General features: G+C 42.7%; 6 protein-coding genes across 8 annotated transcripts; 2 read left to right on the top strand and 4 right to left on the bottom strand.

Annotated features, from left to right (window-relative positions):
• Nucleotides 1-39,711: 39,711 nt before the first annotated feature.
• On the bottom strand, nucleotides 39,712-80,926 carry LOC139384757 (ras-related protein R-Ras2). The gene is made up of 6 exons (XM_071129630.1): nucleotides 80,532-80,926; nucleotides 46,509-46,596; nucleotides 46,204-46,306; nucleotides 44,734-44,842; nucleotides 43,550-43,668; nucleotides 39,712-41,908 (listed from the first exon to the last, which is right to left on the bottom strand). The coding sequence occupies exons 1-6, from the start codon at nucleotides 80,631-80,633 to the stop codon at nucleotides 41,821-41,823; spliced, it is 609 nt and encodes a 202-aa protein (XP_070985731.1). The 5' UTR covers nucleotides 80,634-80,926; the 3' UTR covers nucleotides 39,712-41,820.
• Nucleotides 80,927-84,109: 3,183 nt separating this feature from the next.
• LOC139384985 (coatomer subunit beta) lies at nucleotides 84,110-91,558 on the bottom strand. Its single transcript, XM_071129947.1, has 22 exons — nucleotides 91,347-91,558; nucleotides 90,729-90,882; nucleotides 90,370-90,599; nucleotides 90,071-90,240; nucleotides 89,854-89,968; nucleotides 89,672-89,764; nucleotides 88,800-88,937; nucleotides 88,592-88,711; nucleotides 88,368-88,475; nucleotides 88,115-88,261; nucleotides 87,867-88,012; nucleotides 87,658-87,754; nucleotides 87,402-87,562; nucleotides 87,173-87,293; nucleotides 86,841-87,068; nucleotides 86,473-86,652; nucleotides 85,927-86,071; nucleotides 85,671-85,790; nucleotides 85,417-85,562; nucleotides 85,244-85,333; nucleotides 84,639-84,794; nucleotides 84,110-84,452 (listed from the first exon to the last, which is right to left on the bottom strand). The coding sequence occupies exons 2-22, from the start codon at nucleotides 90,817-90,819 to the stop codon at nucleotides 84,393-84,395; spliced, it is 2,862 nt and encodes a 953-aa protein (XP_070986048.1). The 5' UTR covers nucleotides 90,820-90,882; nucleotides 91,347-91,558; the 3' UTR covers nucleotides 84,110-84,392.
• A 523-nt stretch (nucleotides 91,559-92,081) lies between these two features.
• LOC139385238 (proteasome subunit alpha type-1-like) lies at nucleotides 92,082-96,305 on the bottom strand. The gene is made up of 10 exons (XM_071130382.1): nucleotides 96,162-96,305; nucleotides 95,416-95,460; nucleotides 95,234-95,335; nucleotides 95,031-95,134; nucleotides 94,840-94,928; nucleotides 94,653-94,723; nucleotides 94,440-94,569; nucleotides 94,288-94,367; nucleotides 92,520-92,624; nucleotides 92,082-92,365 (listed from the first exon to the last, which is right to left on the bottom strand). The coding sequence occupies exons 1-10, from the start codon at nucleotides 96,162-96,164 to the stop codon at nucleotides 92,306-92,308; spliced, it is 789 nt and encodes a 262-aa protein (XP_070986483.1). The 5' UTR covers nucleotides 96,165-96,305; the 3' UTR covers nucleotides 92,082-92,305.
• Nucleotides 96,306-97,243: 938 nt separating this feature from the next.
• Nucleotides 97,244-181,710, top strand: LOC139385237 (cGMP-inhibited 3',5'-cyclic phosphodiesterase 3B-like). 3 transcript variants are annotated; one of them, XM_071130379.1, is made up of 17 exons: nucleotides 97,295-98,360; nucleotides 162,494-162,544; nucleotides 165,285-165,533; nucleotides 165,855-166,003; nucleotides 167,125-167,228; nucleotides 167,352-167,565; nucleotides 167,711-167,808; nucleotides 168,023-168,180; nucleotides 169,653-169,781; nucleotides 170,928-171,039; nucleotides 171,752-171,865; nucleotides 174,378-174,577; nucleotides 176,216-176,419; nucleotides 177,079-177,240; nucleotides 178,250-178,490; nucleotides 178,676-178,926; nucleotides 178,999-179,098. In XM_071130379.1, the coding sequence occupies exons 1-16, from the start codon at nucleotides 97,470-97,472 to the stop codon at nucleotides 178,882-178,884; spliced, it is 3,285 nt and encodes a 1,094-aa protein (XP_070986480.1). In that variant the 5' UTR covers nucleotides 97,295-97,469; the 3' UTR covers nucleotides 178,885-178,926; nucleotides 178,999-179,098. The 3 variants fall into 3 exon arrangements, with proteins under 3 accessions (XP_070986482.1, XP_070986480.1, XP_070986481.1); XM_071130381.1 differs by having other exon boundaries at nucleotides 97,244-98,360; nucleotides 178,676-181,710; XM_071130380.1 differs by having other exon boundaries at nucleotides 168,026-168,180; nucleotides 178,676-181,710.
• Nucleotides 181,711-183,956: 2,246 nt separating this feature from the next.
• On the bottom strand, nucleotides 183,957-203,895 carry LOC139384842 (vitamin D 25-hydroxylase-like). The gene is made up of 5 exons (XM_071129738.1): nucleotides 203,656-203,895; nucleotides 201,907-202,048; nucleotides 201,066-201,698; nucleotides 185,411-185,740; nucleotides 183,957-184,149 (listed from the first exon to the last, which is right to left on the bottom strand). The coding sequence occupies exons 1-5, from the start codon at nucleotides 203,893-203,895 to the stop codon at nucleotides 183,968-183,970; spliced, it is 1,527 nt and encodes a 508-aa protein (XP_070985839.1). The 3' UTR covers nucleotides 183,957-183,967.
• A 7,902-nt stretch (nucleotides 203,896-211,797) lies between these two features.
• On the top strand, nucleotides 211,798-214,227 carry LOC139384880 (calcitonin-1-like). The gene is made up of 4 exons (XM_071129780.1): nucleotides 211,798-211,899; nucleotides 212,017-212,110; nucleotides 212,814-212,948; nucleotides 213,658-214,227. The coding sequence occupies exons 1-4, from the start codon at nucleotides 211,869-211,871 to the stop codon at nucleotides 213,845-213,847; spliced, it is 450 nt and encodes a 149-aa protein (XP_070985881.1). The 5' UTR covers nucleotides 211,798-211,868; the 3' UTR covers nucleotides 213,848-214,227.
• The last annotated feature ends 32,842 nt before the right edge of the window (nucleotides 214,228-247,069 follow it).

Here is a 247,069-nt window from a genome sequence, read left to right as displayed (position 1 = left end):
TGGACCTATTGGGGCAGTAAGCAAATTGGAGTGGGTCCAGGGTGACAGGTAAGGTAGAGGTGATATGATCCTTGACTAGTCTCTCAAAGCACTTCATGATGACAGAAGTGAGTGCCACATGGCGATAGTCATTTAGTTCAGTTACCTTTGCTTTCTTGGGTACAGGAACAATTGTGGCCATCTTGAAGCATGTGGGAACAGCAGACTGGGATAGGGAGAGATTGAATATGTCCGTAAACACACCAGCTAGCTGGTCTGCGCATCCTCTAAGGACGCGGATAGGGATGCTGTCTGGGCCGGCAGCCTTGTGAGGGTTAACACGCTTGAATGTCTTACTCATGTCGGAGGAGACCCCACAGTCCTTGGTAGCGGGCCGCATCGGTGGCACTGTGTTATCTTCAAAGCGGGCGAAGGTGTTTAGCTTATCCGGAAGCAAGACGTCAGTGTCCACAACGTAGCAGGTTTTTCCTTTTGTAATCCGTGATTGTCTGTAGACCCTGCCACATACATCTCATGTCTGAGCCGGTGAATTGCGACTCCACTTCGTCTCTATGCTGACGTTTTGCCTGTTTGGTTGACATGCGGAAGGAATAACTACACTGTTTGTATTCTGTCATATTCCCAGTCACCTTGCCATGGTTAAATGCAGTGGTTCGCGCTTTCAGTTTTGCGCAAATGCTGCCATCTATCCACGGTTTCTGGTTAAGGTAGGTTTTAATAGTACAGGGGGTACAATATCTCCCATACACTTCCTGATAAACTCAGTCACCGTGTCAGTATATACGTTGTTATTCTCTGAAGCTACCTGGAACATATCTCAGTCCGCATGATAAAAACCATCTTGAAGCGTGGATTCCGATTGGTCAGACCAGCTTTGGATAATCCTTAGCAAGGGTACTTCCTGTTTGAGTTTCTGCCTATAGGGAGGGAGGAGCAAAATGGAGTCGTGGTCAGATTTGCTGAAAGGAGAGGGGGCCTTGTAAGCAACCTGAAAGTTGGAGTAACAGTGGTCGAGTGTTTTAGCAGCACGACTACTACAGTCGATATGTTGATAGAACTTTGGGAGCCTTTTCCTCAAATTTGCTTTGTTAAAATCCCCAGCCACAATAAATGCAGCCTCGGTATATGTGGTTTCCAGTTTGCATAAAGTCCAGTGAAGTTTAATTGGTCTAATTGGTTTGTGGTCTAATTTGATTGAGAGGTATTCTAGGTTGGGTGAATCAAAGGACTTTAGTTCCTGTATGTTATCACAATTAGACCATGAGTCGTTAATCATGAAACATATACCCCCGCCCTCCTCCTTCCCGGAGAGATATTTATTCCTGTCTGCGCGATGAACTGAGAACCCAACTGGCTGGACGGACTCAGACAGTATATCCCGAGAGAGCCATGTTTCCGTGAAACAGAGTATGTTACAATCCCTGATGTCTTGCTGGAAAGAAGCCCTCGCCCTGAGCTCGTCAACTTTATTATCCAGAGACTGAACATGTGCAAATAATATACTCTGAAGCTATGCGTGGTGTGCGTAAAGTCGGGCAGAGAAGACTGCTCCGAGTACCTCCCCTTCGCCAGGTGGTTTTGGGTCGGTTTCTGGAATCAATTCAATCGCCCTGGGGTTGCGAACAAAGAATCTGCTTCGGGAAAGTCATATTCCTGGTCGTAATGCTGGTGAGTTACCGCCGCTCTGATATCCAATAGTTCTTCCCGGCTGTATGTAATAACATAAAATGTTCTGGACTAAAACAATGTAATACATAAAAAAACAAATACTGCAAGTTTCCTAAGAGCGAGAAGCGAGGCAGCCCTCTCTGTCGACGCCATTCCATATGTGATGTACTGTGGTCTACACTACTGTATGTTTACATGGTGGCATTAATGGCATTAATCCATCAGAATCAATGATATTTTCAACCACATGGGCTAAATGAGCACACTAGGAAAAGCTAAATATGGATCAACTTGGTCAGTCAATCCCCCCATGGTGATGGATGGCTATTGCTTTTAATAGGACTTATTTTTACTCTACAATACAGAATTAAATGTAATCCCTTTTTAGATTTAATTTTGAGGCAGAAAAACCTGAACACTGTGCAAGGGGTGTGTAGACTTTCCCTAGGCACTGTAGCTAGATGTCATATGCTTCTAATTACTACCAAGTACAGCAGTTGGAGGAGGATTCAGCTGGATTCTGCATGCACTTTCATTAGAGTATGAATTCTACATGCAAATATTATCCAGCAGAAACCTAATCAGCAGTGATGGAGTGGTGGCTGAGACCCAAGAGGCAGTTTCAGAGGGTGCCTGTGAGGGATTTGTACAAACAGAGGCTTCCTTATTTCAGGCTGAGTACTACATCTCTCAGCTTTACAACTGTGTGTGTGTGTGTGTGTGTGTGTGTGTGTGTGTGTGTGTGTGTGTGTGTGTGTGTGTGTCACTTTCAACAGGAAAACAATGGGAGTGTTGGCTGCTACCCAGTGTTAATTGTCTGATGTGACTGGGGGGAGGGGGGCACAGAGCAGGCACACGCATAAAAAGTCCACAAAGCTTCTACTGTGTGACACAAATGTCTGTGTGCTTTTACTGAAAATTACTGTTACGTCTCGACTTATACAGTCTATTTGCCCTGTGCTCCACTTCTAATCAGAGAGCATTTGTCTACCAAAAGGAACACGAGGTCAAGGAGACTGTGGTGTTGTCTGCCCAACAACACAACGTGCTGGTCATCACAACCAACAGTAATATTTAGATTGGGTTTGTCTGAAGCTTCAGACAGAGATCAAGACATGTGACAAATCAGCGAAAGCAAAACCCTTCTGCATCTAATTCTAGTCCTATATTATTCAAGGATGTCATTAGAATGATGAAGATAAGGACAACAAAACATAATTAATTTAACTGTTGAAAGAGAGGATGGAATGAAGCAACAGAGAAAGAGGTAGGCTAATAACATTAGGGGAAATATTATGAAAGGTATATATGCGTCCCACTACTAGTTATACAAATAGGCTGTATTATATTTCTAAATTAAAATCACATTCGCTAGCCTATACTTGTAAATTTGTAGGTCGCATGTGCTGCACCAGAATCGCATGTTCTCTCTGCTTTATCATGGTTTGAACGATGCCCATAATTCCAGTCCATATAATTAAGTATAATACAATACAGTAACAGTGCACACAAGATTAGCCTACTAGAGCTAGTTTTATTTATTTACCCAAGAAAGCATATAACTAGCTAGATCTATGGGCTTTTATGTTTTTTTGTCGTGCGTAATGTGCAGTAGCCTATATCATATACAGTGCATTCAGACCCCTTACCTTTTCCCACATTGTAACATTTTGTTACACTTTATTCTAAAGTGGATTAAATTCACTTTTTCCCTCATCAATCACACAATAGACCATAATGACAAAGTGAAAACAGTTTTTTTTAAATGTTTGCAAATGTATTAAAAATAAAAAACAGAAATACCTTATTTACATAAGTATTCAGACCCTTTCCTGAGACTCGAAATTGAGCTCATTGGTGTACTTTAGTAGTAGTTTGCCTGATTCACGCAGTCTCCTCTGAACAGTTGATGTTGAGATTTGTCTGTTACTATGAGACCCGAAATTGAGCTCAGGTGCATCCTGTTTCCATTGATCATCCTTGAGATGTTTCTACAACGTAATTGGAGTCCACCTGTGGTAAATTCAATTGATTGGACATGATTTGGAAAGACACACACCTGTCTATATAAGGTCCCACAGTTGACAGTGCATGTCAGAGCAAAAACCAAGACATGAAGGAAGGAATTGCCCATAGAGCGCCGAGACAGGATTGTGTCGAGGCACAGACCTGGGGAAGGGTACCAAAAAAATTCTGTAGCATTGAAGGTCCCCAAGAACACAGTGGTCTCCATCATTCTTAAATGGAAGATTGGAACCACCAAGACTCTTTTTAGAGCTGGCCGCCCGGACAAACTGAACAACTGGGGGAGAAGGGCCTTGGTCAGGGAGGTGAACAAGCTCTGACAGAGCTCCAGAGTTCCTCAGTGAAGATGGGAGAACCCTCCAGAAGGACAACCATCTCTGCAGCACTCCACCAATCAGGCCTTTATGTTAGAGTGGCTGGACGGACGCCACTCCTCAGTAAAAGGCACATGGCAGCCCGCTTGGACTTTGCCAAAAGGCACCCAAAAAACAAGATTCTATGGCCTGATGAAACCAAGATTGAACTATTTGGCCTGAATGTCAAGCGTCACATCTGGAGGAAACCTGGCACCATCCCTATGGTGAAGCATGGTGATAGCAGCATTATGCTGTGGGAATGTTTTTCAGCGGCAGGGCCTGGAAAACTAGTCAAGATTGAGGGATAGATGAACAGAGCAAAGTACAGAGAGATCCTTGATGAAAACCTGCTTCAAAGCGCTCAGAACCTCAGATTGGGGTGAAGGTTCACCTTCCAACAAGACAACGACCCAAAGCACACAGCCAAGACAGGAGTGGCTTCGACTGTCCTTGAGTGTCCCAGCCAGAGTCCGGACTTGAACCCGATCTAACTTCTCTGGAGAGACCTGAAAATAGCTGTACAGTGACGCTCCCCATCCAACCTGACACAGCTTGAGAGGATCTGCTGAGAAGAATGGGAAAAACTTCCCAAATACAGATGTGCCAAGCTTGTAGCGTTATACCCAAGAAGACTCAAGTCTGTAATCGCTGCCAAATGTGCTTCAACAAAATACTGAGTCAAGGGTCTGAATATTAATGTAAATGTGATAGTTTTTTTATTTGTAATACATTTGCAAACATTTCTAAAAACCTGTTTTTGCTTAGTCATTATGGTATATTGTGTGAAGATTGATGAGGGAAAACTATTTACTCCATTTTAGAACAAGGCTGTAACGTAACAAAATGTGGAAAAAGTTAAGGAGTCCAAATTCTTTCCAAATTAACTGTATGTATTAGATTATGGCACAATCATTTGGGCTTGGACTCATTAAAGTTCTTCAATGTAGGGCTCATAAAATGTATGGCCCATCAGGCTCAGGTAGCATCAGGCTGTGAGTAGGTAGGTAACCAGTCTAAATGCCCATCGCCCTGTAGCAATCATATCTTTAGCCATAAAAGGCTTTGAAAGGCTGGTCATGGCTCACATCAACACCATCATCCCAGAATTCTGGACCCACCCCAATTCTGGACCCATGCAAAAGACTGCAGGTGTCACAGTAATTTACCGTTAACATAAACATGTTTCGCATCTCCACGCCTTCACTTACACAAGCTGCTGATGCACGCCTTTGGAACATCTACATTTAAAAAGGTTGAATAAATCAATTGAATACACACCATCACAATAAATCCATTATTTATTTTAGGCAGGTCTAAAGAATCTTTATGATATTAATAAATTGTATTTCAGAACAGAATGAGACTGTATATGCTTATAAGTCCTGTGCCATTGTATAGTAAGAAGTATAATTGAACTTAGCTGAATAACATAGAAAGGATATTTTGGTCCATTCCGGAGTGAGTGCGCATATGAAGTGGCTATGTTGAGCGTAAAATCACATGAAGCCTGTCCTATACGCTAGATTTAGAGTTATTTGTCAACTTCCGTTGTGAATGATACAAACATTAGAATGCCTTAGAAATCAAAAGATATATGGGCTGCATGATGCGACTACTGGGTATTGATGATTTAAGAAAAAAAGCTTGCGCTCTGTTCCTTTCCTCAGGCTACACACACTGTTCTCTTTTCAAGAAGAGACACCGATACAGGGGAGGCAGGTACAGGTGCCTTGTGAGAATTTGTGTCAGAGTGGGTAACCCTCCTCTACCATCCGTCCTATTGGCCAACGTGCATCAGTGGAGAATAAACTGGATGAGCTCCGTTCAAGACTATCCTACCAACGGGACTTTAAAAACTGTAATATCTTATGTTTAACGGAGTCCTGGCTGAACGACGACATGGATAATACACAGTGTTTTCCATTCATCGTCAAGACAGAACAGCTGCCTCTGGTAAGACATGTGGTGGCAGTTGTAGCTCAAAATGTAATATGAAGGAAGTCTCAAGGTTTTGCTCATCTGAGGTATCTCATGATAAGCTATAGACAACACTATTTTCCAAGAGAGTTTTCATCAATATTTTTCATAGCTGTCTATTTACCACCACATACAAATGTTGGCACTAAGATCACACTCAACGAGCTGTATAAGGCAATAAGCAAACAAGAAAATGCTCACCCAGAGGCAGCAATCCTAGTGGCCGGGAACTTTAATGCAGGGAAACTTAAATCCGTTTTACCTCATTTCTATGTGCAACCAGTGAGAACCCCCCCGCCCCCCCTCCCGTACAAAGCTCCCCATCGCGCTCCAGTTGGCAAATCTGACCATATTTCTATCCTTCGGATTCCTGCTTCCAAGCAAAAACAAAAAACTGTAGCCCTGAAGTGCTTTGAAAGGCTTGTCACGGCTCACAACACCATCTTCCCAGAAACCCTAGACCCACTCCAATTTGTATACCGGCCCAACAGATGCACAGATGATGCAATCTCTATTGCACGCCACACTTCCCTTTCCCACCTGGACAAAAGGAACACCTACGTGAGAATGCTATTCATTGACTGCAGCTCAGCACCATAGTGCCTTCAAAGCTCATCACTAAGCTAAGGACCCTGGGACTAAATGCCTCACTCTGCAACTGGATCCTGGACTTCCTGACGGGCTTCCCACAGGGTAGGCAACACATCTTTCACGGTGATCCTCAACTAAATCAAATCAAATTTTATTTGTCACATACACATGGTTAGCAGATGTTAATGCGAGTGTAGCAAAATGCTTGTGCTTCTAGTTCCGACAATGCAATAATAACCAACAAGTAATCTAGCTATCAATTCCAAAACTACTACCTTATAGACACAAGTGTAAGGGGATAAAGAATATGTACATAAAGATATATGAATGAGTGATGGTACAGAGCGGCATAGGCAAGATACAGTAGATGGTATTGAGTACAGTATATACATATGAGATGAGTATGTAAACAAAGTGGCATAGTTAAAGTGGCTAGTGATACATGTATTACATAAAGATGCAGTAGATGATATAGAGTACAGTATATACGTATACATATGAGATGATTAATGTAGGGTGTGTAAACATTATATTAGGTAGCATTGTTTAAAGTGGCTAGTGATATATTTTACATCATTTCCCATCAATTCCCATTATTAAAGTGGCTGGAGTTGAGTCAGTGTGTTGGCAGCAGCCACTCAATGTTAGTGGTGGCTGTTTAACAGTCTGATGGCCTTGAGATTGAAAAACACCTTCTGTCTCTCGGTCCCAGCTTTGATGCACCTGTACTGACCTCGCCTTCTGGATGATAGTGGGGTGAACAGGCAGTGGCTCGGGTGGTTGTTGTCCTTGATGATCTTTATGGCCTTCCTGTGACATCGGGTGGTGTAGGTGTCCTGGAGGGCAGGTAGTTTGCCCCCGGTGATGCGTTGTGCAGACCTCACTACCCTCTGGAGAGCCTTACGGTTGTGGGCGGAGCAGTTGCCGTACCAGGCGGTGATACAGCCCGACAGGATGCTCTCAATTGTGCATCTGTAGAAGTTTGTGAGTGCTTTTGGTGACAAGCCGTATTTCTTCAGCCTCCTGAGGTTGAAGAGGCGCTGCTGCGCCTTCTTCACCATGCTGTCTGTGTGGGTGGACCAATTCAGTTTGTCTGTGATGTGTACGCCGAGGAACTTAAAACTTACTACCCTCTCCACTACTGTTCCATCGATGTGGATAGGGGGGTGTTCCCTCTGCTGTTTCCTGAAGTCCACAATCATCTCCTTTGTTTTGTTGACGTTGAGTGTGAGGTTATTTTCCTGACACCACACTCCGAGGGCCCTCACCTCCTCCCTGTAGGCCGTCTCGTCGTTGTTGGTAATCAAGCCTACCACTGTTGTGTCGTCCGCAAACTTGATGATTGCGTTGGAGGCGTGCGTGGCCACACAGTCGTGGGTGAACAGGGAGTACAGGAGAGGGCTCAGAACGCACCCCCAGTGTTGAGGATCAGCGGGGTGGAGATGTTGTTGCCTACCCTCACCACCTGGGGGCGGCCCGTCAGGAAGTCCAGTACCCAGTTGCACAGGGCAGGGTCGAGACCCAGGGTCTCGAGCTTGATGACGAGCTTGGAGGGCACTATGGTGTTAAATGCCGAGCTGTAGTCGATGAACAGCATTCTCACATAGGTATTCCTCTTGTCCAGATGGTTTAGGGCAGTGTGCAGTGTGGTTGAGATTGCATTGTCTGTGGTCCTATTTGGGCGGTAAGCAAATTGGAGTGGGTCTAGGGTGTCAGGTAGGGTGGAGGTGATATGGTCCTTGACTAGTCTCTCAAAGCACTTCATGATGACGGATGTGAGTGCTACGGGGCGGTAGTCGTTTAGCTCAGTTACCTTAGCTTTCTTGGGAACAGGAACAATGGTGGCCCTCTTGAAGCATGTGGGAACAGCAGACTGGTATAGGGATTGATTGAATATGTCCGTAAACACACCGGCCAGCTGGTCTGCGCATGCTCTGAGGGCGCGGCTGGGGATGCCGTCTGGGCCTGCAGCCTTGCGAGGGTTAACACGTTTAAATGTCTTACTCACCTCGGCTGCAGTGAAGGAGAGACCGCATGTTTTCGTTGCAGGCCGTGTCAGTGGCACTGTATTGTCCTCAAAGCGGGCAAAAAAGTTATTTAGTCTGCCTGGGAGCAAGACATCCTGGTCCGTGACTGGGCTGGATTTCTTCCTGTAGTCCGTGATTGACTGTAGACCCTGCCACATGCCTCTTGTGTCTGAGCCGTTGAATTGAGATTCTACTTTGTCTCTGTACTGGCGCTTAGCTTGTTTGATAGCCTTGCGGAGGGAATAGCTGCACTGTTTGTATTCGGTCATGTTACCAGACACCTTGCCCTGATTAAAAGCAGTGGTTCGCGCTTTCAGTTTCACACGAATGCTGCCATCAATCCACGGTTTCTGGTTAGGGAATGTTTTAATCGTTGCTATGGGAACGACATCTTCAACGCACGTTCTAATGAACTCGCACACCGAATCAGCGTATTCGTCAATGTTGTTATCTGACGCAATACGAAACATTTCCCAGTCCACGTGATGGAAGCAGTCTTGGAGTGTGGAGTCAGCTTGGTCGGACCAGCGTTGGACGGACCTCAGCGTGGGAGCCTCTTGTTTTAGTTTCTGTCTGTAGGCAGGGATCAACAAAATGTCGTGGTCAGCTTTTCCGAAAGGGGGGCGGGGCAGGGCCTTATATGCGTCGCGGAAGTTAGAGTAACAATGATCCAAGGTCTTTCCACCCCTGGTTGCGCAATCGATATGCTGATAAAATTTAGGGAGTCTTGTTTTCAGATTAGCCTTGTTAAAATCCCCAGCTACAATGAATGCAGCCTCCGGATAAATCGTTTCCAGTTTGCAGAGAGTTAAATAAAGTTCGTTCAGAGCCATCGATGTGTCTGCTTGGGGGGGGATATATACGGCTGTGATTATAATCGAAGATAATTCTCTTGGTAGATAATGCGGTCTACATTTGATTGTGAGGAATTCTAAATCAGGTGAACAGAAGGATTTGAGTTCCTGTATGTTTCTTTCATCACACCATGTCACGTTGGCCATGAGGCATACGCCCCCGCCCCTCTTCTTACCAGAAAGATGTTTGTTTCTGTCAGCGCGATGCGTGGAGAAACCCGTTGGCTGCACCGCTTCGGATAGAGTCTCTCCAGTGAGCCATGTTTCAGTGAAGCAAAGGACGTTACAGTCTCTGATGTCCCTCTGGAATGCTACCCTTGCTCGGATTTCATCAACCTTGTTGTCAAGAGACTGGACATTGGCAAGAAGAATGCTAGGGAGTGGTGCACGGTGTGCCCGTCTCCGGAGTCTGACCAGAAGACCGCCTCGTTTCCCTCTCTTTCGGAGTCGTTTTTTTGGGTCGCTGCATAGGATCCACTCCGTTGTCCTGTTTGTAAGGCAGAACACAGGGTCCGCGTCGCAAAAAACATATTCTTGGTCGTACTGATGGTGAGTTGACGCTGATCTTATATTCAGTAGTTCTTCTCGACTGTATGTAATGAAACCTAAGATGACCTGGGGTACTAATGTAAGAAATAACACGTAAAAAAACAAAAAACTGCATAGTTTCCTAGGAACGCGAAGCGAGGCGGCCATCTCTGTCGGCGCTGCTCCTGCTGCCGCTGCCTGTCACCACGCCGCTTGGTCCTGTTGTGGTGGGTGATTCTGTCACGGCTTTCTTCTGTTGAAGGAGAGGCGGACCAAAACGCAGCGTGGTTATTTTGATACACCTTTAATAAAGATGAAAATAGAACAATATACAAGAACCGTAAAACCGAAAACAGCCCTATCTGGTGTAACAAACACAAAGACAGGAACAATCACCCACAAAACCCAACACCAAACAGGCTACCTAAATATGACTAACACCTGCCTCTGATTGAGAACCATATCAGGCCCAAACACAGAAACAGACAAACAAGACATCCAACATAGAATGCCCACTTAGATCACACCCTGACCAAACAAAACATAGAAACATACAAAGCAAACTATGGTCAGGGTGTGACACTAAGAAGTTATTAATACATCAATCAAATCAATTTAGCCTCAAATAAATAATGAAACATGTTCAATTTGGTTTAAATAATGCAAAACAAAGTGTTGGAGAAGAAAGTAAAAATGCAATATGTGCCATGTAAAAAAGCTAATGTTTAAGTTCATTGCTCAGAACATGAGAACATATGAAAGCTGGTGGTTCCTTTTAACATGAGTCTTCAATATTCCCAGGTAAGAAGTTTTAGGTTGTAGTTATTATAGGAATTATATGACTATTTCTCTCTATACCATTTGCATTTCATATACCTTTGACAATTGGATGTTCTTATAGGCACTTTAGTATTGCCAGTGTAACAGTATAGTTTCCGTCCCTCTCCTCACCCCTACCTGGGCTCGAACCAGGATCACATCGAAAACAGCCACCCTCGAAGAATCGTTATCCATTGCTCCGCAAATGCCGCAGCCCTTGCAGAGCAAGGGGAACAACTACTTCAAGGTCTCAGAGCGAGTGCCGTCACCGATTGAAACGATATTAGCGCGCACCCCGCTAACTAGCTAGCCATTTCACATCGGTTACACCAGCCTAATCTCGGAGTTGATAGGCTTGAAGCACAACGAAGAGCTGCTGGCAAACGCACGAAAGTGCTGTTTGAACGAATGCTTATGAGCCTGCTGCTGCCTACCACCGCTCAGTCAGACTGCTCAATCAAATATCAAATCATAGACTTAATTATAACATAATAACACACAGAAATATGAGCCTTAGGTCATTAATATGGTCAAATCCGGAAACTATAATTTAGAAAACACAACGTTTATTCTTTCAGTGAAATACAGAACCGTTCATTATTTTATCTAACGGGTGGCATCCCTAAGTAAATACTGCTGTTACATTGTACAACCTTCAATGTTATGTCATAATTATGTACAATTCTGGCAAATTAATTATGGTCTTTGTTAGGAATAAATGGTCTTCACACAGTTCGCAAAGAGCCAGGCGGCCCAAACTGCTGCATATACCCTGACTGCTTGCACGGAACGCAAGAGGAGTGACACAATTTCCCTAGTTAAAAGAAAGTCATGTGTGTATTGATTTTAAAAGAAAAGCATGGATGTTTATGGTTAGGTACACATTGGTGCAACAACAGTGCTTTTTTTGCGAATTTGCTTGTTAAATCATCACCCGTTTGGAGAAGTAAGCTGTGATTCGATGAGAAATTAACAGGCACCGCATCGATTATATGCAATGCAGGACAAGCTAGATAAACTAGTAATATCCTCAACCATGTGTAGTTAACTAGTGATTATGTTATGATTGTTTTTTATAAGATACGTTTAATGCTAGCTAGCAACTTACCTTGGCTTCTTGCTGCACTCGCGTAACAGGTAGTCAGCCTGCCATGCAGGCTCCTCGTGGAGTGCAATGCAAGGCGGGTGGTTAGAGCATTGAACTAGTAACCGAAAGGTTGCAAGATCGAATCCCTGAGCTGACACTGTAAAAATCTGTTGTTCTGCCCCTGAACAAGGCAGTTAACCCACCGTTCCTAGGCTGTCATTGAAAATAAGAATGTGTTCTTAACTGACTTGCCCAGTTAAATAAATAAAACATATTTTATTTATTTCACCTTTATTTAGCCAGGTAGGCTAGTTGAGAACAAGTTCTCATTTACAACTGCGACCTGGCCAAGATAAAGCATAGCAGTGTGAACAGATAACAACACAGAGTTACACATGGAGTAAACAATAAACAAGTCAATAACAAAGTGGAAGGTAAAAAAAAATAAAAAATCTAATGTCAAGGCTGGCATTATTGCTTCCCACCACTACACAATGGCCACAAAATATACTGTGGTCTGTAGTCTGTTTCATGGAGCCATTAATCCATCAGAATCAATGGTGTTTTCAACCACATGGGATAAATGAGCACACTAGGAAAAGCTCAAATCGGTTTGTCTATTTTTGAATGGAGGGGTCATGTAGAAGCTAAGCAACCGTTTCAACAATGAAGGATCAGCTTGGTCAGTCAATCCCACCCAATGGTGATGGATGGCTATTGCTTTTTATAGACTTATTTTTACTCTGCAACACAGATCAATGCAATGGTAACACTAATAACATCCTTCCTATCTCCCTCTTCCCTAGATAGAACTAGGCTGCTCACATGCACAACCTCCCTTCTATTCATATGCAAAAAATGCTTCAGGATAATGCATCTATAGCAATGTGTTCCATGGTTGTCACAGCAGACAACAGTGTGTTTAGCAGGCCTGCGTGGGCAGAGTGGAGACATGAAGCGAAGAGAGGCTCACTTTTATTAGAGGACGTTAATCTAGTTTTGCAGTCATGATTACCAGTCAGAACTTGGGCCCGCAGACTACACACACACACAAACACATAAAACGCGAACACCCACACCAGACACCCTATATCAACACAGCCCCCCCTAACTCATCTCTCAGTGCCAAACAGAAACATGCATAAAACATGATTTGGATTAGGAAATGTCAGGCTGGATGAAACAGTGTCCCGATGTCCCAGTGAGGCTGGAGATGGACTGCCTCTACTCCCAACAGTTCCTTGGATAATTCCAGGGATACTTACTGCAGCAGGATAAATAATAACAGGGATATACAGAGAAAACCAAGGATGTGGAGCAAACAACAGGTATTGTTGCTAAGGATGGCAGGTGCAAATGTTTGATTCCTCAATTTGTTGGATTCTGCAGCTTCGCTGAAGCAGGTACAAATTGTGGATTCTCAGGGTTCATTTCTGGGTTCTTTTTGACACTAGTTTGAGTAGATCAAGCAGTCTGTTATTTCAGAGACAAGGTACAGGTAGTTCTCTTATCACCAGCCACCACCTCAGCCACTCACATCTCACACGCAGACAGACAGATTGCTGCTCCAGATCACACTCACACCCCACCCCCTGCAGACAGACAGATGAGGGGGGGGGGGGGGGGGTGTAAAAACGAGAGTGCCATCTTGACAAGTGGAATACAGTATCTCTGCCCTATGTCTATCTTTAGAGGGCATTACGTGAACATCTCACACTTTCTCAGCTGATGCAGACATTTCCATTCCCATTGTTTCATCGTCGTGGTTTCCAATTTCCCTATAATCTTCCTCCAGAACTGAACCAGTCTACATCACATTCTAAATGGGAAATCTACTAAAGTCTGGGGAACCAACAGGGAAGAAACACCACAAATGACATGGATGTCGACTGACCACCATCTTCTTTCTCAGATGGGAGAGAAACAGGCAAAAGTCTACAAAAGAGTGAACGGTACATCTTCAACTTGGTGAATAAAATGTTTGATACATTTATTTCTGTTGTAACTGTTAATTTGTTTTATCTCATGTCAACACACCCTTGTTGAACATTTATTCAGATATTTATGTAAACAAAACTCATATTTCATTATTTTATAAAGTCCTAACTTCCCGTTGGAGAGGATTACGCACAAGATGCTTTTTCCTAGTTATGTGGCAGCAGTTTCCATGGTTGCAAACAATGTTGCATGGTTGTTAAGGCAATGTCATTAAATATGAGACACCCATAGATAATATGAAGATAAATACTTAATTCTACTCTCACAGACTATCAAATCGTGACCGTCTTACATTAGGCCTAATGACGCTCTCTATTTAGTAAGACTGAAGGAATAGTGTGAGTACGTGTGAAATGTATGTTGTTAGTCATAATGTTCTTCTTTTCATCATTATGAACTCCAGTGCTGTTAGAAATGTAGAAATTATAAAAATGGGAGGCATACTTCCATTAAGGTAACACATCAGTTCAGAAAACCTGCCTGCAGAAAAACCTCTCCACACCTCTAGCACCATCTAGTGAAAAACTACAGCGGCAACTCCAACAGAAAAGGACAGACCCTAGGAGATTCTCAATTTGGTTTTCCTAACTCATCCGTCCTCTGTCCTCTCCTCTGCTCTTTTTGAAAAAGGTCAAAGGTAATCGAGGAGAGGAGGAAACGTGGAAACAAATGCGCCTGCAGGAAATGAGACTCCTCCACTCACGCGTAATCATGCAAATGAAGGGGTGGAATCCAACAATAAATGTGTAAAGTAATACAAAAATATATGTTTAGCTAGTTGTTAAATTGTTATGCTACTTATCATGTTAAATGTGTGTATACTTTCTCCTTTGAGAAAACAACAGCTGATTTAAAGGGGGTGGCTGATTATAAAAGACTTCCGCACTACCTGCCATGAGGATACTCTTGTGCATCCTCTGACCAAGTAGATCATGGAGGAGGGGAGCAGCCTCCTTCAGTCACCTACCAACGAATTAACACTCTCCTCGACCACTTATTGATTCCGAGTCAAGGAGGGGAGAGGACGGAGGAGGCGAGGAGTGGACGGTATTTTGTCCAAATGTGAATCTCCCCCTGGCTGTGTGTCTGTCCTTCCCTCCATGATCATGCAATCATCCCATACATCATTTAATTAAAAGGCAGTAAATGAACTGACGTCGTCTTTTCTCCATGTCTTTAGACAGCTTAGCTGCACTCGGTTGCTCGTGACCATGGCAACCACAGACTACCCTGACACCTAGTGGTAGTCCGCCCAAAACAGATACTGCACCAAGCAATATGTCAACCTCAACACTGCACACATCACATAATACCATGACCTAAGTGATTCATTACAGCTTATTCATGTTATGATGTGACTGGAATGAAGTTAATGTAATGGTATCAAACAGAAGGAAACCATGTGTTTGATGTTGACACCATTCCATTCATTCTGTTCCGTCCTCCCCTATTAAGGTGCCACCAGCCGCCTGTGATAGAGACTGACATACAAGCAAATATCTCGTAGGCTACTTTGCTACAATTTATGATGATGAACTGAGGGAAATATAAGGGTAAGATTATGACTACTAGCAGGTGATCATAAACTAAACTCACTCAGGTTCATACAGTAGAGTATAAGAGGTCTATCATAATTGACATTTCTGTTAAGAATATCCTCCTACCCATGATACTGTAGATAACAGCTTTACTCAGCATTCTACCCTGACACAGTGGTAGTTTATGGCCGCTATACTACCAAATTCAACTTCACATGTGCTTATTCCCTTCGGCCACAGGAGGGAACACAAACACCAGGAAGTTAGAGAATCATGTGATCCACTCCAGTCATTGTTCCATCATCACATGGTGGTGCTGTTCAGCATCATACTGTATATGACCAGAGATGTATTGTAGTACTCCCTCAATCACTTGGTATGGACTATTCTGATTTAGTCACTACAACATCTTGAAAATATGATGCTTTTAAAGTCATTGAGCTTTTGAAGAACAACATGTGGTATCCTTCACCAGAATCTGGGAGACTTTCACCACCATTTCAAGGGATGTTTGTATCAACGATCTCAGAATAGGAGTGCTGACCACATAACCTTTTTTATTGTGATCTAAAAAGCAAAACTGATATAAATCAGCACTTGTCACTATGAGACACTTGATACATACGGTCTCTGTCTCTTAGAAGTGTTCTGTACAAAAGTGAATTAGCATGCTCTGACCAGGGTGACATAACATATACTGTATGGTGGAGGATGATGACTATGCAACATCATGAGTCTATCACTGTACTCTTTAGAATTCCCTCCCTCTACCCTCTAAGCTAATCAGTTCCTTTCAATGTAATCACTGTCTTCTGGTACATAACACATCATCTGTCTCAATGATTACACAAATGCCTGTTTACATGTGATTATATAAGGCCACAAGACAGTATGCATGGACATGCTTGGACTGATTACATTTTAGCAGATGTTCTTATCCAGAGCAACTTACAGTCATTGCATTCAACTGAGGTGGTAGGTATGACAAACACATATCACAACCATTTCAAGTAAAACCGTCCTCAAAAACAGCAGCTATCACATCTTCCACACAGCCATTTCAGATGAAGAATAAGTGATGTATTTTACTCTCAACGTTGTGAAGTAATGCATCTATAAACCAACCACCTTTGGAACAGGAAAGTCCTCTGTGATAAGTAATCATGGCCATTATCAAAATAGGGGATTTTAAATATTACTGGTTGTCACTTCAGATCTTTGGCTCTCTCGCACTGCCATATTAATTATTAATAGTAAATGCAGCATGAAATCCTGCTGCTAATAGATTCCATACACAGCATGCAGACAGAGGTATAGAGTATTAGAAACAGTAAGAGAGAGACCAAGAGAGAGAGGAAGAGAACGAGGAGAGGGCACATTCAGTCTGCTCTCCTCTTGAAAAAGACAGGGAAAGTAATTATGCAGCACATACAATTTAATGTCAGTGGATCCTCCTGTCAATTTCCCTATTCCACTATCACTGTTCACCATAGCAACAGGCTCCATGGGTAGAAGGAGGTGGTGGTGGAGGAGATGAAGGAGTAATATGGAGTAGGAGAGATGATATTGACTACCCAGGGTTAGGGTGTGAGAGGCCTACCACCCAGGGTTAGGGTTTGAGAGGCCTACCATCCAGGGTTAGGGTTTGAGAGGTCTACCATCCAGGGTTAGGGTTCGGGAGGTCTAACATCCAGGGTTAGGGTTCGAGAGGTCTACCATCCAGGGTTAGGGTTCGAGAGGTCTACCATCTAGGGTTAGGGTTCGAGAGGTCTACCATCTAGGGTTAGGGTTCGAGAGTTCTACCATCCAGGGTTAGGGTTTGAGAGGTCTACTATCCAGGGTTAGGATTAAAGAGGCCTACAGTTCAGCAACAAGGTCTGAATTGGTGTATGTCTGCTCCTGCGCCCCAAATCTCTCATGAGGAATACCTGATAACTGATTATGTGTGGTAGGCTGGTAGCACGTAGCTGTGTGTGTGTGTGTGCATGCATTTATGTGTGTGTGTGTGTGAGTCAGGCAGCGTCTGTCAGGTACAGCAGGCAGTACCACTAGCTCACCCTCTCACTCATCTCCAGTCAGATAGGGTAAATAGAGCACATCACATGCTGTGTTATTGGGAGAATAAAGGACAGCAACAGATGGCTGCTTTGTGATGCTTCAGAGGCAGAAGATAAGATTGGGTCTCAGCTCTACTTAGGTGAGAGTTCTGTTGTTCTCTGTTCATCTACACTGGCTGCACATATCTGGAGTTCTCTACTGTTGCACTGTGGAACCAGTGACTGTAGTGTTGTCACAGTGGGGAAAGAACCTTTTATACAAACACGCTCTCTCACTCACACTCACATAAATGACAGACAATGCCGAAGAAAAGATCCTAGGTCCACTGAGAAATCTGCTTCACTCTATTTCCTAACATTACTCATGCCAGACTGTGAAGTCTACCTCTAACGTTGTTATAGAGGATATGAGGAAACCTTCTATTAAATAAGGAGATGTTATTTGATAAGGTTGCACCAACACAGTTAGCTTCATCTTCATTTAAATACCTCCATGTCTGCTGTGTGTCTCAGACCATTTCCTCCCTCGGGGACATTAAAGTTCCTATTTTAGGAAGGGAAGAAAACAAGACAAAAGGTGAACACAGGAAACCACACGCCCCCAGGGAGAACAGGCGCTCTCTTTCTCTCTCTCTGGTGTCAGTCAGAGTCCCTCTGAAACAGAGTGTGATGTAAATCTGTCCTTCTGAAAAGGCCTCATCTCATCATGTATCAGTCACCCATAGGCTGCTATAGGACTAAATCTCAGCAGACCCAGGGAGGCAATAATGTAGGCACGACAGATTTACTGTTATCACGCTAAATAATAACCCACCGCATGAGAGAGGTGAATAACTCAGAAAGACATACATTTTTATTACTTTTATGAATGAAAGCAACATATTTAAAGCTAACATGCTATAACACAAGGCAATGGATGCAACCAGCTGCAATTGATGCATCTACGATACTGTACAAAGCATGTATTTAATTTTATGAAAATAAAATGGATATAAAATAGAATGTTGTAATTTTTAATATTCTTCCACCACCAACCATTACTACTGACCTGAATGTTCTGTTGGACCAGGGGATAGCACACAGGTGCATCAGGGCACAACTGGGTTGTCATGTGTGCACTCTGCATCAAAGTCTTCTTACACTTGGAGGTAATGCAGTACACTGCTGAGTGTGCTATCTGACAATAATGTGTTGTTACGTGGTGGCTAACCTACTGCCTCACCTGGTTAAAGACAGGCGTGTGCAGATCAGGCTTTCAAATAGGGCCCCTGGGACATCCTCATAGGGGCGGCAGGTAGCGTAGTGGTTAGAGCGTTGGGCCAGTAACCGAAAGGTTGATGGAGCGAATCACCGAGCTGACAAGTAAAAATCTGTCGGTTTAACCCTGAGCAAGGCAGTTAACCCACTGTTCCCCGGGCGCCGAAATACGTGGATGTCGATTAAGGCAGCCCCCCGCACCTCTCTAATTCAGAGGGGTTGGGTTAAATGCAGAAAACACATTTCAGTTGAAGGCCTTCAGTTGTACAACTGACTAGGTATCCCCCCTTTCCCTCTACAATAGTCCAGTACTCCTCCTTCAGTCCCATTTCTGTCCACTTCTCTCAACTGTTGTGATAATAGCCACGCATTCAATACTTACACCACGATGCGATGGCACATTGATTGCAATCTGCTGTTGTCCTGAGTGATTCACTGCTGATTCAAGCATTGTTACTCAATACTGGTGTGTCACTGAGATTATGATTTATCTCTAAAGCCTTCGTTTAACTGTAATTGCCAAAGATGAAAAGAAAAATATAAATCACAGTTTAGTAGGAATAAGCACATATTGTACCTAGATATAATGTTACCAAACAGGGGGAGTGAGGTGATGCAGCCATAACAGGTGTAGGAACAGAACAAATGTAAGAAATAAAATAGGCTTTTAATTTCGTAACACCTAGGAGAAGCACTTGTACATCTGAGGTTGCTTGTTGCAGGTGCATGGTTATAATTTGATGATATATTGAAAGGAAAAAGACAACATTTAAATGTAAGATAACATTCAACTACAAGTGTGTAGGAGGACTGCCTTAATAATATGTTTGCTTCATTGAAGAGTCATTTATCATTATCACTGAGCCAGTGTTACAATGGCCATGCTCACCTTGAGGCATCAGCCAAGGCTGCTGATACATTCCTGAAAAACCCCAGGCTGCCTGCTGCTGGACTAATGATCTATTTACCTTCTTATTACTTTTTCTGCTGAAACTTGTCAATGAGTGAATCATTACATCCGGGAACAATGGCTCAGAGACAGCGAGCAAGCGAGCGAGAAAAAGAACATCCAGCTAGATTATCTGTGGTCAATAATGTGATGAGATAATGTGGCATCCATCCCACACAGTGGCCTACTCGTTGTCAACTAGGAGCCTGCAATCTGCCAACCAGTTTAACGAATGGTTTCCCATGGCCTCCCCTGTCTGTGGATGGAGAACTTGTCTATAGCTTTATGACTAATCCAGTCCATAGGGATTTGTTCTCTCCAGCCTCTCCCACCTCCAGGGTAGAGGAGTCAGAGTTCCTCATTGACTCAACACTGCTTTCAGGTGTGCAGAGCAAGCAACATGTTTTTTAAATTGCCGTGAGCATTTCCAAGAATGTCCACATGAAGGAAACATGTCAAAGGCTGAAGTATTAAGACAGTTTAATCAGTGTGTGATCAATGTAAGGACCAATGATTTATATATATATATATACACTAGATGACTAACAGCTGTTTTGAAGCCACAAGCCACCATCTTGGCACTCCCCCACCATTGTAAACAATATTTTGGAAGCGATAGAAATTAGTTTACTATTGTGAACATTTGTTTTTGCTATGTTTATTCTATTACAGTCACCTTAATGCATACTTTTAAATTATATTATGTGAGCTAAACAGAAAAACATGAAAATATTTTCCTTATAGTATACTTTGAAAGTACTAATGTTACTGTACCCCACTAAAACAAAATAATACATGTTAATTTGTCCTTAAAACATTTGAAATTAAATATTGTAGAATTCCATTCATTCCTATGGAGGACTGCTTTTCTGAGGAGTGACAATATGGCCGACCGGTGGCTTCAAAGCCTCTCCATGGCCAAAACATAGCATCAGCTATGCAGGGTTTATATACATCATTTGCAAGGACCTTGGACAGTTCCTGTCTATGATGTGTGAGTTTGCCACTGACCGCTTACTCTAGCAATTGGCCAGTGTACTGGAACAAAGAGGCCTCACTCAGTGAAAAGACTGGGATGGTTGAGGTCTTTCCTTCATATCAGATATGTTCAAAACACCTCCAGAGACCACACAGTAATTATCAGAGATTTTACTGGTTGTGTTCTGTTGTTATGCTCATTCACAAGCAGAGCGGAGCATGAGGACTAATAGAAAATTATAAGACAAATGAATACTCTGGGAGTCAAATCAAATTTCATTGGTCACATACACATGGTTAGCAGATGTTAATGCGAATGTAGCGAAATGCTTGTGCTTCTAGTTCCAACAGTGCAGTAATATCTAACAATTTCACAACAACTACCTTATATACACACACACACACACACACACACACACACACACACACACACACACACACACACACACGTGTAATGGGATGAATAAGAATGTACATATAAATATATGGAAGAGCGATGGCCGTGTGGCATGGACAAGATGGAGTAGATGGTATAGAGTATATACATATGAGATGAGTAATGTAGGGTATGTAAACATTATATAAAGTGGCATTGTTTAAAGTGGCTAGTGATACATTTATTACATCCAATTATTAATTATTAAAGTGGCTTGAGATTTGAGTCTGTATGTTGGCAGCAGCCACTCAATGTTAGTGATGACTGTTTAACAGTCTGATGGCCTTGAGATAGACTGAAAAACAGCTTCTATCAGTCCCAGCTTTGATGCACCTGTACTGACCTCGCCTTCTGGATGATAGTGGGGTGAACAGGCAGTGGCTCGGGTGGTTGATGTCCTTGATGATCTTTTTGGCCTTCCTGTGACATCGGGTGCTGTAAGTGTCCTGGAGGGCAGGTAGTTTGCCCCCGGTGATGATTTGTGCAGACCTCACTACCCTCTGGAGAGCCTGACGGTTGTGGGCGGAGCAGCAGCCATACCAGGCTGTGATACAGCTCAACAGGATGCTCTCGATTGTGCATCTGTAAAAGTTTGTGAGTGTTTTCGGTGACAAGACAAATTTCTTAAACCTCCTGAGGTTGAAGAGGTGCTGTTCCGCCTTCTTCACCATGCTGTCTGTGTGGGTGGACCATTTCAGTTTGGCCGTGATGTGTACGCCGAGGAACTTAAAACTTTCCACCTTCTTCACTACTGTCCTGTCTATGTGGATGGGGGGGTGCTCCCTCTGCTGTTTCCTGAAGTCCATGATCATCTCCTTTGTTTTGTTGACGTTGAGTGTGAGGTTATTTTCCTGACACCACACTCCGAGGGCCCTCACCTCCTCCCTGTAGGCCGTCTCGTTGTTGTTGGTAATCAAGCCTACCACTGTAGTGTCGTCTGTAAACTTGATGATTGAGTTGAAGGCGTGCATGGCCAAGTAGTCATGGGTGAACAGGGAGCACATGAGAGGGCTGAGAACGCACCCTTGTTGGGCCCCAGTGTTGAGGATCAGCGGGGTGGAGATGTTGTTTCCTACCCTCACCACCTGGGGGCGGCCAGTCAGAATGTCCAGGACCCAGTTGCACAGGGCGGGGTCGAGACCCAGGGTCTCGAGCTTAATGACGAGTTTGGAGGGTACTATGGTGTTAAATGCTGAGCTGTAGTCGATGAACAGCATTCTTACATAGGTATTCCTCTTGTCCAGATGGGTTAGGGCAGTGTGCAGTGTGATTGTGTCGTCTGTGGATCTATTGGGGCGGTAAGCAAATTGGAGTGGATCTAGGGTATCAGGTAGGGTGGAGGTGATATGATCCTTGGATAGTCTCTCAAAGCACTTGATGATGACAGAAGTGAGTGCTACAGAGCAATAGTTGTTTAGCTCAGTTACCTTAGCTTTCTTGGGAACAGGAACAATGGTGGCCCTCTTGAAGCATGTGGGCACAGCAGACTGGGATAGGGATTGATTGAATATGTCCGTAAACACACCAGTTAGCTGGTCTGCTCATGCGCGCATGCTCTGAGGTCACGGATAGGGATGCCGTCTGAGCCAGCAGCCTTGCGAGGGTTAACACATTTAAATGTTTTACTCACAGTGAAGGAGAGCCCACAGGTTTTGGTAGCGGGCCTTGTCAGTGGCACTGTATTGTTCTCAAAATGAGCAAAGAAGTTGTTTAATAGGTCTGGGAGCAAGATGTCAGTGTCCGCGACGGGGCTGGTTTTCTTTTTGTAATCCGTGATTGACTGTAGACCCTGCCACATACATCTTGTGTTTGTGCGTTGAATTGTAACTCTACTTTGTCTCTATACTGACGCTTAGCTTGTTTGATTGCTGCCAGCTCGAGTCGCACATTCGATATGCTGCTAAAATTTAGGGAGACTTGATTTCAGATTAGTTTTGTTAAAATCCCCAGCTACAATAAATGCACACTCAGGATATATGGTTTCCAGTTTACAGAGAGTCCAGTGAAGTTCTTTCAGGGTGTTCACTGCATGGCCAGTCTACAGTACCTGTCTACCCCTACATACACTAAGTACTCCATTTCATGGTTAGAAGGTCAGCAAAAAACATCTATGGAGGGGTACCTACAACTCCAACATGATTTATAATACTGTTACTATGTAGAATCATACACTAAGTGTACAAGACATTAGGAACAGCTTCCTAATATTGAGTTGCCCCCCCTTTTGCCCTCAGAACAGCCTCAATTCTACAAGGTGTACAAAGTGTTCCACAGGGATGCTGGCCCATGTTGACTCCAATGCATTCCACAGTGTCAAGTTGGCTGGATGTCCTTTGGGTGGTGAACCATTCGTGTCGGGTTCACCTTGGGGTCATGATAGGGGCTGTAACAAATGTTTGATGTATTATAATAATTGATTATGCTCATGTTGTATTAATAGAAGGGGAGGGGTCTTCCTTACATTAATAGGGTCATAGACTACATATTAACAATATATATATATATATATATATATTCATTATAATGTTTAATATTGTTCCAGTCTTTTCTAGTCTCTGCTTCTTATAAAGGAACAAGGAACGAATCCCAACACTTGATACACACGGGAAACTGTTGAAAGTGAAAAACCCAGCAGCGTTGCAGTTCTTGATACACTCAAACCGGTGTGCCTGGCACCTACTACCATAACCCCTTCAAAAGGCACTTAAATATTTTGTCTTGCCCATCCACACACTCAATAGCACAAATACACAATCCATGTCTCAACTGTCTCAAGGATTATAAATCCTTCTTTAACCGGTCTCATCCTCTCATCTACACTGATTGAAGTGGATTTAACAAGTGACATCAATAAGGGATCATATCTTTCAACTGGATTCACATGGTCAGTCTATGTCATGGAAAGAGCAGGTGTTCCTTATGTTTTGGACACTCAGTGTATAAAGACCTAACCATAACTACTGGTAATTACCCATTTTCCCTTCACAACGGAACCATCTATTCATCACACTATAAGGCTTCTTTACACAAACACAAGCCCCTTCCATACCTACAAAACACAAGCAGTGAAATTGGCTATTTACTTTTCCAGCTCTGGTATCCTTTAGAGTCTAGCTATATAATTATATACGTAGCATTCACTGTGATCGTCAGTCGCAGGCAGGCAGCTACCAGCTCTAATTGCTGTCTTTGCAGTTGGCCCAGCACACTTTGGCTTTAACAAGAGGTGCTCCACACTTCCCTTAATGATCTCCACAGCTCAGGCAGTGCACGTGCTGCAGTCCTCTACTATTAACTCAACTCACTTCGAGGTTTGTTCTCTTCTCAAAACACTTTGTGTCCTTGGGAAAGTAAGGGACGAGGAGGTCGACAGTGTACTGTGACACTATCATGACATTGCAACATATAAACACTGACTATAGCAGTGTAGGAGAGTTAGACTCAGTCACTGCCATTCACAGGCAGTGGTCCGCAATACTTCCATACAGTAATACCAACATGTCTCAATGAATAAGACAGAGTATAATTATAACTTTTTAACTTGGACCAGAATCTCACCCAATAATGAACAAACTGAAATTGACAATGAAACCTGCTGTAGAGCCAGTAGAGAGATCTCATGCATTATTCTGGCCATGAATTATAGAGATAGTAGTTTCCAACAGACAGTCAGCGCGCCGAGGCTTATAATAATAGTCCAATTTATTTCTACAGTAAGAAACCCCTATCATTACTAAAAAAAGAGTCTGACTGTCTCCATAGTACCCACTATTACCAGTGCTTGACTTGGGCTGAAATAGGGGCCGGTGCTGTTTACATTTGGGTGCAAGAGCTCCACAAGACTTCTGAACTAATGTTCAATAAGAGGAACAGGAGCTCAAGCAGTAGAACATTTGAGGTGCCAGTAATCAGATCCAGTGAGCTGCTGCCCAAGTCAAGCGCTGACTATTACTTTAAAACATGGTTAGCATTCCACACAGCATACCAGAGGTCAACCTTCCCTGCGCTAAGATCAATTATTCAAAAGAGAGGTTTAGCATACAGTAGACAGAGAGACCAGTCTGTCTCTTAAATCTGGATGCAGGCAAGAATATGTAGTACACTACTTTTGACCAGGAACAATAGGGTGTCATTTAGGATGCATTTGGGAAGCAAACCTGAGTGTACATTTCTGTCTAAATACAGGCCAGAATAGAGATTGACTCTCATCTTTTTTGTTGATAGTGAAACTCCCCTTCAGTTACAGAAACATTCCATTTCAAATGACATAAGTAGCCAATTGTATTTTCATTGGAAAATCTAATTACATTTTCTTTACATTCTTTACAATTATGCTTTGAAAAGAAGATTGTTTACCAATTAAATTCTCTCTCCATTGTGACAAAACTCAATATTCTTCAGCAGTGCAGCTTCTGATCATTAAATAGCAGCCTGTCTGGAAGTGGACACGTGGATGTGAACACTGTAATAACATCTCCATATACTGTACACCAGCACAGTCACAGCCAAGGGGTAAGATATAGTATGCATATGGTACATCCTCCATAATCCTAACAAGACACACTCAAGTGCTCAAAAAGGTGCAGGTACCCAAATGCTGATGCTCCAGACACTCAACTAGTCTAAAGGCCAGTTTTATTGCTTCTTTAATCATAACAACAGTTTTCAGCTGTGCTAATGTAATTGCAAAAGGGTTTTCAAATGATCTATTGGCCTTTTAAAATGATAAACTAGGATTAGCTAACACATATTGGAACACAGGAGTGATGGTTGCTGATAATGGGCCTCTGTACGCCTATGTAGATAGTCCATACAAAATCTGCTGTTTCCAGCTACAATAGTAATTTACAACATTAACAATGTCTACACTGTATTTTTGATCAATTTCATGTTATTTTAATCGACAAAAATGTGTTTTTCTTAAAATGTCTTAGTGGCCCCAAACTTTTGAACGGTAGTGTACATACACCCTTTCATCACTATGTTCAACCTCCTACCATTCAAGCTATCAGTGAACACTGTGCCATATATTGCAGTCAATACACATCATTCAAACACTGGGATTCAGCTGAAAAGTAATAAACTATAATCATGTGATATACAGTAGCCAGATTCTAAGTGATTGCACCTATTGAACACGGTCTGGGGCACTATAAAGGGAATAGGGTGCCATTAGGAACACAACCAGGACATCTCAAGCAAAGGACCAAACAGAACAACGACTTCCTTTCTACCATGCCACCAGATTGATATCAATCTATGTTTTGAGGTTGGGAAAGTGAGGTAGTGTATGAGAGTATGACAAATGACAATACAGTCAGATTGAGGATGGTGGGGAAACATTCAAACCCTTTGGAAAAATCCTTGAAAACAGAGACAAAGCACCTCAGCCCTACAGTCGTGGTCGTAGTCCTGTCACACAGGTAAGATATTAAGGTTTGTCAGACTGCTAAAGAAACGGAGTTAAGCATCACTTAAATCCCACTCCTCTTAGAGGTTGACACAGAAAAACGCATACAGCTACCCAGAAATTATAATATATTTTGATTGCTGCTGGCAAGATGCTGCATTTAAATAAATATTAATATGTATGTACTGCCAACCAGACCAGTCTGGAGTTGTGCTCTACAGCCAGCTGGGTGAATCTATATCTTAGGCAGTAAAATTAGGTTGTGAGGATAGAAACAATACTGTAGTTTTACATATAAAATATAAATAGGATATTTGAGACCTTAGATAAAACATAGTATAAACTGAAATACAGTTCCGTTTTATAAAAGCCAAAGGCAACGTCTGTGAACATGGTTGTCTCCAGCTGCCTATTATTGAAATATTCAAATGTTCATCTAATCTAATATACACAGTGTGCCTCCCTAAACAACATATTGGTAAAAAGCATTTCCACTTCCAGCACCACTATCTGATTGGGGGCTATAATTACTGAAGTGTAGCGCACTCCTCAGAGCAGAGCAGCAGTTCCCAGAACAGTCTCAGTGGTAATGCTTCTTATTCACACTAGCTATTTAGTAGAAAGCCAGGTAAAAGCAGACAGCTGCTCCCCTCATAGTGGTCTCTTGGTCTCATAATTCATTCCTTCCGGAACAATAACTTTGCCTGACGACAAGCCCTCTTCCCTTCCAATAGATTTATCAGATGGGATCCAATTAGAGGTAATAGAGGGTAGGAGGATAGGCTTCAATTAACTACTGATAGACAATGGCCCAAACATTATACAGCTTTATGCTCTGAGGAAATCATATCCAAACCTCATGGATTTTGTGTTTACCCAACTAAACTCAGAAAGCATATGGTTACAGGAGCTTAAAACTATACATTCCTGGGGGGCTGTGTTTTTGAAGCCTTGAAGATTGCAACTGGAAATTATTGACCATCAATGCCATGACCCTTAATGTGAAGCCTCAGGGAACTGGATTAAGACCTATTGAGTGCTCTATATACTGCTAGGGCCAGTTATTGGAACAGTTCTCAACATAGGACCTACATTGTTACATTGATATTACAACCATCAGATATTATCCATCAGTGATGTGTTTGCAATCAAAACCCTGGCTAATGGCCCCAGCAGAGCCCTGACCTCACTCACAGACACAAACACCAACCTGTGTATGGCACTGACAGAGCAGAATTCAGTCTGGGCCTTGCAGCAGGGAGAGTGTTTTGAAAACAGTCTCTAATATGTGTAACCCCTATAAATCTGCCCACTTGTGTCCAAACCCAGCCCCTTCGTTCTCCCTCTCTCTGTTCAACTCAGGCCCCCTCTCTCCCTAACCCAGGCCCCCTCTCGCTCGCCAACCCAGGCCCCCCCTCGCTCGCCAACCCAGGCCCCCCCTCGCTCGCCAACCCAGGTCCCCCCTCGCTCGCCAACCCAGGCCTCCCCTCGCTCTCCAACCCAGGCCCCCCCTCGCTCTCCAACCCAGGCCCCCTCTCTCTCGCCAACCCAGGCCCCCTCTCTCTCGCCAACCCAGGCCCCCTCTCTCTCGCCAACCCAGGCCCCCTCTCTCTCGCCAACCCAGGCCCCCTCTCTCTCGCCAACCCAGGCCCCCCTCTCTCTCGCCAACCCAGGCCCCCCTCTCTCTCGCCAACCCAGGCCCCCCTCTCTCTCGCCAACCCAGGCCCCCCTCTCTCTCGCCAACCCAGGCCCCCCTCTCTCTCCAACCCAGGCCCCGGCTCTCTCCAACCCAGGCCCCGGCTCTCTCCAACCCAGGCCCCGCTCTCTCCAACCCAGGCCCCCGCTCTCTCCAACCCAGGTCCCCGTTCTCTCCAACCCAGGCCCCCGCTCTCTCCAACCCAGGCCCCCTCTGTTCCATTCTGAGTCGATAAGAGGCAGACAGACACTGTTATTTACTTAGATGCATACACCTCTATACACAATGACTACTTTGACCAATTTACACTGAACATTTTACAAAAAACACATTTAGTGGAAGAACTGTGCAGATACAAAGATTCAGTAAAATCTCTAAAAGTTTATGTCCACATTAGTTAAATATCTGCTCCAAATAAAAATTCAACATGTATGCAGATAGAATGGTGTCAGCTATGACATCACACATTGACTTTGAAAAAAACTATTTTGGTTATTGAACTACAGTAAGTTGTCACGATTTCCGCCGAAGTCGGCTCCTCTCCTTGTTCGGGCAGCGTTCGGCGGTCGACGTCACCGGTCTTCTAAGCCATCGCCACTCCACTTGTCATTGTTCCATTTGTTTTGTCTTGTTTCCCCGCACACCTGGTTTACATTCCCTAATCACACTACATATATATTCCCTCAGTTTCCCCCATGTCTTTGTGTGGAACTGTTTTGTTATGTGTTTCATGTTACGCGCCAGGCTGGTTTTTCCACGGGTACCGTGTTGAACCCGAGTTTGTTTAATTGTTTAACTTATGCATTATTGTGACTGTTGTCGCTCTTTGCACTTTTGCCAATTGGCTGGAGATTTTTGACGCAGTTGCTTCTGTATGTTGTTACTTCTGCCAATTAAAGTGTGCGCCTGATCACAACTCTCCACTTTCCTGCACCAGACTTCTTACCAGCAGCCTGACATAAGTGAAGCCTGACATAAGTGAAGTGGATTTAAATCTGGTATTGGAATTGCGGTAACAGAATTTCATCATGGATCCCCGATCTGTACGACACAGAAATGCATAATTATGGATATTAATGTCATTCACTTCATGATGATCTATCCTAAATAGCTACACAAAATGTATAAACATACAATATTCTCCTTTGCATATTTGGGTATTATTCTACACACTGGCTATTATTTTAATGAGCTCTGCCCCCAAACAAGACCACATTTATTGGTCTGGACTAAATCTGAACCAACTCCTAGATATCTATGTTTCACTAGTTTGACATCAAGTATAGCACAGTAGAGCTCAGAAGAGTACAGTAGAGTACAGTACAGCAGAGTAGAGTACAGTAGAAGACAAAGTAGATTATAGTTCAGTACAGTAAAGTAGAGTATAGTTCAGTGCAATAGTGTCCTGAACTCTAGTTAATCTACTGTACTCTACACAGTACTATGCTTTTGTTTGCTGTGCCGTGCCATCCAAACTTGTGAACCCAACTGTGGTTAATGACTACTATGATTTCCCATTGTAGTCAATTCAATCACAGAAATTCCATTACCCATTTTTTTTTACATTCCGTTACCAATTTGGTAACGAAATTGAGTTTTAATCACTTAATAATTCATAAACAAAATTGATATCAGTAAAAACACTATCTAATTGATAGGTTTACCTATACTTGTTACTTCTGTGAATTGAATTATCATCCCTCCTCATGAGGGAGAGAAAATAGAAAAGATCTTAAAAGATACAGCATGTGGGTTTTTGCTAACGGAATTTCAAGCCACAAGGCAATGTTTCTTAAACTTGCAGAAGGCAGAAAAATGTATCCAAAACTAAATATATGTGTTGATAGTAGTTGGCAAGGGTCTTTGATGTATTTTTCGTACCTTTAAGGACTTTTTCTGGTAGATGTTTTGCAAGACCCCTTTTCCATATGTTTGACCAGAAATCAAAGCCTTTGCTCATTCCACATTTTTAGGGTGGAAAAGGGTTGAAAAATGGATATGCCTTAATAAAATGTTTAAAGAGACTCTTAGCTTTCATTTGACATGCTCCTATGTTGGTGCTCATGGGTCCTTTTAAATGGAAATAACCCTGTGTTACTGAGACAGAACACTATTATCAATAACAGTAAGACAGACCAGGTTAGGATGTGGGAATCATATCATTTTTCTACTCTATTTAGTCGTACGATTAAAGTAAATAGTGCTTCCTGTCTTTAGATCAGTGTCTACATAGCATATGAACTCGTACCAAAGTTTATATGTTAGTACACACAGTAATATGTATGTGTGTGTGTGCACAATTAATGTACTATGCACCGTATGTCATTATTGGCGTTACAATATTAACAGCCATGAGCTATGTTGTATGCCTGCCTAGCGCCTAGTGTCTCTGCGTGTGTGTGTGTGTGTGTGTGTGTGCGCATTTAATGTACTATGCACCGTATGTCATTATTGGCGTTACAATATTAACAGCCATGAGCTATGTTGTATGCCTGCCTAGCGCCTAATGTCTCTGTGTGTGTGTCATTCCCCTCCACTACACAGATTATAGATGTGAGCTCTCACACGCCGGTACCCCGTGTCATCACCCATTCATCTGTGACGCAGAAGCAGGTGTGCAGCGTGGACCATCCATACTCCAACAGTGCATTAACCCGCAGTGATGTTCTCGGAAATACAATGGCAGCACACACAGAAAATGTCTCACTCTCACCAACACTACTCACTAACCCAAAAAACATCAAATGATTACGTAAAAAGTTTGCCCCTGCAGTAATGCACTTTATTGAAGTCCTGGGTTCATTATTGCATTAAATAATTGATATGTAATAGGTTCCTTCTGTAAAAGAAGGAATTGTTAGAGGTCCATAAAGAAGTGCTGTAAAACTGCAATGTACCATGTGAGGCGATACCAAATCAGAGACTAATGAAATCTCCTGGCATTTATGTAGATTTTTTCAGCAGACACACAATAATTATGAAAACACAATCTGTGAGAATGTGATCCCCTCCTCTCGATGAATAGTATCTCCCCTCACCACCTTGGCTCTCCATCGCTCTGTGGTTGCTGTGTGTACTGGCTGCCAGGCCTGTTGAACTAACACATTGTGAGTGCACTGCTCCTACCTTCGCAGGCACAGCCATGAATTACGATGCCTGAACAAACACACACCTGGTCCATGAGCAGAGCATATTCAAACCATAGCAGCACCGTCGAGTCTACATGTGGCCCAGAAACATTTTCTAATGAACCTGAGGCCATCCGGGGGGAACTCATAAATTGGAATGAAAAATGTAAGCATTTTAAATCAGGATCAAATTCTCCTCTAACAGTGAGAGATGCACGGCATAGAAGCTGGAGCAATCATTACTTACATTTAACATACCATACCCATAGTATCGTAGCCAGAATAAATACATACAAGAGCTGCTGTTTAGTTTGTAAGTGGGTTATTAACTGTGGATGTTGATATTTGTTGTTTGTGTCAGCTGCCTTTTTATGACTGTATTGCAAGTGTCAAACCTGTGTGACACGTGTCTGATGGAGTGCCATTTCATGTGTACTGCATACAGACATCACTAGTGTGTCAAACATGGATCAAGCACCACAGTAATGAACAGCTTCTGGCATCTCTCCACACAACAAACCATTACATCTCTCTCAGTCACATTTTAGGAGCAGAGCAGCCTGCCTCTATTCATTTGCATGTCATATACAGTACCTACTCATTCAAAGGTTTTTATTTTTTTGGACTATTTTCACATTGTAGAATAATAGTGAAGACATCAAAACTATGAAATAACATATGGAATCATGTAGCAATGTAAAAATCATGTAGCAACCAAAAAAAGGGTTCAACAAATCAAAATGTATTTTAGATTCTTCAAAGTAGCCACCCTTTGTCTTAATGACAGCTATGCACACTCTTGGCATTCGCTCAACCAGCTTCACCTGGAATGCTTTTCCAACAGTCTTGAAGGAGTTCCCACATATGCTGAGCACTTGTTGGCTGCTTTTCCTTCACTCTGCGGTTCAAATCATCCACAACCATCTCAAATAAGGTTGAGGTCGGATAATTGTGGAGGCCAGGTCATCTGATGCAGCACTCCATCTCTCTCCTTGGTGCCTTTACAAAGCCTGGAGGTGTGTTTTGGGTCATTGTCCTGTTGAAAAACAAATGATCGTCCTAAGTGCAAACCAGAGGGGATGGCATATCGCTGCAGAATGCTGTGGTAGCCATGCTGGTTAAGTGTGCCTTGAATTCTAAATAAATCACAGACAGTGTCACCAGCAAAGCACCCCCACACCATCACACCTCCTCCATGCTTCACGGTGGGAATCACACATGCAGAGATGATCCGTTCACCTACTCTGCGTCTCACAAAGACACCGCATTTGGAACCAAAAATCTCACATTTCCACCGGTCTAATGTCCACTGCTCGTGTTTCTTGACCTTTATTGGTGTTCTTTAGTAGTGGTTTCTTAGCAGCAATTCGACCATGAAGGCCTGATTCACGCAGTCTCCTCTGAACAGTTGAAGTTGAGATGTATCTGTTGTGCTGCAATATCTGAGGCTGGTAACTCTAATGAATTTATCCTCTGCAGCAGAGGAAACTCTGGGTTTTCCTTTCCTGTGGCGGTCCTCATGAGAGGTAGTTTCATCATAGCGCTTGATCGTTTTTGCGACTGCACGTGAAGAAACTTTTAAAGTTCTTGATCTTTTCCGTATTGACTGACCCTCATGTCTTAAAGAAAGATGGACTGTTGTTTCTCTTTGCTTATTTGAGCTGTTCTTGCCATAATATGGACTTGGTATTTTACCAAATAGGGCCATCTTCTGTATACCCCCCTACCTTGTCACAACACAACTGATTGGCTCAAATTCATTAAGAAGGAAGTAAATTCCATAAATTATCTTTTAATATTATAAGGCACACCTCATGAAGCTGGTTGAGAGAATGCCAAGAGTGTGCAAAGCTGTGATCAAGGCAACGGGTGGCTATTTGAAGAATCTCAAATCTCAAATATATTTTTATTTGTTTAACACTTTTTAGGTTACTACATGTACATACTACCTCAACTAACCGGTGCCCCCGCACATTGACTCTGTACCGACACCCCCCTGTATATATTGTTATTTTTTACTGTTGCTCGTCAATTACTTGCTAATTTTATTTCTTATTCTTATCCGTATTTTTTGAAACATCACTGTTGGTTAGGGGCTCGTATGTAAGCATTTCACTGTAAGTATTCGGCGAATGTGACTAATAAAATTAGATTTGATTCCACATGTGTCATTTCATAGTTTTGATATCTTCACTATTATTCTACAATGTAGAAAATAGTACAAATAAAGAAAAAACCTGGAATGAGTAGGTGTGTCTAAACTTTTGTCTGGTACTGTATATCATGAACACAAAAACATCAAACATCAAGAATGTGTTACTGCCTAGGAGACGTGCTGAGAGGCTTCAGCTTAATCTCCCTCTCTTCTCCCCACCCCCATTGTTGCACAGAGCTGAAAGAAATTGTATGAAGCTGTAGGAGACCCAGAATCTCTCGCTGCATTCTCTTGGGATGCCCAATCAGCACAGTTACGGTGTCTAGAATACCAATCACGATGTAAGAGCTTAAGAGAGCCGGGCCACAAGCATCCCACTGGGCACAAACGTCAATTCAACATCTATTCCATGTTGGTTCAACGTCTTTTTATTGAAATGAGGTGGAAACAATGTTGATTCAACCAGTGTGTGCTCAGTGGGATGTTGCTTACTGACTGACTGTGTGTGCTCATGTCTGCTGACCAATAAGGAAAGGCCTTATAGTCAGAACATAAAGACTAGCAAGCAACGCTCTGTACTGTAGCGGTTTGATGCAGAAATAGAAAAATAAGTTATTTCCCCACTTACTGTACCAGTGCTGACAAAGCTTACTACAACTCAAATATACTGAAAGCTGTTTCAACTGACCGTGAGTTAAAATAAGAAAATAAAAAACAGAAAATGTAAGTTACAGGACATACAGCCTCCTAGGATCCGTCACATTGTATTTGTTTCAGGAAATCAACATTGACCAGAAGCAATATGGTTGTAGTATCACAGACAAATCACTGCTTCGACACACACACACACACACACACACACACACACACACACACACACACACACACACACTAGGTCATATCAATTTGTCATGCCAGTGTCAAAATGCCTCATGATAACAACTGATTTACAGTGTAGACTGCATGACAGCCTAATTCATATTCTATCAATATCTGGATTTTTAAATATATATATATGAGAGAGAGAGAGATATAGACTAGGCTTCTGCATTTAACTGGTTTTGTAGGTTGGTTTATCAATCACAACCAACTTCTGATTAGATATGACAATGGTAGCCTGCTAAACAAAGGCAAAGGAGAGGTTCTGCTGGCAAGTTGGTGATATCAGCTCGCATAACAAGGTAAATGTTGACAAAGGATAGACGCTTACCTGTCATAACTCCATCGACTGTATGACATGTTCCTGTTGCTGCTGACTCCTTCCATGACTTCTATGGGATGTTGCTAAATAGGGTTCAACGTGACACGAAAATAAAACCTGGGTTTAGATGCCACGCCGATATTTCTCACCAGTTCTAGCGTTTCCTCCTCGAACGAATGGGAGTTGAGATGTGGTGCACATCGATTCAGGGACTCACTTTCTATAGGCTATACCATCTGGAATGTGAAGGGAAAAAATCAGTGCGCGCAAGTTGACAAGCTTGTCAATAATTTGACGAATGCATGGGTTACTCCATTAGTTGCGCGCACGCAGGCATGTTCACGTCTATTTCGATGAAATACATCAATGCGTAATTTTCGAGCAAAAACATCAAATTTCACTTGTATTTCATTAAAATATGTATAGTCTCCATCCTCTGTAACAGTGTCCCCCAGATTGTAACGCCCGTTGGTCTCATCTGGTGATGATGTTGGAAAGGTGTAGCGTTGTGATTTTAATTATTATCTGTATTTGTTGGCCTACCATTCATTCCATTATTATTTAATTATTAATGGACAGTATTGAACTCTATCTCCTTGGGCATGATTGATAGCCTACACATGCTTACATATTCATGTTTTCTTCTGGTTGCACTGTAAATGAAAGATCATTTTCAGGCATATACAAAGTGGTCAGAGCTATCTGTTGATATTTCTTGGCCGTGTATATCTACGTATTCTGGGGAGACATATCTTCCGTAAAAATGTCTTTGCTTCAGAAAATCAATGTTGACTGAAAGCAATGCCTTAATAACACAGAGAAATCACTGCTTCTGAACACACACACACACACACACACACACACACACACACACACACACACACACACACACACACACACATACTCACACACACATACTCACACACACATACTCACACACACATGCGCGTACACACACACACATTTTTCTAGCAAAATCAAATGTATTTATTAACACTGATTGATAACATAAGCCAGTTACAGAAAGCATGGGTTTAATCTTTTTGGGTTGCGTCTGGAGGTGTTTGGCACATAGGCTTATTATTGCCTTTAACACAACCTGTTGACCCTGAATCCCTTAAACTCTCCTTGACAGCTCAGAGGGGGAGAGAGAGAGATGTGATGAATGCCTGACAGCCAATGTCCCTTAGGATTGGCCTTGAAGTTCGCTAAGCAAAGGCATTGAAAAAGTGGAGTGACAGTTGCCAATTTGGAGCAGTCATATAGTAGAACATATATATAGAACATAATTATATTGAAGAAAAATATAAACACAACATGCAACAATTTCAAAGATTTTACTGAGTTACAGTTCATATAAGGAAATCAGTCAATTGTAATAAAATATATTCAATAGGCCTTAATCTATGGATTTCACATGGCTGACGATCCCACAGGTGAAGAATGTGTGGATGTCCTGGGCTGGCATGGTTACAGGTGGTCTGCGGTTATGAGGCCAGTTGGACGTACTGTCAAATTCTCAAACCAAAAAAACGGAGGCAGCTTATTGTAGAAAACTGAACATTCAATTCTCTGTGAACAGCTCTGGTGGACATTCCTGCAGTCAGCATGCCAATTGCACACTCCCTCGAAACTTGAGACATCTGTGGCATTGTGTTGTGCGACAAAACTGCACAGTTTAAAGTGGCCTTTTATTGTCCCCAGCACAAGGTGCACCTGTGTAATGATCATGCTGCTTAATCAGCTTCTTGATATGCCACACTTGTGGCAAGATAATTTTTTGGCAAAGGATAAATGCTCACTAACAGGAATGTAAACAAATTTGTTCACAACATTTGAGAGAAATTAGCTTTGTGTGTGTATGGAACATTTCTGGGATTTGTTTTCCAGCTCATCAAACATGGGACCAACACTTTACCTGTTGCGTTTATATTTTGGTTCAGTGTATATAGCCCACTCCTGCCGAGGCCAAGTCCAACTCATAAGATTTCACAACATTTCTAACAGCACAGCAGGATTGAAAGAGAGTGTGCAGATGAATAAAGGGGTCCCTCATTATCAGGTACATTGAAAGTTCACACAAAAAGCTGTGTCAGTGACAAGAATGAGGTAAACACATATAATGGTCATCAGATTTTCTAAAGCAGCTGGTTTGGATGCCTGCCTTCCAGACTGTGACTTTGAGCCAAATGCAAAGTGAGATCTTTCATTGGGACGTTGAGAGAGATTGGGATTTGCCTAGGAAGTGTGGATGAGTGGGCACCCTCCCTTCCTTTCTCCTGCCAAACCCCAGTGTCAATGGATAGACGCTATGAGGGGGTGGCGGTGGACCTTGGCAGTCTCAATAGGGGTCCCTCAGAGGCATGTTGAATCAGACCCAGGCTCAATAGTAAAAGGGGTTGACTCCCTGACAACTGGGACAGGCAGCTCAGACAAACCGTGAGAGTTTGAGGATGTGCAGTAGCCCACTGAGTCACGACTTTAAAAAACACGAGCCAGCTGGGAAATTGTGTCCCAGTGAACGGTTGAGATTATACAATACCATGTAACAATTATACAATGTCTTGTAACCTTTTCAAAGAAATCTCCCACTCCCTCCAGAGAAACTCAGCATGACTGCTGATTGATGATGGTGCTGGCGAACGAGGAACAGAATTCCCTTCGATTTAATTAGGTGATTTGCAGTAATAAAGGGTGCCATTGAAATCCTTGTCCTTATTAGTGCCCACATTTTAGGCTTTTGAATACAGTAGAGTGAGTCAGCAAAACACAGGTGGAGGGTATGAAAACAAATGGTAACCAAGGGGATGCCACAAAGCTCATATATATGAGATGACTACCACCAAACTTAAACTCTCAGTGAAAGGATGGTAATATCCTGGTATTTTAACAGAGCTGAAATAATGCCCTCCCAACACATACTATTTTCTCTGTAACTGTAGTATAGTTATTCACCGACCCTCTCACCTTTCATTTGTAGTGGAGACGATAATCACTGCAACAGATAGTAGATGGACACCACTGAGCACACACACAACTGTCGGTGTCACACCTTCTAATGAGCCACATGAATGTGTGTGCATAAGCACAGTGCTTGCAGTTGTGTGTCAATGTGGGAGAGATGCAGTATAGGCCACTGTGTGTTCATCTCTACAATGGAACCCCTGAGGGAAAAACAGACTGGAATGTTCCGTGATTCTTCGCTGAGAAGACCTGGAGTTATTCACCCAGAATTGCTGCATTGTCAGATATCTCTACTCCTCTCCCTAGTTCAGTATTACACCCTCAGAGCCCTGCACATCCTCTTCTCTGAGTACAGTACCTGTGTGCGTCTGACTGGAGTATAAATGTGGTTGAGAGAGAAGCCAGTTGGATGTAGTATACTGTACATTAGTATGCATCAGGAGGATCCATCTCTCTGTGCAGCCATAGCTGCTCTGTATCAAAGCAACAAGGATACTGTTGTGCTGCCAGTAAGGCACAGACAATTAAGGACATCCTATGGTCTCCCTCCCTACCCTGTGTATTTTGATCAAAGGCCTGCATTTGAGCGGAGGTCTACAGCCAACTGAGACATATCTCCAGACACAGCCTTGCATGCATTATTTATCTGAGAATTAAGGGGGAAATGTCTCCTGAGCCCAACTGCTGCCATGGCGCCTGGTCAAAGCCTTGCTTTCATTTCTGCCAGCAGATAGAATGAATGAGATCCAGTTGATGAAAATACATGACTTTTTAGGACCATTACAGATCAAACCTAACTCCACAAATATAACCAGAGCTTATATCTGAGAAATGATTTGACAGCTGTGGGGTACAGAGGCCCAGCAGTGACACATTTGTGCCCCCTGTGTCTCTTTCTAGGTACAGAGGCCTGGCCTGCAGTGACAAAACTGTCTTTGACTTGTGTAGTGACAGTAGATTGTTACAGCTGTTATGAATGAGTCCAAGCATAATGTGATTGGATTCCCATAGCCATCTGTTCCCCAGTCAATACAATTCTTTAGATAATGTAGAACCAGTCAAAGGACAACAGCTCATCTAAGTTTCCAGTAGCCGACACAGTAGACGTTCAGAGGCTATGCATTCAGACTCATGCACCACATCACGTTAAGGATTTCTCCAGTATACAGCCGTAGCAGTCAATGATACATTGTATGGTTATTTGGAGACAAAGCCAGGTAGAATGGTAATAGCATTTAAATGACTGTGCTTGACTTGAGTGCACTACACACTGTATTGTTTCCAGCCCAGCAACACCACACAGATGACTCAGAGTCAAGGCCACCGAGAACAAAGAGCCAAAAGTAGGAATTATCTTCAAGGGTTCTTTTCAAACCAAATCTCACAGTGATCCTCTGTTGATTTGTGAGACATTTGTGCAGGGTGCTATGGCAACCATGGCCCTGTCCTGCTCCCTCCCCTCCAGAGTTGTATTCTACATTCTGGAGACGGCCAATCAGATGTGAAGAACTGAAGTGCTGCCTGGCGTCTGACCCCATATTTCTGCTGTGATGATGGAGATGACAGGAATAACATGATCATCAGCCAGAGAGAGGTGAGCCACACGGGTACACTTACCCTCCATACAAGAACACATTTGTTCCTGTAAGGCAGATCTATCCAGCTGGAAGACAATAAGCTATAGTAGAATGAGTTACATCACCATTAAGACAGCCGTTTTCACGCAGACAGTTCAGAGGTGCTGTTAATGTTGGAATGTTATTAGTGAAGACAGTGGTCCATCCTCATTATGACAACAGGTGTTCAGTGGGTATAAAATGATGGAATCTTCTCATTTTATTCCTCTTTGATTGGATACATCCATTTTCTCAAAGCAAAAATCTCAAAGCAATATCTGCCAACACAACTGTTATTTTTCCACCTCGCTTCACAATACACGGTCAACAAAATATGAAGTTCACCAAATGCAGGACTTCTCAAAACAACTAAAACAAAAGGAATATTCTCTATTATAGTTGGCTGAATGACAGATTTTATTATAGCACCAGAAGCTATACATGGGGCAAGGGGCATGGACTTGAAAATAATAAAATATATGAATTGAATGTGCTGTACATAAAGTCTGCCAAAAGACAGGAGGTGGTACTTACAGACTCCACCATTGAGCAGAACACATGAATCTGTGACCCAAACATTGACCTAGAGAACAGTGAAGAGAAGAGTGAACGGCCTACCCACAATCCACCATGCTAGTAGGTCAGGTGGGCTGAGTGGAGACGCTCAACCAACACATTGGTTGACATTTGCAGAATGGGCATTGGGCAAGGTAGTGGGGAATGGTCAAGGAAAATGTGTCACCAACACCAAGAACTCTTGGAACATTAGGCCAAATGAGAACTAATCAAATCAAGAGGAGGAAAGGTTCTGGACCACAGGTTGGTCAAGAACCAATGTAGGCCTACAGTCTTCTTCAGTTCAAAACCAGCTAAGGGGATTATACATTCCTCTTTACATATACACACAGCTGTGCTGTCAGAGCATATTGACTTTACAGACATATAAAAATACTTGTCAACTAGTTTGATAAGAAAAGTATGTATAAAAGTATAAAGTAAAAACATTTAATCAAGTCCATCAAATAATCACTTTCATGTTTCTTTTTGTCTTATATTACATGATATAACAACACTACAATAGTTCATTGGTTTCTATTAAGCAGAAATACAGATCATATTGAAAAGGATGACAAGACAACAGAATGTGTGAATTGTCTTGATGTTAACTTTAAAGGTGAGAGGTCAGGTGATAACCTCCATGTGACTGTGGGAGTCATGGAAACAGCTCCCAAACTGGCCCAGAGTCACACCAATAACCTTGGAGGACATGAACACATCTCCAAGAATAATTGAAGGCAGTGTGTAACAAACAACCATGTCATTGAAATGAAGTTACAGTTTGTTTATGAGTGAGCTTCAACAGCTCAATACCTCTGTCTACTTTTAAGTAATAACTACGTTCCAAAAGAGAGCCAAATAGATGGTACAAAAATCAATGTTCCAACTGAGAGGGATTGATTTGAAAATATATGTCAGAGAGGAGCATTTCTGAAACTGGTCTGCTATTAACATCATCATTATCAGTGAGGTACATAAATACTACCCATGGTCTCTTCTGCACTGCTTGGCAAAGATTAAAAATATAAAGAGTTTAAAATGTTTAATTCTGATTAGGCCAACCTGACTCTGAGCTAGTCAACAACAACAGGTAAGAGTCAGAGAAGAGTTGTACAACTAAATAAATAAAACAGGTTTGATATCATGTTATTAGAAGCCTAAAGTCTATGAACCTTACAATACAAATACAGTAAACATTCCATATTTGGCCAGTGAGATGAGTGCAGAATCCATAGACATAGAAATGGATCCGCTGACGACGCTGGAAAGTTAAGTTGTCATAATAACTTTAGGGCTATCTAGGTTTATACTGTACAGTGTACATACTTGTATACATGTTATGTTCATAGAAGTCAAACCAAACTCATCAACCTTACACGCTGTACTGTGGCGATTTAATAAATCATTACAAATGCGTTTTCAAAATCACAACAAATGTCACTTATGTACAGTAGCGGATGAGCACATGGAAGTAAAAACGGATATGGCATGACATACACAGAGCTTCATAAGATCACCTCTCTATTCTGATGAGAAACTGGTAACTAGTAAACCTCGCATTGACATTCTGGATATATATATTTCTCATTCAATCTCTGCAAAAAGTACAAATGTCACTGCAAGGCAAGAAAAAGTCCTTCAGAATACAAAAAAATGATATTGTTTAGCTGATTTAAGAGGCAATGTTTAGTGTTAGGACTTTCTCATATGAATTGGATTATTGTTGAAGGTCAAGTGGTGTTTTTTAACATTTGGCGTTGTCAGTTTCTTCTAGAAGTGAAGTCCGGGGGCAGGGGGGGCAGTAGTTCCTGGTAACTACCACAGGAACTTCTGTTGAAGTCATGCACGTGGAGAAGGCAGCGCTCAGTCATCCATACAGGATGTCATGTCAGGCAGGAGGCGGGGACTTGTGACAGTAGCTGGGTGAGTGACAGTGATAAGGCCCACTCAGACGATCACACAATGGCAGCCACTCTTGTCCTTTTCTTTCCGCGTGGGTTCTGGCGAGGGTGGGCATTCCTGTTCCTGGAATTTCCTGTGAGGAGAAAGTGCATTATTACATTATGAGTAAGCAGAGATAGAAAGATTCTAACAAAATAATCTGACTCATTCAAGCAACAATTGTTTTGTTCTGGCTTTGAGTGTAGATGAGATCACATCCTGTCATTGACATTATGGCATTCTCACATATGAAATTCGGTACTCTGGTTCAGTTTTCTGGATCGTTTGTGAGAATTCTACAGAATACGTTTTGATTTCACAAAACCTGTAAATAAAAGTTTCAGGGTGCAATTAGCAAGACGCACATTCTACATCAGTGTTTTCCAACCCTGGTCCTCCAGTACCCCCAACAGTACACATGTTTATTGTAACCCTGGACAAGCACACCTGATTCAACTTGTTAACTAATCATCAAGCCCTCAATGAGTTGAATGAGGTGTGGTTGTCCAGGTCTACAATGAAACTGTGTAATGTTGGGGGTACTGGAGGACCATGGTTGGGAAACACTGTTCTACATGATGTTAGCAAGTTAGCTTGTTTAAAACGGGCAAAAAGTTCCACCTGTCTCGCACTACCACCTGGTACTCTAGTCCTGGGTCTTGAACCCGCTACTCACGCAGGACCAGGATTCGTTGCAGCTAGGGTTTGTTTCTGTTTCAAACATGCTTTATAGCTCAGATCAGGGTACCAAACTTTCCAGGGTCCAGATCATAAGGGGATATGTGAAAGTGCCCTTAGTGACATTCCATGTGGAAGTATTGCATAAAGTACCTTTCAAATGTACTTGAGAAAGACCGACTAGTGCTAGTGAAGGAACAAAAGCTGAAACTACTTCTTTTCCTCAACCCATTGCCACTGTATTCAGGGAGGTATAGTGGGATTGTGGTGCCACCTACAGTCAGTAATGAATCCACCCACCTGATTACTCTAACTAACTCTACAGTCAGTAATGAATCCCCCCACCTGATTACTCTAACCAACTCTACAGTCAGTAATGAATCCACCCACCTGATTACTCTAATAAACTCTACAGTCAGTAATGAATCCCCCCACCTGATTACTCTAACCAACTCTACAGTCAGTAATGAATCCACCCACCTGATTACTCTAATAAACTCTACAGTCAGTAATGAATCCACCCACCTGATTACTCTAACTAACTCTACAATCAGTAATGAATCCACCCACCTGATTACTCTAACTAACTCTACAGTCAGTAATGAATCCACCCACCTGATTACTCTAACCAACTCTACAGTCAGTAATGAATCCACCCACATGATTACTCTAACAAACTCTACAATCAGTAATGAATCCACCCACCTGGTTACTCTAACTAACTCTACAGTCAGTAATGAATCCCCCCACCTGATTACTCTAACTAACTCTACAGTCAGTAATGAATCCCCCCACCTGATTACTCTAACTAACTCTACAGTCAGTAATGAATCCCCCCACCTGATTACTCTAACTAACTCTACAGTCAGTAATGAATCCACCCACCTGGTTACTCTAACTTTAAAGTCAGTAATGAATCCACCCACATGATTACTCTAACTTTAAAGTCAGTAATGAATCCACCCACCTGATTACTCTAACTAACTCTACAGTCAGTAATGAATCCACCCACCTGATTACTCTAACCAACTCTACAATCAGTAATGAATCCACCCACCTGATTACTCTAACCAGCTCGTGGAAAGCCTGGTCTACATTCATACGGATTTTGGCTGAGGCCTCCATATACGTAACCTTGAGCTGTCTGGCCAGCTGCTGGCCCTCCTCCTGGGTCACCTGAAGGAACGAAACAGGTACAGGGATAGATAAATAGCATGTACTCCTTGGCATCACCCTGTGCCCCAGCTGGGTGAAGACTTGACTTTAGGACCAATAGAACGGTTTCAAATTATCAAACAAGAATCAGGAAACTAGTGACATCTGCTGGTGAGGTTGAGAAACACATGGGTCAGAGGGTTCACATCCAAGAGTGGGTCACTAAGAAATATGTAAACAATACAGCAAATGTATCACATTACATTTTACATTCAAATAGCACCTGATTTATATGTGCTTAGCTAGAATATTGTTGCTTCTGGTCCATCCTAAACTATTATGACAAGATTAGAGACCAGGGCCCGTATCCACCAAGCGTCTCTGTGTAGGAGTGCTGATCTAGGATCAGTTTAGCCTTTTAGTTCATAATAAATAAGATTGTATGGACAGATCCTGGATTAGCACTCCTACTCTGAGATACTTTGTGGATACGGGCTCAGACCTCATTGCAAAATCATTTATTCTACTGTCCTAAAACAGCTGAACCCATTGAGTTGCCAGTAATGGGTAGAACTGAATCATACTCCTTAACCAATATGTTAAAGACCACATTTAGACTAATTCATTTGGATGAATCATATTGAGTTATCAATTTTAACAGAGGCCCCACATTATATTCAGTCAATAAAAATAATTATGACAGTAATTGATGTGATAAATGCATTTATATTTGATCAGAAGAGAGAATGTGTTTTATTCCAGCAGATGACAGTGTGGAGTCATGTGGGAAAGTGAACTGCAGCTGAAAGCCAATGAAGGCCACGGAATGAGCCCTCTCCCTCCTCTTTTCCTCTGTCCCACAATGTTTTTGTTGGTCACCTTCTCTTTCTCTCTTTTTCTCACTCCCTCTTTGTCTACCCACATAGCTCCAGCCACCACCACCACTATCCATTTTCACATTTCAAAATGTAAATTAGAAATGACACATTTTTAAAGTTTGTTGCTTTATATTTACTTTCCTCACATCACCCTAACATGTATGTGTATTTGCGCTGTAGCTGGGCCGTTAGGAGGACTGCTACTCACCTGTCTCTGGAGCTCCAGATCGGCTTTATTGCCTACAAGGATCATGGGAAATTCATCACGGTCTTTGACTCTGAGGATCTGTCTTTGGAATTTGTAGATTTCTTCAAAGCTGTGAAACATAAAGCACGCAGCATCACTCGATGCCCCCAGTAAACTCTACACATTACCCAGCCAGAAGGGAGCTTGATTACAACACCAAACTGTGACAGAGCTCAGACATAAAGATAAAGCTGAGATAAAGCTGGTGCCTCTGTGGACCTCCCAGGAATGTTGTCTCACAGCCACAAAAAATGAACCCCCCCTGCCCTCCCCTCCCCCACTGCACTAAGGCAGAAGGGATTGACGTCTCTGTGAATCAGATAGGGTGGGTGAAGGGTGAAGGGAGGTACTCCAGAGCACAGACAGAGAAGTCAATGAACTCCTGTGGTACTGCATGCCTCAATGTTCCAGAAATGTTTGCATGAGCATTGCAGTAAAGCCTTGGTGAACTTGTGAGCAGCCTCAGCACAGGCTTGCCTGCCTTCCACTGACCAGGGAGGGGCCCTAAGCAGGTCTGTCCCTTTAACCAGAGCTTTGCTCCCCGTTGACTTGAGAGGCTTTTAGTGTAATACAAATATCATGCTAACTGTTTGAACCAAACGGCATACATAGAAATATCCCCCAGAGAGAAAGGGAAACAGAATGTAACCACACACCCAGGAGTGTGTTCTAGTGAATGGCCCCCGGCGGGCAGCTTGGCGATCACATAGTAAATCTGGAGAGCCTTGACTAACGTAAATGGAGGAAGAAAAGACTGTTTACAGCACGGAGAGAGGGGACTCTGAGGGGTGGGTTGAGACACACCACCATCACATTGCTGCACAGGGACCAGAGGGGTGACAAGGGCCCAAGACTGCCGACCACAGCACTACAGGACAGCACATATAGAGGGGATGCATTCATTCTCATGCAGGGGATTTAATGCAGGGTTTTTACACAGAAAACCAAAGCCTGTAAAGAGGTGGATGTTGAAAGAGAGGTATATGAGCAGAGGAGAACAAAAGAGAATGACGACACAGGTTGGCAAGAACGGAAGTGTGGGAGAACAAGAGAGAGTGAGTGAGAGAGATGTATGTGTTTAGCATGAGAGGGAGAGCGAGAGAGAGGAGCAGGCAGACAGAGGGAGAAAGAGAGCAATAGAGAAAAATGTAGACCAAGATAGGTGCAGATAGAGAGACGTGCAGACAAGAGAGAGTGAGAGAGAGGAAAGGGAAAACAGAGATAGGTGCAGACAGAGAGAGAGAGAGGGACAGTCAGGCAGACACAGAGAGAGGGACAGTCAGGCAGACACAGAGAGAGGGACAGTCAGGCAGACACAGAGAGAGGGACAGTCAGGCAGACACAGAGAGAGGGACAGTCAGGCAGACAGAGAGAGGCACAGACAGATAGAGAGGCAGCATGGGGGTGACACGTGACTGGGTTGTCACTCACCTTCCTCTGTCAGTGACTGAGAAGACAAGCAGGAAGCCCTCCCCTGTCCTCATGTATTGTTCTCTCATGGCTCCAAACTCTTCCTGTCCGGCCGTGTCCAGGACTAACAAACACAGGGACAGACACGTTAGACACACACACACACACACACACACACAGTAGCACTTCTCCTGAAAAAGGTACTGTACAAAACTAAACCCTCCAAGAGAACAGTAATCTCCTGTGAAGGCTGGAATTTCTCAATGAACATTAGTGTTGTGGTCAGATTTCTCCTGTTTGTTTACAGGCTGAGGGTCTATACTTACTGTCAAGCCGGGCCGCCCTCTCGTCAATGACACACTGCTTCGTATACGAGTCTTCAATCGTGGGATCATAGTCAGTGACAAAGTAGGACTGGAGAGAGAAAGAGGGAGAGAGAAAGAGGGAGAGTGAACATGGTGTACAGTAAGGACTGAGGAGACATACAGCAGAGAAGGCAGTGAGATAAACAACTGGCTTTGGCTCGGTCTTCTAGAGAGTAAACACTCCATCCATTTGTGTTGTTCAGTAACTCGTTGACCTCTACACTACTATGCAGCATGCAGGAGGTAAACACATAATCCTGACCCGTGTGTTGTGAAAGCCAGGGTAAATACGGACTCACATAACCACTCCACTGTTTCTGAGGGCCACAGGAAAACGAGGTCATCTGGAGTGTTCATGACCAAAACACTGCTAATGTCACTGGCACTTCTGTCGCCACTATTCCAACAATGACACTAATTAGCCATCTTCCAGAGGCTGGTAATGAAGCAGTGACTGGGACTGCCTGTCTGTAGGTAGAGACGGGGTTTGAAGCTGTGCATTTTATTACATTTTCTCTGCATGTTTTGGAGGCCGCTCCTGTGGGACTAGTTAAGTGACAGCTGAGAACGACATACAAAGCATGTCCTATATCAGAGTGGAACACAGTGCACTGGCTCCATGTGGACAGGAGGGGTGGACTCACTGCTGAGAACAACATTATGTCACTACAGGTACAAATACATTGACATTTGAGTCATTTAGCAGACGCTCTTATCCAGAGAAACTTACAAGAGCAATTAGGGTTAAGTGCCTTGCTCAAGGGCACATTGACAGATTTTTCACCTAGTAGGCTCAGGGATTCAAACCACTAACCCTTTGGTTACTGGCCTAACACTCTTAACCGCTAGGCTACCATGAATAAAACAGTCAAAGTTTGTTCCAACGCATGAATCATGTTTCCATTTTAAACAAATTATTGTGACAGGGGTGGATCTAATCTGGCAGTGAATTAAATCAGTGTATGTGTATTGATTCATGGCACATGGCCACCTATTTGACTGTTAAAATATGCATTGTCTTTTTCAGATAATCCACCGACGCAGATGGAAATATACTGCCTTCTCTCCCTGCCTCTTTCTCTCCCTGCCTCTTTCTCTCCCTGCCTCTTTCTCTCCCTGCCTCTTTCTCTCCCTGCCTCTTTCTCTCCCTGCCTCCTTCTCTCCCTGCCTCTTTCTCTCCCTGCCTCTTTCTCTCCCTGCCTCTTTCTCTCCCTGCCTCTTTCTCTCCCTGCCTCTTTCTCTCCCTGCCTCTTTCTCTCCCTGCCTCTTTCTCTCCCTGCCTCTTTCTCTCCCTGCCTCTTTCTCTCCCTGCCTCTTTCTCTCCCTGCCTCTTTCTCTCCATGCCTCTTTCTCTCCATGCCTCTTTCTCTCCATGCCTCTCCCTCTCTCGTCATGCCTCTCCCTCTCATGTCTCTCCCTCTCCCCCATGCCTCTCCCTATCCCCCATGCCTCTCCCTATCCCCCCATGCCTCTCCCTATCCCCCCATGCCTCTCCCTATCCCCCCATGCCTCTCCCTCTCCCCCATGCCTCTCCCTCTCTCCCCATGCCTTTCCCTCAACCCTCATGCCTATCCCTCTCTCGTCATGCCTCTCCCTCTCATGTCTCTCCCTCTCCCCCCATGCCTCTCCCTCTCTCCCTAGTCCTCTCTGTATGCGCTGCATGCATGCCAACATCACGTCCACTTGGCACTGTTCAATAATTCATCAGCGTTCCTGCATATCTCTGCAGCCTGCTCTGCTGCTCCACTCTCTCCATGCTGGTTCCCCTGATTGATGAGGCTGCAGAACAGTGAAGCGTAGGCTGAGAAAGAGAGAGCGAGACAGAGAGAGAGAGAAAGAGAGAATGTATATCCAGAAACAGCACTGGCTGTATCCAGTTGAAGTCAGAAGTTTACATACACCTTAGCCAAATACATTTCAACTCAGTTTTTCATAATTCCTGACATTTAATCCTAGTAAAAATTCCCTGTCTTAGGTCAGTTAGGATCACCACTTTATTTTAAGAATGTGAAATGTCAGAATAATAGTAGAGAGAATGATTTATTTCAGCTTTTATTTCTTTCATCACATTCCCAGAGGGTCAGAAGTTTACATACATTCAATTAGTATTTGGTAGCATTGCCTTTACATTGTTTAACTTGGGTCAAACGTTTCAGGAAGCCTTCCACAAGCTTCCCACAATAAGTTGGGTGAATTTTGACCCATTCCTCCTGACAGAGCTGGTAAAACTGAGTCAGGTTTGTTGGCCTCCTTGCTCGAACACGCTTTTTCAGTTCTGCCCACAAATGTCCATGGGATTGAGGTCAGGGCTTTGTGATGGCCACTCCAATACCTTGACTTTGTTGTCCTTAAGCCACTTCGCCACAACCTTGGAAGTATTCTTGGGGTAATTTGTGACCAAGTTTTAACTTCCTGACGGATGTCTTGAGATGTTGCTTCAATATATCCACATACATTTCCTACCTCATGATGCCATCTATTTTGTGAAGTGCACCAGTCCCTCCTGCAGCAAAGCACACCCACAACATGATGCTGCCACCCCCGTGCTTCACGGTTGGGATGGTGTTCTTCGGCTTGCAAGCCTCCCCCTTTTTCCTCCAAACATAATGATGGTCATTATAGCCAAACAGTTATATTTTTGTTTCATCAGAATAGAGGATATTTCTCCAAAAAGTATGATCTTTGTCCCCATGTGCAGTTACAAACTGTAGTCTGGCTTCTTTTATGGCGGTTTTGGAGCAGTGGCTTCTTCCTGGCTGAGCGGCCTTTCAGGTTATGTCGATATAGGACACATTTTACTGTGGATATAGATACTTTTGTACCTTTTTCCTCCAGCATCTTCACAAGGTCCTTTGCGGTTGTTCTGGGATTGATTTGCACTTTTCGCACCAAAGTACGTTCATTTCTAGGAGACAGAACGCCTCTCCTTCCTGAGCGGTATGACGGCTGCGTGGTCCCATGGTGTTTATACTTGCATACTATTGTTTGTACAGATGACCATGGTACCTTCAGGCATTTGTAAATTGCTCCCAAGGATGAACCAGACATGTGGAGGTTTACAATTTTCTTCTCTGGTCTTGGCTGATTTCTTTTGATTTTCCCATGATGTCAAGCAAAGAGGCACTGAGTTTGAAGGTAGGTCTTGAAATACATCCACAGGTACACCACCAATTGACTCAAATTATGTCAATTAGCCTATCAGAAGCTTCTAAAGCCATGACATGTTATTTTCTGGAATTTTCAACTTAGTGTAGGTAAACTTCTGACCCACTGGAATTGTGATGAGGAATTATGTGAAATAATCTGTCTAGAAACAATTGTTGGAAAAATGACTTGTGTCATGCACAAAGTAGATGTCCTAACCGACTTGCCAAAACTATAGTTTGTTAACAAGACATTTTTGGAGTGGTTGAAAAACTAGTTTTAATGACTCCAACCTAAGTGCATGTAAACTTCTGACTTCAACTGTATGTGATGGATCCTCATATGGCTCATTGGGTACATCACCATTAGCTCCATATTCAACACAGGATGACTCCCACTGTGGGGTGGGTGACTAACTGGGACAGCACAACCACAACAGCCTCCCAGGGTGGGAAGGAGCTTAGCTCACTGTTCTTCCCAGCACCATTCAGTCTTCACTGTATGTACAATTGTGTTTGTGCTATCATTCCAATTCCTTGTCAATCCTTGTCATGCTTGGCTTAACAAGGACAGCAATTGAGTTGGCAAGAGCACAAACAGATCTGGGACCAGGCCACTGAACTTCTATTGTGCAGCCTCACACCACCATCTCCATGACAACACTGGACAGCCATCACTGCACAGACAGCTGATCCTGTCCAGAGTCCAGACTGACCGGTCAGTCATTCAATCTGCAGGGGGTCTAAAGTCTGGTCTGCTTGCACACACACGCACACACACACACACACGCGCACGCACGCACTCACACACGCACACACACCTAGCCACCGACCCCCCACAGTGGACTCTCTTTGCATGGTGAAGTGTCCTGACCTTCAGTCGCACCTTAACACAGATGCCAGTGGGAACTGAAAAAAAAACACTCCCTGTTCAAACACTCCTAAAATGCAAATATTCTCCTCTCAAGTGAATTAACCAATTGCTTCAATGGTAGCTGAGCCTTTTTCATAGAATGACATTTAATTTGAATTTGGAGAGCAGCTGAGGTTAAATCCCTCTTTAACAAAACAGAGTGCTCCTGTAGTCTGACAGAGTTCAGCCAACCCTTCCATAAATGACTTCTGTTTTTGTGTGCACCAACGAGACAGCCTTAGACACATTTTCCATATGAGCAGCAGTGTGTGTGTTTGTGTGTGTATGTGTATATATATAGTATAGTGTAGAGCCTTGTATAGTGTAGAGCAGAGTATAGAGAAGAGTATAGAGTAGAGCATAGAGTAGAGAAGAGAGCATGGTGAGCATGGTGTAGAGCATGGTGAGCATGGTGTAGAGCATGGTGTAGAGCATGGTGAGCATGGTGTAGAGAAGAGCATGGTGTAGAGTAGAGCATGGTGTAGAGTAGAGCATGGTGTAGAGTATAGAGCATGGTGTAGAGTATAGAGCATGGTGTAGAGTATAGAGCATGGTGTAGAGTGTAGAGCATGGTGTAGAGAAGAGCATGGTGTAGAGTAGAGCATGGTGTAGAGTATAGAGCATGGTGTAGAGTATAGAGCATGGTGTAGAGTATAGAGCATGGTGTAGAGTAGAGCATGGTGTAGAGTATAGAGCATGGTGTAGAGTATAGAGCATGGTATAGAGTATAGAGCATGGTGTAGAGTGTAGAGCATGGTGTAGAGTATAGAGCATGGTGTAGAGTATAGAGCATGGTGTAGAGTATAGAGCATGGTGTAGAGCATGGTGTAGAGTATAGAGAAGAGTATAGAGTAGAGCATAGAGTAGAGAAGAGAGCATGGTGTAGAGTAGAGCATGGTGTAGAGTATAGAGCATGGTGTAGAGTGTAGAGCATGGTGTAGAGTATAGAGCATGGTGTAGAGTGTAGAGCATGGTGTAGAGTATAGAGCATGGTGTAGAGTGTAGAGCATGGTGTAGAGTATAGAGCATGGTGTAGAGTATAGAGCATGGTGTAGAGTGTAGAGCATGGTGTAGAGTATAGAGCATGGTGTAGAGTATAGAGCATGGTGTAGAGTATAGAGCATGGTGTAGAGTGTAGAGCATGGTGTAGAGTATAGAGCATGGTATAGAGCATGGTGTAGAGTATAGAGCATGGTATAGAGTGTAGAGCATGGTGTAGAGAAGAGCATGGTGTAGAGTAGAGCATGGTGTAGAGTATAGAGCATGGTGTAGAGTATAGAGCATGGTGTAGAGTATAGAGCACGGTGTAGAGTATAGAGCATGGTGTAGAGTGTAGAGCATGGTGTAGAGTATAGAGCATGGTGTAGAGTATAGAGCATGGTGTAGAGTATAGAGCATGGTGTAGAGAAGAGCATGGTGTAGAGTAGAGCATGGTGTAGAGTATAGAGCATGGTGTAGAGTATAGAGCATGGTGTAGAGTATAGAGCATGGTGTAGAGTGTAGAGCATGGTGTAGAGAAGAGCATGGTGTAGAGTAGAGCATGGTGTAGAGTATAGAGCATGGTGTAGAGTATAGAGCATGGTGTAGAGTATAGAGCATGGTGTAGAGTAGAGCATGGTGTAGAGTATAGAGCATGGTGTAGAGTATAGAGCATGGTGTAGAGTATAGAGCATGGTGTAGAGTGTAGAGCATGGTGTAGAGTATAGAGCATGGTGTAGAGTATAGAGCATGGTGTAGAGTATAGAGCATGGTGTAGAGCATGGTGTAGAGTATAGAGAAGAGTATAGAGTAGAGCATAGAGTAGAGAAGAGAGCATGGTGTAGAGTAGAGCATGGTGTAGAGTATAGAGCATGGTGTAGAGTGTAGAGCATGGTGTAGAGTATAGAGCATGGTGTAGAGTGTAGAGCATGGTGTAGAGTATAGAGCATGGTGTAGAGTGTAGAGCATGGTGTAGAGTATAGAGCATGGTGTAGAGTATAGAGCATGGTGTAGAGTGTAGAGCATGGTGTAGAGTATAGAGCATGGTGTAGAGTATAGAGCATGGTGTAGAGTATAGAGCATGGTGTAGAGTGTAGAGCATGGTGTAGAGTATAGAGCATGGTATAGAGCATGGTGTAGAGTATAGAGCATGGTATAGAGTGTAGAGCATGGTGTAGAGAAGAGCATGGTGTAGAGTAGAGCATGGTGTAGAGTATAGAGCATGGTGTAGAGTATAGAGCATGGTGTAGAGTATAGAGCACGGTGTAGAGTATAGAGCATGGTGTAGAGTGTAGAGCATGGTGTAGAGTATAGAGCATGGTGTAGAGTATAGAGCATGGTGTAGAGTATAGAGCATGGTGTAGAGTATAGAGCATGGTGTAGAGTATAGAGCATGGTGTAGAGTATAGAGCATGTTGTAGAGTGTAGAGCATGGTGTAGAGTATAGAGCATGGTGTAGAGTATAGAGCATGGTGTAGAGTATAGAGCATGGTGTAGAGAAGAGCATGGTGTAGAGTATAGAGCATGGTGTAGAGTATAGAGCATGGTGTAGAGTATAGAGCATGGTGTAGAGTGTAGAGCATGGTGTAGAGTATAGAGCATGGTGTAGAGTATAGAGCATGGTGTAGAGTATAGAGCATGGTGTAGAGCATGGTGTAGAGTATAGAGAAGAGTATAGAGTAGAGCATAGAGTAGAGAAGAGAGCATGGTGAGCATGGTGTAGAGAAGAGCATGGTGTAGAGAAGAGCATGGTGTAGAGTATAGAGCATGGTGTAGAGTATAGAGCATGGTGTAGAGTGTAGAGCATGGTGTAGAGTATAGAGCATGGTGTAGAGCATGGTGTAGATTATGGTGTAGAGTATAGAGCATGATGTAGAGTATAGAGCATGGAGTAGAGTAGAGCATGGTGTAGAGTATAGAGCATGGTGTAGAGTATAGAGCATGGTGTAGAGCATGGTGTAGAGAAGAGCATGGTGTAGAGTATAGAGCATGGTGTAGAGTATAGAGCATGATGTAGAGTGTAGAGCATGGTGTAGAGTATAGAGCATGGTGTAGAGTGTAGAGCATGGTGTAGAGTATAGAGCATGATGTAGAGTATAGAGCGTGGAGTAGAGTATAGAGCATGGTGTAGAGTATAGAGCATGGTGTAGAGTATAGAGCATGGTGTAGAGAATGTTGTAGATTATGGTGTAGAGTATAGAGCATGATGTAGAGTATAGAGCATGGAGTAGAGTAGAGCATGGTGTAGAGTATAGAGCATGGTGTAGAGTGTAGAGCATGGTGTAGAGTATAGAGCATGGTGTAGAGTATAGAGCATGGTGTAGAGTATAGAGCATGGTGTAGAGAAGAGCATGGTGTAGAGTAGAGCATGGTGTAGAGTATAGAGCATGGTGTAGAGTATAGAGCATGGTGTAGAGTATAGAGCATGGTGTAGAGCATGGTGTAGATTATGGTGTAGAGTATAGAGCATGATGTAGAGTATAGAGCATGGTGTAGAGTGTAGAGCATGGTGTAGAGTATAGAGCATGGTGTAGAGCATGGTGTAGATTATGGTGTAGAGTATAGAGCATGATGTAGAGTATAGAGCATGGAGTAGAGTAGAGCATGGTGTAGAGTATAGAGCATGGTGTAGAGTATAGAGCATGGTGTAGAGTATAGAGCATGGTGTAGAGCATGGTGTAGAGAAGAGCATGGTGTAGAGTATAGAGCATGGTGTAGAGTATAGAGCATGATGTAGAGTGTAGAGCATGGTGTAGAGTATAGAGCATGGTGTAGAGTGTAGAGCATGGTGTAGAGTATAGAGCATGATGTAGAGTATAGAGCGTGGAGTAGAGTATAGAGCATGGTGTAGAGTATAGAGCATGGTGTAGAGTATAGAGCATGGTGTAGAGCATGGTGTAGATTATGGTGTAGAGTATAGAGCATGATGTAGAGTATAGAGCATGGAGTAGAGTAGAGCATGGTGTAGAGTATAGAGCATGGTGTAGAGTATAGAGCATGGTGTAGAGTATAGAGCATGGTGTAGAGCATGGTGTAGAGCATGGTGTAGAGTAGAGCATGGTGTAGAGTAGAGCATGGTGTAGAGTATAGAGCATGGTGTAGAGTAGAGCATGGTGTAGAGTATAGAGCATGGTGTAGAGTAGAGCATGGTGTAGAGCATGGTGTAGAGTATACATCATAGTGTAGAGTAGAGCATGGTGTAGAGTAGAGCATGGTGTAGAGTATAGAGCGTGGTGTAGAGCATAGTATAGAGTATAGAGCATGGTGTAGATTATGGTGTAGAGTATAGAGCATGGTGTAGAGCATAGTGTAGACTATAGAGCATGGTGTAGATTATGGTGTAGAGTAGAGCATGGTGTAGAGTAGAGCATGGTGTAGAGTAAAGTATAAAGCAGAGAAGAGTATAGAACAGAGTATAGATTAGAGCAGAGTATATAGTAGAGCATAGCATATAGAGTAGAGCAGAGTATATAGTAGAGTATAGAGTAGAGCAGAGTATAGAGGAGTGTAGAGTATAGAGCACAACAGTGTATAGAGTAGAGTATAGAGCAGAGCAGTGTATAGAATAGAGCAGAGTATATAGTATATATTTGACTATAGAGTACATTAGAGCAGAGTATAGAGTATAGATTAGGGTATAGAATAGAGCGGTGTATAGAGTAGAGCACAGTACAGAGTAGAGTATAGAGTATAGAGTAGAGCATGGTGTAGAGTAGAGCATGGTATAGAGTAAAGTATAAAGCAGAGCAGAGTATAGAACCGAGTATAGATTAGAGCAGAGTATATAGTAGAGCATAGAGTATAGAGTAGAGCAGAGTATATAGTAGAGTATAGAGTAGAGCAGAGTATAGAGAGGAGTATAGAGTAGAGTATAGAGCAGAGCAGTGTATAGAGTAGAGTATAGAGCAGAGCAGTGTATAGAATAGAGCAGAGTATAGAGTACATTAGAGCAGAGTATAGAGTATAGATTAGGGTATAGAATAGAGCAGTGTATAGAGTAGAGCACAGTACAGAGTAGAGTATAGAGTATAGAGTAGAGCAGAGTATAGAGCAGAGTATACAGTAGAGCAGCGTATAGAGTATAACATTTGATTTGATTTGAGTATAGAGTAGAGCAGAGTATAGAGTATAGAGTAGAGCAGAGTATATAGTAGAGCGGTGTATAGAGTAGAGCAGAGTATAAAGTAGAGTATAGAGCAGAGCAGAGTATAGAGTCGAGTATAGAATAGTGTATAGAGTAAAGCAGAGTATAGAGTAGAGTATAGAACAGAGAAGAGTATAAAGTAGAGCAGATTATAGAGTAGAGCGGTGTAAAAAGTGGAGCAGAGTATAGAGTAGAGTATAGAGCAGAGAAGAGTATAGAGTAGAGCATAGTATACAGTAGAGCATAGCAAAGCTGAGTATAGAGCAGAGCAGAGTACAGAGTAGAACAGAGTATAGTGTAGAGCAGAGTATAGAGCAGAGTTAGCATAGTATAGTGTAGAGCAGAGCATAGAGTAGAGTATAGAACAGAGTCTAGAGCAGAGTGTAGAGTAGTGCGGAGTATAGAGTAGAGCAGAGTAAAGAGTAGAGTAGAGCAGAGTATCGAGTAGAGTAAAGCATGGAGCAGAGAATAGAGTAGAGTAGAGCAGAGTATAGAGTAGAGTAAAGCAGAGTGGAGTGTAGAGTAGAGCAGTGCAGAGTGGAGTATATAGTAGAGCAGAGCCCTCCGCTCCACTCAGCCAGAGGGAAGTAAACTAAACCTACACACCAGGGCAGCCGGCCCAGGCCAGCAAAGCCCTCTGATGTCACAGAGGAGATATTCACCAATCCCCACCCACCTAACAACCCACCTACCAACTAACCCACCAATCCACCCACCCACTGCCAATCATTTCCACTACTGCCTTCCAGCACCACCACCCCACCCACTCCACACCATGACAACATTAGCGGTTTGTTCACCATGAAAAGAGGGTCAGTGGATCCAGTGTCTCTCTCAGCTGCAGCCTCTGCACTGATTTAGTTAGCCTACATTGTGCTGCAGCGCTGAGGAGTCGTCTCCCTAGTATACAGCTGCTATACTAACCCTGTCTGTCTCTGACTCTCTGATAGACAATCTAACAGATCCTGTGTTACGACTGCTGGCTGACAGCTTCATCTCCACCAATGGGAAATAAGGATACGTGTAGGCGTGCAATAAACGCCATTCACCCACTTCCTCACCACACAAACAGCTTACCGTGCTATATATAGATACACTCCTTTCTATCTGAGACAGCCATCCCACTCGTTTGGGTAGCAGGAGTCTCACGTAAATTACTGTTAGGGCTGGGCGATATGGCCAAAATATCATATCATGGTATTTTTTTTTTTAAACGAGACGGTATCACATATTTTTTTAAATATTGAGATGGCATCACGTCTTTAAAAAAAAAAATGAGACGGTATCACATATATTTTTTAAATGAGACGGTATCACATATATTTTTTTTAAATGAGACTGTATTTTTTAAAAATGAGACAGTATCACGGTATTTTTTTTAAATGAGACAGTATCACGGTATTTTTTTTAAATGAGACAGTATCACGGTATTTTTAAAAAATGAGACGTATCACGGTATTTAAAAAAAATTAGACAGTATCACGGTATTTTGTGTTTTAGAATAATAAAAGTTCCAATGTGCTTCATGAGTAGTGTGTGACCATAGGATGGCAAGTGATTTCAATGGGTCTTTCTCCTTCCTGATTGGGTTATACTGTTAAATTCAACTTCAACCTAAAATAATTTCCTGTATTTCCATCAATTTCTACATTTCCTGCACTCATTTGAGATGATTTCCACACTGCCACGATATGGGCAAAAAACTAGGCCTTATTTTTAACCAAATGTTGCAATTGCGATTTAGATTTAGAACACTTTTTGGAATCATGGAAATATAATGTTTATTCAATTCTATAGTTAGAATATAAATAACAGTGGGCACTTTGATTACAGTGTTTGACATGACAATGAATGAAAATGCCATGGACAAGTTATTGTGACAGGGTAGAAACCAAAGTGATGTTCAGTGTTTCCTAGGGGACCCTATAATCTTTTGCTACATTAAATCTTTATTCACGTAGCCAACATGTTCCTGCTTCGCCTATTCCTCTTTGATTTAGAAGATACTGTTGCACAAACAACATGCAGTACTGGTATCAGGCTGTATTAGCTAGCTACGTTTACTCTGACTAGCCAGCTAACTAGCGATTAGCATTAGTGGCTAACACGATTTAGCTTTAACTTCCTAAGAAAATACAAACTAGCTGTTTGCAGATATAAGAAACACAAACTAATATTGTAATTATCGAACGCTTGTGGATTTATATTAAGATCAAATAGGAAACAAGTTCATTGCATCAACATTGTTGCATGCGCTACATTGACCATGCAGACTGAACGAAACCAAACATTCAAATACCGTTATAACAGGTAAAATAAAAACCCAAACCGGTCTGTGTATCAATACCGGTATATAGTCAAATATGGTATACCGCCCAGCCCTAATTACCATTATAGCTGATCCAGCATAAGATAAACAGCCAGAGCAGAGCTCAGCCATGGATTCACCAATCAGTTCTGTGAAGGGAGGGAGGCCGGAGATTTCTCTCCAAAATACTCTAGGCGATTAATTAACAAAAACACACATATTTGAGGAAAATGGTATGCCTGCCTACTGGATCATAATAAGCGTGAACACAGCAGACTAAGAGGAAACGGCACAGTTAATTTCCTTCCATATGTGCCCTTAATGCCCTATGAGGATTCAGAGACCTTGACTTCCAAATCAAGAGCTTGAGCTTCTCTAATGAGAAAATGTAGATTAAATGGTAGGAAAACTTGTATTATCCCTTAGGAAAATTATGCAAACTGCTGCAACTTTATAATATCCCTCAATCCCAATACAGCTCCCCTCTCAGCCAAGCCTGACCAATTCCAGCACCAGGTCGAGCTGACACAGCGTTAGAGAGACACACACTATGGCTGGGCCCAAGGTAGGGCAGGACCAGGACACTGTGGAGGAGAGGTCCAGTAAGGGGTAGGGGAGACGGGGTAGTAGGGGTAGGACCAGGACACTGTGGAGGAGAGGTCCAGGAAGGGGTAGGGGAGATGGGGTAGTAGGGGTAGGACCAGGACACTGTGGAGGAGAGGTCCAGGAAGGGGTAGGGGAGACGGGGTAGTAGGGGTAGGGTAGGACCAGGACACTGTGGAGGAGAGGTCCAGGAAGGGGTAGGGGCGACGGGGTAGTAGGGTAGGACCAGGACACTGTGGAGGAGAGGTCCAGGAAGGGGTAGGGGAGACTGGGTAGTAGGGGTAGGACCAGGACACTGTGGAGGAAAGGTCCAGGAAGGGGGTAGGGGAACGGGGTAGTAGGGGTAGGGTAGGACCAGGACACTGTGGAGGAGAGGTCCAGGAAGGGGTAGGGGAGACGGGGTAGTAGGGGTAGGGTAGGACCAGGACACTGTGGAGGAGAGGTCCAGGAAGGGGGTAGGGGAGACGGGGTAGTAGGGGTAGGGTAGGACCAGGACACTGTGGAGGAGAGGTCCAGGAAGGGGTAGGGGAGACGGGGTAGTAGGGGTAGGGTAGGACCAGGACACTGTGGAGGAGAGGTCCAGGAAGGGGTAGGGGAGACGGGGTAGTAGGGGTAGGGTAGGACCAGGACACTGTGGAGGAGAGGTCCAGGAAGGGGTAGGGGCGACGGGGTAGTAGGGGTAGGACCAGGACACTGTGGAGGAGAGGTCCAGGAAGGGGGTAGGGGAGACGGGGTAGTAGGGGTAGGGTAGGACCAGGACACTGTGGAGGAGAGGTCCAGGAAGGGGTAGGGGAGACGGGGTAGTAGGGGTAGGACCAGGACACTGTGGAGGAGAGGTCCAGGAAGGGGTAGGGGAGACGGGGTAGTAGGGGTAGGGTAAGACCAGGACACTGTGGAGGAGAGGTCCAGGAAGGGGTAGGGGAGACGGGGTAGTAGGGGTAGGACCAGGACACTGTGGAGGAGAGGTCCAGGAAGGGGTAGGGGAGACGGGGTAGTAGGGGTAGGGTAGGACCAGGACACTGTGGAGGAGAGGTCCAGGAAGGGGAGACGGGGTAGTAGGGGTAGGGTAGGACCAGGACACTGTGGAGGAGAGGTCCAGGAAGGGGTAGGGGAGACAGGGTAGTAGGGGTAGGGTAGGACCAGGACACTGTGGAGGAGAGGTCCAGGAAGGGGTAGAGGAGACGGGGTAGTAGGGGTAGGGTAGGACCAGGACACTGTGGAGGAGAGGTCCAGGAAGAGGTAGGGGAGATGGGGTAGTAGGGGTAGGACCAGGACACTGTGGAGGAGAGGTCCAGGAAGGGGGTAGGGGAGACGGGGTAGTAGGGGTAGGGTAGGACCAGGACACTGTGGAGGAGAGGTCCAGGAAGGGGTAGGGGAGACGGGGTAGTAGGGGTAGGGTAGGACCAGGACACTGTGGAGGAGAGGTCCAGGAAGGGGTAGGGGCGACGGGGTAGTAGGGGTAGGGTAAGACCAGGACACTGTGGAGGAGAGGTCCAGGAAGGGGTAGGGGAGACGGGGTAGTAGGGGTAGGACCAGGACACTGTGTAGGAGAGGTCCAGGAAGGGGTAGGGGAGACGGGGTAGTAGGGGTAGGGTAGGACCAGGACACTGTGGAGGAGAGGTCCAGGAAGGGGGTAGGGGAGACGGGGTAGTAGGGGTAGGGTAGGACCAGGACACTGTGGAGGAGAGGTCCAGGAAGGGGTAGGGGAGACGGGGTAGTAGGGGTAGGGTAGGACCAGGACACTGTGGAGGAGAGGTCCAGGAAGGGGTAGGGGAGACGGGGTAGTAGGGGTAGGGTAGGACCAGGACACTGTGGAGGAGAGGTCCAGGAAGGGGTAGGGGAGATGGGGTAGTAGGGGTAGGACCAGGACACTGTGGAGGAGAGGTCCAGGAAGGGGGTAGGGGAGACGGGGTAGTAGGGGTAGGGTAGGACCAGGACACTGTGGAGGAGAGGTCCAGGAAGGGGTAGGGGAGACGGGGTAGTAGGGGTAGGGAAGTAAATAACTGCTAATCTTACATGTTTTGGAAGTATGCAGGACTTGATGACTGCATTCAAATACAGGTGATGAACTGAACTGCCTTTTCATGTGCATTGATTTATGGGAGAGTTGAACCAGTGCCAGCTCAAAGCAGATCCCGGTGAGGCCTGGTGCTTTAACTCCAGACCTGCTTAAGCCCTCTCATTTGTTTCTAGAAGTGCAGCAACAGAACTCCACCCTTGAAGTAGAGCTGTTCCAGGGATTTGCATAGTCAGGCTTTCCCTAGATTCTCCTTCATTCCCCAGCTTATCATGGATGTGAATGGCGAACTGGACTGGCCCATTATACTGGATGTTATAGGGGTAGTCTACACTATCATACTGGTCACTGCTTCCATTAGGGGTGTTAGATACAGTCATGTTGAGGGTTCACTAGGATGAGAGCCACTAGCCACAGTTGGCCATTCAAAAAATGGGCCCCCAAACATCCAGCTTTGTTGTCTCTTTAGGGTCAAAGTCCATTGATAAGGTGTACTTTTCAGAATATAGTCCATCTTATCTCTGTCCCTAACCAGAGTTTTTACACTGAGCCGTCCTTTAAAACAGCCTCACTTGTGGAACTGCTCAGAGTAAATAAACACCTGTGAACATTGAGTTTCATGTGTCAGTCAGGCAGCTGTAGACTTACACCACTCCCTTAGCCATCCCCTTCCTGTTCCCCTGCCCTCCCTTGTCCTACAGGGTTAACCTCTGCTGAACCTGGGGGACTGTCCAGGGGCCGAATGACCTCCGGCAGCCGTCAGTAATCAACCATCACCCAGCACAAATAGCCACCATTAAGGGTTAACATGAAGCAGATGGGAGCGTAGGGGTTCTGCTTGTCGAATACTACAGTCTGCTCTACTCCATCCCTCTCCTCACCTTCATGTGTGACTTCATCCCACTGGAGAGTTCCAGCCAAGAACACAATTACAATTTGTTGTGTGTATGAGTAAGCGAGAGAAAGAGAGAGGGAGAGAGAGAGGGAGAGTGAGCACGAGAGAGAGAGAGAGAGAGAGAGAGAGAGAGAGAGAGAGTGAAAGGCCTACACTTCCTGGGGAAAAACCCACTTGTCCCATGAGCTCATGCAAACCAGAAAGGTCAATAATTCAATAACTAATACACATGAAGAGGGAGAGCCCAGCAGCACACAATGGGTCCACCGCCTTAAAAGGGCGCCAGGGACCTCACCCCTCAGGCTGAAGGAAGCCTCTATCACTCTACTGTAAATGCTATTACACTGCTTCAATAGAAAACAGCACCACGTTGGAAATCTTTTAGGTGTACTGAAAACACTTCTACTATTCCTCATAAATTCCTCATCACATCACATCTGACCACATTTGAGGTGGAGGCTAGGGCTTTAGCATCTGGAATTGTTTCATCTGATTGAATTCTTCCTTGGTCTCCGTGAGCAGAAACTAGTGCTGATGTCCAGCATTACCTGTTGTTTTATCATATCTCAAAACTCATATCTAACCTGACTGAGCAAAGACAGGAAAGTTCCAGAATGATTCTGAACAAATGAAGCGATGAAATGAAGTGTCCACAACACCCCCAGCCTGTCATCCTCCCAATGGCCAGATAGAACAGATCCCCTGGCCCCTGCCTCTGCCAGGGCCTCTCATTCAGCAGCCTACGCCCAGGCCCCACCCCAGCAGAGGAGCCCCCCACCTCAGATACCAAAATCTATTTAGCTCCCAAATAGATGTTCTCACTGCACTGGAGCCAAGGCTCAGCCACAGGCCATGGTACAAAACATCACCAGGGGAACGACTAGCTAACTGGCTCTCCATAGTCAGAGCCTTCTTCACCCGTGTGCTCAGGGCTCATACTGTGTACATATACAATTACACAGCAGCCCTCTGTCAGTCTATTGAGGCCTCTGCTCTGGTCTCACCCCGCACACAGTTCTGGACTGGATAATAGTGAGGTTACCATCAATTAGAGAATCATGGCCTCCTCTGTGTCAGGACTAGGTCATGTTGCCTGGGGGCTCTCTGGAACAGGAGTCATGACTTTTCACCAAATGGAAAAGAACACAGACACGCACAAACACACACGCCACAGCAGTAGCAACGTTTCACCTCAAACATGAGAGAGAGTAGCTTTATGGCATGAAACTACATGGATAACAAAAGCATATGTTCTGGCCTTGGTCTGAAAGTCCTATGTGGTCCTGGTACTGTACACCATAAAGAGCATAGCAACAAGGAGAGTGTTCCTGCTGAGTCTAAAGCAGGGAGGGAAATGTTGATCAAGTCCGCTGAGCCAACCAGGCGCTCCTCTGCCCTCCGTGGCATTATAACTTCAATCGGCAGGCTAAATATCACTGTGTGCTGGACTTTCACTGCTTTTGAACCCACTCAAAGGGCGCCATCAAAGAGGAGCCAGTAAAAGGCCTTTCTTCCCAGTCTGGCCACCAGAGCTCAAAGCATTCAGAATCCACAGCCAACTTAACATGTTCACTGGGACCTGACCACACCACTACCTCATCTCTTTCTTAACCCCAGTTTCTGGTCATGTTTTCTCATCACAAGGCACCATTTTAGATACAGTAGAAAGCCACAGAGTTATTCGAGCCGACAGTGTGCAGTAAAAGAGCTGTGTGTGAATGAGCCTGGTTGCTGTTCCAGCAGGTCATGTGATGTTACCAATGTCCCCTTCCCCCCATTAAGCTAGCCTTAAGCCTAACCATTGTGGTGGTGTTGATGTAGCCTTCTCTGTGGTCTTCGGTAGTTTTGCTATGAGGGGCAGAAAAAAGTCATTTATATTTGTGCGTCTAACTTTCTCACTCATCATTATTCACGATTCATTCAGGATTATCCGTAATCATGGTAGAATCCACATTAATGTAGAAGTGTTTAGAAACATTTTCTATTCTTATTTACAATGAAACTGACACTAAAGTGACACAATACATTATTTACCATTATTTTCTATTGGGCATAAAATAATCTGAAACACAACCAAAACAAACAGCAAATGCATCCAACAAGTTTGTAGAGTCATAAGCTTGATGTAATCATTGCTTGCTAGGAATATGGGACCAAATACTCAACTTTTGACTACTTTAATACACATAAGTGGATTTGTTCCAATACTTTTACAAAAAGTTCTGTAATTTCTTAACGGTTAACCTGATATGGATGAAAATAGGCTCATATTAATGGGGACAGTCTGTACTTTAACCTGTATCATTTCAAATCCACAATTATGGAGTACAGAGCCAAAACAACAGCAAATTGTCACTGTCCCAATACTTTTAGAGCTCACTGTATGTGGTGGCTGAAACAAAGCTAACAGAAGAGAGTGGGGTGATAGCTGGCTCTGAAGTTCCCACAGTAAGAGGGACTCAGAGAGAGATGGCCACGATGGGCTATGAACAACCTGTGCCACAGTTCTGACACAGGTCTGGTATGAGATGAGGACACTAGGGAAAGGAAAGGGGGATACAACTGAATGCATTCAACTGAAATGTGTCTTCCGCATTAAACCCAACCCCTCTGACTAGGCTTGTTTATTATGAGTGAGATATGAGATGGGTACATAATACTGATAAGCCCTCATAAAGCTGCATCTGATAGGATAGAGGGTTGTTTTCCCACTACAGGAAGTAGGACAGTCTATGAGCTTACGGGTTGCTGTAGAAGAGATGCACAGAGAGTCAGGGGTCAGTTATGGCCAGTCAGCCATGTTGTGAGTAAAAACCATGACTGGGACCCAGGACAGGGCCTCTCCTGACCACCCCAGATCAAACACACACCGCCCTGTGTTCTCCACCTAGCACCCAACCACCCACATTGTTCTTATTCCACTTTCATTTACTAGTAGTAATATCAGGTATGACATGTATCCTACTTTACAGTACAGCTCCTGTTACAGATTCATCTCCCTCCATCTGCTGTAGTAGCGCTCCATGTATTTGCATTAGTGGTGTTTCTCCAGATGGTAAGCTTTGCAGAGGGTGATATGTCAGGAGGAATAAGGCCTCTCCTTGGCAGTGTGTCAGAAACGCAGCACCATTACCGTTTTAGGCCACCAGTCACACAACACAGACAGTGGAAACATTATTACCTCAGCATGCAGCTCCTCATAAATAAGAGCTAATGGATGTCACTCTCCTGCTCCCAGCCCCAAGGCCCAGGGCAGACAGACAGACAGGCCTCCCCCACATAGACCTAGCCCAGCAGCCCACCGGCCTCATAAGCCCTTACGTAACAACATGATGATGATATAGGTGATATATTTCACTTCCACAAACCGTTCCCGTTGAGGGAAGTTGATATGGCTTGAGCTAAATCAAACAAAGAAGTGAGGCCCTCAACTTGGCCACTTTAAATGACGTCTAGAGTCAGGTTGAGGGCAGGATAAAGGAACATGTTTTGGTTACACATACCAAGCATTAATGAAACACACTTGTTAGGCGGCTGTTGACTTGGTGTGCGCTTGCTTGTGCCAACTAAACATTCTCGTTCATTTGTGTTTGTTGAGACCAACTGGTGCTGAGTACATATTAGGAGCCATAACCAGTGACCCTGTCTCTCTTAGCAGCCACAGAACAGCAGCTGAGCCTCCCACTATTCCCCACTGCCATTTCTTTTTACCTACCCCATGAAAACTGAGGGGAGAGATTACAGTTCAGCTCTCCATGTCCCATCTGGAACCTTAACCATTAAGAGCCAAACCACAAGACAGGCCCAGGACCAGTTGTTGCGGGCATAGGAGCCCACACGCCTGCTCACCCACTGTCATCAGCACATATGGGGAGTCATTCATGTAGCACTTCTCACCTGTTGAGAGGGGTTGTTCCCCTCCTCTCCTCTCCTCTCCTCCTCACTCCTCCCTTCTCTTCCAGCAGGTGCCCAGCAGTAATGAGTCAGTCTCAGCTTAGCCTCAGCTGTCTGCAGACAGCCAGCAGCCTGCCCAGACAGTGCCAACTGTCAGCCAGCCCAGAGCCTGCCTAAGCCTAGCCAAGGCCCCAGGGTAGGGCAGCCAGTGACGGGACGTCCCAGAACCAGGCTCTCAGTGACACACAATCAGTCTGCCTGGCCTTCCCTGTCCTCCTGGGAACAGACTCAGAGGGGTTAGTCCCAGGAGTGGACGTTCTAACAGACAAGCCCTTGGTTTGGTCAGCTAGCTGCATTCTGTCTGACACAGCTCCTCACTTCTCTACATCTATACAGACATTGATTTTCTAACACCCACATGGGAAATGGACTGTAGAGAGGCACGGTGAAATCACTCTCTCTACAACATTTAGATGGGAAATAACAGTGATGCAGGAGAGACATGGCACTCTCTCTACAATACCCACAGTGAAAAATAACGTCTATAGAGACATGATAATGAGGGACAAATGGCACATAGATTCCGAGAAACAATACCTAAACAAATTGACTAAAGAGTATCCTCTGTGCCTAGTATAAAAGCCTTTTAGTCAGATTGGCTGCATGGGGTTGAGAGATATGGGGGCATGAGCTTCACAGCATGGCATTTTCCCATAGTCATCTTGTTGTTATATGAATCTCTGATGCGAGGAATGATACTGTCACAGTGAAACAGGCCTCAGCAGTGGCATGAATAGAGACAGGGATTATCAAAGGCAACACACACAGCTTCCTAAGTACCCACACTTCTCTTCTCTCTGTCAGTCTCTCTTGCTTGGGTGACAGGCAGCCAGCAGGGACCAACAGCCTGAGATGATCTGTGATTCAGACAGGAGGTGCATTTGCCAAGCTTAACTCGATAAGCAAACTATTAATAATTAAATTAACAGATCCTCTGACTGCACAAGAGTCGGGAAGAGGACTGTCTGGAGTGAGGAGTGATTTGAGTAAACACAGGTTTAGATTTGAGTCAAATTGCAGTGTTGGGCTGGAGGGAGTATGTTTCAGCATACTCTGCAGGATTGCCTCTGACACTGCAGCATACATTACATTAGTTCTCAACAGCACACATAAAGCAAGCAAACATCAGAAGGAATGCTAGGAATTCCTCCTATTGTGATCAGTGAGTATCATGATTAGCCCTGTCTACATTTGTTCAGATAGGGACCGATCCAATTATTGTTTTGACGATTGCTGTGCCTTTTTAATGCCCGTTTGGGATTGTATCTTTCAGTAATGCAAACCGTTACTCATATACTGGGGGACCAAACTGACCAACCCTACATCAAGGCTCTTGTCACGTTCTGACCTTAGTTCTTTTGTTATGTCTTTGTTTTAGTATGGTCAGGGCATGAGTTGGGTGGGTTGTCTATGTTCCTTTTTCTATGTTTTGGGTTTTCTGTGTTTGGCCTGGTATGGTTCTCAATCAGAGGCAGCTGTCAATCGTTGTCCCTGATTGAGATCCATACTTAGGTAGCCTTTTGAGTTATGGGTGATTGTTTCCTGTTGTAATGTTTGTTTCACATTTCAGGACTGTTTTCGTTTGTATCATTCACTTTGTTATTTTGTATTCTTTAGTGTTCAGTTTAATAAACTAAAATGGACACTTACCACGCTGCACATTGGTCCGACCTCTCTTACTCCTCGTCAGAAGAAGAGGAGAATCGTTACAGCTCTAGCATCTTTTATTTTTTAAACAACAAAGAGAGCTTGATCCAGTGAATTCCTGAAACAGTCATTATGCCTAATCCACGGTGACATTGTCCCAGAGAGACTGCTGTACTCAGAGGTTGGGGAGAGAAAATGAAATCAAAACAAACAGGAGGATAATAGAAGCTGTGGGTTCTTCTCCTTTCTCTAACTGCCACTGCTGTTTGTTGTTGGAGCCATACACGATGTCTCCAGGCCACTGTTGTCTCAGACACTCCAACACAGTCAGTCATGAATAGGGTGCCATTTGGGACTCAGATCAGATCTACCCAAATCAAACAAACAGAACCAGTATAACGTGCTGTGGTGAGATCAGGGACCAGACTGACTGGAATGCTGTGGTACTGTTGACACAAGACATTTTAGGCAGATCAGATCATGATTTTGCAAGATGATAGTCAAATGTTATGGCAACAATATCGTGTGGCTAGTGTGGACAACTATGGCCTCTACGGACAGATTTGAGAAGAAAACAAAAGCCATGTCTAATTTAATGTTTCTCAAAACCAACCCACTCAGGGCATCCCCACTGAGCGCAAATTAAACACGTCAACAAATCATAACTAAAAGAATGGGCTGTAGTAGCAGCAGTATAGCAAACCTAACAGCCTGGCAGATCTGACACTACATATTTGTTGAGAGTAAATAAAAGGCAGAGACATACAGGAAGACAGACAGACAAATATTTTATGTTCTAACAGATCAAGAGAGAGAGGGGGGGGGGGGAGAGACCAATTGCCTCTCTCTGGATCAGGTAGAAGCCATGGGCTCTTGGAGTCCCAAGGCCGACTGACAGCCATCCACGTCATACCATAGAGTCTAGACCAGGGATGGGCAACTCCAGTCCTCGGAGGCCTGATTGGTGTCACACTTTTACCCCTGTCCCAGCTAACACACCCAGTTCCAATAATCAACTAATCATCATTTTCAGATTACAGTGAAATTAGTTTAATCAGCTGTGTTTGCTAGGGATGGGGGAAAAGAGTGACAACTCCGGCCCCTGGGGACTGACCATAGACAGCCACTGAAACAGCCCCTTGAGCTTGAAAGGATGCACATACAGTGGGGCAAAAAAGTATTTAGTCAGCCACCAATTGTGCAAGTTCTCCCACTTAAAAAGATGAGGCCTGTAATTTTCATCATAGGTACACTTCAACTATGACAGACAAAATGAGAAGAAAAAAAATCCAGAAAATCACATTGTAGGATTTTTAATGAATTTATTTGCAAATGATGGTGGAAAATAAGTATTTGGTCACCTACAAACAAGCAAGATTTCTGGCTCTCACAGACCTGTAACTTCTAATTTAAGATGCTCCTCTGTCCTCCACTCATTACCTGTATTAATGGCACCTGTTTGAACTTGATATCAGTATAAAAGACACCTGTCCACAACCTCAAACAGTCACACTCCAAACTCCACGATGGCCAAGACCAAAGATCTGTCAAAGGAAAGGATGCACATACAGTGCTGTGTCACACACCCACAGCCTCACCATGTCATATACTGAACAAAAATATAAAACGTAACATGCAACAATTTCGCTGAGTTACAGTTCATATAAGAAAATCAGTCAATTGAAATAAATTCATAAGGACCTAATATATGGATTTCACAGGACTCGGCAGGGGTGCAAGCCAGGCCCAGCCAATCATAATACATTTTTCCCCACTAAAGGGCTTTATTACTGACAGAAATACTCCTCAGAAATACTCCTCAGTTTCATCCAATGTCCGGGTGGCTGGTCTCAGATGATCCAGCAGGTGAAAAAGCCGGATGTGGAGGTCCTGGGCTGTAGTTGTTACACGAGGTCTGTGGTTACGAGGCCGGTTGACAAATTCTCTTAAACAATGTTGGGGAGGCAGCTTATGGTAGAGAAATTAACATTGAATTCTCTGGCAACAGCTTTGGTGGACATTCCTGCAGTCAGCATGCTAATTGCACACTCCCTCAAAACGTGAGACATCTGTGGCATTATGTTCTGTGACAAAACTGCACATTGTATAGTGAACTTTTATTGCCCCCAGCTGCTTAATCAGCTACTTTATTTACCACACTTGTCAGGTGGATGGATTAACTTGGCAAAGGAGAAAGTATCTCTAACAGGGATGTAAACAAATTTGTGCACCAAATTTGAGAGAAATAAGCTTTTTGTGTGTATGGAACATTTCTGGGATCTTTTATTTCAGCTCATGAAACATGGAACCAACAATCTACATACTGCGTTGATATTTGTATTCAGTATAGATCAGGGGTAGACAACCCTGGTCCCGGAGGACCACAGGAACTTTATGTGTTTGATTTAATTGACCTGGAAAGTTGAATTTAGGCAATCACTGAACTGTTTAATTAGCTCAGTTGGTCAGGTGTGGTGCCTAGTTGGAACAAAATCCTGCCGTACCTGCGGGACTACAGGAACAGGGCTGTCTACCCCTGTCATAGATGATAGAGGTCTGAGAGGAACCCATATCTTATGTCAATAGTCAACCAAGTCGAAGCTCAATATGTGAGAAAGTTACAGTTACAGACCAAAGTTCACACAAAGCAGATTGTGTTAAAGATCATGTGACACACGTTACTTTTCCTCTTGTCACTCTTTGATATTCCCTGTTTCAATGTGACTCTATGGATCGGGCCAAATGAGGGGAGGCTGGTAAGCATAAGCGACAGATCCTCCAGCAGATGTCATTTGTGTGAGCTTGGAGATGGGAGGCATATGTTCCCTGTGTCCGTGCAGACCATGAACATTTACACAGCCCCAGGCCAGGCAGCCGTATTCTAATCTGTTCCTGTTCATGGTGGGAAGTGATTATCTGAACAGAAACACATGCACTCTCTGGATCCTCTCCCCTGCTGTCCCTGAGAACATAGAGAATCACAGTCACTGTATGCTAAACCCACAGATGAACTGGAAATAGTTTTTTACTGTGACTGCATGAAAAAGGGGATAGAAATAGAAACTGAATTCTACCCAAAGAAATTCACTGGCTTAGTGGAAACAACAACTCTTATCCTCTGCAAGCTGAGAGGTAGAATCCATTGTTGTGGTTTTATTTGACTAACTGTCAGCCCAGTCTCATTTTCTTGTGTGAGAGAGAGAGGAGGCCCTGTGGTGAATCGAGGGGGAGGGGTAAACACATACCCACTGCTTTTCTCTAACCATCACTTGTTTCCCTCAACACATGTCTATCATCTCCTCTCCTCTACGAATAATGACCATGTAATAAACATGTTAGAGCAACAACAAAAATGATTTGCTGTGGCACTCAAGTATAGTGAAACTCAACAGGGAGGAACATTCCACCTGACCATACATTATCAACATTAATATCCATCAAATATACAGGAATAACACAGTAGTAAGCTCTCTGAGCACTTCTACATGGGGGGGGGGGCAATCAGTGTCACCGACTCCCCCCGTCTCTAGTCTCTGTCTGTCTAAGACTCAGGGTCAATTAGACACTGATAATAGTCGTGATGAGAAGACTTGCCTTCAGTGGAAGCCTTCTGTAATGCAGTTTATTCACTAGGAGCCAATGGAAAGGCCTGCCCTCAGTGAACGTGGACCACACCACCCACAAGAGGCATTAATGGGTCACTAGAGGTCTTCATGGGTCCATCCCAACCTGAATACAGAGACCCCAACCTGAATACCCGAGACCCGAACCAGGTCCAAAATTTTAACTTTTCCCTCAGGTCGGGTCCTATTTGATTGTCAGTGGGTCTCAGGTCTATGTTACTACAGCTGATAGACCAGAGTGGACCAGACCACGGATTTGCATAGGCTATAGCATATTTATTTTACGCTAATAGGGTACATTTATTTACTTATAGAAGGCCTGGCCAACATGTAAAGATGTATTTGTTAACCAGAAGAGAAATTTGGAAATATTTTGTATTTTTTTTAATTTTACCTTTATTTAACCAGGTAGGCCAGTTGAGAACAAGTTCTTATTTACAACTGTGACCAGGCAGTTTTTGTCACTCGTTCCAATCGGGTCTGGTCTAGGCCCGGACCTGTTAGGGTACGAGTTGTGTCTAGGTCTGGTTGTCGTCGAGTCCATTCGGGTTTGGGTCTGATTGTCCTCGGTTCTGTTCTGGTCCGGTCCCAACTTTTTGGACCCGAGCAGATCTCTTCTACCCACTGCATGCAGATGGGCGGGTGCATCCTGTCCATTCAAATCCCAGACCGATTATTATTTTTATGCATCTTTACATTTTTGTCATTTAGCAGACTTACAAACTTAAAATGAATGCATTCATCTTAACCCTAAAATCACCAACAGGGGTCAAAAATGTAATCTCTTCTGTATACTAGTTGTGCGTGGCTAAGATGAAAATATGGATTCAATAGTAAGATTTGTGATAAAAGCACCAATTTTGGTACAGGTGTAGGTGTATGTACCCTGAAAATATATATAGTGCATTTGGAAAGTATTCAGACCCACATTTTGTTACGTTACAGCCTTATTCTAAATTGGATAAAATATTTGTTTATCCTCATCAATCTACACACAATGCCCCACAATGACAAAGCAATAACAGTTTATTTGAGATTTTTGCAAATGCATAAAAAAAAACTGAAATATCACATTTACATAAGTATTCAGACCCTTTACTCAGTACTTTGTTTAAGCACCTTTGGCAGCGATTACAGCCTCGAGTCTTGTTGGGTGTGACTCTACAAGCTTGGCACACCTGTATTTGGGGAGTTTCTTCCATTCTTCTCTGCAGATCCTCTCAAGCTCTGTCAGGTTGGATGGGGAGCGTCGCTGCACAGCTATTTTCAGGTATTTCCAGAGATGTTCAATCGGATTCAAGTCCGGGCTCTGGCTGGGTCACTCAAGGACATTCAGAGACTTGTCCCAAAGCCACCCCTGCGTTGTCTTGGCAGTGTGCTTAGGGTTGTTGTCCTGTTAGAAGGTGAACATTAGCCCCAGTCTGAGGTCCTGAGCGCTCTGTAGCAGGTTTTCATCTGTACTTTCCTTCGATCCTGTCTAGTCTCCCAGTCCCTGCTGCTGAAAAACATCACCAAATGATGCTGGCACCACCATGCTTCACAGTAGAGATGGTGCCAGGTTTCCTCCAGACGTGACGCTTGTCATTCAGGCCAAAGAGTTCAATCTTGGTTTTATCAGACCAAAGAAACTATTTTCTCATGTTCTGAGAGTATTTTAGGTGTCTTTTGGCAATCTCCAAGCAGGCTGTCATGTGCCTTTTACTGAGGAGTGGCTTCCGTCTTGCCACTACCATAAAGGCCTGCTTGGTGGAGTGCTGCAGAGATGGTTGTCCTTCTGGAAGGTTGTCCCATTTCCACAGAGGAACTCTGGAGCTCTGTCAGAGTGACCATCGGTTTCATGGTCACCTCTCTTACCAAGGCCTTTCTACACGATTGCTCAGTTTGGCCGGGCGTCCAGCTCTAGAAGAGTCTTGGTAGTTCCAAACTTCTTCCATTTAAGAATGATGGAGGCCACGATTCCAGTCAATGTCTCTATACCAATTTGATCTTTCAGTCATCTTTCAGATGCAATTGGAAACAAGCCCATAGCGTTCCAAAGTTAGACCTAAAAGTCTGATGACACCGGTGACCATATTGCCTGTAACGCCCATCTCGGTGGCTATTTTAGGTCATACCGGTATGTCAGATTATCAGTCATATTCTGTTAAAGGTCCCCAAAGCACACACATCCCTGGGTCGCTCGTCTTTTCAGTTCGCTGCAGCTAGCGACTGGAAAGAGTTGCAACAAACACTCAAACTGGACAGTTTTATCTCAATCTCTTCATTCAAAGACTCAATCATGGACACTCTTACTGACAGTTCTGGCTGCTTTGCGTGATGTATTGTTGTCTCTACCTTCTTGCCCATTGTGCTGTTGTCTGTGCCCAACAATGTGTGTACCCTGTTTTGTGCTGCTTCCATGTTGTGCTGCTGCCATGTTGTGTTGCTACCATGTTGTTGTCATGTGTTGCTGCCATGCTATGCTGTCGTCTTAGGTCTCTCTTTATGTAGTGTTGTGTTGTCTCTCTTATCTTGATTTGTCTTTTGTCCTATATTTTTATTTCATTTATTAGCATTTTTAATCCCAGCTCCCGTCCCCGCAGGAGGCCTTTTGCCTTTTGGTAGGCCGTCATTGTAAACAAGAATTTGTTCTTAACTGACTTGCCTACCTAAATAAAGGTTCAGTTAAAAAAAATGTTTTAAAAAATTGCTCAATCGCCAATTTCTCAGCCTCTGAGTATCACAGAAACACAACACTGTGAATGAATAACTTGACTAGAAATGTGTGAAAATGTTCAAATATTTGCTTATTTTTGGGAATTTAAACCATTTACTTGTGTTAAAAAAGGTTAATAAATTAAGAAGTGTTACTATTTGACTTTTTTTTTGCCATAATTTCCAATTGTGTAAAAAATTACCACTTTTGGTGCTTTTAGGGGTCGAAATACATTCTCTTGGTGCTTTAAGGGTGATCTTGACGAGACAACCACATATCACAGTCATCGCAAGTACATTTTCCCTCAATAAAGTAGTTATCAGCAAAGTCTGTGCTAGTCGACACCCCTGCTCAGGGAACGAGAATGGTTGTTGGTCTGACCCATGGCACTATGCCAGGTTCTGGTCTGTTACCCAGGCAACAAGGAAGTGGTCCTCCATAAACTTTTTAAAAGAGCAGTCAGAGTTGATCTCCTGCCTTATTCTTTACCACAGGGACCACGGACAGTGAGTTTATCATTGATCTGACCTTATTGAAATGTACTATGTTATGATCAGCACTACTATGTAACCATGTTCTGCCTATTGAGGTACAAATGCTAGATGTTTGGACAGAAAACAAAGATAGCAGAGAAACCTGACTCCACCCAGTCTAATGATACATCAATAATAAATCTGATCTTTGCTCAGAATAACATCACATCAGTCTCTGGGTAAACAGACACCAACTGCAAGACCTGCTGAATGGGTTTAATTGTGATTAGATCCCCATAGGGTTTTTATTCAGACTCAATCTAATATCAAATTACAGACTGGTATTACATAATTCCTTATCCTTTAGGGCAGGGTTCCCAAATTTGGACCGCCGGCCAAATTCAGACAATTTTATTTGGCCCCCCTAAGTTCTGAGCAAAGAATCAATACATTACTGTAAAATCACCAGGATTTTAAATGATTTATAATGATTTTCCGCCCCCCCCCCAACCCTCCATTCAAGAAAACAATAGGCCCACGGCTGAATCTAATTGGGAACCCCTGCTTTAGGGTAAGAGACCATCACAGACTTGTGTCATTGAAAACCAAAATAATTTCAACGTTATCTCTTAACCCTTGAGTCTAAGCCTTTAAGAACTAAACATGATTACAATGTTGCACAAACATTGTGCTGCATCATGCACTCAAAACTATCACACAAATACATTCATAGGAATGTGTATGGTCATTATAACATGTTCATCAAATTAGAACATTTAGGTTAGAGGGAAATGTATGCATTTTCTCTCCCTCTGACAACACCCATATGGAATTGGAAAATTACTTCTACAGGACTGTTTTGGTCTGTAAGCAGGAGAGTTGCTTGTTTTAGTGGCTCGGAATGAAGTGCTGTGAAAACTACTTCCCTGCTATGAGCTCTGAGAGCGGTTCACTTCACAGAAACGCTCAGTCAATGAGCCAGCTCTGTGAGAAATCAACAGGTGACCCTCCTGAAGAACAAAACCAACAATGTTCCCTCATCACCCGCCTTGGTAGCACTACCAAACACACACACGCGCACACGCACACACACCCTCAAAGAAAATGAAAAACCAGCTCAAACCAAAATGGATCAGCGGTATATGGTATGTGGTTCTATCTACAGGTTCTATCTAGCTTGGTGATACATCACGTATCACCAAGCTAGATAGAATGCTACAACACTGCTTATGTCCAAAAATAGGTTTAAAGTGTGCTGGTCATGGCAGTTTCCTTGTCCTGGGTGTGTGGGAATGCACACCCCCATCACCACTGCTGCAAACAAACACTTTACTTAGCCCGCTGCGTCTATTTCAGAGAAATGTGCATGAAACAATCCCCAAACCCCATCACTCACTCACACACACACACACACACACACACACACCTTGCCTGCAAATGCCCAGGAAAGACGCCTACATGCTTAATCTGTATTTATTCAATTAGAACCCAGAGCAGCAGCATTTCTCCTAAATGACATCATCTCAGTAATCAAAACCATGCTCAGAATGAGAAAGGGGGTAGATAGAGGAGATAGAGGGGGTAAAGAGAGCAAGAGAGAGGAGAGAGGGGGTAGAGAGGGGAGAGAGAGGGGAGAGAGAGGGGGGTAGAGAGAGGAGAGAGGGGTAGGGAGAGCGAGAGAGGAGAGAGAGAGGAGAGAGAGGGGGTAGAGAGAGCAAGAGAGGGGATAGAGAGAGCGAGATAGGGGTAGAGAGAGCGAGAGAGAGAAGAGAGAGGGGGTAGAAAGAGCGAGAGAAATAAAAAGAAAGAGAGTACTTATGTACTCACTGTTTAGGTGTCTTTAACCTCTGATTATATTGGTCTGTATCTAATCCTTCATGACTCTATCAGGCTGGATACTGTGCTCTCCCACTGAATCAAACAGCGGGGAGTCAACTCCAGCAGAAATGAAAGAGAGTCAGTGATAAGGACTAATATTAGCAGCTGTGTGTTCATGCAACACCATGCTTTACTCCTCTGTCATCCAGTCTGGCGAGAAGATAGCATTTCACTCCCACAGGTGCCATGGTTGCTAATGATAACTTCCACAAAGGAACCATAGCAGAAATTGTGTTCATACCATCGGTCAAACAAATGAGAGACATTAGATATGGGATCAAATGGCTTGAATCCCACCACCCCACATTGAGTCATGTTTTCCATCTGTTGAATAACACTCTGTGTCCCAATTTGTTTTAGATGACTCAATGTTATGTCACCTCTCTACCATTCTACTCACTGGCTTGGCTTGGCTGTGTCTTTACTTCAACTACTCCCAGTGGCGATGACCTGCCGGCCCTGTCACTCTGTTATTGTAAAGAGTGACATCATCCTCCCTGCACTGTAAAAGGACCCTCACTTCAGCCATTGTGTGACTAGTCTAGTATACACTACAGCGGTTTCAGGAGCTAGGTTTCCATCCAATCGGCGACAGATTTTCATGAGAACATTCTAAAATACGCATGAAGAAAATAAGCACATTTTCCCACCAGTGGTGTTTCCACCAAATTGACTTGTTTCAGGTAAAAATCAGTGCATGTTTCAGATAAAAAAATGTTTCCGATTAAAATCTGAACTTCAATGTTTCCATCACATTTTCAACTCTACCGATAGTTTTGTCACAAAAAACGTTTGTGTTAAATACAAAAATGTGTCTACTCTGGTCTTGGCCCGTGCGCTCTATCCAACAGCTCACAGATACAGTGTGGGTAGACTGTTTATAAGAGCGGGAATAAGAGCGGGAATGTTTGTATTTGTCAAAAAGCAGTCAAGCATCGATCATCATGTCACCAGAATAAGACCCTCGATATTTATTGGAAAGGAGCATCAAGATCATTGTACACTTTCACCACCCTTTGAAATTCATAACTTATTTCATCTGTAGCCTAATAAACGGTCTATTTAAGCTTAAAAGCGTTTTCCCCACCATTTCTCACATTATTCATTTTGCCGACACAAAAAGATCCCACCGTGTCGAACAAAAAAAGGATCTGTGGACATTTATAAAATTTCACAAAACTTCCTGTTTCCATCACAACTGTCAAGATTTTTTATAAGGTATGACTTTACTTGCATAAAAACTGTGGATGGAAACGTGGTTACTGAGCCGTGGTTGTATCTCTGTAATGTCTTTACCTTAAATATGGCGTCAGGTTTTTTTTCACCAGTAAATCTTGTCTGATTCCATCAAGTGCACACCACCACACCCACAAGCCCAGCCAGTTAGGCAGGCTGCAGCTCATGTTTTCTTTTTCAAATCTAGGAGGTCCATAGAAAATGAACAGGAGTGGAGGGACTTCCTTTTCCAAAGGCGCTGATTCCGGCTGTTCCATGGTCATTAACCCAACATGACTCAGACAACCCTCCGTCCTCCACCTAAACTGACCCTCCACACCTCCACAGATCTGGATGGGAAAGTCTGGACTCAACAGCCAGCTGTGAGGCTTTTCCCCTGGCAGACGGCTTCTAGAAAACTCTAATAGGATGTAGGCGCTTTCCATGATGTCAACATTCTACACATTACCAAATTCATTTATTTTCTTTACATCCACAGACATATACAAAAGAAATACGGAAAGGAATGCAGTCAACACACCAACTACAATTTGGACTAGATCTTGCCTACAAGGTGAAAAGCAAAGTGACAGCCAAATGGTTGGCATAAAACACTGTAATGGTGCTCAGCCAAGTATAGAACTTCCTTTGCCTTTTTAGGGGCTATGAATCACCCAGTAACAGATGAATGATATTGGTTACTAAGCTCAAGCACTTGTTTGGCCAGCTGCAATGGTGCACAAATAAAACAGAAGAAACCTAAATGCTGCAGGGCCAGGCAGTGTGTCACTGAGTCCCCCACACACACCGCCCAGGATATTAACCTGCTGTAACATTCTGCTAAAGTATGTGTGTTCTCCCACAGCACAGTCTGAAAGACCCCTGGCCCTCTCTCTCTCTCAGCTCAGTGCTCTGGCTGGGCCATGGGTGAGTCACATCCCATCCCACCCTCCAAGTTCTGTGGTTTAGATTTTGGATCAGATTGCTTGGGCTGGGTGAGGATCCAGAGCCTATGACCAGGGATCATCAACTAGATTCAGCTGATTTTTTTCTTGAGCGGATGGTCAGAGGGCCGGAGCATTGTTACAAACAATTTGCAGAATGCAAATTGACCTCAAGAAGCCAAACATATATAATATTGAACAAAAACATAATCATTTCAAGCCTTGCTTACATTTGTAAACAATCACACATCTCTCTCATATGTGTGAGAATACTTTGTAAAATATTTCCAAAATTAAAATGACTTGGAGCTGATTTCCTGGTGTTTTTACAGTACTTTATGTCCAACAAGCGGGCCACCAGTTGGGGAACCCTGCTATAGACTATGCATGCAGAGCTTATAGGCCGTTTATACTGCACTCATTTCTCACAGATTTAACATACTGTATATATTGGGAATTCCTTTGCATTTTGGATGTCAAGGGACAAATAAGAGGTTGATGCTCATCTAAAAGATATGGTTGCACATTATTATTTTATACCGCTATTCACAAAGAACACAGTTGTGGTATGGTTATTATAAAGAGGAATAAAAAGTGTTGATCAAGACTGTATTGGACACATTCTGAAATGCTAAGTGCATACAAAAAAAATGGTCTTATTTCCCAAATGAATGTTCTTTAGTGAGTGCGGACTGACCTGCAAGTTTCAACTAAAGGCTCCAGAGGCACCGTTGCCATGACAAAGCAATCATCCAGAAAATATCTGTGAACTGCTGATCGCTGAGCTGCATACAGTCTTCTCCTACCTACCCTATATTCTACTCATCTTGTTAACAAACAACAATCTTGTTGCTCAAACAAAATGTAATAACCAGTCTATCATTATCTTGGTGTTACTGTCCTATCAGTATTATTAGTTACATATCACATGGTAATTAATCACATTACTGTCTCATTACACTGTAATAAGGCACTTGTACTGTGGTTTACTGTTTCCTATCCCTACTGGAACAAGTCAACAGTGCATGTTTCCTTGTTTGGACCAAAACTCAAGTATTTGCTAAAAATACTAAAGGACTTTGAAGTGTTTATTCAATACTTAGCCTACTGTTCCATTCCAAAAAAGAATAGGGTCCGAATGGCTGAACCGTGGTACAGTAATCTGATCTGACCAACATCCCTGGTATACATTTAATGAGCTTTCTGAAACCTTATTAGACCTTCAGATCACAACAAAATCCCCAAGCAGCACTTGCTGCTGACTGCCCCACTATTGTCTCAGTCACTTTAGACATGCAGCTGCCCGCCCCCAGTCTAGTCTCCTGGAATTAGGACCTGGCATTAGACTCCTGAAGACACAAAGAGGATTCCAAAGCTTGTCCACTCATTGTCAGTTTCATCTTTATGAGCACCTTCACAAACAAACTAACTGTGAATATAAAGGTTTTGATAGTGAAAGGGGAAAGACAAAGAGTTAAAAGTGTGGGCACCTATGGACAACACACTGTGTGTGTTGGAATGCCATTGACAAGACTATAAAGGACAACTGTGGCTGGGAAATGGCTGCTTGGGCCACTGGCTTTAACAACAACTGTCTTTAGCAGCAGCTGTCATTGCTCTGCAACTGTTTGAGCAACAAAAGGGATTGATCAAGATTCACACATGATATCAACGTTAGAGAAAGGCATGCATGCAGGGATATTCTCTGTAATGAATATGCTTACAGTTATGGATGTGTAGGAATTTCTTTATATCATAGTCTGATTCACTTAGATTTTTTGGATCCAAATGAATGTTAGTTAGTCTGTTGGCTAAACTGTTATTAGGCTATTCAATAGGCAAATTCAATGTCTGATAATGAACATGGGTCTACATGAATAAAAATGGTAGGCAAGAGATTTGTCAATACTGCACCTAATGGGTATGATGGAAAATACGTTCAATGTGCCTGTTCAATGTGCCTGTTCAATGTGAGTTTACATAGGAGTTTTGTTTCAGATTTATGCTTTCAAGTACAGCAGGCCCAGAGGTTCTGAACGACGTGTTATATTGTAGCCAACAATTATAGACTGATGTAGCGATCCACTCAAATATAGCTCCAAAACAAGACAGATGTTGACAACTCAACTTTGAAAATAAATATTTTTAAATTGCACCTGTACAGGTAGCCGAATGTTATAATAATTAGATTATACAGTCTTACATCAGAGTTCAGCCTAAATCACAATTGTGAGACTATATCTTCACTATTTGTTCCACAATTTACTTTCCATAGCCGAGCGAGATTACGTTGCCAATTGACCTGTTATTCATTATACTGAAAAATAGGCTCAAAATACAAATTTTATCTAAACACAATTTCAAGTTTTTTCCCAGAATATGTTCTGTGCTAAACAGGCCTCGGCGAATATATCCCACTATTGCGAGAAGAAAATGAACTAAACCCCATCATACGCTTGTGGGGTCCCCATTCGCAACAGCTCAGCCAGCCTCCCTCCAGATTCCCAAACATTCCGTACAAAGTGGCTGGAGAAACGGTCGACTATTTACTAACCTGGATAAATTGTATAGTTAGGGCTGACTTTCCGACACCACCACCTCCAACCACAACCAGTCGATACTTCTCCTGCACCGAGCCGTCCTTCCACCCTGCCATCGAGGACACACTTCTGCACTCGCCGCTGTCTGAACACCAGTAGTGAGGAGACACCCACTTTTCAGTGAAAGGCCTTCAGTTGAAAAATGGAACGAAGGAAAATCGCGAGCCTAAATAGACTGAAATGATAACTGCGTCTACAATCCGTTCCAGACTAGAGGAATTAACGGTGCTGCTCACTGAAATACGGGCGACCGAGTCCATACGCCCTCAAAGGTGTTGCTAACCACTGCGTTTTTAAGATGTGAAACAGAAAGGAGTAATCAGTTAGTCCAATACAAATGTCCGTCGCTAGGGGCACTTTACTTCTCATGAGTAGCATCGACTAAAGGGACATTTAAAAATTACCATTGTAGAATACTCGTTTTATGATCTATGTTCCTTTCATGTAGGGCTTACAATTATTTTCTTTATGTGCTGTGCCAACAAGAACATTTATAAGCATTCATTTGGGCCTTGCACAGACTATCCTCAGTAGGCTACAATGAGGTCATGCAGTATTAATGTCCGTGTTAATGTAATTAACACTATCCACCATCCAGCCCACACATGGATGGATGGTGATTGTAATGGATTTCATACTTTCATCTCTGATGGTCTGGATGATCAATACGTCTATCTTCCAAGTAGCACATCATTGTTAGTGGGAAAGACAAGTTTAGTCTGGCCTGGAGGGATGGCTTTTGGCTAATTTCTATGTATTACCTTAAAAAATGGGAAGATATGCTGCAGCTTGACACTGTCTGTTTTCCACAGCTGTGAAGCGCTGTCCTCACAGACACCGTTGGCCAATATCAAGGCCCCCAGAGTGAGAGCTTTCACACAAAGGCACTTTGTCCACATATTTATATGTTCTTAATTCCATTTCATTATTTGTATTTGTGTGTATTGGGTATATGTTGTGAAATTGTTCGATATTACTTGTTAGATATTGCTGCACTGTCGGAACTAGAAGCACAAGCAGTTCGCTACACCCGCAATAACATCTGCTAAACACGTGTATGTGACCAATAAAATGTGATTTGATTTTATTTAAAGTGTGTGTGTGTGTGTGTGCGTGTGTGTTTGTCAGAGCCGTCAAGGCTGACTGAGTTCTGCTATTCTGTGGCAATGGCATGCATGCGTGACCACAGTGATCTTGGTGACGCATACAAGTGGGTCTATATCTGAGCTTCTAGAAGGATGTTTTATAGCCTCCAGCCAGTATATAGCAATACTTTATGCAACACTGGTGCATGTGTTTATATATGTAAACTGAACAAAAATATAAACGCAACAAGGTGTTGGTCCCATGTTTCATGAGCTAAAATAAAATATCCCAGAAATGATTCATATACACAAAAAGCTTATTTCTCTCAAATGCTGTGCACAAATGTGTTTAAATCCCTGTCAGTGAGCATTTTATCCTTTGTCAAAATAATCCATCCACCTGACAGGTGTGGCATATCAAGAAGCTGATTAAACAGCATGATCATTACACAGGTGCACCTTGTCCTGGGGAGAATAAAAGGCCACTCTAAAATGTGCAGTTTTGTCACACAACACAATGCCACAGATGTCTCAAGTTTTGAGGGAGCGTGCAATTTCCATGCCAACCACAGGAATGGTCCACCTGAGCTGTTGGCAGAGAATTTGTTTATTTCTCTACCAATGTAATTTTAGAGAATTGTAGAGACCACGTGTAACGACGTCAGCCCAGGACCTACACATCTGGCTTCTTCACCTGCGGGATCGTCAGAGGAGGGGGATGCTGAAGAGTATTTCTGTCTGTAATAATTTTGATTGGCTGGGCCTGGCTCCCAAGTGGGTGGGCTTATGCCCCCCCGCCTCTGCCCAGTCATGTGAAGTCCATAGATTAGGGCCTAATGAATTGACTTCAATTGACTGATTTCCTTATATGAACTGTAACTCAGCAAAATCTCTGAACAGTACATAATATGATTCTCCTTCATTTTCCCTCTGTCTCCTCCCTGGAGGGTTATTCAGCAAGATGTTATATTTTAGACTCCTGAATGAACAAATTCCAATTGACTCCCACTCTGCAACGTAGTGCCAAAGGCATTTGAGGAATTTAAATGAACTGCTGAAATCATAGTCCACACGGCCTGTGGAGTAGGAGAGGAACAACAGGGGCGGTGCACGAGTCCCTCCACACTTCAGGAAATATGACCTGTCATGTCATGTATGTTACAGTAGGTCACTTAATGGCTCTGTACCCATGTTACATTTACAGCTCTGAAATCCTTATGTTGACAAAGTTAAAACGGCTAGGCTAAAGGGGAATTCTGGGTTGAAAAAGGGGAGAGATGTTTGTAATGGAAGAAATCTTGTTGATTTACTGCGTTGTTTGGGTCTCTTCTTTCCAGTCAGTCATTGTGATACAACACAAGAACAGGAAGTTTAAGAAAAAAATGTGAATCACTGAATATTCATAATTTCTATTCTGTGTAGTTTTATGTCTTCAGATTTTAGAGTGAGATGAGGACTTGAGAGGAAAAGGACCTAATGATTCATGGGTTTTGTCTGAACTCTTTTGACTATTGGCCTAAAATTGTGTTTTTCAAACTCTTTTCTTACAATCAATCATCATTTCACAGTAATGTTGCCTTTAAACATGCCTGTCTCAATATGAGAATCAAAAGGAAATGTGGGTATCAAATTCAGAAGAGGTGTGTCAAAGTGAGAACTTGTGTGAAGTGCTCACATTCTAAATCTTTCCATACAAGGCAAAACATGATGTAATTTCCTTTCCAAGAAGCAAGGGAACTTTTGAGTATCTATTCAACTGGGGATTTTTTTTATATAATGGTGAGGTGGAAAAGGCAGTCAAAGCAATCTAAATGTGTGTGACTGACAAGAAATTGACAAGGGATTTTGATTTGATGCTGATCTTTCATCATTACACCATTTCAATACATGGCAAAGACTGATCTCATATAGCACGTTGATTGTATTCACTCTACATTTGTATAACTTGAAATTTGGGACCTGGCACAAACATACATTTTCACTTCATTGATGCAATTACTTGCAATTTACAGAAGCAATATCCTTTCCCCACAAATCTTAAAGTTTTACTTTCAAGGAATTTGCATGCATCTGATACAATAACCCCTTTGATGAGTCATTATCTGTAGTGTAAACACAATGGGACATGAGATCAGCTAAGCTGCTTATTCCCAGGCAGCCCAATTCAGATCATTTGTTTGGTCAAAAGACCAATTAGTGGCAAAAACATCAGAATTGGACTGCCCGTGTAAACACACCCGTAGTGGATGGAATGTGCATTCAAACTGAATCCATATTTCATGGTTTAGTCTATGACATTGCACTTAACTTTACTGTCATAACTTTTGTCAACAGCGTAGTTAAGGGGTGGTGGAGCCGAAGTTTTTCCTACCTCGCCTTCCCTTAATGTAAGTAAAGAAAGACTGAACATGCAAACAGCCCATCGTCTGACAAATGTTGGGAGTATGTTTTGTTATATGTTACATGTTTATTGAAAATTAAAGATATCCCTGGCCTATCACTTGGAGGACAGTAAGAGGGATTTTATTCCTGACACAGGAGGTGTAAAACAATCTCTCATACCCACATATAGAACAGTACTTAATCAAATGGCCATAAAAAAGCTATCTGTTTATGGCCAGAGACAGATAGAAGAGACTAGAGAGGACTAGCAGAAAGCACATTTCTTTGCAGATGAATCTTGTCCAGTGATGTGGAGTTCTCAGTTGGACTGCTGGTTTTCAGTTGACTTTATGCAGATGTTTTTTTCTGGGAAAGATTGATCTTGTCACCCAGACTCAACGCCATGCCCTGTAGAGAGAGGGGAAGTGTTACTTGCAATGTATAAACTTCACAAAATAATTCCACCCCGATGTTTGCATTATTCTATCATTACTACTTCCGTCGCAAATGGCAACCTATTTACAAAAGTATTGCACTATAAAGGGAATAGGGTGCATTTTGGAATGTAGTCTGAGTGGAAAGTGAGTTTCTCACCTGGCTCTTGGCCCGGATGCGGATGTGTCCGTTGACAGGGGCATCAGGACCCAGGTGGATGGGCTTCTCAATGCTGACGTTGGCCAGGGCGTCTTCACCGAAGATGGAGCGGGCATACAGGTTGGCAGCCATGAAGCCACAGAATCCAGAAAGTGCCTGGTTGTAAGGACAGACAAGGAGTGAGTGAGCATCACATGCATTACTACCTATTTGACCCAGTAGTATGAGTCTGATTGGTCCTGTAGAAACGTGCTCAGTTTGCTGAAGACAGGGCTATTATAAGAGAGAGTCAAGCTTATCTGTCTAAATCCATTAGTGGATTGATGAAGAACCTTAAACAAAATAAATAGGTATATATTGCCTGTATCTCGCAAGGTGCCCTTCTCTTTTCAAACGGATTGATTCAATCAGATCAATTATCAATTATAAAAAGCCATTTAGAAATCAAATCCTAACACTGTAAAAAGGGTAGCAGCAACAGACATGTTAGACGCTCTGACAACTTCCACTCAGCCTTCCTATCTGCCAGGTTTAAAACCTCCATTCTGTCCTACACATCATCCTATTGATGTAGTTCAATCGGCAATATTCCACGACTACTGTACCTTCTCTGGGGTCAGGCACTTCATGTTGGTGGAGCTGAGGATGTGGTGGAGGTACTCGTTCAGGTCTACAATGTTGGTGTTCACCGTCACCTAGAATAAAGTGTTATTACGATCATCCACTGAACACACTAACAAAACAAAATATGGACAGTTCTCTTATCTAGCAGTAGTACCTTATTCTCCCACTCAAACTCAGCCCACATCTGTCTGAATTCTGCATCTGTGCACGAGGCTGGCTGGATGTAGTCCATGATGTCAATGTGGATGTCACTGAGGACCACGCAGTTCCTGTCGCTGGCAGCTCCTGATACGTCATACACTGAGAGACAGACAGACATTAGAACTGATGTCATACACATGGAGTGGAGGCTGGCATCAGATTATTCATGACAAGTATTCTGACAGAAGTTAGAAGTGATCCTCTTACCTATGTTGCCAAATATGATGCCATTCTCTGTGGACGCCACTTTGACGTTAGCCTTGATGTTGGCAAAGTCATGGGGTGCCAGAGTGAGAGGAGAAGGCTTCTCAACCAGCTTGAGGTCACCTGTTGGATTGAAAGGTTGATATCAGCATTAGACATACATCACCTATGGCAAACAAGAGAAATTGCCCTGAAACAGCCCTTAGTAAGGTTGTATGACTCTGCATAAAGTCATATGAACTATAGACTAGAACCTCACCCAATGTCGCCAGCTCCAGGGTGCAATTCTGAAGGGTGTCGTTGGTTTGGTTGACGACCAGCACGTCCAGCACAATGTCATACTGGTTGACATGGACATAGGCCTCAGCATAGACTGGGTCTGAGAAACCAGTCAGCTGGGTAACCTGCAATACAACATACACTCAGAATGACATGGTCCTCACCAACCGGTTGTTATACAACGGAGCAAGTGTCAATAACTACCTCAACAGCACTAACAGCTAAGATGAAAACGTACATTTCTGAATAGGATCCTGATACAATCCATGCCAGAGCCTGAACTTCAAAATGTTATATTCATTCCCTCTTTCATAGTCGTACCTATGGAACAGACCTAGAAAACACAGATTTCTCTGTTGCTATGGCTCACTGTCACGTTGGAAACAATGCCACCTGCTGGCAACTTGAGGTACATCACATACATCTACTATCCAAAAAGGCACATGACCATGTGATTCGCAAGCACACAATTTTGTAATTCTGTAACAGAACAGTGTGTGTGTCTACTGGGTCCTTGTAGGTGTACCTTGTTGAGTTTGGAGGCCATGGGGTCATTAGCCTCCTTCTTAAGAGTGGTTCCCATGGCAGCCAGTAAACTGAGCTGGAACTGGTCCTCCTTGGAGGATGTCTCGTTCTTGGCCGTCAGTTGCATAAAGGAAATGGGGTCATCTGCCTGCACCAGCACGTTCCGTTTCTCTGACTCTTTCTGTGGATAAGAGCACAGAACACCATCAGCACATAGCAATACAATCCAGCAGTGTCCAAATGGATAGGCAGCCAGGTGAAGGGAGGACTAGAGTATAGCTGATTGAACTGGGAGAAGGCAGTGGTTTAGTGAGAAGAGTGGACTGGAAGCTATGGTCTAATAATCTAGCAGCCAGCGCTGCTTCTTACCTTCTGAGATAGCTTCTCCTCCTCCAGCCTGACAGTGAGCATGTGAGACAGGGACTTGCGGCACTCCTTATTAAAGATGTCGTTCATGAGGGGAGAGCACTCGGACAGTACCTTGAGGCACAGAGAGATGCGGTCCACATCGTCGTCTGTGATGGGCTTCTTGGGCAGAGAGGACTTGCCCAAGTGGAGGATAGTGGCCATGATCAGCATAGACTCAGCCACAAAGGACTGAAGGGGAGATGGTGATAGAGCATTAAAATCATTTCATGACTTTCAATGGACAGTGAACATGTTTCACAACCGTTTCAGAAGATAAGAGGTTCTATACTTACATTCTGTCTCTTTTTATCTTGAACGATGGCGACATATCGTAGGGCCACTTTGGTCAGGGTTGTGGCCAGGGAGGCTGCCACATAGAAGTCTCCGTCCATCAAGAAGCCCCTGAGAGGAGGCCTACAGGGAAAGGGATGACAGTTTCATTGAGTGTCATATCATCCACTTCTGAAAGACAATCACTGCAAGCTAAGAAACTATGTATTTTAGACACAAAAGGTGACTTACCTGTCCTCTTCCTTCTTTGAGGGTCGGGAGGAGCTGAGGGCGCTCTGTGTGACGTAGGTGCCCATCTCTGTCACCAGTTTGGCTGCTGGCGCTGCGCTCACCTCTTCTTCCGGCTTCCCCTCTCCAGCCTCTTTCTTGATCTCGTTCTCTACTATGGGAATCTGAAAAAGGGACAGACATGAGCAACTAGCATCAAGTATCACTCTGGTATTGAACACTGAAAGTGAATGAATAATCCATAAGCACACACACATACCTCGCCAAGCGACCTGCGCACTTCTGTCATCACACTCTGAATGTCCTCTTTAGTGCTGCAGTATTCTCCCAGGATCCAAAGCGCTCCTCTGTAGATCCTAACACAGTTTAAAAGATTGGATGTCGGCATACATTTTTACAAATCTGTAATTCTCCAAAAGTATCCTGCAATTCTCTATTTATATGCAAGCTTGTCAGTCTTGGTCTTACTTGACAGTCTTGATGGCGTGGAAGACTTCCAGCATCTTCTCGATGATGAGGGGCCTCAGGTTGTCGAACCTCTGAATGGCCTCCCTCACAAACTCCAGCACATCAGCCGCCGCTGCCTCATTAGTGTCACTCAGGAACTCCATCAGCTGAGTGACACACATATGTTATTTAGATGACATCACAGAGGACAGAATAACCCTAGCTGTGTTTGATTTCAGGGTTTGTATGTGTGAACAGGGTAGACTCACCACAGGAATGACATTGGCCGCCATGTCAGGGAAGCGTACACTGCATGAGTGGAGGGTGCGCACCAGAAGCTGCCTGAATTTATCAGTGTCCTCATGCTCCGTCACATTGTTGGTCTTAATCACCTCCTTCTTCAGAACTATCACCAACTGGAACACAAACACCTTAGTTAGAATAATCATCCTTTTACAAAATAGACAGGAGAGGAGAGTCCACAGAGACAGGAGAGATTAGTCCTGAGGATGACACCCCCACCTCCTCTACGTTTCGGGATGAAACTAGGTCCAAGGCCAGCTGCAGAGTCTTCTTCCGGACCTCGAGGTCAGGCGTGCTCAAAACACGAAGAATGTCCATCACCAGGTCCTGGGTGGACAGAGAACAGACATGTTAACCAGGTTATTATTGCACTTCAAAGACTTACTGGTACCTAACATTGAGTCTGTTCACCAGGAGCATTAATGAAAGTGAAGTCGGAGTACCTGGAGAACACGTTCATGAGTGGGATGCTCCTTCAGCTCTATCAGACGATCCAGGACGATCAGCTTCACGTTGTTGTCACTCTCCTTGATGATCAGGTCGATGTAGCACTGGGCAGCAGCCTAGAACAAATACACAAATGCCATTGAAAGACAATACCAGACCAAAATCCACAGCGGTGCTGTGTTGTAGATAAGTGAGAGGGGGTACCTTGATGGCAGTGGGTGCGCTGGACAGTGTGACAAGAGTGCCAGCTGCCTCGTACTTGACGGCTGGGCTGGAGGACTGCAACAGGTTGTAGATGCAGCGGATGAAGCGGGCACGCTCAGATGGGTTAGCGTGGCACACCTAAACATTTAGGAAACAAGAGACATGACAAATAAAAAATGCCAGTACTTACGTGGATATAATTTCCAATTGAAGCTTTGTTGTTTTCTTTACCCCTTTTTCTACCCAATTTCGTGGTATCAAATTGGTAGTTACAGTCTTGTCTCATCTCTTCAACTCCCGTACAGACTCGGGAGAGACGAAGGTCGAGAGCCGTACGTCCTCCAAAACACAAATGCTTCTTGACATAATGCCCACTTAACCCGGAAGCCAGCCGCACCAATGTGTCAGAGGAAACACAGTACACATAGGGACCGTGTCAGCCTGCACTGAGCCCGGCCCGTCACAGGAGTCGCTAGTGCGCGATGGGACAAGTACATCCCTCCTGACCAAACCCTCCCCTAACCTGGATGACGCTGGGCCAATTGTGCGCCGCCACATGGGTCTCCCAGTCGCATCCGGCTGAGACAGAGCCTGGACTCGAACCCAGAATCTCTAGCGTGATGTAGTGCCTTAGACCTGCGCCACTCGGGAGGCCCTTCAAGCTTCGTTTTAATTTTCTTTAACTCATAGCATAATGTCTTAATAGACCACACATATTGGCATATGTTTCAGCTTGCTCCTTCCTCAGTGCATGTGAGACAGAGAAACAGACATCAAGTGACATCCTGTGTTTTTCTTTACATATTTCTCAAAAGAGATATCTGGAGGTTTTTAGTGGGATTTTCTGGTGGGAAAATGTCTGAAGGACTCACCTTGTAAATGAGTTCCACAATGACCAACTGGAGAATATCTCCAAATGTATGCACTTGATCAATGCAGGTGCTGAGGTAATCCAGAGCTCTGTCCTGCACAGTGGAAATGACCAGTGTTAGTCCCAGACACAGAAATGTTGGTGAGCAGTCTCTAATAAATAAAAAACTGAAGATGCAATGACCTGGTCTGCGTGAATGAGCATCATGAAAGCATTTCTCTTGCAGCTGGCATCTTTTTCATTCACAAGGAAATCATGGATCAACTCAGGGGCATCTGGGATGAGATTTTCAAAGTTCCTGAGATGGAAATAAAATTGCTCAAGTAAATGCCATGTTCTCCATTAAGGGTCATAAACAGTCATATCGAACTTCCGTATTGTATCACTACAGTAAGTTTACCTGTAGATTGTGTAGATGGCCAGTACAGCATTGCGGCGAACGTAGCTGTGGCGGTGCTCCAGGCAGGCGCGGATGGCTGGCATGAGGGGCTCCAGCAGCTCAGACTCCTTCAACTTGCACAGGAAGCGCAGGGTGGATCCACGGATGAACTCATTGGGGTGCTGCAAGTCCTGAAACAGACAAACATACATTTAATGCCTCTTATTCAAGGATAATAGTCACACATCATACTTTGTGCTACTTATATAATTTATCGAACATTCAGACAGAAAGTACACTTGTGTAGTATGCTACTATACCTTTCTGTAGGCGTCACAGACCAGGATCATCTCCTGAAGCAGCTTGCCATCTGGAGTCGTCTTGGGGACAATCTCCCAAAAGACTAGCAGAAGCTTTTTAATGGTGTGGTCTTGAAGTGGGAGGACAAATCGGATGATGGTCATCAGTAGGCCTGGCAGCTTCTCTCCATTCAGTATCATGATGATTACCTTCTTCAGGGCCTCTGTCTTTGCCTTGATCTCTCCTTTTTCTGATATCAGAAAAAAATTACATTGTATTACTCTTAAAGTCACACTAATCATAGATCATTCACACTGATTGTTTAGAGCCAATTAGGTGCCTATTGACAATGCAGATAGGGTCAACAAAGGACACTTACCTAAATCTGCTTTGAGACTGACTTCCGATGGAGGTTCGGTGTCATTTGGAACATTGATCAAAGTGTAACAAACATTCTCTGCGGCTGTCATTTTGCCGGATGGATCGTCTTTCCTCTTGCAACACCCCAATCAACAGAACTGTTAAGATGATTCCTATGAAGTACCCATCAAGTAATGTTAATGCATAATCCGAAAAATGTAAACATAGATGCTATTGCACATAAGTTACTGAACACGATTCGTGCTTTCTAATACTGCACAGCTGTAGCTAAGAAATATATGGTAGCTAGTCGACACGTCAGTTAGCTAGCTTGTACTATTGTAGTTAGTAACGTTACTATAGTAGCTAGTTAATTTTATTCATTCACACAGGCCGCCTCGGCTGTTAGTTAGCTAGTATGCTAGTTATTGACAAGTCAATGGCCTAACGAATTAGCAGCTCAATCAGTGATATTCACAAAAAAAAACAGATATGCAATATGCCAGTAACACTTCACAGAACCTATTAAGACGTTTTGATTTTGCAAATTGAGCAAGCTCAAACGCTTGTCGTCCATTACAGCTAATGTTAGCATGCAAATGGTGGATGGATACCAAAACATATTTGGAATAATTACCCAAACCAATCTTTCCACACTTGGTCACGATAGAGAAATAAGCACGTTGCTGCCTTTTACTGCACGTTTACTATATTTCAAAATATCATTTGTCGCGTCTGTTATTTAATTGGGCAGCTGTAAAATTGCTGATATATTCTCGAGCTGTCCGTTCCCAACTTCCCTGTGACGTGGAAGATTAGCTACTTTCTGAGCCACATCACTGCAACAGCAAGTGAAAAGGGACAAATAACCCGGATATCTAGACGCGAAGACGAAATTCTTATTATGAGTGTTTCCCAATATAACAATCTTCTATATTGCCTCCATGTATGTACTCTGAACCGATGCTTTACATATTTTTCCTACAAGTAACATACATTTGCTCTTTATGAAATATTGAATTGTAGATTTTGTTTATCCCCCATCACTTGGTATGGCCCAATCCAGAGGGTTGACCAAGCCACATTATATAAGGCTACCATTTCAGTTGGGGTTGTAAGTAGGTTGTGTTACCAGTGATTATGATTCAATAAAGTCCATAGTAATCCCGGGTTAGTCATGATGTTTGAACATCTATGTTTTTCTTTTTTTTTTGTTCAAAGTTCAGTTGGTGCTTAGGTATAAATAAACCCACTTCAGTTCCTACCTTCTCTGAAAACATCCACCGAGTGGCCACATAAGAACATAGAATGACAATGCAGTAATGAGAAAATATAACATCACATTTACATTTATTTTAACGAACCAGACAAGTTCAGAAAAAGTTGTCTTTAATGACAAAATGAATGCAAACATTGAATGGCTAACAAAAATCATAGATAGTCGACTTGAACATAATGGTAATTGTTCTCCATGTTGATACAGTTACAAGTGAGTGTGGGTGGAATATTGGTTGTGGACAGGATGCCACCCAATGACTGAAAGAATCAGGGATAAGAGCTTTGTCATCTTCACACTGTCTGGGACACACTTCAATCTCAGAGCTCCATGGGCTCTTCTGGCTTCTCTGCTGCCACCTCGTCATCTGGCTGGGCAACCTGCAGCACAACAAGAGGACAAGGCATGTGCATTGTCAGGTATGGAGATAAGATTATTGACGGTACATTATTCAGTTAAGGCAATAACCGTTCCTCTTGACAAGTTTCCTCTGAGAAAATATTTGTATTCAAAATTTGCCACGTTGTTTTTTACCCTTCTCTGTGGCCTCTCCTCAAGGCCTTCAAGGAATGATGCCACATCGCCATCATCGTAGATGGTGAACTCCATGTCCTTGCCAACAATCCCGATGGACACATTCTAAAAGGGCAGACAGTAAGTTGTCAATCTGTGATTTAAGTTGTGTTCTGATCCCCTACCCTTCTCTCTGAACCCCTCATGAATTTAAAAACATTGGATTAGTGTAAGAATGGCTAGGTGTTTTCACATAATAGTAGTTATACCAGTCCATCCCCTCATGGGGAGCGAATGAGAGCCCACTTCAGGGTGAGGAGTAGATAATTGGACAGTAGCCTGATGGAAAAGTCTTAAGGTTACTACAAGCTTCACTTCATTCATCTACGTGCACGTGGGTGGAGCAGGATTTTTGGAGCAGGGGATACGTTTTGGTAACATGATATCCTTGCTGGTCCCACTCCCATTCAAATCAAATCGCCACCCGCTAACCCCTCTTTTACGCTACTGCTACTCTCTGTTTATCATACATGCATAGTCACTTTAACCATATCTACATACTACCTCAATCAGCCTGACTAACTGGTACGTAGCCTCGCTGCTTTTATAGCCTCGCTACTGTATATAGCCTGTCTTTTTACTGTTGTTTTATTTTTTTACCTACCCATTGTTCACCTAATACCTTTTTTGCACTATTGGTTAGAGCCTGTAAGTAAGCATTTCACTGTAAGGTGTTGTACTCGGCGCACGTGACAAATACACTTTGATTTGATATGCAGGGTGTACCGGTACAGAGTTAGTTGAGGTAATTGAGGAAACATTTACATGTAGGTAGAGGTTTAGTGACTCACAAGGGGGCGATAGCAAAGTTTTGTAATGTTATTTATTTTTATTAGTTGCTAGCTAGCCTTTTTAACATCCCACATCTATCTCCATGTGAAATAATCAGATGTATAATTTAAACATATGCACTGGCAAATATTTGTATACTTGCAGGTTTAACTACTGATGGGGGAACAAAGCTTCCTGAAGCTGAGGTTTTCAAGACAATTGTGTCAAATAGGTTCATTACTCAAGGCTTTAATTAACACAGTGTACGCCTACTGTTCAAAATCATTTAGAGCAGCCAAATTATTGTTTGCTCAGCATAGCCTTTTTGTCTTCTACCAAACCAATCAGGTGGTTGTTCGATGAAATGAAGCTTCGGACGTCATTAATAACGTTCTTCTGATAAAGTGATACAGGCATTGGCACACTGCTTCAAAGTACACTTCTTAGAGATTTTGACACATGCCTCAGAGCTCAGGCATCAAACGTAACATCACTAAGTGTAGCCCAAAACATTATCCCAGTTTGATATGCTGCTTGTGTATTAATTCCCATATCAGCTAAAAACAGAACATCATAATGTTTTACTTACAGAGAAAAAAGAACATGGCTAGCTAGTTGGCTATAGCAGGTTCTACCATTTCACACTAGCCTGAGTTATAACTTCTAAACAAAATACCTTTTTGGGTGGATTCTTGTTGTTTGGTTATCAATGGAAATTAGGCTACTTGATTAATAATCTATAGATCGGATCGATGGAACCAAGTGACAACACTGCCCCCCATGGCTGCGGAAAAAATGATACGGCGCATCTCAATTTTCAGGCAGTAGAAAAGCATGTTGAATGCCGGATGGTATTACAAGAAGCTGCCCCTTTTGTGACAAAAAAATGACATTCCAACATTGCGCTACGCTCTGAATCTTGCGTCACCATAGAGCTTGCAGTAAGCTTAAGGTTTACCTTTGTGGTAAGATCTTGTTCTGCAGGTAGAGTTTCTCTCAGTCCCCGGAGGCCATGTTGAACCAGGTCATTCCGTTCACCTACAAGACAGAATGAAAGTTTTACAACGTGCTTACATCAGAAGCAGAGAAGAAAAGGCTTAAAATACTCACAGTCGAGAAAAGTGTCCATATGTCTTTCCAAGTAGGTACGTGCAGACTGGGAGCGGGCCCCTATGGACATGGCCTTGCAATCAAAGTAGTTGGCAGAGGGGCAGGTCTGGAAAATGTGTGGCCCCATATCCTAGATGAGACAAACAATATTAGATATGACATACTATTCCACTAATATTTATAGAGGGACAAACCAACCAAAACATATCTTACATCATATCCTGCGATGAGTAACCCCACACCATAAGGCCTTCTTCCATATCTCTGTGTAGGGATCTGGGTTTCTGAGTGCTAGGTCAAGGTGGATTGTCTTAGTTGCAACGGTGTAAACTTTTAAAATGACCAATATAGACAATTCATGTTAACCATCATAAAAACTAAATTTGTGGTAAAAGGATACTGCTTCCAATTAGTGTGACCAAGCGGGACACAGGGAGAGGCCGATCAAACACAAACCTGGAGTCCAGGCACTCCTGACGCATAAAGTTGCTGAAGGAGTATGATGGAAGAAAGTGTTAACCTCAGTCAGAAGAACACTGTCTAATTCTCTTCAAGAATATGAAAAAACATGCACAACAGATCCTCTCTTACCAGAGTAGCCTTGCATCAGCAGTGAGGCCAGCAATGGAGATGCCAATATGGCTGTCGACATGTAGAATTTTCTTCTGATGGGCAGCCAACTCGGACTGAGCTCTCTGGACAAGAACACAAAATTAGGATTATAAATAGACTTTACACTACTTTTCATTTAATCATGTCCTTGAATGCAAATGTAAAATCAATGCAAATTGTACCTTCAGAGCCACAAGCACAGCATGACTGCGAGATTTCAGACCCACTGTGGCAGATCCTTGTTTCACTGCTTCCATAGCATATTCAATCTGATGAATACGCCCCTGAAACACAAAACAGTGACCTGTTATGAGTCACAAATATTGCAGCTGAACTGTTATGTTACCTATATTTGCAGACTTACCTGTGGACTCCAAACTGTGACATCATTGTCATACTGGTTGCGGAACTAAGAAAAATACAAAAATTAGTCCACAATCTAGAAACCTACATGTTGCTGTCGTCATAGTACAATATGTCATCATTGATTCCATAATAGAAATCAAGTTCAATTTGCATGTGAAAATGTTATCATGGAACCCATTATTGCTCCATTGTTTATATTGGCTGCCCAAAGCCCATTTTTTAATGGTAACAGTTACTTCTTAAGTGTCTTTAACAAGTCAATGACTCAGCTAAAACAGCGCTGATTTAACTAGCTAGCAACACAGCTTGGTCTTCACACAGTGAAGTTTGACTTCAAGTTGTGAAGAAGTAGCTAAGCTCGCTAACGTTAGCTGAATAGATAACATTAGCTAGCTAGCTAGCTACTACCATTGATTAAAATTTTAGCTAATAACATTAAGCAAGAAGTTAGCTACTCCTATCATATTCTACCCAAAATATGGGATAGTCACAGGTTAGGGATGCAGTCATAGCATTTGTTGTTGTCTTAGCTGGCTTTCTATTTCATTACCCTTTTTTTTACCGGTACAGTAGCGTGGCTAGTAAACTTAACTAAATGCTTACTCATTGCTGGATAGCTAACTAGTTAGCTAGGTAGCCTTTCCATCCAACTACAGATAACAGAGATTTCTGGTGCATTTACTTAATACGTTTGCATTCATTTTTTATATATCGTACATATTATATTATTTATTCCAAGCTTACCATGATGATAGAGCTTTCCACCAACAAGAGCCTCAGATAACCGATGAGTGCTTGATTACTTTTCCTATTGATGTCTGCGCAAAGGGAAACAAGTAGATCACAGAGAGGGGGAACCGCGTTCTGTATTTTTCTCTCTGCCAGATGTGATGTGAAATTATTCACCAGACACTGCTGAAGAAATCAGAAACCCCCACAATACACAAAGTAAAAGCGTGCAATTACTCAATACACCTAATGTTAAACATAATCTACAATCTCGTCGAAATAACTATTTCCCCCTGAAAATGTCGATTATTCTTACATAAATATCACTTGCTTTCTATGATATATCCAAATAGAGTTCCATCTTCTCTGATATATGTAGAGCTCAAAATATGCGATTCCTTGGAGGAACATTGCTTTCATTTACAAAGTCTCATTAGAACACATACAAAATAGGTATTCTAAGATTAAGCATTTTTTTTTTAAATGAAGTGGTAGATTTCGTTAGTTGAACATATTTGAAAATCTTTCAATATCACAGGCCTGCCAGAGTAATTAGGCCTAGATAGGGGTACAATAGCCTGGCTGTGTAATTACACTAGAAAATAACTACTACTATTATTACTACTACTTCTACTACCACTAATAATAATGGCTAAATCTTCAAATAATGGGCCTTATTGTTGGCCAAAATGTACTTTATCAATCATAAAATCCTAATGAAACAGATCAAGTTGCATATCTGTTTGAAGGCAAGATCATTTGACGTTTGGATTTTGTCCAAAGTAACGCAAGCAAACTCAGGTAAATTGATAAATGCACACTTTCTTTAACCTCACTGTCAACATGTTGACGTTGCGTGGTTGTTTTTAGCTGTACATATTATTATTTTTTTGGGGGGGTTTTCAGTGTATTATGAACGCGTTCAGACAATGAAATTAATTGTGATTTAAAAAACGCGTGCACTAAAATTACAAAAAGTTAACTCGAGCTGATTAACTCCGACAGCCTTAGATTTTATATAGCAGCACTCTTCTTCCGTTTTCTGACCGACCATGAGAGTGCACGGTTTGTTCCAGTGCTGCAGAGCGCGTGCCTGTGTAGATCTGTAGTTTTTGTAGCGGATTGTCACATCTAGGCGGCGACACGGAGTCCCTTTTATCTAAAAACAACAACATTTCACCTTCTCTTTCTTTTAGTCAAAATGTTTGAGCACGTTTGAGTGACCATGGAGTGCGTTTGCCGTCATGTAGTTGAGTGTTAATACGTCGAGAATATTGGGAGAAGGAAACTTTTGAAGGAATCCAAGGAGCTACAGTTGAAAACATGGCTGTTCGCGAGGAAGGAGAGGTTTTGCACAGTAAAATCAGGCACCACGATGGGGTTGCCAATGCAAACAGCACAGAGAGCTTCAGGAACGGCTATGTGAAGAGCTGCGTCACCCCTTTAAAACAAGACCATCAAAGGGGATTTTTGTTTAACGTCTGTAGGTTTTGCATTGAGGACATTCTGAATTCAAAAATATTTAGAATTTCTGGCCTATACCTGGGTGCATTCGCAATTTTTGCAGTTTCGTTGCTTATTTCCAGGAGCTTACAAAGTGACTTCAGCTTTTGGGATTTGCGGACTTTTCTGTCGGGCTTCTCTCAGTCCATCAGCCCTCTCTTTAGCATAGGCTGTGCATTCTTCTTTTTGACCTTTTATTTAAGGAGGAAAAAGAGGGAAAGTAATAAATGTTGGCTTGTGTCACTGCCAGCATCATGTTACTTAGGGGATTTTTTAGTTTTGCGGTTTTTGCAGTGGGGAGAGGACCAACACCAGATGCAAATGTTTGGCAGGTTGTTATTCGTGTTGGGGTGTGTGGGTCTCCTAACACTGATCCCCACTTTGAAACTCAAACACAGTGTTCTGATCCTGGTGTTTGCCAGTGTTGTGTGGTTGGTGTCTTTCACCAGTCTGAGCTGTCTGCCTGCACTCCTGAGACCCGTGTTTGCGTGTTTGGCGGGTGTCTCAGGCTCGCTCTTGTCCCTCTGTTTTGACCATTATTACCCGTCGAGGGAAACGCCGAATAGGATCTCCAGCAACGAGGAGAAAGTCCCTGTGATCAGACCCAGGAGAAGATCCAGTTGTGTTTCTTTGGGGGAAACGTCGACCAGCTATTATGGCAGCTGTAAAATGCCTCGCAGACCTTCGTTACCGTGCATATCCAGAGAACAGGTAGGTCATGGGCTGGCATCAAGTTCATCATTGCCTTCATTCATTTGTGCAAAACGTATCACTGACTGCTCAGAGTGAGCACACGTGCGCAAGAGTACACAACCTTGAACCTGTGGTCTCCAGCAAGGAGGCAATTAAACCCCATACCCAGAATGCATAGGCCTACAGTAGTCCAGACAGACAATCACCCCTACACTGCTGAACTATTCACCATCCAGGTCACTCACCTCTACTCACACCAAATAATCGTCTCTTGAAATAAACTATTCTGATGGTCCTGCAATAATTAAATCCATATGACTAAAACATGCAGCCGCACGCACCAGAAAGTTAATTTACCTAAGTAACTTTTATTCAGACATCCTATTCTATTCTTGTTTGTTGAGTGTTGAGTTGATGACAGGAAAACCTGTCAAACAAGTTAAGTCCAAGTTCAAGGGTGATCACTTATGGTAGAGTAATCAATGCAATGATCATTATTTAGTAATTCACTCACAAGCGTAATTTTCATATAGGCTTAGAAAATAAGTGGTTAGTGCTACATGTTCACTAATCTCTGAAGTTCTCTATAAGGTTATTATTTCACTGTAGTTAGGATGTGAGGCCACTGCAATGGAAAGTGGGAGTAACATCAAGTGTATTTATTTGGCTTCAACACTCACTGTATTCCAGGCAATGTATTGTAACCACGGAGGATATTCATTCCCCAATAGTTCAAGATGGAAGATATTCATCCAAGACCCCCCGAATAGTCAAACATCCTGTTCACACTTACAGTTGATTGTAAACAAACAATATCACTGACCCAGCTGAGCAAGGCAAGCCCTTTTTAAAGATTCTGTCTGTAAAATGTTATAGGCTACAATTTTTTTTTAAATGCCCCTTGATTTTATGAAGAAGTTGATGACTTGACAACATATTACTTTCTTATGCATGCCCAGTCATAACATTCAGCATGCCCAATCATTACATTCAGGGATGTGAAATATTGCTAGCTTGCTTACATTTTCAATATCTAAGCTCAAGAACCAATTGTGTATCAGAAAGAAGCTGTTTTTGGAAGGACAGGGCCCTCCACTCTGACAGTAAATAGACATCAGGCGTTAACATCAAATTATGTTCCATATTTTAAAACCCTAAAGGAATGTAATTCCTTTAAAGATTTATATAAACAGGCTATTTGTGTGTAGAAACTTTATGGATTGCAGTCTGCCTTCCTTTTATTATCAGTGATGGTAGCTGATTCTAGTTTATTTGTGAAATATTTAGGCGTAATGTCACACATTAACAGTAAGAGTTTTCAAATCCAACGAGGGCAATATGTTCAGCTGACATTTTAGTATGTGCTCTGCCCTCTCTGACCATATTAGATTAGCCTATCATATTGTTCATTATCAGTTTGATTTATCCGAATTTAGTTTTGCCTCTCTGATTCTGTCTGAACCTGTGACGTTTTATAAAAGTGCCCTGACAAATATTGTTTCAGCAATAGCCTTTGTTGTAAACTGGACTACCTTAAAGATGGAGATTATTCTGAAAAGATAAGACACATACGCAGCATAAAGGATGTTTTATTACGGTGTTGTAATAGCACACTTCACTCATACAACACAACATTGAATTTGTTCTTTGTTCATTTGACTCATTGTCCTGCAGTGGATGTTGTCAGGAATAGATTGCAGGCTCAAGTCTGGATACTACCATACAGGTCTGGTCTAGCGTTAATGTTGTCAGGCAGTGAGGGGCATTTGTGTAGACCAGTATTGATCAGTGAAATAAAGATGTCACTGCCTGTTGTCCAACTGTATTGACTTAACAAGAGAGGACAAGAGTGCCAGCATTACCCAAAACGTGCTACTGTCCTAGATGAAGGACCATTTTTTAATATCGTAGGCAAGGACGTTAAGAGTGTGATGTGTACGTCAGGTACAGTGTCCACAGTCAAGTCCTGAATGTCACACTTTGTCATGATGTAGTGTAGACTAATAGTAATTAAGCCTAGCTCAAATATGGTCTTAGCAGACACATTTAGTTGGGAACTGAAAGGACGAACTCAAACGTAATACTAACCATTGATCATACTTGTCATCCACACATGCATAGATTACTGGACTTGTTTGGTCACACATTAAATGGCGCCTCATGTATCATGACATTACATGATTTGTTGGTCATTGATTCATCAGAAAATGTATAGTAAAATAATTTATATTTTTTGGGGTCAGCACATGATGCTTATGACACATGCTGTGTGGAATGTGGAAAAGACTAACTCATGTCACTTAAAAAAAAAAAGATTTTTACCTTAAAAGAGATTGTGTCTTGCAACATTGACAATGTGGAAAAATACACAATTAATATCATACAATTTTCCACAAATTAATATTTATAAATGAACAACACCACCATATAAGATCAGTGGTCAACCACATTTGGGTTTGCATACAAAGTTTAGACACAATCCTTGCTTTTGTCCAGAAGCTCTGTTGGTATTTACGTGATGGTATGCTGTGTGTCCTGTTCTGCATTAGACCCATTTGTTGCCAGACAGTGATGCATTTAGGCCTTGTTTTTTAAATGTTTCTAGTTTCCACACAACAAATGTTCAGTGTTAGCTGCCAGACACGTATCAACACCAACACCTTTTGATATGAGACCATGTGCAGTTGAAATCAAAATGATTTAGTCTTTGAAAGACAACTCTGTTTTAATAGGCCTGTCTCTTGCTGGAACTCTCACATGATAACTACAGTTAAAGTCGGAAGTTTACATACACCTTAGCCAACTACATTTAAACTCAGTTTTTCACAATTCTTGACATTTAATCCTAGTAAAAATTCCCTGTCTTAGGTCAGTTAGGATTACCACTTTATTTTAAGAATGTGAAATGTCAGAATAATAGCAGAGAGCTTTTATTTCTTTCATCACATTCCCAATGGGTCAGAAGTTTACATGCTACCAAATACTAATTGAGTGTATTGCCTTTAAATTGTTTAACTTGGGTCAAACGTTTCAGGTAGCCTTCCACAAGCTTCCCACAAAAAGTTGGGTGAATTTTGTCCCATTCCTCCTGACAGAGCTGGTGTAACTGCGTCAGGTTTGTAGGCCTCCTTGCTCGCACATGGTTTTTCAGTTCTTATGGGATTGAGGTCAGGGCGTTGTGATGGCCACTCCAATACCTTGACTTTGTTGACCTTAAGCCATGTTGCCACAACTTTGGAAGTATGCTTGGGGTCATTGTCCATTTGGAAGACCCATTTGCGACCAAGCTTGAACTTCCTGACTGATGTCTTGATATGTTGCTTCAATATATCCACATCATTTTCCTTTCTCATCATGTCATCTATTTTGTGAAGTGCACCAGTCCCTCCTGCAGCAAAGCACCCCACAACATGATGCTGCCACCCCCGTACTTCACGGTTGGGATGGTGTTCTTCGGCTTGCAAGCCTCCCCCCTTTTCCTCCAAACATAAGGATGGTCATTATGGCCAAACAGTTCTGTTTTTGTTTCATCAGTCCAGAGGACATTTCTCCAAAAAGTCAGATCTTTGTCCCCATGTGCAGTTGCAAACCGTTGTCTGAATTTTTTATGCCGGTTTTGGAGCAGTGGCTTCTTCCTTGCCGAGCGGCCTTTCAGGTTATGTCGATATAGGACGAGTTATACTGTGGATATAGATACTTTTGTACCTGTTTCCTCCAGCATCTTCACAAGGTCCTTTGCTGCTGTTCTGGGATTGATTTGCACTTTTCGCACCAAAGAACATTGATCTCGAGGAGACCGAACGCGTTTCCTTCCTGAGCGGTATGATGGCTGCGTGGTCCTATGGTGTTTATACTTGCGTACTATTGTTTGTACAGATGAACGTGGTACCTTCAGGCGTTTGGAAATTGCTCCCAAGGATGAACCAGGCTTGTGGAGGTCTACAATTTTTTTTCTGAGGTCTTTGCTGATTTATTTTGATTTTCCCATGATATCAAGCAAAGAGGCAGTGAGTTTCAAGGTAGGCCTTGAAATACATCCACAGGTACACCTCCAATTGACTCAAATGATGTCAATTAGCCTATCAGAAGCTTCTAAAGCCATGACATCAAGTTCTGGAATTTTCCAAGCTGTTTAAAGGCACAGTCAACTTAGTGTATGTAATCTTCTGACCCACTGGAATTGTGATACAGTGAAATAGTCTTGTCTGTAAACAATTGTTGGAAAAATTACTTGTGTCATGCACAAAGTAGATGTCCTAACCGACTTTCCAAAACTATAGTTTGTTAAAAAGACATTTGTGGAGTGGTTGAAACACTTAGGTTAGAGTCATTAAAACTAGTTTATGTAAACTTCCGACTTCAACTGTATGTAGGCCTTGTTATGGAGCACTATCACATTCTTCTCAGGACTCTGACTCTTTTTTACAAGGAGCATGTGCGCGTCTAAGTTGAAAAATGTAGGAGCACACAAAGAAATTTAGGAGCACAATGAAAAATATTTGCGGTAACAAGCCAGGTTCTTTGTATTAATTGTGCAAGCATGACGGTCATGAATCTGTGCTTAGTGTATTCTCCACGGGCTGCGCGGTATAGTGAAGTAATCATTGCAACAATTATCATCTGGGTGATTATTATTTATTTATTTTTTTGGGGGGAGGGGGTACACAGATGCTCCTAGATTAAAATTCATGGTAGCACCGCAAAATATTTAGGCGCATTTGCAAGTAAAATGGTCGCACTATAGAGCCCTGCTGCTACAATTCACTATGCTGTTTTTTAAACGTGGAACACAAAGTTACACAATGCTCTTTTTGTATGTAGGTCTACATACTGTGCTTGACACTCCTTTGTACACCTACTAATACAGTTCAAATACCTATGATATAGGTCTACTTCATTATGAATTGTATAGGTTAACAAAGGCATGACTAAGGAGGACCATAATGCAGAGAAGAGAAAGTTTTACATCTCATTTGCATGTCTATCACCTCACTTTGTAAAATGTAATTCTGAAACCTTCTCTGGTATTAGGTTAGACGTTCTGAGCATAAGACTTAGTGTCCCAGTGATGAATGATCAGTGATAGGCCATAAGCACTGATACAGTATTTCTTATTTTGGACTCTGATACATTACATTTTTTAAGTTTGATTTACATTGGCACATCAGTCATGTTTTTCATAAAGATACTGAAGTTTGGATTTCAGCTTGATAGTTCATGCTAAAAAGCAATGAATAGTACAGCCAAAACTGCCAGGCAAAAGAAGTCCAGATGTCGACTAGTTTGGCTCTTAAGTGTTGGACACACAGTTGGACAAATGTCTTACATTTCAAATCAGATCAAATCACTACATAATCATCAGTGTGTTATCTTATTTATTGTGTTGTTTTCAAGATTATTTGACATTCTTTGAAATTTATTGCAGTTTTACTTTAAAGGTGACGTCATCTGTCTGCAAAACAATCCTTGCAGAGCACAAATAGGCCTAGAACATAATACACGCAGTCACAGTAGCCTTCTTTTTACGATGTCTGTGGGAAGGTAGGGATCATTTATGAATAGTTAAGGTAAACAGTGTAAAAGTGCTTTGCACACGACATTGCCATCAGCAGTGGGCCTATTCCAAACTATTTAAAAAGTTACTTTGGGCATCTTTGCTTGCGTTGTATGTCGGACAGACAATGTAGCTCATTATCTTGTAATAGTACCCTCCCTCATATAGATAGTACAATTGTCATACTTTCAGGGGATGTTACTGAGGAAGGTACATTGAACTTGTTCTCAACTTGCCTACCTGGTTTACTAAAGGTGAAATAAAAACATTGAATCTGTATTCTTTGCTGACTAGCAAATGGCTGTGAATGTGTTGTGAATGGAGAGCAACATTAAACTTATGAGCGTCTTACTTGGTTGAGATAAAGACGCCACACTCTGTCCTGTGATCTTATGACCTAGCTAGTACACCACAACACCTCGACCTCTCCTGCACTTCCTGATTCTCTTTGGAAACTTAGTCTTCATACATTACGCTTGCTCTTTTGAAGTGTTTTAGCCAGTTGGTAGCCAACAGACCCCATTGTGGTTCCTAAACTGATGGACTAGCCAACTATAGTGATAATTGGTCATTGCAGTTTTGTGGGAATATCTCATTGATGTGCGGTCTCACGTCATGTCTGGCCTCATGGCTTCTCCACCTGATGAGCCCAGCTAACAGGCCCTCTCCCTGGCCCCTGCCTGTGAGTCACAGCCTTCCTTCCCACAGTGTAATGACTATGTGCTCGTCATCAGCGCAGCCTGCTACGTCTTTAAACCCAACTACAGTGGCATGGACCAGAAGGTGCGTCTAGTGCTGCTTGAAATCTGTTTTGACATCTTGTGCATCGTCTGTTTGACATTGAATTATTAGTTTGCGTTGCACAAACTCAAAAGAAAGCAAAACCTAACCTGAAACTGTGAACAAGGGCCTACAGTAAAACAGGTGTACATTCCTGTCCCCAGTGATGGAACCTCCTCTACCTGAAATGCAATTTTGGTTACAGAAAACAGGAGATTGACAAACACATTTTAAACGCATGGTCCCGTGCTCCTATAGTATAATGTGCCAGTATTCCTATAGTATAATGTGCCAGTATTCCTATAGTATAATGTGCCAGTATTCCATATTATACTATAGGAGCAGTCAATAGAACAATTAAACACTTGAGTTCACACAGTGAGGTTTTGAGGTTTTGAACTTGTAATTGTATTAAAGTCTTGATTTCTGTAGTAAGATGGACAGCCTACATGATTAGGCAGTATTCTATAGGCTAGTATTATTCCTGCAGTATGACACAGTTGTTATCATGTTATTTTTTCAGTGATAGAATAATGGTAAAATACTGCACACATGAGAACGGTAGAAAGACCATACAGTGCTTTTACCTGTATAGGTCACATTTCTCACAGAATAAAAGTCCTACATTTGTAGCAATGTTTTCATGGAACAGATATGTTGGCCCCACACTTCCTAAAGAGTTCACACAAATGAAAAACAGTCACTTTGTCTAGGCATAAACCAAAGTCGTTGCCTGTCTTTTGGGAAAAAGAAATCCATGATTTGGTACCAGACCGTTTCTCATTTTTTGGGTGGTGTTTGGACTATCATGACAAAATCAGATTTTTTTTGTCTATTGTTTGACGTGTGTCATTCCTGCAAAGGGGCAGGTTGGACATCCTGTGTAGTGTACTGACATCCTGTGTCACATCACTACACTTTGTGGCATATTGGTAGGCTAGATATGAGGACAAATATAAAGTATTTAAAGAGAAAGTGATCTAAGGTTAATGAGTGACTTAAAGAACTTGTGTCCTACACACACACACACACACACACACACACACACACACACACATATATTTATATATACACACACACAAAGTAACTGAGCTGTATGTTCTGTTTCTCCTGGTGTGAGTCTATGGGCAGTTGTGGTTTTATCGGTTTATCTTGAACTCATAAGGAAGTTTGTCTGTGGGTTTGGCATTGTGCAGCTGGAGGCAAGTGGGTCGGTGTGGTGGGCGGGCGTTGACGCTTGCTGAGGGCCTGTTATCGCAGGTGCTTGGCTTCTCAGCGCATGACTGCTTTTGCTCTCTGAAAAGGACATGGCGGCATGGGCTCCAACAATGCCTTCAATCACCTCCCTACTGCTCATTCAGTCCTATCGCCTCTCCAAATTGATTCTTAGATGTTTAAAGTAGAGGTCGACCGATTATGATTTTTCGACGCCGATACCGATTTATTGGAGGACCAAAAAAAGCCGATACCGATTAATCGGCCAATTTTTATTTATTTGTAATAATGACAATTACAACAATACTGAATGAACACTTATTTTAACTTAATATAATACATCAATAAAAAAATAAATTTAGCCTCAAATAATCAAACATGTTCAATTTGGTTTAAATAATGCAAAAATAAAGTATTGGAGAAGAAAGTAAAAGTGCAATATGTGCCATGTAAAAAAGCTAACGTTTAAGTTCCTTGCTCAGAACATGAGAACATATGAAAGCTGGTGGTTCCTTTTAACATGAGACTTCAATATTCCAAGGTAAGAGGTTTTAGGTTGTAGTTAATATAGTATTTATAGGACTATTTCTCTCTATACCATTTGTATTTCGTATACCTTTGACTATTGGAGGTTCTTATAGAATTGCCAGTGTAACAGTATAGCTTCCATCCCTCTCCTCGCCCCTGCCTGGGCTCGAACCAGAAACACATCGACAACAGCCACCCTCGAAGCATCGTTACCCATCGCTCCACAAAATCCGCGGCCCTTGCAGAGCAAGGGGAACAACTACTCCAAGTCTCAGAGCGAGTGACGTTTGAAACGCTATTAGCGCGCACCCCGCTAACTAGCTAGCCATTTCACATCGGTTACACCAGCCTAATCTCAGGAGTTGATAGGCTTGAAGTCATAAACAGCTCAATGCTTGAAGCACAGGAAAGAGCTGCTGGCAAATGCAGGAAAGTGCTGGTTGAATGAATGCTTACAAGCCTGCTGCTGCCTACCACCGCTCAGTCAGACTGCTATATCAAATCATAGACTTAATTATAACATAATAAACACACAGAAATATGAGCCTTCGGTCATTAATATGGTAAAATCCCGAAACTATCATTTTGAAAACAAAACGTTGTTTATTCTTTCAGTGAAATACGAAACCGTTACGTATTTTATCGAACAGGTGGCAACCCTAAGTCTAAATATTGCTGTTACATTGCACAACCTTCAATGTTATGTCATAATTATGTAAAATTCTGTTAAATATTTTACGGTCTTTGCTAGGAAGAAATGGTCTTCACACAGTTCGCAACGAGCCAGGCGGCCCAAACTGCTGCATATACCCTGACTCTGCTTGCCCCAGTTAATATTGCCTGCTAACATGAATTTATTTTAACTAAAAATGCAGGTTTAAATATATATACTTATGTATTGAATTTAAGAAAGACATTGATGTTGATGGTTAGGTTCATTGGTGCAACGATTGTGCTTTTTTCACGAATGCGCTTGTTAAATCATCAGCCGTTTGGCGAAGTAGGCTGTGATCTGATGATAATTTAACAGGCAATGCAGGACAAGCTAGTTAACTACACATGGTTGATGATATTACTAGTTTAACTAGTGATTATGTTAAGATTGATTGTTTTTTACAAGGTAAGTTTAATGCTAGCTAGCAGCTTACCTTGGCTCCTTGCTGCACTCGCATAACAGGTAGTCAGCCTGCCACGCAGTCTCCTCGTGGAGTGCAATGTAATCGGCCATAATCGTCGTCCAAAAATGACGATTACCGATTTGTTAACTTGAAATCGGCCCTAATTATTCGGCTATGCCGATTTAATCGGTCAACCTCTAATTCCTATGCTGCTTTCCATAGTCTGATTTACATGGCTATGAAAGTGTCAAAATAGCCGTTTGTGTTTACTAGAAAACTAATGGATCACCAAGTTTTCAAAACAATAAGCGGTGGCCCTGTGTTCATGTGACCTACCGGTCGGTTTGTCTTGCAGTGCAGCTGTATGCTGACGACCTCTGTGTGGAGTGAACACATCTGTCTGTTGTTGGTGAGATCCTTCAATGTGTCAGGCAGTCTGGGAGGGAAAGCCCTACTCAACACGGATGCTGCTGCTGCCATTTTAGAGATCTCACTGTGAACATAACGTATTAATGAAGTGATGGCGAGACTACTGATTCATAATTTATGGAGCAGGATGGGAGGGATTTCTGTTTTTGTTTCAGCGAAGGTGTTCATATGATTAAAAATGAAGCCTCAGCGGAACAAAGTGAATAAATTCGCCCCCAAGAAGGGTTAGGGATAGGCAAAAAGGATTTCCCACAAATGTCCTCAGTGTGTTCCTTTTCCAAAATAATTTATATCAGAAATCCACGGGAAGTATTTTCCTCACCAATTAAAATCCTGAAAACAACCCCCAAACAGTCTAGCTATAGTAGGGATGTGCTAATATAGACATTCCGGGCCAACCTGATATTAAAAAGTCTTAGTTGGTATTGAAGAATTTAGTACTCATATTGATATCTGAACCGATCATCCTCCTTTCCACTATCTGCTAGCTATCAATTTTTCAAAGATAGACTTGTAGAAATACACTTTTAAAAAGAATCTTGACCTTAATAATTGATCAATTGTCTCATTATTAAAAGGTCAGTCATTGGTATAAGTGTGTAACCCCCAGATGTATTGCAATGCTGTTGCACTCTTTTTCTTCATCCTCATTTGGTCCGTAATAAAAGATGGCGGAATGAGGGGTGGAGTGTTAACGCTGGCCCCTGACTGAGGAAGCCCAGGCCCCTTGCCTGGATGTGACCCACAGTGTCTGTCTCATAAGACCCTCTTATAAAGCACTACTCTTTATTCTGCATGCTATCTTACTCTTGACACCCCTCTCTCTGTCAGGCCCTTTGAGTCTGCTTTCTCTCTGCCCCTGTCCCACAATGTCCGCCAGCCACATTTTAAGAATAGAAGTAAATTGCATTTAAAGAAATGACAGGCACAATTTAATAAAAATAATACAATCTCACCTAAATCATGCTCTATGGCAAGGTTCCTCATCTTTTTTAATGGTTGGACATAAAACACTGTAAAATCACCAGCAAATTTTTATTTGGAAAAGTATTCCCACACAATAGAGATAATAGTGAAGACATCACAACTATTAAATAACACGTATGGAATCATGTTGTAACCGAAAAAGTGTTAAACAAATCTAAAAAATATGTTATATTTGAGATTCTTCAAAGTAGCCACCCTTTGCCTTTTATATAAAACAATTTATTTAGTCTTTATTTAACTAGGCAAGTCAGTTAAGATCAAATTCTTATTTACAATGACTGCCTACCCCGGCCAAACCCGGGCGATGCTGGGCCAATTGTGTGCCACCCTATGGGGACTCCCACGGCCGGTTGTGATTCAGCCTGAAATCAAACCAGGGTCTGTAGTGACACCTCTAGCACTGAGATGTAGTGCCTTAGACCCCTGCACCCCTCGAGAGCCCTAATGACAGCTTTGCACACTCTTGGCATTCTCTCAACCAGCTTCATGAGGTAGTCACCTGGAATGCATTTCAATTAACAGGTGTGCCTTGTTAGATGTTAATTGGTGGAATTTCATTCGTTCTTAATCCGTTTGAGCCAATCAGTTGTGTTTTGACAAGATAGGATTGGTATACAGAAGAAAGACCTAGTCAATATTATGGCAAGAACAGCTCAAATAAGCAAAGAGAAACGACAGTCCATCATTACTTTTAAGACATGAAGGTCAGGCAATCCGGATAATTTCAAGAACTTTGAAAGTTTTTTTCAAGTGCAGTCGCAAAAACAATCAAGCGCTATGATGAAACTGGCTCGTATGAGGACCGCCACAGGAAAGGAAGACCCAGAGTTACCTCTGCTGCAGAGGATAAATTCATTATAGATACTAGTCTCATAAATCGTCAATTAACTGGACCTCAGATTGCACCTCACGGAGTTCAAGTAACAGACACATCTTAATATCAACTCTTCAGAGGAGACTGCAAGAATCAGGCCTTCATGGTCGGATTGCTTCAAAGAAACCACTACTAAAGGACACCAGTAAGAATACTTGCTTGGGCCAAGAAACACGAGCAATGGACTAATGGAAATCTGTCCTTTGGTCTGATGGGTCAAAATTTGCGATTTTTGGTTCCAACTGCCGTGTCTTTGTGAGACGCATAGTATGTGAACAGATGATCTCCATGTGTGGTTCCCACCGTGATGCATGGAGGAGGAGGTGTGATGGTGTGGGGGTGTTTTGTTGGTGACACTGTCTGTGATTTATTTAGAATTCAAGGCACACTTAACCAGCATGGCTACCACAGCATTCTGCAGCGATACCCCATCCCATCTGTTTTGTGCTTAGCCGGACTATCATTTGTTTTTCAACAGGACAATGACACAAAACACACCTTTTTGACCAAGAAGGAGAGTGATGTGCTGCATCGGATGACCTGGCCTCCACAATCACCTGACCTCAACCCAATTGAGATGGTTTGGGATGAGTTGGACCGCAGAGTGAAGGAAAATCTGCCAACAAGTGCTCAGCACATGTGGGAACTCCTTCAAGATTGTTGGAAAAGCATTCCAGATGACTACCTCATGAAGCTGGTTGAGAGAATGCAAAGCTGTCTTCAATGCAAAGGGTGGCTACTTTGAAGACTCTCAAATATAAAATATATATTTTTAACACTTTTTTTGTTTACTACATGATTCCAAATGTGTTACTTCATAGTTCTGATGTCTTCACTATTATTCTACAATGTAGAAATATAAAAAATAAAGAAACTCTTCAATGAGTAGGTGTATCCAAACTTTTGACTGGTACTGTATATCTGCAAGCAAGGTTTGAAATTATTATGCTTTAGTCAAATATTACTGTATATCTGTTTGGGCTTCTTGCGGTCAATTTGCAGTCTACAAATGATTTGAAATTATGTTCCGCCCCCCTGACCTTTTGCTCGAGGCTGAATCTGGTTGATGATCCCCATCCCTGCACTATGGATTTGTTGTGTCTTATAGTAAGATATTCCAAATATGATCTCTACAATCTCCTGCAATATAACTTCAGTCACAAAAACTGTCAACTTATGATGTTCCGCTTTGTGTCATTACAGAACCATTTATAGCTCTGATGGACAGACCCGTAATTATGCTGTCAACATTATCCTTCTGTTTTCCACATCCTACTTTGAGTACAAGTCATGTGTTGACCAGGTCCGCTCTGCAATTCAGGGCCAGATGTCAAAACTGTTTGCATATTAATCTAATTAACCACAATTATTTAAAAGAGCATAGTATGAGTGGAACATTGTGTGATTAAGTATGACTATGTCGTATGAAATATGGCTTTTCAATGTAACATTCAAAAATATCCTGTAAGAACAGGATATTGCGATGTTCCTTTGCCATATGGAGAGAGGGAAGGGTGGTTTAAACCTGGTCAGGCGAGGGTGAACCATAGATGGACCCCTGTTTGTGTGGTGTTAGTGCTCCTGGGTGTTTTGAGAGCGTAAATAATGCTCTTAACTAACTCTTAACTATACACATGAGGACAGTGCAGCAGGCTGCATAGAGAGAGGGGGGAAGGGAAAGAGTGGGAGGGAGGGAGGTAGAGCAAGGCGGTGGAAAAGCAGAGCGCCTCTCAGCTGTCACGTTCTCTTGCTGTAAAGCCATGTGGAATGATATAACATTGACGTCACTACCCAGTGACGTACGAGTGTGACTGAAAGTTTTACTAATCGCTCTGTAGAATTTAGTGACTGCCTCTAGCTGTGATGAGAAGGGGAGAGAATGCACGGAGGAAAATGCAGATACTATTCAACGCTGTATGTAGGAATGTTTAAAGTTGTCAAATAAAATGTATAATTTCTCATTTATTTTTGACATGTAATATTCTTGAGAAACCAAGGTGATTTCTTTTTTTTCTCACATTGAATCTGTTTTGTTTTTTTGTAAATATTTTTATGAAGATGAACATTAATTGAATAGAGATAAAGTGTTGGTTATTGATGGTCATAATATTTAGCCTAAACTGATTGTAAAATTGCTTGAGTGAATTAGTAATATCTTAAATACTGTATATTTTGAGACAGTTAATGTTTTTCTATATATTAAGAGAATGTCATTTGCGTGCATGTTTCTGGAATGTGGAACATAGTAGTTTGATTAAATATTAAAATAAGGCCATATCTTCAGTCATTCTTTTGATAATTTCTAGCAATTCTGTGATTATTGACTGAGGAAATAATATATAGACCTACTTGTTTTCTGTGGTCCATCCAACTTATTTTGTCTATCTCCTCAACTCATTTATTTCTGCGTAGTCTCAATACATTAGCTCCTCTTGTGCTCAGCTGTAGTGAGCCCAGAGATGAGGGGCTCCGGAATGACTGAAAAACAAGTCCTAGAAAGCACTGACAGGGTCAAAGCTTCAACAGTCTGCTGGAGCTAGCGACAGTATATTGCTTATGGTGTTGAATTAGATTTTCTATAATCCCAAATACACCTTTTGAACCGTTCACTGTCAGTGCTATTAAGACATATTGTGAACAGAAATCCACAAAGCAAATATTGTAGCCTAGCATTTGCTTGATAACAATGTAACATGTTTTTCTCAATGTAGCAGTAGCATGATCTATTTTTTGGGATAAGTCATTTTTTAAATTTATTTATTTTTTACTGATGTGAAATGTTGGACTAAGGAATTGAGTCATTCCTCCTTCCTTGCACAAGTTAACGCATGAGCGGTAATCAAATTAGACCTTAAATTAAGGCCACGACACCACTCAGGCCTTTGCACATAACACATGGTCAGGGCGCTACACACACACACACACAGCAGGCAGGGCCTCTTCAATAAGGGCAGTAGACAAACACAGGCCTGCCAGTCCTCAAAGCTTCCTATAGTCAATTTTGAAATATACATTACTGAATTATGAAAAACATATAAAGCAATACATAGTAAAAGGAACAGATTTTACCCTTTGATGGATAATAGGTAATAAAGGTAGCACATCTCTTCCATCGGCTATGAGTGAACAGATCTATCCAATATTCACAGTTCTTGACACATACTGTATATCTGTTCAGTGTGACTCTTAACCAGAATATTCAGATCTCTGTGTGTGAGCTTGTCAGTTAAATCCAAAACTTAGTTAGCGTTGTTACTTCCATTTACAGATGCATAGGGTGCAGCCCAGCTATCGTTGCTGTCTTTGTTTTATTTTTCACTATTAGATTAATAATACTTGAAAAATATTCATAAAATACCCCAAAATTATCAGTCATGTTTTAATACAAAAATATTTGTATTAGTCTAATATTTTTTTATTATCTTGTTGTATTTCAGCTCAAATTAAGACAACTCCTTATTATATCTTAGGTAGATAAAACATACACAGGTATCAGGTATTCTAGCAACTTATTTATTTTCTAGTTAAATTGAATGTTATCTTTTTTTATAATTCAATGTTCTCTGTCAGTGGTTTGGTGTTAATTTTCTACTTGGCAGCAGACATCAGGACTTGTTGAATGAAAGGGTTAACAGCAGCCGAGCGAGGTGCTCTGTGTGTTTGGCTGACTGCAGAGTGAAACAGGATGCAGCGACTGCATTGTCAGCCTGCTGGTGTGAGTGCAAACAGATGAGGAAATGCTGGAGCGGGTACTCCAAAACTTGGGTTACCTTGGAAACGGTTTGCGTCATGATCACCAGCAATTAGCTTGCAGCTCTTTAGTTTTCAAGATAGGTCTACCAGGGCTTAGTCCAATGGCTGTTGCTAACAGCGAACGGAATTGTGCTCCAAACAGCGCTAGGAAATAATTACTGTTTTTTTACCTATATTTTGTAATGTTTATTTTTTTAAATTGTTTTCAAAGATAAAGTTGATCTTATTTCATATGTTGTATTTTTTCACAGAATGTATATATTTTGAAAGTGACCCGAAGAGTGGTGTTTATTATAAAAGTGAGATGATGAGGCAGATAAAGTTTGCATTAATTGCTCTTCTAATTAGCCCTGATGTGACATTATTCTCTTATCTGACCGTGTGTGTGTGTGTGTGCGCGCTGTATGTGGTCGAAACACATGGAACGGTGCATAAAGTTCCCGAGTGGTCGGTCAGTGATGAGTAGTAGTAGTTAATGGTTATATTTGAGAGTTAAGAGGCTTCTCTCTCTGGGCCTGTGTTGAGACTGGACACCTCCACTGATCACAGGGATAGAAAGCCTACTCTGCTCAACCCAGGGGCAGATTGTTGGAACTGTATTAGCCAAATACTCAACTCCTCTCATTTGTTACAAGAGGAGCAGGGATTTTCTGCATGGCTCATCTGGAAAGGATTATTGTACCATAAGGTTCCCAACAGTTCAAACAATTAAGGTGGCCTGGTAGCTTTTAAGTCGACAAGGAGGTTGTTGAACCTTGCATGCGTCCTGTGAAGAAAAAAAAAGAAGACTGTTTGTTTAGCCCAGTGGCTGGGTAAGATAGGAGGGAGGGAGAGCAGGGGAGACCATAACGGGGTTGGGAGGAGGGGTGGTTAGGTGAGATCAGAGATCTAGTGACGTAAGTGAAAGATCTCATTTGAGTTAGTTGGCTCGCATGGGGTTGGGGAGAATGTTGGCGGAATGGGACTGCGAGGATGGTTAGTTTGCGTTTGCAGTGGTGGAAAAAGTACTCAATTGTCATACTTGAGTAAAAGTAAAGATACATTAATAGAAAATGACCCATGTAAAAGTGAAAGTCACCCAATAAAATACTAGTTGAGTAAAAGTCTAAAAGTATTTGGTTTTAAATATTCTTAAGTATCGAAAGTAAATGTATTTACTAAAATATATTTAAGTATCAAAAGTAAAAGTATAAATTATATTAAGCAAACCATTTTCTTGATTTTTAAATGTACGGATAGCCAGGGGGTATCTCACCTCTATACAAGCCTTATTGCTGTTTTGGCAATTACAGCTTATTTGCAGTGGTGTAAAAAGTACCCAATTGTGGTACTTGAGTAAAAGTATAGATACCTTAATAGAAAGTTACTCAAGTAAAAGTTAGTCACCCAGTAAAATACTACTTGAGTAAAAGTATTTGGTTCTAAATATACTTAGGTATCAAATGTAATTGATAATACATACTTAAGTATCAAAAGTAAAAGTATAAATCATTTAAAATTCCTTATATTAAGCAAAGCAGACACCACCATTTTCTTCTTTCAAAAATGTACAGATAGCCAGGGGCACACTCCAACACTCAGACATAATTTACAAATGATGCATTTGGGTTTGGTCTGTCAGATCAGACAGTAGGGATGACCACGTGTTCTCTTGATAAGTGCATGAATTCGACCATTTTCCTGTCCTGCTAAGCATTCAAAATGTAGCAAGTACTTTTGGGTGTCAGGAAAAATGTATGGAGTAAAAAGTACATTATTTTCTAGGAATATATTGAAGTTACAATAAAAAAACTTTAAAGTACAGATATCAGAAAAAACTACTTTAGTAATGCTTTGAAGTATTTTTACCTAAGTACTTTACACCATTGCTTATTTGTGACTGAATCGCACTAATAATAATCCTGTCTGTCAAATTCAAGATGGCAACTGAACTGTTCACTGTTCTGATGAAACGTTTGCTCCTTGTCCCTCTCACTCAAGTGAAAACAGTGTTAGCAACTGCCGCTTTTACACCAAAAGGCTGTTGCTAGGTGACGGCTGACGTCAGTGGCAGCTACAGAGGAGGTCTTGTGTGTTTGGCTGCTGAGGGCAGACCCCACTGTAAAGGGCAAAACTATGAAGCACTATTAGTCATTGCAATGAAAACCTAAACTTCAGTGTCCAAGGATAACCACTCTAAATAATTGTGAGCATTTCATGCAGAGAAACCTGTGATCAGGAATTACGAGGTAAAAAATAATAAATGCTCCTCTGTCAACCCTGCCAATACCCAACCCCTTTTATCTTTCTCTCTCCCTACTCCCTCGCTGTCTCCTTTTCTCTAACCCCCCCACCACACACACACACACAAGCTCAAATACCAGTCCAGGAACCCCCTCCGTTTTCAGAGCACATGACGTAAGCAAGATTTTGTGGAGAGGGGGGAAAATCAAGGTTGCCAAGGTTGCTCTGGAGCCTGCTTGCCATTGTTTAGTGTAACCAATTCCCGGGAACCTGAATTTCAATCCCTTTCTCTCTCTCTCTCTCTCTCTCTCTCTCTGGACTAGAACATCTGCCCTGCCCTATTGTACAGCACAGATCAACACCGCACTGTGCATAGCCTAAACAAATGACACACAAGTTAGGCTTGGCATGTTTATTCATTTTAGTAAAGAAAGTTAACTATTCTGCTGAATGTAAGCAAAATAAATGACTAATTCTCACAATATTTATTTCACTTAGAAATTCTAGAGTAGGTTGTTTAGACCATTGTATTTTTCAACAATGTGATAAACAATGTGATAAATAGGTTGATTTGGGGGAACCAGGTTACCTAGATTTACCGCCCAAACCCGTTGTCCTTCTGCCCCTGAGCAAGGCAGTTAGCACACTGTTCCCCGGGCGCTGAAGACGTGAATGTCGATCAAGGCAGCCCTCCGCACCTCTCTAATTCAGAGGGGTTGGGTTAAATGCAGAAGAAGCATTTCAGTTGAAGGCATTCAGTTGTACAACTGACTAGGTCTCCCCCTTTTCCTCTGGATAAATACCGTGCCTTCAGAAAGTATTCAGACTAAACTTGGGCGGTATACTGGGGTAGCTTTTTAATACGGGCGGTATACTGGGGTAGCTTTTCAATACGGCCGGTATACTGGGGTAGTTTTTCAATACGGCCGGTATACTGGGGTAGTTTTTCAATACGGGCGGTATACTGGGGTAGTTTTTCAATACGGGCGGTATACTGGGGTAGTTTTTCAATACGGGCGGTATACTGGGGTAGTTTTTCAATACGGGCGGTATACTGGGGTAGTTTTTCAATACGGGCGGTATACTGGGGTAGTTTTTCAATACGGGCGGTATACTGGGGTAGTTTTTCAATACGGGCGGTATACTGGGGTAGTTTTTCAATACGGGCGGTATACTGGGGTAGTTTTTCAATACGGGCGGTATACTGGGGTAGTTTTTCAATACGGGCGGTATACTGGGGTAGTTTTTCAATACGGGCGGTATACTGGGGTAGTTTTTCAATACGGGCGGTATACTGGGGTAGTTTTTCAATACGGGCGGTATACTGGGGTAGTTTTTCAATACGGGCGGTATACTGGGGTAGTTTTTCAATACGGGCGGTATACTGGGGTAGTTTTTCAATACGGGCGGTATACTGGGGTAGTTTTTCAATACGGGCGGTATACTGGGGTAGTTTTTCAATACGGGCGGTATACTGGGGTAGTTTTTCAATACGGGCGGTATACTGGGGTAGTTTTTCAATACGGGCGGTATACTGGGGTAGTTTTTCAATACGGGCGGTATACTGGGGTAGTTTTTCAATACGGGCGGTATACTGGGGTAGTTTTTCAATACGGGCGGTATACTGGGGTAGTTTTTCAATACGGGCGGTATACTGGGGTAGTTTTTCAATACGGGCGGTATACTGGGGTAGTTTTTCAATACGGGCGGTATACTGGGGTAGTTTTTCAATACGGGCGGTATACTGGGGTAGTTTTTCAATACGGGCGGTATACTGGGGTAGTTTTTCAATACGGGCGGTATACTGGGGTAGTTTTTCAATACGGGCGGTATACTGGGGTAGTTTTTCAATACGGGCGGTATACTGGGGTAGTTTTTCAATACGGGCGGTATACTGGGGTAGTTTTTCAATACGGGCGGTATACTGGGGTAGTTTTTCAATACGGGCGGTATACTGGGGTAGTTTTTCAATACGGGCGGTATACTGGGGTAGTTTTTCAATACGGGCGGTATACTGGGGTAGTTTTTCAATACGGGCGGTATACTGGGGTAGTTTTTCAATACGGGCGGTATACTGGGGTAGTTTTTCAATACGGGCGGTATACTGGGGTAGTTTTTCAATACGGGCGGTATACTGGGGTAGTTTTTCAATACGGGCGGTATACTGGGGTAGTTTTTCAATACGGGCGGTATACTGGGTAGTTTTTCAATACGGGCGGTATACTGGGTAGTTTTTCAATACGGGCGGTATACTGGGGTAGTTTTTCAATACGGGCGGTATACTGGGGTAGTTTTTCAATACGGGCGGTATACTGGGGTAGTTTTTCAATACGGGCGGTATACTGGGGTAGTTTTTCAATACTGTAAAATAAAAAAAGGTTTTCAATACGTTTTAATATTTGTAGTTACAGACAATACATTAGTGCAACACATACATTCGGCACAAAATAGCTTCAATGTCATCAGATGACAACAGAGGTGCAACAACTATTTGGCTGGCAGCCACACAAGTAAATGAGCTCACAATGAAAAAGCAAGGTCTTTTCTTTGCTAAGAACTATGAATCGCCATCATATTTCTAATGTTCTAATGTTTCTAATGTTTCTCATAGGAAATGTAGCTGGTTACATTATTTTAATGTTTTGCATAAAGTTAATCTTGCATTTTACCAGAGAAAAGTAGGCTGGCCACACGGATCAAAGTACCTGAGAAAAGTAGGCTGGCCACACGGATCAAAGTACCTGAGAAAAGTAGGCTGGCCACACGGATCAAAGTACCTGAGAAAAGTAGGCTGGCCACACGGATCAAAGTACCTGAGAAAAGTAGGCCGGCCACACGGATCAAAGTACCTGAGAAAAGTAGGCTGGCTACACGGATCAAAGTACCTGAGAAAAGTAGCTACTCATCAGGGCACCTGAGTAGCGAAGCGGTCTAAGGAGCTGCAACTCAGCGCAAGTGGTGTCACTGCCGTCCTTGGTTCGATTCCAGGCTGGAGCACATCTGGCCATGATTGGGAGTCTTCATAGGGCGGCGCACAATTGGCCCAGCATCATCCGGGTTTGGGCGGTGTAGGCCGTCATTGTAAATAAGAATTTGTTCTTAACTGACTTGCCTAGTTAATTATTTTTTTAAATACAATTAAAAAATCAGTCTTTTTGATAGAATGCCTGTTCGTGAATTCTCATCCGAGTGCAACAGAAGCACAACATTTGTTTGATGCTGAGCAGAAATTACAATCTGCGTTTACAAAACACAGCAAGATATTTATTTTGCGTTTTAGTAATTATTTCCTTCTTTAAAAAAATGAAGAATTCTGCGTTAGGGCGACCCCTAAGTTTAACTACTAGCTATCTAAGTAAGTGGCTGAATTAATAAGGTCATGGGGCATCATATTGTGTCAGCTTTCTGCCGTGTTTGAGAAGTCAAAGCCCTTTGGTTGAGTTTTCTATAAAGCTGCCACTGCAGCTTTTTTTCCTTGTGTTTTTTCTCCTCTCCGTTCTGGACCTGTCTGATCCTCCCCTATCTTCTCCGAGCCCTATCGACTCCCAGACCCCACATAGACATGGTGTGTACACAGTACTGGTCTCCCTTCAGACAAGCATGCGTCAACTTTGTTAATTTACACAATGTCTCTCGTTCACATTCACTTGTAAATGTTAAAACTCACCAATAATGACATTGGGTAGCTCATGTGTGAGATATAAATATATATATATATATATATACACACACACACACACACACACACACACACACACACACACACACACACACACACACACACACACACACACACACAGACAGACACAGTGGGGCATATACAGTGGGGCAAAAAAGTATTTAGTCAGCCACCAATTGTGCAAGTTCTTCCACTTAAAAAGATGAGAGAGGCCTGTAATTTTCATCATAGGTACACTTCAACTATGACAGACAAAATGAGAAAGAAAAATCCAGGAAATCACATTGTAGGATTTTTAATGAATGTATTTGCAAATTATGGTGAAAATAAGTATTTGGTCACCTACAAACAAGCAAGATTTCTGGCTCTCACAGACCTGTAACTTCTTCTTTAAGAGGCTCCTCTGTCCTCCACTCGTTACCTGTATTAATGGCACCTATTAATGGCACCTGTTTTAACTTGTTATCGGTATAAAAGATACATACAAGACCACTGATAATCTCCCTTGATCTGGGGCTCCACGCAAGATCTCACCCCATGGGGTCAAAATGATCACAAGAACGGTGAGCAAAAATCCCAGAACCACACGGGGGAACCTAGTGAATGACCTGCAGAGAGCTGGGGCCAAAGTAACAAAGCCTACCATCAGTAACACACTACGCCGCCAGGGACTCAAATTCTGCAGTGCCAGACGTGTCCCCCTGCTTAAGCCAGTACATGTCCAGGCCCATCTGAAGTTTGCTAGAGAGCATTTGGATGATCCAGAAGAAGATTGAGAGAATGTCATATGGTCAGATGAAACCAAAATATAACTTTTTTAGGTAAAAACTCAACTCGTCATGTTTGAAGGACAAAGAATGCTGAGTTGCATACAAAGAACACCATACCTACTGTGAAGCATGGGGGTGGAAACATCATGCTTTGGGGCTGTTTTTCTGCAAAGGGACCAGGACGACTGATCCGTGTAAAAGAAAGAATGAATGGGGACATGTATCGTGAGATTTTGAGTGAAAACCTCCTTCCACCAGCAAGGGCATTGAAGATGAAACGTGGCTGGGTCTTTCAGGATGACAATGATCCCAAACACACCGCCCGGGCAACGAAGGAGTGACTTCGTAAGAAGCATTTCAAGGTCCTGGAGTGGCCTAGCCAGTCTCCAGATCTCAACCCCATAGAAAATCTTTGGAGGGAGTTGAAAGTCCGTGCTGCCCAGCAACAGCCCCAAAACATCACTGCTCTAGAGGAGATTGCTCTAGAGGAGATCTGCATGGAGGAATGGGCCACAATACCAGCAACAGTGTGTGAAAACCTTGTGAAGACTTACAGAAAACGTTTGACCTCTGTCATTGCCAACAAAGGGTATATAACAAAGTATTGAGATAAGTATTTGGTCAATAACAAAAGTTTATTTTCCACCATAATTTGCAAATAAATTCATTAAAAATCCTACAATGTGATTTTCTGGATTTTTTGTCTTCTCATTTTGTCTGTCATAGTTGAAGTGTACCTATGATGAAAATCACAGGCCTCTCTCATCTTTTTAAGTAGGAGAACTTGTCCAATTGGTGGCTGACTAAATACTTTTTCGCCCCACTGTATATACACACTGCTCAAAAAAATAAAGGGAACACTAAAATAACACATCCTAGATCTGAATGAATGAAATATTCTTATTAAATACTTTTTTCTTTACATAGTTGAATGTGCTGACAACAAAATCACACAAAAATTATCGCTGGAAATCAAATTTATCAACCCATGGAGGTCTGGATTTGGAGTCACACAAAATTAAAGTGGAAAACCACACTACAGGCTGATCCAACTTTGATGTAATGTCCTTAAAACAAGTCAAAATGAGGCTCAGTAGTGTGTGTGTGTGGCCTCCATGTGTCTGTATGACCTCCCTACAACGCCTGGGCATGCTCCTGATGAGGTGGCGGATGGTCTCCTGAGGGATCTCCTCCCAGACCTGGACTAAAGCATTCGCCAACTCCTGGACAGTCTGTGGTGCAACGTGGCGTTGGTGGATGGAGCGAGACATGATGTCCCAGATGTGCTCAATTGGATTCAGGTCTGGGGAACGGGCAGGCCAGTCCATAGCATCAATGCCTTCCTCTTGCAGGAACTGCTGACACACTCCAGCCACATGAGGTCTAGCATTGCCTTGCATTAGGAGGAACCCAGGGCCAACCGCACCAGCATATGGTCTCACAAGGGGTCTGAGGATCTCATCTCGGTACCTAATGGCAGTCAGGCTACCTCTGGCGAGCACATGGAGGGCTGTGCGGCCCCCCCAAAGAAATGCCACCCCACAACATGACTGACCCACCACCAAACCGGTCATGCTGGAGGATGTTGCAGGCAGCAGAACGTTCTCCACGCCGTCTCCAGACTGTCACGTCTGTCACGAAAGCAGGTTCACACTGAGCACATCTGTGAAGAGCACAGGGCGCCAGTGGTGAATTTGCCAATCTTGGTGTTCTCTGGCAAATGCCAAACGTCCTGCACGGTGTTGGGCTGTAAGCACAACCCCCACCTGTGGACGTCGAACCCTCATACCACACTCATGGAGTCTGTTTCTGACCGTTTGAGCAGACACATGCACATTTGTGGCCTGCTGGAGGTCATTTTGCAGGGCTCTGGCAGTGCTCCTCCTTGCACAAAGGCGCAGGTAGCGGTCCTGCTGCTGGGTTGTTGCCCTCCTGCGGCCTCCTTCATGTCTCCTGATGTACTGGCCTGTCTCCTGGTAGCGCCTCCATGCTCTGGACTCTACACTGACAGACACAGCAAACCTTGCCACAGCTCGCATTGATGTGCTATCCTGGATGAGCTGCACTACCTGAGCCACTTGTGTGGGTTGTAGACTCCGTCTCATGCTACCACTAGAGTGAAAGTACCGCCAGCATTCAAAAGTGACCAAAACATCAGCCAGGAAGCATAGGAACTGAGAAGTGGTCTGTGGTTATCACCTGCAGAACCACTCCTTTATTGGGGGTGTCTTGCTAATTGCCTATAATTTCCACCTGCTGTCTATTCCATTTGCACAACAGCATGTGAAATGTATTGTCAATCAGTGTTGCTTCCTAAGTGGACAGTTTGATTTCACAGAAGTGTGATTGACTTGGAGTTACATTGTGTTGTTTAAGTGTTCCCTTTATTTTTTGGAGCTATATATATATATATATATATATATATTTGAAAACTGGAAATGAATTTATGACATCTTAAACAGCCTCAAGTCTTCTTGGGTATGACGATACAAGCTTGGCACACCTTTATTTGGGGAGTTTCTTCCATTCTTCTCTGCAGATCCTCTCAAGCTCTGTCAGGTTGGTTGGAGAGGGTTTCTGCACAGCTATTTTCATGTCTCTCCAGAGATGTTCGATCAGGTTCAAGTCCGGGCTCTGGCTGGGACACTCAAGGACATTCGGAGACTTGTCCCGAAGCCACTCCTGCGTTGTCTTGGCTGTGTGCTTAGGGTCGTTGTCCTGTCGGAAGGTGAACATTTGCTCGTCTGGTTTTCTTCAAGGATCTCTTAGTACTTTGCTCCGTTCATCGTTCCATTGATCCTGACTAGTCTCCCAGTCTCTGCCACTGAAAAACATCACCATCCTTCACCGTAGGGATGGTGCCAGGTTTCCTCCAGAGGTGACGCTTGGCATTCAGGCTAAAGACCTCAATCCTGGTTTCCTCAGACAAGATAATCTTGTTTCTCATGGTGTGAGAGCTCAGTCAGAGTGACCATCGGGTTCTTGGTCACCTCCCTGTAGCTATTACATGTGCTAATTTTGTTAGCATTCTGTTAATAGACATCCAATGGGATTTTTTGGTGTCCCCATGTGTAATACTGTAAATACCGGTGTAAGAGAAGTGCGGCATGAGGATATGAAAATCTGGATAATCTGGATAAAATATTCAACCCTAATAAATACTTTCTATAGGCAATGTATATATCTTACCCTCAGTAATACTTTGATGGAACTCCTCTGGTTATTGATTGTTTTTGCACAATTGCATTGCTTGTATTGTTGTCGCTGTTGTTTTTGTTATTTCTGCTGCTGCTTTGGATGTTGTCCCCAGTTCAAGTTCTCATCAGTTCTCCCCTACCAAGGAGAGTGACAAAACATTTTGTTGAAGAGTCTCGAGCTCCCGGAAGCCTGGCCACCTGACAGTGAAGAGAACCGCTCCCCTACCAAGGAGAGTCAGACAAAACATTTTGTTGAAGAGTCTCGAGCTACCAGGAAGCCTGGCCACCTGACAGTGAAGAGAACCACCTCCCTACCTGCATACGGGTATAACCAACCATCCATCCTAGACCCTTCCTCTGTGGTGTCTGGCTGCCTGACTCCCTCCCATGGGGGTTAACACATCCCAGCCCTGCCTGTCTGTCTCATTATGTTCCAGCCCTCCAGTGGTAGAATCTCACCCCTGTCCTGTTACACTGTCTGAGGCGCTGGCAATGAAACAGCCTTTTTAACACCATGTTATAGTGTTCCTACTCTACTGAGGCATTTATGTAGTGCTATTCACACGCTAAAGGTAAAAAAAACATTTGCCTGTGGTTTTGTTTTTGTTCAAACTTTTGTCTATTCTCATAGCTCTACATTCTCATAGCTCTACATTCTCATAGCTCTACATTCTCATAGCTCTACATTCTCATAGCTCTACATTCTCATAGCTCTTTTACATGCTTGGAAAGGAACAGAGGGTTTTGTGTTTCTGAGAAAGAAGAGAAACAGCACTGATCATTCATGTTTATTATTGTTCTCTCCCAAGTGTCTGTCTCTATCCTCAGTCACTGGGTTTCTTCACTCTCTGCCTTTAAATCAGACTCACTGTCATACAGTAAACTACACAGCAGAGATAGCGATGGGCCTAGATGAAAACTATGTCAACACTTGAAACGAGAAAAAAAGCACTCATGAAGACGTCAGTAGCAAAACACAAAAGCCACAAGTGTGTGTGTGTCCGCTCTTGCCTAGCTCAGCCTGAAGAAGTGTGTAAAGCCGCCTGTCTTTGGTGTGTCAGTTATGAATGACGTGTGCTGTCACTACAGATAAACCAGCCACTATGTACTATGCCTGCTGTAAGGAGGGGTCAGAGAGAGAGGTGTACTGTCCACAGGACACAGTCACGTGGCCTGGTAGGGCTGGGCAATGTATCACATTTTATTTGATTCATTAGAATGTATGTTTTTGCTCGCGATAAAAGCATTTGGAATATCAAGACTCGACTTTGTTATGAGCTGCATGTTCTCATTCTGTATTTTTGGTCTCATCTCTTTCGCTCCTCTGTGCTGTGTGCACCTTCCCATTTACACCAGAGATCTGTATATAATGAAGAAATTCACGTCTCCGCCCTAACAATGGGATTCGTTGTCCCAAAGGCGGGAAGGCAGGCGACAGGCTTAGGTCCAAAATAAGCCCATAGAAACGCATTGGCCTCATTTTGGACAGATTTTTTAGCGAGAGTGAAACCTCTTGCTTCGCCTCTATGATTTACACACACATCAAGCCCGTCCCCCCCCGTCTCTCACTCCAACAAAGTTCGGAGATGTCATCTTGCTCTGACCAGCGGTTTCAACTCGCTATTTGCATTTGAGATTTGGTCCACCAAAACACATTGAGACATTATTTTACTGTAATAGAGGAGAAGTTAACTTTTCTAATGATACCCTTTTTAGGTCACAACTACTCAAATTGTGGGCAGAGCAGACACTACTAAAACGAGAGTATCAATGAACATTGATTCTGCTCAGTTTGTCCTGCGCAGCATTGGGGTACCGCTAGCAGCATTTTAGAACAAAGACTGTTATACTAGCTGTCTGGTGTTTTGTAAATGTGAAGTAAGAATAAACACAACTATATAAAGAATTGGCAACTCGTTCTCATTCTGAGAAATAAGGTAGGCCACTTGATTTCAACATCTGAACAAAGTGGAGAGGCTAACATGCTTTTCAAACAGTTGGAGGTGGACAGAAGGGTCTGTTCATAACAATTCAACTGTTCAACCTTGTTAGCTAGAAAATTGATCCAAGTTGTCTAAACTTGAAATATAAAGATTAGCTGGCTAATCACTAGCACGTGGGCTTGAGAGATTGTTGATGAGACCTGTGTTCATTTTCTATAGCCTGATGGCTGCTACAAGAAGTTATTAGTGAATGTGAATTAGTCATGGTTCTGGTTAAATTTGTAACAAAAAAGGGCATTTTCATAGACAGACCAGATTAGTGATTATTGTAATAAAAATCAGGTTAAACTGTTTTGATAAAATAATTAAATTATTAGTGAGTGGTTATGGAAGGCTTATAATTGGCCTAGGTATAACTTCACACGCCCTGAATTTATTAGATTATTCCTGACTGTTTTAAATGCAGTGAATTTTACCTTTAATTGTACAGCAACTCTTATTTTGAGAAAACATTTTTAAAAATCTAGATATATTGTGAAATGAGAAGATGGAGATATAATTGCCAGGCCATATCGCCCAGCCCTATGGCCTGGACTCGTAGCACAGAGGAGGTGATACTTGGGTGAGTTGTTAACTGAACGTTCCTGCCGTGCCCAATGTGCCCTAGTAGATCAAATCAGAGCTGTCACAAACATCACACTCCTGCACCCAGGACTCACAGTAAGAGCTGGGACAGAAATAAGACTGGCTACATGGATCTCTGGGACGTTCATTTATTTTAGGTGCAGGTAGGCTTTTTTTAGATCTTTTTTACACCACCACTTGCCTGTACTGTTTACACCAGGCAGGAGCAAACCGTTTTCATGAACGTGTACATAAACTGGCCACTGAGTATATATCAAATATCACTAGGGATGCACAATATCGGCAATTTAATAAAAAAATATATAATTATATATATATATATTGTAACTTTGTGATTACGATTTGACTTGTGATAAAGATCAAAACCCCTGGGTGAACTGTTGGAATCATAGACATGTAATGATTTATATTAAAGGGGAAGCTTACCTAAAATCCAAAATGTCCCAAGTGATTCCGTACATTGATGTATCATGTGACTTGTGTTGTGTTTTTGTGTCCTGCTAGCTCTGCTCCGCTGTCAAAGAGCAGTTGAGAAATCTGTGAATTGTGGACATTCTTTCTTTTATTGAAAGCGTATGGCGGAATGAGTTCATGTTTGGAACAATCTGTTGACTGCATTTGACCTAACAGAACAGCATGCAAACTTCTAGTGAATCTAACAGCGAGGAGGAGGACCTGCACTGCTTGTGTGACTGGGAGTGAGGAGTTCTGTGTGGGAAGCAGCCACAAGAGGATAGAGGGAGAGAGATGACAGAGAACTATAAAAACAGACATTACACTGAGTGGCCTTTTCAGAATATTGTGATATGGATATCTCTTATGATATCTATCTCTTGCGATGTGGTATTGCACATGTCAATATTGAGATCTTGATGTGAATTTGATTCATTGTGCAGCCCAACTATGAACCTAGGCAGAGCAGCCTAATACATGTCATTGTAGCAAAGTCCTTGGCTAATAATATTGAAATTGAGAATGATTTATTTCCCACTTCAGAAGTAGATCATTTTTTCCTTTCTCTTGACATTGCAATTGGCTCACTGGTTTTGTGCAGTGGGTTGTGGTTCCCTGTGTGTGAAGTGAGATTGTGAGTGCAGTCTGTTGGTGTTGGCTGCTTTCTGCTGTGTGTGGAATGATGGTGACAGCTGCTTTGTGTGTCTTTCTGTGGCCTGGCTCTCCTGTGCTGCTGCTGCTCTGTCAGAGGATCCAGCAGAGGTTCTGTGGTTATGGGCTCCTGGTGTTATGGGCCTTGGTATTGGGCAGCAGGGACAGAGAGCAGCAGGAGCTGGTTGGGGGTAGACCATTGTGTGTCCCTCATACAGACAGGCCTACACTCTGAGCAGACGGGGACAGTGATGTGACTACTGTGGAAGCTAGCTAGGGTTGTAAATGGCACAGTGAGAATAGTCAGTGTTTATTGACTGTGCCCAAAGTGCTGTGATCTTATGTGCTTTGTTAAAATAACACTGTCCCATTACAGTGACAAAAGGATATGGGGCACAGTTCCAAGCTATTTAAAAGGTCATTTAAAGGCTAGCCTACACGATGTGGAATGTGCTTGATTTCTTTCAGATAACCTAAGACCCCTGAAATCATGCAAATGTCATTTCTGCTTTTATTTATACCTGTGCAGAGACTTTTACAGCTGCTGGTCTAGGATCGTTCATTACAGTTTTGATTGACCTATAATTCACCAGGCTTTCTTTCCCCCTTTTAATGTTTAATGTTCAATGTTCCAAGAGCCAGTGGGTCAGAATGAGATGTGGCGTCTGTCTGCTGCACCGGCTGGAGAGGATGATGTGCAAATGGACGTCATGTGTGTCACTTTACTTTGGGGGGAGAGACAGGAGAACACAAAGGGGGAGTTCTAGTGTCCCTAAATGGTTGATGGGGAAACCGAGAGACAGACATTCACGGCATCAATTCATCATTTCATTGAGACATCAGTCAGAAATATACGCAATCATTTACTCAAGTGTAGACATTTCTTCTAGAGAGCACGGCACTATATTGACGACATAAATTGCCAAGTTATGGGAAAAAATGTGTTCTGCGGAGATCTGTCATTTTTGCGATGTGTTTTTTCTCACAGCTCAGATGTAACATATACTATGCGTTCTTTACCGGTCTTCACAGTAAACCTGCTCCTACTGACACTGTAAGCCTGCTTCTACTGACACCGTAAACCTGCTTCTACTGACACTGTAAGCCTGCTTCTGCTGAGAGAGACAGAGCGAGCAAGAAGAGTTTGTGTTTATGCACCGGTCTCTCTCTGGAGACGAAAGGAAGGGTTTGCCACAGTCTGCGCTCATACTTGGATGTTGCTCGGGCCCTCACTGGGTTGTGCTGTGCTCCAGACTCTCTGCTCTGCTCAGTCAACCCTGGATGTCGATGCTCAGGGATCTTTTATGATGAACTAGTAATGGAATCTCCCTTGCCTTCACATTCCAAAGATGTGACTTTTGTATCTCCATTTTCCGTTCATGTAACACCCTCCCTGCTTAACAGAGCAAGGTATGCCCAATGTTTACACCCCCAATATATGGTATTGTTGAGAATATGAGTGTATTACATCTAAGGCTGCAAAGGGAGGGTAGATTACTTGAAACCTTTGAAGTTAACCAGTAAACTACAATAATTTTGGTATCTTTCAAGGTTTTTATGTAATCTATCATAAGACATCTAGTGGCCGTTTTGGGTACTTCATATTACCACAGGTGTCTGTAATTATCTCTAGCCCTCTTTGAAGCCTTATCACATGTAAAATATATGAAATAATAATTAAATAAGATGATAAAAAAATATATATGAGAAGGCTGTAAAACATTATCCTAAATTCAAACCATAAACTCTGAATACCATTGGTGTTTAATAAGAGGGTTTCAGCATGAAATATCCTTTATACTTTTTTACACACTTTTATTTATTTTATTATGTCAGTATGTATTTGTTGTCAATGTTTTGGCATCAAACTGGTGGCAATTCTGAAAAAAGTAAATAGTTAGATGAGTTGCAGAGGTAGTTCAAAACAATGCCATTGCTGATTTAGAGACTTTTTTTCATTTATTAGGCTATTTCTTTTCTTGAACCATATGGACACAGATATAAAACATTAATACTGTGTATAAAAATGACAAACGATCACACCATGTCTGTTGTCATAGACTGGCAAGACAATAACAAAGTTCCCTCTTCATTAAAGATTTATTGCAACACTCATTGTTTGTGTATTTGAGTTGTTCTGAAGTGCAATGACTAACACAAAGACATTTCAGGGGCTATTGTTGACCAAAAGGATTGAAAGCTGGAAATAAATAGTCAAGCAAACCAGTTAGCCTATCTGTTTTCATATTTTGAAATAGGCCAACTGTCAGGGATGGAACTATGCTATTGGAGCATCCTGTGCTGAAAGCCACTCAAATATATTTTAGGAACTGGCATTTAATGTTACCATATTACCATATTCTAGACCATTTGAGAGCGTGGGATTGTTGAGTCTCATTCATAACAGGAAATGACGTCTCTTATTTTTCCGTCTGACTGAATTTAAAGGATTGTGAATAATACATACTCATTCCCATAGACCAGGGGTGTTTTCCTTTCAATTAAGACCTAGACAACCAGGTGAGGGGAGTTCCTTACTAATTAGTGACAATAAATCATCAATCAAGTACAAAGGTGGAGTGAAAAACCCGCAGACCCTTGGCCCTCCATGGAACGAGTTAGACATGTGCCATAGACTGAGATGTCACATGATGGTATTTGTGCCATTGTGAGTAAGAGTTAGGCTTCCTCAGAGCACTGGTCTCGGATCAGATCAACCTTTCCTTCCTATGTCTGTTCTGATTTATGAAGTGAAATGTGCTCTGGCCTTGCTCTAAAGCCCTTCCAGTGAGTGATGCTGTGTTTAGTGACGAGTGTTCTTCTCCCTCCCTGTCTGTCTCCCTCCCACACTGTCTGTCTCCCTCCCACCCTGTCTGTCTCCCTCCCACCCTGTCTGTCTCCCTCCCACCCTGTCTGTCTGTCTCTGTCTGTCTTGACGAGTGTTCTTCTGTCTGTCTGTCTGTCTTGACGAGTGTTCTTCTGTCTGTCTTGACGAGTGTTCTTCTGTCTGTCTTTCTTTCTTGACGAGTGTTCTTCTGTCTGTCTTTCTTTCTTGACGAGTGTTCTTCTGTCTGTCTCTGTCTGTCTTTCTTGACGAGTGTTCTGTCTGTCTGTCTGTCTGTCTGTCTGTCTTGACGGGTGTTCTTCTGTCTGTCTTGACGAGTGTTCTTCTGTCTGTCTTGACGAGTGTTCTTCTGTCTGTCTGTCTGTCTTGACGAGTGTTCTTCTGTCTCTGTCTGTCTGTCTGTCTTGACGAGTGTTCTTCTGTCTGTCTGTCTGTCTGTCTGTCTTGACGAGTGTTCGTCTATCTGTCTGTCTGTCTTAACGAGTGTTCTTCTGTCTGTCTGTCTGTCTGTCTGTCTGCCTGTCTGTCTTGACGAGTGTTCTTCTGTCTGTCTTTCTTTCTTTCTTGACGAGTGTTCTTCTATCTGTCTTTCTTTCTTTCTTGACGAGTGTTCTTCTATCTGTCTGTCTGTCTGTCTTGACGAGTGTTCTTCTGTCTGTCTCTCTTTCTTGACGAGTGTTCTTCTGTCTCTGTCTGTCTCCCTGTCTGTCTGTCTGTCTGTCTGTCTTTCTTGACGAGTGTTCTTCTGTCTGTCTTGACGAGTGTTCTTCTGTCTGTCTTTCTTTCTTGACGAGTGTTCTTCTGTCTGTCTCTGTCTGTCTGTCTTGACGAGTGTTCTTCTGTCTGTCTGTCTGTCTCCCTCCCACACTGTCTCCCTGTCTGTCTGTCTGTCTTTCTTGACGAGTGTTCTGTCTGTCTGTCTGTCTGTCTGTCTGTCTTGACGGGTGTTCTTCTGTCTGTCTTGACGGGTGTTCTTCTGTCTGTCTTGACGAGTGTTCTGTCTGTCTTGACGAGTGTTCTTCTGTCTGTCTGTCTGTCTGTCTTGACGAGTGTTCTTCTGTCTCTGTCTGTCTGTCTGTCTGTCTTGACGAGTGTTCTTCTGTCTGTCTGTCTGTCTTGACGAGTGTTCTTCTGTCTGTCTGTCTGTCTTGACGAGTGTTCGTCTATCTGTCTGTCTGTCTTAACGAGTGTTCTGTCTGTCTGTCTGTCTGTCTGTCTGTCTGTCTGCCTGTCTGTCTTGACGAGTGTTCTGTCTGTCTGTCTGTCTGTCTGTCTGTCTGTCTATCTGTCTGTCTGTCTTGACGAGTGTTCTTCTGTCTGTCTGTCTGTCTGTCTTGACAAGTGTTCTTCTGTCTGTCTTTCTTTATTTCTTGACGAGTGTTCTTCTATCTGTCTGTCTGTCTCCCACACTGTCTGTCTCCTTCCCACCCTGTCTGTCTCCCTCCCACCCTGTCTGTCTCCCTGTCTGTCTCCCTGTCTGTCTCCCTGTCTGTCTGTCTTTCTTTCTTGACGAGTGTTCTTCTGTCTGTCTGTCTGTCTGTCTCCCTCCCACACTGTCTGTCTCCCTCCCACCCTGTCTGTCTGTCTGTCTGTCTGTCTGTCTGTCTGTCTGTCTGTCTGTCTGTCTGTCTCCCACCCTGTCTCCCACCTTGTCTCCCTCCCTGTCTGTCTCCCTGTCTGTCTCCCTGTCTGTCTGTCTTTCTTTCTTGACGAGTGTTCTGTCTGTCTGTCTGTCTGTCTGTCTCCCTCCCACACTGTCTGTCTCCCTCCCACCCTGTCTGTCTCCCTGTCTGTCTGTCTGTCTGTCTGTCTGTCTGTCTTGACGAGTGTTGTTCTGTCTGTCTGTCTGTCTGTCTGTCTTGACGAGTGTTGTTCTGTCTGTCTGTCTGTCTGTCTGTCTTGACGAGTGTTCTTCTCCCTGTCTGTCTGTCTTGACGAGTGTTCTTCTCCCTGTCTGTCTGTCTGTCTGTCTGTCTGTCTGTCTGTCTGTCTGTCTGTCTGTCTGTCTGTCTTTCTTGATGAGTGTTCTTCTGTCTGTCTGTCTGTGTCAGTCTAGCCTAGCGGCAGGGTCTCTGTGTTCTCCCCTGGTAGTACAGTGCACATGGCAAGGGACTCTCTCAGTTCAGTTCATGACATGTGCTGTGCTGCTGAACACCGGGGACTCAACAATGCCGATATGAAAACACTCCCTACCATCCCAAGCCACATTTTATTATTCTCATAAAACATAAACTTATTACTCTCACACTTGGCTACAAGAAGACATTTTTTAGATGTTTTGCAACATAGTTGTAGGATTCAAATTCAAACTGTTTTAAATCCCATGGAGCAGGAGCAGCTCTGACTAAAGCTGATCTGCTGTTTCCACTGTATCCTATTGGGTTAGAAGGGAATGCTCCATAGCTTTGTGTTAGAACTTCTCCCAGTGCCTGGAGGCCCAGGTTACAGGGCTGTGAGTTGTGCCAAGAGCCCAGACATCTTGTGTAGCCTACCACTGTGGCATTTTGTACTGCTCACACAGCATTGTGGCAGGCAGCAGAGCTGACCTTTATTTCACTGATTCTAGAAGGGCCTTAGTGTTTCCTTATGAAATTCAGGTGAGGGTAACGAGCTATGGGGCCCATTGCTCTCATTGTGTAATGATGTGTGAGCATCATGAAAACAGGAGAAGTGTAAACTTTGTTTGTTTTAGTGTTGTTTTTGGTCACCTCAGGGCCTGTTGGCACCCAGAATGAGATGCACATAGAGAGAAAGCTGGAGGCAAGTGACCGCTGAGATAATTGTAAAATTAAAACGTTGTGCCTGGGCCAGCGGCCAGCGGTGGGCCCTTGTTTGTAAATGATTTACTTGACGACAGGCAATTTCTCTCACTCACTTTCCTCGCTTTCGCTCTCTCCCTCCTCCTCTCTCTCCATCTCCCTCCCTCTCTCGCTCGCTCTCTCTCCATCTCCCTCTCTCGCTCTCTCCCTCTCTCCCTCTCTCGCTCTCTCCCTCTCTCGCTCTCTCCCTCTCTCGCTCTCTCCCTCCTCCTCTCTCTCCATCTCCCTCCCTCCCTCTCGCTCTCTCCCTCCTCCTCTCTTTCCATCTCCCTCCCTCCCTCTCTCGCTCTCTCCCTCCTCCTCTCTCTCCATCTCCCTCCCTCTCTCGCTCTCTCCCTCCTCCTCTCTCGCTCTCTCCCTCCTCCTCTCTCTCCATCTCCCTCCCTCTCTCGCTCTCTCCCTCCTCCTCTCTCGCTCTCTCCCTCCTCCTCTCTCTCCATCTCCCTCCCTCCCTCTCTCGCTCTCTCCCTCCTCCTCTCTCCATCTCCCTCCCTCCCTCTCTCGCTCTCTCCCTCCTCCTCTCTCCATCTCCCTCTCGCTCTCTCCCTCCTCTCTCCATCTCCCTCCCTCCCTCTCTTGCTCTCTCCCTCCTCCTCTCACTCCATCTCCCTCCCTCTCTTGCTCTTTCCCTCCTCCTCTCTCTTCATCTCCCTCTCTCCATCTCCCTCCCTCTCTCGCTCTCTCCCGCCTCCTCTCTCTCCATCTCCCTCCCTCCCTCTCTCTCTCTCTCTCTCTCCCTCTGATAGATGGTGGCTCTGTTCGCATGCTTGTTATTGGCCTGAGTTCTAGGGCTCAGGCGCTAGGCTTTGTTTATGAGAGGAGCCTGCTCTGATTCCATGATAAAGCCAGATGTTCCCATACAAGGCCTCCAGCCTCCTCGATCTGGCACTCATGTCCATATCAGGTATAGTCTTCCTGTTGTACTCAAGCCTCCCAGGCTCAACACTAGCTGCTGTCTGGCCTTTAATTGGGCGCCTCAACGCTTGGCTCTAACGCAGCTGCATATGAAGGACACTAATGGAAGTGTTTATACTTCAATACAACAGAGCCTTTTTAATATACAACGTGTCAATTCTTCCCACCATGTATACTGTAATGTGTAAAAAAGCCCGGTATGTAATGTGTAAAAAAGCCCTGTGTGTGAGTTCAGAGTAACAGGGTTATTTTCCAAAAGAACGTAAGCAGATATGTGAGGAACCGGAAAAATGGAGCCCCACTTTCATTCATGTGCCTAACTAGTGTTTAAATACCTGTGCTGGATGTCCATGTGAGGGGTGTGCCCTACTTTCCCTGATCCATCTCTTACCTCAGCCTTTCTTAAAGTATGCGTCGCAACCCAAGGTGGGTCCCAGACCTGTTAATAGTTGGTCGCGACGTATCAGAGTAAATATATAATTATTTAATTTGTTACTGGAATTGATTTGGCCAAGTGCAACTGCGGTCTCTGTTCAGTACGCTCTCTGCTTAGCAGCGGTCTCTGCTCAGTTTGGCAGCTACGCGAGTGGGAGATGCCCGTGTGCTTCATGGTTTCAGTCACCGAAGCACACGGACTCATCCCTCACCGCTGTCATCAAATGGACTCATGCTAGCAACAAGTTCTGACTGAGCTCAATCGTCACAAAACTGAAATACACCGATGAGTTTCTCTCTTTCATACAAACTTTGAGAAATAACGAGGAGCGCCCACAATGTGCTTTGTGCGGGGAAGTGCTTAGTAATGAGTCAATCAAAATGAACAAATTAATGTAACGACACGTCCTGACCAAACATCCACAGCATGACGTTAAACCCAGGGAGTTCTTTCAGAACAGAGCAGAATGCTTCAGGAAAAGTAAGTCAGCTAGCTTGGAATTGTTGTTGTTTTATAACAGGTGATGATGATAAGCAGAAATTTGATTTAATAAAAATAATTGAACCTTTTATTTAGCAACCCAAGTCCGTTAAGAACAAATTCTTATTTACAATGACTGACCCTGGCCAAACCCGGACAACGCTGGGCCAATTGTGCACCGCCCTATGGGACTACCAATCACGGCCGGATGTGATGCAGCCTGGATTCGAACCAGGTACTGCAGTGACGCCTCTTGAGACATAGTAAGGGAGTACTATCTCTCATAGTAGTAGATGTGAGTTTCTCTTTCAAACAGTATTCTGGCCTTGTACACAGCTAATAGCTAACGTTAGCCAAAGCAAGCTAGGCTACTGAGAGTGCAACCCTAAGTAACAGTACAGGTGAAGATGAAAAATGATCAGGCCTATGGTACATCTTAATGTAAGTTATTGTTGGAAATAAGTCTAGGTTGGAACCGTTGCTGTTAAAATACAAGTAATACATTTACTCTGAACTGGAATAAACTGATTGAAGCACGCTATTTTTTGACAGTTCTGGGTTGCTCATCTACAGCAGGAAGTGGTCTCCTGCCTAAATTAGAAAGCAGTAGATGTTCTGATCCAGTTTGGCACCACATACCTATGCGAGTCAGGGTTCTCAAGATACTGACATACTTAAAGTAAAAATCTAATTGCTTACCTACAAGCCCTTAAACAACAATGCAGTTTAAAAAAATAATATACATATTACCTGCATTGTTTTTTATTGTTGCTCCATGTTATTTATTTATTTATATATATATATATATATATATATATACATACACACACAATTTGAAGTCGGAAGTTTACATACACTTAGGTTGGCGTCATTAACTCGTTTTTCAATCACTCCACAAATTTCTTGTTAACAAACTATAGTTTTGGCAAGTCGGTCAGGATATCTACTTTGTGCATGACACAAGTCATTTTTCCAACAATTGTTTACAGACAGATTATTTCACTTATAATTCACTGTATCACAAGTCAGAAGTTTACATACACTAAGTTGACTGCCTTTAAACAGCTTGGAACATTCCAGAAAATGTTCTGATAGGCTAATTGACATAATTTGAGTCAATGGGAGGTGTACCTGTGGATGTATTTCAAGGCCTACCTTCAAACTCAGTGCCTCTTTGCTTGACATGGAAAAATCAAAAGAAATCAGCCAAGACCTCACACAAAAATTGTAGACTTCCACAAGTCTGGTTCATCCTTGGGAGCAATTTCCAAACGCCTGAAGGTACCACGTTCATCTGTACCAACAATAGTTCGCAAGTATAAACACCGTGGGACCACGCAGCCGGCATACCGCTCAGGAAGGAGGCGTCTCCTTCCTGAGCGGTATGCCGGCTGCGTTCTGTCTCCTAGAGATGAACGTACTTCGAAAAGTGCAAATCAATCCCAGCACAACAGCAAAGGACCTTGTGAAGATGCTGGAGGAAACCGAGTCCTATATCGACATAACCTGAAAGGCTGCTCAGCAAGGAAGAAGCCACGGCTCCAAACCCGCCATAAAAAAAGCCAGAGAATGGTTTACAACCTCACATGGGGACAAAGATCGTACTTTTTGGAGAAATGTTCTCCGGTCTGATGAAACAAAAACAGAACTGTTTGGCCAAAATGACCATCGTCATGTTTGGAGGAAAAAGGGGGAGGCTTGCAAGCCGAAGAACACCATCCCATCCGTGAAGCACGGGGTGGCAGCATCATGTTGTGGGGTGCTTTGCTGCAGGAGGGACTGGTGCACTTCACAAAATAAATAGAATCATAAGGAAGGAAGATTATGTGGATATATTGAAGCAACATCTCAAGACATCAGTTAAAGCTTGGTCGCAAATGGGTCTTCCAAATGGACACTGACCCCAAGCATACCTCCAAAGTTGTGACAAAATGGCTTAAGGACAACAAAGTCAAGGTATTGGAGTGGTCATCACAAAGCCCTGACCTCAATCCTATAGAACATTTGTGGGCAGAACTGAAAAAGCTTGTGCGAACAAGGAGGCCTACAAACCTGACTCAGTTACACCAGCTCTGTCAGGAGGAATAGGCCAAAATTCACCCAATTTATTGTGGAAGGCTACCCAAAATATTTGACCCAAGTTAAACAATTTAAAGGCAATGCTACCAAATACTAATTGAGTGTATGTAAATGTCTGACCCACTGGGAATGTGATGAAAAATAAAAGCTGAGTTAAATCATTTTCTCTACTATTATTCTGACATTTCACATTCTTAAAATTATGTGGTGATCCTAACTGACCTAAGACAGGGAATGTTTACTAGGATTAAATGTCAGGAATTGTGAAAAACTGAGTTGAAATGTATTTGGCTAAGGTGTATGTAAACTTCTGACTAGATATGTGTGTATAGATATGTGTGTGTATATATAGATATATGAAGCTGTTAAGAAGCCTTCTTGACCTAGACTTGGCGCTCCGATACCGCTTGCCGTGCGAAAACAGTCTATGACTTGGGTGACTGGAGTCTCTGACAATTTTTTGGGCTTTCCTGTGACATCTCCTATTATATAGGTCCTTGAGGGCAGGAAGCTTGGCAGGCTGACCACCTGTTACGCGAGTGCAGCAAGTTGCAAGCTAGCATTAAACTTATCTTTATAAAAAAATCTATCTTCACATAATCACTAGTTAACTACACATGGTTGATGATATTACTAGGTTAACTAGCTTGTCCTGTGTTGCATATAATCAATGCAGTGTCTGTTCATTTTTCATAGAATCACAGCCTTCTTCACCAAACATGTGTTGATTTAACAAAAGTACAATCATTGCACGAATGTACCTAACCATAAACATCAATGCCTTTATTAAAATCAATACACAGAAGTATATTTTTAAACCTTCATATTTAGTTAATATTGCCTGCTAACATTAATTTATTTTAGCTAGAGAATTTCTGTCACTTCTCTTTTGTTCATTGCACGCAGATTCAGGATATATGCAACAGTTTGGGCCGCCTGGCTCATTGCGAACTAATTTGCCAGAATTGTACATAATTATGACATAACATTGAAGGTTGTGCAATGTAACAGCAATATTTAGACTTAGGGTTGCCACCGGTTCGCTAAAATACGGAACGGTTCCTTATTTCACTGAAGGAATAAATGTTTTGTTTTCTAAATTATAGTTTCTGGATTTGACCATATTAATGACCTATATTATAATTAAGTCTATGATTTGATATTTGATAGAGCAGTCTGACTGAGCGGTGGTAGGCAGCAGCAGGCATTCACACTTTACTGCATTTGAGGCAGAGTGCTGTTTATGACTTCAAGCCTATAAATAGGCAATCATTTTGCCTATGAAATACAAATGTAGTCCTATAATAATAATAATCCTATAATAACTACAACCTAACTACAACCTAAAAGGTATTTATTTCTTAAATATTTTTTTTTTACCCCTTTTTCTCCCCGATTTTGTGGTATCCAATTGTTTTAGTAGCTACTATCTTGTCTCATCGCTACAACTCCCGTACGGGCTCGGGAGAGACAAAGGTTGAAAGTCATGCGTCCTCCGATACACAACCCAACCAAGCCGCACTGCTTCTTAACACAGCACGCATCCAACCTGGAAGCCAGCCGCATCAATGTGTCGGAGGAAACACCGTTCACCTGGCAACCTTGGTTAGCGCGCACTGCACCCGGCCCGCCACAGGAGTCGCTGGTGCCAATGAGACAAGGATATCCCTACCGGCCAAACTTCTAACCCTAACCCGGACGATGCTTGGCCAATTGTGCGTTGAGACTAAATAGATTTTATTAATGTATTTTGTATTGTTGTAATTGGCATTATTATTATTATTATTATTATTATATATATATATATATATATAATCGTCCAATTAATCTGTATCAGCTTTTTTTGGTCCTCCAATAATCAGTATCGGCGTTGAAAAATCTTAATCGATCAACCTCTAGTTTAGTCCCAGGGTCCTTTGCTTAGTGATGATCTTCATGGACACTATGGTGTTGACCGCTGAGCTGTAGTCAATGACCAGCATTCTCACATAGGTGTTCCTATTGTCCAAGTGGGAAAGGGCAGTGTGGAGTGCGATTGGAGTGGGTCTAGGGTATCCGGGAGAATGCTGTTGATGTGAGCCATGACCAGCCTTTCAAAACACTTCATACATGCCGACGTTAGTGCTATGGGGTGGTAATCATTTAGGCAGGTTACCTTCCATTCTTTGGGCACAGGGACCATGGTGGTCTGCTTGAAACATGTAGGTATTACAGACTCGGTCAGGGAGAGGTTGAAAATGTCAGGGAAGACACTTCCCAGTTGCTTTGAGTACACATCCTGGTAATCCGTCTGGCCCCACGGCTTTGTGAATGTTGACCTGTTTAAAAGTCTTGCTCACATCGGCTACCGAGAACATTACCACACAGTCATCCAGAACAGCTGGTGCTCTCATGCATGCTTCAGTGTTGTTTGCCTCGAAGCAAGTATACAAGGCATTTAGCTCGTCTGGTAGGCTCTTGTCACTGGGCAGCTCGCGTCTGGGTTTCCCTTTGTGGTCCGTAATAGTTTTCAAGCCCTGCCACATCCGACGAGCGTTAGCTGGTGTAGTAGGATTCAGTCTTAATCCTGTATTGACGCTTTGCTTGTTTGTTGGTTTGTCTGAGGGCATAGTGGGATTTCTTATAAGCACTCGGATTAGTGTCCCACCCCTTGAAAGCAGCCACTCTAGCCTTTAACTCGATGAGGATGTTGCCTGTAATCTATGGCTTCTGGTTGGGATATGTACACTACCGTTCAAAAGTTTGGGGTCACTTAGAAATGTCCTTGTTTTTGAAAGAAAAGTAATTTTTTTGGTCCATTTAAAATAACATCAAATTGATCAGAAATACAGTGTAGACATTGTTAGTGTTGTAAATTACTATTGTAGCTGGAAACTGCAGATTTTTTTATGGAATATCTGCATAGGCGTACAGAGGCCCATTATCAGCAATCATCACTCCTGTGTTCCAATAGCACGTTCTGTTAGCTAATTCAAGTTTATCATTTTAAAAGGCTAATTGATCATTAGAAAACCCTTTTGCAATTATGTTAGCACAGCTGAAAACTGTTGTTCTGATTAAAGAACCAATAAAACTGGCCTTCTTAGACTAGTTGAGTATCTGGAGCATCAGCATTTGTGGGTTCCATTACATGCTCAAAATGGCTAGAAACAAAGAGCTTTCTTCTGAAACTCGTCAGTCTATTCTTGTTCTGAGAAATGAAGGCTATTCCATGCGAGAGATTGCCAAGAAACTGAAGATCTCGTACAACGCTGTGTACGACTCCCTTCACAGAACAGCACATACTGTCTCTAACCAGAATAGAAAGAGGAGTGGGAGGTGCACCACTGAGCAACAGGACAAGTACATTAGAGTGTCTAGTTTGAGAAACAGACGCCTCACAAGTCCTCAACTGGCAGATTCATTAAATAGTACCCGCAAAACATGAGTCTCAACGTCAACAGTGAAGAGGTGACTCCGGGATGCTGGCCTTCTAGGCAGAGTTGCAACGAAGAAGCCGTATCAGACTGGGCAATAAAAATAAAATATTAAGATGGGCAAAAGAAAACAGACACTGGACAGAGGAACTAACTAATTAAGTTACCCTACATTCAAGTCCCCGGCCACTAGGAGAGCTGCCTCTGGATGAGCATTTTCCTGTTTGCTTATGGACCTATACAGCTCGTTGAGTGCCGTCTTAGTGCCAGCATCGGTTTGTGGTGATAAATAGACAGCTTTGAAAAATATAGATGAGAAATCTCTTGGTAAATAGTGTGGCCTACAGCTTTTAATGAGATACTCTACCTCAGGCGAGCAAAACCTTGAGACTTCTGTAATATTAGATTTTGTGCACCAGCTGTTATTTCAAAAAGACACAGATCGTCACCTCTTGTCTTACCGGAGGCAGCTGTTCTATCTTGCGGATGGACCAAAAGCCCAGCCAGATGTTTATCTATGTCGTTCTTCAGCCACGACTCGGTGATACACAAGATATTACAGTTTTTAATGTCCCATTGGTAGGATATCCTTGATCGGAGCTCATCCATTTTGTTATCCAATAATTGTACGGTGGCTAATAGGACTGATGGTAGAGGGGGTTTACTCACTCGCCAAGAATTCTCAGAAGGCAGCCCAACCTCTCCGTCTTTTCTTTATGCAAATGACGGGGATTTAGGCCCGTTCCAAAGAAAGCAGTATATCCTTCGCATCGAGCTCGTTCAAGAACAAATCTTTGTTTAGTTCGAGGTGAGTAATCGCTGTTCCTCCGGCGCCATTTCAGGAAATGGGCTCAATGCTGAGCATGACCTCAGTGTTAGACTGTCAAAAACTGAGCCCAGAATAGACATGCTTATTGAAAACTTCAACCAGCCCCACACCACTCATTAGGACTGTGTGTGTGTTTTTTCTGGTTTACATCCGTGTGATGTGATCAATCAGTTTATTCCAGTTCAGAATGAAAATGATGTATTGTAACAGCAACAGTTCCAACCTATACAGATTTGTGTTTTTAATGGGAAAAAATAAATAGGAATAGAAATTAAATTTCTATTTCATTATTTGTTTTTGTTTTAGGCATAAAGGCAATGAAATGTACCAATATGAACATATAGTTGCATATTTTCCTAAGCTTGGGTCCAAGGAAAACACAGAATTTGTCATTTGGGTCCCAGGCTGAAAAAGTTGAAGACCCCCTGTTCTAGATTGTGATGATCATTTAGGTATGTTTTTAAATGGCCTGCCATGGAAATGTCAAAAAACACTACAAGCTTGGTCTGAGTGTGTAAGGGCCACACCAGGCTGAAGTCAGCCAACAGTAGGAGTTTTCTCTTGGTTTGTACAGTAGGCCAGGTTTCTGGATGTAATGTCACCCCTATGAGCTGTGAAGAGTACAAACCTCTAATACTCTCTCCATCGTTCAGTGTAATTACAGTATAAATGCCTGCCTGCCTGCCTGCCGTCTGTCCTCTCGAAAAGTTACTTCCACAACAGCAGTAGGCCTAGCCCACATTTTGACTTGGACATGTAGTGAGCTAGGGAGGTTGGAATTTCAGGACAAAAATAGTTTGCGTTGTTGTTTTATAGTTCCTGTATGTAAACACTTAAAAATGCCAAAAGATGTGCTGAAAATATTGTCAGCGAACATGTTCTTCCACACAGTTAGATCACCAAGAGAAAGAGGTTCTGTAAACAGAACTTCTGGCCAATGGGTTGATGTGGCCAGGGTTGATGTTTCCACTGGACTCATGGGATGTTGAAAGGGGAGTGGAAACAGTCGAGCCACTCAGGAGAGGACCTACAAAGTTATTTCACATCCATAAATGATCTGTTCATAAATTTCAGGTGAAATATAGAAGCTGCCCGGGCTGTCGCACAGTCGTACATTTTGTGCGTCACTGGGTCAACATTCTCTTTCATAATTGCTTGTGTTAAAAGTAGATAAACCCGGGATCTTTTTATGAAGACGCAGATCAGCAAATGAAAGTAAAGCAAAAAGGAGTGCTTATGATTGAGAAGGACTATTCCAGGTATTTATGCTGCCAGGGCACCCTGCCAATACTCTCCACAGATCATGGATCCCTACTTGCTCTAAAGCCTGTCGGCTGGTGCATTGCTGAGGTCCAAGTCGAGGGGATATTAAGCAAAGATGAAACTTAACGTGCACAAAACACAGCACACGGCCTACATCTATTTCTAGGACGATGATTTACTGAGCGGTCGCCAATAAACTTTGGATCAAACTCCTCTCGCTGAGATTAAATCCCTTTTACTGGGAATATACATGTTATGTTTTTTTTTAATCTGAGGTATATAAATTGTATTATCAGGCCTATCTTCTCAGAATTGCAGTGTTTTTGTTATTTGCTTGTTCATAACTATATAAATGGAATCTCCACATTTTGCTCTGGGTTCTGTTTTGGATATTTCATGAAATTGAAAACACATTTTTCCTTGTTTTTCTAATTCTTCCACATCATCGCTCATTGATTGGCAACTGAAATCAATCAGCATATAATGCATTATATGTGAATCAAAATATAAACTCACATGTCAGAAAACAAAACTGTTTGTAGATTGAATTTATTTTCCCTTTTAAACAATGCGCAAGGAAAGCTTTTATTGAAAAAAATAATTGTCTCTGATCATGTAGCTAATCTATTAATCTATTACGATATAGGCCTATAAAATCCTAAATTGATTAGTGATTTTCCAGTAGAATCCTATAGGATTCACATATCATTAATTATAGGCTAATTTGATTTCAGCATTTGTTGATAATAAAATCTGAAAATACTCTGGATACATTTAGTAACATGATAAGAATATTCCAGGAAAATGTGGGATAGGTGCAACATAAGACAAAAAAAATGACAAGGGTTTGAGTGAGAGGAATAGCTGGTGTGTCCAAGTGGCCACGCTTCTCTCCAAAGTGTGCACACTTCCTAAGTCATTTCAATAAACTTGTATGACCCAAAGAAGTGTCTTCACCTGTAAAGTGTATTTTTTACATTTTCTTTAGCTCCCCTAGCTGTTGCCCAATTAGCAGGAGGGAGGGGGTGCTCAAGTTCAGAACGGCTGTCAATCAAAACCCAAACAGAGCTGTTACACAGAGACACTGAGAACTGACGCAGTTTATAGGATGTTACTGTGAAGCTACTGCGTTCCAATTTAGGCGCTTTTCAGTGCCCAAATCTGACATTTTCAACCCATATATGGTTACGAGTGTAAAGGGCGACTTGAAGACTTGGATGCCAGCAGTGGGTTAGTGGTGCGTTTCGGCAGAGTTGTGGCCTTTGCTTTGGCTTGGTGAGTGAAGGGAATAGCCTATATCTCACTCCTGTCCTGTGTGTGACGGCTGGACACTGCCTGTTATACAACCCCAAGAGCTCCTCGGCTTTCCAGGAAAGTCCCATCTGGAATGATCACCTAGTCTCCTGTAAATCGTTTTGTTGTTGTAAAAGGTGGATGTTCCAGGGCAGCTTATTTGACAGATATTCCATCAGGCATTCTATATCCAAAAATATATCAGAAAACATGACAAACTTTCTCTGAAAAGCATGAACTTTCTCTGAAACAGACCATAGTTTCAAACCATAGTTTTAGATCCACAATTCTCAATTTGCCTTTTAATCAACTTTGGGAACAAAGTGGTCCAATCCTGTGTTCTTTGTCTAAGCTGAGCCGTGGTGGCTGTTCTTCTGTAGAGTTATGGTAGTGAGCACAGCAGAACTGTAATGGGCCATTTGAAACTGAAACATGCCATTGTGGGAAAAAGTTCATCATTGACGTAATATGGTTGACCTTACTCAGACTGTGGCATTTTTGTTGTTCCTGCAAAACACGTGTTTGTCATTATGCAAGCTCCGCTCCGTCTGGCCTGCAGCCAGGAGCAAAACCTCAACTATGAGAAGCAGAGCTGACAGTTGAGCTGAGATTTTCTCCTCTAAGTAAGCTCCGCATTCCTGTTTCAACATAATACCCCGTCAGTCACCTCATCAACTCCTTTTAGCCTAAATACTGGAGGCAAGTCTGTCTTACACACGTACATTCATAACAACTGGAGTATATTTATTTATCTCTCTCTGCTCTGTAAATTGTTTCACTGTCTTTTTCTGTTATTTTCTAATCCTAAACAAAACTGAACCAGGTTGATGATCCTTCCCCTCCATAACAACAGCCCTTATTGTAGTAGAGACATATGAGAGGGCAGAGAAGACTGCAGGTAGTAGAGTGAGGTAGAGACCTGCTAATAGGAGATGGGAAGTAAAACATCACCAGGAGAAGAAGGCTTCAGAGCTGGGGCTTCACAGCAGAACAAGGCAACAGCACAACACTTTCACTTTAGATTTACTGCTTGACTGGATTGAGTTTCTCTCGCCAGGCGCCACAAACACTCGCTGGGCGTCCTGTCCCAGAGCCAGACCCTGGAGGAGCAGGCCTCTGGTGACCTGTCTGGGCCCTGCTCTCTATCCTTCTGGCCCATGCCCTGGGGCCGCCCCTGTTCCACAGCTGTCAAACCTCTGGATGGACAGGGGCTGGAGCGGTGGCCCGGGCAGAGTCAGTCCCTCGGGGAGCTTAACGTGGGAGTCTCTCTCTGTGGTTCATTAATTGCTGTGGTGCAGGGGTTGGGTAGTGGTTTGGAGGGAGAGGGGGTGGTAATGGTTAGGCTCCGGCGGGGGGGAGACCTGGCCTTCTACAGGCCTGCGTCATCAGCTCTGTCTGGGCTGCGGGCTGCAGGCAGGTGGCCCCGGGCAGGAGAGACGTAAATCACTGAGCTGCAGCAGCTGGTCACACTCCTGGACCGGGTACAGATAGGCTTTTCTGTGGCCCAGATGCGCACACACACACACGACTGACTCCAATCAAAACCATGTTGCTGTGTACAGGTATAATTTGGTGGCATTTGTATTTTTGTCAGGTTTCATTTTTTTTTTTGCCTAGTTAAAACCCATTGTGAATTGTTTGTAGTGCTCCTGTTCTGTGTTTCTATGCTGTGCCAAGAATGTGGAGAGGAGAGGCAAGCTATGGGCAGAGGAAGGGCAGCCAAGACTGGGCATGTCTGCCGTGACCCGCAGACGCCCGCATCCACAACGGGTCCTGTCCGTCTCGAGACGGGATGCCGAGCCCAGTGTCTCCCTCCCAATCACTCTCTATGTCCATGTCCGACTCCCTGTCCAAGCTCCATCCCATTCCCTGTTGCAGTCCCAGTCCCCGTTGTGGACCCTATCCCCGTCTTCCAGTCCACATCCCTCATCACAGTGCTGGGATCAGCTCCTGGCTCTGGCTCAGGACACACTTTTCCATCTACTTTTCAGGAGTTCCATGTTGCATGACTGTATTTCTTTCCCTTGGTGGTTTGTCTCTGGTCTGGTTTCTGGTGTTTCCCTGTGAGGGGCCACAGCTGGCCATCAGATCCACACACAGAGCAAGGAAACCAACCCTCCCCTCCAAAAGTAAAGTTGCCTTAAGTAGCCTTGTTCAAGCCAGAACAGCCCATAGGGCAGGAGCATGTCCCCTGTTTCTGTAGCGTGAGACAGCTTCATGTACAAGGCCTAGACAGGAAGGCAGTCTATTGCAGGGTCAACAGTATGTGTTGCTGGCTGTATTTGGATGCCGTCATTGCGCTGGTGGTGTTTGGTTTGGTGTCCTGGATCTCTCTGTCCTCCATGTCCTGCAGCAGCAGGACGATTTAGCTGCTAGCTCATCTAGAGGTGGTTGAATCCTCAAAACTTTTCAGAGTAATAGGGTCCTCAACTAGCATACAGACAGACATAAGCTCTCACACACACACACACACACCTATTGCCCTCAACTCTATTCATTTTGGGTTGATGAAATGGACAGTGCATTGTTCAATTTGAGTATAGTCTGATGAAATGGACTTTGCTGGCAGATTTGCCTAAGAATTAGGATTTATCATGGTACGTTTGAGCGATCCTGTGACGTACAGACATAATCACAAAGAGACCTTGTGATTAAAGGCTTTTGTTGTCCAGCCAAATAAAGACAACTCAGCACAACAGTGTATTTGAAGGAAATAAACAACTGTTTATTTTTGGCTGAATTATCTACCATAGGCTATATACTCATACCCCTCCACAATTGAATGGTTTCTTTAGACATATTTCATATTGTAAAAATCCAGGTTAATATGATAATATCTCCATCGCTGGTATGAGAGAGCGAGAGAGGGGCGCAGGCAAGCCATGGGGGACTGCCTGCTTGGTCTGGGGTATCACGGTGCAGCCCCAGATCAACACTTGAGAGGAGAAGTGGTAGACTGGTGTGAAAAGCCAAGGATGACGCTGTCCTCCAACCCCATTCCCCACTCCAAGAATGTTCCATGGTCCTGCCAGGTTGCCCTGGCGACACGGCTGAGGCTGAGACCCCCGGCTGGTCCCCTGCACCCTCCTCACTACATCAGTCCCCCTGCCAAGACTTTGGATTACAATCCAGGCCATCCGTACCATAGGGGTAGAATAGAGCAGCAGGGACTGACTGCAGGCAGGCTACAGTGATCTACTTAGCTAAGGACAGCTCTTTTCACAGCGATGCAGACTAGTGTAGAACCACCCTATGGATATATCTGTTCTTGTGTCTCCTTCTGCCATTTAGGCTACTCAGTGTCTCTTATCTTTGTTGTGTGTGTGTGTGCTCTCTGTAGATGTGTATTTCTGTGTGTAATGGGCATATTTCTTCCCAGATGTGACTTTGTCTGGGACTCTTAAGAGCTCTGTCCTCATTATCTGTGTGTGTGTCTAAAGAGGGCTGCTGACGCGCTGTGTCTCTCTAGCGGCTGACGTCAGCACTGACCTGCTCCTCTCCATACAAATCCCCAGCTGCCTGTGTCCCCCTTCTCGCATTCCCCCTCGCACTCATTACCCTGCTTTTATGATTTCTACCCTATCTGATCTCACACTCAGTGCTAGTTTAGGGGAAATATAACAAACAGGTCAGTGTAAGACTGGTTTGGACTGATTAGCAGCACAAATCACTGCTGTGTTTTAGGAGAATATTCAGGACTAAGTTATGATAAAGATTAACCGGGTATGCAAAATGACGTCTTTTAGACATCTTTTCCAGACGTTGAAATCAGGTGCATTTTAGGTGCTGAATGAAAGACGAAAATACTTATTTTCTGGACTTTAAAAAATTATATTTTCGGCCTCCTGGGTGGCGCAGCAGTCTAAGTGCTTGAGGCGTCACTACAGATCCGGATTCAATCCCGGCCTGTGTTGCAGCCGGCTGAGACCGGGAGACCATGAGGCGGTGCACAATTGGCCCAGCGTCGCCCGGGTCAGGGGAGTCCTTGTCCTTATCCCATCGTGCTATAGCAACTCCTGTGGTTGGCCGGGCGCCTGCAAGCTGACACGGTCGCCAGGTGTATGGTGTTTCCTCCGACACATTGGTACGGCTGGCTTCCGGGTTAAGCGAGCAGTGTGTCAAGAAGCAGTGTGGCTTGGCAGGTCGTGTTTCGGAGGACGCATGGCTCTCAACCTTCACCTTTCCCAAGTCTGTACGGTAGTTGCAGCGATGGGACAAGACTGTAACTACCAATTGGATATCACGATATTGGGGAGAAAAAGGGATCAAAACAAAAAATATTACGGATTTTCCAGACATTGAAAATACAGCATTTACAGACTTTGAAAATACGTCTTTCAGTCATTGATTCTCTGGACAAATGTTAATTGCATATACTTCATTGAGAATGTATCACAATAGTCATTCTTCAAGCCTCTTGTCATGCCATTGGATTGATTAATGTGACGACTGCTGTTCATCGAATTATTAACTGTTTATAATTACGTGATTAAATGAATTAGGTAATTATTAACTCAGTAACCTGGGGCACCATGGGAAAATGTGGTTTTATTGAGTTTCTATTTCCCAAATTGTCATATGGTCCCAAAGTCCATTTATTGCATGTTACTGTTCTGAGGTAGGTTCTCCATAGGCCCATCATACTTTCCATTCCTCCACAGTGAGAGGACAAAGAGATTTTGTCTGCTGCCTTGAGATTTACAATGGGCGTGAGGTGTCATAAAACCCCCCACCTCGATACCTCTCGATCTCTCCCACTCTGGTGGGTGTGAGAGAGGTCTCTTGTAGGAATGTGGTCCATGGTATCCTGACCCGAACAGGCCAGTCATGACACTCTCAATATAAGAAAGTGGAGCCAACTGAAGAGTGTAACAGAATATTTATTATTGCTCCTGTCACATGCACTGATCGTAGCTTTTTCAAAAGCTTTAAAACTGTCACCAATGATGTTCAAAGTAATCCAACCTACAGAATAAACCAACAGACCACAAAATCATTTGTAGGCTGCAAATTGACCAATATAATATTTGACTTAAACATAATCATTTCAAACCTTGCTTACATTTGTATACGATCACATACACTACATGACAAAAACTATATGAACACATGCTCATCGACCATCTAATTCCAAAATCATGGGCATTAATATGGAGTTGGTTCCCCCTTTGCTGCTATAATGGCCTCCACTCTTCTGGGAAGGCTTTCCACTTGATGTTAGAACATTGCTGCAGGGACTTGCTTCCATTCAGCCGTAAGACCATTAGTGAGGTCGGGCACTGATGTTGGGCGATTAGGCCTGGCTTGCAGTTGGCTTTCCAATTCATCCCAAAGGTGTTCGATGGGGTTGAGATCAGGCTCTGTGCAGGCCAGTCAAGTTCTTCCACACCGATCTCGACAAACCATTTCTGTATGGACCTCGCTTTGTGCATGGGTGCATTATCATGCTGAAACAGGAAAGGGCCTTCCCCAAACTGTTGCCACAAAGTTAGAAGCACAGAATCATCTAGAATGTCATTGTATGCTGTAGCGTTAAATGTCACTTCACTGGAACTAAGGGGCATAGCTCAAACCATGAAAAACAGCCCCAGACCATTATTCCTTCTCCACCAAACTTTACAGTTGGCCCTATGTATTGGGGAAGGTAGCATTCGCCTGGCATCCACTAAGCCCAGATTTGTCCGTCGGACTGCCAGATGATGAAGCGTGATCACTCCAGAGAACGTGTTTTCACTGCTCCAGAGCCCAATGGTGGCGAGCTTTACACCACTCCACCCTACCCTACTCTCGGCATTGCGCATGGTGATCTTAGGCTTGAAGCTCCCGAAGAACAGTTATTGTGCTGAAGTTGCTTCCAGAGGCAGTTTGGAGCTCGGTAGTGTTGCAGCAGAAGACAGATGATTTTAACGCACGCTTCAGCACGAAAACTCTGAGCGCAGCCCTATCCAGAAATCTGTCAGTGACTTCTGATTTAAATTCAATTTTCACAGAACCATTTGTTGCAATTTCAATGAGGCTCTCTTGTTCAGATATCAGTAAGTGGACCGGAGGCAGGGCATGAAAGGGATAACGAATCCAGTCGTTTCTGTCGTCAGTTTTGGGAAAGTACCTGCGTAATTGCATACCCAGCTCACTCAGGTGCTTTGCTATATCACTTTTGACATTGTCCGTAAGCTTGTTCATTTGCACACAAAAAAAATCGCACAATGATGGAAAGACCTGTGTGTTGTCCTTGTTAATGCAGACAGAGAAGAGCTCCAACTTTTGAATCATAGCCTCAATTTTGTCCCGCACATTGAAAATTGTTGCGGAGAGTCCCTGTAATCCTAGATTCAGATCATTCAGGAGAGAAAAAACATCACCCAGATAGGCCAGTCGTCTGAGAAACTCGTTATCATGTAAGTGGTCAGACAAGTGAAAATTATCGCCAGTAAAGGTAACTTTAAGCTCGTCTCTCAATAAAATTTTTTTTTTTGAAACATGTCAATAATTTTCCCATTGATAACCAGCACACTTCTGTTGTATGTTGTAAAAGCTTTACATGGTCGCTGCCCATATCATTGCATAATGCAGAAAATACACGAGAGTTCAGGGGCCTTGTTTTAACCAAGTTAACCATTTTCACTGTAGTGTCCAAAATGCCTTTCAAGCTGTCAGGTATTCCTTTGGCAGCAAGAGCCTCTCGGTGGATGCTGCAGTGTACCCAAGTGGTGTCTGGAGCAACTGCTTGCACGCGTGTTACCACTCCACTATGTTTCCCTGTCATGGCTTTTGCGCCATTAGTACAGATACCAACACATCTTGACCACCAAAGTCCATTTGATGTCACAAAGCTGTCCAGTACTTTAAAAATATCCTCTCATGTTGTCCTGGTTTCCAGTAGTTTGCAGACGGGGATGTCTTCCTTAATTGATGCTCCATAAACTTAACGGACATATACCAGGAGCTGTGCCAGGCCCGCCACGTCTGTTGACTCATCCAGCTGTAACACATATAATTCACTGGCTTGTATGCGAAGCAGTACAAAACATCTCATTGTTTCAAAACATCTCCTGCCATGTCACTGATGCGTTGTGAAAGTGTTGTTTGATGAAGGTATTGTCTGTATAGTTTTTGTTGGCCTTTCCTCCTAGCATTGTTCCAGCCATTGTTCCAGCCATATCCGCATATCCAGCAGCAGGAAGAATTAAGTTCTCCACAATAGTATGGGGCTTGCCTGTCCTAGCCACTCGGTAGTTCAACATATAAGACGCTTCTAGCCCCTTCTTATTAATGGTATCTGTTGCTTTTATACAAAGTCATCTTTATTCTCACCAAAAAACTCCTGTGGCTTATTTTTCAAATTGTCATGTTTCGTTTCTAAATGTCTGCGCAAGAGTGAGGGTTTCTCGCGAGAGAGTAACGGTTAATGTAATTGGATGTTAATTATTTGACTAGGCTTCCTGTATTTGACGTTGTGGTGTTATTTCACTGAACACTAGATAGTTTAATTTAATTTTTGGCAGTGAACCGAGGCTACCTAGGCGAGAGAAAAACTTGACCCAAATGTATAGCCCCGTTGGAAAATATAAATGTACTGTTTGAAAATGTGAGAGAAAGAAAATGTATTTATATTTTATTTGGCGTCCCCGCGACGGCATTGCGCGTACGTACCCAAGTTTGGGAATACCTGGTCGATGTTGATTGCATGGCTGTGTGCTCGATTTTATACACCTGTCAGCAGCGGGTGTGGCTGAAGTGGCTGAAATAGCTGAATTGATATACTTTTCAACAGTTGAAGTCGGAGGTTTACATACACCTTAGCCAAATACATATAAACTCAGTTTTTCACATTTCCTGACATTTAATCCTAGTAAAATTTCCCTGTCTTAGGATCACCACTTTATTTTAAGAATGTGAAATGTCAGAATAATAGTAGAGAATTCTTTATTTCAGCTTTTATTTCTTTCATCACATTCCTAGTGGGTCAGACGTTTACATTCGCTCAATTAGTATTTGGTAGCATTGCCTTTAAATTGTTTAACTCGGATCAAATGTTTTGGGTAGCCTTCCACAAGCTTCCCACAATAAGTTGGGTGAATTTTGGCCCATTCCTCCTGACAGAGCTGGTGTAACTGAGTCAGGTTTGTAGGCCTCCTTGCTCGCACACGCTTTATCAGTTCTGCCCACAAATGTTCTATAGGATTGAGGTCAGGGCTTTGTGATGGCCACTCCAATACCTTGACTTTGTTGCAGAGATGGGACCAAGTCAATGTTTTACAAGTCACAAGTAAGTCTCAAGCCTTAGCACTCAAGTCCCATGTCAAGGCAGGCAAGTCCGAGTTGTAGCTCAATCTTGGGTGTAATGATCACGTTCCCGCACTGACTGACTGTGTGGAGGCTCATTGACTTAATGTTATGTTAGCCTACATGCTATACAAGCAAAGTTATATATAGCTGTCGGCTATATTAGCCACGACTTAACGTTCTTTGTGCAGCTTCAAATGTCGAACCAAGTTGGAAGTTGTTGCGCCTCCGTCTAATTTTCTTCCCGCATGTTTTGCAAGTTACGTTTTGTTGACTACAGCGTAGTCTTCATATCCGAAAATAATAATTTTGGGTATCATCTTTCCGAGGGCTCCGACTGGATTCACCCACCGACATTCCTCTGCATTGCAACGCACAACTTTTTCTCAGCTGCCACAATTTGATTGGCTGCTGTCCGATTCCAACTGTAATCCGTTAAATGAAGAGTTGATGCGCTGCACACTTTTTAAAAATATTATCATTTTTAATATTTGGGGAGGGTATCAAGTCAGTCCGAGTCACAGGGCTCAAGTCCAAGTTAAGTCACGAGTCATTGGTGCTGAAGTCAAAGTCCAGTTGCAAGTCATCATATTTGTGACTCGAGTCCACACCTCTGCTTTGTTGTCCTTAAGCTAATCATGTAAATGTAATTAATTAGGAAGTCGGGGCACCATGGAAAATCTTCAGATTACAAAGAAGTTAGCCATTTTGCCACAACTTTGGAAGTATGCTTGGGGTCATTGTCCATTTGGAAGACCCATTTGCGACCAAGGTTTACCTTCCTGACTGATGTCTTTAGATGTTGCTTCAATACATCCACATAATTTTCCTTCCTCATGATGCCATCTATTTTGTGAAGTGCATCAGTCCCTCCTGCAGCAAAGCACCCCCACAACATGATGCTGCCACCCCTGTGCTTCACAGTTGGGATGGTGTTCTTTGGCTTGCAAGCCTCCCCCTTTTTCCTCCAAACATAACAATGGTCATTATGGCCAAACAGTTCTGTTTTTGTTTCATCAGACCAGAGGGCATTTCTCCAAAAAGTGCCATCTTTGTCCCCATGTGCAGTTGCAAACCGTAGTCCGGCTTTTTTATGGCAGTTTTGGAGCAATGGCTTGTACCTTGCGGAGCGGCCTTTCAGGTTATGTCGATATAGGACGAGTTTTACTGTGGATATAGATACTTTTGTACCTGTTTCCTCCAGCATCTTCACAAGGTCCTTTGCTGTTGTTCTGGGATTGATTTGTACTTTTTGCACCAAAGTACGTTCATCTCTAGGAGAAAGAATGCGTCTCCTTCCTGATCGGTATGATGGCTGCGTGTTCCCATGGTGTTTATACTTGCAAACTATTGTTTGTACAGATGAATGTGGTACCTTCAGGTGTTTGGAAATTTCTCCCAAGGATGAACCAGACTTGTGGAAGTCTACAATTTTTTTTCTGAGGTTTTGGCTGATTTCTTTTATTTTCCCATGATGTTAAGCAAAGAGACACTGAGTTTGAAGGTAGGCCTTGAAATACATCAGCAGGTACACCTCCAATTGACTCAAATGATGTCAATTAGCCTATCAGAAGCTTCTAAAGCCATGACATCATTTTCTGGAATGTTCCAAGCTGTTTAAAGGCACAGTCAACTTAGTGCATGTAAACTTCTGACCCACTGGAATTGTGATTCAGTGAGTTATAAGTGAAATAATCTGTCTGTAAACAATTGTTGGAAAAATTACTTGTCATGCACAAAGTAGATGACCTAACCGACTGGCCAAAACTATAGTTTGTTAACAAGAAATTTGTGGAGTGGTTGAAAAATTAGTTTTAATGACTCCAACCTAAGTGTATGTAAACTTCCGACTTCAACTGTATTTATAGTGTGTGTGACCCACCACCTGGATCCGGTTCTATGTAGCAAAATGTACAATTGTGAGGTAAAACGTGGTATATCATCCACTGCAGTTGAGGAACAATGGGAAAGTAATTCTGCTTTGAAAGTTGCTAAACTTGTAACAACCCTTTTGAGGAAATGGCCATTGAATGTTTTGGTACACCTACTGGAGAGTTCTTCTTTGTTGACACTTGTTCACACCCTCTTAAGCCTTAGCCCCACCCATCTCTTTAAAGATTCACATGTGAGTCCATGTGCTAAGCAGAGTGAGTAGTTTAGTAAACAACCAAAGATTTCAAGACGAAGTAGTAGCCTACAATAAGGAAAAACTCTAGGTAAAAATACTCTATCTAGTCCTTGGTCTATATCCTAATCTGATTTTGGTGCAGGTCATGTTGTTCTTCACATTACCATCTCTGGTAAACACACACTATATCAAACTAAATCTAAGTGTATTTGTCACATGCGCAGGATACAGAAGGTGTAAACAATACAGTGAAATGGCTACTTTCATAGTAGCAATATCAAAAACAGAAAGTGTCTAGATAAATATATTTTATAAATCAGGTTTGGGAATACTTTGGAACATATTTCCAAAATTCAAATAAATTTGAACAGATTTTTCTTTTGCTCAGAAACTTGGGGGCCAAATAAAACCACGTGGGCCGCCAGTTGGGGAACTCTGGTCTATGGTGTGGCAAGCCGTCTGTCTGCAGACTGCAGTAGAGTAGTTAAATGTCCGGTTTGGTTGTGGGGATGTGGCTGACTGGGGGTGTTATTGACAGTTAAGGCCAGGCAGTCATCAGTCATCAAAGGATATGGCTGGTGTTGCAGCAGGACCAGGGTGTGTTATAGGGTGTTGTTTTGGTGTGCTTCCCTGACAGGCTGACCCTGGTTGGCGGGTGGGGCGGAGCGGGTTGAGGGCTGTAGCGTGTCAGTGTGGAGTTATTCGGCTCTCTGTCATAACCCAGGGCTAGGGGCAGGCAGGTGAGAAACGCACATACTGACACTTTCCCCTCTCCCAGCCACTCACAACACACAGCTCCCTCCTCACAAATACCTCACCTCACACCAAGAACCAAAACACCTAACAAATTTGGTCTTCCCAATCAATGAACTATTTGAGATTTTTTTTTTATTACACTGAACAAAAATATAAACGCATCATGCAAAGTGTTGGTCCCATGTTTCATGAGCTGAAGTAAAAGATTGCAGAAATGTTTCATACACAATTTGTTTACATCCGTGTTAGTGAACATACAGTGCCTTGCGAAAGTATTCGGCCCCCTTGAACTTTGCGACCTTTTGCCACATTTCAGGCTTCAAACATAAATATATAAAACTGTATTTTTTTGTGAAGAATCAACAACAAGTGGGACACAATCATGAAGTGGAATGACATTTATTGGATAATTCAAACTTTTTTGACAAATCAAAAACTGAAAAATTGGGCGTGCAAAATTATTCAGCCCCTTTAAGTTAATACTTTGTAGCGCCACCTTTTGCTGCGATTACAGTTGTAAGTCGCTTGGGGTATGTCTCTATCAGTTTTGCACATCGAGAGACTGACATTTTTTCCCATTCCTCCTTGCAAAACAGCTCGAGCTCAGTGAGGTTGGATGGAGAGCATTTGAACAGCAGTTTTCAGTTCTTTCCACAGATTCTCGATTGGATTCAGGTCTGGACTTTGACTTGGCCATTCTAACACCTGGATATGTTTATTTTTGAACCATTCCATTGTAGATGTTGCTTTATGTTTTGGATCATTGTCTTGTTGGAAGACAAATCTCCGTCCCAGTCTCAGGTCTTTTGCAGACTCCATCAGGTTTTCTTCCAGAATGGTCCTGTATTTGGCTCCATCCATCTTCCCATCAATTTTAACCATCTTCCCTGTCCCTGCTGAAGAAAAGCAGGCCCAAACCATGATGCTGCCACCACCATGTTTGACAGTGGGGATGGTGTGTTCAGGGTGATGAGCTGTGTTGCTTTTACGCCAAACATAACGTTTTGCATTGTTGCCAAAAAGTTACATTTTGGTTTAATCTGACCAGAGCACCTTCTTCCACATGTTTGGTGTGTCTCCCAGGTGGCTTGTGGCAAACTTTAAACGACACTTTTTATGGATATCTTTAAGAAATGGCTTTCTTCTTGCCACTCTTCCATAAAGGCCAGATTTGTGCAATATACAACTGATTGTTGTCCTATGGACAGAGTCTCCCATCTCAGCTGTAGATCTCTGCAGTTCATCCAGAGTGATCATGGGCCTCTTGGCTGCATCTCTGATCAGTCTTCTCCTTGTATGAGCTGAAAGTTTAGAGGGACGGCCAGGTCTTGGTAGATTTGCAGTGGTCTGATACTCCTTCCATTTCAATATTATCGCTTGCACAGTGCTCCTTGGGATGTTTAAAGCTTGGGAAATCTTTTTGTATCCAAATCCGGCTTTAAACTTCTTCACAACAGTATCTCGGACCTGCCTGGTGTGTTCCTTGTTCTTCATGATGCTCTCTGCGCTTTTAACGGACCTCTGAGACTATCACAGTGCAGGTGCATTTATACGGAGACTTGATTACACACAGGTGGATTGTATTTATCATCATTAGTCATTTAGGTCAACATTGGATCATTCAGAGATCCTCACTGAACTTCTGGAGAGAGTTTGCTGCACTGAAAGTAAAGGGGCTGAATAATTTTGCACGCCCAATTTTTCAGTTTTTGATTTGTTAAAAAAGTTTGAAATATCCAATAAATGTCGTTCCACTTCATGATTGTGTCCCACTTGTTGTTGATTCTTCCCAAAAAAAATACAGTTTTATATCTTTATGTTTGAAGCCTGAAATGTGGCAAAAGGTCGCAAAGTTCAAGGGGGCCGAATACTTTCGCAAGGCACTGTATCTCCTTTGCCAAGATAATCCATACACCTGACAGGTGTGGCATATCAAGAAGCTGATGAAACAGCATGATCATTACACAGGTACACTTTGTGCTGGGGACAATAATACGTCACTCTAAAATGTGCAGTTTTGTCACACAACACAATGCCACAGATGTCTCAAGTATTGAGGGAGCATTCAATTGGCATGCTGACTGCAGGAATTTCCACCAGAGCCATTGCAAGAGAATTGAATGTTAATTTCTATACCATAAGCCGCCTCCAACGTTGTTTTAGAGAATTTGGCAGTACGTCCAACCAGCCTCACAACAGCAGACACATGTGTAACCACACCAGCCCAGGACCTTCACATCCGGCGTATTCACCTGCGGGATTGTCTGAGACCAGTCACTCGGATTGGGTTTGCACAACCGAAGAATTTCTGCACTAACCGTCTCAGGGAAGCTCATCTGCATGCTCTGCATCCTCACTAGGGGTCTGGACCTGACTGCAATTTGGTGTCGTAACCAACTTCAGTGGGCAAATTCTCACCTTCGATGGCCACTGGCACGCTGGAGAAGTGTGCTCTTCATGGATGAATCCCAGTTTCAACTGTACCGGGAAGATGGTGTCATGTAGCCGATCAGTTTGCTGATGTCAAGATTGTAAACAGAGTGCCACATGGTGGTGGTGGGGTTATGGTATGGTCAGGCATAAATACGGACAACGAACTCAATTACATTTATTGATGGCAATTTGAAAGTACAGAGATACCATGAAGAGATCCTGAGGCCCATTGTCATGCCATTCATCTGCCATCATCACCTCATGTTTCAGCATGATTATGCACAGCCCCATGTCGCAAGGATCTGTACACAATTCCTGGAAGCGAAAAATGTCCCAGTTCTTCCATGGCCTGCATACTCAACTAGACATGTCATCCGTTGAGCATGTTTGGGATGCTCTGGATCGGCGTGTACGACATTGTGTTCCAGTTCCCGTCAATTTACAGCAACTTTGCACAGCCATTGAAGAGGAGTGGGTCAACATTCCACAGGCCACAATCAACTCTGTGAAGTAGATGTGTCAAGCTGCAGGAGGCAAATGGTGGTCACACCAGATACTGACTGGTTTTCTGATCCACACCCCCTACCTTTTGTTTAGGTGTATGTGACCAAGTCATGAAATCCATAGATTAGGGCCTAAGGAATTTATTTCAATTGACTGGTTTCTTTATATTAACGGTAACTCATTAATATCTTTGAAATTCTTGCATGTTTATATTTTTGTTCAGTTTATCTTCACCACATTTCACCTGAGCTGTAAACATATGATCAGTCTGGTATATTAGGAATTAGGCCCTATATTGTGACTATATTGAGTCCTATATTGTGACTATATCAGGCCCTATATTGTGACTATACTAGGCCCTATATTGTGACTATATTTGGCCCGTTATTGTGCCTATACTAGGCGCTATATTGTGAATATATTAGGTGCTATATTGTGACTGTCAGGCCCTATATTGTGACTACACTACTACACTAGGCCCTATATTATGACTATACTAGGCCATATATTGTGACTATACTAGGCCCTATATTGTGACTATACTAGGCCCTATATTGTGACTATACTAGGCCCTATATTGTGACTATACTAGGCCCTATATTGTGACTATACTAGGCCCTATGTTGTGACTATACTAGGCCCTATATTGTGACTATACTAGGCCCTATATTGTGACTATACTAGGCCTTATATTGTGACTATACTAGGCCCTATATTGTGACTATACTAGGCCCTATATTGTGACTATACTAGGCCCTATATTGTGACTATACTAGGCCCTATATTGTGACTATATTAGGCCCTATATTGTGACTTTATCAGGCCTCAATTGTGACCCTCTCATACAGATAAGAATGTTCCAGTATGTTTACCTCCATTTGAATTTACAAGTAGAGCAAGTAGAGTTGTGTTAAAATAGGAGAGGATGAGAGGATGTAGCAAACGTATTTGCATTGGTACAGTTGTACACAGTATTGTACCATGTTACATAAACATATGTGTTTGTATGTGTAGCCTATTTGGATGTGTTCATCCTCATGACAATCCTCCTCTTTCTTGTTAAGAATAACACATGATGCTCTCTTTTGACCTAAAAACTGGTGAATCTGTAATTAGGCAGGTGTGTGTGTGTGTGTGTGTGCGCGCATAATGTTGTTGTTACACACACAGGGGCTAGCTAACAGGCCTGTGTATTGTGGCCATTGAACTATGCTGTTGACTCACATTTCCCTGTCTCTGGAACTGTTACGTTCACTGTCAAATCATGTGTGAACAGAGCTTGGCATTTTTCGAATGAGACTACATGTTGAGGTGAAAAGAGGAACATAGAGTGTACAGAGAGATATGAACAGGCCGTGCATGCGTGCTCACAGAGGTGTGAACAAAGCGTCAGAGGGACACACGTGTCTGAGGAACACACTCCCTGGCTCCAGTCTGACAGCCAGGCCAGCAGCACGTCTCGACTGCGTCAACCACTTCACTCCATGGCAGCCTCTCTCTCTCCCTGTCACTCCCTCTCTCTCATCTCTCCCTCTCCTCTCTCTCCCTCCGACCCATCTCTCTCTCTCCTCCGCCCGCTCTCTCTGTAAACAAACAGACGTCCGACAGATCTTTCCTCCGGCCCTCTCCCGCCATCCCGTCGCCATGGCGTTTGGAGCATTGTTTGCTGGCCTCTGAGTTGCCATGGCAGTGCTTATTTGCTGTACTAAATGTTTGGCCGCGTTGTACAGATTCTGATGACAAACACGGAGCATCCCGTGTCTGATCAATGAAACTGCCTCTGATTGGAGAGGAAGGAACGAGGCATCTCATAGAAGCGCAGCACAGATACACTTGTCATCCAATCTAACCTATTTAATGGCCTCGTATTCTTTGCGTCTGGTGTCCTTTGATGCAGCTAAAATATGTTTTGGGATGACATTCCCCTGACATAAATGCTTTGGTTTCTGTGTTCATTCAGAGGATCTCTGGTCGCAATTCTTGGTCTCTGATACTCAATTATTATTTACAACAGCACTGGTATCACTCACACTCCCAGGGTGCATCACTCCTCACCACACCTGCTCTCACACTCTGTAGCAGTCTACTACTGAACACACAACCTAGACTAAGGGTCCTGTGCGATCACAAAGATATCTGTATTTACTACGTTAGTTAAAGCTAAATAACAAATGTCTTTGAGGATTACACATTGGATTCATGTGATTCATGTCAACGTTTACAATTTTGTGAAACAAAGAGACCTGGATAATAAATGCTTTCTTACATTGCAGAAAGGAGGTTGTTTTCATAGCCCTGCACTATGTTCCAGTGCATTGGGGACCAGTGAACTAACACTTAAGCATCAACGATGTACCAATGATTTACAGTGTAATTATAAGATAGTGCATACTGGTCTACTTCAATCTTACATAATGACTAGGCTTATACTGCCTGGGATTGGGATTTGTGTCTATTTAGATGTGAATTGCTGTGTGTTTTTGTGTTTAAGTCTGAGAGGTGGTCTGTGACTAAAGACTAGAGAGAGCAGAGGCCTTGAAGTGTGTCCATACATCCACATGCCTCTAGCACACACCCTTGTGGCCAGTAGAAAGACTACATGCTCTCTGAGTCTTGAGGGAATGAGTGTTTGCTCTCTGGGTTTAACCTGGCGACTAACCTGTGTTCCTCTCTCCCTCAGAGGACATGTATAGTGATCACCCAGTATGATGGCAAACTGCTCCCAAGACACATTTACTTCAGGACAGACTGTTCTGCTCGGTCTAGACTATAGATCATCCACAGATACTGTTGGGTGTTTGTTGCTGTTATTTTATTCTTCCCAGAAGTGGTAGTTTGATCATTTAAACTCATTTATATGCCAATCCTACTTAAAATGTTTTATTGGAGTGAAAATACTGTCCAAAATGAGGCCAAACTAGTGAATTAAATAATATCAACAAATGGCAAAAATGGTATCGTTCTAGAGGTTGTACTGTAGATCTAGGCCTATCAACCAATTCACATCAATTCAACACCCACTGTAGATCTAGTTGTTGCAGTGTGTCGTAAGTAAACCTACAACCCAGTATGTGACAACGGAAGTTCAACACTCGTGGCATAGTAGCAGTTTGTCTGTGTGAGACTGAGCTCTGTTTGGTGACTTTTCTCTGACAGATCATGTGGAAATGCTGGTCATTGACGTAATGGGGGCTAGATAAGATCTGAGAGTACCATTGTTGACGTTTCATTGTGGTTGGCTGCTTGCGGTGGTTTGCATTTTGTGTTTTTCCTTTCTACAAAAGGCATAAGTTAGACACAATAGCTCTCTCTGTGTGTGTCGGCCTAAATAACACTACAGCAGTTGAAAGTCCACAGTTTGGTAATTCGTCTATGTAAGCTGTTTGACCTGATTCTATCATAACCTAAAGTAAACACGAGGGTAACTACTAGAGGTGAATAAAGTAACAACACTATCTCGTTGACCTCTTTAATATGCTACAACAGTTACACTATGTCTAATGTTGTAAAATAGCCTGTTTCTCGTTGACCTCTTTAATATGCTACAACAGTTACACTATGTCTAACGTAAAATAGACTGTTTCTCTTTGTCGACCTATTGTATTAGAACTGATGCATATTGTATTAGAACTGATGCATATTGTATTAGAACTGATGCATATTGTATTAGAACTGATGCATATTGTATTAGAACTGATGCATATTGTATTAGAACTGATGCATATTGTATTAGAACTGATGCATATTGTATTAGAACTGATGCATATTGTATTAGAACTGATGCATATTGTATTAGAACTGATGCATATTGTATTAGAACTGATGCATATTGTATTAGAACTGATGCATATTGTATTAGAACTGATGCATATTGTATTAGAACTGATGCATATTGTATTAGAACTGATGCATATTGTATTAGAACTGATGCATATTGTATTAGAACTGATGCATATTGTATTAGAACTGATGCATATTGTATTAGAACTGATGCATATTGTATTAGAACTGATGCATATTGTATTAGAACTGATGCATATTGTATTAGAACTGATGCATATTGTATTAGAACTGATGCATATTGTATTAGAACTGATGCATATTGTATTAGAACTGATGCATATTGTATTAGAACTGATGCATATTGTATTAGAACTGATGCATATTGTATTAGAACTGATGCATATTGTATTAGAACTGATGCATGTGTTGAAGTACTTCACCTCTTACTTCACCTCATGATAAAACAACAATCGTTGGTTGTGAATAATGAATACCTGCATGTGCATATATAGATATAGATAGATATATAAACTCAGCAAAAAAAGAAACGTCCTCTCGCTGTCAACGGTATTTATTCTCAGTGGTCTGAGAATGATCAGCTGTCCGTCCTGTCTCCCTGTAGCGCTGTCTTAGGCGTCTCACAGTATGGACAATGCAATTTATTTCCCTGGCCACATCTGCAGTCCTCATGCCTCCTTGCAGCGTGCCTAAGGCACGCTCACGCAGATGAGCAGGGACCCTGGGCATCTTTCTTTTGGTGTTTTTGAGAGTCAGTAGAAAGGCCTCTTTAGTGTCCTAAGTTTTCAGCACTGACCTTAATTGCCTACCATCTGTAAGCTGTTAGTGTCTTAACGACTGTTCCACAGGTGCATGTTCATAAATACTTTATGGTTCATTGAACAAGCATGGGAAACAGTGTTTAAAATCTTTACAAAGAAGATCTGTGAAGTTATTTGGATTTTTTTGAATTATCTTTGAAAGACAGGGTCCTGAAAATGGGATGTTTCTTTTTTTGCTGAGTTATGTATCTGTAACACACACGTCCTAGCAAGGCCTCCTGACTGCTGTGTGTGTTTCTCTTGTTCAGATGATCCTATGGGACTGGGACCTGAAGCAGTGGTACAAGCCCCAGTATCAGGTTAGTGTGTTTTCTCTCTCTCTCTCACTCACACACACACACACAGACACAGACAGACAGAATATACTCCTCTGGATACAGTATATCACTGTTAGAGCACATGTGCAGTCTATCATTCACATTAGGGTTGGGGATAATTTCCTATTTTACTTTCAATCCATCCATGGAATTAATTGTAATAACATGAATACAACTATAGATCATCAACCCTCATAGGGTAACAAGTGAATTAGATTTCCCAGAGAGGGCATTGAATTGACCAAATGTAAGTAAAAGAGGATACTGACTGAAAATAGTATTAGTGTAGTAACTGTAATTTAGTCATATTTCAAAGAATTGAGGCTGGAATTAATAAGTAGAGAGGTGCATTTTTTTTAACCAACTCCAAACTTTTAGGAAATCAGATTTATCTCGTTACATTTTGGAGAGCCTCCACATAATCTTTCTAATCTAGTATACTGGCCTTGTGTTTCAATTTATTGTCAAATCGCTGACACACGTTTTATGCTAGGTCTACTTTATGCATCGCAGAATGGAAGCATCTGTGTTTTTGTAAGCTTGTGTGTATGTGTGTGTGTGTGTGTAGATGTTTGAACTGTGCATGTAGGCCTGTGTGTGTGTGTGTGTGTGTGTGTGTGTGTGTGTGTGTGTGTGTGTGTGTGTGTGTGTGTAGATGTTTGAACTGTGCATGTAGACATGCCCGTGTGTGTAGATGTGTTTGAACTGTGCATGTAGGCCTGCCCGTGTGTGTAGATGTGTTTGAACTGTGCATGTAGGCCTGCCTGTGTGTGTGTAGATGTGTTTGAACTGCATGTAGGCTTGCCGTGTGTGTGTGTGTGTGTAGATGTGTTTGAACTGTGCATGTAGGCCTGCCGTGTGTGTAGATGTGTGTGTGTGTGTGTGTGTGTGTGTGTAGATGTGTTTGAACTGTGCATGTAGGCCTGCCGTGGTGTGTAGATGTGTTTGAACTGTGCATGTAGGCCTGCCCGTGTGTGTAGATGTGTGTGTGTGTGTAGATGTGTTTGAACTGTGCATGTAGGTCTGCCCGTGTGTGTAGATGTGTGTGTGTGTGTGTGTGTGTAGATGTGTTTGAACTGTGCATGTAGGCCTGCCCGTGTGTGTGTGTGTGTAGATGTGTTTGAACTGTGCATGTAGGCCTGCCCGTGTGTGTAGATGTGTGTGTGTGTGTGTAGATGTGTTTGAACTGTGCATGTAGGCCTGCCCGTGTGTGTGTGTGTAGATGTGTTTGAACTGTGCATGTAGGCCTGCCCGTGTGTGTAGATGTGTGTGTGTGTGTAGATGTGTTTGAACTGTGCATGTAGGCCTGCCCGTGTGTGTAGATGTGTGTGTGTGTAGATGTGTTTGAACTGTGCATGTAGGCCTGCCCGTGTGTGTATTTTGTGCCTTGTGTGTCTTGTCATCCTGTTGGGGTCCACAGTGTTTTGCAGACACGCTGTACAGGTAGATCAACAGGAAGCTGTGCTCCTCTGACTGACGTCTGCCCCACTCATAACTCACCACTCATTGTGGCCACAGAGCCGGTAGCCTTCAAAAGTAGCCTAGTTCTCCAAACTCTCTAGTATTTTATATGGGGTCTATCAGCACAGCAACAGTCAGTTGGATAGGCAGGGTGAAGAGGGGTAGGGGTGCAGGCAGGATCTCCATCAGCGTCATGACATACACACAGCCTCCTAGCTGTCGTCACTGGGCCAGGGAAGTGCCAGCGCTGCACTTTAACTCCACACACAGGCACACACACCAGCACCATGCCCAGACAGCACCATGCCCTGCCAGCACCACTCCCCTTTATTACTGACATCACTGGTCCAAACAGCCTTTCAATTACCCAGCATCAATGCCATGAGCTCAGCAGCGAGCCTGTCTGCCCTTCACACTACCCTCCACTGCTGTAAGAGGAGTGACAAGTACAGTCCCATCACAATGAGGCCAGCAGTGTCCTGTTACAGCTATCTGACAGTCTATCTGCGTATGTGTGATACCTGTAGATGTCCTGGGCCCAGATTCACCAAACACTTTTTACGCAAAAACTTAAGAAGCTTCTTAACAAGAAGAAAAGCAGTTCATATGTGCAGATCCTCAAAAATGTCTTAATCATGAGAAAATCATGAATTCTTTTCTCATGAACTTCTCAGATGTCTTCTTACGAACTTCTTAACAATCTTCAGATGTTTGTCTTTAGACAGCTAGCTGGCTGGGTTGCCTATCTAGCAATGGCAATCATGTTCGCATATTTCTAATTGGGATTATTGGTCTAAAATATGAACTTGGGCTAAAAACAATTAACACTGAAACTTTCAGATGAAGTTTGTGAGTCAATTGAACATGTTCAATAGCTCCCATTAGCATATTCTTTCACTGCCATGTGTTTAAGACGAGGGTTTAGCTATCTGGGAATTCAAAAAAGAAATAACTTTATTTTCAAGCATCTCATTTCTTCTTACTTTTTGCTTAAGAAGATACATAAGAAGTAACATAAGAACATTTCCAATAATCATTTTGAGGAATAGCAACTTCGCTTAACTTTCTTCAGAAGTCCATAGTTAAGGAAAAAATGGCAATTAAGAAGGAATTTCTTCTTCAGATGGTTTTGTGTTTGGTCATTTAAATCCTTTCTGGGTTCATTAGATAGTGTAAAGGACACCATTCTCTCTTCTTTAGTACAGTATATACTGTATGTTTGTGCTCTGCTGAATGAGGCATGTCTCCTCCATGTCCCCAGGGAGCGGTAAGTGGTAACGGAGTGGACCTGTCGGTCATCAACGAGGCCAGGAACATGGTGTCTGACCTGCTGATGGACTCGTCCCTGTCGCCACACACTGTCTCGTCCCTGCGCAGCGTCAGCAGCCTCATGGGGACCTTCTCTGGCTCCTGTCGGCCCAGGGTCAACCCCTTCACCCCCTTCCCAGGTTTCTACCCCTGTACCGAGGTGGAGGACCCTGCAGAGAGGGGCGACAGGAAGCCCATGAAGGTGGGCCCTCCAGCAACCTTCTGAATGTGATACTAGCAGGTCATAACTAACACACAGACAGAAGCCTGCTGAGACTAGCAGGCCAACACATTATCCACTAACACATTATCCACTTATACATGGTATCTTATCCTCATAATGAATGTTCCTCTTCTATGTGTTCACCAGTGTTATGTAGATTTAGTTTAGTTGTTTTAGTTGTACACCTGCTCTACTCTGTGTAACCTGGTGGTGAGCTGAATATAGATCTGCCTTTGACTGTGTTATAGCATCATTGCCCATAATGTAATAATGTCTCCCTCCTCCCCTCCACACACCTAGGGTCTTAGCAGCAGGAACAGCCTACCAACCCCCCAACTCCGCCGCGGCTCCACCTCCTCCCCTCTCCCCCCTCTGGAGTCGGCCTCCTCCCGCTGGGAACGCAACAACGGCAAGAGACCGGGACCCCACCCTGACCTCAATATGACCAGGTACGACCACACACACCTTGACCTCAACATTACCACACACACACACAGTGACTTCAATATGACCAGGTACGTCCACACACACCTTGACCTCAACATTACCACACACACCCTGATCGCAATATGACCAGGTACGATCACACACAGGTGGGACTTCAGAGTTCAGACACCAGGTTAAAGGTTAAAGACATGCCCCGGGTAATTTGGCGAATACTTTTTTTTTTTTAAACCTCACGCTTTCGGCTGGATGTGTCAATGTGTAGTTCATACATGCATAATCTATGAGCAGAATAACTGTCTTACCTCAATTAGCCATGAAATCCCTAGTTTGAAAGCAATTTTTTTCTGCAAGCTTTGCGGTGCCATTTTCTCTACATTACCCCCATGTGGACAAGCCCCCTAGCAATTAGAGTTTTAGCAAATGAGCTTCAGCCCCCCACCATTTGAGTGACAGCTAGCAAGACACACACACACACAGTAAAGAGAGCAATGACTTGGTGCTCATATCTGCACATTTGCAAGGTAGTATGGTGTTTTCGGGGACCACTTTTGCACACGGGCACTACTTTCAGAACTACTAATTAAAACGTATACAAAAGTACTGGAGCACATCTTTCAAGGTCAGGTCATTTTCAACATGGCACACTCTCTGTCTTTACCCTGATATGAACAAGCAGGCCCTCCCTCAGCAACACATTCTTTGTTACCATGTGTCTTTGATTAAACTCCCTGAAGATGTAGTGCCCCTTTATATCCACTGGGGGGCAGTAGTGGTCAAGCTCTGTAAGCTGATATGCCTAGCAGATAATGACCATAACATTCCTTCATTCTCTTTGTTCCAACACTGTTTAAATGACTCACTTGACCTTTTAGGGATCTTTGACTTCTTCAAGGATACATTTTCAACGTTGATTTTCATTGTCTTACTTTGAGCACCAACAGAGTCATATAATTAGTGTTACTGTATACTGTATGCTATATTTCTCTAAGTTCATCTTTATACATAAGAGCGGGTGTGAAAAAGTTCATCATTATAATGGTGTAGATTGAATATGGAAGCATTTTAACTGATGTTGTCTCATTAGTTCTAGCAGTAAGTACCATGGTGTGTGTGTGTGTTCCAGCACGGGGTCTCTGTCCAATGGGCCAAATGCAAACCTGTTGACCATCCCTAAGCAGAGGTCCTCCTCTGTGACCCTGACCTACCATGCCGGGCCCAGGAGAGCAGGTGAGATCATGAGGATTTACTGTACACACAGGTCTGATACACTGTGTGGAAGTAGAATGTGTTTTTAAGTTGTTTGACTAGCTCTCTCTCTCTCATTTCTTTCCCATCTCTCTCACTCTACAGGTGCGTCCCCCAGTCTGAGTCCTGTCAGCTCCCCCAGCCACAGTCCTCAAGGGGGAGGTCTCTCCTCCCAGGTTACGCGCCCCCCGGTGGAGTTTCCCGACACAGCTGACTTCCTCACCAAGCCCAGCGTCAACCTGCACAAGCCCCTGGGCTACATCCTCAGCTCCGCTGACTTCCAGGGGCCCTATCGCAGCCCTGCTGCCCTGTGCACCAGGTAGGGCAATTTACTACCCCCTTCCCCTACCCCCTCCATTATCTCCTGGTGTTGTAGAGCCAGTTCAGCTGTAGAGTAGAGTTGCATTTCACCACGTGTGTTGATGATAATGGCAGCTGTGTTTGTCCCTCTGCTCACCCTGTAGCTGTGGTCGTCAGATGCTGAAGAACATGCCCAGTATGGAAGCAGGGGAGGGACACCTGCCATTCACTGGTCATGCTGAGGCCCAGCGCAGACGCTCAGGTATGACACCTGCTGGAATGTAGCCTCACTCTGTACAGACATAGGCTGCACAGTGTTTTTGGGCACACACCCATGGCTTACTGTTTCCACTCTCAAATGACTGAAAACCATTTGGACATGATGTACCAGAGTTAATTCATTAGAATAATGCTTCCCACCGAAATGCGAAACTAGTGGTCAACTCACTGTGATGTGCAATGTGTCTCCTCCACAGCAGGTGAGGGGTCAGAGTTCATGGGGGAGGCACTGATCAGGGAGGAGAGTGTGGAGGCCGAGTCGATGGAGGACAGGAGTCCAGACGCAGGGAGCCGGGGCCAGACAGACAAGGAGAAGCAGAGCGCCACCACAGAGCAGCAGACTCAGGAAACAGAGGTACGCAGTGCTACAGTATGCTAAGGGTGCATTCCCACACAAGCTAACGGATGAGTATGAGCTATGTACCATTGTGAGAGTGTTTTGGTAGTGCATTGTTTAGCACAACCTCATGCAACCTGACACGCCTCCCCTCCGCTACTCCAACGCACCTTCCACATTGAAATACATTGTGTTGGCTCTTTCATTTTACTCTGTGTTGCCCTGTGTGAATGCACCCTACTGCTAGGCTAACATCGCCGTGCTGCAGACTTAAGAAACAAAGGTAGGCTACGCTGTTACATAACAGTAGCTTTGAAGGGATATGTCTCAGTCAATGCTAACACCTTACAGCGTTCGTTAGCCTTCCTGTGTGTAGCATTGCTGCCACTAAACTATCTGTTAGTGGAATTAAATTCCTATGTGTTTATTACCCAATTCAATTAATACACTCAGCCCATTTCTAAGGATTTGTAAGATACTTATTTGCATAAAATGGGCGGAGACCAGTCTCAAAATCAAGCACTAGCGTTTATTCTCGAGAGTACTGAACATGATACAATTTACAACAGGTTATAAACTGAAAATGACATCATTAGGTTTCAAACTGTCCCGTCCCTCCTCCACTCCGGTACAATGGCAGTATACTTCACAAGCCTTCCTACATAGTCTCCCACCAGTTTAGATAATTTACGACCAAGCCAAGGTCTCCCTGTGTAGATAAGCATTCTAGCCAGTCTGACGATAAGTTAATTCGTTTCTACCAAGGAACAGACCGTCTTTGTTCAAATTCTTGATTATAATTACACACGTTATATTCAGTACTAGGATTAACATAAAATTCATACATCTATACAGTAATTTAAGAATATTCTGATTAGTCAGTCCTGATTGAAATGTATACATAATTTTGTCATTATTGATAGCAATCCCTTAACACTATCCCAACCAGGAGACTCCCTCTGAGTGAGATAACACACTCAGGCCAACACATGTAACAGTGTAGCTAGCTATAGGATGTGTCCTCTAGTTCTGGGAACACAGTAAAGGATTTCCTCAGACACTCATTGGGTGCATGTCTTTCAGTCTGTTGTGATGTATCTAACAGCCGTGTAAAACCAGTGTGATGGGGGGTAGTGTTGATCTGGCTCTGTCCTGGAATGCCCCCTCTGTTTACTTGGGCTGTGCTCTCACTTTCTTTATTGGACAAACCAAGCCTTGTTAAATCAAGCCAGCTGTTAAGACAACTGTGTAGGGTTCATCTGAGGATTCTGTGGGGTAATTCAAAAGTGAATTATTCAAAAGCCACGCATACATAGTCAGTCTGGAGCCTGCTTCCATCCCCTTAACAGAGGAATGAGATTCATAAGATTTACGATGTGGTGTCTTGCGTGCGTTTGTGTCTACCTGCATGCGTGTATGTGTGTGTTTATCTAAACGTGTGTGTGTGTGTGTTAAAATGTGTGTGTGCTGTGGTCCTCTCCTGCCTGTAGGGTGAGTTCAGACTAGACCCCCTGCTGGAGAACCACGATGACCTCATGGAGAAGATCAACAGCTGGAACTTCCAGATCTTTGACCTGATGGACAGAACAGGAGGGAAGACAGGAAGAATACTCAGCTACGTCAGTACAACCACATACCAACCATATAGCAACCATCTATCTGTCATACGCCATGATCTGTTACATCAGGTGTTCCCAAACTGGGGGCAATGCCGTCGGGGGTACGCCAAATAAAAATGTTATTCACATTCTATTTTTTATTCAATTTGGAGAAAGAAAATATTCACATTTTCAAACAGTACATTTATATTTTCCAACGGGGCTATACATTTGGGCGAGGGTTTTTTCTTGCCTGAGTAGCCTCGTTTCACTGCCTAAAATAAAAATTCAACCATCTAGTGTTCAGAGAAATAACAGCACAATGTCAAATACAGGTAGCCTAGTCAAATAATTAACATCCAATCACATTAACCGTTACTCTCTCGCGGGAATTCCACTAACGGTCCGTATGTAGCCAAATGTAGCTGCTGCTCATGTTGGTATCTGTACTGAGGGCGTAAAAGCCATGACAGGGAGACATAGTAGAGTGGTAACGCGTGTGCAAGCAGTTGCTCCCGACACCACTTGGGTACACTGCAGCATCCACTGAGAGGCTCTTGCTGCCAAGGGAATACCTGACAGCTTGAAAGACAAGCCGGGTTGTGACAAACTCACACTCATTCTTATGTTTAATAAATGTATTGTATAGTGTGTGTGAGGCAGGCTTACAATGATGGCAAAACACAACATTTGAGAGTGTGCTGACCCTGGTGCTAGAGGGGGTACACAGATGGAGGTTCAATGTTTGAAGGGGTACGGGACTATAAAAAGTTGTGTTACATTAATTAATATTTGAATAAACAACACCTGGGCTGTATCCCAAATGGAACCTTATTCCCTATATAGTGCACACATTTAGACCAGGACCCATAGGGCTAAGAGTAGTTTTGTGATGCAGCCATTTAATTTATTTATTTGGAGAAACTCACTTGATTGATTGGTTTAAATATTGAGAACGGTATGATCCCCATTACTGATATTTGACTGAATGATGTCCCGAATGCTCGTGGACGTCTTGGGGATTTCTCTGTGCTGTTTTGAGTACACTGTGTTCTCCCAGTGTCTCACTGTCTGTGTCTGAGGGGAATGACTTGGTTAATGTAAAAAAAAAAAACATGTATTTGTGTTTTAAATTAATCTAGGTGTTTTATTTGTCTTTCTCCCCAGGTGACCTACACTCTGTTCCAGGACACTTGTCTGTTTGAGATGTTTAAGATCCCTGTGAGGGAGTTCATGTCCTATTTCTGTGCTCTGGAGAACGGCTATAGGGATATTCCCTGTGAGTATAGTGCTGCCTATGCTTTCTTCAGTCCAGGCACAAAGCCCATATTAACACTTGGTGTATTGTCTACTCAGATGTAGAAATGATCAGACCTGGGTGAAAAACATGAAGGTATGGGCCTCCTGAGTGGGGCAGCGGTCTGAGGCACTTCATCGCAGTGCTTGAGGCGTCACTACAGACCCGGGTTCGATCCCAGGCTGTGTCACAACTGGCCATGACCGGGAGTCCCATAAGGCGGCGCACAATTGGCCCAGCGTCGTCCGGATTAGGGGAGGGTTTTGCTGGGGGGACTTTACTTGGCTCATCGCGCTCTTGCGACTCCTTGTGGTGGGCCGTGCAACTGCAGGCTGCTTCGGTCTTCAGTTGAATCGTTTCCTCCGACGCATTGGTGCGGCTGGCTTCTGGGTTAAGTGGGCGGGTGTTAAGGAGTGCGGTTTAGCGGGTCATGTTTCTTTGGACGCATGGCTTCACCTCACCCCAGCCCGTTGGGGAGTTGCAGCGATGAGACAAGATCGTAATTGGATATGACAAAATTGGGGGAGAAAAGGGGGGTAAAAAATATATACAAAAAATAACATGAAGGTATTTGAATGCCGCTTAATTATGCTAGTTTATCATACAGCATGACATGCACCTCATGTACATGATGTGGTGAAGTATTACTGTGACTGATGTGTGATGTCATGTGTGAATCTCTGCCTGTACTCAGATCATAACCGGGTCCATGCCACTGACGTTCTCCATGCTGTCTGGTACCTGACTACCCGGCCTGTTCCAGGGTTCCAGCAGATCCACAATGAGCATGTGACAGGAAGTGACACAGGTAGCACTATTTCTGTTCTCTTTATTTCATTTAGCCTCAGTAGGTATAACTCTGGACTTCCCCAAGCCCTCATTTATTACCATAATGTACCACAATATGCCACATATTTATTAGCATAACTGGTGTGCTTGCTGAAGGCAAGACCACTCTAGATTTCATACATACTTCCTATTATTAGTGTGCTTGCTGAAGGCAAGACCATTCTAGAATTCTTACATACTCTTATTTGATATCTTCTGCACGCTCTAGAGCTTAAACGATTGAAGCTTTTTAACACAAAATCAACTTCCAAATGTGCAAACTGACCCAACTCAGATTTCTTGACAAAATATTTGTTATATCATTGATAATTTTTTTAACTACAACATTATATAATATGATCTCCAATGCATTTCAATGGCAAAAATGTGAGACCTATCTCCTCTTTCACCATTTAAGCTATCAATGATAAACCAATGTTGAGATGTTCAGACTGACCCTACTTAGCTTTTATACAGATTCTTTATACGATTTATACTTTTTACATTATAACAAATTAATCTACAAGACTTTAAAACCTTTATAAACTAGAAACCATTTAAATTTGCATAGATTTACAAAACATGGATTCATTGCCAACCATAGTAAAACACAGTGGTAGACATTTGAAATGCTACTGCTTTTTAACCATTTCAACTACAAACATTACAACAACTTAGACATTTGAAATGCTACTGCTTTTTAACCATTTCATCTACAAACATTACAACAACTTAGACATTTGAAATGCTACTGCTTTTTAACCATTTCAACTACAAACATTACAACAACTTAGACATTTGAAATGCTACTGCTTTTTAACCATTTCATCTACAAACATTACAACAACTTAGACATTTGAAATGCTACTGCTTTTTAACCATTTCAACTACAAACATTACAACAACTTAGACATTTGAAATGCTACTGCTTTTTAACCATTTCATCTACAAACATTACAACAACTTAGACATTTGAAATGCTACTGCTTTTTAACCATTTCAACTACAAACATTACAACAACTTAGACATTTTCTAAGCAAACTATTTAAATTAGCGACATTAGTTTAAAATAACCCACCAACAGCAGTGATGGCTAGTGGGAGGAGCTATAGGAGGACACGCTCACTGCAATAGCTGGACTGGAATTAATGGAACGGTATCAAACACATCACACATATGGACACCAAATGTTTGTCTCCGTTCCATGAATTTCATTACAGCCATTACAATGAGCCCATCCTCCTATAGCTCCTCCCATCCTCCTATAGCCCCTCCCATCCTCCTATAGCCCCTCCTCCTCCAGGTTGTCTCAAACTATAGACAACAAACAAACTTTCTCATGTTCAGGCTATCCTATCAATCGATCAATCTTTCCACCCATCTATACTTATTCAACTGAATTAATTAGCATGGGGTTTGAATGAGAACCATAGAAATACAGTGGTAGCAAAATTAAGTTCCCAACGTTAAAACATTCAGGCTATCCTAACACACCTTCATAAACAATAAACTATTTGAATGTATAATACATTGGCATAACACTTAATGGATTCAAATTCAACCATGAGAACACAGTGGTATTCATTTCAAATGCTACTGCTCTTTAGCTATTACAGCTACATACATTAAAACAACTTCAAAACTTTGTAAACTATAACAATTCAAATGATCATAAATTGGCTGTTACTAACCCACCAACAATAATAGTAACTCTCGTTCAAGCTAGAGATACCTAACCAACTTTCACATGTTCAGGGTAGGCTATTCAATCAATCAATCATTCAATTCTCCCATCTAGCTACTTTTTCTACTTTAACCAGTCAGTACCATTAGTATTGTATTCACTATAACTACTCTAACTTATTTCACGACCATAAATACTTTAAAACATGCTAGCAAGCACACATTTTCTTTAGGAAATGGACTTTTCTAGTTCTAGCCTCTTGATGTACCAGTGTAGGCATTCCTGTAGTGTTTGGCCTTTTCTCGGCAGACACCAGATGGTTTAGTTTTAAATGCCAGGATCCCCACTCCCGTCCCTGCTAATTATATTTTATGTACTGCATCTTTGATCCATCGGAAATGATTTAAGGCTCGCTTGCTGACAGATCCTTCAGTAGCTGCCAGAGGAGCAGCTGCCTTCTGATAAAGAGAGGGGGAGGGAAGGGTGGAGAAACAGAGAGGGGGGAGATGGGGTGGTGAGCAAGCCTCTGTCGTGATAGAGATCTGTCTGTGCTGAGCTCAGCGTGTTTAGGGCTTATTTTGGCCCTTTTCATTTTTCAAATGGAGTGCAGTAGTCTGAGTCACTGGGCCACCAGCTTAACCTGCCTGTAGAAATCCTACTCTACATACTTTGTTCTTAATGTGACACTAGTTCCCTGTTTTCAATTTATAACACAGTCAAGTCTTCTCCAGTAAACTCCAGCTATGATGTAGTTCCAGTGTGAGGTCCCAGTATGTCATTGTTGAAAGCTGCTGCTCTTCTCTCTAGATTCAGACAGTGGGATCTCGCCGGGCCGGGTATCATACGCCTCCTCCAAGAGCTCGTCCATCTCTGACGACAACTACGGCTGCCTGGCGTGGAACATCCCTGCTCTGGAACTCATGGCACTATATGTAGCAGCTGCCATGCACGACTATGACCACCCCGGTCGCACAAACGCCTTCCTCGTAGCCACTAACGCAGCTCAGGTAAGTGTTATTATCCCAAAAGCCACTGCTCTACCATCTCAGCTTGCAAACCCACACCTGTTCAACAGTAAAACCTGTATCAGGAAGAGAAAGTTCAACCTATCCCGTCACTTCAGTAAGTGTTCCCATTTGTGTTCCCACACGCTGTTAAGTCCTAGGAAAGGGGAAGTGTTGTGCTTGTGTCACGGACAGCATTAATTTGGTCCCTGTGACTCATAGATGAGATCTTTATTGGCCTTAAAGCTTCTTCATAGACAGGTTCTAATCAGCCTTGGATTTCATGGTAAAAGCAATGAAGTGAGGGACTGGTATAATATTACACTTAGTTTACATGTCAGGGAAAGGTTCCCACAAATCCTGAGAATTCAGCCAATTCCTTGTCTTGCTTCAACATTATGGCAAAGGTTGGCAAAGAAACTATACCACTGTATAAATAGTGTTTTGCACTGTCATGACCTAATTATAGCACTGTGCATACTGTCTAGGTTGTGTTTTCCAACCCTGGTCCTCCAGTACCCCCAACAGTACACATGTTTATTGTAACCCTGGACAAGCACACCTGATTCAACTTGTTAACTAATCATCAAGCCCTCAATGAGTTGAATGAGGTGTGGTTGTCCAGGGTTACAATAGATATGTGTAATGTTGGGGATACTGGAGGACCAGGGTTGGGAAACACTGGGCTATGTGATATGTGAAGCATCAGTTCTGGGTAGGCTATGTGATATGTGAAGCATCAGTTCCTGGGTAGGCTATGTGATATGTGAAGCATCAGTTCTGGGTAGGCTATGTGATATGTGAAGCATCAGTTCTGGGTAGGCTATGTGATATGTGAAGCATCAGTTCTGGGTAGGCTATGTGATATGTGAAGCATCAGTTCTGGGTAGGCTATGTGATATGTAAAGCATCAGTTCTGGGTAGGCTATGTGATATGTGAATCATCAGTTCTGGGTAGGCTATGTGATATGTGAAGCATCAGTTCTGGGTAGGCTCTGTGATATGTAAAGCATCAGTTCTGTGTAGGCTATGTGATATGTGAAGCATCAGTTCCGGGTAGGCTATGTGATATGTGAAGCATCAGTTCCGGGTAGGCTATGTGATATGTGAAGCATCAGTTCCGGGTAGGCTCTGTGATATGTGAAGCATCAGTTCCGGGTAGGCTATGTGATATGTGAAGCATCAGTTCCGGGTAGGCTCTGTGATATGTGAAGCATCAGTTCTGGGTAGGCTATGTGATATGTGAAGCATCAGTTCCAGGTAGTAGGGTATGTGATACTGTATAACAGGATGGCATGGCATTGCATTACATTGCTAACCTGGCATGTGGGCCATGCCTTCCTCGTAGCCACTAACGCAGCTCAACCCTGGCATATTGATTAACAGTATGTTGGCAGTCAGTCAATCACCCACCTGTCCACCATGTCTAGACCGGCTGCATTATTTAGTCTGAAGCACACTGACCCCAATTCCTTGCCCCTGCTCACCCCTCCCATTCCCTTCTTCAACCTCCTCTTTCATATTTTACCCTCTCCTTTCTTCTTCTTGTCCTCTGACCCACCCGCATCCCTCTCCACTCAACCTACCCTTCCTCCTACTCACTCTCTTCTTCCCTCAACTTCTCCTCCCTCTGTTCCCCAGGCGGTGTTGTATAATGACCGTTCGGTCCTGGAGAACCACCACGCTGCTTCGGCCTGGAGCCTCTACCTGTCCCAGCCAGAGTTCAACTTCCTGGCCAACTTGGACCATGTGGAGTTCAAACGCTTTCGCTTCCTGGTCATCGAGGCCATCCTCGCCACAGACCTGAAGAAGCACTTTGACTTCCTCGCTGAGTTCAATTCAAAGGTTTGAGATGATGATGACGAACCTCCCATTTTCAGAAAATCTGTTTCATTTCTGTTGATACTTTGTATTTCCCGTCATTTCGATACTGGCAAAGGCAATAACAATACGCCTTATTTTTATTAATTTTTTATTTATACATTATTTTACCAGGTAAGGTGACTGAGAACACATTCTCATTTGCAGCAACGACCCGGGGAACAGTTACAGGAGGGGGATTGAATGAGCCAATTGGAAACTGGGTATTATTATGTGACCGTGATGGTTTGAGGGCCAGATTGGGAATTTAGCCAGGACACCGGGGTTAACACCCCTACTCTTACGATAAGTGCCATGGGATCTTTAATGACCTCAGAGAGTCAGGACACCCGTTTAACGTCCCATCCGAAAGACGGCACCCTACACAGGGCAGTGTCCTGGGGTATTGGGATATTTTTTTAGACCAGAGGAAAGAGTGCCTCCTACTGGCCCTCCAACACCACTTCCAGCAGCATCTGGTCTCCCATCCAGGACCAACCCTGCTTAGCTTCAGAAGCAAGCCAGCAGTGGTATGCAGGGTGGTATGCTGCTGGCTAATAGAGTTGATACTTAAAGGAACATGCTAGAAAAGAGGAGCCTGGCAGTTATAATCACTGTGTGAATGTTTGTGTTGCTATAAATAGGTGAATGATGTGAACAGTCCAGGAATCGACTGGACTAATGAGAATGACCGACTGCTGGTGTGCCAAGTCTGCATTAAGCTGGCAGACATCAACGGGCCGGCCAAAGGACGCGATCTGCACCTCAAGTGGACAGAAGGCATTGTCAATGAGTTTTATGAGCAGGTATGGAACCCCTCCACTCAGCATGGCCCACATGTCAGGTTAGCAATGTAATGCAATGCCATGCCTTCCTGTTATACAGTATCTCATACCCTACTACCCGGAACTGATGCTTCACATTTCACATAGCCTACCCAGAACTGATGCTTCACATATCACATAGCCTACCCGGAACTGATGCTTCACATATCACATACCCTACTACCCGGAACTGATGCTTCACATATCACATAGCCTACCCAGAACTGATGCTTCACATATCACATAGCCTACCCGGAACTGATGCTTTTCACATATCACATACCCTACTACCCGGAACTGATGCTTTTCACATATCACATACCCTACCCGGAACTGATGCTTCACATATCACAGAGCCTACCCGGAACTGATGCTTCACATATCACATAGCCTACCCAGAACTGTTGCTTCACATATCACATAGCCTACCCGGAACTGATGCTTCACATATCACATAGCCTACCCAGAACTGATGCTTCACATATCACATAGCCTACCCAGAACTGGTGCATCACATATCCTACCCGGAACTCTTGCTTCACATATCACATAGCCTACCCGGAACTGATGCTTCACATATCACATAGCCTACCCGGAACTGATGCTTCACATATCACATAGCCCAGTGTTTCCCAACCCTGGTCATCCAGTACCCCCAACATTACACATATCTATTGTAACCCTGGACAACCACACCTCATTCAACTCATTGAGGGCTTGATGATTAGTTAACAAGTTGAATCAGGTGTGCTTGTCCAGGGTTACAATAAACAAGTGTACTGTTGGGGTACTGGAGGACCAGGGTTGGAAAACACTGACATAGCCTACCCAGAACTGTTGCTTCCTTTTCTGCTGTCTGTTACTGCTAGAGTCAACAAAATGTCACATGTATCCATTTAGGAAGTTAAGTTAAATTAGATGAATGAATAAAACAATCTTAATTGACAAATTAGTTAAATTGTTTGTCTGCCTGTCTGTCTATCATCTACAGGGGGATGAGGAGGCCACTTTGGGATTACCCATCAGCCCCTTCATGGACCGCTCCTCTCCCCAGCTGGCCAAGCTGCAGGAGTCCTTCATCACACACATTGTGGGGCCGCTCTGCAACTCGTACGACGCCGCTGGCCTGCTCCCTGGCTACTGGATCGACGAGGAGCGCTCTGATGATGAGGAAGAGCAGGTGGAGGACACAGAGACTGACGAAGACGAGCTGGAGGAGGAGCTCGAACCAAGTAAGACGTCATTTTCTATCCTTCTCTCATTTTGAATTAATATATGATCATGAGTTGACACATTTATAATTTTAACATTGAGCATTTAACATTTCTATCAAGAGCAGGATGTTTTTTGGATCATTGCTATTGCAACTACAAAGCTTTGGGATGTTAAATCCTTTTTTGTGTGTGGTCCCATGCAGAAAGGAGAAACGGCCGGCGTCGGCTGTTCTGCAACATCATGCAGCACCTGACAGAGAACCACAAGGTGTGGAAGAAGACCATCGAGGAGGAGGAGAAGAGCAAGGAGAAGCAGCAGGCCGACAGCCTGCCTCTCAGCCTGTCCCCTTCGCCCTCTGACGACCAGATCCAGGTCATTCAGGAGGAGGAGGAAGGAGAGGAGCGCCAGTAGCAGGAGGAAGATGAAGAAGAGGAAGAGGAGGGACAGATCCAGGTCATTCAGGAGGAGGAGGAAGGAGAGGAGTGCCAGTAGCATGAGGAAGATGAAGAGGAGGGACAGATCCAGGTCATTCAGGAGGAGCACCAGTAGCATGAGGAAGATGAAGAAGAGGAAGAGGAGGGACAGAGCCAGGATGCTCGGGAAGGGCGGAACAGTGAAAGAGAAAGTCCTTCAACTCCTCCCTCTTACACACACACACACACACACATTTATACACACACACACACACACACACACACACACACACACACACACACACACACACACACACACACACACACACACACACACACACACACACACACACACACACACAACACATACATACACACACATATTATAGATATATACACAAACATACACACACAGGATGACCCTGCTGGATCTCCACACGTTGAAATTGTCACTGTGCCGACACGCTAATGCAGTCATGTTGTTTTGAAAAAAGGCCTTACTACTGTGAGGGGATTCTTGCTGCAATGGTGGGAACCCCACTCCTATGCACTTTCACCCCATGGAGAGTAGACCAAGAACAAACACCAGAGCTGAGGACACTGGTGTGGAGAGGAAGAGAGGAAAAGGGTCTGGATGTGCCCTCCATGGTGATCTGGCTGTAATGCTGCCTTGAACGCAGAGCACTTAACTCTCCCTTAGGTACTAAAACAAATCCTATGATTTCAAATAAAGGAAAATAAAAAACACCTTGACGTGGTTGACATCCGTTACCAAAGCGAACAGTTCAAACGTGGAAAGACAAGAGACTGAGACTGTTTCAGGCTCACTGTCAGGAATATTCTAGATCTATATATCAAATGTGCCTGTCTGAACCTTTACTGAGTCCCCTGGTCCAGACCCTAGGTTGGTCTGTGCAGTCCTCTCCCCTTGCTGGCGACACACTGTATCACTGACTCAGTCACAGAGACGTTGTGGAGATGAGCATTATACCTGCATCGTTTTTGATGCCTTTTATTCATGTGTACCACCTGCCTTTTATGTTTGTTTCCTTTTTTTGTTGGTTTAATTAAGTTGGTGTGAGCGTGTGTATGTGTGTGTTTTCTTCAGGAACGCTTGGTCGCCAGTCATTGACATGTTATCAGAGATGAGATGTTCTCTGTTGTTCCAATGAAGGGATGTTTTTTTTCTTTTGATTTATATCTATTTTTTCACGGTTACTCAGGATTCTCGTGAAGTTGAATAATTATTTTGCAAGAATTTAAGTAATTGACTTTAAAACAAAGATAATTAAATCTCGGTGATTGAAATAGTTTTTAAGCTTTGTAAGAACAACTTGAAAAACAAACACATTCAAGCAATTGAACTGCTCCTCTGTGATAGAGCAAAGTATGTCCTGTGTTTCTGTCAAACTCCGCTGTTGGCTTGATCTTCTAAAGACCTCACTGTAGAATTGGGATCCTTGATTGTCAGTTGACTGTAAAAGACCTGTTTGCAGCAAGGCAACATTTTGTACAGTAAAATCCCATGATTATTCATGTACCAGTATAGGTAAAGGTGTTTTTGAGTGCATTGCTGTTGGCATTGTTTTTACACATACTTTGTCTAGCTAACCTCTTCATTTCATTTCATTTGTCATTCTACAGACACTGATGTTTTGACAAAAACTATATATCTTTGCCAAACCCACAACCAGGCCAGTGTGTAAAGGGGGTTAAGTAATCCAGGGTTTCACCTTCACTTTGGTTTTTGTTTTTTATAGTGTCTTATTCTCTGTACCATAAGACAGTTTAATACTAATAGTTCTATATTTCTGTCTGCAAAAACTCTAGGCATTCCACTAGAAAGAGTTTAATGAAAGAGATGGCAGACCTGCAAGCCGAACTCACTTATCACCCTATCAAGTCATTTTCTCTGGAGAAGGAAGTTCTCAAGTAGGCAGTGTAATTCAAGCTAGTATATTTAAAGACAAAAAATATATATATAAATGTGCACATTTTACTACCAAACAAGTGTTTAGCCTCTGCACAAAAAATAATATCTGCATATAAATATGGTGTATAAATATATATTATATTTTTTAATTAATCAACAGAATGCAACTGTTTTCTACACACAGCTGACATATATTGTACAGTAAGACCCTGTAATTCTCATCCTGTTTCCAGAGTTTTTATCTGATACTACAGATGTTGAACTGTGGGGTTTGGTGTTTTTCTTTTGGGTTCAGCGTCTCCTTGCTCTCCCTTATCACAACCACTTTCTCTCTCTTGGTAATCTCTATTAACTCTGTTGTCTACTCAGTCCACCCATCCACCCAACCAGTGCCAAACTGTCCCTGCTCACTGCCCACTGCCCAGCCTCTGGGCTCTCATACACTGGGCTTGTTATGGTTGGCCCCAGAGGTCTCTCTGAGCTCCATGTCCCACAGCAGGCTCAAAGTGATGCTGGTGAAGCCCCGCCCAGGTGTTGTGGAGGAGAGCTCACGACTCCTAACCGTGGTCCTTCAGTCCGTTCGGGTTGAGCGACACTGTGTCTCTTACTTAAGTTCTGATGGCGAATTGTGATGCCTCTACAACCTCCAGCCACCTCCCCCCACATTGTATGGCTCATTATGTTGTAAAAGTTTGTTTGTTGGCTTGTCACTGTGCAGTCTCACGAACCACAGTGTCCTCTAATGTTCTTGTCATAAAAGTGTCTATGAATGGCTGTTACCCTTATGTAGCATTGAGATATGTATGTCTGTTGTAACTGTTCAACCATATCAAAATTGTGGGGGAAATGATTTTTGTTATTTATAGCTGTCATAAAACACCATCCCTAAAAGAACTGTTCTCTCAAATGATTTTATTGATACATACACACACCTACTCAATTGTAACTGTGTGTGTGTGCTGAGTGTGGCATAAAAATCCCCTTGAATGTAACTGTACTAAAACTTTGCCCTTAGTGTTTAGATTGTCCTGCAGACAACCACAGTTGGAACAGTGATGTTTGCTGAAATGACTGTAATGTCACAGTTTCCAATGCACACAGACAAGGCTCTCATCCAGGTGAATTGGCAGTGTCTCTCTACCTCGGCATAACTTTCTGAGAAGTGCAGTTACTAGTTAATAGAGGTATGCTGGGTGCCAAAAATAGCTAGAGGCATCAAATCAATATGAAATATTACCCAGTAAGTCTGATGTATGCACAGCATTGCATTGGAGTCTTTTTCCAGCCCTTTGGTCTGTTGAGTAAAGAGTAGAAGTGAGAGGTCACTTAAGGAAATGGGTGACGCCGCCCCAGGCTCAGCTCCAACCACATGAAGATTATTTATAATGGCTGTGTCTGTGTATCCCTAGACGACCCAGTCTGGACACATTCTGCCGGCTCACTGCAAAAGTCCATGTCTGACTAGTCCTGTACTGTAGTTTAGATGGGAAGATGTTTTGGAGAGAAAACATAGACCTGTAACCTATTGAGAGAAATACTGTCAGCACGTTGAAGAAAAAGAGCAAGCACCATAAAACATATGTAACTTGAATTTCTCTTAGTAAAGGCACACCATAAAACATATGTAACTTGAATTTCTCTTAGTAAAGGCACACCATAAAACATATGTAACTTGAATTTCTCTTAGTAAAGGCACACCATAAAACATATGTAACTTGAATTTCTCTTAGTAAAGGCACACCATAAAACATATGTAACTTGAATTTCTCTTAGTAAAGGCACACCATAAAACATATGTAACTTGAATTTCTCTTAGTAAAGGCACACCATAAAACATATGTAACTTGAATTTCTCTTAGTAAAGGCACACCATAAAACATATGTAACTTGAATTTCTCTTAGTAAAGGCACACCATAAAACATATGTAACTTGAATTTCTCTTAGTAAAGGCACACCATAAAACATATGTAACTTGAATTTCTCTTAGTAAAGGCACACCATAAAACATATGTAACTTGAATTTCTCTTAGTAAAGGCACACCATAAAACATATGTAACTTGAATTTCTCTTAGTAAAGGCACACCATAAAACATATGTAACTTGAATTTCTCTTAGTAAAGGCACACCATAAAACATATGTAACTTGAATTTCTCTTAGTAAAGGCACACCATAAAACATATGTAACTTGAATTTCTCTTAGTAAAGGCACACCATAAAACATATGTAACTTGAATTTCTCTTAGTAAAGGCACACCATAAAACATATGTAACTTGAATTTCTCTTAGTAAAGGCACACCATAAAACATATGTAACTTGAATTTCTCTTAGTAAAGGCACACCATAAAACATATGTAACTTGAATTTCTCTTAGTAAAGGCACACCATAAACATTGTAAAAAAGGTCAAATGGCATTGTTCTTATTACAAAGTATGACCATAATAGACAAAAGTAAAAATTGACTTAAAGGAATAATCCCTAGAGATCGGGTTCATTGTTAGTTCAGACTGATTGACGTGGCGCTGATCCAGACTAAACACCATGTCCAGAGCCTTCTAGGAAAGGCTGGCTGCTAGTCCACTTATTTTCACTGTGCTGTAGAAACAGCTGAAACTACCCACTGGGAACATCAATTCAACGTGACATGGAAACAACAATGATTCAACCAGTGTGTGCCCAGTGGGTAATGTTCCCATTTCTCATCTAGGCAGGCTGTGAGAGAGAAGACAGGGCTGTGAACCATCATAGAGGTCCATCCTGTCAATCATTGATGTAATCCCGCAGGGAAGATGAGACATTTGATTATAAGGACACAGATAAAAAGTCAATTCTAATTCAAGGTTAATTCATAGTATATGTCTGCATGTATTGTTTAAATATTCACACTTCTTATCTTCTCTATTAATCTTACTGAGAAGTTCCACCTGATATTTCAGGATCTTGCCAGTAACATTTCTGGTGATCCTGTGACTTTGCAAATGGTGCTGTGTAAACATGCAATTGCTCAGAAACAGCCATCGGCTGATGTTTAGAATTCTATCAGTTCTGTGTAAAACAAGGTAGGAGTCCAAGCTCTAGACTCCAGTTCTGTTCTGACTAAACCCCCAACCCCCCCACCCCTTCGGGCTGTACCTTCTGAGAATCTGTCACTGCTGCCTGCGGACGGCGCAGATGGAGTAAGGCAGCGGCTGCAGTGTCATGCCCAGTTTGGGGGTGAGGCTTGGCACTGTGCCGGGGGGGAACTGCAGGTGGAAGCGCTGCAGCATGGTGGTGAAGAACAGGAACATCTCCATCCTGGCCAGATGCTCGCCCAAACAGTGACGCTTCCCTGAGGACAAACCACACAACATGGATTGAGTTTTGTGAAGATCATGTCATACTTTGTATCATCTACTCTACTCAGAGGAGGCTGGTGAAGGGAGGACTGCTTGTCGTAATGGCTGACATGAAATCCATTCCAGCCATTACAATGAGCCGTCTGCCGATTTAGTGACACCAGCTACTACTGACTACTGTTTTCCAGTGAATATTCAACCAATACAACATATCTATTGTACTCAATGTATCTGTTAAGTGATAGTAAAGGTCCTTTACTATCACGGTTATCAGCTGTTTAGTGTTTACCTTTTTAGCATATAGGTTCATCCAATGATATGGCTGGGAAAAGGTTTACCCTTGCATACACAACGCAACTTGAGCAATAGAGGGAACCACATGTATGGGTGGTATGACTGAGAGAATTTGTTTTGTTTGAACTGACATGGTGGTGTTTTTCTGTCTTAACAGTACTTTCCTTTATTAATGGCAGCATTGTAGTCTGCAATAGCCCCAGGGGCAGGCTTGCTCACCAGTCTATTAATTAAGTGCTCAAATAGATTACTGGGCCTTCATACTAGAGAGGCTCTAGCTTTTATTACATTTGACTCATTGTAGGTAAAATGAAATGAGATCATAGCTGGGGTATACGGTTAAAGACATGCTCCGGTACTTTGGCGACGAATAAAGTATTTTTCAATGTGTAGTTCATACATGCATAATCTATGAGCAGAATTACTGTCTTACCTCAATTAGACATGAAATCCCTAGTTTGAAAGTGACTGTTTTATTGAAGCTGTGCTGTGTTATTTTCCCTACATGTGGGCCAGCACCCGAGCAATTTGAGTTCTAGCCAATGAGCTTCGGCATCTCACATTTGAGTGACAGGTAGCAAGAGGCCTGACCAGCATTATCCAATGAGGTTGCAGGGCGGGCCCAGCTCAGTGGACACAGCACAGAGAGAGCGAGAGAGAGAGCAATGACGTGGTGCACATATCTGCACATATGTGACGTAGTATGCAATATTCAGGGACCACTTTTGGCTCATAAGTGCTACTTTCAGAACTACTGCCTAAAAAGTATACAAACATACAGAAGAATCTCTAATATATTGTAATTTCATGCCCATGATGACTATTAACCCTGTTTTTAAGCATTACCATTTAGATTAGGCAAGAGGAAAGGCATTCAAGTAAGAGGGTGTGTACAGTATGTGTGTGAGAGTCTGTGCTACTCTCTTTGGGGGGCTAAGAGTGGAAAGAAGCCAGACTCACCCAGAGAGAAGGGTAGGAAAGCTTCCCGTCGGACAAAGTTTCCATTGCTGTCCAGGAAGCGATGTGGTGAGAAGGTTCCAGGGTCGCACCAGTACTTCTCATCAAAGTGCACAGAGTACAGGTTGGTGATGACCATGGTGCCTTTGGGGATGTTGTAGCCGCTCACCAGTGTGTCCTGAGTGGTGGCGCGGAAGATGCCCAGGGGCACGATGTTACAGAAGCGCAGGACCTCATGTAGCACCGCTTCCACATAGGGCATCCTCTTTTTGTCTGCAAGCGAGGGGGACTTCTCACTTCCCAGCACACTGTCCAGCTCCTTATGCACCTTCTCTACACAGAGGAAACACCAGCAGCAAACTGTCAATACCTTTTCATCACAATGTTCTATCTTTTATTTATTTTTATTTTTATTTCACCTTTATTTAACCAGGTAGGCTAGTTGAGAACAAGTTCTCATTTGCAACTGAGACCTGGCCAAGATAAAGCGTAGCAATTCGACACATACAACACAGAGTTACACATGGAATAAACAAAACATACAGTCAATAATACAGTAGAACAAAAGAAAACAAAAAGTCTATATACAGTGAGTGCAAATGAGGTAAGTTATGGAAATAAATAGGCCATGGTGGCGAAGTAATTACAATATAGCAATTAAACACTGGAATAGTAGATCGGCAGAAGATGAATGTGCAGGTAGAGATACTGGGGTGCAAAGGCTTCCTCAAGTCTTGTCTAGTATCCACAGACATACACTGAGTGTACAAAACATTAGGGAGACCTTCCTAATATTGAGTTGCACCCCCTTTTGCCCTCAGAACATCCTCAGTTTGTTGGGGCATGGACTCTACAAGGTGTTGAAAGCATTCCACAGGGATACTAGCCCAAATTGTCTATAAATTGAGAAAGTTCAGCACAGTTGCTACTCTCCCTAGGAGTGGCCATCCTGCAAAGATGACTGCAAGATCACAGCGCAGAATGCTCAATGAGGTTAAGAAGAATCCTAGAGTGTCAGCTAAAGACAGAAATCTCTGGGGCATGCTAACCTCTCTGTTGACGAGTTTACGATACGTAAAACACTAAACAAGAATGATGTTCATGGGAGGACACCACGGAAGAAGCCACTGCTGTCCAAAAAAACCATTGCTGCAAGTCTGAAGTTTGCAAAAGTGCACCTGGATGTTCCACAGTGCTACTGGCAAAATATTCTGTGGACAGATGAAGCTACAGTTGAGTTGTTTGGAAGGAACACACAACACTATGTGGAGAAAAAAGGCACAGCACACCAACATCAAAACCTCATATCTCAACTGTAAAGTATTGTGGAGGGGGTTTATCAAGACATTTTGCAGGAGAATGTAAGGCTATCTGTCCGCCAATTGACGCTCAACAGAAGTTGGGTGATGCAACAGGACAACGACCCAAAACACAGAAGTAAATCAACAACAGAATGGCATCAATAGAAGAAAATACGCCTTCTGAAGTGACCCAGTCAGAGTCCTGACCTCAACCCGAGATGCTGTGGCATGACCTCAAGAGTTCACACCAGACATCCCAAGAATATTGCTGAACTGAAACAGTTTTGTAAAGAGGAATGATCCAAAATTCCTCCTGACAGCTGTGCAGGTCTGATCCGCAACTACAGAAAACGTTTGGTTGAGGTTATTGCTGCCAAAGGAGGGTCAACCAGTTAATAAATCCAAGGGTTCACATACTTTTCCCACCCTGCACTGTGAATGTTTACACGGTGTGTTCAATAAAGACATGAAAACGTATAATTGTTTGTGTGTTATTAGTTTAAGCAGAATGTGTTTGTCTACTGTTGAGTCCTAGATGAAGATCAGATCAAATTTTATGACCAATTTATGCAGAAATCCAGGTAATTCCAAAGGGTTCACCTACAATTTCTTGCCACTGTAATCCATGTATCAATGCTTAAAAATATTTATTTAACCTGTCCCCCTACCCTTGTTTAGTTTAATTCTACCAATTTACAAAACAAGCCCACACAACTTAAAAGCCATACATGCACATGAGTAAAATCATGGAGGATAACACACAAAGTCTGGGGCTTATTTCCATTGTGGTCCTCTTGAGACAAGATAGCTAGGCAAGTTGGACACAGTATGGCATTGTGATAATAAAACATAAAAAGAACATCCATCTCATCATTGCAGTTACATCGTCATATGGGCACAGAGGACACTTATTTTTTAAAGCTTCCCAGAGAGGACGTTGTTTGTATGGGAAGAGGCAACTCATTCCATTCTGAGGCTCCAGTATACAAGAAAGTTCTACGCTGAATAGGTGCCTAATGGACCCTATTCCGACTACACTACTGAAAGAGCTACTTCCTGTGCTTGGCCCTGCTATATTGATCATAATAACAGCTCCCTATCCCCCGAATGTGTAACAAACTAGCTAAAAAAATAAAATAAAAAGCCAAACCTTGACATGGAAAATGTAAAAACTATCGACCTATATCAAATCTCCCATTCCTCTCGACATTTTTACAAAAAGCTGTTGTGCAGCAACTCGCTGCCATCCTGAAGAAAAAATAATGTACAGTCGTGGCCAAAGGTTTTGAGAATGACACAAATATTAATTTTCTCAAAGTTTGCTGCTTCAGTGTCATTGATATTTTTGTCAGATGTAACTATGGAATACTGAAGTATAATTACACGCATTTCATAAGTGTCAAAGGCTTTTATTGACAATTACATGAAGTTGATGGAAAGAGTCAATATTTGCAGTGTTGACCCTTCTTTTTCAAGACCTCTGCAATCCGCCCTGGCATACTGTCAATTAACTTCTCGGCCACATCCTGACTGATGGCAGCCCATTCTTGCATAATCAATGCTTGGAGTTTGTCAGAATTTGTGGGTTTTTGTTTGTCCATCCGCCTCTTGAGGATTGACCACAAGTTTTCAATGGGATTAAGGTCTGGGGAGTTTCCTGGCCATGGACCCAAAATATCGGTGTTTTGTTCCCCGAGTCACTTAGTTATCACTTTTGCCTTATGGCAAGGTGCTCCATCATGCTGGAAAAGGCATTGTTCGTCACCAAACTGTTCCTGGATGGTTGGGAGAAGTTGCTTTCGGAGGATGTATTGGTACCATTCTTTCTTCATGGCTGTGTTGTTAGGCAAAATTGTGAGCAACGCCACACAAGAATGGTCTCAGGATGCTTTACTGTTGGCATGAAACATGACTGATGGTAGCGCTCACCTTGTCTTCTCAGGGCAAGCTTTTTTCCGGATGCCCCAAACAAACGGAAAGGGGATTCATCAGAGAAAATGACTTTATCCCAGTCCTCAGCAGTCAAATCCCGATACCTTTTGCAGAATATCAGTCTGTCCCTGATGTTTTTCCTGGAGAGAAGTGGCTTTTTTTGCTGCCCTTCTTGACACCAGGCCATCCTCCAAAAGTCTTTGCCTCACTGTGCGTGCAGATGCACTCACACCTGCCTGCTGCCATTTCTGAGCAAGCTCTGTACTGGTGGTGCCCCGATCCCCCAGCTGAATCAACTTTAGGAGACGGTCCTGGCACTTGCTGGACTTTCTTGGGCGCCATGAAGCCTTCTTCACAACATTTGAAAAGCTCTCCTTGAAGTTATTGATCATCCGATAAATGGTTGCTTTAGGTGCAATCTTACTGGCAGCAATATCCTTGCCTGTGAAGCCCTTTTTGTGCAAAAGAATGATGACGGCACGTGTTTCCTTGCAGGTAACCATGGTTGACTGAGGAAGAACAATGATTCCAAGAACCACCATCCTTTTGAAGCTTCCTGTCTGTTATTGGAACTCAACCAGCATGACAGAGTGATCTCCAGCCTTGTCCTCGTCAACACTCACACCTGTGTTAACGAGAGAATCACTGACATGTCAGCTGGTCCTTTTGTGGGAGGGCTGAAATGCAGTGGAAATGTTTTTGGGGGATTCAGTTCATTCGCATGGCAAACAGGGACTTTGCAATTAATTGTAATTCATCTGATCACTCTTCATAACATTCTGGAGTATATGCAAATTGCCATCATACAAACTGAGGCAGCAGATATTGTGAAAATGTATATCTCTGTCATTCTCAAAACTTTTGGCCACGACTGCATAGGAAATGCTCAAGTCTGGTTTTAGACCCCATCATAGTACTGAAACGGTACTCTTGAAGGCGTTAAATTACCTTTTAATGGCATCAGACCAAGGCTCTGCATCTGTCATCGTGCTCCTAGACCATAGTGCCGCTTGTGACACTATCACCACATTCTTTTTAAGAGATTGGAAACCCTCTTTGGTCTACACGGACAAGTTCTTGCCTGGTTTAGATCTTATCTGTCGGAAAATATATAATTTATTCTCTTTGGATGATTTGTCCTCTCACAAATCAAAAAAAAGTTTCGGTGTTCCTCAAGATTCCGTTTTAGGACCACTATTATTTTCACTATACATTCTACCTCTTGGTGATGTCATTCGGAAACACAATGTCAACTTTCACTGCTATGCGGATGACCCACAGCTGAACATTTCGATTAAACATGGTGAAGCCCCAAAATTGCCTAACCTGGAAGCTTGTGTTTCAGACATAAGGAAGTGGATGGCAGCAAATGTTTTACTTTTAAACTCGGACAAAACAGAGATGCAAGTTCTAGGTCCCAAGAAACAAAGAGATCTGCTGTTTGACCTAAAAATGAATGTTGATGGTTGTACAGTTGTCTCAAAAATGCAAGGACCTCTGAATTGCTCTGGACTCTCTTTTGATGAACATATTAAGAATAATTCAAGGGTAGCTTTATTCTATTTTCGTAACATTGCAAAAATCTGTAACTTTGTACAAAAATGATGCAGTAAACGAATTTCTGTAACTTTTAGATTAGACTACTGCAATGCTCCACTCTCTGGTTATCTGGATAAAGCACTAAATAATGTTCAGTTAGTGCAAAATACAGACCACCATAGTGCCTGTACCCAAGAACACTAAGGTAACCTGCCTAAATGACTACCGACCTGTAGCACTCACGTCTGTAGCCATGAAGTGCTTTGAAAGGCTGGTCATGGCTCACATCAACACCATTAACCCAGAAACCCTAGACCCACTCCAATTTGCATACCACCCCAAAAGATCCACAGATGATGCAATCTCAATTGCACTCCATACTGCCCGTTCCCACCTGGACAAAAGAAACACCTACATGAGAATGATATTCATTGACTACAGCTCAGCATTCAACACCATAGTGCCCTCAAAGCTCATCAATAAGCTAAGGACCCTGGGACTAAACATCTCCCTCTGGATCGTGGACTTCCTGACGGGCCAGCCCCAGGTGTTAAGGGTAGGTAACAACACATCTGCCACACTGATTCACAACACAGGGGCCCCTCAATGGTGCTTGATCAGACCCCTCTTGTTCACTCATGACTGGAACTCCAACACTCTCATTAAGTTTGCCGATGACACAACAGTGGTAGGCCTGATCACCGACAACAACGAGATAGGGTGGAGGTCAGAGACCTGGCCGTGTGGTGCCAGGACAACAATGTCTCCCTCAACGTGATCAAGACAAAGGAGATGATTGTGGACTACAGGAAAAAGGAATTCTCATCAACGGGGCTGCAGTGGAGCAGGTTGAGAGCTTCAAGTTCCTTGGTATCCACATCTCCAACAAACTAACACGGTCCAAGCACCCCAAGAGAGGACAGTCATGAAGAGGGCACGACAAAATCTATTCCCCCTCAGGAGACTGAAAATATTTGGCATGGGTCCTCAGATGCACAAAAGGGCTCTACAGCTGCACCATCAAGAGCATGGTTGCATCACTGCCTGGTATGGCAACTGCTCGGCCTCGGAACGCAAGGCACTACAGAGGGTAGTGCGAACGGCCCAGTACATCACCGGGGCCAAGCTTCCTGCCGTCCAGACCTCTATATCAGGCTGTGTCAGAGGAAGGCCCTAAAAATTGTCAAAGACTACAGCCACCCTAGTGGCAAGTGGAACCGGAGCGCTAAGTCTTAGTCCAAGAGGCTTCTAAACAGCTTCTACCCAGACTACCCAGACTATTTTTATTGCTTCCCCCCTTTACACCGCTGCTACTCTCTGTTGTTATCATCTATGCATAGTCGCTTTAATAACTCTACCTACAGTAAATGTACATATTCCCTCAACTAACCAGTGCCCCCACACATTGACTTGGTCTCGCTATTGTTATTTTACTGCTGCTCTTTAATTACTTGTTACTTTTATTTCTTATTCTTATCCGTATTTTTTTTAACTGCATTGTTGTTTAGGGGCTCATAAGTAAGCATTTCACTGTACCTACCTGTTGTATTCGGCGCATGTGACTAATACAATTTGATTTGAAATACGGCTGCTAGTATCTTGATTAGAACCACAAAATTGGATCACATTACTCCAGTGCTAGCCTCTCTACTTTTTGACTTCCTGCTAAGGCTAATTTCAAGGTTTTACTGCTAACCTACAAAGCATTACTGTAACGATGACACTGTGAGTTGCGAAGCAGGTGCAAGAGAAACGTTTAATAAAACAACAAACAGGAAATGAGACAACATAACAGTGGTGTTTACTCGTAAACACAGGAACAATACTAACTGAGGAAGGAACCCAAGGGAGTGGCAGATATAGGGGAGGTAATCAGGAAGGTAAGTATCATGATGATCTGCAGGTGCGTGTAATGATGGATGCCAGGACCGGTGGTTAGTAGACTGGCGACGTCGAACGCCGGAGGGGAGGAGTGGGAGTAGACGTGTCAATTACATGGACTTGCTCATACCTATCTCTCTGAATTGTTTATGCAATACATACCTACACATACTCTACGGTCACAAAACACAGGTCTCCTTATTGTCCCTAGAATTTCTAAGCAAACAGCTAAAGGCAGGGCTTTCTCCTTTAGAGTTCAATTCTTATGGAATGGTCTGCCTATCCATGTGAGAAATGCAGACTCGGTATCGACCTTTTAGTCTTTACTGAAGACTTATCTCTTTAGTAGGCCCTATGATTGAGTGTAGTCTGGCCCAGGAGTGTGAAGGTGAACTGCAAGGCACTGGAGTGACGAATCGCCCTTGCGCTCTCTGTCTGGCCGGCTCCCGTCTCTCCACTGGAATTCTCTGCCTCTGACCTTATTATGGGGGCTTACTAGTGCTCTTCCATGCCGTCCCTAGAAAGGCTGTGACACGCCGTGCCTTTTTTTCACTATATTCGACTTGAGTGGGTTGAGTCACTGACGTGATCTTCCTATCCGGTGTTGCGCCCCCCTCGAGCTTGTGCGGTGGAAGATATATTTTTGGGCTATAGTCAGCCTTGTCTCAGTGTAGTAAATTGGTAGTCTGTTGATATCCCTCTAGTGGTGTGGGGGCTGTGCTTTGGCAAAGTGGCTGGGGTGATATCCTGCCTGTCCAGGGGTATCATCAGACAGGGCAACAGTGTCCCCTGATCCCCCTGTCTCAGCCTCCAGTATTTATGCTGCAATAGTCTATGTGCCCGGGGGGCTAGGATCAGCCTGTCCTATCTGGTGAAATGCTCCTGTCTTATCTGGTGTCCTGTGTGAACTTAACGGGATTGCAGCCATAAGAAGTTAATGGGAGCGATATGACAACAGCCAGTCAAAGTGTAGGGCGCCAATTTCGAAACATCAAAAATCTCATAATTAAAATTCATCAAACATACATGTATCTCATACCCTTTTAAATCTATTCTCGTTATTAATCCCACCACAGTGTCCGATTTCAAATATGCTTTACAGCAAAAGCACCACAAACGATTATGTTAGGTCACCATAGCCACAGAAAAACACAGCAGTTTTTCCAGCATAAGATTTTCCAGCCGGAGTCACAAAAACCACACAAAGAGATGAAATTAATCACTAACCTTTGATCATCTTCATCAGATGACACTCATAGGACTTCATGTAACACAATACATGTATGTTTTGTTTGATAAAGTTAATATTTATCAAAATATGAGTTTACATTGGCGCGTTACATTCACTAGTTCCAAAAACATCCAGTGATTTTGCATAGCCACATCATTCAACAGAAATACTCAGCATAAATGTAGATGATAATACAAGTTATACACATGGAATTATAGATATACCTCTCCTTAATGCAACCGCTGTGTCAGATTTTGAAAACACTTTACGGAAAAAGAAACCCATGCAATAATCTGAGACGGCGCTCAAAAGTAAAAATCACAATAGCCGCAACGATGGCGTCAACATAAACAAGAAATTACATGATAAATATTCCCTTACATTTGATGATCTACATCAGAAAGCACTCCAGGAATCCCAGCTCCACAATAAATGTTTGTTTTGTTCGATAATATCCGTTATGTCCAAATATATTCTATTGTTAGCGCGTTTGGTATACATATCCAAACGCTCATTCTGGTCAGCGTTACATTGGACAAAAACTTCAAAACGTTATATTACAGGTCGAAGAAACATTTCAAACTAAGTACAGAATCGATCATTAGGATGTTTTTAACATATAGCTTCAATAAAGTTCCAGCCGGATGTCACGCCCTGGTCTTAGTATTTTGTATCTTCTTTATTATTTTGGTCAGGCCAGGGTGTGACATGGGTTTATTATGTGGTGTGTTTTGTCTTGTTTTTTGTTGTTGTAGGTATTAGGATTGTGGTATAGTGGGGTTTTTCTAGGAAAGTCTATGGTTGCCTGAAGTGGTTCTCAATCAGAGGCAGGTGTTTATCGTTGTCTCTGATTGGGAACCATATTTAGGCAGTGTTTTGTGGGTGATTGTTCCTGTCTCTGTGTTTGTTTGCACCAGATAGGCTGTATAGGTTTTTGCGGTTCTTGTTTTGTATTGTTCGTGTTTTATTCGTTTATTAAACATGAATCTAAATAACCACGCTGCATTTTGGTCCTCCTCTCCTTCACCGCAAGAAAACCGTAACAGAATCACCCACCACAACAGGACCAAGCGGCGTGGTGACAGCAGGAGCAGCGAAAGGAGGAATGGACATGGGAAGACGTTTTGGACGGCAAGGGTTTTTACACTTGGGAGGAAATACTGGCTGGAAGAGATTGCCTCCCATGGGAACAGGTGGAGGCACTTAGGAGAGCAGAGGCAGCCGGAGAGAGGAGCCGGTGATACGAGGGATCACGGTTGGCAAGGAAGCCCGGGAGTCAGCCCCCAAAATGTATTGGGGGGGGGGGCTCACAGGGAGTATGGCTACGCCAGGTAGGAGACCTGCGCAAACTTCCTGTGCTTACCGGGGGGCTAGAGAGACCGGGCAGGCACCGTGTTATGCTGTGGAGCGCACGGTGTCCCCAGTGCAGGTGCATAGCCCGGTGCGGTACATACCAGCTCCGCGTATCGGCCGGGCTAGAGTAAGCATCGAGCCAAGTGTCATGAAGCCGGCTCTACGCATCTGGTCTCCAGTGCGTCTCCTTGGGCCGGCTTTCATGGCACCAGCCTTGCGCTCGGTGTCCCCGGTTCGCCTGCATAGCCCAGTGCGGGCTATTCCACCTCGCCGCACTGGCAGGGCGACCGGGAGCATTCAACCAGGTAAGGTTGGGCAGGCTTGGTGCTCAAGAGCTCCAGTGCGCCTGCATGGTCCGGTCTATCCAGTACTACCTCCACGCACCAGCCCTCCGGTGGCAGCTCCCCGCACCAGGCTTCCTGTGCGTGTCCTCGGCCCAGTACCACCAGTGCCAACACCACGCATCAGGCCTACAGTGCGCCTCGCCTGTCCAGCGCTGCCAGAGCCTTCCTCCTCTACAGCGCTGCCGGAGTCTCCCGCCTGTTTAGCGCTGCCAGAGCCTTCCTCTTCTACAGCGCTGCTGGAGTCTCCTGCCTGTTCAGCGCAGCCAGAGCTGCCAGTCTGCAAGGCGCTGCCAGTCTGCAAGGCGCTGCCAGTCTGCAAGGAGCTGCCAGTCTGCAATGAGCTACCAGTCTGCAAGGAGCTGCCAGAGCTGCCAGTCTGCAAGGAGCTGCCAGAGCTGCCAGTCTGCAAGGAGCTGCCAGAGCTGCCAGTCTGCAAGGAGCAGCCAGAGCTGCCAGTCAGCATGGAGCAGCCCTCGCCGCCAGTCAGCATGGAGCAGCCCTCGCCGCCAGTCAGCATGGAGCAGCCAGAGCTGCCAGTCAGCATGGAGCAGCCAGAGCTGCCAGTCAGCATGGAGCAGCCAGAGCCGCCAGTCAGCATGGAGCAGCCAGATCCGCCAGTCTGCCAGGATCCGCCAGTCAGCCAGGATCTTCCAGATCCGCCATTCAGCCAGGATCCGCCATTCAGCCAGGATCCGCCAGTCAGCCAGGATCTGCCAGAACTGCCAGTCAGCCAGGATCTGCCAGTGCCATTTACCTGCCTGAGCTTCCTCTCAGTGCTGAGCTTCCTCTCAGTGCTGAGCTTCCTCTCAGTGCTGAACTTCCTCTCAGTGCTGAGCTTCCTCTCAGTCCCGAGCTACCCCTCAGTCCAGTGGGGTCCTTGGTGAGGGTTACTAGACCAAGGTCGGCGGCGAGGGCCGCCAATCAAAGGACGCGAAACAAGGGGACTAAGACTTTGTTGGAGTGGGGTCCACGTCCCGCGCCGGAGCCGCCACCGTGGACAGACGCCCACCCGGACCCTCTTATGGGTTTAGGTGTGCGATCGGGAATCCGCACCTTGGGGGGGGGGGGTTCTGTCACGCCCTGGTCTTAGTATTTTGTGTTTTCTTTATTATTTTGGTCAGGCCAGGGTGTGACATGGGTTTATTCATGTGGTGTGTTTTGTCTTGTTTTTTTTTTGTAGGTATTGGGATTGTGGTATAGTGGGGTTTTCTAGGAAAGTCTATGGTTGCCTGAAGTGGTTCTCAATCAGAGGCAGGTGTTTATCGTTGTCTCTGATTGGGAACCATATTTAGGCAGCCATGTTCTTTGAGTGTTTCGTGGGTGATTGTTCCTGTCTCTGTGTTTGTTTGCAGCAGATAGGCTGTATAGGTTTTTGCGTTGCGTTTCTTGTTTTGCATTGTTCGTGTTTTATTTGTTTATTAAACATGAATCTAAATAACCACGCTGCATTTTGGTCCAGAAGAAGACTGGCCACCCCTCATAGCCTGGTTCCTCTCTAGGTTTCTTCCTAGGTTTTGGCCTTTCTAGGGAGTTTTTCCGAGCCAACGTGCTTCAACACCTGCATTGCTTGCTGTTTGGGGTTTTAGACTGGGTTTCTGTACAGCACTTTGAGATATCAGCTGATGTACGAAGGGCTATATAAATACATTTTATTTGATTTTGATTTGATTTGAATATCAACAACTGTGCCATGTCACATGCATCACTGCTCTCATCCAGGGCCAAGGAGAAATAGGTGAAATCCTTTACCTTGTCTTTCAACTGTTGTTCTATATTCTCAACACATGTCCTCAACATTTTCAAACAGCTCTTTCTTGTCGGGGCAAAGTATTGCTGCAGAGTCAATTAAACATTCTTTAATGAATTCACCCTCGGCGAATGGCTTGCTATGTTTAGCAATTTTGTGGGACAGTGCATACAGTTGAAGTCGGAAGTTTACATACACTTATGTTGGAGTCATTTAACTCATTTTTCAACCACTCCACAAATTTCTTGTTCACAAACTATCGTTTTGGCAAGTCTGTTAGGACATCTACTTTGTGCATGACACGTCATACCGCTCAGGAAGGAGACGCGTTCTGTCTCCTAGATATAACTATACTTTGGTGCGGAAAGTGCAAACCTGTGAAGATGCTGGAGGAAACAGGCACAAAAGTATATATATCCACAGTAAAATGAGTCCTATATTGACATAACCTGAAAGGCCACTCAGCAAGGAAGAAGCCACTGCTCCAAAACCGCCATAAAAAAGCCAGACTACGATTTGCAATTGCACATGGGGACAAAGATCGCACTTTTTGGAGAAATGTCCTCTGGTCTGATGAAGCAAAAACAGAACCGTTTTGCCATAATGACCATCGTTTGGAGGAAAAAGGGGGATGCTTGCAAGCCGAAGAACACCAAGAACACCGTGAAGCACGGAGGTGGCAGCATCATGTTGTGGGGGTGCTTTGCTGCAGGAGGGACTGGTGCATTTCGCAAAATAGATGGCATCATACAGTCAGGAAGTTAAAGCTTGGTCGCAAATGGGTCTTCCAAATGGACAATGACCCCAAGCATATTTACAAAGTTGTGGCAAAATGACTTAAGGACAACAAAGTGAAAGTATTGCAGTGGCCATCACAAAGCCATGACCTCAATCCTATAGAAAATATGTGGGCAGACTGAAAAAGTGTGTGCGAGCAAGGAGGCCTACAAACCTGACTCAGTCACAACAGCTCTGTCAGGAGGAATGGGCCAAAATTCACCCAACTTTTTGTGGGAAGCTTGTGGAAGGCTACACAAAATGTTTGACCCAAGTTAAACAATTTAAAGGCTACGCTACCAAATACTAATTGAGTGTAAACGTCTGACCTACCGGGAATGTGATGAAAGAAATAAAAGCTGAAATAAACCATTCTCTCTACTATTATTCTGAAATTTCACATTCTTAAAATAAAGTGGTGATCCTAACTGACCTAAGACAGGGAATTTTTACTAGGATTAAATGTCAGGAATTGTGAAAAACTGAGTTTAAATGTATTTGGCTACGGTGTATGTAAACTTCCGACTTCAACTGTACAAACATCCACTCCCCTCCGTATATATTTGGACAGTGAAACTACATTTTTACATTTGGCTCTATTCTCCACCATTTTAGATTTGTTATCAAATGTTTCACATGAGGCGACAGTACAGAATGTCACCTTTCATTTGAGGGTATTTTCATATCTGTTTTAACGTTTAGAAATGAAAGAACTTTACATATCTAGTCCTCCCATTTGAAGATATCATATGTATTTGGACACATTCACTTATAGTGTATTAAAGAGGTCTAATGTTTAGTATTTGGTCCCATATTTCTAGTATGGAATGACTACATCAAGCTTGTGACTACACACTCGTTGGATGCATTTGGAGTTTGGTTTGGTTGATTTTGGGTTGTGAATGATGGATGATGACTGGAGTAATTTTATTTCTAATTCATGATATCCCTAATCATGGTAGCATCCACATTAATGTAGCTGCGTTCAAAAACACATTTTATTCTTGCTTACAATAAAAGTCTCTACAAAATTACACAATACATTGTCCACCATTCACTTCCTATTGGGCCAAGCATAATCCGAAACACAACCAAAACAAGCTGTAAATGCATCCAACAAGTTTTTAAAGTCACAGCTTGATGTAGTCATTGTGTGCAAGGAATATGGGACCAAATACTCAGTTATTTACTACATTAAAACACTATAAGTGAACTTGTCCAAATACTTATGACGTCTACATTAGCTACATGCTTTCATTTCTAAACGGTAAAACAGATATATATATATTGAGGGTATTTTTATATAAATAAAAATAAAAGTACATTCTGTACTGTCACCTAATATTAAATATTTGATCTCAAATCTAAAATGGTTGTCACATTCTGACCCTAGTTATTGTGTTAATTGTTTGTTTTAGTTGGTCAGGACGTGCGTTGGGTGGGCATTCTATGTTCTATGTTCTATGTTCATTCTATGTTCTATGTTCTAGGTTGTTTTTCTGTGTTCGGCCTAGTATGGTTCTCAATCAGAGGCAGGTGTTGTTAGTTGTCTCTGATTGAGAATCATACTTAGGTAGCCTGGGTTTCACTGTTTGTTTGTGGGTGTTTGTTTCCGTGTCTGTTTCACCACACAGGACTGTTTCGGTTTTCACATTTATTGTTTTGTATTTTTGTAGTGTTCTCGGTTATCGTCTTTATTAAAGATGTTTAACACTAACCACGCTGCGTTTTGGTCCTCCTCTCCTTCAGCGGAAGAAAACCGTTAAGTTTAGAGACACATTTACAATTGTAGATTCACTGTCCGAGGGGAGGGAGTGTATACCTTTGTACAGTTGAAAGAAAAAAATCTATACCTTAGTTATCTAACGTATGCAAATAAAAGTTGCTGTATATTATGGCTTGGAGAAAGGTTAAATAAATACAAGGCAAGTCCCTTTACTGGACACCAGAGGAGAAGAGGAGAAAGAAAGACCAAGGATGACCTGTTAGCGAACCGTTGAAACTGAGCTTAATACCGGAATAGGCCTCATCTGAAAATAGATGAACAGAACAGGACAGGAAGAGATGGAGGGACGTTGTGGAGGTCTAATGCAACACTTAACATGATGAGACCCAAGTAAGGACAAGGCAGGGTGCTGTGAGGCCTGAGTAAGGACAAAGCAGGGTGCTATGAGGCCTGAGTGAGGACAAGGCAGGGTGCTGTGAGGCCTGAGTAAGGACAAAGCAGGGTGCTATGAGGCCTGAGTGAGGACAAGGCAGGGTGCTGTGAGGCCTGAGTAAGGACAAAGCAGGGTGCTATGAGGCCTGAATGAGGACAGGGCAGGGTGCTATGAGGCCTGAGTAAGAACAAGGCAGGGTGCTGTGAGGCCTGAGTAAGGACAAGGCAGGGTGCTGTGAGGCCTGAGTAAGGACAAAGCAGGGTGCTATGAGGCCTGAATGAGGACAGGGCAGGGTGCTATGAGGCCTGAGTAAGGACAAGGCAGGGTGCTGTGAGGCCTGAGTAAGGACAAGGCAGGGTGCTGTGAGGCCTGAGTAAGGACAAGGCAGGGTGCTGTGAGGCCTGAGTAAGGACAAGGCAGGGTGCTGTGAGGCCTAAGTAAGGACAAGGCAGGGTGCTGTGAGGCCTGAGTAAGGACAAGGCAGGGTGCTATGAGGCCTGAGTAAGGACAAGGCAGGGTGCTGTGAGGCCTGAGTAAGGACAACGCACAGTGCTATGAGGCCTGAGTAAGGACAAGGCAGGGTGCTATGAGGCCTGAGTAAGGACAAGGCAGGGTGCTGTGAGGCCTGAGTAAGGACAAGGCAGGGTGCTATGAGGCCTGAGTAAGGACAAAGCAGGGTGCTATGAGGCCTGAATGAGGACAGGGCAGGGTGCTGTGAGGCCTGAGTAAGGACAAGGCAGGGTGCTATGAGGCCTGAGTAAGGACAAGGCAGGGTGCTATGAGGCCTGAGTAAGGACAAGGCAGGGTGCTATGAGGCCTGAGTGAGGACAGGGCAGGGTGCTATGAGACCTGAGTAAGGACAAGGCAGGGTGCTATGAGGCCTGAGTAAGGACAAGGCAGGGTGCTATGAGGCCTGAGTAAGGACAAGGCAGGGTGCTATGAGGCCTGAGTGAGGACAGGGCAGGGTGCTATGAGACCTGAGTAAGGACAAGGCAGGGTGCTATGAGGCCTGAGTAAGGACAAGGCAGGGTGCTATGAGACCTGAGTAAGGACAAGGTAGGGTGCTATGAGGCCTGAGTAAGGACAAGGCAGGGTGCTATGAGGCCTGAGTAAGGACAAGGCAGGGTGCTATGAGGCCTGAATGAGGACAAGGCAGGGTGCTATGAGACCTGAGTAAGGACAAGGCAGGGTGCTATGAGGCCTGAGTAAGGACAAGGCAGGGTGCTATGAGGCCTGAGTAAGGACAAGGCAGGGTGCTATGAGGCCTGAGTAAGGACAAGGCAGGGTGCTATGAGGCCTGAGTAAGGACAAGGCAGGGTGCTATGAGGCCTGAGTAAGGACAAGGCAGAGGACTTGATGCTGAGGCCTACTGTGCTATAAGGCAGCACACTGACCTTGAATGTTGGGGTAGAGGGCCATGTAGAGCATAGCCCAGCGTAGGGTGTTGGTGGTGGTCTCCGTGCCTGCGATGATGAGCTCGCCCACAGAGTAGATTAGGTTCTCCCTGGAATACGGGGTGCCCAAGTCGCCAGCACTCTTGTCCAACTTGTTCAGATAGTCATCGATGTAGTGGCGCGGGAAGTTGCACACTCTGCCCTTCGAGAAGCGCCTGATGATCTGCTCCAGGAAGTTGTAGACCTTGGCTGCGTTGCGGAACAGCTTCTGGTGCTTTCCGAAGGGGAGGTACTCGATCCATGGGAAGGCGTTATAAAGGAAGGCCCAGCCACTGACGGCCAGCTCCACATTCTCACTGAAGATCTCGATCATGTGCTGGAAGTCACAGTTGTCGTACGTGAAACGCTCGCCGAAGATGATGAGGTTGGTGATGTTGGACACAGCATTGGTCACCAGGTGCTTTGGGTTAAAGGGTTTCCCTTTGTGTTCGTCGATTGCATCCACGAAAAACATGCACTCTTCCAAGATCTTCTGGTCGAGGGGCATTTGAAAACTTCCGAAGTAACGAAAGGAGTTGCTGGCCAGTTGACGATGTTCAATCCATCCGTTGCCAAATTTAGCATTCAGAAGTCCTGAGAAGGAAGATATTGAGATTAGTTCTGAGTATGTGTGAAGATACTAAATATTATTCTCAGGATAGGTGGACCTATTTTCATCTCAATACCATCAAATAGCCTAGAGTTCAATAACACCAAGCTTATATTTTCATATAATAACTAAGAACAATATAACAATGTCATAATGTCCATATTCAGAATACATTATAACTGACTTTCTTACCTCCCATTTTGGTCATTTTCATAAATAAAGGCAGAGATGGCCGGTCAGAAAAGACATCAGCCTGGTGGTACAGGCATTCTCTGATGGCATCATATCCATTCAGAACCACTGCTGAGTAGCCTCCCAAATCAAGACTGAAAATCTGAGATAAAATACTTGAATAAATAGACATCCAATAATATGCCATATATTTCCCTAAATATGTTTAATTTTGGATTTAAAAAAAAGTAGACTATAGTCCAGTATGACATGACATCTAAACTGCAAATGATCTAAAATCAGCAAAAAAAGAAACATCCCTTTTTCAGGACCCTGTCTTTCAAAGATAATTAGTAAAAATCCAAATAACTTCACAGATCTTCTTTGTAAAGATTTAAACACTGTTTCCCATGCTTGTTCAATGAACCATAAACAATTCATGAACATGCACCTGTGGAACAGTCGTTAAGACACTAACAGCTTACAGATGGTAGGCAATTAAGGTCAGTTATGAAAACTTAGGACACTAAAGAGGCCTTTCTGCTGACTCGGAAAAACACCAAAAGAAAGATGCCCAGGGTCCCTTCTCATCTGCGTGAACGTGCCTTAGGCATGCTGCAAGGAGGCATGAGGACTGCAGATGTGGCCAGGGCAATAAATTGCATTGTCCATACTGTGAGACGCCTAAGACAGCGCTACAGGGAGACAGGACAGACAGCTGATAATCCTCGCAGTGGCAGACCACATGTAACAACACCTGCACAGGATCGGTACATCCGAACATCACACCTGCGGGACAGGTACAGAATGGCATCAACAACTACCCGAGTTACACCAGGAACGCACAATCCCTCCATCAGTGCTCAGACTGTTCGCAATAGGCTGAGAGAGGCTGGACTGAGGGCTTGTAGGCCTGTTGTAAGGCAGGTCCTCACCAGACATTGCCGGCAACAATGTTGCCTATGGGCACAAACCAACTGTCACTGGACCAGACAGGACTGGCAAAAAGTGCTCTTCACTGAGGACGTTTTTTTTTTTGCTGAGTTTATTAGGCTAGTCCAAAAATAGGAAAGTAGCCCTCACTCTATTTGCCGAGGCATGCTGACTAAGCGGACATTCGCCATTTTTTAGAAACCCTGCTAGCGCAGCTGGAGCCTGCCATACATTTGCGAATAGTGAGCCTCTTTTGTTCAGTTTTCTGAGCTTTTTTATAGGCTGACGCAAGACATAGGGTCAAGAATTGAGCGTCCACCCTAACTAACCTTTGACACATTTAGGAATTATGGTATGTGTGTGTTCCAGATTCTTATTTTTTACCTAGATTTAACATGGCAAGCCAGTTAAAATCAAATTCTTATTTACTATGACTGCCTCCCCGGGAACAGTGGGTTAACTGCCTTGTTCAAGTACAGAACGACAGATTTTTACCTTGTCAACTCGGGATTCGATCCAGCAACCTTTCGGTCACTGGCCCAACGCTCTAGCCACTAGGCTACCTGCCGCCCCATTACACATTTTATTTCTCACAGTTTTTTCACCAGTGAAATTAAAGCGACTTTGAGATTCTGTTCTGGAATGAAAAGCGCTATATAAAATACATCTATTGTAATGCAAAATTAATAAATGAACACTCAACAGGCTAAACCGCAAGAGTTAAACCGGTTTGAGCAAAAGAAGACTAGCCTACATGGGGGTGCACACAAGTAGCCAACACAAAAAAATGCCTAGGTTTAGTCAAGCCACTTTGACACAATAATTGAAGTACCGTACCTGCCCATGGATTTCACTCTGTTTCTTCATAAAGACGTGCGGTTCTGTTGCTAGAGACATAATGTTCCCTATGACAGGGATAGGTGACGGTCCAGGAGGGAATCCTCGGGGTCTCCTCTGCTTCACAAGCTGCCGGATCAGCAAAAGAACAATAAGGGAAATAAGTAAACTACACAGACCTAAGAAAGCCTGTCCATGCGACACTTCTGAGACAAGAGATGATAACTGATTTAATACCATTTTTCTATCTCTAACTTTGCTTTCTGGACTAAGCTCTCCTCTGTGAAAGAGTTATGTAGGCTATATAATCTTGCACATGTTTATATTCCCTGCCTCTACCCAATAGGATGCTTCTCCCTCTACAAGGAAAATAGTTATGTAGGCTATATCATCTTGCACATGTTTCTAGTCCCTGCCTCTACCCAATAGGATGCTTCTCCCTCCACAAGACAAAGATTGTCTGGAAGTTTAGCTGTAATGACTATTGATGAACTTTGATCAGCCTTCGATCAATTCTAGCAATCAACAAATCGTGATTCTGCTATTTCTGAGGATTTGATTTCCCAATGATGATTTCTGACCATTTGTTGACATGCAGCATAACTTGCCAGCCAGCTGGCACCACACAGATCAAGTTGGTAATTTAAAAGCTTTATTTCGTCACCGCGGATCCAGCTTGGTCTCATAGACTAGACATATCATAGTAAACGAAACCCCCGGGACACTCAAAACAGCATGATATATTACATTTGTTATGGTTACATAATCCAGAATTTTACTTAAGGCAAAAACAAAAGTCAGAGTAGATAATTAGCAACTTTGCAACTACTTACTACTTTTTAGCTACTTTTCAACTAGCATGTTAGCTAACCCTTCCCCTTAACCCTAAGCTTTAACCTAACTCCTAACCCTAACGTTGGCATTAGCCACCTAGCTAAAGTTATCCACAACAAGTTGGAATTCATAACATGTCATACGTATTGCAAATTCGTAAAATACTGTATGAATTGCAATTCGTAACATATCATACGAATTGTAATTCGTAACATATCATATGAAATGGATGATGGAGAGTCACAAATTAATAGATACCATACCAAACCTAACATATCATACTAATTTGTGTGTCTTGGAATACGGATTTTTTATTTACTGTGTTACGTCTACCCCTGAGTTCAAATTGGCTGATCCCATTGTCATATCATACTTTCTATGTGAGTGTCTTATATCTAGACAAATTGCATTGTGCAGCCAAAGCAAGGTTCATGTTTGATTGATTCAAGAGAGCTATTTCTATAACTCATAGCCTAATGCTGTATAATAATAAAATACTATATTTATTTCAAATTCATGTGATATAACACAGTTATAACAGTTATAACACATAGGCCTAACCTATAACACAATTTTAAAAGACCTAGGTCATGGGGTAAAACATGTCCTTGTCTGCATTAGGATATATACTGTAGTTCACCCTATACTGTGTTGTTGCATTAGGATATACACTTCATCCTATACAGTGTTGTTGTATTAGGATATAAACTTTGCCCTATACTGTGTTGTTGGAACACCCTACAATCAGTAGGATACAAGAATAGATCAATCACTTTCTTTACAATTGTGCCATTCTGTCTTGGCTGTATTTCTTTTGGTAGGCTAAACCAGCACCTGTATGTAGTCTGGGTTGTATGTACATTAAGAGTATTACAATAAGAGTATTGAGAGTATTTCCCCAAGTGTCCCACTTTAGTGTCAGTCATTATGTCTCTGTCATATCATGTAAAACAATCACAAATTATTACAATAGCAATGCTCGTGCTATATGGCACATTTCTTCCTACATTAACCTCCTGAGTGGCTCGATGCACTATAATTAACCTTGTCACAGCCCTTTGGAGCATCGAGAGAACCTGAGGACATCCCCAGTGGTGTAGAGTAATTAAGTAAAAATACTTTAAAGTACTACTTAAGTAGTTGTTTTGGGTATTTGTAGTTTACATTACTATTTATATTTTTGACAACTTTTACTACATTACATTATTAAAGAAAATATTGTACTTTTTACCCCATACATTTTCCCTGACAACCCAAAGTACTCGTTACATTTTGAACGCTTAGCAGGACAGAACATTTTTCTAATTCACCCACTTATCAAGAGAACATGTGGTCATCCCTACTGCCTATGGTCTGGCGGACTCACTAAACACAAATGCATCTTTCGTAAATAATGTGTGAGTGTTGGCCATCCCCCCCGGGTATCTGTACGTTTAAAAATACATGTAAAAATGGTGCCGTCTGCTTTGCTTAATATAAGGAATTAGAAATTATTTATACTTTTACTTCTACTTTTGAGACATAAGTATATTTTAGCAATTACATTAACTATTGATACTTACCCAAGTAGCATTTTACTGGGTGACTTTCACTTTTACTTGAGTAACTTTCTATGAAGGTATCTTTACTTTTACTCAAGTATGACAATTGGGTACTTTTTCCACCACTGCAAGTCTCCAACAGGTCACGTTGGGGTGTGGAAGGAAAGCCTACTCAGCCATTTCAATGAAATACCACACATTTCTCCAGTAGTGTGTCTTAGGCCCTGCAGATAGCAGTAGAGGTTGTGAAAGGGTCTGTCTGGGTCTAGAACATATACGAAAACCTTCCTGCAACCACCATGGCGCTATTGTGATGGCTAAAGGAAACACAGGCTACATCCCAAATGGCACCCTATTCCTATTATAGTGCACTACTTTTGATCAGGGCTCTGGTTAAAAGTAGTGCACTATATAGGGAATAATGGTGCCATTTGTAAAGAAGCACAGTGTCTGAGGTGGATTCAGAACATCACTCCCTGGTGGCATCAGACAGGACAGGACTGGTCAGGACTGGTTCAGGGTTGTCACAGTCATCATAGCATGGGAATAATTGAAACCCTCTTATAGAGTTATCCTCTCATGCATTATGCTACACAAACTTTCCTCTTCCAGTTGTAGTTGACCTGGTTTGATTTGACTCACCTTTATGCTCTGTCCATAGGCTACTGGCAGAAATTAAGGAAATGAAACATGGGATCATTAATTAAGCTGTGCCTGTTCACTAATCACACACCTAAACACAGATCTGGCCCTGTATTTATAAAGCATCTCATAGACAGGAGTGCCGATCCAGAATCAGGTACCTCCTGTCTATGTCAATACCGACCCATTGATCCAGATTTGGGCTCATATTCATAAAGTATGCCAGCTTTATGAATATGGGCCCAAATCTGGATCAAATAGTAGTGTGCCCGTTGATTCTGGAGGTCCTCTGTATCGACTGCCTGTCCACTCAGTGTGTGGTGACTTGCTCCTCATTAGTACCAGTGATGTCTGTTTACCCAGCCAGACATTCCTTCTTGCTGAGGCAGCTGGCAGAGATGCTTATTTTTTTCTCCAAATGTAACAAACTGGTCTCCCCAGACCTCGCCCAATGATTTGTATTTGTTATCGCTACTTAATGAGGACATTCAAGGAACTGCTTTTCTACTTCCTGCCAGCCCCTCAGATACAACAAACTGTCCAGGAAGCATTTTACACATCAATCAAAGACATCATTGAATTAAGTTGTTCTCACTGTTGAATGGAAATGTCCACTTGTGACTGTGTTGGGAAGGGCAGACCAACAGACCTTGTGCTTACTGGAAATCAGCCTTACTACTTGAATACTGTAGGCACAACATCAAGTATGTTGACATGTTTTGTTCAAGCATCTTTTTAACAGATGTTTAAATATAACCTCATAAACCATTTTATACATCAGCAACCTTAAGTTTTGTAATTTACTGCAGCTACTTAGGTGTAAAAAGAAACTCATTCTGAGATCGTTTTCTCCAGATGACTTGTCATTGTTATCTATTTAAGCAATAAGGAACGAGGAGGTGTGGTATGTGGCCAATATACCACAGCTAAGGACTGTTCTTAAGTGCGACGCAACGCAGGGGGCCTGGATACAGCCCTTAGCCGTGTTATATTGGCCATATACCACACTACAAGCATTTCGCTACACCCGCAATAACATCTGCTAAACACTTGTATGTGACAAATAACATTTGATTTGATTTGATATACCACAAACCCCCGAGGTGCCTTATTGCTATCATAAACGGGTTACCAACGTAATTAGCAGTAAAAATAAAGGTTTTGTCATCCCCTGGTATACAGTCTGATATACCACAGCTGTCAGCTAATCAGCATTCAGGGCTCGAACCATTACATTTATAATTAAGCAATAAGGCCAGAGAGGGTGTGGTGTATGGCCAATATACTACGGCTAAGGGCTGTTCTTACGCACAACAAAACGCAGAGTGCTAGGACACAGCCCTTAGCCGGGATATGTTGGCCGTTTATCACAAAACCCTGAGGTGCCTTATTGATATTAAAAACTGGTTACCAGTGTAATTAGAGCAGTAAAAATAACTGTTTTGTCATACAAATGGTATACGGTCTGATATACCACAGCTTTCAGCCAATCAGCATTCAGGCTCGAACCAACCAGTTTATAATCACACTTATACAATGGTGGGTCTAATCCTGAATACTGATTGGTTAAAAGCGCATTCCAGCCAGTTTCTATTCCATAAGTTACCAATAAACCTATGACATTCAAATGCCTATTTACTCTGTTACATCTGACTGTACAATCCACTGTCTCTTCAGCCCAGCCAGGCAAGTTATAAACTTGATTTTATAAATTGCTTGGCTGGGCTGATGAGACAGTGGATTGTGCAGTCAGATGGAACTGAGTAAATAGTTAACGTTATAGATTTAGCGGGTGGTAATTTGTGAAATAGACACCGGCTGTAATACGGTTTTAACCAATCAGCATTCAGGATTAGGCCCACCCGTTGTATAATGTCTTCTGTTATATTATGTTGTCTTCTATTGTATTCTATTTTATTATGTTATGTTCCATTGTCGTCTGTTATATTATATTCTTCTGTTCTTCTATTCTTCTATTGACTTCTATTGTCTTCTATTGTGCACAACCCAGCTCTAGTCAGCTACTCCCATAGGACTATGCACCCATGACTCACAATGACACAAACAATAATGTAATTTCATAAATCTAAATATTATTAATACAAATATAAAAATCTGCTGTTTGGTTCTCACAAGTATAATTTTAGCATCGGCATTTAACTGGGTTCTCCTCATTATGCCACAGGAGAAGAGAGCCTGCCCAGCCCCATGCAGAGAGAGCTGCCATGGCCAGGCCAGGTCAGAGAGGTGGCAGTATCCTGCAGTGTGATCACACAGAACAGAAGAGCTCTGATTGATGGGTAACCTAGGCTCTGTGATTACATCTCATTTCCTTAATGTCCCAGCAAGGATGCACAGTGCAAACTTTGTTGCTTCCGCCAGAGATGAGGTAAGTTGCATTTCAAAGTGGATTCTAGATAACATCCATCCAATTCCCTAGCGAAGCCCTGACAGGACAGCCAGGTCAAGTGTACATGTTTAAGTCTGTAATCCCTGTGTCACCACAGTCTCCAGGTGGTCAAGCCTTCAATGGAGAGCATCAAGTGGCGGAAGCTTGTGTCAGTCTCCAGTCTTTATTCCATGTAATCAAACATAGTCAATTCCCTACTTTTTGTAGGAGATGCTTAGCCTGCCCTACAGTATGTATTGAGTGCCATTAATGTTTGCATTCAGACACGTATGATACAGTCTCATTCTTTGACATTGAAATGATCTTTCCTAATTTGGCATTTATATTGTATTCCAATACCATAGTGTGGTATTGATTTGGGAGGCGTAATGAATGTGTGTTTCTGTCATCTCAACACCCTTTCAATAGATACAACCAACCTTATATACAGTACAGTGCATCATGTCACATGTCAGTGTTCCCTCCCTCTCTGTTCCGATAAGACAATGATTATCTGTCTCCTGATATAACTTACACCAGGTTGATGCACCGTGAGATACTCTGACCAAAATAGATTGGAAAGGTTACTGTATTGAATTGAAAGTTAGAAACGGGGAACAGAAAGTTGAGGTAGGGACTGAGATGATCCATAGATATGTGGTCATGCTGCATCTGTTCAAATATAGTTAGGCCTTTATTCTGGAGTGGCAATTAATTATAGTCAGGCAAGCTTGTACGCCTACACAACCGCAGTTTCCGCTGTCTCCGGGAGCACCGAGGGGGGTGGACCCCGGCTCTGTCCAATTTCCCTGATTTAGTGGCTCCGTCATAGGCCCGGCACTCTGTTCAATAGCACTAAAAGCCTCATCCACACTAATGGGGTTCCTCCGTGACGCAAAAGAAGACTCTTGGGCAGGATGCTTTACGATACCTTACCCAATAATGTAAAGTAAGGGGAACAAGATGATGCCCAGAGACCAACAGCTCTGTAATTGGGTCTGAGAAATTGGGCCGACTATTGTCAGCCACACCATCGATTCCCTGAAAAGAGCAGTTCAATGAGGAGTCAGTAGTGTAATGTATGGAGAAGGGGATGGGAATTGATTATGGAATATGAAGTATTAACTATGTCATTGTTCCAAAAAATACCACAAGACTAATGCCCAAGCATTTCACAGAGCTAGTTTAAACTGCCAACATCTTTGAATTTATCATGTCTAAAATGTTACACATGTCATCCATTTTTGGATGTAGAAAAGCCCTAAGAATGCTGTATATTCTGATAATCTTGTAATTCTGGTAATCAAAATTAAGCAGCCTGACCAACTCAACAATTATGTTTCAATATCATCAATTAAAATATTATAACAGTTGTTATCAAATAACCCAAACATGTATATTTTAAATTAATATAACAACACATGATCATTGCCTGATAATTCTGTAGTACATCGTTTCCCATCTCCAGTCCTCGAGTACCCCCAACAGTATATATTCTTGTTGTGGCCCAGAACAAGCACACCTGATTCTACTTGTCAACTAATCATCAAGCCCTTGACAAGTTGAATCAGGTGTTTTTGTCCGGGGCTACAACACAAATGTGTGCTGTTTGGTAACTGGAGGACCGGAGTTGGGAAAACAAAGCACGATGTAGTAGTGTTCCCAGTCTCATTCTTTGACATTGAAACAAACACAACAAATGTGTCTCAGGAGTTGGAGAGCTGCAATGTTTCTGTTTGTACAGTAGGTGGCTCTGCCAGCAAGTCCAACAAGGATGTCTTATTCTCTTGATTCCTCAAAAACATAAAGCAATGGAACATTGTTGGGACCTTTAAAATATTTAGAACTATTTTGGGACGATTTCAGTATCTGCCAGTCTGATTTGGCCCTGTCCTCAATGGAAATTATGATATCAAATGGTGCAAATGACTGGCCGATTTTTGTGAATGGAGCATTTTGTGACAGAACGATGACGTCATTTGTGTTCTATCGTCTTTACTGGTTTCTCGTAACCGCTGGACGGTACCTGATTGGCTAGTGGATGGGGCTGAACGCTCTGATTGGCTAAAATTAGATAATTAAACAACTTCTTAGTCAGTACAGAAACCCAAGTGGTAGATATATAAGACAGGGCATTGTAGCAGGGTGCAACAGATTCACAAGTTGGTCTAAAGCTTGAAGTACCTCAACTCATTCCATCTTCGTCCACGAAAACAACCAATCACGGTAAGCAGAGAATTTCAACCACTTTTCTGTGTACATGATGCATTGGGTTAGCATGGATGGGATGTCATTTCTGTGGCTATTAGATATTCTGTTAAATATGTGTTCCAGTGATGATAGAGGGGACAGAATGAGATGGCATAAACTTTGCCTAGGCCGTTGACCCTCTGTGAGATGCTGCTGAGAAATGCAGTTCAGATGGCTTTTCAAGGGTAGATGAGGTGATTGTGAGTTTAAACTACAGCTGGGTTTAGACTACAGCTCATTCCACTAATGCATGGGCTCCTGTGGGAGCCACTGACTGGCTGGCTGGCTGGGGCTCCAACTCCTAATCTAGATAGTATCTAGATAGTATCACTAATGCCTTCCTCCTCAATGTCTGGTACTGCGTCTACAAGCCCAGCTCTTCTCTTCAGTTAGAGGGGAGCACTGAGACTAGATGGCTCACTCTGATAGCAGGGAACTAGGGACTTTGGTAGGACTGTCTCATCGCAGAAGGGAAGAGAATGCATTGGGACAGGGAGAGTGAGATGGGCAGCTTCTTCACTCCCAGTAGAACAGTGAGAAACTGAACTGAAACTGAGATGGATGGAGCTTACATGCGATACATCATGTGTAGGGACATACGAAAATGTTTGTTTTGATGAAATGCTTATTTCATTCTGCTTTGAGAGAATTGTGAATGTTTTTAAAGCCAAGTTTCTGTGGTTGTGGATGTAATGTGTTTTACAGCAGGGACCATGGTTATGATGAAGCTCTCTGCCCTCCTTATTGCCTATTTCCTGGTCATTTGTCAGATGTACAGCTCACATGCAGCTCCAGCCAGGTGAGGATCAAAGCATGTTTTATAAACTGCAATGTCCAGTCAGTCACTGAAATGTATGTATAGACTACAGAGATGTTCATTTGTAGCAATCCCAAAAGGAAACGCCATCTGTTATTTCATTGATAATTTTCTAAAGAGGTATCTTGGCAGCCACATAGATCTTATGTATGCTAATTTAGATTATTTTGTTTTCAGATAACATGATGTGATTACAGAAATCCATACATTACGTTACATTAAATGCCCTCTTTTCAGTAAAACGATCCAATTGGATTACGATATCGTAATCTAATCAATCCGGTGACTCATAAAGCCATTCTATGTATAACCTCCTAACCACTTCTATCCATTTGGAGACAATCCAACTTAATGCCACAGCAATAGGCTAAGATGATTGCTATTGCATGTAGAATATTTCCAAATGGTTGTAGAATACATGGGTGTTCAATATTCCGGATAGAGAGACCCTGGTCACCGTTCTTACTACAATATTGATTTTGTCATAAAGCTCTAAGTTGGCTACCTGTCAGATTTCTAAAAGGAACACTTTTAGGAGATTGTTTTGAGTTTGGCTCGTATCCCTTAAAGCAGGAGTCAATGGCTTTTAGCTGGAGCAAACTCACATAACCTACGTCATACTATTTTTAACCCAGTGCTGGTGCAGTTCATCAAGTGATCAACCTAATTGCCTATGTGTTTTCAGAACTGGTTTAGAGTCCATGACAGACCAAGTCACGCTAACTGACTATGAAGCCCGAAGGCTACTCAACGCCATTGTCAAGGAGTTTGTTCAAATGACTTCAGAGGAACTGGAGCAACAAGCCAATGAAGGAAATAGGTAGGTACAGTTCTCCTCATCTCCACAACTTGTTTTTAATAACATTCATTTTCTCTAGGTTTACTTGGTGTATACTATATGGATGACGCATGTTCCTATTATTCAAGAAAACATATAACCCCAAATGTCTTATTAATATGTGGCCAGTCCTTTGCTGCCTCCTGTAGCAGTCAGAGCTATGGGTATTTATTAAAGACAGAGGTATGGACATCGCCCAACCATCAACAGGGAGATCTAGAGTTAAAGCATATATTCTCTGTGTTATCTATGCATGGGTTTTTGGAACACTTCATTTTAATGTATTCATTATTTAAGCATTGTTTATGAGAAAGCCTGTTGAGGAATGCTAAATGATAAATAACCCTAAAGAATGGAAGAAAGCATGGGAATTAGTGCAAGAGAAATGGGACGCATGACAGCAGTTGTGCTGTTTGTTATAATTTAACTACGATGCTATAAACAGGATTGCCGCATGAGCCTAAGTAACTGAGGTCATTATAGCTATAGACTATTTTCAATTGCCTGTGTTGGACTTGATAGCATGGCTTTAAACTGTTATTTTTATATAAATGCAAGTAAAAACTGACTTTGAAATGCATGATGTTGGAATACAGTGTTATTACTGTAGCATGTGGATAACAGCAGGATGCATCTGCATGCCATGGTTACTATGAGCCTGTTTCTGCACGTTTGTCTCTCTCTCTAACAGCCTGGATAGACCCATGTCCAAGCGTTGCTCCAACCTCAGCACCTGTGTGCTGGGCAAACTGTCACAAGAGCTGCACAAATTGCAGACGTACCCCCGCACCAACACGGGAAGTGGCACGCCTGGCAAGAAACGCAGCTTGCCTGAGAGCAACCGCTATGCAAGCTATGGAGACTCATATGATGGAATCTGAGCGGTCCTCCCCTCCATCAGCCCTAGTTAACCTGACCCCTCTGTTCCAGCCTAGCCTGATGATTGCTGATGCATGTGAATCTTGCTTGACCGACTGCAGAGAAACCTTGATGTCCCGCAATGTCCCTGCTCTCTTTTTCTTTAGTTAAAATCCCCCTTTTTGACAGAGAATAAAATATATAAGTACAAAGCAGAGTCCAATCCTTTAGATTTAGAAAGTGAATAATGATTTAGATTCACTTCCCTATCTTAAGGTGTATGATATCCCTTTACTATACAGATAATTTACAATATTTAAAAGTGTTAATCAAAACAAAAATCTTAATCAATGCTTCTTTCATCCGTGACTAGGGTTCTTGTTTAATAAACATATTTTTTTATGCCAGAACATATTTTCCTTCTTAATTATTCAAGTGAAACAAAGCCTTTTAACATCTTTAATAGTTCACAACAGTTTGAACAATATAAGCCACAGTTTATTTGCTATGTAAACGTAAATTCACAATACATTTGAGGTAAGTTGAATAACTAATTGTTTAGATCTCTGAATGTCTTTATTTTCAATTTCATGATATATATTATACATTTTCTCCAGCAAACAGTAATGTATTACCTTTGTACTTCTTATTGTAATTCATAGATTTGTATCTTTGTAATAAATCCTGAATTTAGTAGAGGTTTGTATGACCAGTCCTTTCTCTTCCTAAAAGCAGCGTTACAGCACAGAAGCGTGCGTGCAATACTGCCACATGTGTCACCCACCGCCTGGCTGACTTCCTGAACAGATCAGGAGGAATGGGCAACAGTAACTTCGTCCCCACCAACGTGGGCGCCAAGGCGTTCGGACGACGAAGGAGAGACAGCCCCATGACAGCACCTATGTGAATGTGTCAACAGGCCTCAGGGATTTGGTATAACAACATTCTACACTCCTCTCTCTTCCCCACTGCTGTGCCTCTGTCAACCTCTGTCTGTCTCTACTGTATCTCTAATGCTCTTTCCCCAGCCTCTGTCTTTCCACATCTATTCTACTTCAGTACTCTTCAGACAGTCTCTTTGTAACTTTGCCGGCCTTCAAATTTGGTCTATGTCTTATGGATGAATACAAGTTGGGAGTTAGAGTTCAGTAGAAAGGAGGATAAACAGTAATTTCCTTCCATTTTCTCTCCCTACAGAGTATGAGCCCTTTAGTGAGACAACAGTACATCCTGTCCTGAACCAACTACAGACATCTGGGAATGACAACGCTTCACTGTTTTAAAAAAACAACCTTCAAACTACCGAACTGATTTCCTGCATACCTCTTGCATACTCTGTGTTACCGATATTCATTTTTGCTCTATAACCATAAGGAGATACAACAAACTAGAAAAGATTGCAACAAAAATTAAAGAACTAACTTCTGTTATGTCAATTTTCACCAGATCATTACCCTGTACAAGCCAGTTGGTTCTGTCCCGTTTTGGCTTAGAGCACATGTACAGTTTGACCCTGACTCCCCACCCCTCCTCTCTCCTGTGTCAGCAGCACATTGCAGGGGGGCGGAGACTACATCAAGCTCCGCCCCCACAAGCTTCCCTGACCATGGCTGTGTCTTGTGCCTTGATGTTGACCACTTCTTCACGTTTCATTAATTGTACAGTATGTTTAAAGAGTGAAAGGAAAAAGATAGAAGAATCTAAATATTGTAACAATTGTGAATCTAAGCAAGATTAAAATGTATTTTAGATACATATGGGTCGGTGTACTTGTTTTATTCTGCAATGATCTATCTAAGCCCTTAGATCACAATATCTACTAAGCTAACATATGGAATTGTTTTAAGATGGTCATAAAATGGATAATTTAGCCATTTGATTTTGAATTTTAGGAGTCTCTAGGTATAAAAATAATATATATATATAAAAAAAAGAATTTGGTGCAACATAGAATTTGGTCTTTACTGCTATAGCCCAAAGAAATACATTGAATGCCACATTTGTATATGACAAAACAGACAGTCAAAAAATAAATAATAAGGAATAAGGTTTTGAAGTGACTGTCCTATATCCGGGAATCTGGTCATGTTATTAGTGGCACATTTTGCCATTATTACACCCTGGTATTGGGTTACCTTCAGACTAAAGCTTGTGTGTGTCTTAGAACAGAACAACCGACACCTTCGTGTTAGTTTGTAGCTCTGACTGTTCGGTCTGGACAGTCAGTTTTGTGAGAAGACCTCTCCGAAATGAGGACGTCTGCAAAGAGTTCAGCTTGTGGATGTCGTAGAGCCCGCCATGTTTGTCTGTCGATGGTGGTGACTTATTCGTTTGTAGCACAGATCAATCGACTCTAAGGGATTTGAATCGTAAAGAGCAGACAGAGCTGACGGTACACTACATTTAACATTTTCAACATGAGCAGTTTCTTATGGTACATGACACTTAACATTACCAACACAAGCAGTTTATTATGGTACATGGCACTTAACATTACCAACACGGGCAGTTTATTATGGTACATGACACTTAACATTACCAACACGGGCAGTTTATTATGGTACATGCCACTTAACATTACCAACATGAGCAGTTTATTATGGTACATGACACTTAACATTACCAACACTGGCAGTTTATTATGGTACATTACACTTAACATTACCAACATGAGCAGTTTATTATGGTACATTACACTTAACATTACCAACATGAGCAGTTTATTATGGTACATTACACTTAACATTACCAACATGAGCAGTTTATTATGGTACATTACACTTAACATTACCAACATGAGCAGTTTATTATGGTACATTACACTTAACATTACCAACATGAGCAGTTTATTATGGTACATTACACTTAACATTACCAACATGAGCAGTTTATTATGGTACATTACACTTAACATTACCAACATGAGCAGTTTATTATGGTACATTACACTTAACATTACCAACATGAGCAGTTTATTATGGTACATGGCACTTAATTAACATTTCCTTTATTTCCAACGTATCATGCTGTATATGCTCAGATCATCAACATAGCCTTGATCACAATGCAGTGTTCCACATTATATCACAAATATTATTTCATTGAATTTGCCCTAATGGTTACAGAACAAACATCATGCATGTATCCACATGTAAGAAAAGGTATATAGTGTTTATACACTGATCTTTCCAGGACAAAAGCAAACGGCTATTTTACAAACCACAACCACGACCATGTTGATATGGTTTATTAATAAATAAAGGTCAAATAAATAACAAATCTTACTCCCTAAACACAACAAATGAGTACCAACGATACAGAGAACGTAGTCTATACCGAACGCTCTAGTTGTATTCTCCATTGAACTTATGAAGACATCCTTTTTTCATATTTCATACTGATGTCACCAATAACATGGTAATTGGTTTCAGATCAATAATGACTTTAATAAAGGCACATATAGGTACATATGTTTCAGTATCATAGGCCTATATGTGCTGCACTAGTCTGTGAGTTAGGTATACCGATCTAGAGTATTTTCAGTGTATTTCTGTAGCCAGGTTCACGCCCAGCCCTGCCAATGTGATTTAGACAGCATCTCCATTAGCTTTGCTGTCCCCAATTTAATCAAGCGCCCACATGGTCTCTCCAAGATAATACACCCTACACAGCTAAATCACATGTCACAGAGCCACACATCGCCCACTGGGATAACTATTCTGTTATATTTACATTTATCCATGAAAAAAGAATAAAGATATTTTCATAGCACTGTTATTTTATTGTTTCACTTATTTTGAGGTTTAATGCATATTCTGTGTTGGGGTGAATAAAAATTGCAGTGACTGACATTGTTAATAATATTTCTGAAATATAATGGGACTGAGCATAAAAGTAATGAAAAGTTTTTCTGGGATACATTAAACCAAATCAAGGGATGGAAAGAGGTTTACAATCCTTATCAATAGTAGAGCTTCCACATCAGAGTTGTGTATTGGCTTTGTGAGGTAGTGATTTGCACGTAAAATATATTCTGTCGTAAAGATGGCGACAGTTACTCTGACCTCTTGTCAACAGATTGCAGACACAACTCACAAGGCCCACATGTTATTGCCTTATTAGCTCCTTTGTGCATTGTTAAAGGCAATGTAGTCTCCTGGGTCTCTGTGAAGACAGACTCTGAGTTGCAGAGCTTCACGCCTGCTTGTCTTCCCTAATTGACGTGCTTGTTCTCCCACTACTTTGACCTCTCTTTTCAGTTCCTTTTCTGGGAAAGGAGGCTCCGGTTTGTTTTCACAAGTATCAATTCATTTCAACCCCCTAAGGAGCTCTGCTTAATAAGACTGCTCCTTTTTTACACCACCGAATGAATTGTATTATAGTAATGATAACATGTTTATCAGCTTTTAATATATCCAGTGGGGAATATTGTAGCATGGCATTAGAGTTAGCAAAGCTGTTGATTTGTATGAACTACATGTATCTGTATCATGGATAATACTACAGTACATGGATGTTGTATATGGTATTTGGTATTTTATTAGGATCCCCATTAACTGTTGCAAAAGTAGCAGTTATTCTTCCTGGGGTCCACACAAAACATGAAACATGACATAATACAGAACATGAATAGACACAAACATCTCAAGGATCGAACTACATATGGATGTATACTGACGTGTGCGTTGTGTTGCATTGGAGTCATGTGCCGAATGTATGTCATATACAGTACAACACACATTGCATACTATAGGTCTGTTTTTCCGTCATCTGTATTACAAATAGCCCTCATTCTGTGTTTCATAATTCTCCCTTGTTCCTCTGAGGTAACCATCCCATCCCTCCCATCCCTCTCATATGAGAGATTACTTTTCTCCAACAAAATATGGTTTTGCAAACCTAGGCTATGGATTGAACGTGGGCGACTAAAGATATAATACAACATGGTGCATGTTATATCATTCCATGGTGTCTGAGGAATAGCACAATCCAGAAACAATGTCAACAGGATCTCTTCTCACTTTTTCATCGCTACAGGATAGTGTAGAGGTGAATTATTTATTTCCCTCTGTTACGCAATCAGACACATGGTGTCTGAGGAATTTTACCTCACAAACATTACAACACAGTTGGAATATGACTACAGGTATGTTAACTGTGACAGCAGCTTCAAGATGCATACTGTCATTTTAGACAATCGATAACGTCACTGAGGCATTGACTCACAGGAGAGTGAAATGGACACAGAAACAGTACCGCAATTTATTTATTTTTTAAAATAAAATGTCCTTTATTATTTTCTTCTAACCCTACCACCCCTCCTGTCACGTCTACTCCCACTCCTCCCCTCCGACGCTCGACGTCGCTGGTCTACTAACCACCAGCCCTGGGATCCATAGTTACGCTCACCTGGCAACCTTCATTACGCACACCTTCGCCTCATCATTAGACACACCTGGACTTCATCACTTCCCTGATTACTCCCCCTTTATCTAGCACTCCTTTGTTATCACCCATCAGGCAGTATTGTTTCTGTGTTATGTTCAGACGCTACTCTTGTTCCTTTATGATGGCGCCGGAGGGTAGGGCTGCCTTCTAATCGACTCTCTTTTTTAAAAGTATTTTTTGTCTCCCCAATTTCGTGGTATCCAATTGTTGTAGTAGCTACTATCTTGTCTCATTGCTACAACTCCCGTACGGGCTCGGGAGAGACGAAGGCTGAATGTCATGCGTCCTCCGATACACAACCCAACCAGCCGTACTGCTTCTTAACACAGCACGCATCCAACCCGGAAGCCAGCCGCACCAATGTGTCGGAGGCTACACAGTGCACCTGGCAACCTTGGCTAGCGCGCACTGCGCCCGGCCCGCCACAGGAGTAGCTGGTGCGCGATGAGACAAGGAGATCCCTACCGACCAATCCCTCCCCAACCCGGACGACGCTAGGCCAATTGTGCGTCGCCCCACAGACCTCCCGGTCGCGGCCAGTTACGACAGAACCTGGGCGCGAACCCAGGGACTCTGATGGCACAGCTTAACCACTGCGTCGGGAGGCCCTCTAATCAACTCTCAACCAATCATGCTATTGTGTTTGTTTTTTCGCGTTGTTCGTAACTTGTTTTGTACATAATGTTGCTGCTACCGTCTCTTATGACCGAAAAGAGCTTCTGGGCATCAGAACTGAGATTATTCACCTCAAATTGGACAAGGAGTTGTTCTTCAGTGAGTCAGACACGAGGGACATATTGCAAACACCCGACCAGGCCCCGATCCCCGTGATCCGCTGGAGAAGGAAACTGAGATTTAGAGGCAAAAGATTTGGGTGCCTTGCAAGGATCAGGCAACGAGTGGCTAATCTGCCCCTGCCTTCCATTCTGCTAGCTAACGTTAAATCGCTGAAAAATAAATGGGACGAACTGAAAGCACGTATATCCTACAAACGGGACATTAAAAACTGTAATATCTTATGTTTTACCGAGTTGTGGCTGAACGACGACATTAAGAACATACAGCTGGTGGGTTATACACTCTATCGGCAAGACAGAACAGGAGCCTCTGGTAAGACACGGGACGGGGGCCTATGCATTTATGTAAACAACAGCTGGTGCACGATATCTAAGGAAGTCTCAAAGTTTTGCTCACCTGAGGTAGAGTATCTCATGATAAGCTGTAGACCACACTAAATACCTACAGAGTTTTCATCTGTACTTTTCGTAGCTGTCTACATACCACCACAGAGCAGCAGATAGCCTAGTGGTTAGAACATTGGACTAGTAACCAGAAGGTTGCAAGTTTGAATCCCCGAGCTGACAAGGTCATAATCTGTCATTCTGCCCCTGAACAAGGCAGTTAACCCACTGTTCCTAGGCCATCATTGAAAATAAGAAGTTGTTCTTAACTTACTTGCCTGATGCCATAAGCAAACAGGAAACCGCTCACACAGAGGTGGTGCTCCTGGTGGCCGGTGACTTTTAACTAAGTTAAACCGAATTTCTATCAGCATGTTAAATGTGCAACCAGAGGGGAAAAATTTCTAGACCACCTTTACTCCACACACAGAGACAGGTACAAATCTGACCATAACTATGCCCTCCGGCGAACCATCAAACAGGCAAAGCATCAATACAGGACTAAGATCGAATCGTACTACAGCAGCTCCGACGCTTGTCGGATGTGGAAGGGCTTGCGAACTATTACAGACTACGAAGGGAAGCACAACCGAGAGTTGCCCAGTGACACTAGCCTACTACACGAGCTAAATAACTTGTATGCTTGCTTCGAAGCAAGTAACACTGAAACATGCATGAGCGCATCAGCTGGTCCGGATGACTGTGTGATCACGCTGCTCTCCACAGCTGATGTGAGTAAGACCTTTAAACAGGTCAACATTCACAAGGCTGCTAGGCCAGACGGATTACCAGGACATGTACTCCGAGTATGCGCTGACCAACTGGCAAGTGTCTTCACTGACATTTTCAACCTCTCCCTGTCTGACTCTGTAATACCAACATGTTTCAAGCAGACTACCATAGTCCCTCATCTTAATTTTGGGAATGATCACAAAGTTTATCCAGAACTCAGATTGGAAGGCGTGGGCTTACTTGAGAGATCTTGTTGTAATGAATATATAAGATCAATTTTTCATTCACAAAACCAACTTACACGAGAGGAAAGTTTTTCTGGCCATGCTTATTCCTGTCATTGTCTGGAAAAATGCATGGTTAAGGCCTTACAAATACTGTATACCAAACAAAGTTAAGGAAGTGCACTTCAAAATTTTACATAAGATATATCCATGTAATTCTATGATATCCAAATCTGTGGCTATTGATGATTTTTTCTGTGAAAAAAAACGTGAGAATCTGTCTCACTTGTTCTTTGAATGTAAATTTGTGTCAGAATTTTGGGAAAACCTTGCAAAATACTTATTTACCATTATGAACACTGCCTGTGTTTTTGACATGAAAGATATAATATGTTACTATTGCAATGATAACACGACCACTGAAATGATTGTTAATTTTTTTCTTCTTGTTCTTGTTCATACACAAACAAAAATTCCAAAATTCTATACCAATATTACAAATCTTTCTGATTGAATTAAATGTTCTTATTAAAACATTAACCCTAGTGAATAACAACAAGATTAACATCTTCCTGAATCATTATAATTCGATTTTTTCGAATACAACTGCACTAAAATTGTTTATTTTTTGTACTAATTTATTGATATTTTTTGTATGTTTGAGTATTTTCTTGTTAATACCTGTGTTTTGTTTTGTTAGACATGTTTGATGTAGCAATGTAAGTTGTTTTTTGTATTATGAAAAAACATTTTTTATTTTAAATACCATAGTCCCTGTGCCAAAGAACACTAAGGTAACCTGCCTAAATGACTACCGACCCTTACTACTCATGTCTGTAGCTGTGAAATGCTTTGAAAAGCTGGTCATGGCTCACATCAACACCATTATCCCAGAAACCCTAGACCCACTCCAATTTGCATACCGCCCAAACAGATCCACAGATGATGCAATCGCTATTGCACTCCACTCTGCCCTTTCCCCCCTGGACAAAAGGAACACCTACAGTATGTGAGAATGCTATTCATTGACTACAGCTCAGCGTTCAACACCATAGTACCCTCAAAGCTCATCACTAAGCTAAGGATCCTGGGACTAAACACCTCCCTCTGCAACTGGATCCTAAACGTCCTGACGGTCCTCCCCCAGGTGGTAAGGGTAGGTAACAACACATCCGCCACGCTGATTCTCAACACAGGGGCCTCTCAGGGGTGCATGCTCAGTCCACTCCTACACTCCCTGTTCACCCATGACTGCACGGCCAGGCATGACTCCATCACCATCATAAAGTTTGCTGATGACACAACAGTGGTAGGCCTGATCACCGACAACAATGAGACAGCCTATGGGGAGGAGGTCAGAGACCTGACCGTGTTGTGCAAGGACAACAACCTCTCCTTCAATGTGATCAAGACAAAGGAGATGATTGTGGACTACAGGAAAAGGAGGACCGAGCACACCACCATTCTCATCGACAGGGCTGTCGTGGAGCAGGTTGAGAGCATCAAGTTCCTTGGCGTCCACATCACCAACAAACTAAAATGGTCCAAGCACACCAAGACAGTCGTGAAAAGGGCACGACAAAACCTAGTCCCACCCTTCAGCTACCCTCAACACCTTCCATCTATCCTGTTTGGATTTCTATTTGCCATCTACTTTTCAACTGTGCCGTGATGTTTCACAAAAGTTCTGAACCTATATACGTTTTTGGAACACAGTATATCTTACATTAGTTATGTTGTTTCATTTTTAGTCCCTCCTTCTCAGCTCCCCTCAAATCTCTGAACACCCTCCAGTTTTTCTACAGATTGCGAAGTAAACATTTTTGCTAAGAGTATTATTAAATTATTGATCGATTGACTATGACCTTTCAAATTACCCAGCAGTGCTATTTGCAGAGTTAGCTCCAGGCAAATGTGGCAATTATTCAGCCATTCCTGAACCTGCGATCAAAAACAAGCTACATATGAAGCTACATATGGACAGTAACAAAACAAATGATCTAATGATTCTGTCTCTTCGCAGCAAAATCTGCAGAGCTGGGATGGTTGTATCACCCGTATATATAACATTCTGATCATTTTAATTGAAAAAGTCTACGTTTTGAATCTGTGTCATTTTGTGTATAAGTTCATAAACCATGTGCCATGGAATCATGTGCCAACTTTTTAGAGTTATTGTTAAAGACTTTTTGAGAACATGTATGTCGAGTCCTGGTGCCTTTTACATCCACAAAGACATATGACATGTTAGCTAGCTGGATGTATAGTACTGTGATTGGTTGTCTTTGAGGCTAGGGAGATGAGTGTGGACATGCATTGAGACAAGCAGAAAGGGGCCTCTACTGTCTGATATAGTGTACGCACCTTACACTTAAGCAGAGACATTTCCATTATTCCATTATTGTGAGCACAATGCTAAAGTCTAATATTATCAGTCATTACACAGACAAGAAAATAATATTATTTTCACCCAAATTTGAGGCTATGGGATCTGGAGCCATGGTGCTTTCTGGAGTCATGATTGAAATCGACTCAGTAGTGGGTAAGTCAGCGCGCTAATCAGAGCACCAAATCAGACACCAAATCAGAGCAACAAATCAGAACACCAGAAATGGAGGAACATTACCTTCTGAGTATTCTGGAAACTCCCAGTGTTATGACTGGATGGGAATTATAGATGGTTATGATTTTATGGAAGTCCGTAGGTTATTCAAGGTAACAGTGTCTAAAGTACAAAGTACAAAATCAATATCCTGAAGACACAATGGATGTACACTAGCCATGCCTCCTGTTAATGTTACAGTGTGAAAAAAATGGATACAACCTCATAATTACTGAGTGAGATGCACAGTACCATTTCGTAAAAGAGCCTTGTAAAATGGATATACAGTATGTGCTAATTGGCACATTTACTGTAAACAGCAATGCTGTAATTTCTCTACCGCAGGATGTCATTAGTTAAATGGACTACAATAAGTCTTCACCTCCATGCCTCACTGTTGGAGAATAGAAAGATCTCAACTGGATCGATCAGTAAAGAAGGCAGAATTAAGTTGCGAGCACTTAAGATAATCAAGCTGTGGAGTCACTGAGTGGAAGGCATCCAATGAATTTGAATATAACAAATATGATAATTCTGGCTGGCTGGACACTGTTACTGCAATTTATTAATGAGGCAAAACATAGACCTATACCATTACTCCATATACAAATGTATACATACAAACATCAATTTACAGACACACACAAACAATGACTACATCTAATCTGCCCAGACCCGCATGCTCACACCTCCATCCCAAGTGCCTGCATTATTATTTGCCACTTGGCCTTAAATTGTTCTAATTTATTTTTCTTGGTCGCCCATGCTATTTTTGAAGGCATTCAGTTGTTCAACTGACTATGTATCCCCCTATCCCTTTCAAATTTGAAATAATAAATCATTAGATTTTTCCATTGTGTCAATGATGGCGGGTTGATTGACTTCCAAGTTTTTAATATACGTTTTTTCAAGATGAGTGATGAGAAGAGAATCGTCCAGCCGCCCATTGGGTATCTCACTACCCCACCATATGCCATGTCTTGAACAGTGAATGCTTCTCAGAGAAGGAAGGGGAGGACCAACCTCCTCAGTTCATTTCATTTCATTTAAAAAAGTTATCATTTTTTTAGATAAAACTATACTAAATATAATCACGTCTCCAAATAACTGATTAAAACACACTATTTTGCAAAGAAGGTCTACAGTTGGCTCATAAGCACTCTGTTGAGTAGCACCATGGTGTAGCTGGAGGACAGCTAGCTTCTGTCCTCCTCTGGGTACATTGACTTCAATACAAAACTTAGGAAGCTCATGGTCCTTCCATAGACTTACACAGTAATTATGACAACTTCCGGAGAACCTCCTCCAGCCTGTCAAAGTTGTTCACCTAATCAAAGGATCAGAGAATTAATCTAGTACTGAAAGCATAAGATACAGCTAGCTAGAACTGCAGTGTATAAAATGTGGTGAGTAGTTGACTCAAAGAGAGAGAAAGACAAAAGTTGAACAGTTTGAACAAATTATGTTTTTCCAAAATGAAGGAGAAGAAAGAGAGAAATAGAGAGAGATTTCTTCATTTTTTTTCACTTTCAGTTTCACTTACTTAGCTTGCAAATACAGCTAGCTAGTTTAGTATACTGAAACACACTGCTCAAACAGAGGGATGCTATGTTAGCTGGCTGGCTATTACTTTCCAACACAACACTGGAACTCTTCAAAGTCAAGGTAAGCTTTTGATATTACTAATTTATTGGCACCGGGGCCTGCCGGTGTAACTGTACTGACTGTACACTAACATTACTGCATGATTGTAGCGAGTTTACTAACATGTTATTTCTATTTGCTATGCTGACTATGACGTTACTTTAGCTAATAGGGTCACAACGATGTAGGCTGTGTGCAGCGGTTTAATTTGGAACGTTTTTTTCCACTGGTCACTTAAAGCTGATGTGTGGTGCATTGAAGTCCACAAACAAATGGAGGAGATGAGAGGAGGAGAGGGTATAGATGCGAAAAGGAATACAATGTGGCTGCTATGAAAGTGAACTGTGTTTACGCATGATCAGGGTGTATTCATTCCACCGATTCTGTTGAAAAACTTTTCTTAAACGGAAGCAAACGGAACAAAACGGGGATATACCTAACTGCATAACTGCGAACTTTCAGACTATTCTCTTTTATTTATTCCTCGAAAGAAAATACCATTGCCTTTAATTGGCACTGTAACAGCAAACACACTTTAGCTTCTGTAATGTCTATGCTGGTCCCTATGCAACAGTGATCTGTATAACAACATGGATATACTCTATGTCTGTAGTTATAGAGCATACAGCATGGGGTGTTGTAAGATGCCTGTGGCATTAATGATGTTGACTCAAACATAATGACACCAATGATGAGGAGATGAATGTCTGTGTACTATGGTAAAATATGATTATGTTTGGTTGTGCAGATCTCAGCTATACTGTGTCTTTTAGTCGACACTGAGGTGAAGACAAATTTGTGATAATTGTGTAATCATGTCATCCTGGGCTTGGTGGATAGCCTGACCGCCATACCACATCTCTCACTGCAATCAAGCTGTGTCATCCAACGGTTTCTAGCATACTCTTAGTGATCCCATGGGGCTGTCTAAAAGGAGTCCTACTTTATTTGTTACATTATTGATTTGTTTTCTATTTTACTTGGAATAATTGAAACCACAGTTAGCTACTCTAAAAAATATTCATAACGATATACAAACTCTCTAAACCCAAGTGGTCTTCTTAATGAGTAGGAGTCTGAAACTGATCAACATAACTGTGCAGTATTGGCTCCTTCAGCTCTGCTTCTACATGTATACTGGTTGGCTGTTGATAATTGTTTTGATTGAAGCAGAACATGGTACACATCTCCTAACGAGATCAGAAGAGGAATATATGAAAGCTAATATAAGTAAGCTCCTCTTTCCTGAATGGTACCGAGGGGCAGCTTGGGAGCGAAACAAATATATTTATTTTTCATGTTGGTATCTGTAACTCGTGTTAATAGAAAATGAAATGGAAACGTTGGCCCAAAACCAGATGACACATTGCTGCCTGGCTACACAAACAGGAACTACATCAGTGTGTAGTCTAAGATGTTAGAGTGAATTATCATGAAAGCTGTAGACACGAAAAGACAGATTTTCACCTATTTACAGCATCTAAAAACTGTCATACCTGTTTGTCAGTGTCTTCATGGAGAATATACGTAGGCCTACTTGGCAAACGAGATGAACAATGACGTATATTCTTCCTTGTAAAGCCAAAGTATGGGCGCTATGAAAGTGACATGAATAGGAATGTTACGAATTGTTTTCAACGTGTCCCTGTTTCACAGACACATAAAATCATTCATTCTTCACCCTTCAATGCTAACAGGGTGACAGTGTAGAATTGCAATCTGTTCAGTGGATAAAATGGGATTGTGTTTTTGATACCATCTTCAACTGAACGCCGCTGAGCCCACACAGAGTGGATATCAACACAAGCCCATGCAACTAAACTGAATGTAATCCCAGTTAAACTAAAGTCTCATTAGACCTGAACTCTACATGGAGGACCTCGCCAAATCACTACCTGTTCAATAAAATCACACACATGTCCATTCCAAACTACAATTGGTTTGTTCAGATTGACTTAAGAAACGTTTTTGATTTATTGAAAATGGATTCATGTTGCGATTGTGGCATTGCATCATTGAAATATTGTTCTTAATGTGAAGTTCACACACAATCCTCTGGTTATTCATATATGCCTATTGTTCAATTAAACCAGAGGATCTAAAATAGTGTACAAGAGATCATACAAAATATTTGTGGCTCTTCTCACAATATGTGTGGCACTTATGTGGATGATGTTAAAAATATTTGTTGGTCTGATGTGATTTAAAGGAACATCCAGATGCTGCACTTGATTCATTTATGCTCCTGTTAAGAAACTAACTGTTCAGAACTGTTAAGGCTCCATGGATTGATGAGGAATTGAAAAACTGTAAGGCTGAAAGAGATGGGGCAAAAGGAGTGGCTAATAAGTCTGGCTGCACATCTGACTGGTGGACTTACTGCAAATTTGAGAAATTCTGTAACTATACTTAACAAAAAAGAAGAAACTGTATTATGAAGCCAAGATCAATTATATAAAGAATTATGAAAAAAAACATTCAATTAAATTATGGGCAGAAAGACAAATTCAACTCCATCTTTCATCGAATCAGATGGCTTATTCTTCACAAAACCATTTTATGTTGGCAATTATTTTAATGATTTCTTCATTGGCAAAGTGTGCAAACTTAGGCAGCAAATGCCAACAATGAACAGTGAGCTATTGTAGTCATGTTTAAAAACAATTGTTAAAGTTAGTGTGGGAGAGGTGGAACATTTATTTTTATCGATCAATAATGACAAACCTCCTGGCATTGACAACTTAGATCAAAAGTTACTGAGGATGGTAGCTGACTCTATAGCCACTCCTATCTGTCATATCTTTAATCTGAGCCTAGTGGAAAGTCTTTGTCCTCAGGCCTGGAGGGAAGCCTCAGTCATTCCACTACCCAAGAGTGGTAAAGCGGCCTTTACTGCAGACCTGTCAGCTTGCTGCCAGCTCTTAGTATACTGTTGGAAAAAATGGTGTTAGACCAAATACAATGCTACTTCTCTGTAAACCAATTAACAACATACTTCCAGCATGCTTATAGAGAAGGGCACTCAACATGTACTACACTGACACAGATGATGGATTTTTGGTTGAAAGAAATTGATAATAAGAATATTACAGGAGCTGTACTGTTAGATTTCAGTGGAGCCTTTGATATTATTGACCATAACCTGTTGTTGAGAAAACGTACAGTATGTGATATGGCTTTTCAACCTCTGCCATATTGTGGATTCAGAACTATCTATCTAATAGAATAGAGGGTTTTCTTTAATGGAAGCTTCTCTAATGTCAAACATGTAAATCGTGGTGTACCGCGGGGCAGCGTAAGTGAACAGCAAACCTGGTTTCAAAAAAACAAATAAAGCAACACCTCACAACACAGCACTCTCTCCCATGTGGCCTACTTGTTGTGTGTATGTACTGTGTACCTGATAGATGCACACACACACACAGTACACTACATGCAAATTGTAAAGTAAAGTATTTTGTCTGTAATGTCTTTTTCGATATATGCCGGACCCCAGTAAGACTAGCTGTCAACATTGACATTGGCTGATGGGGATCCTAATAAATCAAATCAAAAACCGCAACCAAAAAGGACATCCCCAATATGACTTATACTGTACACAATCAATTGACAGGACCTTTTTACCAAGACACCTCCATGGTATGTATTTATCATTTATTGTTGTGATTGTAAGAGGTTTTATTTATAATATAGCTATACTTAAACAGAGTCTGTAGACCTACAGTCATGACATGTCTCAGTGAGTTCCTCACTCCCTTTGCTTCACCAATTGGCTGATCTGAGAATGCGCTCTGAACTCCTGAACCATTAAATTGCAATGACTCATAGTTTGTCCATCATCCTTCAACAATTCATATTCTGATTACCAATAAGCCATGAAATGGAGGAGAATAGACTGTCCATGTACCTTGATCAAATGCACTCTGAGTAGGAGGAACTAGTGTTGCATGAGGAACATGACCTTAACAAGACTTTATTCCTCAAATGGCTTTAAAAAAATTCTTTGCTAGTTGGATTGGATAATCTTATTCTGAATTCAAGCATTAATGGTCCATATCAAGCATAAAACATGTATTTTACAAACCAATGAAATAATGCTTCAATTCATTACTAGCTGGGGTCGTCCCCATAGCCTTAGGCATTCATGTGTAATAATTGTAATGGCATGCTCTAAAATGCTCATCACATTTGCGTTAGCTTTACTTCGTGGTAATACTTGTTATCGAAATGCCACAGGGTGCTAGGAACAAATTACTAGTAAAATGATCTTAAAAAATCCCATCAGAATAATTTACATCCATTGCATACTTACAGTCAATTTATGCAGGTTCTGGTTTCGCAGGGGTTAAGAACTGAGCATGTTAGAACAAGACATTTGGAGTTACACAATCAGTCTTTATTCTGATTCATGTTCTATAGCATTTAACACAAAAAACCTTCAGGATCTGAATAATGATATAAAGTAGAAGTCGGAAATGTACATACACCTTGGCCAAATATATTTAAACTCACAATAAGTTGGGTGAATTTTGGCCCATTCCTCCTGACAGAGTTTGTAGGCCTCCTTGCTCGCACACGCTTTTTCAGTTCTGCCCAAACATTTTCTATAGGATTGAGGTCAGGGCTTTGTGATGGCCGCTCCAATACCTAGACTTTGTTGTCCTTAAGCCGTTTTGCCACAAATTTGGAAGTATGCTTGTGGTCATTGTCCATTTGGAAGACCCATTTGCGACCAAGTTTTAACTTCCTGACTGATGTCTTGAGATGTTGCTTGAATATGTCCACATCATTTTCCTACCTCATGATGCCATCTATTTTGAGAAGTGCACCAGGACCTCCTGCAGCAAAGCACCCCCACAACATGATGCTGCCATCCCTGTGCTTCACGGTTGGGATGGTGTTCTTCGGCTTGCAAGCCTCCCCCTTTTTCCTCCAAACATAACGATGGTCATTATGGCCAAACAGTTCTATTTTTGTTTCATCAGACCAGAGGATATTTCTCCAAAAAGTACGATCTTTGCCCTCTTTATGGTGGTTTTGGAGCAGTGGCTTCTTCCTTCCTGAGTGGCCTTTCAGGTTATGTCGATATAGGACGAGTTTTACTGTGGATATAGATACTTTTGTACCTGTTTCCTCCAGCATCTTCACACTGTCCTTTGCTTTTGTTCTGGCATTGATTTGCACTTTTTGCACGTTCATCTCTAGGAGAGCGGTATGACGGCTGCGTGGTCTCATGGTGTTTATACTTGCGTACTATTGTTTGTACAGATGAACATGGTACCTTCAGGCGTTTGGAAATTGCTCCCAAGGATGAACCAGACTTGTGGAGGTCTACATTTTTTTCTGAAGCCTTGGCTGATTTCTTTAGATTTTCACATGATGTCAAGCAAAGAGGCACTGAGTTTGAAGGTTGGCCTTGAAATACATCCACAGGTACACCACCAATTGACTCAAATTATGTCAATTAGCCTATCAGAAGCTTCTAATGCCGTGACATCATTTTCTGGACTTTTCCAAGCTGTTTAAAGGCACAGTCAACTTAGTGTATGTAAACTTCTGACCCACTGGAATTGTGATACAGTGAATTATAAGTGAAATAATCTGCCTGTAAACGATTGTTGGAAAAATGACTTGTGTCATGCAGAAAGTAGATGTCCTAACCGACTTGCCAAAACTATACATTTGTGGAGTGGTTGAAAAACGAGTTTTAAATAATCCAACCTAAGTGTATGTAAACTTCCGACTTCAACTGTACATGTACCAAAGTATGACAAGCTATGTCACCCCATGGGAAAGAAAAACACACAAAAACCAAATGTTTCCTGAGCAGGCGAGGAAGAGCAAGCTGGACATGATTCATCTATTAAACGTGTGACACATGTTTAGGAAATGTTTAGAAGAGGAGAAGCCGAAGAGAATACCCCCATATTCATATAATATCATGTCTCCACTTACTGGAGATGTGGTGTCTCCTTCAACAGTTTCTGACAAATAGTTTCCGTTCATCCAGGCTCTCTGTTTGGAATAGAAAATATACAAAAGAGCATTTGCAAGTAAATAGCAAGTGTGGTTTCTTTATTGATTTATCATTTTTAACAACACTGATGTTGATCACTTACTAGAACTAATGATAAAAAGACAGATGTTGTTTTCCTCCAAGTTATATGGAAATGTCAGTGGACTGGGAGCAATGTTCTGTCAACCCCGCCCAAATGCCCAACATATCACATCATGGCCTTTCAATGACCAGATAATACAATTACAAAGAATGTGAATGTTACAGACATATTTTTCAAACTGAATATGCTAATTACATTTTAATCAACTGGGCTTCCTATTTCAAATACTTATTCAGTACTTAATTAAATTAATTACATCTTAATAACACACATATGTTTTTTTTATGTGAATAAACTACAGTGTTGAGTCATTTTAACCCAGCCCATAATGGCTTGATCAGGGACTGCTCTTTCTAGAACCCAGTGTGTAGACTGTCCATCTCACCTTACCCTTCAATCTCTCACTCACCCAAGTAAAACTCTTATGTGGTTAAGGACAAAACACACCGGGCTGACTAATGGTTAAAAGCAGCGAGTGGTTGTCATTTTCTGTTAGTTTTCAGACTATTCTACGTGAATAGACTATCTATGTTTAATCGCAGCAGGTGATCTTCTGTGCACGACCAGTGTTTGTTATGGTGTGTTTCTGTCTTGTCTGTCTGTCCTTATAGACAAATAGATCCTATAGCTCCACAGAGATAAGAAGGCCAACGTCAAGTGTTGTGAACACCCAGATACCATTAGTTGAGTGGCCAGTCCACACTCTTCCTAAGAGTCTTCCTGTACTGTCTTTAAACCCACACACACCCATCCTCCATCAGATACGCAAACAGCCTCACAGTCTGCCGTGCACTGGGACTGGGAGAGACTGGGAGTGCAGCATCACAGTCTGCCGTGCACTGGGACTGGGAGAGACTGGGAGAGCAGCATCACAGTCTGCCGTGCACTGGGACTGGGAGAGACTGGGAGAGCAGCATCACAGTCTGCCGTGCACTGGGACTGGGAGAGACTGGGAGAGCAGCATCACAGTCTGCCGTGCACTGGGACTGGGAGAGACTGTTTGTGGGGTGGACGGCATAGAGACAAGGACAGTCCTATTGTTAAGCCGATTAGAGGTTAAAAGCGTTATTCCACATATGACACCTAACATAGAAAAGTGTGTCCATTTCCTGCTCTGAGACTTTATGTAGACCAGGCATATGAATTACACGTTGAAATCAGCTGTCTGTGTGCTTTGCCACTCAGGCCAGAGGGACAGTTGTTTCTTTGATAGTGCCCAAATCAAATCAAATCTAAATTTGATCTGATTTGATTTGGGCTCTATCAAAGAAACAACTGTCTCTGTGGATTGTGGAGGCAATTTTTTGAGGGGGTGCATGCAAGGGTTGTGACCATGTTGCTATGGAGGACATCTGGGCCGAAGTCAGCTGGTGATCACTGTATATTTCAGTTCAGGTTTCTAATGAGGATGTTAAAGGTTCTTCTCTGACACAAAGTATTGGAAGTTAATGTAGTTGGTGGGTCTTTCACGCTTGCTGCAGGATGCACCACCAGTGTGCTGCTATGCCTGTATGGCCCTTTATACTTGACTTCCTCAATGAGCTATAGTTGAACACATGCAGTTATATGCTAAGTCAACAGCCCCCCGTTGGGCTGGCGTGTCACATTTAATCACATTCAACCCGACCATGTAACACACAACATGCCCATAGCATGGTCATATGTTTCATTCCCCTTCCACTGTTTTCAACACTGTTGTTAATGTTGAAAAGAAGAGGGTGACGAGCTCTCTGTAGGTTGACATTTTATTGATCAACTCTTATACTAAGTGAAGGGCACTCATGGTGAAGGCGCAGGCCTATAGCCTACATTAAACTGTTTGATATTAGGCCTATCAATTAGGCCTATCAATTCGGCCTATCAATTACACAGCAAACTATCAGCAATAATTAGGCTATATTTAGAGTTGGAGAACTGACCACTTCCTCAGGTGGTGAAATAGTCCCAAATTAATGATCTTATCTGATAATTAAAAAAGGTATAGTCAAATTCATATCTATATTGACATTTTTTAAATTTGAATATTCTGAAACCCTATTTCGACAGTCACTGTTTAAGGTTGCGCCTCTTGATCTTGAATCATGCATTCCTGCTTGGACATGTTAATTTGTTTAAACAATGTATTTCTTAAATTTTAGTAGTCTATTACACTTAGAATGAAGCACTTTGAATGGGTTTAGATACAATCATTAGACTACTTTTTTTTTTATATTGCCTGACCCCACAAAAAAATCTTGACGTGACCAAATCATAAGCTTGTGCCACCAATTAAAAACTGAAGGAAAACATTAGTATGGAGCCCCGTGATGCTCTCACACACAGAATATAAAACATGTGAATTATGAGATCTGAATGCTTTCACACTAACCATGTCTGTAAATAGTAATGTTACTACATGTAAATGAAATAATTAGTGGCATATTTTTTAAACATTTTAAAATATGAGTGTTAGAAGTGAATGTGATCCAAATGTAATCAGATACTTTTACTCATTTTGTGTAATCCAAAGGATTACGTTACATTTTACTTTATTTTTCATGTATGTCACACCCTGACCATAGTTTGCTTTGTATGTTTCCATGTTTTGGTTGGTCAGGGTGTGATCTGAGTGGGCATTCTATGTTGGATGTCTTGTTTGTCTATTTCTATGTCTGGCCTGATATGGTTCTCAATCAGAGGCAGGTGTTAGTCATTGTCTCTGATTGGGAACCATATTTAGGTAGCCTGGGTTTCACTGTGTGTTTGTGGGTGATTGTTCCTGTCTCTGTGTTTTGTACCAGATAGGGCTGTTTTTGGTTTTCCACATTTATTGTTTTGTAGTGTTCGTGTTTATCTTTTTGTTATTAAACATGAATCAAAGAAACCACGCTGCATTTTGGTCCGCCTCTCCTTCACCACTAGAGAACCGTTACAATGTAACTGTAATTAGTAAAGGATTACAGTTACAATGTAACTGTAATTAGTAAAGGATTACATTTTTCATGTAATCCACCCAACCCTGCAAATAATCATACATACTTGTTACTAAAAAAAATATTATTTTGAACTATTTTACTGTGGAGAGTTAAACACTTAGACAAGGGGCTTGTGATTATTTGATTTAGTATCATTTTATTTAAAGAAATGAACACATTGAATTAGTTTGATGGTTCGAAAACAGTTCAGGCCTAATTGTATAACAGTTGAAATAAGACTCCATTAGTGAGGTTGGTCCCTTAAGTTCTGATGACACTATAACGATTAGGGAAAGATGTCATAAATTGGTGCTGCTCAGTAGCACTGTACATAATTGTGGGGTGGACGGCAATAATTCATATTTTCAGTTTCCAGTACTGTTTCTTGCCTCAACTACTTCTCGTCTGTTTTGGAAGTCTTTGCTCAAATACATATCAATTTCACTGAGTTCATGAGCACAAGATATACTGCCCTGTTTTGGCTAACAGACAACAATTCTATCAGGTCTTTCAGGCGAGCTATGGGCATAACTGTCAAATAATCCAGTCATTACTCCTAAAGGAACAGGGACAGTACGGAGGACCAAAACAACATCTGACCTGCCATCAAGCGACACATGAGAAGAGACACACTAGGTATGTAGTATGATATACACCACTGGTGTGCATGGCCAAAGAGCTGTTTTCTTGGCATCCAACAAATGTAAATGCCTGGAGTTTACGAAACAGCATTGGCACTTGGATTGCTTTAGTCAGATGACATGAAAATAGAGCTCTTTGGCCATGCACACCAGTGGTGGGTTTGGCGTCGAAATGAGTATGCATGCATGAGCAGAAAATAACCCCATACCTACTGTAAAATATGGTAGTGGATCGTTGATGTTATGGGGCTATTTTGCTTCCACTGGCCCTGGGGCCCTTCCTAAAGTCAGTGGCATCATGAACTTTACCCAGTACAAGGACATTTTTGCAAAAAACCTAGTTGCCTCTGCCAGGAGTCTGAAACTTGACCGCAAGTGGATCTTCCAGCGAGACAGTAACCTCAAGCACACATCAACATCTACAAATAATTGGGCACAATATCAACATTTTGCAATGGCCATCTCAGTGTCCGAAATTGAAACCCATTAAAAACCTGTGGTTTGAATTGAAGAGGGCAGTTGATAAGTGCAGACGAAGGATATCAAGGATCTGGATGGATTCTGTATGGAGGAATGGTCTAAGATCCCTCCCAATGTGTTCAACTCATAAAACATTTTAGAGAAAGGCTCAGTGCCATTATCCTCGCAAGGTGAGGATATTGAAAACAGGGGTGTCAACCCCCTACCTTTTTGAGAGAAAAAGGATTACTTGTTAAACAAAATCTCTTTCTTTGAGCAATAGTATAAGAACAAAAATAAAACAAGTTCATTTTTTTTGCATACAATACAGCTTAGTATTTGTATTAATGAATTTATACAGTCATTTTTGCTCATCTTTATCTAGGGTGTCAATAATTTCAGACCCCACTGTGTATAGCAAGACGTAGGGTTGATTTCCTCACGGATCTATAGATTCTAAGAATGAAGTTTTGGGTGCACACCGTCTACACACCACTAGTCCGGCTGAACATATAAATATAAAGTCAGGAGCATCACTCAGCCAGGATAATGAAAAGAGACTATTCCCATACATTATTCATCCACCCTTAGACTGAGATAGAAATGCAAAAATCAAATCAAATCAAATTGATTTATATAGCCTTTCTTACATCAGCTGATATATCAAAGTGCTGTACAGAAACCCAGCCTAAAACCCCAAACAGCAAGCAATGCAGGTGTAGAAGCACAGTGGCCAGAAAAACTCCCTAGAAAGGCCAAAACCCAGGAAGAAACCTAGAGAGGAACTAGGCTATGAGGGGTGGCCAGTCTTCTTCTGGCTGTGCCGGGTGGAGATTATAACAGAACATGGCCAAGATGTTCAAATGTTCATAAATGACCATGATGGTCAAATAATAATAATCACAGTAGTTGACAAGGGTGCAGCAAGTCAGCACCTCAGGAGTAAATGTCAGTTGGCTTTTCATAGCCGATCATTAAGAGTATCTCTACCGCTCCTGCTGCCTCTAGAGAGTTGAAAACAGCAGGTCTGGGACAGGTAGCACGTCTGGTGACCAGGTCAGGGTTCCATAGCCACAGGCAGAACAGTTGAAACTGGAGCAGCAGCACGGCCAGGTGGACTGGGGACAGCAAGGAGTCATCATGTCAGGTAGTCCTGAGGCATGGTCCTAGGGCTCAGGTCCTCCGAGAGAGAGAAAGAAAGAGAGAAAGAGAGAACTAGAGAGAGCATACTTAAATTCACACAGGACACCGGATAAGACAGGAGAAGTACTCCAGATATAACAAACTGACCCTAGCCCCCCGACACATAAACTACTGCAGCATAAATACTGGGGGCTGAGACAGGAGGGGTCAAGAGACACTGTGGCCCCATCTGATGATACCCCCGGACAGGGCCAAACAGGAAGAATATTACCCCACCCACATTGCCAAAGCACAGCCCCCACACCACTAGAAGGATATCTTCAACCACCAACTTACCATCCTGAGACAAAGCCGAGTAGCCCACAAAGATCTCCACCACGGCACAACCCAAGGGGGGATGCCAAGGGGGATGCCAACCCAGACAGGAAAATCACGTCAGTGACTCAACCCACTCAAGTGACGCACCCCTCCTAGGGACGGCATGAAAGAGCACCAGTAAGCCAGTGACTCACCCCCTGTAATAGGGTTAGGGGGAGAGAATCCCAGTGGAGAGAGGGGAACCGGCCAAAAGAGAGATCAGGGTCCAGAGTAACGCCAAGGTCCTTCACAGTCAGATTCAACAGAAGATCTCTTTGTTTCTTGGGACCTAGAACAAGCATCTCTGTTTTGTTCAAGTTTAAAAGTAGAATGTTTGCAGCAATCCACTTCCTTATGTCTGAAAGACATGCTTCTAGCGAGGGCAATTTTGTGGCTTCACCATGTTTCATTGAAATGTACAGCTGTGTGTCATCCGCAAAACAGTGAAAGTTAACATTATGTTTTCGAATGACATCCCCAAGAGGTAAAATATATAGTGAAAACAATATTGGTTCTAAAATGGAACCTTGAGGAACACCGACATTTACAGTTGATTTGTCAGAGGACAAACCATTCACAGAGACAAACTGATATCTTTCCGACAGATAAGATCTAAACCAGGCCAGAACTTGTCCGTGTAGACCAATTTGGGTTTCCAATCTCTCCAAAAGAATGTGGTGATCGATGGTATCAAAAGCACCACTAAGGTCTAGGAGCACGAGGACAGATGCAGAGCCTCGGTCTGATGCCATTAAAAGGTAATATACCACCTTCACAATTGCAGTCTCAGTGCTAGGATGGGGTCTAAAACCAGACAGAAGAAATTCGTATACATTTGTCTTCAGGAAGGCAGTGAGTTGCTGCGCAATAGCTTTTTCTAACATTTTTGAGAGGAATGGAAGATTCAATATAGGTCAATAGTTTTTTATATTTTCTGGGTCAAGATTTGGCTTTTTCAAGAGAGGCTTTATTACTGTCACTTTTAGTGAGTTTGGTACACATCCGGTGGATAGAGAGCCGTTTATTATGTTCAACATAGGAGGGCCAAGCACAGGAAGCAGCTCTTTCAGTAGTTTAGTTGGAATAGGGTCCAGTATGCAGCTTGAAGGTTTAGAGGCCATGATTATTTTCATTATTGTGTCAAGAGATATAGTACTAAAACACTTGAGTGTCTCTCTTGATCCTAGGTCCTGGCATGGGTGTGCAGACTCAGGACAACTGAGCTTTGGAGGAATACGCAGATTTAAAGAGGAGTCCGTAATTTGCTTTCTAATGATTATGATCTTTTCCTCAAAGAAGTTCATTAATTTATTACTGCTAAAGTGAAAGCCATCCTCTCTTGGGGAATGAAGCTTTTTAGTTAGCTTTGCGATAGTATCAAAAATACATTTCGGATTGTTCTTAATTTCCTCAATTAAGTTGGAAAAAAAGGAAGATCGAGCAGCAGTGAGGGCTCTTCGATACTGCACGGTACTTGTCTTTCCAAGCTAGTCAGAAGACTTCCAGTTTGGTGTGGCGCCATTTCCGTTCCAATTTTCTGGAAGCTTGCTTCAGAGCTCGGGTATTTTCTATATACCAGGGAGCTAGTTTCTTATGACAAATGTTTTTAGTTTTTAGCGGTTCAACTGCACCTAGGGTATTGTGCAAGTTTAAATTGAGTTCCTCAGTTAGGTGGTTAACTGATTCTTGTCCTCTGACATCATTTGGTAGGCAGAGGGCGTCTGGAAGGGCATCAAGGAATCTTTGGGATTTCTGAGAATTTATAGCATGACTTTTGATGCTCCTTGGTTGGGGTCTGAGCAGATTATTTGTTGCGATTGCAAACGTAATAAAATGGTGGTCCGGTAGTCCAGGATTATGAGGAAAAACATTAAGATCCACAACATTTATTCCATGGGACAAAACTAGGTCCAGAGTATGACTGTGACAGTGAATAGGTCCAGAGACATGTTGGACAAAACCCACTGAGTCGATGATGGCTCCGAAAGCCTTTTAGAGTGGGTTTGTGGACTTTTCCATGTGAATATTAAAATCACCAAAAATTAGAATATTATCTGCCATGACTACAAGGTCCTATAGGAATTCAGGGAACTCAGTGAGGAACGCTGTATATGGCCCAGGAGGCCTGTAAACAGTAGCTATATAAAGTGATTGAGTAGGCTGCATAGATTTCATGACTGGAAGCTCAAAAGACGAAAACATAGTTTTTCTTTTGTATATTGAAATTTGCGATCGTAAATGTTAGCAACTCCTCCGCCTTTGCGGGATGCACGGGGGATATGGTCACTATTGTAACCAGGAGGTGAGGCCTCATTTAACACAGTAAATTCATCAGGCTTAAGCCATGTTTCAGTCAGGCCAATCACATCAAGATTATGATCCGTGATTAGTTCATTGACTATAACTGCCTTTGAGATGTGAGGTATCACGATCTCTTTCAGTAATGGCAGGAATGGAGGAGGTCTTTATTCTAGTGAGTTTGCTAAGGCGAATACCGGCATGTTTAGTTTTGCCAAACCGAGGTCGAGGCACAGACACTGTCTCAATGGGGATAGCTGAGCTGACTACACTGACCGTGGTAGTGGCAGACTCCACTAAGCTGGCAGGCTGGCTAACTGCCTGCTGCCTGGCCTGCACCCTATTTCATTGCGGAGCTAGAGGAGTTAGAGCCCTGTCTATGTTGGTAGATAATATGAGAACACTCCTCCAGCTAGGATGGAGTCCGTCACTCCTCAACAGGCCAGGCTTGGTCCTGTTTGTGGGTGAGTCCCAGAAAGAGAGACAATTATCTACAAATTCTATCTTTTAGGAGGGGCAGAAAACAGTTTTCTACCAGCGATTGAGTGGTGAGACTCTGCTGTAGAGCTCATCACTCCCCCTAACTGGGAGGGGGCCAGAGACAATTACTCAATGCCGACACACCTTTCTAGCTGATTTACACACTGAAGCTATGTTGCGCTTGGTGACCTCTGACTGTTTCATGCTAACATCGTTGGTGCCGACGTGGATAACAATATCCATATACTCTTGTCGTGTCTTTGGCTATGCCGGATTAATTGATAAGACATGCTATTCTATAAAATAATTTATCCGTAATTTAATATCACCTGATTGAGCTAATCATGTAAATGTAATTAACTAGAGAGTCGGGCACCACAAAATAATATTTATAGAGCTGTTATCTTCTGAATAAACTCTTAAAGAACTAGTAATGTTTTACATCAATAGCAGTCAACATTAATCTTCATATTACTTCAGTCTCATAATCTGAAAGTTGTAAATTATTTTATCTGCAAGAACCATGGCTAACAATTTGAATCAGCAATACAAAATTGGGTTTAATTATTTATTTACTAAATAACTAACTAATCACACAGAATTCACATACACACAATTAATCATAACTTGATTACAAGTTACGTCATAAAGGAAAACGTCCCTAGCGGGCGGAACAGATATGACGGCTTGTTACACAAAGGAAAAGGGGCTGGGTTGAGTGAAAGAGCGGGAAGACAGGAACAAAGGCGAAGCTGTGCTATCGTAAATACAGTATCTTATGCATTCTAAATTACTGCCCATTTGGAAAAGGAAAATGCAATAAATATTTACTCTGAGCTGCGCTTCAGTAGGTTGGTGGTAGATGGAAGGCCGTGTTGCCAAACCAGTCCTCTGTCCTTTGAAGAATGTCTATGGTTGTCAATTGGATACGTTGTAGTAACGTCGTTGTGTGATAGACGGGATACTCTGTCTGTTCCTTCCTAACCTGCGTTTGCAGCTGCGGTCGCTAACTCAACAGCTAGGAAGTATCACTTCTGTAGTGAATAAGAGTTCAACAGTTCATACCATTCGCAACCAAAATTCATGCTGATGTTGACTTTGCTCTGTAGTTATTATCTGAACCATTCTGACATAGGACCGTCGCCCTCATACCCTCGGAACAGGAAGTTATGTTGTCGTCAAGGGCTTATATAGGAAGGGAGAGGAGGGTGTGTTTGAAAAGTTTTATAGCCCTTTTCCCTTCACAGGGGAGGGCCACTGATTGAGCAGAGCCCTATCTTATGAAAACCCAAATGTCACATTTTAGAAGCTAAAATCACATTTCATCCCATCACAAATAATTTCATATTCAAACATCTGAATTGAACAACAATTCCATGTGAATCCGATAACTCTGATGTGTAGACTTTCCACTGTAGAGTTTATGTCATCTTATCATTGATGAGAATGTCTCAGATGACAACCAAACTGACATCTTATTCATTAAGTACCACCGCATATGTTCAATTGTTCGGATTACCAGAATATAGTTCATTTCCCCCCACATTCTGACATTCCCAGAATCTCTATATTAACCAAGGGTTTTGCAATTGTAACCTTAGTAGTGTAGAGAGAGGGAAAAGGGGGGAAGACGTATTTATGACTGTCATAAACCAACCCCCCCAGGCCAACGTCATGACACTCTCTACACTCGCCAGTTTTAGATTTAGCCAGCACCATGTTCAGATTAGCCTTAACGTCGGTAGCCCTGCCCCCCGGTAAACAGTGTATGATCGCTGGATGATTCGTTTTATGTCTAATACTGCAGGTAATGGAGTCGCCAATGACTTGGGTTTACAATTTGTCAGAGCTAATGGTGAGAAGCTTCGGCGTCTCAGACCCGGAGGAGTGGAGACCTACGAAGGCTCGGCCTCAGACTCCGACTCGCTGCTTAATGTGGACACAGACGCTGTTTCATCCTTTCCTACACTGAAATTACCCTTGCCTAACGATTGCGTCTGAAGCTGGGCTTGTAGCACAGCTATCCTCGCCGTAAGGCGATCGTTCTCCTGTATATTATGAGTACAGCGACTGCAATTAGAAGGCATCATGTTAATGTTACTACTTAGCTTCGGCTGTTGGAGGTCCTGACGAACCATGTCCAGATAAAATGTCCGGAGTGAAAAAGTTGAGTGAAAAACAGTTGAGTCAGGGAAAAACTAAAAAATAGAAATGGTAATTAAAAAGTAAAAACCATAAAGTTGTCATGTAGAAAAGTAAGGTTGGCAATAAAACGCACAGCAACACGTAAACAAGTCTGCAAGTTGTGCAGACCACTGCCAGAGAGGTTTTCCTCTCTTATCTATCAATTGAATTAATCCATAAAGGCTTGTGAAACAAAATGTAAGATCCTCAATTTTGTGTCTCATTAACTCAATATTTAACTAGGGCTAATCAAGTTTTTCCAAGGGCTAATCAAGTTTTTGTATTATACAGATATCGTCACATAGCAAACTACTGTTGATTCAAATCAGAAGAATATGAGTCTTACACATCAGTGAACTCTTAGTGCAGGACAGGTCATTTGTGGGGCTGGATATGTTGTTTTACCAGGGCAGCTTCTGGTTGGGCAGGAAGCTAGGCCCTGAGACCCACTATCTGTGAGACAGAATGTGGAGGGCTCTCCAGTGAGCGGAGAAGAATTAGTGGGGAAAATACTGGGTTGGTGAGGAAGACCATTAGACAGGGCAGCCATTCCCTCTCCTCTCTAGAAAACCCAATACCACTGTGTCCATGCTTTGTCAGCTGGATAATGGGTCTTATTATGATAATAGCAGCAGTTTCCTCCTCATGTTAGGTGTAATTCTGCTGTGACGTGAGCAAGTCCCTTTGTGGAAGGGTGCCACTTGCATAGACACATTCAAGCATGTTTGGTGTAGCAATTCCATGGCACTTCAGTGATGATTTGTTTTTGTATTTTACATGCCGCTACAAATCAGGTGCTAGAAATGGAAACAGTAGTTCAAGGTTGTTGAAGTAAAACAAACCATGTCTTGTGAATACCTATGCCACAATATAGAGCCATTTGTTTTGTTCTCCATGTCGACGTATTGATCGTCATGAAGAAGATTGTTTAAAAATGTGTTTGATTGTTCTAATTGTCAACACAAACAACCCCTGTCTTAGTTGATTGGTCAGAGTTACTCACAGGGACCCAGAGCTGGTGAATGAGAGTAGCTGTGTGTGAAAGCAGCACCAGTGATAATGAAGGAGGAGGTGGTGGATGTTACAGCTAGTTCCCAGACCCAGAGGAGCTGTCCAAGGAGCTTCTTGCCTATCTCTGTGTCTGTCTGGGGAGCAGCATCTGTCACAACACCCTCATCAACAGACTACATGACAACTGGATGTCTAGGGAGCGAGTTTGTACAATATTCAATTAGTTTCAATACATCCTTACTTCAGGCTAGTTGTTCAACCAAGAGTTGTTCAACTGACTATCAAGGGTCATAGCGAATTGATTGGACTGCTGGAGGCTGAGAAGTTGAACAGAGAGTAGTCTGGGGGGAAGTTTAGAGTCTTCTTCTGTGGGCGGGTGGGATATGACCCATACATTGTTGTGCGTCACAACTGACGGTGCAGACAGCTGACATTATCAAAGGCCTCCCAAAACATGACTTGAGACTGACCCACCATGTCACCGATGATGCGCCCAGTACACAGTCCAACACGGACTGGACCCTTGGAATTATCTTCCTCCCCTCCCTCTAAAGTTATTACCTGATTATATTACCTGATGATATTACCAGGAAACTCATATGCACAGAATAGGGTTTGAACATGTTTATCAAATGAAAACTGTGTGAGAAATTATTTTCTTCCAGAAGCTTTGTTTCACTGTTGTTAAACTGCATTCCTAGGATGTGTATTTCTACTCTGATGCCCACATGCTTGTCCTCTCTGTTCATTGAGCCTCATTTTCAGAAACCACACCGCAAAGCCCACAGTTTCCCACCGCTCATCTCTTTCAAACTCTATGCTGCATCGCCACCATGTGGCTTAAACAGGGTAGTGTTAAAGTCATGCCCTTTGTCACACACTTTGTCAAGCTCTCTTGACAAATTACGCGTCACAGTGATAGAAGACAGGGTGTCACCAATATGAGATAAGACATAACCCTTTATAAGACAGCTCCTCATACAGGTTGTGGGATGAGGTTTAGTATGGAGGTGGTGGATCATCAATCACTATGACACATTGTCCTGCTCTCCCTGGCTGCCCAACCTCTGACGTACACAATTACAATCAATAAGACCGAAAATAAGAGGAGGGCACTCTGCCAGGCTTGAGCCTTGTTGAGTAAGTTATTATAAAAGCGCTGAGGTCAGTGGTTTCCCTGCACTATAAAAGGGCTTCAATTACATTAAACTGCTAGTTGAAGCTAAATGTATCATGAGGCGATTAAAGACATTGGGCCTGAGCCAAAATGGTGACGAGAAAGCAAATTCAGTTTGACCAAGTCTGTGGTAGGTGAGAAAGGGCTACTGTATGCATATAAACTGTAAGCAGAGGCCTCTCTATAGACATTATCTGAAAGTGTAGACCTGCAACACACAGTGGCATACATGCGTACTGTGCAGTGCACACATACAGTATTACACAACTGTTTTAATCTTGCTAAAATATTCTGCTTTGAATTTATTGAATAAATGGGCAGGGTTAATTAAAATTAACTATGTTACTTAGAAAGTTTCCCATCTCTCTGGACATCCATTGACCAAAGGTAACACCATCAAATATTACCACACGAACATAGCTTTCACACTTTTTAAAACTCAAAACACACCAGTTTCTCTGCTCTGTCCATCTCCATTCCGCCTACAAGAGGAAGCTATTCAATAATACAACGCATTCATATTATATTCATAATGCACCATGATGAACACTGGAGTCTGCTGGGTTTCATTTCATGGCCTAATTTGCCTTCCTGCATGTCAGTTCTGAATGAAACTTTATTATTTGATCTGGATATCCTCCAATTGGAGTTTCCAAAGACGTTCAAGATTTTTAAGATGAACTCTGAAATTGCTGCGCATGGCATTGAACTTAAAATAATCATAACCCATTGGCCTTTAATTGTGCCCATCAAAATGAGGATTTCTATATCAAAAGAGAGGAGTGAGATGAAGAGCTACACAATTTGTCTTCAAATTGTGCATTAGTGACCAGTTTGGTACTGTGAGGGCCCAGGGCATTTTCTCATAATCTATTATCACATATACTCAATTCCAAATGACCCTCATCCATAGTGAATGTACACACCATTACTTAGCCACGTTTCACTGTCTCAAATGTAATGTCAGGTTCAGCTATTCCACAAGGAGAGAGTGAGATGATGGCCACATTCAATGGAAATACATTTGAAATAAGAGAAGGCTCAGAGACAGTGATAACACTCAGAGCCCAAACATGTGATACCTGTCAAACCCCTCAGGGTGGCAGCAAAGAGCCATGCATCTCCAAAATTCCACCCTACATAAGACCACAAATCAAGTCAGTGTTGTTAAGGAACTATTTGTTCGTTTTTCCTTTTGCTACATTGCCAGCTTTATTATATACATTTTTTATAGAAAGTTAATCTTCTTAAGATAAGTTAATAAATTTCCAGTAGGAGGGTTACAGAGGTAAGAGCCCTAAGACGCTTTGGAATCACAGAAAATCACTAAGGTGTTGTAAATGTGTGTATTTTTCTGCTTTACAGGTGAGGATGCTTTGATTTGTTTGATTGGTATGTGTCGTCTTGCAGTAAGAATACTTTTACACTGTGTTGGAATGACCAAGAAAGACGACTTTTACACTGTGTTGTACTGACCAGCGAAGAGGCCTTTTACACTGTGTTGGAATGACCAGCGAAGAGGCCTTTTACACTGTGTTGTAATGACCAGGGAAGAGGCCTTTTACACTGTGTTGTACTGACCAGCGAAGAGGCCTTTTACACTGTGTTGGAATGACCAGCGAAGAGGCCTTTTACACTGTGTTGGAATGACCAGGGAAGAGGCCTTTTACACTGTGTTGTACTGACCAGCGAAGAGGCCTTTTACACTGTGTTGTACTGACCAGCGAAGAGGCCTTTTACACTGTGTTGTACTGACCAGGGAAGAGGCCATTTACACTGTGTTGTACTGACCAGCGAAGAGGCCTTTTACACTGTGTTGGAATGACCAGCGAAGAGGCCTTTTACACTGTGTTGTACTGACCAGGGAAGAGGCCTTTTACACTGTGTTGAAATGACCAGCGAAGAGGCCTTTTACACTGTGTTGGAATGACCAGCGAAGAGGCCTTTTACACTGTGTTGTAATGACCAGGGAAGAGGCCTTTTACACTGTGTTGGAATGACCAGCGAAGAGGCCTTTTACACTGTGTTGGAATGACCAGGGAAGAGGCCTTTTACACTGTGTTGTAATGACCAGGGAAGAGGCCTTTTACACTGTGTTGGAATGACCAGCGAAGAGGCCTTTTACACTGTGTTGTACTGACCAGCGTAGAGGCCTTTTATACTGTGTTGTAATGACCAGCGAAGAGGCCTTTTACACTGCGTTGGAATGACCAGGGAAGAGGCCTTTTACACTGTGTTGTACTGACCAGCGAAGAGGCCTTTTACACTGTGTTGTAATGACCAGCGAAGAGGCCTTTTACACTGTGTTGTACTGACCAGCGAAGAGGCCTTTTACACTGTGTTGTACTGACCAGCGAAGAGGCCTTTTACACTGTGTTGTACTGACCAGCGAAGAGGCCTTTTACACTGTGTTGTAATGACCAGCGAAGAGGCCTTTTACACTGTGTTGTACTGACCTGCGAAGAGGCCTTTTACACTGTGTTGTAATGACCAGCAAAGAGGCCTTTTACACTGTGTTGGAATGACCAGGGAAGAGGCCTTTTACACTGTGTTGGAATGACCAGCGAAGAGGCCTTTTACACTGTGTTGAA

The sequence above is a fragment of the Oncorhynchus clarkii genome, chromosome 26 (genome assembly GCF_045791955.1).
Source record: "Oncorhynchus clarkii lewisi isolate Uvic-CL-2024 chromosome 26, UVic_Ocla_1.0, whole genome shotgun sequence".
Classification (NCBI taxonomy): domain Eukaryota; kingdom Metazoa; phylum Chordata; class Actinopteri; order Salmoniformes; family Salmonidae; genus Oncorhynchus; species Oncorhynchus clarkii.
Note: the sequence above shows the minus strand (reverse complement) of the source record. Positions and strands in the feature narration are given on the sequence as shown.

Excerpts from the sequence above, each read along its gene's own strand:
- LOC139384757 (XM_071129630.1), bottom strand. The coding sequence starts at position 80,633 with ATGGCAGGGTGGAAGGACGGCTCGGTGCAGGAGAAGTATCGACTGGTT. Across the intron at positions 44,843-46,203 it reads TCAGTCACTGACAGAGGAAG|CTTTGAAGAAATCTACAAAT; the intron begins GTGAGTGACAAC and ends TATGTTTCACAG. Across the intron at positions 41,909-43,549 it reads GAGCTGGTTAGAGTAATCAG|GAAATTCCAGGAACAGGAAT; the intron begins GTGGGTGGATTC and ends TTCTCCTCACAG.
- LOC139384985 (XM_071129947.1), bottom strand. The coding sequence starts at position 90,819 with ATGACAGCCGCAGAGAATGTTTGTTACACTTTGATCAATGTTCCAAAT. Across the intron at positions 90,241-90,369 it reads TCTGTGACGCCTACAGAAAG|GACTTGCAGCACCCCAATGA; the intron begins GTATAGTAGCAT and ends TGTCTGTTTCAG. Across the intron at positions 86,653-86,840 it reads AGGAGAAGCTATCTCAGAAG|AAAGAGTCAGAGAAACGGAA; the intron begins GTAAGAAGCAGC and ends TCTTATCCACAG.
- LOC139385238 (XM_071130382.1), bottom strand. Across the intron at positions 95,135-95,233 it reads CTGTGCTTGTGGCTCTGAAG|AGAGCTCAGTCCGAGTTGGC; the intron begins GTACAATTTGCA and ends GTTCTTGTCCAG. Across the intron at positions 92,625-94,287 it reads AACAAGATCTTACCACAAAG|AATGTGTCCATCGGGATTGT; the intron begins GTAAACCTTAAG and ends CTGCCCTTTTAG.
- LOC139385237 (XM_071130381.1), top strand. The coding sequence starts at position 97,470 with ATGGCTGTTCGCGAGGAAGGAGAGGTTTTGCACAGTAAAATCAGGCAC. Across the intron at positions 165,534-165,854 it reads GCGACAGGAAGCCCATGAAG|GGTCTTAGCAGCAGGAACAG; the intron begins GTGGGCCCTCCA and ends CCACACACCTAG. Across the intron at positions 166,004-167,124 it reads CCTGACCTCAATATGACCAG|CACGGGGTCTCTGTCCAATG; the intron begins GTACGACCACAC and ends TGTGTGTTCCAG.
- LOC139384842 (XM_071129738.1), bottom strand. The coding sequence starts at position 203,895 with ATGGTATTAAATCAGTTATCATCTCTTGTCTCAGAAGTGTCGCATGGA. Across the intron at positions 185,741-201,065 it reads CCTCTACCCCAACATTCAAG|AGAAGGTGCATAAGGAGCTG; the intron begins GTCAGTGTGCTG and ends TCCTCTGTGTAG. Across the intron at positions 184,150-185,410 it reads TTTCCTACCCTTCTCTCTGG|GGAAGCGTCACTGTTTGGGC; the intron begins GTGAGTCTGGCT and ends GTTTGTCCTCAG.
- LOC139384880 (XM_071129780.1), top strand. The coding sequence starts at position 211,869 with ATGGATGGAGCTTACATGCGATACATCATGT. Across the intron at positions 212,111-212,813 it reads TCACATGCAGCTCCAGCCAG|AACTGGTTTAGAGTCCATGA; the intron begins GTGAGGATCAAA and ends ATGTGTTTTCAG. Across the intron at positions 212,949-213,657 it reads CAAGCCAATGAAGGAAATAG|CCTGGATAGACCCATGTCCA; the intron begins GTAGGTACAGTT and ends TCTCTCTAACAG.